This window comes from Typopeltis vanoorti, chromosome 11 (genome assembly GCF_054136105.1).
Source record: "Typopeltis vanoorti isolate ZY-2024b chromosome 11, IOZ_Tvanoo_1.0, whole genome shotgun sequence".
Taxonomy (NCBI): domain Eukaryota; kingdom Metazoa; phylum Arthropoda; class Arachnida; order Uropygi; family Thelyphonidae; genus Typopeltis; species Typopeltis vanoorti.
Genome location: NC_143559.1, coordinates 20,645,372 through 20,925,000, shown reverse-complemented (window position 1 = coordinate 20,925,000; position 279,629 = coordinate 20,645,372). Strand labels below are relative to the sequence as shown.

Genomic DNA, 279,629 nt, shown 5'->3' with positions numbered 1-279,629 from the left:
CACCGTTAATTTTTAGTTGCAGTATGAGTAGCACTTAAGCTATGGCCGCTTGCAATCTAACATTTCGTATAAATGATATAAAGCAATAATACAGCTAAGCTGGATGGGATTTAAGCAAATTTCGCATTTAGTATATATACACACTGAAATTGGTCAAGCTATGTCAAGTTTAATTAATATTATTATATCCATACAGTATTACAGTTAGGGAACACCCATGATCGCAGTTATCTGTCATACTCTCCCTCCAGGATGCTTATGAAAATTAAGGATGGCCTTAGGCCAGCTATTTGTAAAGGCCGAGGGAAATTGGCAGCATAACGGTCTTCAAAAAGTTTTGGATAAACTGCCTCGTCTACTTTCTTGGGGGAATAAAAGGTGTTAGTAGACTCCTTCATTTACATACACTGGTACTACTTATAATCTATTTCCAGTACCATCTACGCACAATGCCACCAATTTTTCCTTTGTAAATTGCGTGCATTCGCTGGTCGATTTCTTTGTACACAGAAACTGAAAAAAAATCGCCTTTTACTGAAAAAGTCCACTTAAAAATTTTTCGAGTCACGTTGAGAATCGATTTCAGGTCTTTTCCAATCGAAGGAAGCAATGTCCTGTCATTCATCCAAATTCGATACAGAGATGCTTTAAGTGGACTCTTGTTAAAGTTGACAAAACTAATCCCCCCCCCCCAAAAAAAGTAATACTTATGCTGTGATGCGACATAATTTTATGAGATTATCTTACGTATGTAGGATATCTACAAATATTTGAAGTCAAAAATTCTTGTTTCCATTTTCTTCAGGCGACACGAGTTGACAAAACGACACATAATTATGTCACAAATCGCAATAAAATTAATTATCTATAGTCGGAAGCGTAGGAATGTTTTGGCTTCCGCCAGTGGCAGAATAATTTACCAATTATCGAAATTGTCATAATACTCGTATAAAAGGCGCTCAGCTACTAATTTGCCAAGGATCCTAAAATGTTTGACTAGCTGTGTTGCTGTCAATGCAGTGCATAAGCCAGAAATGTATGGTAACGCTTTTTTATGATAGGGCCGGAGAAACTTTTTTTTTTACCTCCACCTTCTTATAATAACTATGTCTTAACGGATTTAAATGAAAGGAATCGTTACTGAAATCTGTTGAATTACCCAGCATTTTTCATGGTAAAATAATTCAGTAAAATGGTAAAATGATATACATGGTATTTCATGGTAAAATGATATGCAAGGGTCGAAGGTAGAAAAACCCGAAAACCAAAACCCGGCTCTAAAAACAAGCTGCGGCACTGAATGACATTACAATACAAAAATGCTAGCGAAGGCATCATTTTGTTGTACGCTTCGCAATTATGATTCTACTGGTTCATTTTTATACTTCTCCTATTTATGATAAAAAATATTTTAAAAAATCTAGAAAATAGTTTCAGCTATACGACAGCAGCAGTGAGTGAAAATAAATATTTGGATTAACGGCGACACTTGTATCGAAAATATTTTCAGTGAAATCTTCATCCATCCAACAGCTGCGAGGCACAGTGACGCACTAGAAAATTTTCCAAAATTTTTTCCTAATTAATAATATTCCTTTTTTTATTTATGTTGTGTCGTTTCTTCTATTTCTACACTACTTATGAATTAGCGATCATTGCAGATGCTCAGTCATAGGTCGTATTCGATGCGTAGTGTGTATTCTCAAGTCGTCTACTCAAACCCCCCCCCCCCCCAAGATTAAACCCTGAGTGCGCTACTGACGAGGCATTACTGTAGACAGGCGCATTGTCTCTTTCCAAGTCCCTCTCTACTTCCCCCTCAGAAGCTCAAGTTTTGAACTCCACGAATAAAGGGAAAGTTACCGTAAACTATTTCGAACACATTATTCCTAATTAGGATTATAAGTTTCGGATCATACTTAATCTCCCGAGGACTGTGGAGACAGCTATCAATAGATTTCTGAAACGTTGTGGTTAGAGAGTAACATCTTCTGCTACATGCGTGAAGCCTTTCAACTAAACTTTACACGGGCACAATTTTTCAGTCATCCTTATTTTATTTACACACATAATTATACATCATTTGCACATATCGTTTAATAAAATTCAGTCCTTTACTGCTTTATGCTTTTATAACTGATATTATACTGAATTAAAACTATTATAGTGCATATGTTTTAAAAAAATAATAATAATGGATTATTTATCGTCTTAGGCCTATTAGTAAATTGCGTATTTATATTTCATCATAGATCAAATCGTCTGCCATTAATCTTTTCGGCAGGTGCAGACTATATTTTTCATAGGAATTGGACAAATGTCCCTCCTTTATTATTATTATCTTCTGCTAGTGCATTTAAACTGTAAATTCGTTTTTGATCATTATTTGCATGTCATTAATAAAGTTAAAGAATACTTGCTAACTGTATCTCTAATCAACAACATATTCATAGGTTTGTACAATACTACTTAATTCTTTGACCCTATTTCTAATAACCACCAAAAGTTACATAATTTCACATTCGTAAATGCAACTTGAAAACACATCGAAATATTTCAAAAAAAATTACACATACCTTTCGCCCAAAGTAACTCGCAGTTTCCAGTAAACGTCTTTCACAATTTTACAGATTTCTTCTGCACAACAAACCATAAATTATCACTGCATACAATACACGTTTACCAAGCTCTATCAGACACCAAGAAACTAAATATTTACAAACTCGTATTCCACCTTGTGGCGATTTGTTCCGATGATGGATACTTATATTCCAACGTAATAAAATAAACACTGTTACATAGTTTATATTATATTAGGCTGACCATACGTACCGTTTTGAACGGGACAGTGCCGTTTTTTTTTTTTTCATATTTCCAGGCCATCCCATCGTTTTAATAAAAATGTCTATATAAATATACTTTAACATTGGTAAATCATAAATTATTATTCAAAACCTATAATCGTATATCAATATCATAGATACCAGCCATTTGTATAACTATGGAGTCGCATTGTTCGATACTAAATATCGATATCTGCAGTGATTTATTCAGAGAAAATAAAAAATACATGTTGGCAACACTTGATCATCTCAGACGTGGCGTCTGTTCTGCTGTAGCGATATTTTTGGCTTAGCCTGTATGCTAACCGGAGGCTTTGTTATTCAATGCCAGTGATTTAAATTTCATATTTTTAAAAATTTTTAAGTCTTATTTTTAAAAGCTTTAAGTCTATCCTTGCAATGTCAAAGAGGCGAAACTGTAGTTTTAATGACGATCTCCAGAAAGAATTCAAATTTATTAAAATGTACAAGGTGTGTAGTGATGGAACAAAAGTGGTATGCCAACATTGTGATGACCATTTTTCCTTTGCTCATGGAGACGGAAGCGACATCAACCAACGGCTACATAGCCAGAAACATAAGGATGCAAAAGACTTTGGCTTCAGTTAAAAACATCAGCTCGTTTATGGTGAGACGTGATGGTGATAGTGAAAGTGATAACATTGTAGCAAGTGAAGCTCTAGTTGCTTATTATGCTGTGCATCACTGACAAAGTTTTCGCGCAAATGACTGCTTGTGACATTGAAAAATAAAATTTATGAACCAAAATTTTCTTCAGCAAGTAACAAGTCAGAAGCAGGAATTACCAACGCTTTATCACTATACATATTGAGCGAAGTAATACAGGATTTGAATAAAACAAAAAGCATTACAGTCAGTTTAGATGCATCAAACAAAAAAGACATCAAACTTTTTCCAATCGTCGTGCGGTACTTTTTGCCAAATTGTGGTGTTCAAGACAAAATTATAGACTTTATTTCTTTACCTGGTGAAAATTCGACTTACAGTGTGCTATGTTAGAGGAAGTAACATAGCACACTGTAAGTCGAATTGGAAGCAAATTTAAGTGACAAATTTGCCATTCAAAACAAAACTATCGTTTTGTGTGCAGATAACACCAACACCAATCTTGGTGGTTGCAATCGACGTGGCAAAAATAATGAGTTTCTGTAAAAAAAAACTTTTTTTTATCGTCATACCTTTTCATGAATACAGAATATTACATAACCCTCGTCCCGTTTTTGTCTCAAGGAAATATGGTCAGCCTATATTATATCTACATGGGAACCATAACTTTACACAGCGATTTTGTGTGTGGTTCTTATATTATATTATATTATATCAATCCTTTTACAGGATTGATACTGATGATATTTTTAAGACCAGTGCAGGAAGGGAGAGATCGAGGGGCCATCCCTGGAGATTATGTAAGAGTGTGGTTAACAAGAGTGTTAGGACTAGATTTTTTACTTGGAGGGTTGTGAAGGGGTGGAATGCGTTGCCAGACGTAGTGCACTACGTCTGGCAACGCATCCTACACGTAGTGCAAGACCAAGGCAACTCATGGTAAAATTGGTCTTGCACTACGTGTAGGATCAGCTACACTTGCAACACTTGCAGGCGCAAACTTGACTTGTTTGTCTGTTTGCTTACTTGGGAAATGGAGTAAAACCAGGTTTAAAATAGCTTGGTATCTTTAACATACATACATACATATATACATATATATATATATATATATTTCAAAAAATAGATTTAATGACTCCAAGACCGAGATAACATATAAAGATTTTAATGATAAATACTACTAGTTTCGGCATATAGCAGCCTTCTTCAGGTATTTATAAAGAAAAGGAATACTAATAAACATTGAATTATTTAAACAAACTGAAAATTACAGGTACAAATTGCCTCACATAATCGATACATAAAAACGTTATATTTTTCAAGTTGTTCCAACTGGCGTGCCATTGTTTGTTGCAATTGTGCGTGCAAGTTCACGTGAACGCCAATATTGAATAACTGCAGCATGGCTATCTGGGATGTTATAACTTAAATTATTATTTAAGTGGACCGGGTTCAGTAGGATTTCTCTTGATTCTACGATTTTCCTTTCAAATTCATCTTCACAGCGAAAAATATTTTCTGATTTATTCCAGCATACAGAGTGGCTTTGTTGGTCATCATTAAGATTATTTGAAAAAAGAACATGACTGGATAACGCAGTTGCATGAGATCTTTTGTATGAGATGTCTCTCTCATGCTCTTCTATGCGTTGTTCAATAGATTTGTTAGTTTGACCAAAGTATGGGATATTGCAATCACACCACAATTTATATACTCCAGGGTACTTAAGGTTGTGATGAGTAGGTTTTGGATGGCTGATTAGAGAGCGGATTTTTGGAAGTGTGGTGAAGAAGGTCCTGATATTATATTTTTTAAGGACTTTAGCTATTTTCTTAGAGACTGTGCTAATGTATGGAATGGAGATGCTACCTTTAAAATTAATAGTCTCTGTTGTGCACTGCTTAGGAGGGTTCAGAAGAAATTTCTTAATTGTTTTTTCAGAGTATCCATTTTGTTTAAAAATAAGAGTGAGGTGATTCATTTCTTTTTGTAGTTCATCTTGTTCATTTAAGAGAGAACGTGCTCTGTGTCCTAAGGTAGATATAATTCCAAGTTTTTGTGGTGGAAAATGATGAGAAAGATTATGCAGATATCTATTGGTATGCGTAGGTTTTCTGTACATAGAGATTTTTAATCTTTCAGAGCATCGTGTAAGCATAACATCCAAAAAAGGTAAAGAGTTATTATTTTCTATATCAGCAGTAAATTTTATATTAGGATGCTGGATGTTTAGATGACGAAGAAAATCTGTGAGAGCTGTGTGCCCGTGATTCCAAATAATGAATATATCATCAACATATCTTTTCCAAACTTTTGGTTTAAATGAGAAGGAAGATATGGCTTTCTTTTCAAAGTCTTCAAGGAAGATGTTAGCTAGCACTGGGGACAAAGGGTTGCCAATTGCCAGGCCTTGTTTTTGTTGGTAAATGGAGTCATGCAACTGCGTTATCCAGTCATGTTCTTTTTTCAAATAATCTTAATGATGACCAACAAATCCACTCTGTATGCTGGAATAAATCAGAAAATATTTTTCGCTGTGAAGATGAATTTGAAAGGAAAATCGTAGAATCAAGAGAAATCCTACTGAACCCGGTCCACTTAAATAATAATTTAAGTTATAACATCCCAGATAGCCATGCTGCAGTTATTCAATATTGGCGTTCACGTGAACTTGCACGCACAATTGCAACAAACAATGGCACGCCAGTTGGAACAACTTGAAAAATATAACGTTTTTATGTATCGATTATGTGAGGCAATTTGTACCTGTAATTTTCAGTTTGTTTAAATAATTCAATGTTTATTAGTATTCCTTTTCTTTATAAATACCTGAAGAAGGCTGCTATATGCCGAAACTAGTAGTATTTATCATTAAAATCTTTATATGTTATCTCGGTCTTGGAGTCATTAAATCTATTTTTTGAAATGTATCACAACCGAGTAAAAGCTGATCGCCACATATATATATATATATATATATATATGCAGTGAATCAAAGCAGTTTAGTACAGAGAAAAAAAAAGATCAACAGGACAGAGCAGAGAGAATAAAACAAATTCATGCCATCTTTTGGTCTCTTAGTATTTGTGGTACTATCTGTAAGAGTGCGAGTTCTACTGCCATTTTTTGACATGGGGAGCTAAAAGTAGGGTTTTATTCATGGCCCTCACATCCTGAAGCGATACCCCTGGCCAGGATTTTTGCCAGACCTCCTACCTGTCGCTCAGATTATGGACAATGCATTGCTATACAGTCTACAGGATTTAGGATCAATTAGTTTACAAGATAACACAAAAGTAATATTTATTTAAAAAACTACTAACATCTACATAATACAAACTAATAATAATATTGAAAAATACTTCAAAGTATATTTTCTAGCTTTTGTCGATGCAAATTTATCAATAATGTCAGTAAAATCAACTCACTTAGCCAAATCATTTTCGATGCACAAAATTGCTAGGCGATTAAGTCGTTCTTGGCTACTTGTGCTTCTTTGCCAATATTTTCAATGAATTGGCCAGTCTGCTGAATAATCTCTCAGCTGAAGAAACAGTAACCGGTATTGTGCAAAATAGTTTAATGGCAAGGCAGATATTGGCAAATACATCTTGCAGGTTTTTGTCATAAATTCAGAAGTCTCACCAGACTTGTTTCTGTACCAAAAACTATCTTATGAATACTTTTAAGGTGAAGAATTTCATTCAGTAATTCTTCTAACAGATCTTTTTCATACATATTCACAAGTTTTGATGCTTTTGCGATAAGTTGACCATCGTCCAAGTTGTGGAAATTTAAAATAGGTGAGAATTCACATATATTATCTGCTGCTTCCAACCTTGTTTTTAAATCATTCATAATGAAATCCAATACTGGATAAATTACGAAAATTTTGAAATCTTGTTCAGGTTCTACAGTAGTTTCTCGATTTTCGTAAAATTGAGGTTGCACACCAATTGCTTCAGCGACTACTTTTGCTTCTTGACAACACTTTCCCATGAGTCATGTAAGTGTCGTATCGCTTGCACTAATTCTCTTAGAAGTGCGGACTCGACTTTAAGAAATATTCCTTTACTTTGTATAATAATGTTCTTATTTTCAATATTTGCTAATATTTTGTGCCAAAACATTGTCATTAGTATACCTTTATGAGATCTGAAATATTCTTTCAAGCCTTTAATTGTGTTTGGTGTTGAAGGAGAAAGCGAGACGGGCTAACGAAAACTAAAGTAAATCCTTTCTAATGGTAAGTTCAGAAGAGTAACCATATGTCTGAAAAGATGGATAATGGGTTGGAAACGATTGCAAAAGCTAGTAGACCATCTTGGCTATTTATATTTCATAAAGTTTCTTTTTGTTAGGTATCACTTAACTGGCCGACCCGACAATACGGGCCTCCCCCTAATTCTGGGTCCCCAGGCTAGAGCCCTGTCAGCCCCACCCTTCTGTGGGTCATGGTTTCATTCACCCTAGTTTCAGGGAGTGGAACCCTACTTGCATATGCCAAGCAGGATTTACCCTGTCCATGCCAAATAGAGATGGACAATGGTTTTTCTTTGGGCAGTCTAGAGCTATGATTCAAATGTCACTTCCACTGGACTGCAGAGGCACCCGGAATAAAAATAAACCAATAAAATTTCACAAACATAATAAAAAGTTAATATATATCACTTCGTGATTAGGAAATTACGAAAATGTAATAGTTGTGTTGCTTCGTTTCCCCCTATAGACTTCATAACATGAGTTTCCATCCATTCTAAAAACCTTCGCACTTCTTTATTCATTCGAAATATTCTCAATAAAGAGTTTTTTTTTTTCTACTGCTATTTCTGTTTTCTGTCTCCTCTTTTTAGTTTTGTGTAGTATCTAATAGCTCCATTAAATTTTCATAGGTTACATTTTGACGGTGGAACTCGAACTATTCTTTAACATTTTCTACTTCATCAAAACCCACTGAATTAGAAAAAATCCAATAATTTAATTTATCGTATTACATGTTAAATTGTTTATTAATAATCGTGGTGAATACGTGACTGATTAGGAGAAGTTTCTTCCAGCCAGGTAGTTTCTGACGCCTGTACTAATTGAAACAAAGAAAACTGAGTTAACAATACAGGTTGGGAGAGAGAGAATAACTCTTCCCATTTTTTTTTTTTTTTTTTTTTTTTTTACAATCTTAATCTAATAAATAGTTTTACGAAAGCACTTTTGTTATTTTTGTCTTCACCTGCAAGCTATCTTCACATCGTATTCAATAAAGCAACAAACTCAACCCATTTGTTTCTAATGCTCCTGGCATTTGTGTATAGACATAATAAATTATGACCTAGCCTATTTTTATAATTAGATATGCAATCTATTTGGTCTTCTTCTAGAATTTTCTCTTTTCCCTTTCCAAATATACTTGAAAGGTCCGAACCCAAAACATATTTTTCCACTCCTTTGCCACATACATAACCATGTTCAAAGACATTCATATATTTATCACGTTTGTATACCATAGTTGAACTTTCACACACATTATTCCCATTCCTCCCTTGATGAGCTATTTTCCCTGACTCTCTGCATTGGGTCTCATACCAATAAGTAATTTCTCCAGGTTTCTGATGCCAAATGAATTCAAGTGCAGGCCATCATTCTTATACAAATCTTTTCTGCCATCAAACACATCTAAAAACTCACATCCATATCTTCTACACTGCCTGGGCATGAAATCTTTTGCTATCATCGCCCTCCTTCTTAACTCAGTACTATCATATCTAGGTAGTAATCCTACAATTTTTACTACAGTATATATATATATAATGTTGTATACAATGTAGTTTCTCAAAGGGAGTGTTTTTTTTTTTGTACAACCAGCAACAAAAGTATTCATGAAAATTAGATTTCTTAAATCTATGTTTTAATTAATTTCAGTAGTATATATATTTACTAGATGTACACTGGCTAAGTGGGTTTGTAAAACAACTGTTTAGAAAAGAGAAACCAAACTCAAATTCTATCCATTATAGGAAGAACTTTATTAGAGCATGTTCAGATACATCTGCCAGCCAGTGTTAAATAAAGGGCACCATTTTTGTCTCCTCTGCCCAACTCACATTTCTCTGCCACAAAGTAAACAAATCAACCAATGAACACACACACAATGTGTTATTTAAGAGTGCAGATACAGTGTATACCTGTTCTGTTAAAATCCTTAAAAATATCATAATATATAAGGCAGTGATAAGTTTTATTGCCTTAAGGTTGAAATTGAAAAAACATTAGTAGGATAGTATTTCTCAATAGAAATTTAGTGATAAATGAAAGACAGTAGCTTTTTAGCTTGCTACTAAGAAAGTATCGGAGAGGGGGAAAAAATAATAATAATACCATGCTGACCATAATCTTCCAGCTTCCTGTTCAACCTGTTGAGGAACTGATCAGGCTTTGTTTCTTCTATTCAGATTCATGAAAATGTTTTAACTATTCTGGCAATGACTTGAGCTTTCCAAAAAAAAAAAATGGAATATAAGTAATATAATAATAAACTTCAATGCATTATCAGATTGACAAATACTGATTGAAGCTTTGTGATGCTGAAAATAAATGAACACGGACAGTGTTACAAAAAAAAAAAAAAAAAAAAAAAAAAAAATCGGGAACTACTTATACAGGTAATCCTCGTATAACGCGGTCTACAAATTGTAGTAACCCTTGTTCAACGCGGTTTCGATAAAATTACGTCTACATTGTAATAACCCTTTATCTTTTTCATTTATTTTTCACCCCGTGACTTAAAAATCAAATTTTATCTTCGTTAAATTTGTGTCTGCTCGTATCGCGCCAGGTACCTAGTTATAAGTAGCGAATTTATATTTGGGGGAAACACCCTTTAGCACGCATGTACGTCAATTGTATACCGTATAAAGTGTTTCTTGTTAAAAATTGCCTTCGTTTTCTGTCAGGAAAGCGCATTAAAAATCATAAGTGTGTTAATCTCAAGCTGAGCACTTTATTTTCTGGTGAGTTACATATAATTAATATATAATGCTTTTTTGTGCAAAAAAAAAAATATATATATATATATATATATATATATACAGTATATATATATATTTATTTATAATAATGTAACGAAATGGAAAAACCAACATTGAAAAGAAAATTTATTTCTCTCGAAGAAAAAATTAAAATCTTGGATCGGTTGAAAAATGGAGAAAAACCAGGTGCTGTTGCAAGGACTTTGAATTTAAAAATCAACAATTCGAACAATCAAACAAAATGAACATAAAATACGAGAAAGTGTTATTGCTGGGTCAACGGTAAGTGCAAAGCACGTTGCTCGTGTACGCGATATTCTAATGGCAAAAATGGAGACATCTCCAATGATTTCGATAGAAGATTGCACTCGAAAGAAAATTCCTTTGGATGGAAATCTTATTAAACAAAAAACTCTCACAGTTTATAAACATTTACGATGTAGACCAGGTGTTCAATGCGGATGAATCCGGGTTATATTGGGAAAAAAAAAAATGCAAAAACGCACCTATATTTCGAAAAATAGTCAGCTCCTGGATTGAAAGTTTCTAAAGATAGAATTACTCTACTGTTTTGTAGTAATGCATCAGGTGATTACATGACAAAACCAATGTTTATTAAACGATCCTCAAATCCTCGTGCTATGAAAGAATTAAAATATGCACTTTATTTTATTTTGCCTGAAACATTTATGCATTATGTGCAATGAAGTTTATGTACAATTTATAATTTTATACTATGTATTTGTTTCATAATTTATATATATATATATATATATATATATATATATTTTCATAACTTGCATGAATTACCTGAATTAAATAAAAAAAAATTTTGTTGGATATATCGTAATTTAAAAAAAAAACGATTTAGGAACATAACCCTACTTTTTCTATGTGATCTGAGTCTCGCATAACGCGATTCATATAACGCGGCATTTCTATGGAACCTAACACTATACACTAAAGTTATACGAGGGTTACCTGTATAAACCATAAGAATAGCCATTTGTAAGCAATTTGAAAGTTATTCTTCTTCGGGTGTCACATATGACATTTTGTATCCCCCCCCCATCATAGTAGCAACATGTATGAGATAATCTGGAAACCTAATTCTAAAATAAAACATGAAACTTTTCCATGCTACTCCAGGCCTCACACCCAGTACTGAGATTCATCTACCAGTAAACCTTGACATTTCAAAAACATTCATCCATGCAGTGGATTCACAGTTTACTGAGTGGAAAGTTTAAGCACTATCTACTAAGCCAACTAAGGATGCCTACCTTGGTTGGATGAGTGAATAATTCTTCATACTTGAGACTAATATTATATGTGCTATTTGTCTGTTAATATTATGTATTCTTCAGATAGCTCTTAGGCAAGAGAAACTCGACTATATATATATAACTACTTTTTTCCCCCCTGATCATTACTGAATGTCAGTTTATAATTATTTAAATGTATCTCATCTGTTTCAGTCTTCTTCCTCTCAGAAATACCAATTATGCTAACATAGTATTCCTGTAATTCCTCTACACCTGTGTTGGATGCGAAGTTACAGAAGTAACTGACTTGTCACTGTTTGCTGATAAAAACAGCTCGGCCCTTGTTTACTCAAGGGATGGCCCAGTGAGCATGATATCTGATTATGATGCAGTATCGTGTTGTGAGTCATTCTGATTACAAAATATTTTGGTCAGTTACATCCCAAATTGCCAACCCATTCTCATTCATTCAGTATCTAGATCTTGACAAATACTTCACCATTGGAAGGAGAGCATTGGACATTGAACAAGAACTCCAGTTGTTTCTTGAAAGGCTATACATGCTATATGCATGTCTCCTCTTTAGATATGACCCTTAAAGCAACCTCAAAAATCAGATATGAAGTATCATTTTCAAATGTTCATGAGAAATTTACCTTATTTGTGCAAGTTTTGAGGAATATGTTGAGTGGCTGTAACAATTTTTTTTTTAAAAATCCAGAAAACAGAATTATGTAAATTATCAAAAATTATGTTCCTTTGCATAATTAATTCCTTTGCAAGTCTGCTTTTCAGAAAAATGCATTTTGCTATCTTTTAAGCTTTTATTGCTGAATACAATTCTAATAATTTTTTTATAAATGATTACTACACTTTCCATCAATTTGAGCTCACTGTAAACCTGTGAAGTGCCTGTTAAATTTATATATAAGGTGCCATCTGAACTGACATTTTTCTTTAATACTCTGGTCTCTTTTATTACATAAATTACTCAGAATAATATTCTCCTTCCATTTGAAGATACCAGTTTTCTATTTGTGTGCAAATGTCACCAGAATGAAAGCCAGTATTAAAAAAACAGATTAGCCAGTGATGGAATCTTCTGCCAAAAACTATGAAAAATAAATCTGAGCAGCTATACAGTCTATCCAAAATGTTTCTAATGTTATCAGCTGCAGGGAGTTAAGTAGCAACTTTTATGACAAATATATATATATATATATATATATATATATATATATATATATATATTTTTTTTTTTTTTTTTTTTTTTAATGTGGATACAACCTATGAAAACGTAAACCTGTCATAACATAAGACAGGTTTACAGTCTTTCATGAGAGGGATAATGGTTAAATAATTCAGAAACCCTCCCTTAGAGACTAAACATGCAATTTTTTTCAAGCCCACTTAAGGACCTTCCAGGATGGCCTCACCCTGGGGTATCTACCACCTTATAAATTCATATTAAAAATTAAGAGCAACTACAAGAATATGGATCATTTATTTTATTTTCAACATAATCCAATACAACATTTATGGTGTTTGTACAAATATCTGAAACTTCTGATGAGCATCTAAATGTATATCAGGTTCAGTGATCATTCAAAAGATTCAAACCAGAATCTTTTAATTTTTACAAAAAAACAAAAAAAAAATTCTACCAAATCTGGCAGGTGTTTTGGCAATGTGATGGATTTAGAAGCATGAAATTGGTTCACACTGAAACACAATGTGCAAGCACATTATCATGCAGCAATAATTAGCCTTTGATCAGTAACTGCTCTTACCCTGCCCCCATCCACACACACGTTTTGTGTTGATTCTGATGTTGCATGACAATAAGATAGTGCTGACTGTTAACCATTTGGTCCTCTGAAATAAATTTCTAATGAACAATTCCATTAATTCCATATCAGCAGTGTTTTGACTTACAACTTCTACCTTCAAATCTTTTGCTGTCTTGAAGACATTAATGATCATCCTTGTACTTGTTTTAAGATCACTAAATGTTTCCTAGACAGACCTGCCCAGTTTAAAATAAATTTTTTTTACCACTCATTGCTCTATTTTCAAATTTTGGACACACGGTACTAGCACGCGTGCTTACTGGAAAGAGCATACTTGCAGTTAAAATTATATACTATTTTGTCCAATTCTATTTACAGGATGTCCATAAAAGTTCTATCTCATGAATGACTTTATCAATATTCACAGGAGAAAGGAAAAGGTATAAAAGAATCTCAATTAAGCCAGATGATCGTGGCACAGGAAATGGAAATCATTTCATGTGTGACATCCTGCTGCTATCAAATATTTTTGAACAGTCATATTTGTAAATTTAGGGACACAAAAACACACGTGTTGAACAGATTATTTTATTAATTACTAATAAAATAAAACTTGACGCTTCGACCCCTGTATCGAGGTCATCGTCGGAAGAATACAAGTGTATGAGGAACCAAGCTACATGCTCATGCTCTATATACCGGTAAACTAAATCTACGTAGTTAATTAATCCTTTTCCCTAGCCTGACCTCTAGTGATTAAAAAAAAAAAAATTAAAAAAATATATATATAATAAAATAAATAAAAATTATAAAATAATAAAAAATAATATATAAAAATAAATAAATACAACTACAATAAACTGCTAAAGTCCTCATGTATTAATATTCTTCTGGATAGTTCTGATTGTTATAATATGATTTCTTTTAGTCGCTGTTGAATGTTACAAACACTTCACCAGGTTGTCTTCTTGTAGTGGGATTTTTCTATGGCTAGTTTAGGTTGTTATACAGGTTGTAGATGGGTCCTCCACATTCTTGAAATGGTTAGGCCATCATTTTTGTTGAGATTTGGGTTATGTCTGAGCATTTCACGACTCTTTAAATTTTCTCTCAAACCAGGTTTTGGTGCGGTGTAGAGACTTGGTATTTTTCCAATCAATTCTGCGGTATGTTTGGCATGCGTGGTCAGAAAGGCCGGTTTTACCAAAATGGAGGTATTAATGTGTCGTTTGTGTTCGTCTTGTCTGATTGGAATAGTTCACCCTGTTTCCCCATGTATGGTATGTTACATGTGCATTGTATTTTGTATAACCCTGGGTGGGCTAGGTGTGGAAGAGGATCTTTAGAAGAACTGAGTAGGTATCTTAACTTATTTGGGGGTTTAAATGTGGTTTTAATGTTGTATTTGCGAAGTATTCTGTCTATTTTTTTAGAAATGCCTCTAACATAAGGAATGGCAATAGCATTCTTGAAATCTTTTTTGTTCTTACTGGTATCTTTATGGAGGATCTTGTGAATAGTTTTTTTACTGTATCCATTTTTGATAAATGTTTGGTTGATGATCTTGTATTCCTGGTTTAGAGCCTGTTCATTAGAACAAATAGTTAGGGCTCTGTGTTTAAGGGTGCTTATGACAGCTAGTTTTTATGTTGGGTGGTGGTAAGAATTTTTGTGTATGTATTGGCCTGTGTGTGTAGGTTTGCGGTAAACTGAGAAGGAGACAGCCAGAGGGAAGACGTGTGACAAAGTGTGTCTAGGAAAGGAAGAGAGTTGTTTTTTTTCCATTTCAATGGTGAATTGGATATGTTTGTCTTGTTTGTTTAGGTGGCTAAGGAATGTATTTAGAGCTTCGCGGCCGTGGGGCCAAATGGCGAAAATATCGTCGACGTATCTGAGCCAAATTTTGGGCTTTAGACATGCTGTCTCTAGAGCACGTTGCTCAAAGTCTTCCATATAAAAGTTAGCTATTGGGGGAGAAAGTGGTGAGCCCATGGCTGTACCTTCTTTTTGAAGGTAAAAATTGTTTTGCCACAAAAAATATCCGGAGCGGAGTACGTGGGCAAAGAGGGCCGTGATGTCATGTGCAAATATGTTCTGTAGGAGCAAGATCATGTCATTGATTGGGACATTGGTGAAAAGGGAAGTTATGTCAAAGCTGACTAATAAATCTTGGTCATTGAGTGTAATGTTTTTAATTTTATTAATGAAATGTTGTGTATTTGTTATGTAGGAAGGGGACTGACCTAACAATTCCTAGATTTTCGCAGCTAGATTTTTGGCTAAGTGAAAATTTGGGTTGTCACTTCCTTCAACAATCAAACGAAGCGGTGTGCCTGGTTTGTGTATTTTTGGTAGGCCAAAAATTCTGGGCACACGGGTATACTGAGGTATTAATTTTTTTGTTGTTTCTTCAGGCCATGTGTGGACGGATTTGATCAATTCAATTGTTTTCTTTTTGTTACGTTTTGTGGGGTTGTAGTTTACCATTTGGTAGGTGTTGTGATCCAATATCAACTGGTTCATTTTTTCAATGTATGTTGGACGGTCTAAAAGGACAGTGGCATTGCCTTTATCTGCTTTCGTGATTATAATGTCTTGGTTATTTTTTAAGGATTTAAGGGCTAGATTTTAGGTTTGGTTTAAGTTGGTGCTTAGTTTTTTGTTTGAATTTAGTATACATGATGTTTCCATTAGTATTTTATCAACCAAAATGGTGGGGAGGGATCTTAAACCTCTCTCGATATGATACACTATATCAAGTTTGTTTACTGACCTCGGAGCGATGGTGTAATTCAAACCTTTCTTTAGCTACGAGAGTTCACCTTGGTTGAGATTGTGGTTTGATTGGTTGATAACCAACCAGTGATCCGATGGTGGTTGGCTGCTCCTAACATGTTTGTGGGCGATTGGCTGCTCCTTATGATGTCAGTTTGTGATTGGCTATTCCTTTCATAATGGCGTCTTGATGGGCTTGTGCTTTTCTGTTGTTGTAGGGCTTGAAATTTCATTACTAATTTTTCTTTGTTTTTCGGTAATGAGTGCTTGGCCGAGTCGTCAGTGATCCTGTCTAAAATTTTTTTTTATCACTAGAGGTCAGGCTAGGGAAAAGGATTAATTAACTACGTATTTAGTTTACCAGTATACAGGGCATAAGCACGTAGCTTGGTTCCTTATACACTTGTATTCTTCCGATGATGACCTCGATACAGGGGTCAAAACGTCAAGTTTTATTTTATTAGTAATTAATAAAATAATCTGTTCATCACGTGTGTTTTTGTGTCCCTAAATTTACAAATATGAGTGCTGATCACCGTGCAACCTTAAAAGAAAGAATTTTTTAACAGTGTCCAAGCAGCACTGATCTTCATCTAATTCCTCATCCCTTGCTACTTCTCCAAGATATCTCTCCTATGCTTTCATAATCCTAATTGTAGTTACATGTTCTCTCTTCATATGTGACAAGTTAATGAATGTTTCAAAGCAATGCTCGCCTTTTCTGATTTAGTCACTCTGAATGTTTTGATATGTTTTATAGTTCATGACTATTTATTTCAAAAATAATTTCTCAGATGTGCATTGCACACCTAGCACATCCATCCTGAATATATGATATATGCCATTGAAAATACTTAATGCTTGTATTCATTAACTTTTTTTCTAAAGCCTGGATATTCAACTAATACCCATCTAATACTGCAATATTCTTATCAAACTGTATACATGTACAATAGTCGGTTCACAATAATTTTGGTTCAGTGCTGTGTGTTTTAACTGTCTGTAAGATGTTTATTAGTAGTGTTGTGCATTTTAATAGCGTAAACAAGTCGATATTCATATTGTTTTATTCATTTTGTGTAGCTATAAAATGGATACATCTCCAGGAAAGCATTCAAAAATATGTACTCTTGCTCAGCAGAAATCCATGATTCAAAGACAAATTGCCAATGAGTATGGTGTTGGTTTGGGTACTGTTAATGCAATTTTAAAGAGGTTTCAGGAGACAGGTACCTTTTCTCCTGATAGAAAAGGAAAATGTGGGCAAAACTACACTTACTCAAGATCTTTTACTAGTTAGAAAAGCAAAATAAATCCAAGATTACCAACTATGGACTTAAATAGAGACTTGGCAGCTAGTCAGATTAATGCTTCTGACATGACAGTCCATCAAAGACTGTTGGAAGCAGGAAGGACTGCTCAGACAAAAAATGAAACACCTGTTGACGAAGGCTATCTAGAAAAAGAGGTTCCAGCGAGGAAAATTGTACAAATATTGGGCTGTTGAGAAGTGGAAGAAGGTCATATTCTCAGATAAGAGCATTTTTTATTTCTTTGTCCAAGGAGAGCAAGTACCCTATGTTCAAAAATCAGTGGCTGAGAAAACTTCTCCCACCCACCTTCAACAAGCTCCTAAACATCCAGCTAAAAAAGATGTTCTGATCCAGAATCACTAATGCCTGTTGATGGTATGATGAAAGTGACCAATACATAAAAATATTGAAGAAAAGACTGTATTAAAATTCATACTGAATTTTAAGATCCACTGTCCTGTCCATCCTTCCAATCTTTTAAGATCATCCAAAGAATTGACTACATTGTCCAACTTCACATCGAACAAAATGAGAAATTTTACTCTTAATATTTGAACTTAAATATTATTTAACATTTTAATTAATGCTAATCACTGATTTATATGTATCATATTAATAACTGTTTTATCTTATCTTTGACAGCTTTTCCTTATAGCCTCTTTTTTTGAAAATGTGATTATTCACAGCACTAGATTTATTGTGAAAATAAATCTTCGAGGGATAAAATGCATGAAATTATGCAAGATATAAGATATAAGACATTGCACCCTTTGATTGGAATAGGCCTAAGTTTGATTCTCATTGTGATGGGAGGAATTTTTATATGGACTTTTTTTCAATCGAAGGTGAGTTAGCCAATCTCATACGGAGATAGCAGGGTATATGCGGGATGAAAAACTCGGGTTTTTCATCCCGCATACAGACAAATCGGCTCTTCAGAACACATGCAATTTACAGACAAAAAATACTAGTTGTGGTGGGTGGTAGATGCCGTTGATTGGTAGTAGAGGTTCGGTGTAGTGATGGAGACAGTTGTAGGTATCCTCCCGCGATGAGTCTTCGGACTCCTTGGAGGCGTCACGAATAATAATAATATCAGTGAGTGTTACAATTAAAAATGTCGGTTCCGAGGACCATTTCTGGAAATTGCAAATCGAAGTGGGGAGTGAGTGGGTGAGACACAGCTTTTTTGCATGGAGGACAGTGGTTAGATCGTGCAATGCACTGCCTGATAGGTGGCAAGAGTATGAATGGTGAACAAGTTTAAGGACTGGTGTGATGAACTCTTTTCTAAGATAGGTTTAAATATTTAGACCCAAAAAAATTGGGATAATAAAAACCTTGCTCCATGAGGCACATATCATATACTTCAAACCAGAATATATCAAGCTAAAACTTTTTAACATCCAACATATCATGCAGCTGAATGGCTTCTCTCAATGGACTACACAGCAGAGTTTTGACTCCTTCAAGCAATACTAAACCAGAACGAAGAGTTCTAATTCCAAATATTTCAGAACCAATTTCATGAATCCTCAAGAAATACAACTTTGTGCCTACGTTCTTTCCAATAAATGAACTCACCTCATGACTGCCTTCTCCTAAAACGTCCATGTAGTCAAAAGACTCCTCGTGGGAGTCTTGTGATTACATGGAAATGCTCAATGACAATAATAATACTGTTGCATTCCTTTTGAAATCACATCCCTCATGCTTTCTAATTATTTCTCCTTCCTTTTAATTCTCCTTCAATGGTTAAATACTCATCACAGGGATTTTAGGTAATTAACATAGAACTTCACTCAGTGCTCTGGTGTTATGAAATCCATATTGCTGTCTCGCACCCCACCAGGCAGATTAACATACAGGTTGTCAGATAACTATCCTGAAATTGCTCCAAAAATTTACTACTGGTAATTAACTTTTTACCAGCTATCATTCTCACAATCAATGAGAACTGTCTGCCTCAACCTGTCAATATGTCAAATATTGACCAAATATACAACCTAAAAATAAAAATTAGGTCACCATGATGGCAATAGGCTTATTGGCATGGCTGATAAGAATAGAACTTTCTCAGATTTTTCGCAAGGTGAGTAAGGATTAAACCAAGAATATAATTTCTTGGCATCTTTAATTTCTAGTATAACCAAGTGCAAAAACTTCCAACAACTATCTCTAATCCAGAGTATTTTAATAATGTGTGACACCTTTTGGCTACTCGTATACGAAAATATAACTTATGCATTACTTCAACCTTTGTACCAGCTCTGGTTCCCACTGATGAGATCTCAATAAAGGTAGAAACTGATTTGGGTAGTAACCGTTCCCATAATGCATAGCATTATACATGTTTGTAAGGAAATGTGCTTTGCATTATGGAATACTAGGGCAAGTGATGTGAAATCATTAGCTTCTATATACAAGTTGTCCAGTCCTGAAAATACTTCAGGCACAAACTTCATTTGCTTACACTTGGATAAAGGATTAAATCAAGAATATAATTTCTTGGCATCTTTAATTTATAGAGGAAGTCTGATCCTAATCTGAATCAGTACCTGATTCAGATTAGGAAAGTACCTGATTCACTAATGCCACTTCAAATTTGAATGTTTAAAAGGAGAGCGCTGAAGTCCCTACGTTCTATACCATTTATTTATTTCATATGGGTTTCCTCCCCCCATCATTTAGGATGGGTTGAGCCCCCCCTAATGATGGTGTTAGATCCTAAATGAAGGAATCTTGGAAAGAAATCATTCATTTGGAATCTAACATAAAACTTGCTAACAAAGAGAAATACCTGCACATCAGCTGTAATTAAAAGTGAAACTTCTTCACTTTATGTAAAATTTGTATTCTTTATTTCAAGTGCCTTATATTTAAGCTGATGTGATTATATTAAGATTTCATTTTTAAGTATGTCTAAAAAGAGAGATAATCAGATTTAAATTTAAGCCTCACTTAAGCTATGTAAAATTTACTGTGAGTCATCTAAAAAGTTGCTAAGTAATAATTCCTGGAAGGCATAAAGCTACACGTGTATAGTGTAACACTAGCGGCTATAGCTTACTCGGAAAATTACGTTGCCATGTATTCTGTGAATCCAAGTATAACAGCGTCGTAAAAGCGAAGGATGAACCCAAAGGGGTGAAAAGATAAGGGCCGTGTGAAAAAGGGGACTGAGAAAAGAGGGCGCTATAGAAGAAGAGAGTCTTCCGATCGGAATCGGAAGACTCTCTCTGGTCTTAACGTTTTCTTGTTTTGGTGGTTCGGAAGTTAGCAGGCAGTTTCGTTTAAGGGGGGGGGGGTGAAGTGTGTGATAAGATGTCGGACTGCGAGTGTTCTTAAAATGAAGTAGGATTCTATGCAAAGCTGAAGGTAAAAAAATTCCAGTCCTAGCAGAATCAAGCTGTCGCTGAAAAGTCTCATCGAGTTGTTCCTGAAACGTAAAGATTTGAGTCCATTTTCAGCAGAAGGAATGAAGACAGCGTAACCCCCTACGTTGGTGTATGGACAGCCAATAGATGAGAAGAATTCAGACATACACGTGGTGCAGAACGATGTGGAAAAAACTCAGTAAGGTGCAATTACTCTAATTTTGTGTGAAAGTTCATTAGAAGAGAGAAGGTTGTTTACGAATGTGAAATTAAGAACTGCATTCTAAAGAACTCTGTGGGCAGTCTCTATTTAGAAAGTTAACCTCCTTTGAGAGTAAGAAGAATTGTTTGGAAGAGATCTTTTGTAATTTTGTATGTGATAGGATTAACTTGATGTGATAAGAATAGTAGAATTTAGTATCTCAGTAACATTAGAATGTTTGTTAGTTTTCTCTTGCGAGTAATACTACTGAAAGTATTTAGCTTAACTTCATATCATTTGCTATCTATCCCAATATGCAGTTACTGTGTTTAGTATGCTTTATAAGATTTAATTAATTTAGAAACTGTTAACCTCTTAATTCGAGTTTTATTTAGTATTGAGCATAATTGAGTGAATTTTGTATGAACAATTGTATGAATTTTGTATTATGTTTTATTTTAGATATTCCAATAAACATGTCATATTTACCTGAACCTGAGTCATGCCTGATTACGATTCTAAATTACCACTTATAAAAATAGAACCTATTATGGCGGGAAGGATTTAGAGAGTGAATATAAATATAGATTTAGGTCACGACTGCAATAATCTGAATCTATATGGCAGTTTAAATAAAATATTGTGTAAGAAAGCTAAGAATCTAGTATTGTCTCCCTGAGTAAGGATCTTTTCTACTATAGGATACTGGCTGACACAGCAAAATATAAATAACGAAAGGTAAATATATAACAATAGAGCAGCCGGTAGGATTTTGATTGTATAAGGTTTTAGGTAAGAAAGGATAGATTTAAGTAAACAACTAATTAAGCATAAATCATCATATAGAAACATCAATATTTAACAATGGATTAAGTATGTATTTTATTCATACTGTATTCACGGGGTCGGTTTGCCTGTTCTGAGGGATGAAAAACTCATGTGAAAAAACCCTCCACTTCTGTATGCGACCAGATAAAGGTTCCTCACATCATGGACAAGAATCAAACTCAGGTCTTTCCAACCTGGGTTCGATTCTTGACTTCATCTATACCGAGTGAGCTAAGGAGGTTTTCATTCTAGGTCACGAGAATGTGGTATGCATCAATTTCATGCTATGCTAGACCAGATTTCTTAATAATGTAAGATTGGTGTCCTTGTAATCTGCTCTCCACAGAGCATCCCATTTAATCCATCTCCAAAATAAGGAGAGATGACAATTGCATAGAACTCAGTAGAAGCCAATAAGGTAAGGAAGAACAGAGATCGTTTATCTTCAGAAGTTAGCCTCAAGGAGACTTTGTTGACTGAAAAGAGTGTATGAACAAGGATGCATTTCTTGAGGATTCTTGAAATTGATTCTGAAATATATAGAATAGGAACTCTTCATACTGGTTTAGGGTTGCATGAAGTAAGCTTGAAGGAGTCAAAAACTTGTTGTGTGGTCCACTGAGAGAAGCAAGCATAATGTGTTGGATGTTAAATAGTTCTAGCGTGAGATTCTTTGGGTTAGAGAATATGATATGTGCCAGATTGAGCAAGGTTTTTGTGATCTCTATTTTTTGGATGGATAATGTGCAGACAGCTGCTGTATATACTGACCAGTGAAGATAGCTTTGCAGTAGATGGAGGCAGTTAGTGCACCAGAAGGAGAATGGGAGAGTAAGATATTTAAAGAAAACCAGTTTGTTATTTTCAATTTCCATTGCAAATTTTGGTGGTGTAGAATATTTATTTTTGCTAGAAAGGTTGGTAGGATATTTTCATGATGCAGCTGGATGGCAAAAACATCATCTATGCTGCGCATCTAAAAGGATGGTTGGGGTGTATGAATGAGAAAAGGATTTCGTCTAAAGTGTTCTAGATGGTTTGTCAGTGTAAGAGAAAGTGGGATTCTTATCAAAATATTATCAATCTGTTTGTACAGTTTGTTTTGGCAATTAAGTAGTCAGACTAGATAATAATGTTGGATAATTTGACTACATCTGAAGGGAAGGCTTGTGAGAGCAACTGAAGGGAATCAACTTAATGGTTAGCTCTTAGCTAACCATTAAGTCCATAGGTTGAAAGGACAAGTTCTTCACTTTAACAAAAAAAAGTCCAAAGAGTTTTTTATGAATGAGTGGGAATTATCAATTTGGGGTTTTAATTGCCAGGATAGAAATTTAGCTATGTGGCAAATTGATGCACAAAGGAGTGGAGAGGCATACCTTCTTTATAGATTTTAGAAAGATTATAAGAATGGGGAGGAAGCAAAATAGATCTTCCATTTTGTCTATGGAAGGCACCAATCTAGACGGATGGATTGTGGTTATCTTCTCAACATGTAGTAGATCTATCATATAACAAAGGGGTATTTTTCCATTATAGTCAGAGGTATCCATGATGACAAAGATTTTTCTTTGTTGGCTTTGGTAATGGCAAGATAGTTGTTCCATCTTAAAGACTGCAAAACTTTGATTGGGTGGAGCGAGATATATTCAAGGGGGAAAATTAGGTCAAGTTGTATAGATCTCCAGATAGAGTTTGCTGGGGTCATCACTGAAGAGACTGGATAAGCTGCATTCAATGTTGTGGAGAAAATCCATACATGGTATTATTTTGGGAGCTATAGTGAAATCATGTCCTTTGAACAGAATGAGGATTTGAGCCTGAGTTAATGGCCATCCAACAATATTAACCACTCATTTTTTTGTTGGAAGGGAAATGAGATGATCTCTGCTTAGCAAAAAGAAGCATGAAATTTGTGATTTAGGGTGCTGTTTGTTTTTGTGCTTGTTAAATTAACAATGGAGAGACCATTTAGAAAACTATATTTAACAGTTGAGGGCCTAAACCAGGGTTAGTCATTTGCTGTAACTCGGCAACAAGATGAACATCAATAGCAAGATCATATTTGGCTGATTGAAGCTGATTTATATACCAGAGAAAGGCATGCATTATAATAACTGTGATGGATGATATGAGATTTGATAGTTTCTTGATTTTTACAAAGTCAGAATTACCTCAGAAGCGTGGCATTTCTTATGAAAGGAAATTCGATCTTGTAACTTGCCATGCAAGACAGAATGTTTGCCTAGTTTACTAGTCCTCTTGGTTAATTTTTTCCCAATGAAGGATCAAGATGTGTTCCATAAGAAATACTTATGCCTAATGATAAGGACTCTACATATAGACACAAAGTTAGATGAAAGCAAAAATAAATAGCCTGCATCCCCAAATAACTTTCACAATGGAAACAGAAAATAACAAAATATTGTCTCTCTTAGATATCTTAGTTCCCATTATCCTTCTGGTGAATTAACTACCTCCATCTACTGCATACCTATCTTCACTGGTCACGGTTACTGCATACAGCAGCAGTCTGCTCATCATCCATCCAAAAAAAAATTGGGATCACAAAAACTTTGCTCCATTTGGTACATACCATATTCTCTAATCCAGAGGATCTCATGCTAGAACTTTTTAACATCCAACACATTATGCAGCTGAATGGCTTCTCTCATTGGACTACACAGCATGTTTTTTGATTCCTACAAGCAACCTTAATCCAGTATGAAGAGTTCTTATTCTATATATTTCAGAACCGATTTCAAGAACCCTTGAGTCTACATTCTTTCTGATTAACAAACTCTCATCATGGCTACCTTCTAAAGCTAAATGATCTCCATCCAACACATTATGCAGCTGAATGGCTTCTCTCATTGGACTACACAGCATGTTTTTTGATTCCTACAAGCAACCCTAATCCAGTATGAAGAGTTCTTATTCTATATATTTCAGAACCGATTTCAAGAACCCTTGAGTCTACATTCTTTCTGATCAACAAACTCTCATCATGGCTACCTTCTAAAGATAAATGATCTCCATTCTCCCTTCCTGCAAAGTTCCATGTGATTATTACCTGTCCTATTTTGGACAAACTGGACATTCTGTAGAGAAGAGATTTCAAGAATGTGAGAACAAATCTAACATTAATAAAAAATTGGGTCTAGCATAGCATGGGATTGACACAGACCACAGAATTTTGTGATCTTGAGTGTCCCTACTCCAGTGATACCACCTCAAATTTGATTGTTTAAGAAGAGTGCTGAAGTCTTGCTGCAACAGCCTAATCTGAATGGTAACAATCACCTCTTCTTGCTAAAAATCTGGGAATGTCTCATTCTTATCAGACATGAATAGTCTCCTTTTAATTTTTTTTCCTCCCCACATATCAATTACTACATCTTGGCACATCACGTTGTTCCTTATACTATCATATGACTGATACTGTTTTTTAAATAATCCACTGTTAGCATTCTACCGTGTACGTATATGTATGTCTGCTTGCCACCGAAGATGACCTGTTATTTTTAAGTTGAAATATCTGGCCAATAAAAGTTTTTATTTCTATTCCTCTATCCTTATGTCTTCGTGCAGACAGTTCTCATTATGGTAGAAGCATTTCTTAAGCAATACATTCAAGTCAACATCTTCCATATTAAATGTCTATTAATAACACTTTGCTTTTTTGTTACTTTTTTTAAATAACAGGCCCATAGCACTAACTTCTTTGTTGCTGCAGTAATACACTCCCATTCTGAACAGTACAAACATTAAGCACCAAACTCTTGCCCCAAATAAATAGAACATAGCCTTCATTCTTATAAGCAATAAGCATTTGTTCCTTGATAAGCAATAGCATACTCCCTTCTATTTTCCGTTTTTTGGTCTTTTCTGATAACCTTATAACTTATAAGCACTTCGATATGAAGAATTTTATAAACCAAGACAGAAACTGCCACAATATGCAACTTAATTTTCCAGTTACTAATTTAAAGCACACTGAGCATGTGTGCTTTAAATTAGATTTAAATCTTATATACTAATTCTCTAAACTATACTAAGTTTAGAAAATTAGTATATAAGAATTTGACAGCAAATTTAATAACACAATTGTCAACTTTTGGGAATCTCCATCTCTATGTTCCATCAATTACCACAAATTTCCTTTGCTACCATTTCTAAATCTTTCCAAATATTACATATCTTATGATCCCTCCACTTGATGGATCCATCACTAATTGGATACCACTATCACAAAACTATTTAATGTCAACAAATGATTCCATAAATTAATAAATCCAGTAACGTGCAGCACATAACTTACTTAGAATCTGATTAGCTATCACACTCTGGCAATGGTATGATTTCTTGCTGTTGAATTGTACGAAAAGCCAGCCATTACAGTGCACATGGCTAGGCAGGTGCAAGATTTGCTGCTGAATTTTGAAATAGAATAATATTAAGAACAACCTCTCCTTTTGGATATAGCCATGACTTCACTCCAATCTTCATTTGTTCAGTCCTCTTAAATTGCATTCCGGTAGTAATTTAAAACAAATTTCTAGTTTAAACAAAAATGTAATTTAATAACTGACATTTAAAATGATTCAAAGTACATGTGTCAGAAATCTATGCTACTTGTATCAATTAATTAATTAATATCATGCTGTAAAACAATTTCAATCACAACTATGACTTATAGACAACTGTAGAAACAGTCTACTCATTAGCATATGATTTTTTTTTTTTCTGTTTGTTCAATATACATGTTCTTACTCTTCAGTTACCTGTTAAGGTATTTTTTTTAAAACATTTATGTAGAATAAATATGCAAAACAAATGGCTTTTTTTTTTGGGGGGGGGGGGGGTATCAATAATGATAAAAATATCTTAATGGTGCTCTTAATTTAATAAAATTTTTTAAATCAGGACATGATGAACATATCATACAGAAAAGCATAATAAGAATTTTAAATAATGCTGGGTGTTGAATAGAATAAGATCATAATTTACAAAACTGAGAAGCATTATTTATGCTACTCAACCAAATCACAGGTACCGTTTACTTTTTTTAAAATAAATATATAGAAATGTACTCAGAAGTTTCATTCTCATATTTTATTAACAATGATTATTGTTATAGGTGGAGATCAGGAGGATATGAATGGAAATCAGAATATGAAATGGGAGGGTGATCAGATTGAAAAGAACAGGTAAACTATAGCAGCCAGAATATAGTGTGTGTTAGTAGGATCAAAGAGAGTATGTATACTAATGCAAGGAGTAGCAGAAATAAAGGGCTGAATTTGTGGCATGAAGACGATACACTATCAGGATTAGAACTGGAGGGATACAGAATTTTCCAAAAGGACAGGAAAGTGAAGAGAGGACAGAGAGAGAGAGTGCTATTAACCACCTTACTGGCCATTATGGATCAAATACGCATCCTCAAATGCTTTGTATCCATCATATATTTCAATGTAATATCAATGGTATTACAATTTTAATATGCACTTCGCATCCATGATAACCTTGACATCTATAAATGTCTTGGCCGGTAGCGTGGTTAATGAGAGCAGAAGAATTATGTCCTTTAAGAGTGGAAATGGAAAATAGTAGTAGTACATGTGAATATTCTGAAGATGTTTGGTATGAGGTTAAGATCAACAGCATAGGATATTTTATATAGGACAGAGAATGTAAGCAGCACTTACGAATACGAATAGAATACAAAAGTACAATTTTATAAATTATTGGATTATAATGGTTAAATTAGAAACAAATAGAAGCTACTTAAATATCATAGGAGTATATGTCCCTGAAGAGGAAAGAGGATTCCGAAGTTTTATGAGGACTACAAAATTAGTTAAATAAATGTAATTAAAACGACTATATATTAATAGCAGGAGATCTTAATGCTAGAGTTGGAAATAATCCAATCCCAAATGTCCTGAAGCCTCCATAACTCAGTCGGTATAGACAAAGCCCTTTGGCGGAAAGACCTGGGTTTGATTCCCGTCGGTGATGTGAGGAACCTTTATCTGGCCTCTTTTGACGAAAGTGAGTTACCTGGTCTCATACGGAGGTAGAGGATTTTTTCACCTGGAAACTCTATTTTTACATCTCTCAGAACATGCAAACTGGCCCCATGAACACACATGGATTACAGTCATGAATAATGCAGCAAGGAGTGATGAACCAGCTGCATTAAATTTGTCATGAACCCCTCATTAGGGGGAATCTACTCATCCTAAAGGGATGAATGAGATGAATCAATCAAATGTCTTAGGAAAATATGGAGAAATTTGCATTAATAACAGTGGCCAAGAACTATTAGACTTCTGTACTTTCACTAATTTTAAAATAATCAATACTTTATATAAATAAAAATACTGGAATGGCAGAGGAACAAGATATATAATTGATTATATCATTACTAATCAGAAACTAGCTCAATGAGTGAGAGATGGACATGCTTACAGAGGAAGTGAAATTTTTTCAGATCATTACTTAGTAGTCTCTAAAATAGAAATACTAGCAAAATGAAGAAAGGAAAAAATACAAGGTGCAGAGATGAGATTTTTAAGAGCATTAAAAGGATGCAAAATATTGGACCATATAAATGAAGACATCAGAAAAGAACTAGATATTTATAATGTAAATGAAAATATCAAGGAATATAGAGAGAAATGGAAAGAACATCTATTTAGGATGGAAAGATATCGGCTACCAAAACAATTGGATAGATATAGACCAAAGGGGGGAGAGAGAGAGAGAGAGGAAGACCAGCAGAATTCAGAGGAAAGAAAGACCAACAAATTCACTCTCCTCGCATGGAAGCAAGGAGAGTGAATTAGTTGAGTTTCTGAGGATTAATCCTCTTAAACAACATGCCATGGAAGTAACATGAAGTTTTCAGGTGTTGGATTTGGTGATATAGATATTCTCAGAAGATGTGGTTGTGAATGAGGAATCAACATTGCCACCAGTTGGTGAGAGTGATCATCAGGTTTGGAAAGTGGTCAAACAGGAAGGCTGTTGTCAAGAAGGTATACATAGGAATTATAAGGTCAGTTATGAGAAACTCTGGAGTCAACTAGCATCAATATCATGGACTGATGAGCTGTAGGGAAAAAGAAATTGACAGAGCATGGGAATTGATTAGGAAACAGAGCTTAACTGTGTACTAGGAGTTATGCAAATAAACAGAGTAGGAGTGACATGGATGAACAGTGAAATCAAGCAAGTAAGTAGCGTGAGAAAAGAAGGTGGAGGTACAAGAATCTTTAATGAACAGAGGAATATCAACTGCAGGCCAGAAAGGTAATAAGCATGGGGAAAAAAAAAAAAAAAAAAAAGTAGTGTATGACAGGAGATTGGCCAGTCATGTCAAAGATAATCCAAGGGAATTCTTCAACTGTATAGCAAACAAGAGAAAGAATCATCATAGAAGGGCGACACTGGCAGATAGTCATGGTAACAAAGTGATAATATCAAAGCATGCAGTGGAGTTATTTAATGAGCACTTTATAGTGCATACGTATGCTAGTGTAAATGATGGTGTGCAACATACAGAAGGGAGACAAATATATGGAATTAGAAGTGAAAGAATCAGGCATATCAAGTAGGCATATGAAGTTTGTGAAGATGTTACAGCAGATCGCAGCAAAGTGACAGGCTTGTCATTTCCATGAATGTTGGATTAGCATTAAAGATTATTCAAGTAGTAGGCCATCAAAAGCTATGGATGGCACATCAAAAATGATCAAAGTCTACTAGATGATCAGCACAAAACATACAATGAAATCAAAAATGATGCAAATGTCTCAACCAAAATTTTGGAAACTAGAAAAGTTACTATCAAGTGAAATTATGTTACATACACCAGCTGACAAGACTAGCAAGCGACTTAAATGAAGACTGCACTTAAGTGGTTACAAGCAAAAGAAATTATGTTACTTTAAAAAGCAGGGAGAAAAAATTATGTTCAAGAAATATTATATAAATTCCCTTCTTCCTCTTTGTGGAAGAAGTGGGGGAAAATTAGATGAGAGTTTTTTTTTTTTTTTACTGCTAAGTGTTATGCTATTTGACTTGCTTGATTAGAACCACGGTGTTATTAAAACCAAACATTTTCATATCACTTGCCTTCAGCCCAAAGAAATGCCATAATACTGGATGATTAAAATCATATCATTTCAAGGATTCATGAATGTTATAAAACCATGTGTGTACCTCTGAAACAAAATTTCTAGCCTGATGCAGGTTTATATTACATCTATCCACACGGGATGAATGAATCAATGAAAAGAAATGTGTATAACTTCAAGAACTTAATGGCAATGGTCTGAGTAAAAAAACTTCAGAGTAACATAACTCTAATACTAAATGCCTAAGAAGCTACAGCTGTTTGAATACAGAGAAAAAAATGGATATGGAATTTTCAGTCATAAAAAGTAATAAGCAAATACTTGACAAAATATTTATTCAAGAAATTTGCGATTCATATTTACAACAGGTTCTCAAAAATATCATCCTCTGCTTCAATATATAATGCAAGCAGTTGATGTTTTCTATACTAAATTATAGAAATACTAACAATATGTCTTCTCATCTTGTTGACCTTAAATCTTAAACTTTCTATAACAATACTCACCATAATTTATCTTTCTACTGTTTCAGTGGATTTCCAATTGGCTTTATAAGACTTGGTTTCCCATTTCTATTCTTCTAATTATTCTACCCATCTTTATAAGTCTTTGCCTTACTTTTGTTTGTTATCCAGTAATTTACTAATGGTAATTTTGTTTTTCTTTATTATCCCTTCATTTCTGATCTTACAAAATTCTGTGGTAAGCTGATATGGTTAAGTTTAAACTGGTGTTATTATACTCTCTCTCCCACACACACAGAGAAACACACTTGTCCTAGCTACTAGTTAAATTCTTAACTACTGTTAAGAATATAACCAGAATTTAACAGTAATGCATCAAGTGATTCTTTTCTTCCCAAATCTGAAAAAAATTCCAGTGAAGGATTTTGAATTAACAAGGTTTTCCAAATTTAAAAATTCTAAGTTCAGCAGACCTCACAAAAATGCATTACAGCATTGTTTCCTAGTATTCACATTTTTATTGTTATTCCTGACACCTCCAAGGAATCCGAAGACTCATCGCGGAAGGACACCTACAACTGTCTCAACCACTACACCGAACCTCTACTACGAATCATCTCCATCAACTGCCCACCTCCACCACTACCACAACTAGTATTTTTTGTCTGTAAATTGTGGGAGATTATATTGAAAAATAAAAAGAATTTTGAAATTATAAATTTGTTTTTTCATTGTTAGGCTGAGAACTTTTCAGATCCCCCCTTGTACAATGCATAGTTGCATAATAATATTACTTTTACATAAGATCCCAAATTTGAATATCATTATTCCTTCAAAAGGAGAGCAAGATGAGAAAAAAAGCTTGTAATGTACAGCAGATTTGAAAAGGTTCTGCTGGTTAGACCTTGGATGTTATTTTCAGATCAAAGAGTGATATCAATCTGTGATAATATCACTATTGTATTCAAATAGGCCAACTTCAGAACCTCACTTCCTGTGCCCAGAGATCATGCCTTCTGGTCTCTTGTAAAGGCCAAATTCAACTTCTATGCTCCCATCTCTTTCTCTCTTTTCTGGCTGGCATTAATATAGATGCCATCTAGATTACTTTTACACCTAAAGATAAAGTTGACCTACTGGCTTCATTCTTCTCTTCCAATTCTTACACAGATGACCAAGACAAATCACCTCCATCATACCAGAAACAGAGCACCATATAAATAACTCTTGTAATTTTTTGACAGAATAAACATAAGAAGAATACTAAATAAATATGAGAGATGTCTTTCAGTTTTGAAGGCATCTCTCCAACTGTATTCAAATGTTGTGCTCTAGAATTAACAATTGTCCTATATTATCACTACAATCTTTTATATACTCAGCTGGCATCTATCCCAATGCTTGAAGCTAGCAAAGCATGCATCCAATCTATTCCAAAAAAGAAATCATCAATCTGCACTACCTAGCAGTGCCTATAGATTTGACTTTCACAAGCATAGATTCTGACACACTAAATTCATTGCTGATCTCTTAGCCTACATCACCTACCACTGGACATGTACCATGAAAGGCTTGAAGAAACATGCTGTTGCTCTTTACACTTCTAGAGCATTTCATTGTGCCTAGCATTTCAACCTACTCAGTAAATTTCCATTCTTCAGTCTTCCTGGCATCTTCTGTATTTGGGTAGCCAGCTTTCTCTATGGATGTTTGCTTCATGTCATGGTGAATGGCTCTATCTTTTTAAGCTTCTCCACTACTACAGGAATGCCTTAGGACTCTGTTCTATTATATACCCTCTTTCTATACATGACATACCTTCAATTGTCACTAATGCTATCTTCTACAGATCTGCTGACAATAGTGTACTTCATTCATCCTACTCATTCAACAACAAACAATGCAATGCTCAGACATCTCTTCAAGATCATCAAGGCCAGTCAGTGGCTTAAACACTGATCACCATGTTACCTTTTAACAGAGCAAAGATAATTTAGTCACTTTTAATGATATTAAAATGGAGTGTTGCCTTCCTCCCCTCAAAAAAGGGGTCTCAGCAGCTCACCTACTCTTACTCTTTGGACTGACATTTACCTCTGGCTTCTCCTGGCATAAACAAACAGCACTGCTTCCTCAGCCTCTCAAAATTGGCCATTCTTTTCCAATCAAAGCACTACTTTTGTCTCTTTCTGATGATCTCTCTCTCTCTCTCTCTCTCAGTGACTCACTTCACTCCTTATTCTCACATATGCACTGTTTCAGCTGTTTTTCTCCAAGCACTCCCATGGACAATGCTTCACTGAACTGACAACCATCATTTCTCCATTTTCGTTGGGCATTTCAAAAAATTTATTCTCTCCTCGTTTATTCCTTTTACCTCTGTCCTCTGGAACAGTCCACATGAAGTGTTACCCAACAATTATAGCCTCCAATTCTTCAGAAAAAATGTAAATATTTTCCTTCTTTTCCAATCCTCACTTGCATCTCGCACAAGGCGATGATGTGTTATAGGTTCTTCTGCGCCTTGTGTATGGGATTAATATAAAAATTTATGTAATAAATTTTTCCAATATGCAGTTTGATACACTGTGATGAGATTCACCTCTTGTCTATAGAATTTCACAAACATCCATGCTGGCACCAGGATTCAAACATGTGGCCTATAATTTTGAGAGCAGAGATGCTATATACATTTAACTGGCAATCACTGTATGTATGTATGTATGTATGTGTGTGTGTGTATGTATATATATATATATTAATCTGATTATGTTCAGATTTTACAGATATTTTCTGACTTAAACAGACACAAAAATTCCATGACAAACCTTAATTCCCACTAAGAGGTTAAGTTAAAAACAATAAGCAACTTTTCTATGATATACTTTCTTTAGAAAACTATACATTTCAATTACTATAAATCAATTTAGTTTTCACATTTGACTAACAACATTCGCTGTTACTGAATAGACAAATCAAATAGTAACCAGAAACCTGAACTCAATGAAATGAATATTGTAAAGGACAGAAAGCCACATCATTTAATTTCTTAAATATTAAGCAAAAAACAAGTATTATATACAAAAAGAAGTTGAAGTCAATTAGAGACTACTGTCTGGCTTTTTTTATTTTATTCTAGTACCTCATATCAAAACAGTATGGTATGATAGATATTTCACTTAACTTATTCAGGATTTTTCATTTTTCTTTATTATATGACCAATTATAAATTCTTTCTCTTTTTCTGCGATGAGCTTGTCATCTGTTTACACATACAACTTCTGAATACACTGGCTGTTTAACATTAAAAAATTTAAACATTTTAAAATGATACTGGAAATAAGGAGATATGTATGGTACATTCAAGAATTATTTTGTCTTAATCAAAAATTATGTTGAAATACACTTCAAGTAGAGGTATATTAGTATCATTACTGAAGGTATAGAATGAAAAATGCTAATGTATGATGATGAAATAAGAGATTCTTCATGTAGTTAAATTTAAAGAGTTTCAGGATGAATAAATACTAATTTGATTTAGCAATTCTGAACTCACAAAATAATTTATTATTATTATTATTAAGTAGGTTTAACTACTCTTATTCAGTAATTTTTAGACTTCAGCAGCTGAAAATGAAAGGCCCAAACATTTAGCAAAAAAAGCATGTTTTCTTTTCTGAATTAACGCATTTGTACCTGGGCGTCATGCTCAGCAAATATTAAAGTACAATGAATTGTAAAAGTATTTGCTGTGTTGATTAAATGAAAAATTTTAAATATTTTCAGTTACTCTTGACATTTTGTAATCTTAGATAATAAATCTGTAGCTTCTGGCAAGAAGACAGCAAATAATAATGCATAAAAAAAAGGTTGGTTCGATGGCATGTTTCATCACTCTTCAACTGGTTTTGCAAATGAATTCTAACACAGGAAATGTTTCCATATCTGTACTTATATAGAAGAAAACCGTTAAAATTATTCTTTTATGTAAAAAAGGGCAATTTTCTTCCTTTAAATTTAATGATGGCATGCTATTATTTATAAGGTTTTTTCCAATTCCTTTTTTTTTTTAAAAAAAAAAAAAAGGGGGTGTACAAGGTACAGTACTATGGAAGTGCGACACAACTCAACAGCTTTCAGTTTTTATATCACCTATGTTATCTTCAATTCCTTTGTGATATTTTCCTTTCTTTCTTTCCTAAGTATCTGGAACTTTGTCATCTTCATGACATTCATCTTTCACATGTGTGACTTAAAATCTGCTCATTTATTACTGGAACTACATATCAACATTTATTAAAATTAGCAAATTTTAGTTACTTTATTTTCTTTTAATTATATTTACACACAATTTTATAAACTTCAATTTTTTTTTTAATTTCTTTGCATTCTTATAAATATATGTTCTGTGATGAACCCTACAACTCCATGGAGACCTGAAAATACTGTTAATAATAAAGGGTAGTAATGATACCCTTTTGATATTGATATCAAATGATATTGCTTCTGATCATAACCTACTGGTGGCAGAGTTACAACTTAGACTGAAAGCTATGCTTAAGAAACATCAACAAAAAAGGCTTGATTTGGGAAAATTAAAAAACACAGAGATAAGAAGTAAATTGAGTCAAGATCTGAATCAAGCGCGAGCACTTATCAAGAATGATGACATCATGAGGGTTGATGAATCGTGGGACAAATTGAAATCTGTCTTCATAGAGAAATGTACCAATACCTTATGTCCTAATAGAGCAGTAAAAAAGAAAGATCGGATGACTGATGAAATTCTTTCTCTCATGGATCAACGCAGATCATATAAAAATCATAATCCAACAAAATATACAGAGGTTCAGAAAATTATTAAACACAAGATCAAAAAAGCAAAAGAAATCTGGATGAATGAAAAATGTAAAGAAATAAAATTCTACAGGAAAAACATGACAATTTTAATCTACACAAAAAGATGAAAGAGACCTCAGGTATATATAAGAAAAAACAATTCTGTATCCTTCGAAACAAAAAGGGAGAAATTATATCCAAAAAGGATGACAAAATACAAGAATGGGTGAAATATATAGAAGAACTCTTTACTGATGACAGACAGAACCCAGAAAATACTTATGAACATATGGAAGGTCCATGCATTCTAAAATCAGAGGTAGAATGTGCATTGAACTCAGCTAAAAATGGTAAAGCCCTAGGACCAGATAGAATGCCGGCAGAAATAGTAAAGTTATTAGAAGGTGACAACATTAGCATATTAGTAAAGCTATTTAATAAGATCTACGATACAGGCATAATCCCTCAAGACTGGTTACAGTCGACCTTCATCATGCTACCTAAAAAAGTAAATGCGAAAACTTGTAATGACTATAGAATGATCAGCCTAATAAGTCACGTTCTCAAAATGTTTCTGAAAATAATTCAAAAAAGAATATACAGAAAATGTGAAGACACCATCAGTGATACCCAATTTGGCTTTAGAAACAGCTTGGGAACAAGAGAGGCTCTTTTCTGTTCTCAGATCTTATTTCAAAAATGTATTGACCAAAACAAGGTAATATTCATTTGCTTCGTCGACTTCGAGAAAGCATTTGACAAAGTCCAACATGCTAAAATGATTGTACTATTAAAAAGAATTGGATTAGATGGTAAAGACATCAGGATCATTGAAACCAAAAGGCATCTGTTCAAGTTGATGACATTATTACAGACTCCATTAACATCAAACGAGGAGTAAGGCAAGGATGTGTGCTGTCACCTCTTCTTTTTAAAATCTACTCAGAAACCATATTTCAAAAAGTCTTGGAAGGAAGAAAGGAAGGGATTAGTGTAAATGGTGAAATCATCAGTAACATCCGATATGCCGATGATACAGCTCTTCTGGCTGACAATATTCAGGATCTTCAAAATCTTTTGGAGCTAATAAATGCAGAGAGTGAAAAAAATGGGATTAAAAATAAATATCACCAAAACTAAATTCATGGTCATAAGTAAGAAACCAATTCTTAATTTAGCACTTTCTTTAAATAGGAAACAAATAGAAAGAGTGGCAAAGTTTAAATATCTCGGATGCTGGTTAAATGAAGATTGCAATCCAGAAATGGAAATAAAAGTTAGAATTGAAATGGCAAGAAAAAATTTTCTCTTGATGAAATCAACACTGTGTAACCGCAGTTTAAACTTAGAGCTTAGAGTACGCATGGTTAAATGCTATGTATGGTCTGTACTGCTGTACGGTGCAGAAACTTGGACCTTGAAGACAACATCAATAAAAAGACTTGAAGCCTTTGAGATGTGGTTATACAGACGAATGTTAAAAATCCCATGGACAGCAAAAACGTCCAATCAGGAAGTACTGAAACAAATGGGGAAATCAAGTGAACTTTTAGATACCATAAAAAGAAGGAAAACTGCATATCTTGGTCACCTACTTCATAATGAAAAATATAAGATACTTCAATTGATTATAAAAGGGAAGATAAATGGAAGAAGAGGACAAGGAAGACGAAGAAAATCTTGGCTGGCAGATATCAGACAGTGGACTGGTATGAACTCTGAGAGACTGCTCAGAATAGCTGAGAATCGCTCAAAATTTGCCAAGGTGGTCGCTGACCTCCGATAGGAGATGGCACTCAAAGAAGAAGAATGATACCCTATTGTTAGAAATATCTGGGTTTGAATCTCACCTAGAATGCAAGTATCCTTTTCAAGAACTTTTCAAATGCAAGTTACATGATTTCAGAAGGGATTGGCAGGATTTTAGTTCTGCACAACAGACAAATAAATATAGAATACATCCACTGACAGACATATCCAATTCCATTATGGTAGGTTCTGTACAGCTAGGATTAAGTATCCTATTGCTAAAAAAAAATTATAAGAGTTACTTGGCCATAAAGCATTTCTGTCAGTGAATGTTAAACGAGATAAAATACTTAGTGACTGTCCAAAGTATACTATCACTTTGAGTAATAAGTCAAACCATCTAATTTATTATGTTATGCTGAATTTTAGAAATTTTTATTAAAATCATATTATGCCGACAGTTACCACCTAACTGCAAAATTTGATAAATTTATGAAATAAATTACACTGGTAAATTACTTTCGAAACTTAATCCGAAATTGGATTAATTATTAGTTTTCTTTTATCATTTGAGTATTTTATAGAAAGATGGAACTTTTTTTATGTGCACCTTAAAAAAATTACCTGTCATTTGTTAGTTTTCATAATTTTCATTCATAAAATATGAGTGGTTTCATCTGATACAATGAATAGCAATCCTAGTTGCAATATTTTTCCAAAGAACAATAAATACTAAACATGTTGGCTGTATGAGTTCTTTGTTGCAGGCCCAAAATTCAAGTCACAGGTTGCTACTTCTACTCATTTGCACTTTCACCCAATGGCAAAACTTTCTGGTATCATCCTTCAACTCCAAATACTGTACTGATAAAAATCATCATCAGCCATATCAAAAAAGCAGTGTACTGCATGCTTCTTTTAAACTTTTGCCAGAAAAACAGGAGAATCATGACTAGCTCATATACAAAAATCTTCTGGCCATGATGGCATTCCCATCATGCATCTATTTCACAACTTGGAGGTTAGCACGCATCAAGCCTATTCCTTAAAAAAAAAAAGAGAGAGAGAGAGAGAGAATGGGGTAAATAAGACATTAACAAAGAGTTCACGATGCAACTTTCTGACAATGGACTGCTAAGTACTGAGATGGGGTTTTCTTTATCTCTTATAAGGTTTCTTTCTATCATTCAAAGTTACTAAGAGAATTAAATAATTTAAAAAGCTGTCAGGTCAGTGAAACCTGAATCAAATACTCTAATAGAAGATGAATATACAGACTTCTGGGTAAAGTCTGAATCTTTTCAAGGCAATATATAAGCAACTCCAATGCCAATGTTGTACTCTCACAAGATTACTGTCACTTTGGAACTTTATAGTTTCAATATATGAGGCTGAATAAAGAATGAATATTAAATATCCTTTCTTTAAAACAGAAAATAAAAGTCTGAATTAATTAGAAGGCTACCAATGCTAAACTACTCACTACTTAATGACTAATATGGATGCCAATATTGGGGTTCTTATCTATGTTACACCACTTATGGCCAAATCACTAAACAGTATGTTAAAATGAATGAAATCATAACCATTTTTGAAGCACTTGAATGGACCTAGTTATATAAAAAGGTTTTTCCTAGCCATCATTGGGTGGTTTTTCTTTTATAAGTAGAGAATCTCCAGTAATGTCACGATAGGAGTGCATCATAAGAACTCTGTTTTTTCACATCCTTTTCATTCTATAGATCAGTGAACTTTTCTCACATCCTATAAAGATCCATAATTGTGCAGTGAGTTTCCTTTTTTTTGTTTTTTCCCTTGGTTCACAATTCTCACATGCTCTCAAACATTCTGAACTACTTCAAACTCATCCATAAACAGTACCTTAAATACAGATTTTTGTGCTATTATTCAATAGGAGATGACGACAATATAGTCGAATCAAAACACAAACCTTCTTTTTCAGATCCTAATTTATCCTACTTTACATTATTGTTCTCATAAAGTTTTTTCACTTGGTTATAAAATAAATTAAAAATGCCAGGAAATTATATTCTTGTTTAATTCATTATCAAAGTGAAAGTAAACAAAGTTTGCTAATGAAGTATCTTCACAACTAGGGTACTTGTATATAGAAGTTCGTGACTTTACATCAATTGCCTTGGTATCCCGTAATGCAAAGCGCACATTCTTTTGGGTGTATATAATGCCCTGCATTATGGAATGGTCACTACCCAGACCAGTCGAAACTGGTCTGGGTAGTGACCCAGGTGCTTTTCAAGTACTTTTAAACTGCAGGGATGTCTCTCCAAATACACACAATTTACTCACCCAAGACAACCCACCTACCCACCCTATTTTCTTAATGATATGCCACAATAAGTGAATAGGACTTCCACAAAATGATTAATGTGGTTGAAGTTCTTTTTTATTAAATAAAAAATATTCTATTTGGTCTAGTCTGCAGCTACTTGCCAGCTAGCAAAATGTACTCACCATAGGTGAGTGTATTTGTCGAGCCTTGTGTACACGCACATTTTTTTTTATTAAATCAAATTAAATTATTATATAGAATAGATTAAAAACAGATTAAAAATATATATATATATATATACACACACACTGCTTGGAAAGAAGTCAACCGATTTCATCCAAACAAAGCTCAACAAGACATGCTAATTGGAAAAGCATTATTGAAGTAACACAATAAAGTCATTCACATGAAAACAAGATAAAATTTAAATGAAGGCTTTCTATCTATGCCATATTCAACATCATGAACTTAGAGTTTGTGTCCAATGCCCAATTTTTATAATTAGTTAATAATCAACTGCATCGATACTTTTGTGTTGAAAGTCAACTGACCCATGACAGATCAATAATACATGGAATTCAGTGAGAAAGAAAGAAATAATCTTTCAGCAACTCGGGAAAGTAATTTTCAACATTGCTTCAAGTGATGCACGGTGTGGTTTTTGAAAGAAAAATTCTAACTTCTAGTATACCTTTTGCTACACAATGTTATGTATTTCCAGCATAATGAAGCTCCTCAACATTTTTCCCATACAATCAAAACTACATATATGAAAAGAGCTGATATAGCATTATGTGCAAGCTACATATACCATAAACTGATGAGCTACACTGCATACTGATACCAATCAGTAGCTGAGAGTGATATTTTTGAGAACATACTGTAAACATGAATTGTAAACTCTTGATTATGATTTTATCATGTATGTATATACTTATTTGTAATTTAATCTCTGAAAACCCCACAACTTTCTTTTTTAAATTCACACTGCACTCAGTTCCATAGCTATGCTCAAATGAAGTCTTCTTTTATTCAAACAAGACCTCTGTTATAAGCTCCAAAAGATAATACCATATCTTCAAGGAATTCACATTCTTCCTTGCTCACCCTTCAGCAGAATTTCAAGTGCCATCTAACACTACATTGACAATGTTGATATCCTAAATTCATTTTATCTTTTCTGTTCCTTCAAAGTCACTGTAGACCTGCAATCCATATCCTGAGAAGATCAGCCAGTATTGTTTTGTGAGATTAAAACCCCTACCACCTCTTTACAAGACCAACTAATTTACTTTCAAGTGAAAAAGCCCTTATTCAAGTTCCTCACAATTCTTAGACTGAATTTAAATCCTACTGAGAGATAGAAATAAACCAAATTTAAAGTTTAGTTATATGCCATCATATTTCCTATTAATGTTCATTCAAATGAAATAGATGTCATATAATAATAATAATATCTTCCTCCTTTCTGTGTATATCTGTGTAAATCTGCAAATAACAGTTAAAAAACAAAAGCATACAGAAAAAGAAAAAAATAAACTTTTTTTCCCCCTTGGCAAATTTTAATTTTAATGAATTCTTTCCCAGAATTTCTGCCCTTCTAGCACTGTACAAGTTTTTTTTTTTTGTTTTTTTTCGAATAATTCCTGTAACAAACTATTTCATGTTACAGCTGCCACATTTATTAAGCATTTTCTCAAAATTCATCTTTCAGCAGTGTAATGCTATTCCAAGTAATACGGAGTGATATAAGTGCTCCTTTAAAATGCCATAGACATACAAGAATAAAAAAAAAAAAGAAAGATATCATGGTTGGTATAAATAACTAGCTAGTAAACACATTTTACACACATGTACACCAAATATTTATGAATAAGATATAAGCAGAACTCTTCATTTAGGTATGGGAAAGCTAAAGCACAAAAGGCAACAAAATTCTTTAGTAAAGTAATACAATGCTAGACATTTAATAACTAAATGTGCTACAAGAATTTCTACTTATAACTAGACTAAATGTTTCAGTAATATTTATCCACCATTACAATTGCTTATAACATTAAATGTGTGTGTGTGTACCACTTAGAGAATGAAAAAAGGAAGGAAAAGATGTGAAACCAGATTAAATATAATATACTGCACAGCCTTTCTGATATGTACAACTCGATTGTAAGGTTGAATCAAAATAGGCAAGATATTAAAGTAAATTCCAGGAATTTTCTGCACAGTTTTGTTGCCTGGTCACTGGTTTTCATTGTTAAACTATCAGATAAATACAACACTGAAAACTAAATTACAAAAGAAAAAAAAAACATTAACACAACAAACGTGTTTAAGCTGCATGCATTTAATATGAAATTCACATCACAAATAATTGTAGTCTTATTCCAGCAAATGGTGATAAACAAAATCACTTCCCAACATAAAAGTTCAACATAATCCAAAAAAGTTCTCTGTATGTAAATATTTGGTAAACTATCAATCTACCGGGAAAAGACTTGAAAAGGCTGCTCTTATTTCTCCAACCATGTCACTTGTTGTCATGCTACGAGAACATTTCTTAAAAGCAAATAAGCTACATCTCCTTGTAAGCATGCAGGCACCAAGAGCTGCCACAACAGTGGGACCCAATGGTGGTAAATTAGCCTTCCTCTGGGTATTACGGTATGCATTGTCCCCCCAGTAGCTAAATACGCCCATCGAACCAGACAGTAAATCTCCCTGTCCTCCACAACGCCTTGGACTTCCCATTTCTTTACAAGTAACAATGTTTTCTCCATCGGAAATGATATCCTCTGGGCCTTTTCGGACGACCGTCACGTTTCCAAGTTTGGCGGCCAAACGTTTAACATTTTCCGAATGACTGTTTGGATCAGGTTCTGCTTCCATTACAGATTTGTACAACCGCATAAATTCTACCATATTGGGCGTTAATACAGCTTTTTTATAGTTAGAAATTATTTCGGGATGAGAATTGATATAAAATAATGCATCAGCATCTAACACAACGGGTATCTGCATTTCTTTAGCTCGTTCAATGACGATTCGCGCAACTTCAAAAGTTTTCTCTTCTCGACCTAAACCGGGCCCAATCACTACAGCGTGCAATCTCGGCAAAAACACAGAAATTTCATCAGATGCAATTGCGCTGTCCAAAACTGGATGCACAATAAGTTCGGGACTATAAGATTTGATTACAGCAGCCGCTTCCTTTGTGCAGAATACGTGAATAAGATCGCATCCTACCTTAATTGCAGATATGGCTGCGAAGTAAGGAGCTCCAGTATATTCCTTGCTGCCTCCAAGAACTCCTATTCTTCCAGCTTGACCTTTGTGCGAAGAATAATTTAACGGTGGTATAATAGAACAAACAATTCGCTGTTCCGGTGATAACCCCATTGAAGCCAATAAACGATCCCCGGGCATCGAATTATAAAAAAAAAAAACGGCACTTGTCTACTTACGCACACCTTTCTGTAATTATTTCTTCTCTGGGCTTATTCTAAATATCACACATTACTCTTTTCTCTTCACTTTCTTTAATAACAAACAATGTCTGAAATAAACCAACGAATGAGAACAATAAACCGAAACACCCATTACAGAAACAAACCTCACGCCATATTTATTTGTAATAAATTAGAACAGCGACACCATTCCATGTTCATCAGCATAATTTAATTATTATATTTAAATTGACTATTCAAAACGTAGTCCCTCAAGTGGATCTTGAGATAATTTGATAGTTAGGGAATAAATTAAAAAAAAATAACAGCAAACTAAATTTTCTCAATATATATCATAAATGTAAATTTAGAGGTGCTAACATTTTTGGATTGTTTATGAATTGTGTTTTTCATGTCTTCTCTAAAGTAAATAAATAATTTTTTAAATACTATACATCCACATCCGTTTTTTTTTTCCTTCGTTCCCCCCGCTCCCCTTAAATGAATGGAAGTATTACATCATAATTGTTACTTTTGCTTTAGGTAAAACAGCACGACTTAAAAGGTAACAAGGGTATTTCTCACGGAATTGAAAGTTAACAGCAAACTCGGCCAGAGAACACAAGCAATTAGTAGAGAAAAAAAAACTGCGTAGTGAGCGGTAAATTAATTTTATCAGAAGGAGAAATCCTGTAATGAAGAGTATCCTCTCGCTATGAGTTTTAGAATTCAATAGAAGTGTCACGTTACGATAATAATAACAATACAGAATGAAAATTGAATATGCAGACCTCATATTCATTTATCAATCCAATACATTATAACAGTCTTCTAGTTACATTGAGCAGAATATCCCTTGATAACTTAACTCGACAGCCAACTAACAGCTAGATGAAAATGAAAAACAAACTGAAAGAGAGCTAATGACAAATTAAGATTTTATTGAGGCTGCAGAATTCATAAACGAAATCTAATCAGTAAAACTGAAATGAATGATTTTTAGTGGACTACAAATTAATTCTAAAACGTTTGGCATAGCTGCAGTTAATTTCAGAAAACACAAGTATTTTTACTTTAACGATCTCCATAAGGCTTTTAAAAAAAATTTTTATATGAGTAAGGTGGTTTTTTTCCTAATGATTTTAATATAACATATAGGATAAAAACATGTCAATCATAAATCAAATAAATAAATAGAACTGCCCATCATTCTCCAAAAGTTAGAGAGAGCTACTAAAACGTCACTAAAAAGGCCTTCCCTACTCCTAAGGGAATAAAAGACGTTAGTGGATTTATTTTATTTATTTATTTTATGAAAGTAAATCCAAAAACTTTTTATTCCCCACCCTAAAGATAGTATTGCAGGTTATTTTAGTCCGATCTATAGTGACTGAGGGAGAGTCAATCTTCAACATTAGCCAAAGAATGACAGCAGGCCCAAATTATCAATGATATTAAAAGGCTGACACCTGTCACTGTCCCGTGATTCCTGACCATAACACATTATATTATTGTCTGAAAGAGTCCGATGGTCGATTTTCTTGAGTTTCCAGAAGTAAAAATTCAAGTTTCCGGGAGAACTTGAGTCAGAGATCGACCAACGCAGGAACCTACCAAACTTAGAAAATGTTCCTCAATTTGCAATTACAGTTGAATTTAGTGCAGTTTTTCTTCACACAACCAATCGTTATGGGTGTAAATGCCACTTTAGAGGGTTACATAGGCTTGTTTACAACTTTCATATATTGGAAATATGCATCCTTTATACAAGCTTTCGCTTGGCCAGCATGAAAGAATGATATGAAAATATGAATTATCTTCACAATATAAATGCAGCATGAGAAACACAACTGGCAAATATGAAGAATAAAAGTCAAAGTGCTCAACATTGGTACACACATTACATTGCTATAATATGAAATTATGTGTTATGTAACACAATGGTATTTGTCTGACTAGCGTCTGATCCATCAGACCTAGTCAGACCACAAAATAATATTTTATACATTTTTATACAGCTGCAAACCAGAGTGCAGTACATACTTTATGTTGACAAAAGTATTGGGACACCTAGTTGTGGTCAAAGAAATGCATTTTCATTACATTTCTAGTATACCGAGCAAGACCACCTTGAGCCTGAATGACAGCAAATGCCATAAGGGCATGCTTTCAACCAATTTTTAATATGTTAAAACAGGAATATTCTTTCATTCCTCATACAAAACTACCCCCATTGCTGATTATGGCCACTGTGGTCCAGAGCTAATTCGACCCAAAGATGTTTGATGGAGTTGAGGATTCTGACCATGCCAATACAACATTTCAATGTTGTTTTATGGAAACCAGTTTCGGAGACAGGCAGTATGGTATGGAGCATTGTCTTACTGAAACATGCAAAGGTTACTGCCGAAGTACTTCCTGAATTGTCCAGGTAATCATCAGACGTCATGGTTTTGGGCATATCCACTTGGATGAACCAAGCACCATAACGAAGCACTTCCATACCATTACCAAGATTCCACAAAACTTAACAGTTGGAATGGTGCAGTCTTGCTTGAACCATTCCAAGAGTAATCTCAAGATCTAAACACGGCTATCAGAGTTAAAGATTTGGAAGCGTGATTCGTTCGCTCAACAGAACCCATTTCCAATCACATGTGGTTCAGGATTCCAAATGTCGCTTGGCATTGAGGGAAGTGATGTGTGGTTTGTTCATGGGATCTCTGCAGTGGTAACTTAAGGCATCCAACTCTCTGCAGATAGCTCTAGTGCTCACAGATGTCCTTGCAACATTTTCCAGGTTAACTGAGAGGCCGCCGCTGATCACGTGCGGACCTCTCCAAACATCATCAGCAACATTTTCTTGCTGTGATAGCACCGTCAACTTTCCATCTAAGAAGGACATAAACAATGGTGGATTTTGGTATGCTGAGCCTAGTAGTAAAAATGGATATAATACTGTATATATATCCATTTTTACTAGAATACAACAATAAAGTTACACGTATATCTGGCTCCTATCCCTTGCAGGGACGAATTCTCCACGCTTGCTATGCTTGCTGTGCAAGCTCATTACTCGAGAAAAAAAACAAAAACAATATATATGTGTGTGTGTGTGTGTGTGTGTGTGTGTGTGTGTGTGTGTGTGTGTGTGTGTGTGTGTGTGTGTGTGTGTGTGTGTGTGTGTGTGTGTGTGTGTGTGTGTGTGTGTGTGTGTGTGTGTGTGTGTGTGTGTGTGTGTGTAAATAAATGCATGCATTTATACGCATTCAATTTAGGCTTTTATTTTTGTAGACAGAAGACGTCTTAAGCTTGCGCGGCTCGGTTGTGGGCGCTTCCAGGTACTCGCTGCAGCACTGTGATTTCATGCGCGTGCATAGCCATTTCCACTCCCGCCACGTCGTCTCACCCTGTTGGTTAAACACAGGCCATACGCAGTCAAAGTAGCTCTAGCCAGTGAGCTTCAGTCAGCCTTTACAAGTGTGTGTGATGTTTAAGTGAACTGCTTTGCGTGGGACTGTGTATAGAAACTTCTGCATTGATCAGTGTTCTGCTAATTTTGAGGTGCGTATTGTAAAGCATGGCAGGCAATGCCCGTCACTGCCGGATTTAAAAACTCATCACAAGGAAAAAAACAGAGAATATGTTCGCTAGTTCAATGCGGGTCAGTACAAGAATACCCACTGGTTAGCGGGATCGAAGAAATTTAATAAGCTGTTTTGTTGACCTTGTCTTCAGTTTTCTGGTGATAACGGGGTGGGGTGCAAAAGTGGTTTTAGCAATTTAAGCACTTTGACATTGTTTATTACCAGGCACGAAAAAATCTGCCAACCATATTAAGTGTTTTCTTCAATTAAATGGCTTCGGAAGAACAAGAATTGATCATCAGCTTGATGAACAGAAACGTGTCAGCGATGTACTGCATAATGAAAAGGTGAAAAAAAATCGCGAAATTCTGAAACGCTTAATAGATATTGTCCATTACTTATCAAAGCAAGAGCTACCATTTCGTAGTCATGACGAGTCCCTGACGTCTGCAAACAAAGGAAATTATGTACACCTTCTTGATCTAATAAGTCAGTATGATCCTCTTTTGGCAACTCATTTGAAGGAGTCCTCTGTATTTAGAGGTACATCTTCAGCCATTCAGAACGACTTGATTGCTGCAATTACCTCAGTAGTTATGGATCTATGAATCCTCAAGGTAATAAAGAAAGAGATCGAGCAAACGGACATTGTGGCGCTAATTATGGACGAAACTTCTGACATCATAAACAAGTCTTAGCTTTCGACTGTTCTTCGTTACATTGACAGCAACAATGAAGTTCACGAAAGGGTTTCACTGATGTTAGCCGAGATCGCTCCGCGGCAGCACTTTTCAAACACGCAAGTCAGTTCTGAAGGAGTACAAGTGTGAGAAAAAACTCGTGGCGCAGACATATGATGGTGCTGCTGTCTTAGCCGGTCAAGTGAGTGGTTTAAACAAACGGATCCAAGAAGAACAGTTTCTGCGGGCAACTTTCGTGCATTGTTACAGCCATTTGCTGAATTTAACACTATAGCAATCTGCTTCCAACATCAAAGAGTGTACAGTGTTCTTTCAAACTATGTTTGGTCTTATTGCTTTCCTCTCAAAGTCTACAAAGAGGACAACTGCTCTTAAGAACTTTCTTGAAAGGAATTGCTCACTGCAGCACCAACGAGATGGAACTTCACTTCATGTATTGTGAACACTGTCAAAGAGAATTATGGTATGATAGAGGCATTCTTTCAACACATTTTGGATGCTCCAGATGACAGATTTGTATCATTGATGAATTAAGCATAAGCCAGAAATCCTGGTCAGACGTTCATACATTTTTATATTATCTAGGCTACTAATAATAAAAACAAGGTAATGAAATAAAGTGATACAAATCATCTTCCATTACCACAGAATGACTTTAACAGAATCAGTATTACTGTAAGATTTGACACCAAGCAGATATTTACTCACTCAGCCACACAGGTACTAATTTTTTGGATGGACACTGTTTTAAAAGAACCGTGATTATATATAAGCAGCAACGTGAAAAGCGCTAACATCCTTAGTATTCCATTTCTCTATACAAAGTTGATAATATTTTTGTAGCCATGATGCTGCCAGATTTGGTGTGGAAAATTAACTACCTCTGCTGTGCAACCTACCACACTTCTTTCAAAAAGAATGTCTGCATTTGTCTGTTGGTTTGTTATACAAGATTGAACATTGGCGTATGGTGAGTATTCTAGTGGGCGTGGTATGTAAAGCAACAATATTAAAAATCATTAAATTTGTATAAAAACTAACTAAAAAAATTAGCTAACGCCTTTTTATTCCCGTATCGGGAGTAGGCGAGGCCGTTTTAGCCCTATCTAACTTTTGGAGACTGAGTGGGCAGTTCAGTCTCCACTAGTATCCAATCAGAGATAGCTTGCCCAAGGCTGTCACTAATTAAGCAGCCCATAGTGAGGATACGGCTCAACAAGTGCAGCCATCTCGTGGTCCCTAACAATAACACAATATATTTAATGTCTGAAATGACCGAGTGGGCTCTACGGTCGATTTTCTTGAGTTTACGGGAAGAAAAACCCCGCTTGCCCGTGCCAGAGATCGACTAATTCAAGAACTAATCGAAAGAAGGCTTAGTAAAAGTTCCTTTAGCTGGCGACTCAAAGAAGTCTATGTTTGGGCGGTTTAGTGCAGATGAGCGTGCAAAGACCATTTCCATTGAACTACACAGGCTTTCATAAAAACTTACTTTATTAACAAAGAACAGTTCTCATTATTCACTAGTATCCTTCGTTTCCGAAACTTGGATGATAAACAAAAAGATAGCTAACAGTGCCCAGGTCTTCCTGAACAAGTATTTAAGAATGATATTGGGAATATATTGGCTAAAACAAATATCAAACGAAGAACTACAGCAGAGAACAAACCAGAAACCGATGTTGCAACAGATACTTGAAAGAAAATGGAAATGGTTGGAACATGTATTGAGGAAAGAAGATAAAATAATAGTAAAACAGGCTCTAGATTGGATCCCGCAGGATAAAAGAAGACGAGGAAGGCCAAGAGAAACATGGAAAAGAACAATACTGAAAGAAATAACAAATATTAATAAAAACTGGAACCAAATGAAAGCAGAAGCAAAAGACAGAGTCCGGTGGAAAATGGTGGTGGAAACCCATGCTCCCAAGTAGAGTGAAGAGGATTAAGTAAGTAATCCAGTAATCCTTCGTTTCTGAGATGTAAACGTTACTTAAATTGAAAAAGGTAGACAACATTCTAATCGCCTTTAACAAATTTTAACTTAACCTATTATTCTCGGTTTAAAAAAAGATGTACACAAGAGATCTTCAACGGTATTTTAAGTTGTAGACAAGGATAAAAGAAATGTTAGTTTAAAAACATATACAGCTAACAGGAAACCACAGGAAAGGAATAATTAACTGTAATTCTCTTCTCAGCTGCAAGTGATCTACTGAGTAGAAATAAGCTAATTGTGCTATTGAGCATTAGCAAGCCTTTAATTTCCGTGCAAATTTCAGTTAGCGCGAATGCACTAGCCAGTGTACTGCTTAGTCTCCGCTCAAAGAAGATGCAGAATCCGTAGGGAATCACATTAAACACTCTTCATACTCTGATTTCCATAAATGTTTGTTCCGTAAAACAAAGAGAAAAATCGTGATAAATCAGAAAAAAAAACATGGAAACTTTTCATGTTTTCAAGCGTGCGTTTTGGAGTAATTTTCCACTTTGTCTGGAGTGAAAACAAGGCATTTCGTGATAGCAAAATTCTTGGATATGGCTGCATGACATGACTGAACATATGAATTCTGGTGGCGAGCCATCATTGTAAGATTGGAGGACGGCCTAAGTCAGCCGAAGTTAGCCAGATGGTTGCACGTGACTCGTTCTGCTCTTCAAAAACTGTGGAGCCCATTCCGACAGTCACATATTGCATCCCAGAAATACAGTGAAGGAAGACCGCAAGCTAAAACCGGAGTGAGTGACCGATATCTGCGATACCTGCTCGCTTTAACAGGCGTGCTATTTCGAATCGGCTAATATCTGACCTCGCGTCGGCTACAGTAACATTGGTATCTGCTTTGACTATGCAAGAGAAGGCCTCACGAAGCTGGTCTGAATGCTATACGACTAGTAGTCCTAGTGCCCCTATCCTTACGCCACAGGAGAGAACATTTGAAAGAGGCTAGGCTTTACATCAACTGGACCAAAGATCAATCTAGATCTGTATCGTTGCGAGCACTGTGCTCTCAGGGATGATCAATTTCTTATTGCGGCACCTTGACAATCTCATTTTAACTTCTTGTTTTTGACCGTTGTTTTCATGTTCCCATTTCTTTCTGAATTAAACTATGCAATTACAATTTTTGTGGGTGTTTTTTTTTTCACATTTCATATCATATTACTTTCTACCAAATTGAATAAAAATTCATCACCCAGTTTTTTAGCTATCGTGATTTTTTTCCTCTTTGTTCCTTAATTTATGGAAACCAGTATATATGACTATTCAAGGACTACTTCGTTGACAACGCTCGCCTTACCTGGTTTAGATTCACAATGTGAATTTCTTGATATTTGCAGCAGTTTGTAACTATTGATTTCAAATAAATAATTGGCATAAATGAAAAATGACTTTATTAATAAATAAGTGCTAAAAATTATTTCTTCGTCGCTACCTCTTGCGTTATGACAACACTCTTTATACGCTGTGGATATGACGATTTTGTAAGTTTAGTAAAAAGGACTAGTATATCAGTGCTAGATTAAATGGGGAGCAAAGAGCAGAAAAAACGGTGTACTTTCCTCCCTCAATATTATATAGCTTGAAATTCTGTTTTTGAGAAAAGTATAATAATGTATATTTTTTCATCTTTTAAAGGTCAAGAGAAAGTGCGGTAGCTGTAGTATTCTAAAGTAGACTGTACATCATTCGTTTTATTATATTGTGGCTGGTATCAAATAACCTGAAATTTCCAGAAAGTAACAATTAAAATGTTCATATTTCAAGATATTTTATTTAACAGAGAACAGAGGATTATAAAGTTCATTTTTCATCGAAAATGTTTGCGGTAAATATTCTTTCAGCTTTACAAGCTTTGTTTTGGAAAGAAATCAAAATATTATTACAAATTTAATAATAATAAAAATAGGTTGAAAAAAAAAAGGAAAAAAATGTTCCTATAAGTAAGTACTGTATGACCACAGATGCGAGACCCCTCGACACTTCTGCGCATGGCAGAAGGCGAATCCATTTTGATAACTATTTTGCTTGTACAACAGTTGGAAAATTTTACGTATAAAGTACGTAACTTTGCGTGTTGGTGACGAATTCGTACATCGCCTTATTCCTTTTTCCCCTTCAACATGAATTGACTCTTCTTGGCACTATGCCAGCCAGGGTTCTCGCATCTGTGATCAGACAGTATCATACATTATGTTAGTGTTCAAATTAAGGACAATTCAGTATATTTATTTTATTTACATTTCTTTAATCATTCATTGAATGAATAATCATGCATTCATGCCACGATTATTTATTACATATTCTTACAGAGACTATTCTGTATTATGCGACGCATTGTGCCATTTCAAAGTGACATATACCTGTACATATTCTCTGTCTATTCTTGGTTGCTACTAGAAACAAGACTTCGATGGATGGCAACTATCGATTCTTCAGCTCCATTTTTATATGACCTTATACAACTGGCACGCAACTAGAAATTACGCATGCGTTAAAAAAGTAACAGTATTAGGATATACTGCTGGACATGAACGGTAACTAAATGCCATTTCAGTATATTCGAAAAAAGAGTGAAAAACAGCATGGAGTTTTCCCAGTTTTACATATAAGGAGGTAATTAATCTATTCTGGCATTAACATTCATAATAATTATTCGATTGTTGCAAGCTCGCATGCAACAAACAATAGCGCGTTAGATAGAACAACTTGAAAAATACAAATTATGTATTGTATTTTTTTGTCTGTAATTCTCAGTTTTTTGTACTTCAATTTTTATTATTGTATTCTACCTTTAGTGGATACCTGAAGAAGGCTGTAAAAGGCTGAAACCAGTTGTATCATTTTCATTAAAACTTCATATTTTATCTCGGGTTAAGTCATTAAATATTTATTCTTTAAATGTACCATTACAACCGAGTAGAAACTCAGGAATACGTGTGTGTGTGTGTGTGTGTGTGTGTGTGTGTGTGTGTGTGTGTGTGTGTGTGTGTGTGTGTGTGTGTGTGTGTGTGTGTGTGTGTGTGTGTGTTGTCGGATATTTCATGACTAACTAATATATTACACGCACTTGTAGATGGCAGTGCAAAATGCAAATAAAAATATGCATATCGTTGGTCGATTGGTAAAGCCTCTGCTATAATGGATCGCAAAAAGTTAAGCAAGTTTGAGCGCGGTTAGTAGTTGTAAGGGGTTTAATCGTTCGATGCTGTTGGCACACTTTCCTTCGATGAGTCTTTGGACTCCCTGGAGGTGTCACATAATAATAAATATATCCACCTCTGTAGCGCAGATGGTGACCTTGCACTTCGGTCAGAAAGAAAACTTGAGTTCGATTTCTGTGCAAGCTTTGTCAAACGATAGGCATGGTTAGCCGAATGGACCGAGTCCAACCGAAACCTCCAAGGAACAGGCGATCTATTCAATTGCTACTGAAATTGTGTCTTGAGTCGGATGATGAATGTCATCGCTTGATGTGAGAACACCACCCAGTAATTTATAATAAACAAGAAATTACATTCTTTAATCCTATACCGCAGCGTAAGTGACCAACATTTGTGAAGTAACTTCATGACTAAGTTCAGTGGCGCACTCAAAGAAAAAGAAAAAAAAAAAAAACACTAGAAGATTTTCCAAAAATCTTTTCCTAATTAAAATTCTTTTTTTTTTTAATTTATGTCGTATCGTGTCTTCTATTTCTATACAGCTTATGAATTAGCAATCATTGCAGATGCTCAGTCATAGGTCATATGCGATGCGTAGTTTGTAATCTCAAATCGTCTCAACTCCCTCCCCCCCAGATTAAATCCTGAGTGAGCTACTGACTAGGTTACTATATATTGTGGCTGTTGCATTCAACCAAAGTTTAAACATGCCTGTAGTCAATTTTTCTCTTCTTTTCTCGAAAATAATAATAATAATAATAATAATAATAATAATAATAATAATAATAATAATAATAATAATAATAATAAATCAGTTAACGTCTTTTATTCTCGTATAGGAGTAATAATAATAATATATTAAGATGGACTTCTGTTAAAGATTACTTTGAAACATAAAAAATTAAAAATAATTAATTTCGAATTGCTATCCAGAAATAATTTCATTATAATTAAATTGAATACATGCAAAAAATATAGATAAAGCGAGTAAGTGTAACTTTTTTATACACTAAAGTCATCCAAGTTGTCGTGGAGAAAAAAATCCAGTTTATATGAATTAATATATACAGAGTGTCAAAATAGGAATATGAAATATGAAAATATTTCATATTCCTATATGAAAAATAGGAATATGAAAAATAGGAATTTCAACGCTTAAGAAAGAATTGCTGTTTTGTTTTCTAAAACACTTTAAGGGACTTCACGATTATGCATTTGCTAATTTATAGATTAGAAATCGTTCTGTAAAAGAGGTTAAAAATAAATAAAAAGCTATTTGTCAATGGCGTGCTAAAACAAGAGAAGATGAAAAGGATTCAGTTTCAATACCACTTTTTAATAACAATCAAGTGAACGTAGTCAAAGAATACTTATTTAAATCGCGAAAGTTTCGCAGATAGTTGATGAGGTAGTCTAGGCATACGTTTCTTCCTTGAAAGCAATTCAAGGAAGAAACGTATACTCTGAGACAAATGGATATCGAGATATTGATTCATTATTAACAGATCCCATTATTTTGAATTTAGTAAACAATTCAGGTAATGCCTTGTCTGTGGGACTTGTCTTATGAAATTTTCTTTCAAACTTCTCTTTAATTTTATTGCATTTCTTTCTTTCTTTGAATACGCGATATTACCATACTCACATGTGCTGAGATTCATTTTTGTTCAGATTCATATTAATATTAGACACAATTATCTGTTAATAAGTTTCAATCATTTCACTGAAAGAGATGTTTTAAAAATTATTATTTGATTACTGGTGGAGGAATTAAATGGCACCTGTAAGTTCTTGTATGAAAGGTATAAAACGTAACAATTTCTGACTTTGGTACATAATTCTCATTAATTTTTCCTAATGAATAAATTGAAATGTTTGTAACGTGTGCAGCATATGTATTATTATTATTGCTACTTTTGTTATCAGTTCTTTGATTTACTTCATATGTATGTTATTATTTTACAGGAAATGTTAAGAAGAAAACCAGGAAAGTGGTAAGATGCTCTTTATTCATCTGTGTGCTTGCGGCCGTTCTTTCACATGAATAGGCACCGCACACGGCATGGTATTAATTTGTTTCATGCATGAGCACCGAAGCAGGTGGGGACTGTGACATCGAGCAAGTTTTTGGTGCTAGGCATAATATTTAAAATGTTGCTTCTCTAATTTGGTACTTTGCGCTTTGTCTTTGTTATACAGTAGATAGATAATGTGATTCACACACTCTAAAGCAATTCATACGCATGAATTAAATGATGCACTCAGTAATTCAGCATCGGAAATAAAAAGCAAATAAATGACATTATTTTGACTGGGTTGTATGAAAAAACAGTAGCTTTTCCTGCGTTGCTAGGATTTACAAGAGTTAAGCTTAATGATCAAAGACCTCGCTCATCACTTTACTAATCAGTTACTGTATAATGTAATGAAGTAACACACACACACACACACACACACACACACACACACACACACACACACACACACACACAAAGTCACACTATTGGTTAGATTTGAACTTGCTCAGCTTTGATGCTAGCTAAGGAGACGAATAAGATTACAGAATTTTGGTGGATAGGAGGGGTCAAAGTGATGTGATCGACATCGTTGAAGTTGGTTAGCCTACCTAACAAGCGTTAATGATATTCACATGGGTGAAAAATTAGGGTATTCAGAACACGGGCATCATTGGAAGTTGTGTAAAGGTCTGGTAATCACGAAATTCAAGACCTTATTCTGCATCGTGTAGTCTTATGCACGAAGCAGAATAAATTAATGGAGTGTGCTTAGAAGGCATTCTGTACCTAAAGACAACCTCCTGCTAAGACTTGAAGGAATCTTCAGAAGTTATACTGCCAAGGCACTTTGATCAGAAACGAAATTCATAGCATTTATTAAATTTACACTTAGTAAATTCATAACATTTAGAAATCTTATATATATCTATGTAGCATATTAGATCTCATTACGCTGGTAACTATCTGAAAGCTATTCTCAACAATGAATAGGTTGAAATGAATGAACAGACTGAATTTAAAAAAAGGAACAGGAGAAGCAAGTTGGATGTGTCTAAAGTCGTACTGAAAGAGGATGTTGGAAAACTACTTCTATCATGTTAACAAGCCCAACAGAAAGTGCAGGAATGATGGTTGGTAGTTGAAACAGCAATTATAGAATGCCTTTACAAGAGAAACTGAGCATAAATATCTGTAAGATAGAGGTTGGGGGGGGGGGTAATTATATATAAGTGAAGTTGCACTTCTTTGGACAGCATCGTGAATTTTTGGGGAGGTTTTCGATGCGATCCCCCAAACGTTAACAACATTCTAATAATGGGCAGATTTGGGATTTGTATAGCATCAGTAACTTGGTTGGCGAAAAATAGCTTTAAATAATTTATTATTTAAAGAAAAATAGATTAGTTTTTAGAGACTGAATAAATTACTAATGTGATGTGTTTATGCCACGAGAGGCTGAAGGTAGATATCAACCGAGAGATCTGATCTTAGTAATTTATGTGTTACTGAGGACAAGCGAAGGTAAGCTGAGATCCCTTTGCGATAGAAAAGACAAGACTGTGTTTTGGTACTATTGAAGGTGACCAAGTTATCCTCCCCCATTAAAAGGTCGGAATGTGACTACGGAAGTGTCTGTAGAAGAGACACTCAGGATAATGATTTGAAAGCTTGGGATATCTGAGTACTGCACTTAAAATGAATCGGATGAATTGAGTGTATTATCATCAGCAGAGCTGCGCATAGAATTAGTGATGATTGAGAGTATGTATTGTTTAGGAGAAAGAAACTGACTCCTGAGGCATTCTTGCATTGGTGGCAAAGCTCGAACATTCAAAGTTCACCGAGTGTCATAGCCATCCGCTATGACACTCAGTGAACGACCAGAAATGAATCTGACCGCTCAGTTATCGAGGTACTCCGAAGGATGGCGATTTACTTATCAGGCCTCGACTCCTAACATTATCAAAATCCCTGGAAATGTCGAGTGCAACAGCACATATCTCCGAACCTTTCTATAGCACGTGCCCAATGGTAGGTGACATAGACTAAAACAGTGTTTCTCAAAGTGTGATACGCGTACCCCCGGGGGTACGCGAAAGGTCGTTAGGGGTTACTTGGCAATTTTCGGCTATGCATAATTAAAGGAGTCATTATATTTTTCGACAAACAGTGCAATTAGAGACAACTGGATAAAACGGCACTAACTAATGAATCCCATTCTCTCTCCAACAGAAACTGCTGTATAGACCAAGCAAATCCATATGTTGCCGGTGGAACATATGGTTTTGCTTGACACCACCCCCGTCGTTAACGTGTTAAAACTAAGAAACATATAGTGAATGTGTTTCAGATATTATGGAATTCGGTTGAAGGGAATTAGCATTTCAACTCAACTGGTGAAATGCTAATTTGTCTTTGGTTCGCGCGATCTTTTGTTAATACCGCACCAATCATATGCAGTTCTTCACTGCTCTACGTATCTCAAGTCTTGTAAATTACTGGTAATTTTTGCTTGAAATAATGGGAAAGAAGATGACGCTATTTGGGTAGATGACTTTGACGATGCACACAAAGAAATTGTTCTCGATGCTAAAAGTAGTGATAGCGAGTAGGAGCTTCTTGGTAAGTCGCACCATTTTCAGTTTTTTTCTGAAAACTTTAGTTTCTGAAAATTCCCGCAAGTATTTTGCAACACGATTTTTTAACTTTAATTTTGGAAAAAATAAAGGAAAATTAAAAGCTAATTTTTTTTTTTATCTTTAAAATTCTTACGTATGGATCATTGGTTAAAGATTGGATTTATAAAACCCCCAAAAGAGAGCAATATTGCAAATACAAGTAGCTGTAAGCAACAAGAAAACATTGATATTGCACCTGGATCAAATGAAATTGATATGAGTGTGTCGTCTGACATCTCTAGAGAACCAAAATTTAAAAATATATCAGTTTACATGAACATATAAATTCAAATAAAATAGATATTTAATTTTAATTAATATTTTAAATTAATTTATTCATTTTAATTAATGGATTTATTTTATAATTAATTAGTTAGGGTTACTTGGTAATAATGAAAATTTAAGAAGGGGTACGCGGATATCTGAAGTTTGAGAAACACTGGACTATGAGGTCGGCTGTGGATCTAGATTGCTAGATTGGCAGATGTTAATGGTTGCTGTTTAACTGGTGGGCCTCTAAGTGGTGTAGAAGTTGAAGTTAATTGATACATCTCAATTTTCTCCATTCTTTTGGAGAGGTTTGAGATGATAGCGAGTGGTTGATAGTTGGACGGTAGACTTTTATCTCCCTTTTTTGGAATAGGTTGGATATAAGTTTACTTCTATGATTTGGAATAAGTGTTAACTAAATATAAAAGATTAGAGAGGATAAAGAATAGATGTTAGATCTGGAGCACAATTTTTGAGTGAAATTGAAGAGATGCCATCGGGCCAGAAGAATTATTAGTGTCCGAGTCGTTTAGTATTTTCTGATGGTTTTTTTGCAGAAAAAAGCACAGAAGGCATAAAGTCATAAAGTGTTTAATTTGTGGCATGGCTGGAAGCGATCTATTTTAATAATATATACAGTAATTGGAGGGGAAAGAGCAACGCAGAGTGTGGGGGGAGAGACATAGTGCCCTTTTATCATTCTAACAGTAGTGTCATCTGGATAAGATAGGGGTCTAAATGCATGTGAGCAGAGTTATTGATGAAAAACGTTTATTATCATACAAAGTATTTACATATATAGAGGGTAGCCCATAAGTCACGAAGGGGTTTAACAATTCAATAAATTTTTTTATTTATTTGTTATTTTTATTCTTTGTTTTGTTATAATGAAATAGTAGTAACAACAGGCTTTTAATACTACGTCTGCTACTAGTCTGAAAGCAGTTCTGGAGTTAATTGTTTTCGAAATATATATATATATATATATATTAGTAGTAGTAATAATAATAATAATATTGTTGTCTTTTTTTCTCATAAAAACCTTTGTATTTCCCCATTTCTTGGATAGCATTCTCAGCTCAGCAGTAAGATTAGATTTCTCTCTCTCCCCTTGAAATGACGTCTGCTACTTTGATTACTGCACATCTTTCAGAGCCGATTGATCGCTTATATTCAAATGTTTTCAGGAAAATTTTACCAATAAAAGAAAATAGCTACTTTCGCAGTATTGTGGCATTATTAGTTTATGCAGGTAGAGGAATTACTAAGCCCTCAACCGTTGAAGACTATGTTTTTCGATGATCTTGAATACTTTTTCGGATCATTCTTTTAGATGATTTCAACTAAAAACTATATTTATTCATTATTTGTATAGATGCTATGAAAATATTTAAAAAAATCCTAAAAATTAGGGCAATGAGATGCTCGCTGTTAACACACACACACACGCACACACGCAAAATTTTCATATATAAACTAATACAAATATAATTGTCGAGCTTCAGTCATCATACATCTCGCTGATGCTTGGCGTTTTTACAGGGTGGCCAATAAGTCATGAAGTGGTTTAAATATTAATAACTTTTTTATTTATTAAGTATTTTTATTTATTTTTTTATTATAATGAAATAGAGAACTTAGTGAGTTTTAATATTTTTCATTTTCGGCTTCACAAAGGTGGGTCCTTTCTATGGCATGTTCTCCATGACAACTGTTAATGTTTCTGGCTGCAGTGCCTTATTTCTGTACGAATGTCCTCCTTCAGCTGCTGGACTCTCTGAGGCTTGTTCTCATACACCTTTTCCTTCGGGTAACCCCGTAAAACGATCAGGAGCCGTCAGATCTCGAGAACGTGATGACCAATAAATTGCAGATCTTAGCGATTCGCTAGCCAAAATCGAATGATCGAATGCTGTTTCTTTATTTTTTTCAAAATAAAATTGCATGATTTTGGTTCGTTGTTGGATTGTGAACTTTGCCATGATTAATTTCCCCAATGCTTCTTAGAATACCTGAAAAAAAAAAAAATAAATAAAAAATTAATACTCAAAACATTGTAAACGCCTTCGTGACTTTTTTTTTGTGCTAACTACTGAATTAGTATTAGAACACTTTTGGTCCACGGTGTTACGTTTTTTTTTGTTTTTTTTTTTTTATGAAGATTAATTATTTCCATTTCTGTTTGATATGTTGTTAGCTAGAGCATGACTTGAGAGTGAAGAGCCTGATTTTGCTTGGTCTATACAGCAGTTTCTGTTGGAGAGAGAATGTGATTCATTAGTTAGTGCCGTTTTATCCCGGTTGTTTCTAATTACACTGTTTGTTGAAAAATATAATGACTCCTTTAATTATGCATAGTCGAAAATTGCCAAGTACCCCCTAACGACCTTTCGCGTACCCCCGGGGGTACGCATACCACACTTTGAGAAACACTGGCATAGGGCATGAAACTCTTTGATTTCTATCTTAGAGTTTTCTTATTCGGCTTTGAAATAATGTGGGATAAAATATCCCCTTAATTTAAATAATTTTAACATCGCGGAAGTGAAGCCTTTGGGCTCTTTATTTCATCAATTTATATGTGCACCTTTTTGCCAACTCGTACTGTAAAGTATTAAAGCTATTGTCACTATAATCATGGCATTATTTGGTCTACCTGCTCACTGATGAGACTCCAATGTGGATTGAAACTGGTGCAGGGTTGGCCTTGAGAAGCTCCACTTGGGGGTAGGTTTTTGCCTGTCTCTGAGTGGGGCCACCGTTGAGATTATGGCTCTGCTTGGTGGTGAGGGTGAGCTTGCCACTGGGTAGAGCCAACGCTGAGAAGTTCTTCTCGGTGACAGGGTGAGCCTGTTAATTGAGTGGAACAACGCTGATTTGGGTGATCTTTCGGGATCGTCTTAATTTTTTGAGATGGCTTTACTTAAATAGTGAAACCGGTCTGGGTAGTGACCTATCTCCCTTAATGTAAAACACATCTCCCAGGGGATGAGTTTTACATTAGGGCAAATACTGAGAATAGCGATCGTAGCTTTATCCAACTTTACAACGAGTTGCCGGTATTGTACTACCCAGGTGTATGCTTGGACTCGATGAACTTTTATAGTTTGCTATATTCGGCATGAAACTCTTTGATTTCTATCTTAGAGTTTTCTTATTTGGCTTTGAAATAATGTGAGATAAAATATCCCTTAATTTAAATAAGTTTAACATAGCCGAAGTGAAGCCTTTTGGCTCTTTATTTCATTAAAATAACCAATTGTATTTACCTTTGAATGCTATCTGGGGAGGCTCCAAACCTCCCCATCACATTCATCACTCGTTCGTAATCATGCGACTGTTGATATTGACTTTATATACACATTCGAAACTGTAACCAATTGTTGAATAAATAATAAAGTAACACGTAAAAACCACAGTGATATCTTTAATTAGTAAAAGGACAGATATTTCGTATACTAAAATTAATAGTACATCTTCAGTGTCTGTAACAGTAATAGGAATAGAATACAAGCAAAACGTTCAGTGGATCACCTATAAAATACGATTGTTATCGCGTGCTAGGAAATAATAGAAATAACAAATTTATTCTACACGTATTAAGATAAATGGTTTTTTACATAAGATAAAAGGCTCCCAGATCTTTGAGAGAGACATACAGTCATTTCTATTTAAATTCGGTCGGTGTAAGATAGTTTCACAACTTTCTTTGAATAAGCGTTCATATTTGAATCTGCATTTATGGAGGAGAACTGCTTTATCCCACTGGACACTATGAGTAGAGTCAATACTGTGCTGCGCCAGACCAGACTTCAGAGGTTTGATGTTCTTTTATTCTTTTTTCCAAAGAACGGCCAGTTTGTCCAAAACACGAGACATCGCATTCGCAAGGTATTTGGTAAATGCCAGCCAAAGATAGAGAAGACAGTTTATCCTTTGTAGAAAGTAATAAAGAAGAAATTTTGTTGATAAGAATATATGTTGGAATCAATTCATACTTTTTCAGAATTCTATCTATAGGTTCTGAGATTCCTGGAATGTACGGAATGGGAACTCTGCAGACTGATGAAGAAACTGTAGGTGTTGGAACATAAGAGTCAAGTATCTGTTGGATTTGATTGGAATTGTAATCATTTGATTCCATTAACTTTACGTGTTACTTTATTTAATTACTATGCCACAGGTTCCACTAAAAATCTGAATTGTTGAATAATGTCTGTTCCACTAAAAATCAGAATTGTTGAATAATAACACAATAATGTAGGCATAATTATCGTAAAGGAAGAAAAGTCACAAAACAGAAAAATGTTCCTACAAAATAACCAATTGTATTTACCTTTTAATGTAATCCACTGGTAGAGTGTCCAGCAAGTCAGCAAATCTTTCCTTTCGTTCAGCGTATTAATATTATCGCATTGCAACTGATGGGAATTCTGTGTTTCTGTGGATTCGTTACAGACCTCTTTCTCTTCAGAAATTACACATTACAAAATCGTTTTGTATTATCACTGTCATCCGAACTATTTTTCCGTTTAAAGAAGGTACCAATATACTTATCCATAGTTGAAATACCGTATTCACTCGAATATAACTCGCACCCCTGATTTTACTTTTCGAATAAAGACATTAAAAAGTTTCGCATATACCTTGCACATGAAAAAAAGCTTAAATACATTCACTTTGGGCGATGGTAACTCGCTTGCAGCGTTAAACAACACTCCCTCCCCAATAGCCACTATATTGCAGAGGCAAGAAAAACAAGTACTTTTATCATGTCAGTGAATAAGGTAAGAACAACCTGTGTAATATATTGGGATATCCCTCATACTAGGATAAAAACGACACTAATGAATGAATCATTACAGAAACTCATACAGAAACTATGCTGTATAGACTCAAGCAAAACCACATGGTGCACCGACAAACACAGCATCTAACTACAAACTATTGCTATTAATTAGATGTGTGTGAGTTCGCCTACTGCAAATCAGCAATAAAATTCACCGGACGTGTTAAAACTAAGAAATATATATATAGTGAATGTTGTTATGGCAGTTTCACATACTATGGAATTCAGTTGAAAAGAGTTAGCATTTCAACTCAATTGTCAGCTATGCTTTTATCTTTCGATCGCGCGATCTTATGCACGTCTTAATAACTTGTCATTGCTGTCTGTTTCGAGTTAGGCTTAATTACCATAAGAGAGAAAAGTCACAAAACAGAAAAATGTTCTGGGTCCGGTGCTTAAAAATGTTCCGGGACCAGGCCCCGGAGAGCCCCGACTGAATTTAACCACTGTTATAGAGTGATATAATTGCTTTAATAATGTACGGAAGTTGTAATATCCATAATAAATATTATAATTTTTTTAGGTTTCAAATTCTTAAGTATGGATCATTGGTTAAAGACTGGATTTATAACACGCACAAAAGAGAGTAATGTAGCAGATACAAGTAGCCGTAAGCAACAAGAAAACGTTGATATTGTATCTGGATCAAACGAAATTGATAAGCGTGTGTCGTCTGACATCTTTGGAGAACCAACTAGGAAGATGAAAAACCTTCGTAAGTCCGATATCAATTACTTGAAATGTGGATTTTCATGGACGGGAAATGAAGTAATAATCTATTCAGTTATGTGTCATTTGTGATGAAACTTTAAAAAATGAAAGCATGAGAAACCATCTAATTTAAATCGCCATTTTGAATCGAAACATAATGAATACAAAGACAGACCTGTAGAATGTTTTCAAAATAAACTAAAAAATTTAAAAGAATCTAAAAAAATGATATCGATCTTGTCAGGAGGTGAAAATAAGGTTTTAGAAGCTTCATATCGTGTGTTGCTATTAATAGCAAAAAGTGATGCAGTGGAAACAATTGGTGAAACTTTGATCAAGCCTGCAGCAAAAATAACAGTAGAAATTATGATCGGAGATAATGCAAAAAGGTATTTTGATCGGATTTGCCTTTCAAATAGTACAGTTCATCGCAGAATCACTGAAATGGCTGGAAACGATGTAAGAGTCGCTATTATGCCTGGCAGCTCGATGGATCTACCGACATTACAAATCTTCTAGTGTTTCGTTAGATATAAAAAAAAAAAAACAACTTATAAAGACCTTTTATTTTGCCAACCCTTTCCAGAACATACAATAGGAGAAGAAATATTCAACAATATAAATATATTTATGCATCAAAACAAGCTCGACTGAAAAGGTTGTGTTGGAATAAGCATGGACGGAGCGAAATCCGTGGTTGGAACTAAAAAAAGGGCTTGTTTTGAGGATTCAAGCAGCAGATGCAAAGTCGACACACTGCTGCATACACAGGGAAGCTTTGGCTACACATGATGTCTATAGACTTAAGAAAAGTTCTGGATGAAGCTGTGAAAATCATAAATTATATTAAAGGCCATCCTCTAAATGCCAGACTTATCTCTCAACTTTGCGAAGAAATGGGAAGTAATCATACACAACTGCTTTTCCATACCGATGTTCGTTGGCTTTCTCGTGGAAAAGTCCTTACTCGTTTATTTGAACTTCGGAATGAACTACAAGTTTTTCTTGATGAAAATTTTGAATTGAAAAAACAAAACAAAAAACATTTACATAATTGAAAATGGCTCAGTCAATTAGCATACCTGGCAGATATGTTTACTATATTAAATAATCTTAATTTGTCTTTACAAGACAAGGAAATTTCTATATTTCATATCCAAGATAAAGTGAACGCCACATTGGCAAAGATGAAGTTATGGCAAAAGCGGGGTGGTAATAGATAATTTGACGCCTTTCCGTTTCTTCATGAATTGTTTGCAAGTTCAAATAAACAAATTTAATTATGTGAAAATTACTATCGTGCAGCATTTACAAAGCTTACAAATGGATCTAGAAAATATTTCTCCAAATTGGACATTAATATTGAGTGGATAAGATACCCTTTCAATAAAAACAAATTTATGCCAAAGGTTCTATCTCCAACAGAAGAAGAACAACTTTTAGAACTAGCTTCTGATGGTGTCCTAAAAAATAAATACAATGAGAATACGTTATCATCATTTTGGCTACAAATACAGAATGAATTTCCTGAATTAACAGATAAAGCTCTAAGATTCATTTTTTCAAAGTTTATATCTGTGCGAAGTTGGATATTCGGCCCCTGTAGATATTAAGACAAAGAAGAAGAACTGCATTACAGATCGAACCGCATCTGAGATTGAAATTAACAACTATAGAGCCAAATTTTGCTGAAATGTTATCCCACAATAAGCAACTGCATTCTTCATTGATGAGGAATTATTTAAATTAAGTAGAAAGTTATAGTATCTTTATAAATTTTTTCTATTAAAAATAAATCATTTTTTGTCTACATGTATAATGTACATGTTAAGTGCCTCATTAGCGCAATTGGAAGAATGTTGCGCCCTTCGATTAGAAAAGGCCTAAGTTCGATTCTCGTCATGACGGGAGGAATCTTTATATGGACTTTTTCAATTTAAGGTGAGTTAGCCGATCTCCTACGGAGGTAGCAGGGTTTTTTCTCTCTAAAACTCTGGTTTTTCATCCCGAATACAGACAAATCGGCCCTTCAGAACACACAAAATTTACAGTAAAAAAAAAAACCTAGCTGTGGTAGTGGGAAGTGGATGGCGTTGATGTGGGTGATTGGTAGTGGTGGTTCTGTGTAGTAGTGGAGATGGAGAGTTGTACAGTAGTTGTCCTCGCGCGATGAGTTTTCGGACTCCTTGGAGGTGTCACCAAAAATAACAGTAATAATATATATATCTAAATTCCAATAAAATAGGCATTTACGAAGAAATATACTTATTTTTTATTTAGTACTTATTATTATTATTATTATAATTATTACAGTGAAAAAAAGTCTCCTAATTAGTTCAAAAAAGAAGACCACAATAAAAAAAGAATGCGAACCATCAACACACATGCAATTACACCAGAATATATCGGCAATTTCACTCTGATCTGACCTTTCAGATAATTCATTTGACCTCCCAAACATCAACCTACTTCCAACACAGCAATCTATATATATATTATTGATTTGATATTATATATATATATATATATATATATATATATATATATATATATATATATATATATATATATATATATATATATATATATGTACGTGCAGGGTCACTAGACTTGCAGGCGCAAACTTGACTTGTTTGTCTGTTTGCTTACTTGGGAAATGGAGTAAAACCAGGTTTAAAATAGTTTGGTATCTTTAGCATATATATATATATATATATATATGTTAAAGATACCAAGCTATTTTAAACCTGGTTTTACTTCATTTCCCAAGTATGCAAACAGACAACTAAGTCAAGTTTGCGCCTGCAAGTATTGCAAGTCTGGGTGACCCCACACGCAGTGCAGGTCAAGGCAACTCGTGGTAACGGTGGAGAAGATCTGATCACTATTCTTAATATTTACCTTTAATGCAAAGCACATCTCCTGGAGGAGATGTATGATGCTATGTATTAAGGGCAAGGGGCCACTACCCAGGCCGGTTTCGACCTTTATTGAGGTCCCATCAGTGGAAACCAGGCTAGAAATACCAAGATTTTAATAATACAGAGCTTATAAGTATTTTACCAGAACAAGTTACCAAAAGGTGTTTTAACCTTATTAAATAAAAATCTCAGGATGAGAGATAGATGTAGAAAATATTTTACCTTGGGTATAATAAATGTTAAAGATATCAAGCTATTTTAAACCTGGTTTTACTACCAGGTTTAAAATAGCTTGGTATCTTTAACATTTATTATACCCAAGGTAAAATACTTTCTACATATATATTCTGTATATATAACCGGTGTCATCCTCAGATAAGCTTATTAAAAAGCTTCGACGATGCAAGCTGAGACATTACATCTCATCCGAGATCAACAGAAAAAAAAAGATAAATAAATAAGAGCCTGTGTGGCTCAGTAGAAGTGGCGTTTGCACTCTACAACACTTGACTGCACGAAGAAAGGATTTGGTGGTTCAAATCTAGTCGCCAACTAGAAGAAATTTTTCTAAGCCTTTTTTCGGCTGGTTCCCGAGTTAGTCGATTTCTGGCACGGGTTAGCGGTTTTTCGTCCCGTAAACTCAATAAAATCGACCGTCGAACCCACACTATTTTCAGACATTAAAAATATATTGTGTTAGGATTAGAGACCACAAGATGGCGGTACGAGCTTTCTTCACTGCGTACCGATGAATCAGTGATAGCCCTGGGCCAGCTATCTCTCTGATTGGCTACCAGTGGAGATTGAACTGCCCACTCAGTCTCCAAAGTTAGATAGGGTTAACGGCCCCGCCTACTCCCTATACGGGAACAACATAGGCGTTAGCTGATTTTTTTTATAAATAATTTATTACATTGAAAAAAAAATATTATTAAAGTTGTAAAATTGTAAAGTCTCATTGTTCATTAATGATGCTGTCGATTTTTTAAGTTTTTTATTTTTATGTATTTTTGTTTTTTAAAATGATTATTGTGAAAAGTGAAATGAATGCATACAGCATGTTAATAATTTAAAAAAAGTACAGGTAACCCTCGTATAACCGGGGATGTTAGGTTCCATAGAAATGCCGCGTTATATAAATCGTGTTATGAGAGACTCCGATTACATACAAAAAGTAGGGTTACGTTCCGAAATCGTTTTTTTTTTAAATTATATAAACAACAATGACATATCCAACAAAAATATATTTTTATTTAATTCTTGTAATTCATGTAAGTTGAGAAAACATATAAACTATGAAACAAATATATAGTATAAACTTATAAAATCACAAATTGTACGTAAACTTCATTGCACATAATAAAGTGTATATTTTAATCGTCATTACTCTCTTCAAAACGAACATTTCGTAGATGTTCTTTATTTACCAGTGGCCGGACGTTGTCATCACTTGAAATCTCTTGCACATCATTTGTATAATTCTCATTGCATACTTTGGATGGTTTATTTATCAAGAAGTCAGTAATAAGACCTTGCTTGCCACTATGCTGCAATTTTTTTATTAAGTTCATAATATGGAGCTAAATAAATATCCAATTGTCTCGTAAATTTTCCGGAGCGCTCCGTTGAGGGATCATTATCCGTAAAATAGCTTCCTAACTTTCTTGCCAAGTCCAATCCTTCTGCTATTTCTTTAAACTGAATTTTTTTAACGGATTCATCACAATGAGAATCTTCGGCAGAACTTCCCCCGCCATTTGGTTCGACGTCATCCATTAATTGTACCAGTTCCTCCTAATTTAAATTCGTTTCCCCATCAATTAATTCACTAATTTCGTTTTTAACCATATCCCAAGAGCCCTCTATGTGGCCATTACTATAAAAATAATTTTTTTACATAAAAAAGTATTGCATGTTGTATATAACTGACCAGAAAATAAAGTGCTCAGCTTGAGATTAACACACTTATGATTTTTAACGCGCTTTCCTGCCAGAAAATGAAGACAACTTTCAACAATAATTAATACTAAACAATTGACGTACATGCGTGCTGAAGGCTATTTTCCCTAATATAAATTCGCTAGTTACATGCGCGATACGGGCAAACCCAAACTGAACGAAGATAAAATTTGATTTTTAATTCTCGCGGTGAAAAATATATGAAAAGATAAAGGGTTACTACAATTTGTAGACCGCGTTATACAAGTATCGCGCTATACAAGGGTTACCTGTAATTGTTAATGTGAATTTAAAAAAAAAAAAACGAATTGTAAAATTAAAATGTAAATGACAAAATTCAAATATAGCTATTTAACAGTTCATATGTAAAACTAACTGTAAATTGTTTTTGTTAGGATTACAATTAATTTTAATATTAATTATAGTATTACATTGTCCTAATCATAATAATTTAGTAACATGTAACAAAATGTACCCTACACTCATGTAATTTCTTTGAAAGATAATACACTGTGTTAAAAAAAAAAAAAAAAAAAATATATATATATATATATATATATATATATATATAATTATTATTTTGGTAAGGGGGGGTACTTGGTAATAATGAAAATTTACGAAGGGGTACGCGGATATCTGAAGTTTGAGAAACACTGGACTAGACAATCAATATTTACGAGACCAATGTTGTTTCTAACTGGTTAGCTACCTAAACAGTTAGGGAATGCTAGTGGATTTTCTAGCCGTTTTTCTCTAACTCGCTTTTCAATATGCTACAACTCTCCGATTTAGCATAAAATTTATCGATTAAAATTGAGTTTATTAGAAAATATTCCAATCCAAAAAAAAAAAAAAAAATCTGATATTGTCGCAGACGCCTAGAAGACACGAAATGCAAACTGAGTCAATTTCAGATGCATAGTCTCTGTACACGATACGACTATGCAATGAAACATATAATTATCTTAGATTTTTTTTGCTAATATATCAATCTGGGGCCTCTTTGAAGTGATGTAATAAATGTTCATATATTTTATTTTCTATGTGTGTTTTGTAAAATGCATAAAAACTAACTAGGTTTTTGTCCGTACATACTCAATTATTATTATTCCTGAAAGCAGGATGGATTTTACTGGAACGGAATATACCTACAAAAAGTTTCGTGCCATTCCAATTTGTGTTTTAATCGGATCATTCGTTGGACTACAAAAGAGAAAATGAAACGTCTCGAAATCATATGTTGCAATAAATACAGTATTAACACACACACAAACATACACGAATGTGAGGCTCATTAATCACAGTGACAAGCTGTAGTAATGCAGCAAGTTTTAGTTTTAGGTTCACGACTTAGTAACGAACGATTTTTCCTCAATCTTCGCTTGGCTCTTATGCTCCCAAGTGACTGATAAAATTTTTATTATTAAAATTTTTATTATAAAATATTATCATATTAAATTTTTATATAAAAGTTTTATTCGTTTTTCCCCGTTATAATTAGATTTATTGGCATATTTCTAAATGATAATAATTCCTTTATAATTTCTAGGATTTATTCAGTCATTTTCCGTTCTGGTTTCAAATAAGAACATTTTTATTGCTAAAATTAGCTAAAACACAATTATGTGAAATCGTGCAATTGTTGTGTTAATGGAATAGTGTTATTGTAAGAATATCATTAGGAAACGCACTATTTTGCTTATAACTGGAAAAATCAAAACATTTATGTTAAAGCAGCTGTCATTGCAATCCAACCTAGGCTAAAATTACATTTTAATAAATGGGATTTATCACATTAAAAAGTATTCTTAATTTGACCTATGAATTATTAATTTGATATGAATTTGTTAAATTCATGGTTTACTTCATTCATTTTATTCCTTATTGTTATTAACTCCAGACTTTCATGTGGTCACAAAAGACTCATCACAGGAGGTCACATACAAAGTCATATACAAACCACATGCAAAGCTCATCAAATTGTGCTTTAAACCAGCGCTTCCCAAACTGTTGGTCACGGCCCCCTTGGGGGCCGTAGGTTTTGTTGAAGGGGGCCGTGAAATAATGAAAACAAATTTAAAATGTTTTAAGACTAAGTAGATTTTTTTTATTTTAAAAGAAACTTTTAAAATAAAAATTTATAATATAAAAATATTTAACTTTTATTATATATTATTTCTTCTTTGTTATTTTTTATATTTTAATGGAAAAATTCACACATTGGTGTTGGTTCACAAACTTTGCTTCCTGCGTATTTCGGCGCTTAATGAATATTAGTAAATATTGCTTATTCATGTTTCATTTCAAAGCAGTGGTTAATTGTATTTACTTCGAATGCTCTCCAGGGAAGCTCTAAATCTTCCTGTCCCTTTCATCACGCGTTCGTAATCAGGGACTGTTGATATTGACTTTATATACATATCAAAACTCGTTTTATATTATCACTGTCATCGCTAGTTTTCTGTTATCAATAAAAGTTTTGCATATACTTCACACATGAAAAAAAGCTTAAACAAGTTCATGTGGGGAGATAGTAACTGTTTGCAGTGGTAAACAACACGCCCTCCCTAATAGCCAATATACTGCAGAGGCAATAAAAACAAGTACTTTTATTATGCCAGTGAATAAGGTATGAGGAGTCTGTGTAATATATTTCTCAACAAATAGTGCAATTAGAGACAAGTGGGATAAACACACACACTCATTAATGAATCACATGTCCCCTCATACAGAAACTATGCTGTATAGACTGAAACAAAACCATATGTTGCATGGGTAAACACAGCATCTAACACTGAAAACAATTGTTATTAATTAGATGTGTGTTAGTTCGATTTCCCAAGGTAGCAATAAAATTCAACCTAACGTGTTAAAATTCGTAAAAGTGTTAAAACTAAGTAAGTAATATATATATATATATATATATATATATATATATATATATATATATATATATATATATATATATATATATATATATATATATATATATATACTGTATATATATATATATATATATATATATATATACTGTATATATATATATATATATATATATATATATATATATATATAAAATGACTGTTATCGCAGTTTCACATATGGAATTCGGTTGAAGAGAGTTAGCATTTAAATTCAATTGTCAGCTATGCTTTTATCTTTCGGTTGTTAATACCGCACCAATCATATGCACGTTTTAATAACCTGCCTTTGCTGTCTGTTTCGCGTTAAGCTTAATTACCTTAAAGGGAGAAAAGTCACAAAAGAGAAAAATGTTCTTGGTCCGGGGATTTTCCTTATTCAGGTAATATTCACTAATTTCATGTTATCAGTCTGTGGTGTGCCAGTATCGGTAAGTGGTGATATTATTTGATCTATTCTACGTTAAAAAATTTAACCCTGAGATGGATAAGTGGCTGATAAAAAAAATAAAAAAATTCCCGCGAACAATCAGAAGAAGCAGAAACAGACTCAAAAAAAAAAAAAGGACAGTATTATTTTACCAGAACAGCCCGCATCGTCTTCAGAACCAAACGGTAAGAGGCAAAAAATGTAATATATGCATTTGATTTTTGCAATATTCGCTGTGTATTTTTTGTATTGAATATAAATACAATAAATATTATAATAATATATCTCTCTATTACGATTTTTTTTCGAGGTGGGCCATGAAATATTTTAATTTTTGCAAAGGGGGCCTTGACATCCAGAAGTTTGGGAAGCACTACTTTAAACTCATTCAACGTATCCGCATTCACCACACTCATGAAATGCACTCCACTCACCAACCGCTCTCTGTACAGAACCCTCTCCTCACGCCTTTGTTCACACTCCCCTTATACAGTTTCCGGGGATGGTCTCTTGTTCTATCCCCCTCTCCACCTTATTCATGCTCTTAATTCATGCTTTATTTCGACTATTTCATACGATTGGTTTATTTTAACATTCCGTGTCATATTAAATGTAAAAGAAGAAATCGAGAAATTGTTTAAATCATTATTTACATTTTTTTTAATTATTTAATATTTATTTTTTAATATAATATATTTTAATATAATATTTAATTATTTTAATTATTTTAATATAATATTTAATTATTTAAAATTTAATTTAATAATAATTTTTTTTTTAATTGAAGCCTTTGGCTCTTCATATATCTAATACACTATTTACATGTTTTATATTAGTTCATATTTTGCATTTAGTGCTTTCTTTTATAGGCTGAGTACACCTAGATGGTCGTTGTTGCGGAGTAACTTAAGGATGGCTTGTCAGCAATTCATTCTGTTAATGTGGAAAAGTTACCTGCTTCGCATACGACATTATCTTTTAACAACGCTTGAGCTTTTCATTCCTTTGCTGTTATCAATTATAATAGTGGCAAGTCGCAGTCAACAGTCTCCAGAAAATCTCAACAATGAAATAGGTATTACAAAGAGAAATGCAACTTTTTTTAATCCATACTCCTTACCAACGAATACCGCTTTGCCATCTGTCATCATGTATACTCCAAAAACTAATTTGACTGTTCAACTGATAAAAAGAGCAGTATCAAAGTTGCTGTTACACTCAGAGAAATCTGAAACAGATATAAGTAAGTTTGCATGCAATTTGTGTATATATATATATATATATATATATATATATATATATATATTTTTTTTTTTTTTTTTTTTTTTAAATTATTTCTTATCTTTATTTGAGAGAAATGTCGAACTTTCGTTTTCCTTGGTCAGTATATACTGGTGCACGCCAGAAATTATATTCTTGTTTTTATCCATATTATGCCCAATCAAATTGGTGAATTATAAGAGCATAGATGACTTCTATTATCAAGTAAACTCATAACACTTTAAGGGCTAAGCCCTCTTCCAATAAAACACGATATTCAGGAACACGTCTAGCTGATTAACTCTTTTCCGACACTGGTACGGGCATACTATCCCGGACACTTATTTTCAATTGTAGATGCATAGATGGATGCCATGGAAATGAAGAAGTGGCGGAGAGGATTCAGAGGCGTGTGACAAAGATTGTGGCAGTTCTATGGAACGCTTCCTATGAGAATACATTAGTCTGTGGACTTCCAAACTAGCTGATAGGCTAGTTTTGAAGTCCATCACTGTGGAAATTTAGTGATCACTGTAGAAATTGTGTTAGAGCGTGGTTAATAAGGATATTAACCACGCTCTATATTTTTTGCTTCAATGGCGGGAAATGGGTTGCCAGATGTGGATGTGGGTGTTTCGTCAGTGAATGAGTTTAAGGAGAGGTATGATAAGTATTGTGTGAATAATGGTTCTCCAGCGATGAGTCTTCTGACTCCATGTGAATTACCAGTATAATATATTTTTATTTGCAGTACAATGAGTTTATTAACATTGTCATATACGAGTATATAAAGTATTTACAACTAAACAATTCAGTTAAGCACAAAATGCTAAACTATTTTATATATAAACATATAAATGATATTAACAATGCTGCAATTTGTTATTTTTACGAACGTATTTACAATTCTATATTTACAGTAGGTGGAAACTTTTTTACAATAATTAAAATATTTTTTACAATAAGTGACATCATTTTAATGATATTGGTTCTGAATGAGGTATAATGCAAATGCATGTATCTTAGAAGCCTGTGCTAAGCTTATGTGAAGATGACATTCATCAGTTATTGCATATTAGTTTGTAGCTTTATTGGCAGTAGTTCAGATATACCACCCACCCACAGAATTCCCAGGAATCTGATTGTGCATCACTGAACTGGGAACTACTAACTAGTATAGCGCTTTACATTAGGTCTGTAGATTGTGCAGTGCGCGTAAAATTTATAACCTTAGGGCTCGTTTTCTGTAGTTTGCAAGGTTTCTGTTTTCAAATGACAGTTTGTTTAGCATATCTAGAATATAAAAAAAATCCGGGTAGCTTTTCCTTAATGGTTGCATTATTTTAATATAATGTAATTAGATGTCTGACGCCTTATTATACAGTACTCAGTGTTTGATATACCATGGTCACTTAATTTAACCATTTTAATCTTAGTATCTAATGTAATAGGTTGGAGAGCCTTTTTCTTTACACCGAAAACACAATACCCTTACACAATTTATTATAGTGATGTGCGTTGGTTGAGCAGAGGGAAGGTTCTTAAGTGTCTTTGACTTAAGGAGCGAAATACAGCAGTTCATGCAAATTAAGGGGAAGCCAATTGCGGAATTCGACGATCCGAAGTGGATGACAGACTTTGCCTTTGTGACCGACATCTCGATGCATATGAACGACCTAAATACGCCGCTACAATCTAAAGATCAACCGGTGCACACTCTGTTTGATCACATCAAAGCTTCTGTGGCCAAGCTCAAACTTTGGGAGGCACCACTCGCAAAAAAAAAAAAACTTAACTAATTTTCAGCTTCTCGTTGAGTCCAGCTGTTCGTCTCTTGATGAATACGTTGCATAATTGGCCGTGTTGCGAAGTGAGTTCGAAGAGAGATTTACTGATTTTCGTAACCAACAGTCTTCTTTAGATTTATTTTCAATGTCCTTCAGTGTCAATGCTGCCGAAATGCCAGGCTCAGTACAAATGGAGCTGCTTAAACTCCAAAACAACTCTTATTGGAGAGAAAAATTATTCAATATGTCCTTGCTTACATTTTACAAAGACTACATTTCTGAGGACGCATTCCCTAAGTATGCGTCCAAGAATATGAAGTCCAAGACAAGAACTCAGATAACCGACCAACATCTCGAGAATACTCTGTGCATAGCGACTTCCAACATCGACAAGCTGGTCAAGGAAAAACATTGCCAAGTTGCCCATTGACATTGTAAAAAATGAATGCTTTCTTCATTAAATTATCTTTTTTCAAGTATTGATTATATTTACTTATCATGAACCCGACTCCTACCTACGATCTAAAAGCTGATTTTGTTTATTTTTATAGGATTTTATGTAAAATATCAAATGCACAGCATTTCTTGTGAATCTGGAAAGCACTTACAATTCTAAATACCGCAGTATTGCTTAGTGGCCCGCGGGCTTCATTGAAATGTTTAATGCGGCACGCACTGTCTGAAAGGTTGAAGACCCCTGATCTAAATAATCCAAAATATTTCAAATCTTTCGCTTTGAGTATCTCAAAGCGCAGTCAACGTATAAAACTGCGAGTAATAATAATAACGCACAATTTAAGCACGTTTAATTCAAAAAAAAAAAAATCAGCTAACGCCTTTTTATTCCCCGTATACGGGGAGTAGGCGAGGCCACACGTTTAATTATAAATAAATAATAAAAATAAAACTGTGTGCTTAATACCATGTGTTAAAATGCAGGCGGCATGTCTACTAGGTTAAAATTGCAATGTTTTCTAAGGGATAAAAAAACACTTAATTACGTTTGAATTTCCCATTGTTTTATACACTAACAACGTTTAGAAGTATACAGAAATGAAATATCTGTTAACCATGTTGACAAATATTTCATTCAGAAATATTACAGATTGGATGTTAAGTGTCTGTATGTGGATACTGCTTCATTTATGTTAATTTTAAGCTGACGAATGTAAGCTTAATACAGTAGCGCTGTCGTGCTTAAATAAAATAATTGTTGGAAGTAAATAATTTATACGAGGGGGTCTGGAAACTTCTAATAAACATGTAAAACAAAAATGATATTAAAGCAACTGATATAACCACAAGAACGAATATACTAGTAGCAGAGTTATGAAGGTAACTTATGTTCTTATATCCTCGTATGTTCATTCTTGTGGTTATAACAGTTGCTTTAATATCATTTTTGTTTTAGATGTTTATTAGAAGTTTCCAGACCTCCTTCTCCTTCCTCGTACAGTCATCCCTTGAGTTATGTCCGTTCGAGTTACGTCCTCTCTGAAGATACGTCCGTGATCCCCCGCGGATCCCTTCTTAAATTTTTATTATTACCAAGTATCCCCTAATTAAGTAATTAAAAAATAGATTAATTAAAAATAAATTAATTAATTAAAAGGAATAAATTAATTAAAATTAATAAATTAATTTAAAATATTAAAAATTAAATATCTATTTTATTTGAATATAAATTCAAATGTTCATGTAAACAAAAAATATGATTTATTTTTAATAGAACCAACTTTATAAAGATACTATAAAGTTTTACTTACTTAAAATAATTTATCATCAATGAGAGGAGAAATTAGTTAACTTCAATCTCAGATGCGGATCCTCTTCTTCGTCTTAATATCTACAAGGGCTGAAAATCCAACTTCGCACAGATATGAACTTGGAAATAGACAAATGAACCTCAGAGCTTTATCTGTTAATTCAGGAAATTCATTCTGTATTTGTAGTCAAAATGATGACAACGTATTCTCGATGTATTTATTTTTTAGGAAACCATCAGAAGCTAGTTCTAAAAGTTGTTCTTCTATTGACGATAGACCCGACTGATTGACTGAGTCAGTCGGATCTATCGACTGACTGACTGAGCCATTTCCAATTATGTAAATACTTTTTCAATTCAAACTTTTCATCAAGAAAACTTGTAGTTCATTCCGAAGTTCAAATAAACCAGTAAGGACTTTTCTACGAGAAAGCCAACGAACATCGGTATGGAAAAGAAGTTGTGTATGATTGCTTCCCATTTCTTTGCAAAGTTGAGAGAAAAGTCTGGCATTTAAAGGACGGCCTTTAATATAATTTATCATTTTCACAGCATCATCAAGAACTTTTCTTAAATCTGTAGACATCATATGTGTAGCCAAAGCCTCCCCGTGTATGCAGCAGTGTGTCGACTTTGCATTTGGTGCAACAGCTTGAATCCTTGAAACAAGCCCTATTTAGATCCGACCATGGATTTCGTTCCGTCCGTGCTTATTCCAACACAACTTTTCCAATCAAGCTTGTTTTGATGCATAAAGGTATTTATACTGTTGAATATTTCTTCTCCTGTTGTATGTTCTGGCAAGGGTTGGCAATATAAAAGGTCGTCATGAATTTTTTGATTTTTTTGTACCTAACGAACACTAGAAGATTTGCAAGATTTGTAATGTCAGTGGATTCATCTACCTGCAACGCATAATAACGACTCTTGCGTATATCGGATAACAATGTTTGTTTTATATTTTCAGCCATTTCAGTGATTCTTCGATGAACGGTACTATTTGAACGGCAAATCCGATCAAAAGGTCTTTTTGCAATATCTACGATCATATTTTCCCTATTATTTTTGCTGCAGGCTTGACCAAAGTTTCACCAATTGTTTCCGCTGCACCACTTTTTGCTATTAATAGCGACACACGATATGAAGCTTCTAAAGCCTTCATGTTTTCACCTCCTGACACAATCGACATCACTTTTTGAGATTCTTTTAAAGTTTTTAGTTTATTTTGAAAAAATTCGACAGGTTTGTCCTTGCATTCATTATGTTTCGATCCAAAATGGCGATTTAAATTACATGGTTTCATGCTTTCATTTTTTTAAAGTTTCACAGTAAATGACACATAATGGAATAGGTTTCCCGCTTCTTCATTTCCCGTCCATGAAAATCCACATTTCAAATAATTTAAATCGTTCTTACGAAGTTTTCTCATCTTCTTCCTAATCGGTTCTTTAGAGATGTCAGACGGCACACACTTCTCAATTTCACTTGATCCAGATACAACATCAACATTTTCTTATTGCTGACAGCTTCTTGTATCTACTATGTTCCTCTCTTTTGCGCATTTTAAAAATCCAGTCTTTAACCAGTGATCCATACTTAAGAATTTGAAAGCTAAAAAAATTACCGTATTTAACGAACAGTCCTTCAACAAATGGCTAGTGAAAGCAGAACTCGAAACGGACAGCAATGATAGGCTAGTAGAAATAAAGCAGCTATGCTTTATTTCTACTAGCCTATATGGTGCGGTATTAACAAAAGATCGCGCTACTAATTGACAAAGGAAAGCCGACAGTTCAGTTGAAATGCTAATTCTCTTCAACCGAATTCCTCATATAATAGCTGAAACACATTCACTATATGTTCACTCAAACAAAACTATATGTTGCCGGTGCACCATATGGTTTTGATTGTCTACTATATAGCATTTTATGTGGGAGGGGTCATGCGATTCATTAGTTAGTGCCGTTTTCATCCCAGTTGTCTCTAATTGCACTGTTTGTTGAGAAACATATTACACAGCCTGCAGATGTCTCTGTACCTTATTCAGTGATACAATAGGAACATTTTACGATCTCAAACTTAAATTTTATTCCATGCGTTAATGATGCATAGCCGAAAATTGCCACGGATCCCCTGAAGACCTTTCTCGGACCCCCGGAGGTCCGCGTACCACACTTTGAGAACCATTGCCATAAGGGAATAAATAACATTTTCGGCTATACTTTTGAACAAGATGCAAAGGTAAGGCATGTGCATTGGCTACAGCGCTTTCAGCGGCACCTCCCTCGTCAGTCGGAACGTGTCTTCAGCAGTTCCTCCGTTGATTTTCTGTTTGAGAAATGGATTATTTGTGTATTTATTTCGGGATGTTTTGTGAAACATGGCTCCTACACACACAATCAAAAAACCTACTGAAGAGAGTAGGTTTTGAAATTTTGAATAATTTTGAAATGAAGTTGCAAAATATGGAAAAGCTACTTGCATCACGGATAGAGGACCTGAACCAAAAGCGAATACTCCTTCACTCCTTAGCGCTGACCATAACCATTAAGGCACTAAGTCTCTTCGACATGTTGAAGGAGAAAGCAGGGCCTGATTGCGACTTCGAATTCAACGCTTCTTCCGGTTGATTCATGAGATCCAAGCAGAGCTTTGTGCTGCATAATGTGAAAATGTATGGTGAATCTGCAAGTGCCAATGAATGTGTGCCAAATGCAAGTGCTTGCCAAAGAGTTTGTGGAGAAATTGGATAAAATTATTACGAAGGAAAATTATTTGCCACATCAAATATTTAATATGGATGAGACCTCCTTCCTTTTTCTGAAAAAATGCCCGAGCAGATATTCATTCACAAAAAGCTAAAATCTATGCCTGGTTTCAAAGCCCTTAAAGCCAGTATCGATTCTGTTAGGGATAATGTGACTGGATATAAACTGACAACATTTGTGAAACGGCACAGTGAGAATTCGCGAGCCTTCAAAAACATTAGGAAGCATACTCTTTCAGTTCATTATCGGAACAATAAGAAGTCGTGGATGACTCAAAAATTGTTTGAGGATACCTTAACCAACTGTTATGCGAGTGAAATGGAAAACTATTTCAATTTCAATGGGAAAGAAAATGTAGAATTTAAAATTGTATTAATTCTAGATGATGTTCCACGTCATCCGTCTTATAGCGGTGATCTTCATCAAGTTCAAGGTTATGTATCTCCCTGCAAACATTACTTCATTGATCCAGTCGATGGATCAGCGTGTTCCTGCAGTTTTTAAGGCTTATTATCTACGGAGAACTTTTTCACAAGCCATTTCTGCTACTGAAGGAAATGATCAGACTCATGCAATTCTGGAAAACATTCAATATTTATCATACTATTAAAAATATTATTGTGGTTTGAGACGAAGTGACCTCAATGTACGAGTGGCATATGGAAAAAGACATTAAAATGGTTTGTGCACGATTTTGGAAGTTTGTAGTAGTGGGCCTAGCAAACAATCTGAATGTCGGAGTGATGACGACATAATTCAACTCACAGAAATTTCCCCTGAAGAGTTGACCAACGAAGAATTGGTCGAACTGGAGGAACGACCTGCTGCAGAAGAGATAAAAGGAGAATAGGAAGAGGAAAAAGAGAAACAAGAAGATGTAGTTAATTTACAGTGATGGATCTTGCAGAAATGTTATCTGAAGTTAGCGATGTTCTCAAAATGGCTGAAAACATGGATCCCAGTATTGAACGCTACTTATTAGTAGAAACGAAAGTAAATGATGCGTTTGCTTGCTATAAACAAATTTATGATGAAAAGATGAAGAGGAACAAGTAAAGCACATTGGACATTTTCATCAAAAAACAAAGGTTCACCAAAAGAGCTGCAGCCTAGTCCTTCACATAGGGAAGGTAATGAAGACGTGATTGTGTAGAAAGATTTAAGTGATTATTCTCCTGTTTTATAGTGGCAGTAACATACAGTACAGTTTTATAAAGTTTAAAAATTAAAATGACAGTATACTTATTACGGTTAAATCCCTAACCGTGTTAAGTTCCTATAACTCTGTTGATTTAATATATCGACTTACATCCTGCCGGATGGAACGAAACCCGAGCGTAAGTCGAGGGATGATTGTATATATATATATATATATATATATATATATATATATATATATATATATATATATACAATCATCCCTCGACTTTTTTTTTCTTCTCTCTCTTCACGTTTTAGTGACTTCAATTCGTAAAAAATAAATTAATAGTGGTATCTCGCTAATCCGAACTAATAAAATCCGTGCTTTTTGGATTAGCGAAACGTTCGAATTAGCGAATTTCCCCCAAGAGACCTCTCGAACTAGCGTTTAAGACAAAAAAAATCAGATTATAATGGTACATCAATTTAATTATCTAAATAAATGAAGTATCTGATAGAAAAAAAAAGCTACTGTACTGTAATGTAAAACTTCAAAACTTTATTGTTGAGGATTCTGATTTAATAAAATTGCATAGTTCAGTACATAACTTAATTTTCATAAAAAATATCACTTTCTTGTACACAACACACAAAACGTTCCACAAAATAACACCCAAAAAGTTTTTTTTTTATTTCTTTGTAAAAAATCATTGATTTTCTTTTGCTTCTTGGAAGCTAAACTTCTTCTCGCAGCTGCAGCTGCATTTGCAATAAAATTTTGTGGAATGGCGTATCATTCTGCTTAGCCCATTCTATACAAATATTATGACTGTCAACTACCTCTTCATGTTTTACTTTTTTTTTTCTTCGAATTCTTTATCGTCATCATCATCTTCTAATTCATTCTGTAGCGTCATATTTATAATTTCTGCATCTGATTTGATTTCAAATTCGGTGATTCATGCCGACAATACAATACTTACTGTACAGTATAAAAAAGCAAACGTGAACACACACAATAAATTAAAATAAGCTTACAATATAATCGTACAATCGATAGTATGAAAGAAATACTGTACTGTAATAATAATAAAATAAATAATAGTTAAAATAATAATTATTAAATAAAAATAATAGTGCACAAAATAATAATAATAATAATACGTAATAAATAAAACTTTTTTTCCCCTTTCAAACCGCAGTTCGGATTACTGGGGGGATTCGGACTAAAGAGGTTCGGATTAGCGAGATACCACTGTAATTGTATAGCATATTGATGTATAGCAGTATTAAATAACATTTTCGCAATATCGATAGTTTGAAACTTAGGTATTATCGCTAAAAAATATTGTTTTAAAAATCTTAATATAAAAAATAACCCCCAGTACACAGCTTCTGCGTCACGTGTTCTTTTCTTAAATTCGGAGATGATTATGGAATTGTAGCTATACTAGTACACATGCCGCTCCAATATGGTTCACTTCCTACTGTTTTACGCTCGGGAAATTATTTAGCCGTATTTTAATTGCTTGTGTGTTTAGTACTGCCGTGCATTTTATCAGCTTTAAAGCAGCTACATCTATAAACGTGTGGACAGACTTATGTGTTCGTCGAACATGTTGTTTATTATTTTAACGGTATAATAGAACACAGAAACTAAGTAATAGAACACAGAAACTAAGTAATAGAACACAGAAACTAAATATCATTATGGGAAGTCGGGCCTAGCAGACCATGCTCTGGATACCCCTGCACACAGGATCAACTGGAAAAACACAAAAGTACTACACAGAAACCCATATAAATCAGAGAGATTGTTCTTAGAGGCGACAGAAGCCCTAAAACACACTCCAAATCTCAACAAATATGGCTGTATTAACTTGCCGAAGATCTGGGAGACAGTCATATTAAGAAAAAACTAGCACTTTTCTAGGACTCTAAAATATATAATAGCGTTTTTTTTTTGTTTTTTTTTTCAGATAGAGGGCGCCAAAATCAGGACTCTAGTCTTTATGTTGCTGCTACAATTTTGTTTAAGTACACCATGTTGTTTTAGTCTCGCGTATTGTGACAAACAGTGTTTTTGTGCTCTGAAGATGCTGGTTATAATACCAGCAAAATATCAGCATCAAGTTAATAAATTAATTATTTACTTAGTTTCTGTGTTCTATTATACCGTTAAAATAATAAACAACAGTTACATCTATGTGCATTAAATTCTGTGCGAAACTTAGTAAAAGATGAGCAAAGACTGCTATTCATCATCTGACAAGTAAAGTAAATATATATAAATAATGAAAACAATAACATCCATCCATTTCTCATTATTATAAAAAATTATGCACACGGCGGATTAAAGTGATGATGAAGAAGCATATCGCATTTAATTATATTTCTAGCAGTCAGAGTAACGACTGAATTATAGTAAAGCTATAGCAAGTGAAGAATTAGCAGATAATGCAATTGGGGGTGGGGGGGGTAGGATAATTAGAGCAGTATGCGGTGGCAAAATCGCATTTCAGGAAGGTGTCTTAAGTAATACATCTTTTTTTTTTTTTTTTTTCTATTTTAAAACTCTCGTGGAAAAGGATCAAATATATAGGACAGACGTTAAAATTTATATTGATCATAGCAAATTCTAGTCTTCGTATTCTGTGATAAAACATTTACAAAAAAGCTTTGATGTCTTTGTGAAGAATCCGTAGCGGATTGCTTCAGAACTTCCCAGAACCACATGTTCCGGAGAGCAGGCTAGGAGATATTTTTCAGTCGTTAGTAATTCTCAATATTGGTAGTCATCATAAAAAAAAAAAATAAATAAAAATAGAACTTAATTTTAAAAAAATCCCATCGTATTCTTCTATCAATTGCTGCTTTTTATTCTTATTTTAATGATTTCTAAAAAAATACAAAGTTTTTGTAATACTAAAACTATTATTAATGAGCGGTAGATACGATTGCGACCCGTCCTAAGAGACGAATGAGAAGGGATGGAAGGAAGATACGATTGTGTGGTAGCTGGCATTGTGTATAGCGAAAAATAAATAAATAAGTAAATAAAAATAAACAAATAAAAAATAAAATAAATGAATAAAATAAATAACACTGCCAAGGTGGCGGCAATTTTTTGCCATACATTTCTTTCTGGATGCATGTGAAAATCGCCGATTCCTTGGGCTAGCTGTTAGTGAATGCTAAAGGTGAACATGTTACCCTAGCTATCTTTTTGAAGTCTGGTGAAGTGAGCATCGTGAAAGCCGGTTTCGCGTGCAATTGTTAAATTTTTGGGAATTATTCGGGCCGATTTCGGCATTTGGGCTCGGGACATTCTTATTTCAGCACCCTTTGTGCCTCCTTTTTCTCTTCCCTACACAGCAATGTAGAGAACGGGGAGGGGGGGGGGGAGTAGATCACATAGCGGATATAATGACAATTCTGTCCGCTATGTTTAATGAATAATAAATTCATGGTTCAATCGCAACCATATATTGCCTATGGATAGAAGAGCTCGACAAAAATCAGTGAATGAAAGATTTTGTAAGAAGTAATTGCCTATATGGAAATTCAAATTAAAAAAATTAATGTTTTATTATTGTTTACAGTTTTTGTATTCTCAGTTGCTGAAACATTTATCAAAAAGTTAATTAGGGAGAATTCTTATTGTGGCACCCTTTGTGCCTCCTTTTCCCCCTGCGCTTCCCTACGCTGCCGTGTAGTGAACGGGTAGAGGAGTAGGCAGGGATTTTTATTCCTGCCTAGTCCCTTTGGAAAATAAAAGACGTTAGCAAGTTTTTTTTTTTTTTTTTTTAATTTTATGACATTCAGTCAATTGAGTAAAAGTCAAAGATAACATGAAGGTAAACGAACTAAATGAAATCTTAAAATATTCCACATAGCTTGGACTAATTTTTAGTTAAGTGTCTATTCCATAGAAATTTCACGTAAATAATAATAATAATAATAATAATAATAATATCAGCTGTTCCTTTTCATTGGCCAAAGGAAGTGTGTATCCTAATATTTTGGAAATCGGTTGATATTCACTTTAACCAGTGCTGTATGATTAATTATTCATTATTGTTATTGTTATTATTATTGTTGTACATAAACCACATCCCGTGGAATCTGATACATCTGCAAAACCTAAAAAGTTTTCCCTGATATTGACAATTTCATTGTCACAGGAAACAAAGCGAATAATAATGGTTATTTGTTCTGTTTTACTTGCATCAGGTGTGCATTCTAAAATTATGGAATAATATTTAGATTTTCGAATTGATAATAAAATTGTATCCCTGATTGTGTTACTTAAAGTTTCCAATATTTCATTTTGACTGTCTTTACTCAAATAGTGTACTCTATTGTTTCCTTGTAGGCACGGCCGCGCCGTGGGTAGGAGGCGCCCTTGTGCAAAATATTTTTCAGCGACCCCATAAAATAAGTTTCCATTCCATATATATATATATATATATATATATATATATATATATATATACATATATATATATATATATATATATATATATATATATATATATATATATATATATATATATATATATATATATATATATATGGAATGGAAGACTAGACTTGCACGTATTGCAAGTCTAGGTGACCCGCAAAGTAGTGTAAGTCTAGGCAACTCGTGGTAAAGGTGGAATAAGCTCTGATCACTAAAGATTAGTGATAAGAGAAAATAATATTATGGATTCTAATGAATCCATAATATTATTTTCAATTGATATAATTGATAAATCCTTTAGATGCTCTCCAGACATTGTTGACCGCAAATAATTAGTGTTATTAGTTTTCTTATAGTTTCAGTTTTGAAAAACTTCTTTCCCCTGTTGCTACGGATATTGATAATGTTAAATAAATACGCATCAATCGCAGTATTCGGAAACGTGTCGGTTAATTTATTTTCGTATATGTAATTTAAAACATCCTGAGGAGCCGACTCTTTTTTAATAAAACATTGCAAAGTTTTAAATTTCTCAAATACAGTCATACCATCAATATCGCGATTGTCGGAATCTTTATTCGCTCAGTTTTAAATGCAAATCTTTACAATGTTTCATTAAATCTTCATCGCTCCAAACTTTTAATTTGCTAATGTCTCTTATAGCTTTAAAGTCCTCGCTATGTTGTTTTAAGAGTATGAATCTTTCTGTGACTGAGGTTATTGTCGTGTCTAAAATCGCAAAGAAAAAAATTATTTTAAAATTTTATTTAGGATCATGCGTTGTCTCATCTGATGCTTCGTAACCAAACATTTTTGTTTTTGTTCTTTTGCGAATGTCTGGAAAAATAGGATTAATATTAAGATCGTTTGCTACTTCTTTTGCAGTTCCAAGAATATTTTCAAAATATTGGTCTTTTCGGCGAGTATTTAATTCTTGTATAACATAATAAAGATTTTCTGTAATTTTTCCTATATCAAATGTCGGATTCTGCATTATTTTGCTTGCATCATTACGAGACTTAAGATTTCGTACTAAACATGAACAAAACAAATAAATTTAAACGAATAAATCTTTGAAATTAAGTTGTCCGCCTGAACTCTAGACCCGATATCTTTAGTTTCATCTTCCGTAATATCAAAACGAGCCTGGTAAATTTCCTTGATATTATTTTTAAGTGGCTTTATTGCTTCTACTCTACTTTCCCACCTAGTAGCAGAAAGTGGTTTCAAATTTAAAACACGGATGTTTTTTTTTTTTTTAATATAGCACAACGCTTCGCAGATATTGAAAATTAATTATATTATTCCTGTATTACCCCCAAAAAATTTACATTTTCACAGAATATCTTAGCGCTGCATCATTAACTACCAAATTTAATGAATGAGCAGCACAGAATAAAAAAAAAAAGCCCTTGAATTTATTTCAAGGATTTTTTTCTGCAGTCCATTATGCTTGTCGCATATTTGAACCGTTATCATAAGCTTGGCCGCGTAAATCCGAAATGTTAATAATCAATAATTTTAAATAATTTTTTATAAATTGAAATAGTCCTTGCCCAGTGGTATCTTCTACAGATTGAAAACCCAAAAAAATGTTCATGAATTTCTGCTATATTTGTATCTTTATTTTGATTAACAAATCTAATAACAATAGATAATTGTTCTTGTGTGGCTAGTGTCAAGAATTAATGAATAATATTTTGCCTCTTCAACCATTTCTAAAATTTTTTGTTTTATAGCTTCAGAAATTATACGGATGATTTCATTTTGTATTTTATCACCTAAATAATGAGCAATGTTCCTTTTTTGTGATGTTTGGATGCGATGCAAGTGTTCTGCCATTATCGAATCAAATTTAGCAACAGTTTCTACTAACTTTAAAATATTGCCGTTACCATTTTCAAAAATGTTTTTGTGAAAAACCTCTAAAAGCTATACACTGTCTTGATAAATATTGCATTATGTAAATTAACCGTTCTATACATATTGCCAATATTTTTTCTCAGTTTCGTATAATTTTGTTGTGTGTAATCAATAATGCATTTCTTAATTAACGACATTTTAAGTTCGCTGTATTTTGAACAGTTTTTAATGTGCGCGGAACTTGTCTCGTGTATTTTTAGTATATGACTCAAATGTTGCCAATCGTTACAACCGTATTCGTTAGTAAGTTGGGAATTTTGACTACCAAATATTTTGTAATAATAACAGAAAACTGAATTTTGCGATTCTAAATAAACTAAATAACTTCGTAAACGTTTTTCTCCATTTGCTAAAGTTCGATAATAGTATGAATCGGAAAACTTGCGGCCAGATTCATCTTTGGGAAATTCTTTATTAACTACTTCACGCGGAGAATGCTCAACTAAACAATCTCTAACGTTGGTAGTTATATGATTCGGCCAAGTACCTGGATCATTAATATTAAAATTTAATGTTAAATTTGAAGTTTCGTGTTTCGCTGAATCGGAATCCTATATTTCTTCTGCTGCAACTTCTGCAGATAGTCCTGTCAGGCCAGTTTCATTTTCGCGTGTAACATTTGTTTCTTCATAGTTATCTTGTGTCCTCTCTTTTTCTGCAGTAGAGCTACACGGAGTACTTGCTTCGTCAGAACTTTCTGTTCTTCGTTTTTCATGTGGTTCTGAAGTTAAAAATGTATTCACGATCCAGCCAATTTATGTTCCAGTTGTATTCGTTGCAATTGTCTTTTCCTGTTTTGTGCAGCAGATAACTTCTTTGGCTTTTTCCCCGACATCTAGGGATTAACACACTTGGTTAGACTTTAAAATAAGAAGAGCGTTAAAAGTTGTCCACCAAAATAAATAATAATTTCTGAAATTTTCCCTTAAACTTATTTTTTAACCCCTTAACCGACTATTATTTTTAAGGTGAATAGCAGAATTCGATTTTTCGAATTCTGCCATTCACCTACATTTGATTTTTCAGATGTTTTGAATAATAAATATGCTTACATTTTAGGTATTTTTTGAAAATTAATATGTAGAGATATTAAAAATAAATGATTAAACTGGTAATTGTTTAATAATTAAGACATTTCTAGAATATTAAAATTATTTATTAAAGAAATTAGTAAAAGGACCCCAACCCTAATGTCTTCCAACCAGAACAAGAACAAATATATAAATAAATCTCTTATTGAAAATTATTTATTTTCTAGACGTCTACCCAACATAACATAAAAATCTTTTGTTTTCAAAATAAGATAATTAACTAAAATGAAACAATTTAACTAATTTTCAAACTTAGCAAAAATATAATAGATGTACTTACTTTACGTGAATAATAATCCAAATTCACAAAAAAAAATTACTAAACAACAATAAATATATTTTATAAAACAAAAGGCAACTGCGCAGTAACACTGTTATTGTAACGCACAAAATGAAATGATGCAAAAATACACCAAAAAAGTATCAAGAAAGGGCCCGTTGCAGAATGTGTAAAGAAAGCTCATCTAAAGGGTTTTATAGCTAATAAATAACCTATGTTTATTAATTTAATTCGAGCCGCGTCAGCCTGACGCACCGATTGTCTATCCCGCATATATACGGGATTTTTTTTTTTATCTATGGTCCCTTAGCTGATTATTATGTTTATAATTTAGAAACTATTATCTTTTAAATTTTATTTGTCTATCAAAAATCTAAAAATAAGTACACAATTAAATTCAAAGTCAAATTGTCCAAAGTCACTTAAACACAGAATACACAATACACTCAATATGTTGCACATTCAAAATTGAAATGACTCCGAAAAAAATGTAAGAAGTGCGTATTTGGATAGACGTTATTTCGTCTATCCAAATTCGAAGCGGAATTTAAGAAAACGAACATCGTAATGTACATCTATGTTTCAGAACTAAATATTTTTGGATAGATCACTGTTTTTGAAACTTCAGATATCCGTGTACCCCTTCTTTAATTTTCATTATTACCAAGTACCTTTTCAAAATACCCTTATCAAAATAATAATAATAAATAAATAAATAAAAATATATTTCATTGTAAATGTCTGTTTTATTTGAATTTAGATGTACATTTAAACAAAAAAATATGATTTATTTTTAATAGAACAAAATTTATAAAGATACTATACATTTTTCCTTAATATAAATAATTTATCATCAATCAGAGGCGTGAAATTGCTTATTTCTATATCTGTTATATTGCTCTCTTTTGTGCGTTTTATAAATCCAGTCTTTAACTAATGATCCATTCTTAACAATTTGAAAGCTAAAAAAATTACCGTATTTACTCGAACATAACTCGCACTTTTTTCCCAAAATTAAAGCTAAAAAATCGTGCTGCGAGATATATGTAGGGATTTTCGGAAACTTAAGTTTTCAGAAGAAAAAAACTGAAAATGGGTATGACTTACCAAGAATCTTCTATTCTCCATCACTTCTTCTGTTCTCAAGAGCGGTTTCCTTGTGCAATCAGTTATCTACTCATCTTCTTTCCCATTATATCAAGCAAAAATTACCAGTAATTTAAGACTTGAGATACGTAATAAACAATCCTTGACAAATTACTAATGAGAAGTGAAAGATGTGCGCGATTGTAGGACAGTATAATAGAGAAAAAGCCACTATTAGGAAGTGCATATGATTGGTGCGGTATTAACAAAAGATCGCGCTACCCAAACAAAACAAGCTGACAATTGAATTGAAATGCTAATTCTCTTAAACCGATTTCCATAATATCTGAAATGCATTCACTATATATTTCTTAGTTTTAACACGTTCATGACAGGGCAGTGTCAAGCAAAACCAGAGTTGCACCTGCTGTATATAGCAGTTTCTATTGGAGGGAAGATGTAATTGTTAGTTACTGTTTATATTCCTAGTTGCCTGTAATTGCACTATTTGTTGAGAAATATATTACACAGTCTGCAAATGATGTCTATGAACCTTATCCAGTGATGATAAAACTATTTGGTTTTAGTGTTTCTGCAGTATAATGGCTGTTGGGCATTGTTTACTGCAGGGAGCGAAATATCGCTCAAATGTGAAATTCGGGGCAATAGAGATTCGCAATTTGAGTAGGAGAATTCATGCATAATATAATTTAATATATATATATATATATATATATATATAGACTATAAAAGTTTATGAAATTCACATCGTATGATACTTTATGGGTTGTTTCCTTAAGTATCTAATAAGTGGGTTCTAAAATGTTTAGTTTTAGTATGTATGACTATAATTTTTTTATTAATAAAATATAATAAGCACATTTAACTGTCAATGGGAAATGGCGCCTTTTTTATTTGGTAAACTAAACGCTGTATTTTTGTAAAATATCTTATTGCCGTAATACGGCTGAACGAGCGCATTTTAAAGCAGCGCCGTGAGACAGGCTGCCTTTATGCTACATCCTGTCGACGGTACTGGGCAAAGTACAGATTAAGAATGAATTCACGGTCTGTCTTAAACTGACAATTTCCACTAAAAATATAATAAACAATCGAGAATATTTATAAAATTTTCGCTGAGTCAATGCTTACTCTGTGACATAAAATGTGTGGTAATATTGATAACGTTTGACTTCAAACTATATAATTCAAGAATAAGAAAATATATATATATATATATATATATATATATATATATATATATATATATATATATATATATATATATATATATATATATATATATATATATATATATATATATATATATATATATATATATATATATGTGTGTGTGTGTGTGTGTGTGTGTGTGTGTGTGTGTGTGTGTGTCCGTCGCACAACGGCGCCCCTATCTTCAAGCGCCCTTGTGCGACGGACAATCTGCACAACCGCATGGCTCGGCCCTGCTTGTATGACCCTTTCAACATGATTTTCCATAACGGGATCAAACTTTGCAAACAGTTCGACTAATTTAAAAAAAAAAAAAACTGCCCTTATTCCTTTCATATAATTTATCAGATGATCCCCGAAAAGCTAAATTTTGGCTACCAAGGAATTTTATAATTTCAATTAAGCGTTCTAAAACACTCGTCCAATGTTTCTTTTCCATTTCATACATGCTTTGAGTCTGGCAATCAATAGTTATCAAGTTCCTTCCATTTTAAGAAATTTTTCATGTGAGTTAAACTAGTCTAATGTCTATGCAAAATTGCACTTACATTTCTCCGATCATTACAACCTTCTACAAGACTACTTGATTCAGTAGGTGCAAAAAGTTTGCAACAAAAGCAAAAAACAGAATTTAAAGTTTCGGAATAAATGAGCCATGTTCTTGGCATGAGCTCCCCATTTTCCATTTTTCTATTATAATAAGTGTCGCCAAATTTACGACCATATGTATCTCTGGGATATATTATATTTTTCTTTTGAACAGGCCCGATTTCAATTAAAACAACTCGTAATTTTTCATCAGTATTTCCCCATTCACCTGGATCTTCTAAATTTACAGAGACTAACAATGTATTAGTTTTGTGGTCAACTACAACTAAATCTTCTCCTAACTGTTTTTCACTTAAATCCTGCGTCTTGTTATCTTGTTCAATAGTTGCAACAATACTTTCATGCAAACTGGATGATGTACATGGTTCTTCAACTCTGATTTCTGATGTATTAAGTTGGTTACAATCTGCATCAGAATATTTTAATATTTTAACAAATTTATTAAGAGCCCCAGTTTGTTTCTTAATATCTGCTTCTTTCGCAGCATGACGCTTAAGATTTTGTGCACTGGATAACTTTTTAATTTTTGATTCCATGGCTATTTTATACCCACAAGAAATTATTACACAACACGATACAGAGACGAAACAATAGTCCACACTGCACTACTGTCAGTAGCCTACTGAGATACGCACTGTTATAAATCTGCTGTTGCTATCCTGTCATTACTGCGACATTGTAAACTTTTATTATTATTTAACTTTGTATACTTGTAATTTCTATTAATTACTTGTGATGTCTTTTTTCTTTACTTTATACGTTATTCTCTGTTATTCTAATGTAGCTGTGCACGCTTTCTCTCTCTCTCTCAGAATCTCTCTTGTTTATATTATTACGTGCTATGTTTACAAGAAAGTCAAATAACATTTATTTACATTACTATGAAATGTACACGAATTTAAACATTAGGGAGATTGCTTTCTCTATCCTTCTATAAAAACTCTAGCAAAATTTAGAACCTTTTTTCTTCAACTTTAAATACTTTCTTTAACACAAAACGTTATCTACTCTCAGTTTACAAATTTTACTTATTAAACTCCAAGCTTACTCTCAAAGAGGTTACCTAAATCTCTCTGTTAAGTTATCTTTACAAATTTGATATCAACTTCTAACATGCCAATTGATTCTCTTATGGACACTTCTTAACCTTATTAAACATTAAACATATATCTTAAAAGTCTTTCTAATACAACTATAAGAGGAATTATATAAACGTTTTGAACTTACAAAGGCTCTGTATCTCACAATTAGTTAAAAGTCTTTCACTAAAAGTTCTATGGCAATTCTTTCATCTCAGATCTTCATCTTGAATTTTAGCTTCGGCTATGTCTCATCGGCAGCTTAGCGGGACTCATACAGATCCGGAAAAATGTTATTCTCCCATGGTGAAAAGAAAACTTACGAGCAAAGGTACTTCGGGAAATTTACCTCGCCTTTTCTCCTCTACTTGGGCTAGCCGAAAATGCCTGGACGACTGCCGTCTCAAGTAGCTTGAATTGCCACCTCTAAGAAAGTGAAAATGTCTCCTCCAAGAAAAAATGAAACTGCCATCAACTGTCAATCAGCATCCCTCTCTGGACTGGAAACGTTTCTCTTCTACGGCGTTTAGGACTTCTCCTTTCGGCAATTTGAAAGCCCTGTCTGTGGCCTAGAAGTCGTTTCTCTCTAGCGACGTCTCGAAACGAGAAGCTCCTTTCTGGAAGCAGAAAACTCCCCTCTCAACCAACGTCTGGATCTGGGATGCTCACTGACTCACAGCGTCTGGAACTGAGCAGCTCTGTCTCTCTTTGGCAACGTCTGGGACTGAGCAGCTTTAGCAATGTCTAGAACCAGGCAGCCTCCTCTTCAACAGCCTCTGGAACTGGGCAGCCTCCTCTTTGACAGCATCTGAAACCGGGCAGCCTCCTCTTTGACAGCGTCTGAACCGGGCAGCCTCCTCTTTGACAATGTCTGGAACCAAGCAGTCTCCTCTTTGACAGCATCTGGAACCAAGCAGCGTCCTCTTTGACAGCGTCTGGAACCGAGCAGCCTCTCCTGTCGCTCCGTGGACGTCTCCGGAACTGGTCCCCATCTACTTCTGCAGCAATCTCTGGATCCGGGCAGCTCCTTCTGTTTGCTTCAGTTCCTTTTTATTATGCCTGCTCTGAGACCATGCATGAAGTTGGGCAACCCCCCCCCCCCACCAAAGAATCGGTATGATTCTTTCATCTTAAGTTTCAAGTTCAGCACGCCTTTTATTCTCCTCTGCTTTCTTTTAATTGTTAATTGCCGGCCATCGGAAAGTTATTTAAACCTTTCAGACTGACTTAGCAGATGTTTATACTCAGAGCCTGCTAGCCTTCTCATACAAACAAATTTTAATAACAATCTTTCTAATGCTGCATGTAGATCTATTATATGCAGCTTCGGCGATAAAAACATTACCTTTGTTTTTAACACTCTAACATATTCTTATTAAAGCAGTATATACAGTTAACCTCCAGAGTGTTATTTACAATAACATCTAAAACAAACTATACAGAGACAAACAAAGTTTATTTTTACAATATTCACATGGGACTTAACCTAAGTAAACAATTGAATGTAATGTGCTTTGGAATATTTAAGCTACAGTCGAGTTTTTACAGTACCATATGACTGGTTACGTAGCAATAAATGTTTTGTACGAAAATTCGTTTCTGCGCATAAAAACCATTTACCGTTTCACTTTAGATTCTGCAGGCAAGCATTTTAGCCTACTCTCGATTCGAAATTGTAAACAGCCGGCAATATACAATTTCTTTTTTTTAATTATTCGGTGTATCCGGCCTTATTTATTTTAATATTGATCATTTTAAGAATTTTTTTGTTTTTATGATAAGAATTGTTTTTATGATAAGAAAATGATAAAAATATGATAAGAAAATGTTTTTATGATAAGAATAAATTGTTTTTATGATTGGAATCTTTAACATATATATATATATATATATATATGTTAAAGATTCCAAGCTACTTTTAACCTGGTTTTACTCCATTTCCGAAGTAAACAAACAGACAAATAAGTCAAGTTTGCACGTGCAAGTGTTGCAAGTCTAGCTGACCCTGCACATAGTGCAAGACCAAGGCAACTCATGGTAAAAGTAGAATAAGCTCTGATCACTAATCTTAATATTTATCCTTAATGCAAAGCACATCTCCTGGAGGACATGTATGATGCTTTGTATTAAAGGCAAGGGGCCACTACCCAGACCAGTTTCGACCTTTATTGAGGGCTCATCAGTGGGAGCCAGGCTAGAAATACCAAGATTTTAATAATACAGAGCTTATAAGTATTTTACCAGAACAAGTTACCATAAGGTGTTTTAACCTTATTAAAAAATATTAAGATTAGTGACCAAAGCTTTTTCTACTTTTACCATGAGTTGCCTTGTTCTTGCACTACACGCAGGGTCAGCTAGACTTGCAACACTTGCAGGTGCAAACTTGACTTATTTGTCTGTTTGCTTACTTCGGAAATGGAGTAAAACCAGGTTAAAAGTAGCTTGGTATCTTTAACATTTATTATACCCAAGGTAAAATACTTTCTACATTTATATCTCCTCCTGCGATTTTTATTTAATAAGGTTAAAACACCTTATGGTAACTTGTTCTGGTAAAATACTTATAAGCTCTGTATTACTAAAATCTTGGTATTTCTAGCCTGGCTCCCACTGATGAGACCTCAATAAAGGTTGAAACCGGTCTGGGTAGTGGCCCATTGCCTTTAATACAAAGCATCATACATCTCCTCCAGGAGTTTTTTATTGCATTAAGGGTAAATATTAGGATTAGTGATCAGAGCTTATTCTACTTTTACCATGAGTTGCCTTGGGCTTGCACTACGTGCAGGGTCAGCTAGACTTGCAACACTTGCAGGTGCAAACTTGACTTATTTGTCTGTTTGTTTACTTGGGAAATGGAGTAAATCCAGGTTAAAAGTAGCTTGGTATCTTTAACATTTATTATACCCAAGGTAAAATACTTTCTACATATAAAAAAATATATATATGAAAGTTTTTTTTTTTTTTACTTGATTATACTATAAATTAAAGATGCCAAGATCCTTGGTTTTAATCCTTTATCCAAGTGTTAACAAAAATTTACACCAGAAATGACTTCACAACTGGGTTACTTGTATATAGAGATTAGTGGCTTCACATCAGTTGCATTAGTATCCGATAATTATTATTATGTGACACTTCCAGGGAGTCCAAAGACTAATCAAGGGAGGGGACACCACTCTACAACTCTCTGTTGTAGAGTGAATGCCCTGTCTACAAAGAACTAGAACTACACCAACGCCATCTATCCCCTACCACCACCACCACCATCACTAGTATTTTCACAGACAATCATAAACATCTATGTCCACGGCGGGATTTGAACCCGCAGCCTTTTGGCTGGAGAGTGGATATGCTAAGCACTCGGCCAACAAGGCCTGCAACACATACACACATGGTGCCGTGTTCAGCACTCTGTAGCGAGAAACGTATTTGATGAAATTCAACAAAACTTGGTGTACGTACACTCTGGAACATACGGTTTTTATTTACAGAAGATAAAAAATAGTACAAACTTCTGTCACCTGGGTACATTTTGCGCTATAAGTGCTTTATATTTTGCATACTCCCACTGTTTTTACGGCTCGCATCATTTTGATAAGACTGAAGTCTTATGTGTTGCTAGTCAAACTTGACTGCCGATATCTGGTAATGCTAATGCCGCGCTTCGAGAAGTTTGAAGGATAGAAGGAAATATTGAACCGCATCTGTAAGTTATACGAACACGAAAATTGATTCGTTGTGTCCCGTCTAGCCATTACTGTTTAATTAATCGTAAGCCACGTGCTTAGAGCAGCAAATATCCCTTGGTAGCAGAATTTTTTACTTTTTTTTTTCTTAATCTTCTGTAATAAAAACTTAATGTTCCAGAGTGTACTCACACCAAATTCGGTTGAATTTCGTTTAATACGTTTTTGCTACAAGGCTCTGAACACCTCTTTAATTATGGCCACCTTGTACTATAGAGTATATATCGATATAGTGTATACACGCACGACTAATTATGTAAAATCCTATTCGCAACTCAACAAATGTGCTTATCCAAGACTGTCATTAATTTAATGTCTCAATGAGTTAGGAGTTCCATAAAGACATTGAGACTTGGTTTAATAAATTTGTATTAAATAAAAAATATATATTTTGTTAAGTGTGTGGTTACTCGCCACGGCCAATGGGCGAGCATGTTTGTCGAGGCCAATGTTATATATTAAGGTTTAATTTTGTGTGAGAGATTTATTGTCATTCGAGATCTTTTGGAACAGTACCATCTTATAGTATAGTGTCTGTTTGCTACAGTCAAAAATCAATCGATAAAATGATGATTGGAAAAGAAGAATGCATTTGGGAACTCGAGCATTCTTGTTGCCAGCAGTCTGTTTTACTAAACAGGTATTGGTAACAAGTTTAGAATATCCATTAGATATTATGATGCATGTTCATATAAGATGGTCTATATCTGAGAATGGACTTGCCTAGCAATTATAAATGGTTTTCCTGGATATTGGTAGATAGTTTATGAGATAAACTATCTACCAATAATTGTCAGGCATTTTAGCAATTCACAATTGATACCATCAGGCGAACCCTAATATCGGGTAGTGTCCACCTTTTAGCTTTGATCACCACTTGCACCCTTTTTGGGGGGGGGGAGGGCTTTCCACCAATGTGTGTAGACAGGTGGAATTTTTATCCATCGAAGGGGCACTGAGTTCAGCAATAGATTGAGGACATGCTGCTTTGGACCTCAGTCGCCACTCCAGTTCGTTCCACAGGTGTTAGATGGCATTGAGGGCAGGACTCTGTACAGGCTAGGGCACTCATTTAACACCCATCTCTTCATACCATTCTATAACAGCTGCAACTTTGTGGTATGGAGCATTGGCGTCTTGACACCAATGTAACACTGGTAAGTAACACTGGTCCGTTCCATAAAAACTCCACAGTGTAGGCAGCACCTCATTATCCAGAATATCAAGGTACTGAGCTGCCTTCATGGAACCACAGACAATGACCAATGGTACCACTCCAAACCAGTTGAATGCACCCCCACACCATTACTCTTCCACCACCAAATTTTACTGTGGGTACAACACACTGTAATAACAAATGTTCACCAAGCTGCTTACACACCCACACCCTGCAATCAGACTGGAGACAGGTGAACCTTGATTCATCACTCCAGAGTACTGTTTTGCTGTAGTCATTTGTTCATTTCACGTGCTCTTTGCATCATGCCAGACGATCTGTCTTGTTCATTGTTGTGATGTTTGGCTTGTGTGCCATTGCTCTTCCATGGAAACCCAGTAAATGGAGTTCTTTTAGTACAGTATTAGTGCTTACCATGGTGTTACTGATGCTCTGGATCTCATTATGGTATATGGTCTGTGCCCATTGTAGCCGATTTTTTGCATGCCACTTGTTTGAACACCCCCCCCCCTTCTCTGTCAATCATTTTCAGTGGCTGCCTGGGTGTTTTCCTGCACTAGTGATGCCAGAACATCTCCATTTGTTGATCATATTGCAAACCATTGATTTTGGATGCTCCAATTGAGCGGCAGTGGCATGTATGGACATGCCACCAACGTGACAGTCCATAATGATACCTCTCTTGAAGTCATTAAGTTCATATCATGTTGCCAAACCACCTGTATTCAACTACTACGATGAAATACTGCTCCCTACTCTCTGTACACTGGTTTTCATGTTATTAACAAACTTGGAATGTTCCATAACTTCAAATAACCAGTGTCCAGACAATTATTGGGAGATAGCGTATATTGCCACAAAATATTGTGGTAGTATGTCCTATAGGTAGTTAAATTTAAAAAAAAAATATGCCCCGTGTTTTTCTGTATTTTTCTTTAAAATGAAGGTGAGTGTTCTGTTCCATTGCATATTGCAGCAAAGTGTAAAATAACAAAACTAAAACAACACCTGGTGAACTACTGAATAATAACCACAATGGCCAAACTGCTTGTGTAACAAGATTTAAAACCATATGTGTTTGGTGTCATATATTCACATTCATAACCCATAATCTGTCTTTCATTTGCAATCTTTTTTTCAGACATATTTATACACAATCACAATAATACTGACATGTTTACTTCTGCTAAATTAGATTATCATTATAGCTTAAAGCATAGTCACAAATTCCCCGCTTGTATATGTGTATTTATTCTGATGGTCATTCTACACATTTTTAACATTATTGGAAAAAATGAATACTCCACCATAGCAAAATTGGAAGAACAGTGGAACACTGTCCCCTTCGATTGGAAAAGACCTATTCAATTCTCATCATGACAAGGAGAATCCTAATATAGGCTTTTTTTCAATTGAAGGTGAGTTAACTGATCTCATACAGAGGTTTTTTCTCCCTGAAATTCTGGTTTTTCATCCTGCATACAGGTAAACTAGCCTTCAGAACACACGCAATTTACAGACAAAAAAAAATGTTGGCGGTGGTAATGGGTGGTAGATGGTTGTAGTGTCGTAGTAGAATTAAGCAGTAGTGGAGAGGGTGAGATGCATTTAACGAAGTAGAGTGCCCTCCTTGGACTCCCTGGAAGTGTCATAAAATAATAATATTTGTTCTGACTCTCTTTTCCTATAACTTTATTATGATCTCCAGTGAAGCCAACATCAGTCAAGTGCAACAAACTCCTGCTCTTTTTATTTATTTATTTTATTTTTAATATTAATCTTATCTACATAAGGCTGCAAACCGATAGCACATTTTAATACTGAGTGAATTAAGGGTAACATAACTGAGAAACCCTGCTCAAGAGACTCAACATGTTATTTTTCTAGTTACTTCAGACCTTTTAAATAAGCAGAGCGATAAAATCATTTGCCAACTAAACACATTCATAAACATTCAAGAAGCAGTGGAACAGTGCTGAGTGGACAGAGCAGAGACTGTGATTCAATGAGAATAATCCTTGTTTAGTTAGCATTTCAATCTCACTGATTCACTGATCATCAAAAGTTATTTGATTAACCCATGACATGTTTTGCTAATTTACATGGATTGTGTGATAAATCAATTATCAAGATGTTAATTAATTACCAACATGTTAATAAACCATGTACTGAGGATTCATTATGAGATTCTTATCATATAGCTAATGAAAATATTTTGTTGAATAACAAATGATGCAAAATACAATATGAATTCATTTAATAATAAACAAATTTTGAACAAATTAACTACTGTAAAATCAATGCTTTACCATCATGCTTGAAAATACACAGTGTGCCCATTAAGTAATAAAACAACAATTATTATATCAAAACAAAGAACTATACTTATGATGTCAATTACAGATTCAAAATAATCTCTCTCCAACCTCACACAATGTTTACATCTGCCGTGCAGGTGTTGGAAGGTATGGTGGAAGTCCTGAATGGGAACCTCCTTTAGTATCTGGGTCACACTGCATTGGATGTCCTCAATGTCTCTGAAACACTCCCCTTTCACTTTCAGAGCACATTTCATCTTTGGGAGGAGGAACAAGTCTGTGGAAGCCAAATCTGGAAAATGGAGGGGAAGATGTTCTATCAAGCAGATAAACTTTGAAGGCAGAAACTGCTTCACAGGCAGTGCGGGTGCACTGTTGCATGTTGTCGTGCAACAGAAACCAATTGTTGTTGTGTGAACAGTTCTTTCCTGCCATGTTGCATACAGAGATAGTATTATTCCTAAATAATACTGACCGTTCACTGTGGTGTCTTCAGAAACAAATTCACGGATAATTCCAGCAGCATTGAAAAAAATAATGATCATTGTCTTGATATGGGATTTTTGCAATTTCACTTTCTTCTGCCGGGGAGAAGATGTTCAATGCCATTCCATACTCTAGCATTTCATTTCCTGATTAAACTGAAAAGACCAATTTTCATCACTGGTGACAATTCTTTGCAACACATTATGATCTTGATCAATTGCACGGATGAAATTTTGACAACATGCAACCCTGTGCTATATCTGTTCGTGTGTCAGCGTGTGTGCAGCACAAACCTCACACAAATCTTCCTCTTGGGTAAATCTCTTTCTAAGATTAATCTGACCATTTCCTTACCGACACCAAGCTGTACAGCGAATAGCGGTTATTTGCTGTCAAGGGCAACAATTTCACAAACCATGCTGTGGATGGCCAGCAGAAACTGGCCATCCACAGCATGGTTTATCCTCCAGGGACTCCCTTCCCCCTCTTTAAATGTTGAAAACCAGTAGAACACTTGTGCACAGCTCAGATAGTAATCAGCATAAACTTTTTTAGGTCTTGCTATGCTTCTGTAGCAGTTTTTCCTTATGTACAGTAAAATGTTATCACGGCTCTTTGCCCCATGAAGCAGCTTCTGGCACTCTGCTCACACACTCTTACTTCGATTGCCACACAAAAACTGGTGCACACTCGACTCACAGGTTGCACCCAATTACAACATGTTCTAGTGGTCAAAACTATAAACACATTTGTAACTTTTATTCAAAGGGCTTGCCTATAAAAAAAAAATAAAATAAAATCAATCTCATTATTTAACGGGCAAACTGTTTATATTATATGGAAATGTGTATATGGAATTGCAAAGCAGGTGATTATGACAAGTTGAGGAGTTAGTCATGCCATAAGAATTGTTAGTGGAAAGATGTTGGTAATGCATGGGAGGTGGTCAAGGGATGTTTGAAGAAAGCAATATCAGCAGAATGAATACTTACAGTCAGATGGATAAATCAGATTGGAGTTTAGATGGATTAATAGTTTCATTAAGCAGGAGTTACATAGAAAGGGTTATGGAGGGATTAAAAAGAAAAATATGATCAACACACATGTGAACATACTTATCAAAATATAAGGCACAGGCAAAGAAGATGACCTATGTGGTAAGGAAGGCCAAAACTAATTACGAGAGAAAGCTAGCTGATGAGGCCAAAAGAAATCCTAAATAGTTATTTCACTGTGTGGTAAGTAAAAGGAAGAATGACTTTAAAAAGTGCTAATGGTGGGGTGAACATTTTTTCAGTGTGTACCATCTCAGTGGTGACATTGCAGTGCCAGATGTGACATTGATTGATAAAAGAATAGAGATCGAAGAGATATAAGTGATTAAATTATTGCGGAGCCTCAATACAAACACAGCCGTGGGATTAGATGGCACATCAGCCCATGTGTTATGAGAATGTGCAAGGTATTTATCAGCTCCTCTGACCAAGCTGTTTAATATAAGCTTCAGTACTGAGAAGGTGCAAATAGAGTGGAAGGAGAGCAAAATAGTCCTGTTGCATAAAGGAGGCTCCAAGACAAAAGTGGCAAACTATAGGTCACTCAGCATCTCAGGAGTGGTGGTTGAGGTATTGGAGAAATTGAGAGAATTCAGGACTGGGTGGATATGAATATGAAAGGAAACATGGTTTTGCGAAGGATAAGTCTTGCCTTAGTAATTTCAGTGGCGTAGCTGGTGGTTTTGCCTCCCCTCTCAATACACACCAAAAATGCTACAAAAAGTCAAAAACGACGTATTGGGAAATAAATTAAAACGCTGCTTATTTTTGAAGTAAAAGTTTTAATTTCAACATTCTAAAATGCCATTTTTCTTGCTTTTCAGTTAGCAAAATCGTCGATGACATTGTCAAAGTCTATTTCATCACACAGTTGCTGTCTATAGACACTATGGTAAGATTTCTTAAACGCAAAGTGCCGCCCTGGACAGACCTCCCCCTCTTCTCCCCCCCTCAGTGATATTGCTAAACTTTGCAAAAGCATTTGACAAGATTTCACATAGAACTCTCTTGCATAAATTGGAGTAAATGGAGGTGGATTTGAATCTGGTGATTTGGATTAGAGGGTGGCTGATGGAAAGATATCAAAGAGTAGCTTATGGAGGAGTTGAGTCCAGGAGAAGGCAAGTGACCAGTGGTGTACCACAGGGCTCGGTACTTAGGCAAATTAAACAAAACAGGACCATCAGTGATATATAAAATGATTTGACAAGAAATATTTAGTTGCTTGCTGATGATGCTAAACTGGGAAGAGCAATGTTAGATAAAAGTGATGCTGAGATCCCACAGGAAAACTTACATAGATCATCAGTATGAGCAAAAATACACGGCTGTCGGTTTAATATAGCCAAGTGTAAGGTGATGCACTTTGTGAAGAGATCACAAACTGTGTGGTACATTGATTTGACTGAACTGTAGGCAACTGATGAGGCCAGGGACTTGAGGTGATTGTGGACAAGGAGTTGAAGTTTAGAGAGCACTGCAAAGGTAACCAAACAGCACATCAGATTATGTGGGTAATCTAGATTTATTATTATGTGACACCTCCAAGGACTCATTGAGGGAGGGCATCTACACTACAACTCTCCATCTCTATCATTGACACCAACTACATCAAACGGCATCATCTACACCAACGCCATCTACTGCCGACCACCACCACTACTATTTTCACATACAATCGCAAATATCCATGCCCAAGGCGGGATTCAAACCCGCAGCCTTTTGGCTGGAGAGCGGATACGCTAACCACTTGGCCAACCAGGCTGGCAATATGATTCACACACACTAACAGGCAGGGATAGACAGGTTATTATTGCCCTATATAAGGCTTTCATAAGGCCACATCTGAATTACTGCACAATCTATACTCCTGGATTCTGTGGGAATGAAGAAGTGATGGGAATACAGAGGTGAATTACAGAGATTGTGGCAGGTCTATGGAATGGTCCCTATGAGAATAGATCAATGGTTTATGGGCTTCAAAAATTAGCTGATAGGCAAGAAATAGGAGACATGTTAGAAGCATTTTAATTATTAAAGGGGTTTTATCGAATTCACACTAAATACATTTTTCAGTATATGACAAGGCAGGAGAGAACCCAGCAGAAGTTGTATAAGAGTGTGGTTAGCAAGGGTGTCAGGACTAGATTTTTTGCTTGTAGGATGGCTGGAGGAATGGGTTGCCTGAGGCGGTTGTGAGTGCTTCATCATTGAATGAGTTTAAGGAGAGGTATGATAGGTATTGTGTGAATAATGGATCTTCCATGTTAGAGGTTTAATGGAATATTAACAGCACTGAGAAAGGATTAAAACCAATTTTAATACTTCCAATATTTTGTCTCCATCACAGAGACATCTTCGGGAATGACAAAAACATTTTGTAACAACACACACAAATACAATACAAAGTGAAACTGAAGTCCTATCTAGGTGGTGCACCCTCTATGGGCATTTGCAGATGGCCTGGGATGTAAAGAGGGATCTCTGATAATTAAAGTTTCCCAAATTTTGGGAAGTTTAATGCAACCATATTTGTTTAAATTAGGTTGATTCCTGAGTGCAGATGCAGATTCAAAGAATAGTCTTTCTTTTTTGAATTTACTATGGTGGAGCATGGTAGTTTTTTTCCAGCAGATCCTGTGGGATGTATCCAAAACATGGTCTGCAAGGCCAGACTGACCATAATCATGTTTGTAGATGTAAGAACTGTGTTCTTCTAACTGGATGGATGCTGACCTGCCTGTTTGTCCAAAGTAGGCAAGTTTACAGTAACAGGGTACTCTATATGCACTAGGCACTGAAAGAGGAGGGAACTGGTCTTTAGTGGAGCAGATAAGGGTAGCAAGTTTTCCATTAAACCTCTAACATGAATTCTTTATAGCACTTAAGCCTCAACACACGTAATGGATCTTCCATGATGAGTCTCCTGACTCCATGGAGATACCTGTATAATAAAAATATTGCATTAATGGTTTTAGTGGGTGAAACCCTTAAAATGTCACCATTGTAAATAAAGTGGAAAAGAACTCCAAATTAGTCTGTGCAGTTTGCTGAGTGGCTATGTGCTTCACAACCATATGCCTGGAAAAGAAAGGAGTGTCCTGGGTTCAATTCCCATCACTGATGTGAGGAGCTTCGGATCTTTCTCAGACATAGCCAAGTTAGCCAGTCTTGGATGTGAACTGCAGGGTTTTTCTCCCAAATTTATCTAGGGTTTTTCATCCCAAAAGCAAGAAAACTGGCTGCCTTGAGAACTCAATGCTTCTACAGACATAGATGCACCAGGAGGCATAAGGATAACCACCTTGGCCTTGCTTACAGTTGTGGTTAAATAATAGAAACCCTCAACACTGCAAGGTAAAAGAGGGAGAAAGAAAGAAAGAAAGAAGAACTCCAAATTCATTTTGAGTGGCTGGAGAAATGTATTTAAATGCAAAGACACTGGAAACTTGCTCGTAAAATATTTTTCATGTGCAAGCAAAAATTAGATGGAATATTGGTCATGGGCTTTAAGCATGTTGAAGTGCCCTGAATTATTAGTATGATTAACAGTACAAGGGCACTTTAAATTTTCAGACTTCTCAGAATTTTAAAATTTTCCTTTAGGTCAGTATTTTTGTAGTCTGACTGAGCTTCTGATACGTTTTCTTTTGTTTTATCTAGTTATCTCCAAGTGTGACTGCTGTGCTACCACTGGTTCCAAACTCATTTAAACAAACTCCTATTTATAAAAAATAAGTGATTATCAACGGAATACATGGGGAAAAAATTAAGGTAATTTTCTTAAACTTTTAAATTTAATCACTTTGAAAAAACAGGAAATCTATCTAGGTGAAATTTCTTTTCAGTTTCTTTTCTTTTTAAAATGTTGTTGTTATTATTATGCAAGTATCTCCATAGAGTCAAAAGATTCATCATGGGAAACCTACACTAACCATTATTCACACAATATCATCATACCTAGTCTTAAATTTATTCACCTTTTGTCCACTTACAACTACCTCTGGTAGTGAATTCCATTCACTCATCTCTCTCCAGACAAAGAACCTATAAACAGTCTTACTAATGGCAGTCTTACACATTTTCCAGGAGTGACCCTTTGTTCTCCCCTAATCCATATGTATTGAAAAATTTCTTTTGTTTTGATCTTATATATTAACATAAATAAAAGTACATTCAGTAATTATTATTTCAAGTCATGAAAATAATAACAATAAAAAAAATATATATATATATATAATAACAATAATATAATATAATATATATAAATAACATTCACCAGCAATCTCCCCCTTCACAACAATATGGGGTTATAAAAACACTATATAACTGGGCAAAATTGATCTGTTCAGATGACAATACCCTAACCACTGAACTAAACCACATCCTTAATACTTTCTTAGCCAATGGCCACAAACCCCAAAAAATATTAAAACCAGATAACCACAACTCCTGTCCCCTTTCATAACAAAGATTACACTAAATCCATCACCATTCCCTATATCCGGGGCATCTCGGAAAAAATAACCAAAATAATAAAAAAATATGACCTAACTTCTTGTTTCAAACCATATAAAAAAATTGGCATCCCTTATCTGCTTCACCAAAGACTGACCACTTCCCTTAGACATACCTGGGGTATACCAGGCCTCTTACAGCTGTAAACTGTCCTACTTTGGCCAAACAAGCAGGACAGCAAGTGTCAGGATTTTTGAACATAAAGACTACCTTTAGTTTCACCAGTACAGTCACTCTGGGCTTGCAGATCATGCTCCGGATACCCGCCAAAGAATACGTTGGAAGAAAGCCACGTTAATACACTGCAGTAAGTTTAAATATGAAAGATTGTTCAAGAATCGGCCTCAGCTCTAAAAAAACTTCTAAACCTCAACAAATTTGGGTGCATGAGACTGCCCCAAATTTGGGAAGCTTGCATCATGAGAACATCAGCCAAGACAACCCAATATAGCCTGCTAGGGGGCACCATTAGGACTAGGAACAACAATAGTTTCTCTCTTCTGCCTCATTTGCTTTTTGTAGTGCCTGCATGCACATGTCATAGTTGTATGTTCCCATTGAAGATGGCAGTGTGACATTGCCAAAATATAGGAAGTGTTTATTAGTTTCTTTTAATTAATATTCCAGTATATGTTGTAAATTCCTTAAATAATTTAATAATCATTTAATAATAATAATAATAATGATTTCTCCAATCATAAGCACCACTTCAATCCATCCTTCCTTACAGTTCTACTTTTTCACATTGCTTTTTTCTTGCTCAGATTCATTCTCTGTGCTCATTACTTACCTTTCAGTAGCTTTCTCTCAAAATGATTTACAGTCACCAAAGCTATTCAAATGCAGTCCCTCACTCTTATGCAGTTCAATTCATCCTTCAAACTTATTCCAAACATTACCAAATTGCACTCCTTTCTCTTCACATATTTCTGCTAACATATTCATAATCTTGCTCCCAACCTGATCTCATTGCTGTCACACCTGGGCAACACACTGACTACCTTTCCTATCACACTATCTTTTATCCTTCTCAAGAACTTCCTGATATCCAACCTTACGTTCTCTTTGTTCCCAGTCAAATCATTTGTTCCTACTACCACTACCAACTCTTTTGCTCACATACTATTGCTCCATTCATTTTACCTCCCATTAAACAAACCTTGTGCACCTTCTCGTTTACCAGACCTCTAATAATCAATCCTCATACAATATCTCTTTCGAACATTACCTCTTTTGTATCAACATGATTTACTTCTGTCTTCACTCTTCCATACATGTCTGCAATTCTCTTAATTTCACTCCTCATTTGAAATGCAATTTTATTTGTTATGAACTCTGCTTACCATCTTACTGTTAATTGCCCTATGCTTTTCAACGTCATTAGTATTATTATTATAAAAAACCTCCATGGAGTCAGACTCATCCTGGGATCACAAATTTTATTGTCAGTCAAACTCTTTTCCTCACTATCACTGCCACATGCTTTGTTAGCATTCACACAATCTTTCTTAACAACCATTTCTGTTATGACATTATATTTTCCTAATTCATATTTAAACAGCTCTCATGGTTCATCAGAATATCACGCTTACTTCCTGCATACTCACACTTGCAATTTTCTCTTATTCAGCCTCTCCACATAAACATCTGTTATGTGGAGTTAAACAAGTGTTAAACAGATGTTTAACACTTGCTATCTAGTGTGAGTTTTGTGGTTTATGAACCACTGTGAACTTCATATATTCCCACTTATAATGTCACTCTATAACACTTGATGAGGCAAGTCAGTTGTAATATGCTTACAAAATGAAAGTAGTCCTGCTGATTTTTAAAAAAAAAGTATAATTGATTTTCAGTGAGCAAAAAAAAAAATTAAGTGAAAGTTATTTTATCAATATAAATTTTGTTAGCAATATTAATAAAATAATAATCAGTTACTCATCATCAGGGAAGTCAATTATAGGTGTAAAACAGTCACCAAATTTTTTAATTTTGGTCATGTTGAACTAATCGGAAATGATCAAGGCAGTAATATAATTGGTATTTCCATATGATTAACTTTTTGATTGCTTTTGAGTATTGTTACTTTTTTTTTTAAAGTTTGGATACTGATCAACTGGAGTGACTAATTTAAGGATTGTTGCCACTAGACTTCTGGAGGCAAAAATATGATCTTATTTGCTAAAACTACTCTAATTAAATTACTTTAGAATATAAATAATGGATTATATTATTTTTATGGATTTTGTTATATTTTTTCCTTTCATATTTTAAGAAATAATGGAAATGAGAGCAGAAGAGGACATGGAAGCATATGCAGTGAAGTCCTTTTTACAACACTTTGAGGCTCCTGTAGTTGGAATAGTATTTACCAATTTTAATAAGTATGACTCGGAACTCCCAGAAAATTTTGAATATAAACTGCGATATGCTTCGTATTCCAGCTTTGATACAAAATACAAGTATCATTTCCAGATCATCGTAGGACCTCGACATTTTGATAGTAAGTGAAAATGTTTTGTTATAATCTCATTATTATTGCAGGCATCTCCATGGGAGTCTAAGATTCATCACGGGAGACCCAAACTATCAACACAATATCTATCGTACCACTCCTTGAAAATCATTAACAAGCAAAGGGGTGGGGGGGGACAGACTATTAATTACATTCATGCACATATTAGCTCGTTTCTCAGTCTCAACTAACATACACAATATTACATGATTAAAGTTCAAAGGAACAATTGTAAAATGTTGTGTAGAGTAAAAAAATAAATAAATAAACTTATGAACGGTTATTAGTGATCACTTCCCAAAACTTGAATATCAGCATGTAGTCTGATCAGTTCAGGTTCAGACAATTTCATAGTTTCACATGTTTCTAGGAAAAGATGATCGAATTTGAACTTGCTGGAATGAGGAAATTTAGTAGGTTTCCAAAGAACTCTGTGCTTAGTGTCAATAGCATGCAAAGCAAGGCTAGACATATCTTTTCGGATTCCAAAAATCTAATGTAGCCTTGATTTATTCAATTTTAATCAATGCAGAATGGCTGGTGTGTCCAAAATAACAAAGATTGCATGAGCAGGGTACTTATTAGACACTTCGAAAGGAAAGAGGTGGTAATGCATCCTTTGTGGATGGTAGAAAGGAAGAGTTTCCAAGCTGGTTTGAGGAAGTGTGATTATTGTATAGATTGAATTTTCAAAGAATTCTTGCTATTTATTCTGAAGTTCCTTTAAGGTAGGGCATTAAAATTCTTTTCATATCAGGTAGTCTGGTAGAAGGATGATAATTATCAATAATTTTTTGAATGTTAGTTTTGTTGTATCCTTTACATATCAGATTGCTTTTATCAGAATTACTTCAGTTCCTGGAGAAAATGAACTCCTTGTACTCCTGTATGAAGTTCACTATTGAATGCGAGTCCAATAACCAACTAACCTTTTTTAATACCTTAATTATTCATAATCCCACAGGTCATGTTGAATTATCAGTTTATCATAAGCCAAGATACCAAGGCATGATATTAAAGCTTTACTGGCAGATACATATGCTCATCCTCCCATCATCATTCGTCACAAAAAATGAGTATTATCAAGTGCCTATTACTTAGAACTCACATGATCTGCTCTTCTGATCCCATTCTGTTAGATGAATGATTAAAATTAAAAGGAATCTGATATGTAATGGATACAACAAAACTCCTATTCAAAAACTTATTGTCATTCCACCAGACTACAATCTGATAAGAAAAGAATTTCAGTACCCTACCTTAAAGGAACCTCAGAACAAATAGCAATGATTCTTTAAATAGTCAATCTGTACACTTCCTTCAAACCAGCTTGGAAACTGTCTTCCTTCCTACCATCCACAAAGGATGCATTATCATAGCATCCTTTGTGGATGGTAGACATTCCATAGCCAGCATTCCAAAGTCCTGATATCATCTTAGTTACTCTTCTCTGGACCTTTCCAATGTTTTCACATCACACTGAAAACCAAGTGATCAAATCTGAGAACAATAATTAAAGCGTGGTCTGACCAGTGCTTCATACAGTGGCACAACCACTTCCTTATCCCTATATGTTAAAGAACTTGTTATCATACCAGTACTATGATGTGCATGCCCTCTAAACTTCAGTTTACTGTTAAATATCGCTCCCAAATCTCGAATCTCATCCACTTCCTGCAGTACAGCACATTCAATATAGTACAATACACAGCCTTATATCTCTGCATTCCAAAATGCAAAACCTGGCACTTATTAATATTAAAACTACACCCCCACTCCTTTGTACAAGTCAAAAGTCTATTTGAATCTTCCTCAAGGGAATTAACATCAGCAGTGCTACTTCATAATTCTTCCCAACTTTGCATCACTAGCAAACAACTGATGATCCCTAATCAGTCCACATGATATATAATTTACAAACAAGTTAAACAGCAGAGACCCAAGAACAGAACCCTGGAGCATGCCACTGATTACCCCCTCCCTTTTTTGAGACACTACTCCATCATACACAACTTGCTGGATTGGAGATTGGCTGTCTGAACAATACCAGCAAACTATGTATGATGAAGCAGTGCTTCAAAAAGGCAAAGTAATCAGTGGTGTGTCCCAGGGTTCTGTTCTTGGGCCCCTACTGTTTAACTTGTTTGTAAAGGATATATCATGTGGACTGACTAGGGATCATCAGTTGTTTTCTGATGATGCAAAGTTGGGAAGAATTATAAAGTAGCACCTAGACAAAGGAGTGGAGCTGTAGTTTTAATATTAATAAGTGCAAGGTTTTGCATTTTGGAATGCAGAAATATAAGGCTGTGACCAGTATACTATCTATTCCCATCCTATGCAGATTGTACCCTAACTTATCATGTGGTGATCTATGAAATGCCTTTGCCCTTATCTAACACACTCTTTGCCTTACCTTATCATAAAATGCAAGTAAATTGCTAAAACAAGACCTACCTTTTGTAGCTCCATGCTAAAGAATGCTATATCCATCAACCCAATTCTGTATTCTATTCCTAGCCAATCTCTCCAACACCTTGACTACAATTGCAGTTATACAGACTGGTCTATAATAGGAAACTTCTATTCTAGAACCATGCTTGTGGAGTGGTACTATTTTGTCTTCTTTCCACTTCTTAGTATCCCTACCTGCTGCAAGACTTTCATTAAACAATCAGGGCAATAGCATAGCCAACTGTTGTGACCTTAAGAATATGTGGCAATATGTCATTCATTCCTGTAATCCTTATTAACATCTAACCCAATCAACACCAGATACGCTTCAGATTCTTTCACCTCCAATTCTCCTGTTTGTCCCCCCTCCCTTCTTGTTATTTGTAGCCATTTAGGTGGTAATCTTAATTTTATTTTAAAGAGGAAGTGGTCACTACTTATTTCACATCCTCTGTGAACTCTAACATCTAAAGAGAACATTGATGTCTTTTCATTTAAGATAAAATAATCTATTATTGATTTTCATCCTCTTGCTGCCCAAGTATATTTATGTATGTCTTTATGTTTATAGAAAGAATTCATTATTTTAATTATCATCATCATCATCATCATCATCAAATTCCTGCCATGTACCCTCAAGGGGTGTACAGGATATGACAGTACTACATGAAAAAATTACATCATTACTAACTTCCTATCTACAATTTTCCTCCAAATCAGTCTGTTACTTGTCAAGACTCCAACATTATCAGATCTTATATTTCTATCATCTAAGGCACTTTGTACCGTATCAATCCACCTATATCTTGGTCTTCCTCTGGGTCGTTTTCCTGCCAACCTGGCAGAGAACACTTGTTTTGCTAATCTTTCCTCTCCCATTCTATTTAAGTGACCATACCATCTGAGATTAGCTCTGCTAATGCATTCCTGGATGCTGACAATGTCAAGTTCTTTCCTAATATCCTCATTTTTAATATGATATTGCCATTGATGCCATCTGTTCACGCCTCTAATCTTTCTCAGGACTCTCATATCTGCGGTCTCTAGTCTTTGGTCAAGTGTTTTACTTCTGACCCAGCTCTCAGATCCATAAGTTAAAATTGGTTTGAACACAGTCTTGTATACAGCTAATTTAGTGTTCCGACTAATTTCTCTCTTTTTCCATATGAATTTATTCAATTGACTTCCCACGATACCAGCTTTGCTGATTCTGTTGTCTATTTCTATATTTAGTTTACCATCTTCAGTAAAAATTGTGCCTAAGTAGCTGAAATGTTTTACTTGTTCCACAGGTTCTCCATTCACAACACAGTTGACATTTTCAATGATTCTGCCTATTTTCATTGTCTTTGTCTTTTTATTGCTGACTTTCATACCATATCTATTACAACAGCTATTCAATTTAGTCAGAGAATCTTGCAGACTTGTAGCGGATTTATTTAGAAGTATAACATCATCTGCATAAAGCAAAGAGCTGACATTAACATCTCCAATTTTGATATCAGGTTTAATACCACATTCCTTCATAATGTGATCCATATAGATAATGAATAACAGAGGGGATAATGTACATCCTTGTCTCACACCAGATTTAACATTAAACCATCTTCCTGAACTTCCTTCAATTCTAACTGCTGACTCACAACTCAAATAAAGACTAAGTATTGCTTGATATAATGCCCCATTGACACCATATAACTGCAGCGTATTGAATAGCTTCTCTCTTGGCACCTTGTCATATGCCTTTTCCAAATCGACAAAACTTAAATACAGATCTTTGTTATATTCCCATGCTTTCTCGACTATTTGTCGTAAAGTGAAGATCTGATCCTGACAGCCTCTATTTGGCCTGAATCCAGCTTGTTCTTCACCAAGCTTTTCTTCCACAATTCTTCTCAACCGTTTCTCAAGTATACTTGCATAGATCTTGCCAGGAACACTCAGTAGGGAAATACCTCTGTAATTCTCACATTCAGTTTTATTTCCCTTTTTATATATGGGTACTATGAGAGCTTTACTCCAATCATCGGGAATTCGTCCCTCTGTCCAGGCTTTCTGAACTATGCAGTGCAGCCACTGTAAGACTCTTATACCACCATACTTCAGCATTTCTGGTCGAATATCATCTACTCCTGCTGCCTTTCCACATTTCAAGCCTTTGATGGCTTTTTCTACTTCAAGTATGGATATGTATTCCTGACTGCATGCCTGGTCAGTGTTTTTTACCACTGTGCTGTCATCACTGCTTGTTTCATTTAGCAGTTTTTCAAAGTGATTACTCCATACTTCAAGGATATCTTTTTCTCCTGTTTTCATTTCACCTTTATCATCTCTAATTCCTTTTACAGCACACTTTCCTCCATTCCTAAGCTTCTTCAACAACCTCCAGAATATTTTGCCACCTTCTTGATATTTATTTTCTATATTCTTGCCAAAGTCCTCCCATGACTTTTGTTTAGCCAGTTTTACACACTGTTTAGCTTTCTTACATTTGTCTCTGTATTCTGTAAGAGTAAAAGCTGACTTATTTGCCAGGAACTTTTGATATGCTTTCTTCTTTTCCTTCACTGCCTCTTTAACTTCCTGTGTCCACCAGGGAGTTCTGATTTTTTTATCCTTGCAGACAACCTCACCACATGCCTCTCTGGCAGAATCAATCAATGTTTTCTTCAGAGTTTGCCACTGAATCTCCAAGGTTTGATTCCTGTTCTCAAACTCTTTCATTTTCTTTTCAATAATATTTCTGTATTTTAGTCTACAGTTCACATCTGAGAGCTGCTCAACTTTTATTCGCTTTAAAACTTTCTTACATGTTATTCTTTTCAATATGAAATTCAATTTTATCCTGCTCAAGACTAAATAGTGATCACTTCCAATTTCAAATCCTCTGTACACTCTGGTGTCCTGCACCAGGGAGAAAACATCACTATCAACAATAACATAGTCAATGAGACTTTTCTTATTCCTAGCCTCTTCTCTCCATGTGAATTTGTGCACATTTTTATGTTGGAACATGGTGTTAGTAATAACCAGTCCATGTCCTGAGCAGAAATCCAACAGATATTTGCCATTATTATTAGCTTTGCTCTTTTCTCCAAATTTTCCCAAAATATTTTTGTATGTCTCACAATCATTTCCTACTCTACTATTTAGATCCCCAACAAGGACCAACTTTTCCTTTTTCATTGTGTCAGTTGCTTTTTCTAAAGCCTCAAAAAATTCCTCTACTTCTACCTTAGTAGAACATTCTGTGGGACCATAGGCACAAATAAGTCTCATTGTCCAGTTCCCCATTCTCATATTTGCCCACATTACTCTACTTGAGACTGACTGCCATTCAAGAAGATTAGCCTCGTATTTTGTGTTGAATACTATGGCTACTCCTTCTTTTCCTTGATTGTCATTGCCTGAATATAACATTTTGTATTTATTGCTCAGAAAGACCTCACCAGTTTTGGTCTTTTTTGTTTCAGTCACCCCTATTATGTCGATCTGGTACTTATCTAATTCCTCAGCTAGCTCCATTTCTTTGCCATTCAGGCTTCTTACGTTGATAGTACCGATCTTTAACTCTAGTGATGTTGAGTTGGGGTTTGTTTTCATATTTGTTCCAGTAGCTGACTTTTCGCTGTTCGCCCTGGTTCCCTGGCGAAAACAACGGGGGCCTTGTTTAACCGGGCGACGCCCCAGCCGGCATGAAATTTTGTCATGTTGTACCATCATTTTTTATTTTGATTTAACCAATAAGAATACAATTTGGTCGGCTAAATCCCAAATTGCCAGCCCATCCTCGTTCGTTCAGTATCAAAGTAGATACCCAACAGGGTGCACCACGAGAAGGTGAGGATTGGACATTAGGTCAGAAGCCCTGGTCGGTTCTCCGCATTCCTTTAAAGGCTATGTGGAGGTCTCCTTTTTGACCCTTATTATTATTCGTGACACCTCCAAGGAGTCCGAAGACTCATCGCAAAAGGTCCAAAGACTCATCACCTACTATACAACACTTCGTCTCCACTACTGCACCAACCCTCTACTATCAATCACCTACATCAACGCCATCTACTGCCCACAACTGCCACCAAAGGTTATTAAGGTTATTATAAACTGCAAAGTCAATCAATTTTTTACCATTCCTGTTTAGAGTATGTTCATATATTTCTATATTATTATTAATTTTCGTGTTTCCAATTCTTGCATTTAAGTCTCCTGCTAATATTACATAATCATCTTTGTTTATTATATATATTTTGTAACTGATCAATGTTATCCTGTTCTCTTCCTTCTTATGGGGCATATAAACCAATTATTGTTAAATAACCTCTATCTATTTTTATTCTAGCGTCTATTATTCTTTCATTCCTTAATTTATAATGTTTTAACTGTTTTGAAAGGGAATTATGAATCAAAATCATAACACCTGCTTGGGCTCTATGGTCTCTGTCAACTCCACTATATTATTATTATTGTTCCAGGCAACTCCAAGGAGTCGACAGACTCATCGAGGGAGGCCCTAACATCATGTCAAGAACAACTATTTGACATTGACACAGTATCTATCATACCTTGCCTTGAACTCATTCACGGTCGTAGCATCCACAACAGACTCTGGAAGCTTATTCCACTCATTCACCACTCTCCAAGTAAAAAACCTAGCTCTAACACCTTGTCAACCATGCTCTTGCCCAGCTTCCATGCATGGCTCCTAGTCCTCCCACCACCAGTTATTTTCAGAAATATCTTCTGGATCTATCTTGTAGAAACCCTTTAGTAATTTGAATGTCTCAATCATATCACCCCTCCTTTGCCTATTGTCCAATCTCTGCAACCTGCAAATCTTCAACCTATTCTCATAAGGTTCATTCCACAGACCTTCTATCATCTTGGTCACTCGTCTCTGGATCCTCTCCACTTCCTCCCCATCACGAAGAAACCCTGGTGCCCATAACTGGGCACAGTAGTCCAGATAGGGTCTTATCAAGGCTCGATACAGAGGAACAACAACTTGTTTGTCTCTGCATGTTAAAGTATTTTTCAGAAGCCAAGTGATTTGATGAGCTGATTTAGTCACTTTTGCAATGTGCCCCCTAAACTTCAACTCCCTATCCACCAACACTCCCAAATCCCTGGCCTCATCAATCTCCTGGAGTACGGTTCCACCAATGCGATATACTGCTGCTATTCTTTTCACCCCAAAACGCATAACCTTACACTTTGCCACATTAAACTGACATCCATTTTTCCTAGCCCAGTCCTCCAAACTATCCAAATCATCCTGTAACATTTTGACATGTGCACTCACAATTGCTCTACCCAACTTTGCATCATCAGCAAACAAGTGAACACTTCCTCTCAAATCCTTTACTATGTGCAGTGGTCCAAGAACAGAGCCCTGCGGCACACCACTAGTCACAAGCCGTCTTTTAGACTCCACTCCTGCATAAACCACTCTCTGGTATCTCTCCTTCAACCACCCTCCTATCCATCTCACCAACCCTATATCTATCCCATCTGCTCCAATTTATATTACATTAAAATTTTCAGTTCTCATGGTTCCTTTTAATTTCTTTTTTGTTTCAGTGATTACTGCTATTTGAAGATTTCTTTCATTTAATATTTGGTCTAATTCTATTTCTTTATATGCTATTCCTCTTACATTCCAGTTTGCTATATGTATTATATTTGTTTGTTTCCATTTTCGTTTTACCTTTTCCATTCCATGGTCTTTTTTCCATACCATCGTTTTTTCCATAGATTCATTCCAATTATCTTTCTCTGTCTGCTTGATAGTAGAATAATGTTCTCCATTTCAGGTGACTAGCCTGATGATGAATAGTCTAGTAGTAGGTCTGCTACCATAAGGCTTCTGAACTAGCCTTCTTCCAAATTTAAATCCATAGGAGGAATAGGGTATATTGAAGAGGAAAGAGTAGATTATAGCAGAATAGAGTAGTGTTATGTCGGGTACTTCCCTGTTATTTATTATTTATATTATATACTAATCTTGCTTATTCTCAGCTATTCTGTTGCCAACAAATTTATATTCTTTAAGTCGACTGCACCAGCCGGCAACTGAATTCAGAGACACAATTTTAAAACTACTGAAAACAATATAGGGATCGAGTGGTTTGCAGTCGTGGTCCCCCTTTCTTAGTTGCTAATGGATTCCCCTACTAATTATGCATGGTCCGAATTTTAACAAGTGGTAACTCAATTCTCAGAACAATGACAGACTCATGAGGTTTGAATTAAAGAAATACATTTATTTTAGACAAATACATATATACACTTCAGTTAGAAATTTCAATTCTAAAGAGCCTGAACTCCCCCCCCTCCCCTTTTAAGTTAATGTATCCAAAAGCTTTACTCTAAAATCTTATACTATCAATCTCATACTCTTCTTTGTATAACTACATTCAGGCTCGGTTAATTTCTACTGAGTTGCTCAGTTCATATATATAGGAATAACGCATATACATAGATATATTCTACAATCCTAGTGTGAAGCATATCAGACGTGCTCCATCTTGCAAAATTCACGAGACAATATTCTCTCTTATGTTCAGGCTTTATCCTCCCCCAAAATTCAGTCAATATTTAAATTCAAATTTAATACAATGATAACAATGTTTCTTCTAACATAAACAGTCCGAAGCCTTGGTTCCCAGCTCAGTTTAAGCTTAGGGTGTCACTTGCTCTTTAGACGTAGACAGAATGTCCAAAAGATTACAGTTCTTTAGATACAAAGTAGAAGTTGACTATATGGAGCTCCTTAATGTTCTGTTTCCTATACCATCTTTGATTATTATTCAATTTTAATACGAAAGCTTGCATCTTACCGTTTTTGCTTTTCTGGTAGGTATTGGGACTTCCTTAACTAGACTTCTGGGTTTCCTCACCGTATATTTCTTATGGCGTCTGTGATATACTTCTATTCTTTTTGAAAGAGATTCACCTCTTCGCTGATTTATACATTGGCTTGGCTAACCGACGGCCGTTTTCTGGAACTCTGGCCGCATTCCTCAGCTGTGCCTACGGTCGACGTGGCACGTACAGCAACAGGAGACTGTTGCTGGGCACGGCGGCAAGCTTCACAGCTATCCAGCACTTGAACCAGGAACAGAAAAAAAGAGAGCGATTGAATTCCGCGCTGAAACGTATATAGCTAACGTAAGCGCCCTCTCTTGGTGACTACGTCATGCACATAGCGGCGGCCGATTGGTCACCGCAGCTCCGAACTGTTTTTGACATGGCTCAATACATATATCATCTTATATACATCTTTCAGCATTTATACAAATTTTCCCTTTGTTAAATAATCCTCAAACATTATTTATTTACATTATGGGTTTCTCAAAATTTACTTAATATCTACTAAAAATATGTTTAGACATAGTTCTGAATCACCAAGATGCACATTTTCTTCTGAAGGCATAAGCATATCCATGGCCTTTAACGTTACTTTATGTTGGGTTGGAAATAGGATGACTCATTAAAAATGATGAATCGGCACTTTTTCCGACACAACAGTAGAATTATTATTATTATTATTACGGGTATCTCCATGGAGTCAATAGACTCATCACGGGAGACCCAAACTAGCAAAACAATATCTGCTTGAATTCATTTACAGACGAAGAACTCGCAACTGAGTCAGGTAATGAATTCCACTCATTCACTGCCCTCCAGGTGAAAAACCTTGTTCTCACACCCTTGTTAACCACACTTTTCTTTAATTTCCAGGGATGACCTCTTGTTCTTCCATCACTATCACACAGCTGAAACATTTCCCCCTGCATCAATCTCATAAAACCTTTTAGTAATTTAAATGTTTCTATCATGTCCCCTCTTTTCCACCTATCACCCAACCTCTGCAATCCACATGCTCCAATCTATCAATGTAGGAAGCATTTTTTACATCACTCGCCAACCTAGTCACTTTCCTCTGAACCCTCCACAACCTCCTCATCTCCAAGGAATCCAGGTGACCAGACCTGAGCATAGTAATCCAAATCTGGAAGTATCAATGCTTTATAAAGGAGAATAATAACCTCTTTATCTGTGGATGTTAGTGTGTTCCTCAATAACCACATAATCCTATGTGTAATCTTGGACACCTCAGTAATGTGTCTCCCTATCCACCAACACTCCTAAGTCCCTAGCCTCATCATTGATGGAACAGTACTCCAAGAGATTGATGAGGCTAGGGACTTAAGATTACCGGCTATGTACAACATTGATTGTACATAGCCGGTAATCTTTTAATCCCAAAATGTATAACCTTCACGTTTCCACGGTGAACTGACATCCATTACCCTTTGCCCATTTTGCCAGCTTATTTAAATCATCCTGCAAACTCTCAACATCAGCTTGATTTTTTATTGTGGTACCCAACTTTGCATCATCAGCTTGATTTTTTTATTGTGCTACCCAACTTTGCATCATCAGCAAACAACTGAATATCTCCCCTCAAGCCATTTCCTATATCATTTATATACAAATATAAATGATATAGGAAATTTATATATCATTTGGATACTAAACTAGTGATATGGATAGGAGAATGGCCCAAGCACAGAGCCGTGAGGCACACCACTGGTCACATGCCTCATCCTGGACTCTGCTCCTCCATACACCACCTTCTGGTATTTCTCCCTGGGCCATTATCCTATCCATATCACTAGTTTAGTATCCATTCCCATCTGTTCCAATTTGCGTAACAGTGTTCGATGGGGTATCCTGTCAAAAGCGTTAGCAAAATCCGCTGTATAGCCATTTCCTTTGTCCAACTCAGATGTCATCCTATTACAAAACGTAAATAGATTGCTAAGGCAGGATCTACCTTTAACAAAATCATGTTGACCCCTATAGAGTATCATATCCTGATCCACCCATTCTTGAATTTTGTCTTTAACCAACTTTTCCGATACTTTTACTACCACTCCCGAGATGGTGACTGGTCTGTAATTAATTACCACAGTTTTAGAGCCACCTTTATGCAAAGGAACTACTTTGCCTTCCTTCCATTCCCTAGGGACCATACCAGAGTTCAAACTTAAGTTAAAAAACCAAGTAAGAGGCGTTGACAATTCCTTTGCACATTCACTCAACACCCGAGCTGATATTCCATCTAAACCTACAGCAGTGTTTGCATTTAAATTTTGCCATATATTAAATGTCTCTGATTTCTTAACTTCAATTCTCACATTAGTTATTGCTACAGGTACAGAGATATCCTCACTTGGGTGATAGACTTTTGAAAAGTGATCACTCAGTAACTCGACTATTACATCTGAATTTGTCACCTCAATACCATCAGCACCCACTAAAGTTATCCTTCCAAAGTCATTCTTCCTTTTACTTGCCACGTAGCGGAAGAACTCTTTGGGATTATCCTTGATCTCATTGGCTAAGGTCTTCTCGAATTTTGATTTAGCTTTTCTTACTATGCTGTAACCTTCCTAGCTTGAGCCTTGTACTGCTCATTGGTGTACTGATCGCCTTTCTCCTTGTACATTCTCCATAACATTTTCTTTTTTTGCAGATCCAATTTGATACTACTGCTCATCTATCTAATGCCTACCTTATTTGTCTTTCTGACCATGGGGACACAATCTGATATTGCTTTCCTCAAATACCCACTGATTTTATCCCATGCACTGCTAACATCTTTCCCTTGCAATATGTTCTTCCATGGGATGGCTGTAAGCTCACTCCGAAGCTTGTTATAATTGCCTAACCTGTATTCCATATATACCCCTTCTTAACAGAAAAATCCACAGATTTTGCAACCTCCCAAGTCAATACCACATGACCGCTCTTACCAATTGGAGGTAACAAGGACACCTTACTTATGCATATATCCTCTTAACCAATGACCAGGTCCAACACTCTCACACCACGTGTCCCTTCAGTTATGTACTGTTTCAAGTACCGTATTTGCTGGCGTATAAGACACACTTTTTTTTCTTTGAAAATAGGTGTGAAAAACAGGGTGCATCTTATATGCCGATACTCAGTTTTTTTATTACTTTCATTTCTGGAAATTTTCTCTGTTCCGAGTTATGCGATTTCTTTCTTGCTTCCTTGCAGTGTGTGAGAGCATTCCAGTTACGTTGGTTATGTATTCCATTTACTGGAATACATTCTAGTATTCCAGTTATGGATAGATAACATTTGGTCTAGGCACTCTGGTAGACTGTTGAAGAAGCCTGCCCTGCTAGTATGGGATCAGTTTCGTTCTCACAGAACAGAAGATGTTAAAAATAAACTCAAGGAATTGAAAACTTAGTTAGCTGTAATTCCAGGAGGTCTAACTAGTCAGCTTCAACCTTTAGATGTCTGTATTAATAAACCATTTCAGGGATTTATGAAGGAGAAGTGGAACACTGCATCCAGAAGACTGCTGGATGCAGTCTTCAGATTTTGAGGTTATGCCATCTGGAAGAAGGAAGAGGCCTAGCATTTTGCAAGTTTGTGAGTGGGTCAAAGCGTCATGGGATGCTGTGAAAACTGAGACAGTGGTTAAATCATTTAAGAAGTGTGGCATTAGTAATGCACTGGATGGTACAGAGGACAATTTGTTGTATGAGGACTCAGATTATGATTTAGAAAAGGTTTCAAGTGTGTTTTATTTAGCTGTGGAGATGAATTTCTGGGTTTTGATGAAGAAGATTAAGAGGTGGATACTCTTTGCTAGTTAGATTAGGTATTTGCTGAAAGTAGACATGCTTATTACATTCTTATTACATTTTATCTGAAATACTGTAAATTCATTATAATATTCAGTGATAAATTTTTTTCCTAAAAAATGTGTACCAAAAAGGGGGGGGGGGTGTCTTATAGGCCGGTGCATCTTATACGCAGGCAAATACGGTAATTATCTCGCAGAAGATGTATGAACTCCATTTCCTTTTTGCCACGTGATATTTCCTCCTTCCAATTGATATCACCATAATTAAAATCCCCCATAATAATCACTAAACCTGCACTCATTGCACTAATTTGCTGATGCATGAATTCAATATTCCTCCCCCTGTATACCCCCCCCCCTGGCCTATAGCAGCAACCAACTGTATATTTGGTTGTGTTGGTCACTATTTCACACCAGACCACCTCAAATGAACTCTCATTCACATGTTTATGATCTTCATGTACTATATTTTTTGGCTGCAACACATCAGCTATCATCAACAGTACTCCCCCCCCCCATTTTATCTTCTCTATCCTCCCTGAAAATACTGTACCCATCACATTCAATTCCAGTGACCACATTTTCTGTTGACATCCGAGTTTCACTAATGCATACAACTTTTGGTGAGATTACACTGACTAATGCCAAAAATTCTTCCCTCTTGTTTCGAATGCTTCTTTTATTGGTATGCAAAAAAAAAGTTTCTCTCTCTTGCACTCAACCTTTTCAATTTTAGTTTCCATGCCCAATTACTTCAACTTGTTCAGGAAACAGTAACTTCTTCAATCGCTTATGACCTTTCATGTTCAGATACAACCCATCTCTAGCATACAACTGTCTTTTTCCTTCAAACACACTCCAGACATCAACAAATTCCAGACCTCTTTTTTTTTGCACATTCTTGCAATCATATCATTCATTATCATCGCTCGTCTATTTAACTCATAATTGTCAAAACAAGGCAGCACGCACACACACTATCCTCCCATTGACACTTTTCTTCTTCACAATATCTAACAATGTTCTTAAATCTTTTGCTACCTGATTTATACTACCACTCAGGTCATTTGTACCCACCATAACTATCATCTTGTCTGCATCATGCCCTCTCTTTATTGCTAAAGCCACTCTCTCTATTGTCCCACCAGCCAGGCACTCCTCAGTCATACTGCTCTCCATACCCTTAATCATAGAATCACTATATATTTTACCACTCTTAACTATAGTTGAGGTTTATAGAGGGGACATAGATATAGGCCAGAAATGGAAAGACCACATGGCCCTTGAGTACTCTAATAGCATAAGGGTCATAAAATAAGAAGAGTTGGCTGATAAGGCCTTATAGGAAAGATTAAAGTGAGTGGATCTTCTTAAAGGTAGAGGAAGAAGAAGAGGATAGATCCAGCTAGGGGACCATGGGAGTGCCGCTTCCCTTACAATCAAGGTAATTGTCCCTTATGGCCCACGAGTCCTTATTCAATATATTTGGACCACCCCACCATATATGTGATGGGCTCCCCTATCTGCCACCCAGTGGACATGCTCTCTAAAGGTTACACGGTTCCCCGAAAGTGAACATGAGGTGGACATGAAAGAGGGAAACAGAGGTTTTGAGGCAATGTGGTGTGAGATGGAGGTTGACAGAAAGCAATATTTAGTTTGATATGGCTATAGGCCAGTGAATGTAGAGGGAGGTGATGAAGAAATTTATAAGCAACTTTGGCTAATGAACAAGAGAAGGGTGATTTTAATTATGGAGGTATAGATTGGAATGAAGAGATAACCTTTGAGAATAAGGAAATGAATTTCTCAAGTCCTTGAAAGATGACTATCTTAGTTAAAATGTAAAGGAGGGCATGATGGAATTGAGAGTTTTAGTTTTGATAATTTCATCAGAGGATGTGATTGAGTGTGGTTTCACACTTCCCTCCAGTGGGTGAGTGTAATCATGAAGTGATTACCTGTTTTGTGGCTAGCCATGTGAAGACAGCTGTGAGGAAAGAAAATACATGGAAGTTCAAGGCAAGTGATTATGACAAGCTTAAGAGATAGCCTGAAGCTATAGCATGGAATGAGAAGTTGAGCAGAAAGGGAATAAATGCTGATTGGAACAGAAAATGAGATACTTAATAGCAATGTGTGAATATATTCTGAAGGTCAAAAGGCTGAATAATGTAGTTGTGAAATGGATGAATAGATTAAGCACAAAATCTGGTGGAAGGCACTATGGATGGAGCACAAGATGAATAATGTAATAATCAGTTTCATGAGGAGTATTCAAAACAGGCTGGGGGGGGGGAGTGACTTAGTTGGTAGGACTAAGGACAACAAAAGTGTAGTACAAACAGAAATTATCAAATCAAGCCAAGAAAAACTCCTGGGAGTTTTTTTGATATGTGGCAAGTAGAAAGAAGAATGATTATGGTATGATGATATTAATGGAAGAAAGTGGGAGATTGGTAACTTTTGCAGAGGACATAGTGGAGGTATTTAGTGAGCAGTTCATTAGGGCATTTCATTCTCAGTGTGAAATCAGAACTTCCATAGTGAAGAGAATGAAATGAAATGAGAGAAGACTTAATGTTGACCTAGGAAGATACATATGAGGAGTTAAGTAAGCTAGATGTCAATTAGACTTGATGACATATCACCCCATGTCTTAAGGGAATGTTCCAGAGAATTAAGCAGCCTTGGCCTAGCTGTTTAACAAGATTCTTGAAACAGCACAAGTCCCAAAGGAGCAGGAAGATGAAATTGTTCTGCTTTATAAAGGTGGTGATAAGGTGAAGGCCACAAATTATATGTTTCTGGTTGTAGTTAAGATTTTGGAGAGGTTGATGAATGAGAGATTGGATACAAAAGTGGGTTGATAACAGTGATATTCTTTGTGCTTGTCAGCTTTATTTTGTTAAAGGGAGGTCATGATTTTACAAACTTGCATATGTATGATAACAAGGTGGGAGTGTGTATTGGACAAGAGAGTTTCATATGCAGTAGTATACTTAGATTTTGCAAAGATTTTTGATAGATTTTCACACTACAAGTTGGTAACTAAACCAAAGCAGATGGGATTGAATAAATAGATTAGTGAGTTGGATAGGCATCAGCACATTATGTATGGGATTGCAGTATCAAGAAGGAAGAAGGTCAACTAGGGGTATGCCACAGGGATCTGGTTTGGGACTATTGTTATTTAATTTGCATGTTAGTGATATTGGGATGAATTTAACTTGTGATATATAACTGTTTGCAGATGATGCAAAACTGGGGAGAGTGATGAGGAATTATACAGATGTGGCCTTAGAGGACTTGAATAGATTGTACGGGTGCACAACAGTTTGGAACTGTCAGTTTAATGTTGCAAAGTGTAAAGTTCTGAAATTTGGTATGCAACAGTCAGATGCAAAATATGTACTTTGTGGGGAAATCTTGGAGGAAGTTGAGGAGACAAAGAGACCTTGGAGTGGTGGTGGTGAGCAGGAATCTGAAATTCAGAGGTCACATTGCACAAATTGTGAAATCGTCACATGGGATAATGGCAATAATGTGGAAGGACCTTAACTTTCAGAAACAAAGAGGTTCTGATTCCATTGTATAAGTCCTTGATCAGGTCTTGTATGGATTATTGTACACAGATTTAGTCTCCTGGCTTACTTTTTGATGAGGATATGTTGGAAAGGGTCCAGAGAAGACTGACGAAGGTGGTAAGTCGTTGTTAGAATCTACAATATGAAACAGATTGAGAGAATGCAGTTTGCAAATCCCTGTGAATGGGAGGAACAGAGGGGATATGATTGAGACATTTAAGTTGGTAAAGGATTGTTACCAGGTTAATCTAGAAGAAATTTTCATAGCATGGGAGAAAAGGGAAGAACAAGGGGACATTCCTGGAAGTTGTATAAGGAGAGTGTGAACAAGGGCATGGGGAGCACGTTCTTTGCATGGAGAGTGGTTGTGACTGGAATGCATTTCCTAACCTGTGGTGAAGGCTGATATGTTGAATCAGTGATGTTGAAATACACCCAATTCTCCATTTATATGGTAGATTGGTTCCAAAAAAAAAAGCGTGTAAATGAAACTGTGTAAAAAAAGAATACAGTGCATATAAAAAAAAATAGAAGAATGGTTCCAGATGTGAAAACCGATATGAACAATAAGTTATTTTCAAACAAAACACACACACACACACACACACACACACACACACACACACACACACACACACACACACACACACACACACACACACACACACACACACATGCATCTCTTAAAGAAAATAGTGTGTCACTAATAAAACAGAAATTCGAAAAGGTAGAAATCACCTGTGCATATGGTTATTAGTTAAATTTTATTCACCTTCACTTTCTGACAGTAGCCACATTTTTTTGTGCGGGACTGAAATTAAATCACTTCCATCACTTGAAACACTTTGGCCGTCCTGTTCATACTTCAATGGCAAAACATTTCATTCAGTAAAAGGAACTAAATTAGCACTAATTTCCAATAATTCTGAAGGTTGATTTTTTTTTTTTTTTTTTTTTTTTTAACCAAGAACTCTGTAATTAATCATTGAAATCCTGTTTTGACTAGATCTTTGTATAATTCTTCATATCGCACCAAACATGACTTCAGTTCATGTTTAAACTGTTCAGCTTGTTCAGTATTTGGATCATGTGTAAGAAAATGACTTTGCAATTTTACTAGCCATTTGAAGCCCTTTAATTAATCCTGCATCAGTGGAATCTCTTCATCACCATCACTTTTTTCTTTTTGTCGAGAATCTCGAGGACAGCTTGTATTATTTCGTCATCACTAACAGTCTTGAAAGTTTATTTTTCACTTGGCTAGACTATAATAAATTTAGTTTAATCCTTTATCCAAGTGTGAGCAAACAAAGTTTGTACCTGAAAGTACCTTCAGGACTGGGGTAAGGTAGTACAACATCGTGCAACTCGTTGCAAAGGTGGAGCAAGCTAACATCACTCCTATCTCAGTATCTCCCATAATGCAAAACACATCTCCTTACGGATATGTATGATGTTATGCATTAAGGGAAGGGCCACTACCCAGACTAGTTTCGACCTTTATTGAGGTCTCTTCAGTGGGAGCCAGGCCCAAGTGGAGATACCAGGCAGAAGAATTAGCAAGATCATCTCTACCAATAGGAGTTGCCAAACGGTGTGCCACCTTTTTATTAAATTACTCCGGATTTAGAGAAAGATGTTGAAAGTTTATTTTTCATTTGGTTAGACTATAATAAATTTAGTTTAATCCTTTATCCAAGTGTGAGCAAACAAAGTTTGCACCTGAAAGTGCGTCTACCTGGTATGTCCACTTGGGCCTGGCTCCCACTGAAGAGACCTCAATAAAGGTCGAAACTAGTCTGGGTAGTGGCCCTTCCCTTAATGCATAACATTATACATATCTGCAAGGAGATGTCTTTTGCATTATGGGAGATACTGAGATAGGAGTGATGTTAGCTTGCTCCACCTTTGCAACGAGTTGCCCGATGTTGTACTGCCTTACCCCAGTCCTGAAGATACTTTCAGGCACAAACTTTGTTTGCTCACACTTGGATAAAGGATTAAACTAAATTTATTACACACTAATAGGCTTGTCAACCATCAATTTTTCAACATTTGCAGACGAAAAATCTTCAAATCCTTCTTTGCCAACTGCATGTGATAATCTAATGGTATTGGGATATTCAGTTGTAAGCAAAGGCAGAGGGGTTTTTCTTTTCACACATTCTGGCCAAGTAGCTTTCCAGCATACATTTAAAGTTGATGGTTTCAATTCGGATAATGTCAACTTAGCAAGTTTGATGCAATCCAAAATAGAAAATTTCTTCCTCGCGTCAATAACTGTCAGTAAATTATCCTTATCTGGTTTATCCAAAATATATTGAACTTGTTCTGGTAAAATACTTATAAGCTCTGTATTACTAAAACCTTGGTATTTCTAGTCTGGCTCCCACTGATGAAACCTCAATAAAGGTCGAAACTGGTCTGGGCCAAGCGGCCCTTGCCTTTAATACAAAGCATCATACATCTCCTCCAGGAGATGTGCTTTGCATTATGGGTAAATATTAAGATCAGCGATCAGAGCTTATTCTATTTTTACCATGAGTTGCCTTGGTCTTGCACTACCTGCAAGGTCAGCTAGACTTGCATTACGTGCAGGTGCAAACTTGACTTATTTGTCTGTTTGCTTACTTGGGATATGGAGTAAAACCAGGTTTAAAATAGCTTGGTATCTTTAACATTTATTATACAAGGTAAAATACTTTCTACAAAGTGATCATTACATACTTCAACTACGTAATCTGCATTGGTCATCCAAGTTCTGTCTCGATCCATCAGGTAATCTGTTCACAATAATTTTTCCTCCTACTTGGCCTCATAGTGAAAGAAATTCTTTGAGATTCTCCTTGGGTTGCAGTTCTAGACCCTGTTCATATTCTAATTTTTCTCTCCTTACTATATTCATCTTTCTAGACCGAGTATTATATTCCCTCATGTGACTGTGCTCCACCTTTTTCTTTTTATGTTTTTCGTAATCTTTTTCTTCTGCAATTCCTGTTTAATTTCTCTAGTCATGTTTAATTCCTCTAGTCATCTATTTGACTCTAAATCATTTTATCTTCTTTAAGGTATATCCTTCATAATATCCTTTTCTGATGCTGTTATCATGTCCAAAATTCTTGACCTCACTCATTCTTAACATTGCATACTACTCTAGATAATTGTCTTTTAGAAATTACATTTAAATAAAAAATATGTGTGACAATGGTACAGATATTTCAGTAAGATTATATGCGTTGGTTTCTATAAATTAAGGAAAAAGAGAAAAAGCACAATAACTTGGAGAGAAAAGGGAAAAAAATATGAAAGTTAGGTACATAAAAAGTGACACTGAGTCTGTTTATCATATACAAATGAGTGGCACCATTAGCAGTATATACAAATTAGCCATGACATAAAAATGGGACTTTTGGAGTGGTTTTTCCATTTCCTGTCTGGTGTGAAAAGATGATAGCAAAATTCTTGGATATGGCTGCAAGACATTTAACTGATGAATTCAGGTGATGAGCCATTATAAGACTAGAAGTGGGCCAAAGTCAGATGGAGGCAACTGGATGGTTGCGTGCAAGTCATTTTGTGGTTCACAGAGTGTTGAACCAATTCTAACAGTCACAAACAGCATCCTGAAGATACAGTGAAGGAATACCACTGGCTATAACAACAGTGGGTGATGAATATCTCTGATTATCTGCTCACTGAAACAGTTCTACTCTGAATCATTTACAATCTGACACCACATCAGCTACAGGAACATTGATATCCACTTCCACTTTGTGTGTGTGTGTGTGCAGAACGCTTCACAAAGGTGGTCAGTATTAGCTAGGAGACGGGTAGTCTGTGTGCTGCCCCTATCCCAACTCCACAGATGAGAATGTTTGAAATGGGCCAGGGCTCCACATCAACTGGATCCAAGACTGATGATGCTCTATATTGTTTACAGACGAGCCCCAATTTGCTCTACAAAGCCATAACAGATATGCTATGCTCTGATCTGGAGAGAACCAGGAACAGGCATCATCACTCCGCTATCTGTGAAAGAGACACTTATGCTGAAGGTAGTGTGATAGTTTGGGGAGGCATCTTGTTGGGGGGGGGGGAATGCAACTGACCTCTGTTTTTCCTAGCAGAACAATGAATGCAACCTATAGAAATGAGGTCCTGAACCTTGTTTGTATGCAGATGCAGCATGAGAGATATCCTACAAGATGATAATCCTCATCTTCATTGAGTGAAGCTCGTAGACAAATATCTTCGAGACGTGACATATTGTATGTATGGACTGGCCAGCCAGGTTTCCTTATCTTACACCTATTGAGATTGTCTGATTCTCTAAGTAGATGGTTTGCTACTTTCACTCACCTTCTCCAAAACCTTGGGGCACTTAGGAGAGCTTTTATTATTATTATTATGGGTTACTCCATGGAATCTTCAGACTCTTCGAGGGAGACCCTAAACATCATGCCAAGCACTATTCCACATTTGTGCAGTATCTATCATATGTTTCTTTGAACTCATTCACAGTCATGGCACCCACAACAGACTTTGGCAATCTATTCCACTCATTTATCACTCTCCAAGCAAGAAGAAGAAAAAAAAAAAAAAAATCTATTCCTGATGCCTCTGCTAACTACACCTCTAGCTCAGTTTTCAAGGATGCCCCTAGTTCTCCCACCACCAGTCCTGTTCTGAAAAATTTTCTCTATATTAATTTTGTAAAAACCCTTTAGTAATGTATAACAAACTCGCTAACACAAACTACTGAAAAGTTCCAAACAAAGCTCAACAGGTATAATGCTATACTAAAAGGAATTGCTTATAGCAAACTATTATTACATGGGCAACTCCATGGGGTCCTTAGACTCATCAAGGAAGGACCTAAACATTATGCCAGACACTATCTAACATTCACGCAGTATCTATCATACTTTTCTTTGAACTTGTTCACAGACATGGCACTCTCAATGCACTGGTAATCTATTCCACTCATTCATCACTTTCCAAGCAAAAGATCTAGTTCTCTCACTACCATACGTTATAGATGGCAAGAAATTATATACTTGGTTTTAATCCTTTTCCTAAGGAACCAAAACCATGTTTTGCATGTGAAATATATTCATGTCAGAGCTACTTGTATACAGAGGCTAATAACTTCATATCACTTGCCTTAGTATGTATCCCATAATGTAAAACACACCACCATTCAGACGTGTATAATGCTATGCATAATGGGAAGGACCACTACCCTAGACCAGTTTTGATCTTTATTGAGATCTCATTAGTGGAAGCCAGACCCAGGAGAGATACCCAGGTAACAACAATGACATTACTGGCTAGTTGGATGAAGCAAATATGCTTTTCATATTCCCCTTTATCTGTGTAAGGAAACTTGGAGGGGGGTGGGGGTTGTGAGCTCTACACTTGCCCTTTAGAGACTGTGGAGTTAGCTGTGTTCAGTTGGGAGCAGAATTGTCTTGGGTCTTTTTGTTTGCAGTGTTCAGATTTATTGTAGTAAGCAGCTTGTCTGATTAGTGGGTTTGGGTGCATATGTGCCTTTTGAGAAGTACTTTTCAGCTAGGTCATGAAGGAGCAGAAAGTGTATGGGATTCTGGTCTCTCGGGGGGGGGGATATGGGTGTTTCTAAAAAAACCATGGGGTATCCAGTATCATCCATCACTTATTCTGTATTCACTGCAATTTTAGAATGTTTGATTTCAAGGTTTGATTACATCGCAACGCAGGTTAGACATGCATTCCATGCTGGGAGGCATATGCGATTACAGGACATATCACCTTCAAATGTAGTAGAGGCCTGTTTTGTGTATCTAGTTTGCTGCGGCAGTTGATCATGGGGTACAGTTGAGCTATAGCTTTGGATGTCTTTGAACCTATGTGTTTGATGTGGCTGTTAATTCAGAGTTTTTTGTCGTGTTGTATTCAGAGATATTTGGTTTCTGTCTGCTATGGAATCTTTTCTCCAAAAAGTTGAATGTCATCTTTGATGGAGGTTTTGCTTTTAGAGGATAGTATAGCTCCGCTTTTGTGGCAGTTTACTTGGATCCTCGAGTCAGAGAACCATTTCTCTAGTGTACTGTCTTGGAGTCTTTGGATTGCTAGGTAGGGGCGAAGCTTGATAGTATTGCTGCGTTGTCTTCATATAGGGCTGTGATGTAGACTGCAAATAGTGTGTGTGTGGGGGGGGGATTAGCAGGGGGGGGCCCATGGAACTCCTGCTAGGATTTTGCACCTGATTGAGACTGTTTCGTTGATTTTTACCTGCATGGTTCTTTTGCTGAGGTTTTATTAACTTTATTTGATTTATTAGCATGTTTGCTTTTATGAGTTTATAGAGAAGGCCTTGGTGCCAGATCTTGTCAAAGGCCTTAGCGACATCTAGGAATGCCATGCCAGTGTGCAGATTCCAATTATATCCTGTTGCGATGTATTCTACTAGTCGGCGGATGATCTGAGCTGTGCTGTGCTCTTGTCGGAAGCCAAATTATTCATTTGGTATGATTTCTAGTTTATATGTTGTTTCTTGTAACCTTGTAAGGATGACTTTTTCTGTAACTTTTCCTAGGTTGGATAGTAGACTGATGGGTCGGTAACTTTTGGGGGAGCTGGTGGTCATTGCCTGGCTTCTTTATGGGTATGATGTTGGCAGTTTCCATGTTGTGGCAAAGTTCTGCATTCTTAATATTGTGTTTGTTATGTTGAACTGAGTGCTTTTATTGACTATAGCCTTTCTTGGAAGCAGCTTTATAATTTTGTTGGTGTTGCCATCTGGACCTGGTGCGTTTTTGTTGTTGAGATGATCCAGCAGAATTAATCAACAGATTATTTCTGCTGGAGTAGTGGGGATGATGCTTTCTGAGTTGTCCTTGGATGGCCTTAAGGTGCGTTTAACCTGTTGATGAACTTTGTAGATGAGGTTAATGTTTATGTTTTCGTATGATAGGCTGCATTGTTTTTCCAGATTGTCCACAAGAGCTTTGGCTTTTTCCATATCCCTGTGTGCAATACCATGCTTGGCCTGCATGGAGGGGAGTGACTTATGTTTGGTACGAAGGGTTCTCAGGAATTTCCAGATTATATTATCCTCTGGATAGCATCCAAGTCTGACATCAGTAGGGGTTGCTTGAGGAGTTGTGGGTTGCATATATTTTGAGTCTGTCAGCACTGTTAGTGTGCACTTCTATGCCGGTTACCTCCAGGTTGATGGTTTGTGATTGGTTCTGATGTAGATGGCTGTGCCAAGTCTGTCTGTTCGGTACATTATTAGTTTTGGGTTATTTGCAGGTTAGAGGTGCGTTTCATTGATTAATATTATGTCAGGATTGCATCTGTGTGCAAACTCTTGTACTTCTAGTATCTTGTTGGTAAGACCATTGGCATTCCAGGCAGTGATATGGAGGGAGTGCAGTTGGATTTCGTTTTTATTCATGACTGAGGGCTGTCAGAATACAGTGGGTTTCTTGCAGGAATCTCTTTGTGGAAGGTGGTGATGGAATAGTTTTACTGAATTCATGGAGCATGGTGCCTTCAATCCCCAACCAAAACCACTGCTTCCCCACAGGTTTTGGTTGGGGATTGTGTTCTTTCCTGAGTTATTGAGTTTAGATTTCTTTGTGTTGGGTATGATCACCCTGGTTTCTTCGAGTGGTATTGTGTGTGTGTGTGGGGGGGGGTAGTTCTTGCTGCCCCATGATTTTTTGGACGATGGAGGCTGCAACCTTTATAATTGGTGGGATGAGGCCTGCTGCAATTGGCACATCTGGCCAGTGTGGTTCTTGGCTTGATGCAGGTGATGGTTTTCACTGCATTTTAGGTACCTGTATTCTGCTTTGCATAGATTTTGGGCATGGCCAAATTTTTGGCCATGCCCAAAATTTGGTGGCTCTGTGGTGATCCTGAGACCACAGACTGCGGTTAGCACATAAATATGCTTCTGGGTGTTGTTATTTTCAACCAGCACTAATAGCATTGGTTTTTTTTTTTTTGTTCTGTACATCCTGCTTACCTTGATTGGGGTCAGGCCCTGGTTGATGAGATCTATAGTGATCTTATCAGATGTGATGCCTTCATCAACCCCTTGGTGCATCACCTTCAGGTTTCTTTCGCTACTTAGAGTGAAGGTGTGATGTTGTAGTCTAGAGTTATCCATCATTTTGGTCATCTGTCTGTAATCAGCAACAGTGGTAGGTTGAATTTTTACTCCATCATCTGTATTTTTGGCCCAGGAGTTGGTGATATTTTGTTCCCTGAGGATTAGTGAGACTGAGGTCCACTTTTCTTTGTCTTGTAGAATTACTGGGAGGAACCTTTTCTTTGTTGCTTGGGACGTCTTGTGTAGATGAGTTCTCCTCTATGTAGTCACCTTCAGTCTTATGTCTTTTGCTGGTGGTTCCTCCTGGGAGTCCATCTGCCTTCTGTATCTTCCTCTTCACCTTCAGGATCGTTTCTTTGTGCACATAGGAAAGCTGGCCACTCAGTCTTGAACTTTTTCAGTAGCTTCTTGTGAATATGTCAAGCACTTGATATCTGTTCAAGTGTTGTATTAAATCATTTAAATTCTCCATACCAAGTATGTACAGAATTCCATCTGCTGGAACCCACAGTCATCTATTGCTGGCTGGTTGGGGTTATTGCCGGCCTTGGAAACATTTATGAACTGCTCTGGTTCACAAATGTTATCCACAGATTTTAAAAAATAATAAAATTAGTATTAGAAATACACCAACTTTGCACAACCAAAGAGCTTAGATTTAACAGTTACAATTACTTACACTTTATAATATAATCATTTGAAGTCAATCAATACTAGATAATTATCAATTACAATATCAGGAACACACAAAATTACCTGGACAGTCATGTAAATCGCCTCTCAATTACTGTAATCCATTCACGTATCAATCTTCTTGCAAAAAATCAGATACTAAGGTTGAAGTAATGCAAAAGTCATATCTCATATACAAGTAGCCAAAAGGTGCTCAACTTTTGGATGAGAAAAAGATGTAGAAAGTCTTGGGTTTATTATATGATAAAGATACTAAGAAATTATATACTTGGTTAATCCTTTTCCCAAAGAAGCAAAACAATGTTTTGCACATGAAATATATTCACATCTGAGCTACTTGAATATAGAGGCTAATGACTTCATATCACTTGCCTTAGTATGTATCCTATAATGCAAAGCACAGACATGTGTGATGCTATGCATAATGGGAAGGGCCACTACCCAGACCAGTTTCGACCTTTATTGAGGTTGTGTCAGTGTGAGCCAGACCGGGAGATTTAATCCTTTTCCCGAGGAAAAGGATTAAAACCAAGTATATAATTTCTTGGTATCTTTAACACATTATAAACCCAAAGTAAAAAAATTTCTAAATCTTTCTCTCATCTAGATATTTTTATTAATAAGGTCAGGTACCTTTTGGCTACTTGTATATGAGATAAATATGATTTCTGCATTACTTCAACCTTGGTATCTCTCCCGGGTCTGGCTTCCACTGATGTTCCATCAGTGTGATATACAGTAGGTGATCTTTTCACTCCAAAATACGTAACCCTACACTTTGCCACATTAAACTGAAATCCATTCTCCTTTGCCCAGACTCCAGTCTATCCAAATCATTCTGCAAAAATTTAACATCTTTATTAACTGTTGTCCTGCCCAATTTTGCATCATTGGCAAACAACTGAATAGTTCCTCTCAGATCATTTTCTATATCCATAATGTACAAATTAAATAGAAGTGGTCCAAGAACAGAGCAATGTGCAACACCATTAGTCACAGGTCTTCTACTGGACTTTATTCCTGAATAAACTATGGTCTGATATTTCTCCATCAACCACCCTCTTATCCACTTCACCAACTTTATATCCATCCCCACATGCTGCAGTTTATTAATTAGAATTCTATGTAGCATCTTGTCAAAAGCTTTTGCAAAATTCACTAAACAAATTATACTGTAAACCTTTATCCACCTTGATTCATTACCTTTATCCAAGTCAGTGGTCACTGTATTATGAAAGGTGAACAAGTTTCTGAGGCATGACTTATCCTTCACAAAACTATGTTGCCCTTCCCCATATAGTATCCCATTTCTGTCTATCCATTCCTGTATTTTGCTCTTGACCAACTAATCAAATATTTTGATATGTTGAATAATTTGCTATATCAGTATTTACACCTCCTATATGCAGTGGAACTATTTTGTCTCTTTCTACCTACTTGTGACTAACCCAGAGGCAAGACTTTGATTAAACAACATAGCCAAAGGCACTGCCAATTTCTCTAGCACCTTCTCATAAAACTAGAGCTGGTATACCATCTAATCATTTAACTGCATTCACATCAAGATTCTGTGTAACATTCTATGCACCTCTAGTTCATTTACCTCAGTTTACATATAAGACTTTGCCTCTCTCTTGTTACTACAAAATCCCCACCTCAATAGTATACTCTTGCAAAGTGTTCGCTTAGAAATTCTACTGTTTTGTCTGATTAAGTTTTCTCCCTGCCATCAGCATTCATTAAAATTATTTTGCCTGTTTCTTTTCATGCTCTTTTCTCTTGCCTTTCTTGCCTTACTGGTTACCCTTCTGGCCTGTCCTTATTTTTTTATAGCTCCTGCTTAACAATGGTATTCATCCTTTTAACTAACAACTTGATTTATTAACCTAACCAGGTATGCATTCTGCTCTTACTTCCTTCAAACACTCCTTTATCACTTCCCATGCATCATCAACATATAGCCCTTGCTAGATGTTCATGGTGCATGGGAAGCACATGCCATGGCACTGATCTAAGTAGTATCCAAGTTTGTCACAACCCTGTAATTCCACATACATCCTACTCTTAACTGAAAATTCTACACATTTAGCCACCTCCCAGGTCAAGACCATATGATCACTATCAACATTTAGTGGCAATGTGGTCATACCATTATAGATAAATTCTCAGATGCAATTACTAGATCTAGCACTCTCAAATCTCGAGTGCATTCCATCACCTGCTGCCTCAGGTAATTATTCCTCAGTGACTGAGGCAGTTTGCATATTCCCATACTTGAAATCCCCCATTTATTTATTTAGTCCAGTCTGGAAAGCCATTCCAAGGCCTCATCTGTTACCTTGTGGAAGGCCTGTAGACCACCACTGTGAAATTGGTGCCTTGGGCATTCGTTCACAATATGAGTAATCATCTGAGCCACAGGAGAACAATCATAATAAGGGTGCTCTAACAGCCTAGTAGGTAGGCACATCTGCCCTGGTTAGTTCTGATCCTGTTGATTGATGACCAAATCTTCCTAGGAAGAGCAAAACCAGGCTGCAGAGTACAGGGATCTTCTACCAGGAAGCCATTTGTTGGGAGATTGTCGGACCAGTATCCTCTCCACATGTCAGGTGTTGATGGCAGGGCAGCTGAAGAGAGTTCATCCATGGACCAGAAAGGCTTTCTAGATTTTAGACAAAGACTAGGTGGATTTATGAGAGTCTGGTGCAGGGACAGGAGTGGGTTGCTCATTGCTTTATTAAATCCCTTAATCGAGGCTTGTCTTCTCCATATGTTTGGTGGAGCAATGTTAGATAGGACAGGCAGCCAAGAAATGTTAGATAGGACAGGTGCTTCTCACTGTCCCACTAATTGTGTGCATGGTAGAGTTTAGCTGGGTGTCTATAATGTTAGCGTGTGCACTTCTTTCCCAGACAGGGGCACAATATTCTGCTTCAGAGAATGCGAGGGCTAGTGCAGACGACCTTAGCACTTCTGCACCACAACCCCAGGTTGTTCCAGCAAGCCTTGAAATGATATTGTTTCTCATTTTAATTTTGTTGGACAGGGTTGGTGATGTGCATTTTATAGGTTAGGCTTCTGTTCAGGCTCACTCCAAGGTATTTTGGGTGAGGCTCGTGTTCTACCATTTTTCCACAGAAAGAAAGAAAGGTTGAGGTGTCGATTCGCTTCTTCATTGTTCAGGTGAAATACTGTGGACACAGTTTTTGTTGGATTTGGCTTGAAGTACTCTTCCAGGATGTTCAGGTCTGTGTTCAAGGTTGATTCCAGGTTGGCAAAGGAGGTAGATTGATGTAGGATCGGTAGGTCATCAGCTTACATATACTTGCTTGAGCTGGTATGTGGTAAGGCGTACACGTAGATGTTAAAAAGTAAAGGGGATAACACAGAGCCCTGAGGGAGACCGTTGTGAAGGAATCTGGGCCTGCTCTTTTTTCTGCCAATATGGACCCAGATCTTTCTGTTGGAGAGAATAGATTCAAAAAGCTGGAAAGTTTGTTTGCACCTTATAATATTTCCTATCTTTAGGAGGATGCCCCTGATCCAGACTGTGTCATAAGCTGATGTCAGGTCAATGAAAGTGGCTCCAGATTTAAGTTTCTTTTGGAAGTCTGCTTCAATCTGTGTTGTCAGGGCCAGGACATGGTCCCAACAACTTCTTCCTGGCCTGAAGCCAGCTTGTTCAATCGGGAGTTCTCTTTCGATGAGTGGTGAAATTCTTTTAAGGAGAATTCTTTCAAAGAGCTTCAAGGTGGAGCAAAGCAAGGAGATAGGGTGTAGATTTTTCACATCATTTGGATCTTTGCCTGGTTTGTGCAATGCAATTATTTTAGCTTCCTGCCACAGATTTGGTAGTTTACCAGTCATTATAATTTTTGAGAAAAGGGCAGCCAGCCATGTTTGGCCTTGTTGACCGAGGTGTTTTAGAAACTCGGGGAGGATACCATCTGCTCCTGCAGCCTTGCCATTCTTGGTGAGTTTTAAGGCTACCTGTACCTCTTCCCGGGATACTGGGTGTACAAGTTCAGGAAGCTCAGGGCTCAGCTTCAGGATTTGTGTGATGGAAATCCCCCATAATAATCACCCACTCTCCATTAAGCATTATTTGCTAATGCATACTGTCCCCCATCATCTTTTAAATCCCCTGGTCTTTGGTTACTGTCTTGCATCAGATAGCCTCCAATGTGCTATTTTCAATGGCCTGCAGTTGAACTCTTATCTTTGGTTACGGTTCATCGGTTATCATTACTAATACTCCTCCCGCCCCCCATTTTTTCTCTTTCGTTCCTGAAAATACTATACCCTTCACATTCTATTCTACTAACTATATCATCTTCTGTCGGCCATGTCTCACTAATCTTTGGCCTAGATAAACTAACCAGTGCCAAAAACTTATCTCCCCTTGTTCTTAATGCTCCTGACATTAGTGTACATAAAGTGCAATAGCTCCTTAGGTCCACCACTCTCCTTATGCTTAATACTAACTATCCCATTCTGGATTGTTACCAATGTTACTAGCTTGGGCATTTTCTGTACACTTTTATTCAGCTGCCTCACTGGTATCTGTGTATTCATTCAACCTCTGTAGTTTTGGATAGAAGACAAATCCTTATAACTAACTTAAAGTCCTGATATAAGTGCTGATATGATTTTGTTAACTGCCTCTCCAATGTTAATTCATCCTCTTCAAATTCCAGTCACCAGATCTGAGTACAATATTCCAGATGTGATCAGGGCGTTATACAATAGAATTGCCAATATTTTATCTTTACTAGTCAAAGTCTTTCTTAGTATTATAGCAGACCTCTAGGTTACCTTCACTGCCTTTGCAACATGTCTCCTAAACTGCAAATTTTTATTTACTGTTACCCCAAGATCCCTTACATCCTCTACTTCTAATATGGATCCACCAGTAGAGTATAGAGCTTCCCATCAGTGGATCCCAAATTTCAAGACAACATTTAGATGCATTAAACAGGTATCCCCATTTATTTGCCGATATGTCTAGTTTATTTAAACCTCCCAAAGTTCTACCACATTGGCAGTGTTAATAATAACCATTCCAAGCTTCACATCATCTGCAAATAACTGAATATTTCCCTGCAAAACAGTGACAGTACCATTGACAAAGTTTAATAAAGCAAAGGTCTCAGGCCTCCACTTTGGGATCTTCTTTTTCTTGATACTGCTCACCCATACACAACACTCTGATATACATTGCTTGGAAAGAAGTCAACATACCCCCCCCCCCATGTGAAAGATGCATCATGCCATGTAACAAGTCACATGTTTGTAGCTGGATTAAATAGGAGGAATATGATACTACCAAGTCAGTGAAACTATCATCATCATCATCAAATTCCTGATATATACCCTCAAGGGGCATACAGGATATGATAGTACTACATGAAAATTTACATCATTACTAACTTCCCATCTACAATTTTCCTCCAAATCAGTTTAGTACCTATCAAGACTCCACCATTATCAGATCTTATATTTCTATCTTCTAGGGCATTTTTAGTGTATCAATCCACCTATATCTTGGTATTCCTTTAGGTCTTTCCTGCCAATCTGGCAGAGAACACTTGTTTTGTTAATCTTTCCTCTCAGTGAAACTGTGTCTAGGTGAAATGGCTGAAAAAAGGGAACTGACTGAATTTGAAAGAGGCATTGTGATAGGATCCCATGTTGCAGGCCTATCTGTTTGGCAAATTGTTGACAATTTGGGCCATCCCACGTCAACAACTTGGATTTCTATGGGAGGACTGCAATATACAAACCTCATATCCAAACCAGCATGCAGCATAGTCTTCAGTGCAAGCCTAAACTGCACTTTACTTCTTAGCTACAGGTAATTTGTTGAGCAGAACTAAGCTATCCTTGCTGTTAAGAGTGTGCACATCTTTAATTTCCATGCAATTTGTCAGTGCCAATGCGCTAGCCTGTGTACTGCATACTTTCCACTCATCTTTGCCCATTATAAATGTATGTACATGCTACATTGCCGACTCCATATAGGGAATCATATTACTTTTTCTTCATATATAACTAGTTTGCACATGCTCTGACAGTAGTGCTCGTCTATTGTCATTTACAGTAGCACTGTGTTGTCTTGATATTTTAACAGCTCATGACTGTTTATTTCAAATAACTGTTATTAATTATATATATAAATATTGGAATGTATGTCAAATAAATAGCTATCCAAACCATTTCTTAATATATTTCCCAGGTGTGCAGAATACACCTAGCACATCTGAAATATGCACCACTGCTAGTTTGACAGTGCAAGCTGTGCGAGTTGACCGAAGAAATCAACATTTAGTTACTTGAATTGATGTTGATAACCAGAAGAAATTATATTATGTAGAGCAGTGGATCCCAAACTGTGCACTGTGGCACATAGTTATGTACCATGCATAGTGGATCCCAAACTGTGCACTGTGGCACATAGTTATGTACCATGCATAGTGGATCCCAAACTGTGCACTGTGGCACATAGTTATGTACCATGCATAGTTGATCCCAAACTGTGCACTGTGGCACATAGTTATGTACCATGCATAGTGAAATATTCCAGTATTTTCACTGAAATCTTATTGAGCTGTCTTGTAACAATACACCGAAGATAAAATTTGGCAGTATGGGACTAACCGACTTTTGGATATCAGTAAAAGATGAATATCCACTGCTAAGTGGTAAAGTTTAATGAATCTTAATTCCATTTGCGACATCATTTGTCCGAAGCTGGGATTTCAGTGGTTGCTGTGATAAAAAGCAAGTATCATGCAAAAATCACCGTGGAACATGAAATGAAGGTGGCTGTGTCCAGTTTGATTCCAAGATTTGAGAAAATGTGCAGTGAACAATAGGCTCACCCATCCCACTAATTACGATTTATTTATTCAGTGATTTGATTGTACTTATTTAATACTTTTTACATAAATTGTGTGTGAATTTGAAATGCGTGTTCCATTTATTTTTTTTAACCTGACTGCACACTGATTCTTCATTTGGTAGGCCTATGTTCTGACTTTGGATGCCATGGAAAAATCCTTATATACTGTAAGGGTGTAAGGGTGTAAGAAAATGTTTGGGAACCACTGATGTAGAGTAAAATTATAATTTTACTCTACAGTACAATTAAATTTTAAAAAAATTGAATGTTTAGAATTATCTGTTCTCCTCAGATATGAACTTTCATTTATTTTCTCTGTATGTGTCCATAATACAAATGTACTATGTGTAGAACAACCTGATGTGCAGGAATGCCATAGAAATAAATAAATATAAACATTTCTTTAAGACATGCACATTATTGCATGTCTTAAAGAAAAATTGAAGTTTTCAATATTCATTTTCTTATTTTTACAGCATATAAACATATAGGTTTCTGGGCTATGCAGTCAGCACTGGATCATTCTTTTATTGAAATGAGCCTAGCTGGGAAAAATGTAACAGCTAAATCATTTGAAGTATGTATTATTTTAAATACTTTGTTTTCACCATTCATTTGCAGTAAATTTTTTCATGCAGTAGAGCCTTGCATTCATGAGGATTATGCTTTCAGAAAACCTCAGCAGTGGATGAATCTACAATGCACAGATAAATAAATTTATGAAAATAAAAAGATTGTTTCTCAGTGTATCAGAATAGTTCGTAATAAAAGCCTCAACCTATACAATTATATTACACTAGAATGTGTATGTGTTTTTGAGAGTTGTGTTTTTTCGTTCTTGAGTGTCATTCTGAAGTGTGTGATTTTCTTCACCAAATGGGAAAGGTGTCTTCATTTTGTGTGACTTTTTTTCTTGACTACTTGTATTAGAAACTATAACTCATATTTAGGAATGTTAGTCAAGTGAATAATATTTATTATCCAACTAGTTTCACCGATTTTTTGCTATCAGTATCTTCAGGGATACAGTTGGTAAGTGATATGAAAGTAACAGACTAGGTTTTAACTGACGGTTCTAATTCATACAAAATTAGTACTGTGCGTGAGACAATGCGCGTGTCACCGGTACATGATTTATTTGTTGAGAGACATAACGTAATTGGCGTGAAAGTTCATTTCTTTAGTGTTTAGTGATCTAATTAAGTTTTCCAAATATCCGGTAGGATTAGACCTTGATTCTTATTTAGGTTTCCTGTTGAACGGGTGACTATAGCAGCTTCCTTCGAAGTTCTGGAATGGTAATTGTAGTTCTCTTCTGTATAGGGCATATGACTCTTTTCCCACTCAATAAGATGGTTGGTAATGGCGAAGCGGGAAGAAAGGCTTGAAATATCTTGTCTGTTGTTTCTAACATAGCCTATGTGCTCCTTCTGTCTCGTTTCGAAGCTTCTAGAGGTCTGACCAATGTAACTGACACCACAGGAACAAGGTATATTGTATACTCCAGAGTGCTTGTAGAACTGATGAGGGTCTTTCGGTGATCTTAAAAATTTCCGAATAGTGTTGACTGGCTTGAATGTTACTCTAATACTGTGTGGTTTTTAAAGGATAGCCAATTTTTTGGAAATGGTGCGAACAAATGGAATAGTTACAGTGCTGATATATTGGGCGTCGTCACGTTGTCTTTGTGGTAGATTCGAAAAAACAATCTTGCTGATGAGTCTTTAGGATAACCATTTAAGGATAGTTCTCTGGATATTGTAGTTAATTCTTCTTGTAAGTCATCTTGGTCTGTGGTATACTGTATAGCTCTTTTCTTAAGCATATGGATAATGATAAGTTTCTGGGATATGTGATGTGACAAGTTGAAATGGAGGTAACGTCCAGTATTTGTAAGTTTTCTATACACAGACAGGTTGATACTGTTATTGGTTTGTTTCTTTATTAGGATGTCTAGGAATGGAAGTTTTTCATCTTTTTCAATTTCTAATGTGAATTTGATAGTATGGGGGAAACGATTGATTTTTTTGAGATAATCCATTAGTTCTTCTTTCTTGTGATTCCAAATGATAAAGATGTCATCTACATATCTGTACCAAGTTGTAGGTTTTGGAGTAATTTGAGATAACATTTTATCTTCTAGGTCTTCCATGAATAAGTCAGCACAAGAAGGAGAGAGTGGGGGCTATCCATGGCTAATCCAGTAAGTTGTTTGTAGATGGTTTTTTGCCAAACAAAATAGTTTTAAGTTAAACAATGATTGAACAACGTAGTGATGTTTCTTGGGAACAAGTTGTGTAAGATGTTGATGACTTCCACAACTGGAATGTTTGTAAACTGAGATGTGATGTCAAGGCTAGCTAGTATATCATCTTCAGAGATAGGGATGTTTTTTTTATTTCTCAATAAAATGTTGAGTTTTTGATATAAGTATCCGAGTTATGAATGTGTTGTTGTAAAATTTTGGCTAGATATTTAGACAGTTGGTAAGTGGTAAGACAGTTGGTTAGTCACACTATGAACAGGATCGACGAGATCACTAAACTAAAGGTATGCAATCTTGAAAGTTTAAAATGCAAAAAGGCTAAGTGTTTAAACCATCTGACATTTTTAAAAAAAGGTGCAAGACAATAATATTATCCCAAAATTTCTTTATCTCAAACAACATTTTAAAACAAAAAAGCTAATATTATTTACCACAAAACTTCAATCGCCCTTCTTCAAGAAAAAATTAGCTATACGGGATCCTTGCTCAGCCAAACAGACTCTCAATGCTATGATTTGTTCACAGACATCTCTAATAACCTTGACGAAGATACCTGGCAACTTTTAGATAATATGATTTGCAACAGTTATGCTAAAACCTTCAGTTACAGCAAAAAGATGTAAATTGATAAATTCAACCTGCTATATGATAATCACATTAACTCTAAACGGTCTCTGCCAGATAACAAAGTTATGGTGAACCTATCTGAACACATTTTAGCAAAACCTGAGATCTCAATTCTCAAAAAAGGATTCAATTTCGCCATAAAACCCACTGCTATTCCTAAAATAGATTTCAAAAAAAAGCCATCTCATTGCTACCACACCCAATAGCTAATGACCTACGATTAAAAAGCAGCATAATCCTCTCTGCTCCGTCAAGATCTCCTAACACCAACTCTAACCAAATGGAAAGAAGAACACTACTCAAATTAAAGAATAATAAAGACATCATCATACTTAAAGCAGACAAAGGCAATAATACTGTTATCTTAAATACAAAAGATTATGTAGAGAAAATTAACAATCTATTATCAGACACATCTGTCTATGAAGTTCTCAGTACAGATCCTACAAAAAAAACCATAATGACACCAATGAACTATTACGGGAAATGATTAACTGGCCTATAGATTTAACAAGAAAGCTAAAATCCATGCACCCGTTGACTCCAAGATTGTATGGCGTTCCTAAAATACATAAAGAAGGTACACCATTATGTCAAATAGTTGATGGAATCTATTCTCCAACTTACCAACTGTCTAAATATCTAGCCAAAATTTTACAACAACACATTCACAACTCGGATACTTATATCAAAAACTCACAACATTTTATTGAGAAATAAAAAAAACATCCCTATCTCTGAAGCTGATATACTATCTAGCCTTGACGTCACATCTCAGTTTACAAACATTCCAGTTGTGGAAGTCATCAACATCTTACACAACTTGTTCCCAAGAAACATCACTACGTTGTTCAATCATTGTTTAACTTAAAACTATTTTGTTTGGCAAAAAACCGTCTACAAACAACTTGCTGGATTAGCCATGGATAGCCCCCACTCTCTCCTTCTTGTGCTGACTTATTCATGGAAGACCTAGAAGATAAAATGTTATCTCAAATTACTCCAAAACCTACAACTTGGTACAGATATGTAGATGACATCTTTATCATTTGGAATCACAAGAAAGAAGAACTAATGGATTATCTCAAAAAAATCAATCGTTTCCTCCATGCTATCAAATTCACATTAGAAATTGAAAAAGATGAAAAACTTCCATTCCTAGACATCCTAATAAAGAAACAAACCAATAACAGTATCAACCTGTCTGTGTATAGAAAACTTACAAATACTGGACGTTACCTCCATTTCAACTTGTCACATCACATATCCCAGAAACTTAGCATTATCCATATGCTTAAGAAAAGAGCTATACAGTATACCACAGACCAAGATGACTTACAAGAAGAATTAACTACAATATCCAGAGAACTATCCTTAAATGGTTATCCTAAAGACTCATCAGCAAGATTGTTTTTTCGAATCTACCACAAAGACAACGTGATGACGCCCAATACATCAGCACTGTAACTATTCCATTTGTTCGCACCATTTCCAAAAAATTGGCTATCCTTTAAAAACCACACAGTATTAGAGTAACATTCAAGCCAGTCAACTCTATTCGGAAATTTTTAAGATCACAAAAAGACCTCATCTGTTCCTGTGGTGTTAGTTACATTGATCAGACCTCTAGAAGCTTCGAAACGAGACAGAAGGAGCACGTAGGCTATGTTAGAAAAAACAGACAAGATATTTCAGGCCTTTCCTGAAATATTTCAGGATATTCCCACTTCGCCACTGCCAACCATCTTATTGAGTGGGATAAGAGTCATATGCCCTATATAGAAGAGAACTACCATTCCAGAACCTTGAAGGAAGCTGCTATAGTCACGCGTTCAACAGGAAACCTAAATGAGAATCAAGGTCTAATCCTATCGGATATTTGGAAAACTTTAATTAGATCCCTAAACACTAAAGAAATGAACTTTCACGCCAATTACATTGTCTCCCAACAAATAAATCATGTACCCGTGATACGCATATTGTCTCATGCACAGTACTAATTTTGTATGAATTAGAACTGTCAGTTAAAACCTAGTCTATTACTTTCATATTGCTTACCAATTGTATCCCCATGTCTTCATTTTATTTTTATTAATTAGTGTAGCATTAACATACCATATATGAATTTATTTATTTCGTGTGGGGTTTCTTTCGTTCCTCCCCCATCCCCTAGGGACGGGTTGAGCCATTCTAATGAGAGATTAAGTATGTATTTTATGACTGTAGGTCAGTGTATGTGTACATGGAGCTGGTTTGCCTGTTCTGAGGGATGTAAAACCAGAGTTTCCAGTTGAAAAACCCTCTACCTCCAATAAGACTGCCTAAGTCATCTTTAGTTGAAAGAGACTGGATAAAGGTTCTTCATATCGTGGACAGGAAACAAACCCAGGCATTTCTAACCAAAGGGCTTCGTCTATGCTGACTGAGCTACAGAGGCTCCATGAATTAAAACTTTTGCATTTTTTCCCCCCACCAGAGCTCTTTATAAGCTTCCTATAGAGTTGTTATATAAAGAAATGCACACTTTATATCGCAGCTTGAATACTTTTAAATTTTAAGCTCTTCTACACTCACTGACCCTTTTATTGGACATTCAGAAATTACTAAATGGCACAAAAGCAAAAAATAAATAATAAGACTCATCGGATAATTTGGGAGATCCAAACTATCTACACATCTATAATACCTCCTTGAACCTGTTAACAGACAAAGCACTGCCAACTAACTCTGGCAGCCCATTCCACTCATTCACAACTCTCCAAGCAAAAAATGTAGTCCTCATACCCCTACTAACCACACCTTTATTCAACTTCCAGGGATGACCCTTTGTTCTGTTCCCTCTAGCCAAGTGCTTAAACATTTCCGCTGCATCTATTATAAAACAACCCTTTAAGCAAGTTAAATGTTTGTATCATATCCCTCATCCCCTCTTTTTCTCTGATTAACCAACTTCTGTAATCCACACCCCTTCAATCTATCCTCATAGGGAACATTCCACAGGCCATTCACAATACTGGTCACTTGCCTCTGAATCCTCTCCACTGCTTCCTCATCCCCAAGAAATCTAGAGGACCAGATGCACAATAGTCCAGATGTGGGTGAATTAAGGCATATAAAGAGGAATAAAAACTTCCTTATCTCTAATTGTTAATGAGTTCTTCAATCGATATGTAATCCTATGAGCTGCCTTAGCAATATATCCTCTAAACTTTAACTCTCTGTCTACCACCACCCCCTAAATCTCTAGCTTCATCTATTTCCTGGAGTACAATGCCATCAATGTGATACATGGCTTGTATCATTGATGGCATCTATTTATCCCAAAATGCATTACTTTACATTTCTCAACATTAAACTGACACCCATTAACTTTTGCCCATACTGACAGCCTATTTAAATCATCTCACAAGCTCTCCACATCACCTTGATTAATTATTATTCTACCTGATTTTGCATCATCAGCAAACAACTGAATATATCCTTTCATGTTATTTCCTGTATCATTTATGTACAAATAAAACAGCAATGGTCCCAGCACTGAACCTTGCAGCACACCACTGGTCACCTGTTTTCCCCTTGATTCTGCCTCTCCATATGCCACTTTCTGATATCTGTCTGGCAGCATCCTCTTATCTACTTAACCAGTATCATATCCATCCCCATTTGTTCTAATTTGCATAGCAGAGGTTACATGTGGTATTCTGTAAATATCTTTGCAAAATCATCATGTAGCCATTTCCTTTATTCAACTCAGCTGTTACCCTATTATAAAAAGTTAGTAAATTACTAATGAATGATTGACCTTTCACAAAGACATACTAACCCTCTTACATTATCGTATGTTTATCTACCCATTCTTGAATTCTCTTTTTTACCAATTCTTCTAGTACTTTTACCACTATGCCTGAGATACTGATTGGTCTATAATTTTCTATTGCAGTCTTAGAACCAATCTTATGCAAAGGAATTATTTTGCTCTCTTTTCACTCTCTTGGAACTCATAACTCAGACTTAAGTTAAAGAGCCTAGTCAAAGGCATTGCCAGTTCCCCCCTGCACATTTTCACAAAACCCTAGCTGATATCCCATCTAATCCCACAGCTGTATTTACATCGCGATTCTGCAGTATCCTAAAACTCCAATTCATCCATCTCTGTTCCCACATCAGTGTCTCTCACACACATTAAAGCAGAACCTCACTAGGATGACATACCCTTGCAAAGTGGTCACTCAGTAACTATGGAAGGTTAATCTTCCATAGTCATTCTTCCTCTTACTTGCCACTTAACAAAAGAATTCTTTGCCTCCTTGGCTAGATTTTTCTCATAATCTGATTTTGCCTTCTTGCCATGCTGGTCACCTTTCTCTTTATATATCCTCCACAGCATTTTCTTCTGCTGCTGCTCGTGGTTAATGATATTACTCATCTATCTAACTCCTACCCGATTAACCCTCGTTACCCTAAGTTTGCAATTTAATAACATTCAAGCCAGTCAACACTATTCGGAAATTTTTAAGATCACAAAAAGACCTCATCTGTTCCTGTGGTGTTAGTTACATTGATCAGACCCCTAGAAGCTTCGAAACGAGACAGAAGGAGCACGTAGGCTATGTTAGAAAAAACAGACAAGATATTTCAGGCTTTTCCTGAAATATTTCAGGATATTCCCACTTCGCCACTGCCAACCATCTTATTGAGTGGGATAAGAGTCATATGCCCTATATAGAAGAGAACTACCATTCCAGAACCTTGAAGGAAGCTGCTATAGTCACGCGTTCAACAGGAAACCTAAATAAGAATCAAGGTCTAATCCTATCGGATATTTGGAAAACTTCCTCTAGATGACCTTTAACTATATCCCATGCACTACTGACATCCTTACCCTGCAGTGTTTTATACCATGGTGCAAATTTAAGCATTTTTCTTCCCTTAGCCTGTCATAATCACCTGCCTTATAGTTCCATAAATACCTCTTCTTGATAGAATATCAAGAAGCTCTTCTGATCCTATGACCAGTAATTATCTGTTAGCAGGAATATAAATTTTATTTCCTTCCTGCCATGTGATCTTTCTTCCTTCCAGCTATATGTCCATAGTTGAACTCCCTCATAATAATAACTCGACCTGTACCCATTGTACTAATTTGGGGGTACATGTCTTCCAGATCATCTGTGGAACTCCCTGGCCTATAGCAACAACCAACTGTATATTTTGTCTTATTGACCTTAATCTTATGCCAGATTGCTTCAAATGAACAGCCATCCTTCTGTCTCATTCCTTTTGGCTGCAGTTCATCTGTTATCAGCAGCAGAACTCCTCCCCCATTCTATCTTCTCTGAAAATACTAAATCCTTCACATTCAATCCCTGTAACTACATCATCTGGTGTTAGCCAAGTCTCACCAATGCCTATAACTTTTGGCAAGGTTGCGCTAACCAATGCCAAAAACTCCTCCCTCCTGTTCCTGATACTTCTGGCATTAGTACATAGAAACTGCAGCATCCCTTTAGTCCTCCACTCACCTTTACTTTCTGAATTGACTACCCTATTCAATATTTTTGCTTGATAGACTAGATTCCTCACTTGCTTCCACCCTAATTGCTTAAGTTTCCCTGAATTTGCACTTCAGCATGCTTGGTGAACAAAGCTCTCTCCAGACACCTAACACTAAAACCATTCAGATGTAGTTCATCACATTGTCCAAATCCTTTGTTCTGTCAAACAGAGACCACAGATCTACAAATTCTATATGATTCCTTTTGCACCATTTATGTATAGATTCATTGATTATGTGTCCTCCTTCTCATTTTGCCTCTATCATAGCATGGTAGGTGACTTTGCTCTTCAGTTTTGTGTCTTCTAACACCTTCTTTACATCCTCCCTCATAGAATACTTCTCACGTCTCAAATCATTTGTACTAACCAAACAACCATTTCCTTCAACTTACCTGTTTGCATCTGGATGCTGTGGCTAATATCGTGAATTTTTGCACCTGGGAAACACGATTTTGTCACACTTTTGTTAAGTAATCTCCTGATCATTGAGTCTTTGTACGTAATTTTCTCTTTAACTTGTTTTTCTTGTTTCAGCCTTGTTTAACTCTTGCCGGGTTGTAATTTTTCAATTTTGCACTTTTTTCTATGGAGGATAACATTATTATTACTCCAAGACCTCATGGAGTCAAAGACTCATCTGTGAGGTCCTTTTATCACACATACATCTCAACGTACCATGTGTTAAACACACTCAAACTCCTTGCAGACACCACACTCTCAGGCATTCCAATCATTCACAACTCTGCACGAAAAAAACCTGCCACTCACTCCCCTACTCACGCCCTCTTTATACAGTTTCCAGGGATGACCTCTGGTTCTCCCCTGATCTCCAACTATTCTCTGTAGAACTTCTCCACCATTGATCCTATAACAACCCCTTACCAACTTGTAGGTCTCTATCATATCTCCCCTCTTCCTCTTGTCCACCAGACTTTCAGCACAAAATTTCTTTATTAATATCCATTTCATTCTCCTCTATTTCCATGGCTGCATGTTCGACATTAACATAATTTTTCATCTTACCATCGGTATTGTTGCATTCTCGTCTACTCACTCCCCTACTCACGCCCTCTTTATACAGTTTCCAGGGATGACCTCTGGTTCTCCCCTGATCTCCAACTATTCTCTGTAGAACTTCTCCACCATTGATCCTATAACAACCCCTTATCAACTTGTAGGTCTCTATCATATCTCCCCTCTTCCTCTTGTCCACCAGACTTTCAGCACAAAATTTCTTTATTAATATCCATTTCATTCTCCTCTATTTCCATGGCTTCATGTTTGACATTAACATAATTTTTCATCTTACCATTGGTATTGTTGCATTCTCGTCACCTAACAGACACTCACTTTTACTACACTTAATACAAACTCTCTCTCCAGTTTCAATTGCCTTCCACATGTTATTTAATTTTTCAACAAATACATTTCACATGCACTGCACTTAATAAAATCCCATAAATTCAAATTGCCAGACATGTTTTTTGTTGCCGTTGTTTGTTGCATTGGTGCCATGCCTGTAATATTACAATAAATTTCACAATAAAAATGTTATAAAGATATCTAAAAACATGAAAATATACACTAATATACCACAATACACTAATTTTCCAACAGAAAAAAACAAAGCAGATCAGTGTTTTCCAAGTGAATTGATAGCATGATATTGCCAGTTGCACCATGTCATAGTTTCTGGTTTGAGACACTATTTAGTGTAAACCAAAGAAGCTGTATGCAGGTATGAGAAAGTGGTGAGTGTATTTTTGGCATTTAGTGCAGATGCTGAAGCCAATGTGATCTACAGAGTAGAATCTCAAAACATTATCCACAAATCAGTGAACTGTGTAAGGTCCTGCTATATTTAATTTTTTTATTTATTTTTTTACCATTCCCATGAGATGTCACAAAACTTATAACACAGTACAGCAGTACCACATATGTGGATACATGTGATGAAGGATAAAATAGGAATCTGTTGATGTGTCTTGAAAAGCTGACTTGAAATCATACGAAGAAGAATGTTCAAAAAGTAAAGGTTGATGGAATAGGAATCTGTTGATGTGTCTTGAAAAGCTGACTTGAAATCATACGAGGAAGAATGTTCAAAAAGTAAAGGTTGATGGAATAAAAGAGGAGGATGAGAAACTTCAGATTTATTATTAGTTCAACAACTTTGAAGTTGAATGGTGTATATAGATGGCTGGCAGGATGTTTTGTGTTTTTACACATTCAGAGAAAAATGTATGCATTTTAAAAGGGAACTGGTTTGGTAGATCAGCATTGAACAAGATACTTATGGAAAAGACAATAACAGAACATCTGTAAGAAAGAGGAGTCTGTGAGAGAGGAAATATCTGTTAAGTGGATTATGCTCTTCCAGACATCATTATTCTTAGAAATTCTTTTAGTGTACCACCTCAAATGTCAGAAGAGTATTCTAATGTTGAACAGATTTGGGATTTATATAGCATTACAAGTTGTATAGGTGACATATTTTGGAGACCGAAGGTGATGCATTTGTGCAAGGAAAGGTTAGATGTGCATCTAGAGAAATCTTATCTTGACTGGAGACCTGAATATTAGGAGAAGTGAAATGAGGTCTTTCTTATGAGAAATAAGAAAGACAGGCAAAATTTTTTAGAGCACCATACAGATTGTATCATTTGGTACTCATCTACAGGGCAGGAAATGATAAATCATATCATACTTCCAGTCTGCCTTCTGTCAGGTATGCAATGAATCGTAACGTGCATTCTAGAGAAACCAAAGTTACATTAAATGGAAAGACTTTTTTTTTGCTTTCCTGTTATATAATTCACTGATAATTAAGAAAAATTCTATAATTGTTTGTATTTAAAAAATTTTAAAGCTGTAAGTAATTATATTTTAACTGGCATTAATCAGATATGAAACCTTTCCCTAAGACATACCAATATAATTGGCATGTCTAATGGAAAGAACAATCTTATGGATGTAAATAGATTTGTGACAGTCCAATAAATATCCATTAATTTACACTTATGGTTTGGTGCATAAATTACTCTAGCAGGGAAGATTACATGTCATTCTATAAACTAGTTATGCATGTGCAAATTTTTAAAGTGTTTCATTTCGAAGAAAAGGCTGGGGAGTGGTTTGTTTTGAGAAAAATACAAATATTTCAAATTTTGAAATGTTTTATATGTTTTAAAATTTGGGAAACAAAGATGGGATGTAGAATTTATGCTTGGTGGAGGTATATTGTTGGAGGTGGAGAAATAAGAGATCTTGGGATGATAGTGGATAAGAATCTGAAATTTAGCGGACATATTGCCAAAATTGTGAGGACAACACAAAGAATTCTGGGAATGATGCAGACAACACTGACTTGTGAGGATATTTAATTTTTACATCATTTATTTTTTTTCATAATACAAAATACAATGTCACCACTAATAGGAAAAAAATAATTCAAAATTTTGCTATTGCTTTTGGAATAAGCTGGATATTCTTATCACTTTTTGACGAGATTTTCCCATCTTGCAGTGTGGACCCTAAGATTTCAGCTAATGTTTTTATAATTATGATTCTGATCTTTTATAAGATCATTCAGCTCCACTAGTGTTATCTGATTATGTGTACTCGCATAACTGTGAACTGAAAATCTTTATCTGACAATGCCATGATGTTCTACACTTTTAGGTCCATTGGTTTACAAACTGGCATCTTATTAACATATTTAGTGCCAGTCTCATTGTTCGTGGCATGTTTGGGTATTTTATTCCATGTTTTGACTCTGCACAAGTCTGATGTCAGTCTTGGAAATAAAAGTAGTATTTACTTACGTAGTCTCTGTCCCTCTCCTGCTCTCCATACCACTGGGATATCAAATGGCATTGATGAATGTATATCCTATAATCTTCCAAAGAACAACTCATATATGTTCATTTGGTTCGGTGTAACCAATGCTTTATTTGCAGATTTTAATGGAATTTCAGCACACATCACAAACTGAGCCTACACTATTCATACACCTAAGAAAAATTGCAACTTCAGATCTTAGCATAATAATAAATGAGCACTGCACTAAAGTGCACTCCACATAGTCACTTGATGCACATCACTGAGAGAAAACAAATGCTAAATCATGTGTGCATTAAACATGCATGTCTACAATAATTCTTTGTGGTAGCGTGATCATGTCATGTGAACAAAAATATTTTATTGAACAGTGACACTTATGAATGTATCACATGGGGCGATGATATAATTATGTGTTAACCTTGAATGTAACTTAATGCTTCTGATTTCTGTTGAACAAAAGTTTTTCTTTTAAGAAAGTTGTGAGTGTTGGAATAGTATGAATGCCAGTTTTGTCTTCAGCACATCCAATTTTGTTAAAATCGCCACTTTAAGATAAAGTAGGTGATTTTGACTTCAGCTTTAATTTCAGATTTATATAGTGTAATGAAATTCCCTTAGAGTACCACTCTTGAATCATTCACTCTCTCAACCTTCTGGTCTCTCGCTTGATACTTTGTTTGCACATGTTGGATACATTGCATGCACCTGCTTGAACAATTATTCATACTCTCATTATTATGACATGCTTTTGCTCACCATTCTACTGGCTGCCATTTATTCCTCGTTCATTGCCCATTTATAAAATTAAAAACATCACAATCCCTTAGCATATCACTTCCTGTAATCCCATCCTTTTTCACTTCTTTTTTTTTTATCCTCTCAGTGCATGCTCTCAGACAATTCATTCCATGCAACTAATTCTCTCTATGTAAAATCTACTTCTCACTCTTATTCACCTCTTATTCCCAACTTCCTTGTGCAGCTTCCAGGATCCTTTCTCTATCCATACTTATTCTTGAATTCATTCACACTGCTTGCACTCACAACATCCAATGGCAATCCATTCTAATCATGCACCACCCTATGAGAGAAAAATCTATCCCTCACACCCTTCTTGGCGGCCTTCATTCTCAGCTCCAAGGATGCCCTCTCGTTCTATCCCCATCCTCCATAAATTGAAAAATTTCATCAGTTGGAATCCTGTATGACCCTTTCAGAAGTTTGTAAGTCTCAATCATATCACTCCTCTTTCTCCTATTTACTGGTGTCTGCAGTCTACAAATTCTCAATCTGCCTTCATAATCAGTATTCCACAATCCTGATATCATTTTTAACACTTTCCTTTGTACTCTCTCCAATATATCAGAATCGCAACGAAAACCAGACCAAGTGAGGTCTTATCAAAGCCTTGTCAAGAGGCAAAATAACATCCTTATCTTTACATGTGAACATTCGTTTCAGCATTGCAATTATCTTTTGAGTTGTATTTGCAATCTTTGCTACATGATCCCTGAACTTCAACTTCCTATCTATTAACACCCCAAGATCCCTAGCCTCATCAGTTTCTTCTAACCTAATCCCACCAATATAATACAACATTGGATATCTAATCATGCCAAAGTGAATTACTTTACATTTACTGACATTGAACTGGCACCCATTTTTCTATGCCTACAATTCCAGCCTATTCAAATCATTCTGCAAAGACTGCATATCAGCAGCATTCCTGATTACCCTACCTATCTTTGCATCATCAGCAAATAACTGTATGTCATAGAATAAAAGCCAAAATGCTATTATTCTATGACATATTATTATTCCTAATAACCTTTTGGCTTTTATTCTATGTTATAATATACAGGCACACCTTTAAGGCATTCGTATAGTGAAGGTATGCAAGTTCTTTTCACTTAAACCTTGTTATCCTCCAGGTCTACCTACTCGCTGATGAGACCTCAAAATAGGTTGAAACCAGTCTGGGTAGTGACCTCTCCTCATAATGTAATTACAGTATTACATCCCTTAGGGGCTGTGTTTTTACATTATGAGAAAATATCAAGGATAGTGAGGGAGCTTGCTCCACCTTTGATGCAAGTTGCCTTGGTGTTGTACTACCAAGTGGTTACTTACACTTGGATTTGCCAATAGTTTTTTGGTATGAAACTCATAGATCTTAGGCCTAGTTCTTAGAGTTTCACTTACTGGCAGAAACAGGGGATACAAATCCTTTGATAAATATCAAAGGATTTGTATCCCCTTCGTTATTAACTGTATGTCACTTGTCAAATCCTTCCCAATATCATTAATGTAGAGATTGAATAACAGTGGACCAAGCACTGATCCTTGTGGTACACCGCTTGTTACCTTAAACCTTGCAGAACTCAGATCCCCGTGTACTACTTTTTGATATCTGTCAGTCAGCCATTCTCTTATCCATGCTAATATTGTATAACCCAAACCCATTTTCTCCAATTTATGCAGCAGTCTGCCATGTTGTATTCTGTCAAAAGCCTTAGCAAAATCCAAAAGTATCATGGTGCATCCATTCCCCTTGTCTAGTTCAATGGTAACATTCTTATAGAATGTGAGCAAGTTGCTAAAACATGACCTTCCCTTAGTAAACCCATGTTGTTCATTGCAAAGTAGATATTCACTGTCAACCCATTTCTGAATGTGGGCCCTAACCAATTTTTTCAAAATCTTCACCACCACTCTTTAGATATTGATTGGTCGATAGTTGGATACATCGATTTTTGCACCACCATTGTGCAATGGAATTACCATACATTCCTTCCATTCCTGCGGAATCTTCCCTGTTCTGAGACTCATATTAAACATCTTGGTCAAAGGAATGGCCAGTTCAGCTGAGCACTCTTTTAGCACACATGCTGATATTCCATCAGTCCTTATTGCTGAATTCTTATTCAATTTGTGCAACAGCTCTAATACCTCGGCCTCACACACCTGCGTTTCTTCATCTAGTGAAGAGGTAACAGTGAGCTCAATGTTGCGTTCACCTGGTTAATAGCTTTTAATGAAATGAGCACTCATTAACCGAACAACCTCTTCTGTAACCCTCACGCCATCTGGATTTAGAAGAGTTATTCTTTCATATTCATTCTTTCTTTTACTTGCAGCATATTGATAGAATTCTTTTGGGTTGTCTTTAGCACGCAGAGCCAGTTTCTTTTCATAATCAGACTCTGCTTTTCATACAACAGTTGTTACTGTTCTAGCATGCTGCCTATAACATTTGTAACGGACGTCATCCTTATGCAAACGGTATTCCTTCCACATCGTCCTTTTCTTACAAATCTCTTGCTTAATAAGATTACACATCCATTTGACTCCTACTCTATTTATTCTTCGAACTCTCGGTACACATTTTAATATTGCATCATTTAAGTATTGTTTAAATGCTTCCCATGCACTGTCAATATTCTTTTCATCCAGCAACCGATCCCATTGCACTGAACTAAGTATACTCCTCAGTTGGTCATAATTTCCTGCTTTGTAGTTCAGCATGTAACCTTTTCTAAATGGAACATTCATAAACTTAGTCACTTCCCAAGTGAGTACCGCATGGTCACTGTCACCAACTGGAGGCAGAATAGTTGTCTTTAAATGAAACACCCTCTGACACTATAATCAAATCTAACATTCTTCGACCTTGAGTTCCTTCTGTCACGTGCTGCTTGAGAAAGTTGTCCAGCAACAGCTCAATAAATGCATTTTCATTCTTCTCATGAGATTTTACTGCTACCCAATCTATATTCGGATAATTAAAGTCTCCCATTATGATTACTCTTTTTGCGCTAACCTTTTCTATTTGGTGATGCATTTCTTCATCACCAGCAACCGATCCACCAGCTCTGTAACAACACCCCACTATGTAATTTGTCTTGTTAGATTCCACCTCACACCAGATGGCTTCAAACTCATTGTAACATGACATATTGTTAGTAGTATTACTACATTCATAGGTCTCAACTCCAACTGGATTTAAGTCATCCAATACCATTAGCAACACGCCCCTCCTCTCCTATCCACTGTATCCTTCCTAAAAATGCTGTACCCATGACAGTCGATACCAGTTAGTAGGTCTGATTCTGATAGCCAGGTCTCACTAATTCCTACAATCTGAGGTTGCAACATATTGACTAAGGCAACAAACTCTATCCCTTTGTTTCTGATACTCCTAGCATTTGTGTACAGACGTAATAATCTACCTGCATGTTCTTCTGTATACTCTTGTTTGCAGTCTGCCTGACACAATTGAACATCTTGCAGATCTCTATTCTTTTCTAATGTCTTTGCGCACGCATGATCGGTCGGAACCGGACGAACACAAACCCGAAATCGTTCTTGCCTCGTCAACATTTCCATGACAAAGCTCATTCCCGTCATTAACACAGTTATATGCCATTGTCGCTCTTACACTCACATTCACACCATATTCCTCCCTTTATAATTTAGTTTCCCTGACTCTCTGTGTTAGATCTCATACCAGTTATTAGTTTTTCTAGACTCCTGATACCATATGCATTCGGGTGTAGGCCATCCCTCTTATACAAATCCAATTTTCTCTCAAACTCATTCCACACATCCAAAAACTCACATCCATTCCTTGTTCATAGCCTACGCATTCAAATCGTTTGCCATCATAGCCCTTCTTTTTAATTCATTTTTATCATAGCGAGGTGAAATACGATTTTCACTTTCTCACTCTTCACTCTCGCCTCTTACAGCAACCCTTTCATGTCCTTTCTCATACTGAATTTATTGCCAGTTAAATCGTTCGTACCCACTACAACTACTATTTCATTTACTTTTCTTTTCTGTTTTTGAATTACTTGCATTATTAAGGCAAATTTTTAATTTTTGCTCCAGGAAAACTGGATGTTATAACTCGCTCATCTATAGCATGTTTTATTATAGAGTCACCATACCAAATAACTTCTTTCTTTTTACTATCAACGTCATTTACCTGATTTTCATTATTTTCTGACTTACCCGTTTCCTTGCTTTGTTGTTTCTTATTTCCTGTTTCAGTTTTCTTTTTCTCCCTATGCTCATTTAAACGTCTCTCAACTTTTTGCAATTCCTGCGTTGTCTCTCTGATAATCTGCTTCAACTTCGCAATTTTGGCGGTTAATTAATTTTTGTTAACCTCCTCCATGTGCACAATAACCTCGTTGGCAGGGCTATTCTCCTTGTTATCGCCTGCAGCGGTTTTTTTAGACTAAGTATACTCCTCAGACAATGAAATGAAACTGCATATAGTGACTAAATCTCCCCCCCCCCCACACACACACTGAACTAATTCTAAATGTAGAATTAGTTCAGGCAGAAAATAAATTTCTGCCTGAACTATTTCTGCCATGATAGAGCATGCAGACCACTTGATTCGATTAATATCCTCAGTACAACTTCACTGAAAATGTGCTCTATCATGATAAAGGGACACAGACTATAAGCATTCAGTATAGGCCTGAACTAAGGCAGAAATTTATTGCAATGTAATGAAACCGCATATAGTGACTAAATCTCCCCCCCCCCAGACATACACCTACTGCTGCTGCACTTCTCATGCACAAGCATAACGGACTGTTTTAGTGTAGCCGCAACTACTGTAAAATACCCTAAAAACCTGTTTCAAAATAATAGATGAAGGAAATTTTTTCTGAGAATTTTTGATGATCCCATGTCTGTTTCTTCAATTCTTTTTTTAATCTGAGAATGAAAAGACTTGAGCTTTTAATGCTCCCCTTCCTACCACCTCCTGCAAAAAAAAAAAAAAAAAAAAAATATCCAGAAAGCCTAGCTAATCCTAAAAGAGAATAGCAATTACTGTGTTTTTGGAAATCACCATACAAAAAAAGAATTATGAAGATTTATGCAAACTCTGCAGTTCCAAACCTTTGTGAAGTATCAGAAGCTTTACTTGAGACTGAAATGAGGAATACCAATATAATATTCATATGAAATAGGAATAAATATGAAAATATGAGAAATTATCCAAGCAACTAGGAAAATATTAAACATTATCAGTGGTTTTAATTATGGCAATATACATTAGGATGATGAGAGAAAAACAGGAAGTAAAGAAAATGAATTAAACTTTTGAGAGACAACTACCTCAGGCAGTATGTAAGAGGGCATGCGAGGATCAAGGGTGTCTTGAATTTGATCATCTCATCTGAGGATGTCATAAATGAAGTGTTAAATCTCCTGGTTGGTGAGAGTGACCATGAAGTGATTACCTAGGTGGCTGTTAGCCATGTAAAGACCTCTGAGGAAAGTATGCTGGTGTCCAAAAGCTAAGGGTGAATGACATTTTAACCTGTATATGAAAAAAAATTTCATAACTACAGCCAAATAGTATGCTGGCAAATTTATTTATTAGTAATAAATTATATTACACATAATATGTTATAAATTTTGTACAAATTAAATTTCCATACATTTTTGGCAAAAGATACAAATTTCCTAAGGATGTAGTTATGGAAATAATGTATATATTATATATAATGTATATAATGTCTCTCTGCATAGTTTTCTGTAAGAAAACTATGCAGAGAGACATTTCAGTATGGAATGTGTCCACCCCGAACTGCTATACAGCTCTCACAGTGTTGTACAATGCTTAGGACCAAGTGATTTAGAAGTTCTTAAAGGCAAAATGGCCCACTCCTCCTCTTTCAGAGCAAAGATAAGGCCCTATTTGTTTTCTGGAGGGGAATTTCAAGCAGCAGTGCATCTCCCTATTGCATCCCAAACTTGTTCTATGGGAGATTGAGATCTGGGGAGCATGCTGACCACTTGATTCAATTAATATCCTCAGTACAACATCACTGAAAATGTGCTCTATCATGATAAAGGGACACAGACTATAGGCGTTCAGACGTATAGGCCTGCTTGTCACAGTTTGTTGAGATATCTGCATACTTATGCTTGAATGGAGCCAAATTGCAAGCTGACCTGCCATGATGCATCAATAAGTTTTGTTGTTATAACCAAAAATCTGTCTTCATGCTCCATGTAGAGTAAGGACAACCTCTTAGCAAACATTTGGAACACATTCCATTGGTTTGAAATGCTGCCCAGATGCAAAAACTCAGATCCCAAACTCTCTGGCAATATCAGTAATTCTGTGTCCTTCGAGCATTCCAGTAATTCATCCCTACATGAAATCATCTAGATGTCTTTGAGACATTACAAGCATCCAAGTCTGCAACTTTATTCCTTCATGAAAAGAGGTTCCTTCAAATGCAGTTCACTTAGGACAACTTTTTGCCTTTTATCTAGTTGAGTTCTACCACATGACCCCTTTGCATGCGATTCAAAAATTTGAATGTATGCCAACTTTCTACTCAAAATTGCCACAAGCTGATTATCTGAATTTGCAGTTGTAATCTTCAGAAATAGTGTTTGTCCTTAGGTTTTGAACACCAGTGTATGTATGTGGAACTATGAAGCTGGTGATTATGAAAAACTCAGGAGAAAGATAACAGCTGTATCATGGAATGAGGAGTTGGACGAAAAGGAGATCAATGCTGCTTGTTATCTATTCAAGAACTATTTAGAAGCAACATCTAAATGTATTCTTAGGATCAGAAGATTAAATAAGGTACATGTGAAATGGATGAATGAAGAGATTAAGTATACAGTACAGAGGAAGGAGGCATTATAAGATGAGTGGTCATGATCAGTTCCATGAGGAGTACAAAGAACGGGCAAGAAGGGTGACCTGATTCATGAGGATAGCAAAAGTGCAGTATGAAGAGTAGTTAGCCATTGAAGCAAAAAAAAAAAAAAAAGGGAGTTCTTTCAATGTGTAGTCAGCAAAAAAAACAGTGATTATGGAAGGATGACACTGATTGGAGAACATGGTTATAAGGATAACTGCTGTGTAGAATATAGTTGAGATATTAAATGAGTAGATCATAAAGACATTTCATCCTTACTCCTTAAGAATGTGACAAAATGCAGAGAGGGGGAGAAGGAGAGACTGAGAGTGAGTGAGCAGAAGGTATGTGGAGCATTGAGGAAACTTGATATTAATAAAACCATGATATGATATATCACCAAGGAGTTGAACCTGCCTTGATATACAGGGTGTTCGGGATAAATTTGACAGTTTCGTAAGGAAAAAGAAAATCTTCTTTGTATCTATTAAATTTAATGAATTGACAAAAAAACATTACAGGCAGAGTTAATTACAATACTATCAACAAGATTTACTCAAAATAACCACCATTAGCATCGATCACAGCTTCAATTCTGCTTCGGAACCTCGAACAAGCTGATGCTACAGTCTCCCTGTGAAGGGCCGCAAAAACTGTTTTAATTTTATCCATTAACTGGGCTTTTGTATTACTGGAAGTGTGATTGGTGTCTTTTTCAACTGCGCCCCATACAAAATAATCCATGGGGTTAAGGTCTGGGGAGTTTGGAGGCCAAACATTTGGACTGGTGAAGTCGTAGAAATTTTCAGACAACCATTTTTGACTTTTCCCAGAGGTGTGGCAAGGGGCCGAATCCTGCTGCCATACATACGGCCTACCATTGGCTACCCTTGTTATCCAGGGCTTGACTACAGTTAGCAACTCCACGAACAAAGCCCGAATTCCAATGCCAGGGTTCTTCAACACCTGTTCCTGCAGATTTGCGAGGAATTCTGCTGTACGAACACAATCAGATCGTCTGCTAGGGATCTTTCTTCTTGCTACATCCTCGTAGTCACCATTGCAAGTCTCTAGTTCATGCCTGATTGTTTTTACTGTATTCAGGGAGCATTGGGCAGCAGTCGTAATATCCTTATTTTGATGGCGGGCACGAATCATCATGATACAAGTTATTCTCTTCCATGATTCAGGTGGGTTCCAGCTATCCATCCTTTCTGACATCTTGTATATGAATGAAGAAGGGTCCAAACTTTTAAATGGAGAGAAGTGTGTGTTAATACATGTAACTTACGGAAAAATATAATTAATTATAAATATGTCAAATTTATCCCGAACACCCTGTACTTGTTTAATATGAGTCTTACATTGGACCAAGTTCCAAATGAGTGGAAGTAAGGCAAGCTTGTGCCCCTTAATAAGGAAGGTGATAGAACTCTTGCTTCAAATAATAGGCCAAACTGTGTGTGTCAGCTGTCGTGTTAAAGTAATGTAGAGGTTAGTGAGAACCAGGATCCAAAATCAGGTTGACAAATAATATGCTCTTTGATCGACAGCACACATTTGCTACAGGGAAGTTATGTTTTAGTAATCTGCTTATTTATTGTTAGATTTGAGATGTGCTGAAAAAAATTGTTTTTAATCAGTGTATAGTATGTCTTTTTGTTGCGAATTGTGCTACATATTTTCAGTATGATACAAGTGTCCTTTAGTACTGTTGTTAACTCTCTGTGGACACTCCTTCCCCAGGCATATGGTTGCGAAGCACAAAGCCACTAGGCTAACCACGCGGACTATATGGGCATAACTCTTTCTCTATCATCAATAGCACTCCCTCTCCCTTTTTACCCCTTCTGTCCTCATGAAACACATCATACCCTTCCATCTCTATTCCTTCAGGATGTCATCCTCTTCCAACCATGTCTCACTTATTCCGACAATTTTTAGACGAACAGATGCAATTAGTGCTACCATTTCATCTGCCTTGTTTCTTATACTTCTAGCATTTGTATACAAACACAACAGCTCATTTCTGGAGTTCCACTGATACCACTCACTCGATATGATTCCATGCTCAACTGGGGCCATTTCCCTTTCTGCTTCTTCATTTTAAAACCCTTTTCAATTCCAACTGTTTCTTCTTGATCCCTGGTCATCCCATTCCTTTCCTCCCTACACATGCTCACCTCCTCTTGGAACATCCACCTTTTTTCATGCTGTGTACCCCTGTCCACCCTGATCCTCCCATTTCCCTGCTCCTCTTGCACACCCATTCTCTCATTTTCTATACTCATACCACTCACTTCCCCATTCATAACTACCTCTTCAATCTCTCCTGTCTTACTCTCCTGCTCTTCCACATCACTTCCAACTCGATCTGATTCCTTCTCTCTATTCACTTTTCTACCTTCCAGCCGCAGTCTCTCCAAGCGACTCACACCATAACCACTCAAATGCAGTCCATTACTCCCATACAGCTCACTTCGTCCCTCAAACTCATTCCACACATTAACAAACTGTAGTCCCGTCTCCTCACACATTTCAGCCAGCATATCATTCATAATCCTTCCTCTCTGCCTCATTTCACCACAAGTCATACCTAGGCAACATGCTAACTACCCTTCCTGTCACACTATTCTCTTTTATCCTTCTAAACAGCCTCCTGATATCCATTCTGACACACTCTTTGTCCTCTCTCCAATCATTCGTACCTATTAATACTATTAACTCTTTTGCTTGCTCCTGCCTCATATCCAATGCCTCAATCACTCTACTAATTTTAGCGCCTGGAAAACATACCCTGTGCATTTTATCCTCCAGCATACGTTTAATAATGGAGTCGCCATACAATGCCACTTGCTCATCTTTCATTAACTCTTTCATGCCATCATTATTTATTTTAATAGTTTTTACCCGAATTTTCTTAATTTCGTTCCGCATCCATGTCATTTCTTGCCTCATCCAATCGATTTCAATTTCCGAATTTCGCAACACATTCTCTCTATCATTCAATCTTTCTAACTTTCTAACTCTCGACCCCCTCTTCTCACTTTCACTCTCATTCATCCTTCTTTGTTTTTGTACTTTTGGTCCAACATGCATCCAACTTTCGCTATCATTCTTCCCATTTTCACACTCATCTTTCTTTGTTTCTGTACTTTCAGTCCAACATGCATTGAACGTTCGCTATCATTTTTTCTTTTTTCGTTATCATCCATTCTTTCAATTTTTTTTACTTTCGATTTCTGCGTCATGCCATTTCTAGTTTCATTTGTTATCTCAATTTAGTTTACCACCAATCTCACCTCACTTTCGTCCCTTTGAACATCCGTTACATTTTTCAAATTTCCCATTTTCTTTTTTACTGATTTTTTAACATTTTTTCGCCACTCTTTCTCACCATCCTTCTCTTTCAAACGTGCACTCATTTTCCCGTGACAGTTTTGCTACTAACACTTTCTGTCATCAATTTCATATTTGTATTCATCAATTCCTCGTTCAGGTCACACTTTGCACACACACACCCTCCTTCCATCCTCACCAAATATCCACAAATCATTTATGTAATCGAAAGAATACATATAACAGACTTCACACTAATGAAACGACTGAAATCTAAATTAAAGTCATGGAATGACAATGCCGCTGCCATTTGTTTGCAGGTTACTAAGCCTAATAATAATGATTTTGTAATTAAGTTTTTCCAAAAAAAATCCCCCACAGTAATAAAATCAGTAGTGCACAACGTTTACAGCCTCTCTTACTCAAACAATTACACATATATATTTAATTATTCCTAGGAAACTTATCCCAATCAGGAGCTCTTCTTATACATGTCACTGCGCTTGATTCACGAACGCCCTCCATGGATATGGATCACATTATGAAGGAAAGTGGTATTAAACATGATATCAGAATTGGAGATGTTAATATATGCTCTTTGTTTTATGCAGACGATGTTATACTTCTAAATAAATCCGCTACAAGTTTGCAAGATTCCATGACTAAATTGAATAACTGTTGTAATAGATATGGTATGAAGGTCAGCAATAAAAAGACAAAGACAATGAAAATAGGTAGAATTGTTGGAAATGTCAACTGTGTTTTGAATGGGGAACCTGTAGAACATTTCAGCTACTTACGCACGATTTTTAGTGAAGATGGTAAATTAAATATGGAAATAGACTATTAGATATATGAATATGAAGAGCCAAAGGCTTCAATTCGGCTACTTATAACTTGTTTAAGTTAAGGGATATTACATCCCATATAGTTTCTTAGCCGAATAAGAAACTCAAAGAGTTTCATGCCGAATATAGTAGAAACTATATAAAGTTCAGCGATTCCAAGCGTAAGCAAATACCTGGATACTGCAGCAACTGACCCTAAAGGTAGTGCAAGCTGAGGCAACTCATGTCAAAGGTGGAGTAAACTCCGATCACTACTCTTGATATTTACCCATAGTGTGAACTTAGCTCCTAGGAGCTGTATTATGAGAGAAGGTCACTACCCAGACCGGTTTCAACCTTTATCGAGGTCTCATCAGTGAGTAGGCAGGCCTAGTTAATATCAAGTTTGTAGCGAACAGAACTTGCAACCCTTCTAAGAGTTTTGCCATGAGGTGTCCTAATAAATTATTAGATATATGAATATGAAGAGCCAAAGGCTTCAATTCGGCGACATATAACTTGTTTAAGTTAAGGGATATTACATCCCATATAGTTTCTTAGCCGAATAAGAAACTCAAAGAGTTTCATGCCAAATATAGTAGAAACTATATAAAGTTCGGCGATTCCAAGCGTAAGCAAATACCTGGATAGTGCAGCAACTGACCCTAAAGGTAGTGCAAGCTGAGGCAACTCGTGTCAAAGGTAGAGCAAACTCCGATCACTACTCTTGATATTTACCCATAATGTGAACTTAGCTCCTAGGAGCTGTATTATTGTTCGAAATTATGAGAGAAGGTCACTACCCAGACCGGTTTCAACCTTTATTGAGGTCATTGAAGCCTTTGGCTCTTCATATTCATATATCTAATAATTTATTAGGACACCTCATGGCAAAACTCTTAGAAGGGTTGTAAGTTCTGTTCGCCACAAACTTGATATTAACTAGGTCTGCCTACTCACTGATGAGACCTCAATAAAGGTTAAAACCAGTCTGGGTAGTGACCTTCTCTCATAATGTCGAACAATAATACAGCTCCTAGGAGCTAAGTTCACATTATGGTAAACGACCCAGAGGAAGACCAAGATATAGATGGATTGATACAGTACAAAGTGCCTTAGACGATAGAAATATAAGAGCTGATAATGATGTTGGAGTCTTGACAAGTAACAGACTGATTTGGAGGAAAATTGTAGATAGGAAGTTAGTAAAGAGGTAAATTTTTCATGTAGTACTATTATATCTTGTACACCCCTTGAGGGTACAAGTCAGGAATTTGATGATGATGATGATAGTCTGCTTAAGAATAGTGTCATTTTACATATGAAAAACATGTCCTGCCCTTTGCCATGTTTTGAACTTGATTATACTAGATATTTTAGATTGCTTATAGAGTTAATATCATTTGTAGTTATATCTGATCCTCCATATACTGTTGTCATTTACCAGACCAAATATCTTTCTAAGGATTTTCCTTTCAAAAGTTGAAATCAAATTTTCTACCTTTGCTATTAATATCCAGGGTACACATCTGTGGGTAACAGTTGATGAATTATTGCTAACCAAGCTAAGTACATATTTGTACTTTAATCTTCTAATAGATATCGTTTGACATGAATATTCGAGAGAGAGAACAAAAAACCCTGATTATGCTTTTTTTTTTTTTTTTTTTTTAATTCTGTTCTTCACTTCTACCATTTCATTGTCTTCTGGTTTTTAAAATATTTGAATTGTTCCACTTTTGGTAATAAATACATGTATGTGAATGGTCAGCATTATTATTATTATTATGGGCGACTCCAAGGAGTCCTTAGACTCTTTGAGGGAGGCCCTAAACATCATGTCCATCACGACTATTCGATATTCACACAGTATCTATCATACTTTGCCTTGAACTCATTCACCGTCATAGCGCCCACAACAGACTCTGGCTGCTTATTCCACTCTTTCACCACTCTAAGAGTAAAAAACCCAGCTCTAACACTTTTACTAACCACACTCTTGCCCAGCTTCCATGGATGTCCCCTAGTCCTCCCACCACCAGTCCTGTTTGCAAAAATATCCTCTGAATTAATCCTATAGAATCCCTTCAGCAATTTGAATGTCTCAATCATATCTCCCCTTTTCCGCCTATCAACCAATTTCTGCAACCCACAAATCTTCAACCTGTTTTCATAAAGTTCATTCAATAGACCTGCTGTCATCTTGGTCACTTGCCTCTGGATCCTCTCAACCTCCTGCCCATCAAGAAAAAACCTAGGTGATCAAATCTAGACACAGTAGTCGAGATGGGGGTCTTATCAAGGCTAGATACAGAGAAACACTAACTTGCTTATCTCTGCTCGTCAAAGTATTCTTCAGCATCCAAATGATTTGATGAGCTGATTTAGCCACTTTTGCAATGTGCTCCCCTAAACTTCAACTCCCTATCCACCAACACTCCCAAGTCCCTGGCCTCATCAATCTCCTGAAGTACAGTTCCACCAATGTGATATACTGCTGCTAATCTTTTCACCCCAAAATGCATAACCTTACATTTTGCCACATTAAATTTACATCCGTTCTCCTTAGCCCAAACCTCCAATCTATCCAAATCATCCTGCAAAATTTTGACATCTGCATTCACTATTGCCCTACCCAATTTTGCATCATCAGTGAACAAATGAACTGTTCCTCTCAGATCCTTCCCTATATCGTTAATGAACAAATTAAACAGCAGTGGTCCAAGAACAGAACCCTGCGGCACACCACTAGTCACAGGCCATCTTTTGGACTCTACTCCTGAGTAAACTACTCTCTGGTATCTCTCCATCAACCACCCTCCTATCTATCTCACCAACCCTATATCCATTCCCATATGTTGCAGTTTACTTATGAGAATTCCATGTGGTATCCTGTCAAAGGATACCACATGGAATTGTGGTATCCTTTGACAGGATACCACAATTCCAGGTCCAGCAGTATCACTGTAAACCCATTCCCTTATCCAGTTCAGCCGTCACTGTGTCGTAAAACCTGAGAAAGTTACTGAGGCATGATCTACCCTTCACAAAACCATGCAGTCCCCCATACAGTATCCCATTTTTATCAATCGATTCCTGTATTTTTCCCTTGACTACTTTCTCCAAGACCTTGACAACGACTCCTGATATGCTGATCGGTCAGTAATTTGCAACAGTAGTCTTGGATCCTCCTTTATGCAGTGGAACTATTTCCCCCCCTCTTTCCACCCCTTCGGGACTAAACCAGACTCGAGACTCAGATTAAAAGATATGGTCAAGTGACAATTCTTTAGCTGCTTCACGTAAACCCATGCTGGTATACCGTCCAATTCCATAGATGTATTCACATTAAGGTTCTGTAATAGCCTATTCACCTCCACATCATTCACCACAATTCCCCTATAAAATAATGGTTCCTTCATTCTTTCATTGTCACCACCTGGATGATATAGTCTTGCAAAGTGCTCACTCAGTAATTCCACTATATCGACTGATTCAATGACCTCCCTACCATCGGCGTTCCTTAAAATCATTCTGCTGTGTACAGTTTTTCTTTTACTTGCAGCATATTGAAAGAACTGTTTGGGAGTCTCTTTAGCTTCCATGGCTAATTTCCTTTCATAATCTGCTTTTGCTTTTCTTACCACACTCGTTACCCTTCTGGCCTGCGCTTTATACCGTTCATGTGCCTGCAGGTCACTGTTCTCCTTAAATTCTCTCCACAGTTGTTTCTTATTTTGCAACTCAAATTTAATGGTGTTATTCATCCATTTAAACTCCTATGTGATTTACTATTCAGATTCTAGGTATACAGTCAGCCATAACCTCCTGCAAATGCTCCTTGACCACTTCCCATGCCCTATCAACATCCAGCCCTTGCAGTTTTACATACAGTGGCACTGAACCAAGCAATCTCCTGAGCTTGTCATACTTGCCAGCACGGTAATTGTGGAATTACCATGCTACATGTACCCTGTCTTAATCAAAAATTTCTCACATTTAGCCACCTCCCAGGTCAAGACCCTATGATCACCCTCACCAATAGGTGGCAACATGGTCATATTCAATACAGTCAAATTCTCAGATGCTGTTACTAGGTCAAGCACTCTTGAACCCCTAGTATTTTCAATTACATGCTGTCTCAGATAGTTTTCACTTAGTAACTGAATAAAATCCAGTTCTTTCCTCACATGTGTCCTCTCCTCCTTCCAATCGATGTTATCATAATTGAAATCTCTATAATAATTACCCTCCTTCCACTCATTTCATCAATTTGTCTATGCATACTATCTCCGCCATCTATTCCAGTTGGGTGCTGCTTGTCTATAATAAGCACCCAACTGTACATTTTGTTCCGTTCGTCTCAATCTCACACCAAATAACCTCAAATGAGCTCTTTTCACTATCCTGCAATACAACTTCTATTCTCCTTGGCTGCAGTTCATCAGCTATCATCAATAACACTGCTCTCCCCCATTTTATTCTCTCTCTCTCTGTCCCTCCTGAACACACTATACCATACACATTCTTTCCCACTAACTATATCATCTTCTGTCAGCCATGTTTCACTAATGCCAATAACCTGTGGCCAGGAAGAGCCAACCAATGCCAAAAATTCTTCCTTCTTGTTCCTAATACTCCTGGCATTAATATACATAAAATGCAGAGGAATGGAACCAGCAGGAATACATGGGGGAGTTAAGTTAGGGTAGAGTGAGGGCAGAAGGTAAGCAGACAGGAGCAAGCTAGGAGAAGTTACAAATGGGGTCAGCATAAGTAGGACTGGTTATATACAAAGAAATGAACTGTTATTCTTATTTATGAATGCCTGTCATGTCAGAAATAAGGGAGATGAAATTTTTGCATTGATTGAGTTTATGTGCCCAAAAATAGTTGGGATAAGTGAAGCATGGTTAGATGAGAATGACATCTTGACGAGAATAGAAACGGAGGGCTATGATCTTTTCCATGAAGATAGGAATGGAAGAAAAAGTGGGAGAGTGCTGCTGATGATAGCATGGGAATTGTCTGTGCAAGGTTGAGATACAAGGAGGAACAAGTGGCAGTGGTTTTGAAGCAGCATGGTGTGAAATGGAGGTTGAAGAATGAGATATTTGGTGGGGTATTGCTAGGCCAGGGAATGTGGAAGGTGGAGACAAATGTTTAGGCAACTTGGCTTAGTAAAGTGAAGGGTATATATTATGGGTGATTTCAATTATGGCAATATTGATTGGAATTGAAGAGATAGCATCATGGAATAAGGAGAATGAATTTCTCATGTTTTTATGGGACAATGATCTTAGGTAGTAAAGAGTCTTAGATCTGGTTATATCATCAGAGGATGTGATTGCGAATGAAGTGGCTAATCTTGCCGGGTTGGTGAGAGTGGTGATGAAGTGATCACCGGGTTGTAACCAGTCACATGAGAACTTCTATAAAGAAGGGATGTAAGTGGAACTATAAGGCTGGTGATTATGGAAAGATTAGGAGACAAATGGAACCTATAATGGTTGCTATTCAGGCATTAGAGAAGTTGATGATGACTAGGATTCAGAAGTGGGTTGACAACTGGAACCTATATTAGCATGGTTCAATGATTTTTTTTTCCCCACGAGAGAATGTAGACTTCGCATGATGAGCTGTTTGACCCCATGGAAGTCAGATATTAATAATAATAATTTCCTGTTTCAAAGTTCCCAATTTTCTTACTTTGTCTCAACCAACTGATTCTGCCTGGTATTAATCATTATTTTAGTTTTGTGTTGATTAATTTTTATTTATATCTAATTCCAGGCATGTTTTTCTGTTTGGTTCATGACATGATGTTAATGTCATCTGCAATGGTACAATCTGCAGCGATTTGTTTATTAGAGTCTTTAGTATTTGCTGGCAATGATCCTATAATGTATTCCAAAGCTAAGTTAGATTTTTGGAGCTAGACTATTTCTTTGCTTTAACCCTTTAATTACTGCAAAGGGATCTGTTAAATCATTTTGTGTTTTAACCTGTGCTTCTAAGTTTCCCATTGTTAATATTGTAAATCTTATTAGCTTATTTGATATTCCAAGGCATATCATGATCTCATATAATTTTCTCTATTAATGCTTGCTATTGTGTGCTTGTTGGAAATTAACAAAAATCTGAATTTTGATATCACATTCCCAAATAATCTTTAATAATTGTTTAACTATATATATGTGAATAATTGTAGATTTACCTTTCCTGAAATCTGTTTGTTAGACATCACTTGGGTTGGGTTATTTATATACTCATATGTAAACAGCATTTATTACAATTGATTCTTACTATAGCAAATTGATGGGGACCACAGAAATGGTTTGCTGTAGTGAATTATCATTTCAATGTTACTTATGCTATGGGCTCTATTGGAACTTTTTGGTAATTCTCTCTAGTGAATGAATTTGTTAAAATGGCATTTGCTATAGTGAGAGTTAATAGTGTTTATAAAGGATTTTTAAATTCTTAGCTGTTTTTCTAAATTACAAGGTGGAACTGCAACGTTTTCCTTTCCCTCCATATGATATCAATGAAGGGGATAGGTACAATATTTTGGATGCTGTTCCCCAGATGATAATATATGGATTTATTGTCTTGTGTGCAGTCATTGTCAAAGGAATAGTTGATGAAAAAGTTAACAGAGTCAAAGTAAGTTTTATTTTATTGAAAATAAAAATATTATTACTTTTATTATGAATACATTGTTAAGTAGGAATAGAGTGGTTTTGCCACTGTTAAAACATTAGATTTTGTCATCTAGTGTTTATTGTAATGTGGAAATGTTAGTTTGGAGACTAGTGACCAATGCAATATCAGGACTCTGGAATGTTAGTTATGAAAATAGGTTCAAGGAATGTAAATTGCAATTTGGTGGATAGGTTAGAAAATGTGATATTATTATTATTATTGATGCCAGACTTCCATAGTCCAGGACAGATCTCAGCTACATTTTAAATAAAAATATAAAATGAAATTATAAATGCAATTTAAAACTTAATAATAAAAATCCTTAGCCCATTCATGAAACTAACATACTATAGTACGTTAGTATCATAAATGGGCCTTTCTTGGGTGGGAGCAATATAAAAAAAAGTAAAAAGAAGATGGTTATTGAAAGTTTATTTTTCACTTGGTTAGAGTATAATAAATTTAGTTTAATCCATTTATCCAAGTGTGAGCAAACAAAGTTTGCGCCTGAAAGTATCTTCAGGACTAGGGCAAGGTGATACAACACCAGGTCAACTCGTTGCAAAGGTGTAGCAAGCTACCAACACTCCTGTCTCAGTATCTCCCTTAACACAAAACACATCTCCTTGCGGATATGTCTAATGTTATGCATTAAGGGAAGGGCCACTACCCAGACTAGTTTCGACCTTTATTGAGGTAGAATGGGAGTTCATGTCTCTCATCATTGGCCTTTGGAGAATAAAGCATGCTGAGGATCAGCAGACAGTAAAAGAGGAGTATGATATAAGATAGAGTAGGATAGTAGGAGGTAAAAAGAGGCCTCAGTCAACCTGTTTAGCCTTATTGGCTAATTGGTCTGTAACATATAATCTCAATTTACCTGTTCAGAAAAGGTTAAACATAGACTTTTGTCTCTAGTTCTCATATTATTTTATCTAAAGTAATGATTTACTCCAGTATTAATGGAGGTTCTTTTTATGTTACTAGATATAATATCCTTATTTCTATTCCAGGTAAATAATATATATAATTTTTTTTTTTTTTTTTTTTTTTTTTTTTTTAAACAGGATATAAATAATAGGACTTGTTTAAATATTTATTTTAAATCTAAAATAACGGGACTTAAGGTCCGGTAAGTAGGAATGAATAGGAACTTACTGAGGAACTTGTATACCTGGTACCACTGGGACTTAGAATGGGGAAGAGACTGGCCCGGGAGATGCCGCTCACGAGGAGCGGCACCGCCTCGCAGTAAGCCTTCGCCGCCCGGGTTCTCAGCTCTCCCCCCCTTGTTTGGAGTAAAGAAACTGTGCCAGCGAAAGCTTTCTGGCTAGGGGAAACAGAGTGGTTATTCTTTTTCCTGGGGTGGGGGGGATGGTGGGTTTTTTTTGGGTTCTAAAGAGATATACAGGGCTTGATGCGTCCCTGTATAAGAAAGCATATTATCGGTGGTTTGCAGTATTGATTCACAAATTTAAAGTCTCCTAGTAAGTGCCTTTCTTGTGCAAGAAATTTGTGTAAGTAGAAAAAGAAACCTTTTCTTATTCTTGCATACATTAAATTTGCGTCTCGTACCTGGGATTTTTTCCGTACTTTCCAGATGTGATATTTTAGTACATTGATTAGGAAGATAGTGAACTTTTGGGTTTTTTGGACTGGTGGCGGGAATTGTAGTCGTACTACCTCTTCTACTGTCAGCATGGGGATTCCCAATGCTGTGCTGAGTCTCTGCCAGATGCGTTGGGCTGGTGGGCAAAAATAAAAGAAGTGGTCCACCGTTTCCACGTCCCGGCAGACATCGCAGAATGGGTCGCATGGGTTAGGTACATACCGGGATTTCACCTGTTTCACCGGGAGCCGCCCGTAGGCTATTCTCCAGGCTAGATCCCGATGAAAAGGCTGTCCCCAGCTATTTTTGATGTTTCTGAAGAGAATTTCATTATTTGTACTAAGATTGGGTGTATCACGCCTGGAAAGTTGGAAGAAATCCCAGTATACTGCTTTGGGTTTGTGTGTGAGGATTGCTATTCCTCTGTCTCTGAGTGTTGTGATCGATTTCACTACTGTACGGTACCACTTGGGCACCCCTCTTGCGCGGGGTCCAGCATAATCCGTGATCCCAAAGAGGGGGAGGAAAAGTCCTATAAAATATCTAATTAGTAGGCCAGAAATGTGGTTGGAGTTTAAGGCCTTCCGTACGGTTTTGAACGTGTTTGCTTGTAGCAAGCTTCTGTGATCGGGCAGAGCATAACCCCCTTCTTCCTGTTTGAGTTGTAGATATTCTTTCTTTACTTCGCGTTTTCTCCCATTCCAGAAGAAATCCAGGAGTTCTTTTGATAATTTATTTTCTTGTGCCAGTGTGATGCCTGTGATATTGACAGTGTGCATCAGCATTGGGGTGACGATTGTTTTTATTACTGTCGCTCTGCCATAAAAGGAGAAGAAGGTTGGTTTGAACAGCCTTATCCTTTCCCTGCTTGTCTCCTGCAATTTTTGGATTGGTAGTGCTAGGGTGTCTGAAAAGGGCACGCCTAGTATAGTTAGAGGCTGTGTCTGTAGCGTTAAACCGTAGGGAAGTCCAGTGCTATGGAAATTTCCGAAACTTTTGATTTTGGTTTTTTGTGCGTTAACGCGAAGACCACTGACTGTGCTGAATTTTTGCAGCGTGTGCAGATAGATATAGATGGACTCAGAGTCTCTGAGTGTAGCCACTACATCGTCTGCATATGCCACTATTTTGCATTGTCTGGAGCCTTGGGGCAGTGGAATACCGTTAATTGCGGGGGTGTTATCAATTCTTTTGATTAGGGGTTCTAATACTAGGGAGAAGAGGAGGGGGCTTAGCGGGCAGCCTTGCCTAACCCCTCTCTTTATGCGGATTGGTTCTGTTAGAAACCCATTAATAGATAGTTGGGTCGTGGCTTCCGCATACATGTTTTTAATTGTACGCCGAAGTCTCGGGCCCACGCCTGTTTTTAGTAGGATGTTCTGCAAGTACCTGTGGTTGACGCTGTCAAACGCTTTCTCCAGGTCGGTGGAGAGAAGTGCCAGGGGGTATTTTTTCTCTTTGGCCAGTTTGATCAAGTCTCTTAACAAAAAGAGATTGAATTCCATAGATCTACCAGGGATCCCATAGACCTGTGAGCTTGTTATTATTTTTTCGATACCACCCTTGAGGCGCATGCAGATAATTTTTGCAAAAATCTTGTAGTCTACGTTGGTTAGGGAGATTGGACGCCAGTTATTCGACAAAGTCCGATCTCGGTCTTTCTTGGGGATAAAGATGGTGTGGCTCTTAACGAATTCCTCGGGGATGTTTCCCGAAGTGAGGAATTCGTTAAAGATGTTTATTAACGCTGCCAATGCAAATTCCCAGATAGATCTATAGAATTCTATCCCCAGTCCGTCTGGCCCTGGGGTCTTCTTTGTTTTCATCATTCTGTACGTGGCCTTTAATTCGGCTGCAGTTATCGGCCTGTCCTGCAGGGCACTAAGATGATCGGGAAAACGTGTTGCGTCCCACTCACCGAAGTCATCCGTGCCCTGCCGGTCAGAGAAGATACCGATATACTGCTGATGAAAGTGACCGAGTATTTCGTGGGTTGAGCGTAAAATCTGGCCCTTCTCCTCGATCTGGTGAATCGTTTTCTCATCATTAGCTGCCACCCGTTGTTGGTTGTAGAATGCGGCGGAAGGTGTTTCCAAATGTCTGAGATAGAGTCTCGTTCGAAAGTCGAGGTCCTCGACTCTACTCTGCCGCTCTTGCTGCAGTTCTATTTCTACTTGTCTGATGAGATCTCCGCAGGGAACTCCGCTCCGTTCGTTTGTCCGGTACCAGCCGAGTTCCCTGTAGAGATCCCTCAGCCGTTTGCGTTTTTGGTAGGCCCTTTCGCGTCCACATTTTTGGAACAGTTCCCTAGCCTGCCTCTTGAAGGTCAGCCAGTTTTCCCAGTCCCAGTTGGTGTTTGTCCATCCGTCACAGAGGTTCTGTAGCTGGTCGCTGAAAAGACTGGGGAAGGTAGGAGGGAGCCTCCAAGGACCTTGGCTGTTTCCATCACCTCTGGGAGCGTGATTTTTAGTATGACCATCTTGTGGTCGGTTGTCAAGTTATGCACTGCGGTGTGACGTATCCTCTGAACATATTGTTCCAGGTTTTGGGACACGTACACTCTGTCTAGTCTTGTCGATATCTGGCCGCGGCCCCACGTAGTTTCTACTTTGGCGGGGTTATTCCGCCTCCAGATATCGACGAGGTCAAAATTTATACAGCATCGATTTAAAGCGGCAATGCCGCCAGTTCCGTTGTTTGCGTTCCCGCCTATTTTGTCTAGACGTGTGTCTTCCACACAGTTCCAGTCTCCTGCAACTATTAGGTGTTCTGCTCCCAGGAGATAGTTTTCAAGGGCAGAGAAGAAACCACTTCTGTGGTATGGATTGTTCGGGGCGTAAACTGCAGCAAGTCGGATGGTACGGCCACCGTACTTCCAGTCCACCGTTACTAGGCGTCCTGTGGCGTCTTTTTGGACGTTGAAGAACCCCCCCGCGATTGGGGGGCGAATTAGTATCCCCACCCCTCGCGAGTGAGCGTCCCCGAAGCACCAGTAGCTGGTGACCGGATAGCTTCTTGAGAAGTTCTCCACGTCCCAATGCTTATAGAAATGGGTTTCTTGTATCAGGAGGATATTAATTTTGTGTGTTAACATTAGCCTCCAGACAGCGCTTTGCGCAAAGGGGTTGCGTAGTCCGTTAGTGTTTAAAGTTGCGATTTTGACTTCCATGTTGGTGTTAGAATGAGGGGGGGCGTTATCTGGTGTTTGTTTTGTGAAACCCGGTCCTGGTTCCTCGTCGGAGCTGGTTGCACTTTGAGCATCCGAGACAATGACAAGCCTGTCTGTAGAGTCCCTGTCTTCGTCAGAGTCCATTTCGTGGACTTGGGGTTGTGCCAATTGATCCATTACTGGGGGTAGGCTCTCTAACATTGTAACGTCATTGTCGAGGGGCTTTGCGCCTATTGTTCGACGTTGACCTGTGGTCTCTGTTTCGTCCTCCGATGACATCATGCTGCTTTGTTTCGCTTTTTTCTTTTCCTGTGATTCCGTTTCTCTTGCGCGCTTTGTTGGGGCGCTGGGTGTGACCTCTTCCTCTTTCCTGCAAGCTTCATGGTTTGCCACATTGATGCTGGTGATGTTCTGTGTGTGGCGGCTTGCCTTGGGTATCTTTGGGGTTTTCGTTTCCGTTGCTGCTTCCTTTTCAGCCTGCTGGCCGAGCTCCGGAAAATCGCTCCTTGATATTTTCTCAGGGTTTCCCTAGTCCTGAAAGTATCTTCAGGACTAGGGCAAGGTGATACAACACCAGGTCAACTCGTTGCAAAGGTGTAGCAAGATCACCTTGCCCTAGTCCTGAAGATACTTTTAGGCGCAAACTTTGTTTGCTCACACTTGGATAAATGGATTAAACTAAATTTATTATACTCTAACCAAGTGAAAAATAAACTTTCAACATCTTTCTCTAAATCCAGAGTAATTTATTAAAAAAGGGTGGCACACCATTTGGCAACTCCTATAGGTAGAGATGACCTACGAATGCTTCTGCCTAGTATCTCAGCTTGGGCCTGGCTCCCACTGAAGAGACCTCAATAAAGGTCGAAACTAGTCTGGGTAGTGGCCCTTCCCTTAATGCATAACATTAGACATATCCGCAAGGAGATGTGTTTTGCATTAAGGGAGATACTGAGACAGGAGTGTTGGTAGCTTGCTACACCTTTGCAACGAGTTGACCTGGTGTTGTATCACCTTGCCCTAGTCCTGAAGATACTTTCAGGCGCAAACTTTGTTTGCTCACACTTGGATAAATGGATTAAACTAAATTTATTATACTCTAACCAAGTGAAAAATAAACTTTCAACATCTTTCTCTAAATCCAGAGTAATTTATTAAAAAAGGGTGGCACACCATTTGGCAACTCCTATAGGTAGAGATGACCTACGAATGCTTCTGCCTAGTATCTCAGCTTGGGCCTGGCTCCCACTGAAGAGACCTCAATAAAGGTCGAAACTAGTCTGGGTAGTGGCCCTTCCCTTAATGCATAACATTAGACATATCCGCAAGGAGATGTGTTTTGCATTAAGGGAGATACTGAGACAGGAGTGTTGGTAGCTTGCTACACCTTTGCAACGAGTTGACCTGGTGTTGTATCACCTTGCCCTAGTCCTGAAGATACTTTCAGGCGCAAACTTTGTTTGCTCACACTTGGATGAAGATGGTTATTATTGAAGAATAACCTTAGTGAATGATGAACACAAGAAGTGACGGATGCTTTAGAAACAGCTAAGTAAACATTTAGCCTCATTAACTATCTGGATGCTAGATGGACATAGATGAAAGAGAGAGGTGGATGATTTTGAAATTATTATCATCAAACCTCCATGCAGTCAGAAGACTCATTGTGGGAGGTACACATTATTGCACACAATGCTCATCCAACCATGCCTTAAACTGATTCACTGTGTCTACATTCACAACACACTCAGGAAATGCATTCTACTCACTGACCACTCTCCACACAAAGAACCTTCTCCTCACTCCTCTTCTCACACCCTCTTTATACAGATTCCAGAAATGGCCTCTTGTTCTACTCCCCTCTCCCATTCTATGAAAAATCTCTTCCATGTCAACCTGAAAACCCTTGACTAGCTTATAGATCTGAATTATATCCCCTCCCTCCCCTTTCACTTATTCACAAGACTTTGCAACTTATATTCTCTCAATATGCCCTTGTACTCCACATTCTGAAGATCACTAACCACCTTTGTGAATCTTCTCTGGACCCTTTCCAACATATCCTTGTCACCATGAAAACCTGGTGACCAAACCTGTGCACAATAATCCACATGATGCCTGATCAAGGCCTTATTATAATAGCATCCTAACTTCTATTTCTGCATGTCAGGGTCCTCCACATCATTGCCATTATCTGATGTGACGTCTTCACAATTTCTGCAGTGTGGTACCTGAATTTCAGGTCCTTGTCCACTGTCACTCCTAGATCTCTCATCTCTTCTACTTCCTTTATAGTTTCCCCCACCAATTGTATACTTTGTATCCCATCATTGCCTACCAAATCTCAAAACCTTACAATTTGCAACAATTGATTGTTGTTCAATGTATTCAATTGTTGAATATATTGAACAATTGTTCAATGTATTCAACAATTGAATACCTTGAACAACTGATAATTCCACTTACCTGCCCATCCATGCAATTTATTCAAATCCTTCTGTAAGGCCATAATATCCACTTGACTCTGCATTGCGCTCCCCAATTTTGCATCATCTGTAAACAGCTGCATATCACTAGTTAAACCCATCCCAATATCATTAATATACAAATTGAACAACAATGGTTCCAAAACTGACCCCTGCAATAACTACTAGTGGCCTACTTCTTTTGGGATACTGCATCCCCATATAAAACTTTGATACCTATCTGAAAGCCAGTCACTGATCTAATGCCATCTGTTTCAATTTATTTAAATGTTTGTCATGTGGCAGTCTATCAAAAACTTGTGCAAAATCCAAGTGCACCACTGTATATGCAGTGGTTTATTTATTTATTTCGTGTGCGAACTACATAAAATATAAGATCATACATATAAATGACTGTGCGGTTAGCCTAGTGGCTATGCGCTTTGCAACCATATGCCTGGGGAAGGAGTGTCCTAGGTTCGATTCCCGTCGGTGACGTGAGGCGCTGAAGGATCTTCCTCAGCCATAGCCAAGTTAGCCAGTCTTGGTCGTGGACAGGAGGGTTTTTCCCCCAGTTTATTCTGGGGTTTTTCATCCCGCAAAGCAGGCAAACTGGCCTTGAGAACTTAACACTACAGGCCGTAGGATACACCGGGGCATAAGGCTGACCACCTTATCCTGTAAACGGAGTGAGGTCCGATGATCAATGGACCCTCGACACCGCAAGGTAAAAGAGGGTATAAGGGAGATGAGACATAGAAATGATTAAAAGCATACATTTAAAGAAATAGACATTAAAAGAATATGGATTAAAAGCATACATTAAGAGACAAAAATGCCACTTGCATAAAATATTACACAAAAGCATGAAATGTCATTCACTCATCCAGTGATTAGCATACTTTAAAGCTATTTCATTACACTGCATTTAATCTTCTTGGATACATGTATTATTCATGTCTACTAGGCAGCATTGATGATCCATGGTTTATGTTTCACCACACGAGCAGCTGTCATTGTCTATGTAGCCCCACCTGGCCATATTCCGCTTTGATCTGCCCATTCCGGAATGAAGTCTATTCAATGTCTTCCATCTTTGCCATTCAGGATGTAAGCCAGAAGGAAGAGATTCATTTAAGTTCAGAGCCTCTGGAGATTGTTCTTGCCACATTGTTAACCTTGTAGCTTTTATGGAATCAACCAACTTTTCCTTATGTACTGCAGTATGTCCATACAAAGGATGCTGTTCATCATTTAGTTGTTGTTTCTGCTTATATCTACACTGTGTAGTCCTTTTGATGTGAGGAGGTGCAATATCAGACAGTGAATATAGATTGTCAATTTTTGTAGGCTTAAGGCAGCTGGTAATGTGCCGACATGTTTCATTAATAACCTTATCAATAATTTTGACATGTGATGATCTTTCCCGAACAAGGCTAGCATACTTGGCTGTTGAAAAGCAGAGTGCCAGTGCAGAGGTGTACAGTATCTCGATTTGCATTCCACCGAGATGATGTTAATCGGTGCAGAATATTATTACATGGTTGAGTTTTAGTTGCTGTCTTCTTATGTGTCGCTTATAATTTAAGGTCCTATCTAGTGTAACACCTAGGTAAGTTGGATTTGGATAATTGACCAGGGTTCACACCATTCCATTCTATATTCAACTCTCTCCTCGCCTCCCTATTATTGAAATGGAAAAAACGCATTTGGGTTTTACTGGGATTTGGTTTCAGCTGGTTTTCCTTATAGTAAACTGTAAGGGTTTCTAGCTCTTGTGTGAGCTGCTTCTCAATGTCATCAAAGGATTTTGCTTGATATGCTGTTGCCTGGTCATCTGCATATAAGAAGGTTCTTGACCATGGTTTATAGGTTAGTCATTAGTATATATTGAAGAGGAGGGGAGATAGCACACTTCCCTGAGGTAGACTATTTTTCTGGATACGCCATCTGCTCTTTTTTCCTTGAAAATCAACAAAGAATCTCCTGCTGAACAGCAGCGACCTAAATATCTCCACTAACCGATAGCTATTTGTCATGCTGTAAATTTTGACTATAAGCTTTCTGAGATTTAGTGTGTCATATGCTGCTGTCAAATCTATTAATACAGCTCCTGTTGCTAACCCCCTTTCAAAGCCATCCTCAATAAACTGTGTTAAGTTTAATACTTGTCCAGTGCATGATCTTCCTGGTCTAAATCCTGCCTGTTATTTTATCAGCACTTTCTCTATTTCTGGACTTAGTCTGTTCAAGATTAACCTCTCATACAGCTTCAGTGTTGTGCATAGGAGAGCTATAAAGCTGTATCTCTTTGGATCCTCAGCAGGTTTACCTGGTTGCAGGATAGGTATTACTTTTGTTTGCCTCCATACTGGGTATTTTAGCAAATTTTCAACAAAGGTTGAACAATTCTAACAATTACTCTGTTGCCTTTTCTCCCAGATTCCTTAGTACCTCATTTCTGATATCATCTATACCAGCAACTTTTCCTGGTTTTTTAAGGCTTTTAGGACATTTTCTGAATCCCTAACTTTTTTAATATAATCTTTAGGCATTTTTCCTTCAGTACTTGGTTTACCACTTAGAGATAGCTGAGTTGCAATTTGGTTTGCATTTATATTAACTTCGGTTGCGAGGTCACTAGATAAATTTTTGTTGAGTAAGAGCCAGGCTTTCCTGCTACTGTTTCATATCTAAGCTTTTAATTTTCTCTGCCCATTGTTGACTTCTTTTTTCAGACAATGCTGCTATAAGTTTCTCTCCTGCATCAATTGTTTCTGATGAAAATGGATCTTTATCATATAGGTCACAATATCTTTCATATATTTCCACGTTGTGCTCTGTAAAACCCAGAATATAACATGTTCTAATACCTCTTGGGATGTGCCTGGTAACAGATCGTCTAATAGCTTTGATGAACTTTCCATAATTTCTAGTCTGGGTGAAATGTTGGTCAGGTTTATGTCTAATTCTCTTGAGAACTGTTCCTAGTTAGCTTTTTTAAAATTAAAGCATCTTCTAAGAGGGATCTTTTTAAGTCGGACTGGTGGGAAAACTTACAGCATTATTGGTCTATGTTGTGAACTTGGGATTGGTGCAAGTACCTGTTTAGTGCACAGATTAACTATTCTATTACTAACAAATCCAAGGTCTGGGTTATAACCTCGATTCATTTGATTACTTTCGGCCCACTGTTCAACTAACTCTCCATCCTCATTTGTTTCATTATAACTCCACTGTGTGCTATGCCTGTTAAAGTCGCCTATAATAATAGCAGATTTCCTTTTTGTCAAGTACTGGGACATTTCAAAAGCAAAGGTTATACTAAGTGGTTTATATACTGAGAAAACACTGATGTTATCCAGATCTATTCCAAGGATTTCTATATGTTATTTTGGTTTGTGATTAGGCATCCTGTAACCTGGAGCTCCTGCTGAGTGAAGATAGCACTTCCATACTTTTCATGTGATGTTTCTTTTATGAGCTTCATTCCAGCAATTTTAGGTCTGACTTGTTGAGGTCCTTTATGTGTCTTCTGTAGGCATAAAATATCACATTTTTGCAATAAGATCTTCTTTTACAGAGGAGAGGCCCTCTGTATTGTGTGAGATGATTGTCAGGGTTGGTTCCCATAAGGGCTGTTGAGTTTTAGTCATTGTGTCTCTGATAAAGAAGATGCTAGTCACACTGTAAAACTGTAGAAAACTATAGAAGACTGTATTGTACTATGCTATACTGTAGATCGCTGGTAGTAGATTCACGGCTTGTAAATAAGCCGACAGGGTTTGCGATGTGAATGCTTCTGCTTTTGACCCCTTGTGCAGTGGTGCACTTGGTCCACTCCCCCCCCCCATCCAGGGTATTTGTCACCTTGTTATAGTACATAAGTAAGTTAGTAAAACAGGATCTCCTTTTAAAAAAACCCATACTAATAACCACAGAGAATACTGCTGTTATCAACCACCCATTTCTGTATCCTACTTCTCACCATTCTCTCCAGTATCTTCACAACTTCAGATGTATAGATAGGCCTATAATTTGAAGCTACAGCCTCATCACTACCTTTATGCAGTGGAACAATTTTGCCCTTCTTCCACTCCCTTGGAACCTGTGGTATTGTAAGACTCTTAATAAACAAGCATGCCAGTGCTACTGCCAATTCCCTGGAACATTCTCTTAAGATGGTGAGATGTCTTCAAATCCTATCTTGAAGTTGCTAATGATTCTACCCTGATCATGATGAAACAATTTTATAATTTGATCACTGAATATCTCAACAATGTCTTCTGCAGCAGTTACTATTCTACCATTTTCATCCATTAGCATCATCTTACCATTATCATTCTTCTTTGTACTTGTCACATATCTAAAAAAAAAAAACTAGGGTTTTTCTTCACCTGATTTGACAATTTTTGGTTATATTGCACTTTTGTTTTCCTTACTGAGTTACTCTCCTGGCTTGTTTTTTATACTCTTCATGTAACTGATTATTACCATTATTCATCTTCTACTGCCTCCAAACTACCTTCCAGATTTCATGCTTAAGCTCTTCATTCATCCATTTTATACCTACTTTATTCAGCTTTTTTTTCCCCCTTTGGAATACATTCACACATTGATGCTGTTATGCATTTCTTTGACAGTTTTCAACCAGCATTTATTTCCTTACTGCTCAACTTCTCGTTCCATGCTATAGCTCCAAACTGTGTCCTAAGCTTGTGATAATCGCCAGCCTTATAATTTCACATATATCCTTTCCTCACAAAAATCTGTATATGGCTAGCCACAACCCCAGGTGATCACTTCATCGGTACTCTCTAACTGGAGGAAAGTGTGAAACCTTTTCTCCAGTTATCAGATCTAAAACTCTAGATCCTCGCATACTCTTGTTTACCTGCTGCCCAGATAGTTATCTCTCAAGAACTGAAGAAATTCTTTTTCTTTAATCCCAAATGCTATCTCTTCATTCTAGTCTATACTGACATAATTAAAATCCCATAATAATTACCCTTGCTTTGTTCACTAATTCAAGTTTATATATTTCTTCCTTTCTTTTAGGCTTGCACAGTGATCCGAGTACATTTTTGAAAATTATGGAGACAAATACCGTGTTTTAGTAAAACTTTAGTTTAATATAACTAAACTCTACATTCGACGTTTCGACCTTTATATCAAGGTCATCTTCTGGAGCATATGCATTATACACAGAGAAGCTACACCACAATCTATCTGGTTTGTTAAAGTTACTGACCAACCATTACAACAATTGTTGGCCTGACCTCTAGTGAAAAAAAAAAAAAAAAAGAATATACATCAACGATAGAGTCATATTCTTAATGTTATCAGTTGGTTGTAGAATTACATTGGGCACAACAACAACAAGTCTATATATATATATATTTACAATATTATTATATATATGTACATTCCAACCAGTTGGTGTGGAATGGTTTCTAATACTAGCTAGAAGCTGGCTAGAGTCCTGACTTATGCTGGATCTTATGTATTAGGTAAGCTGAATGTGTGCCATCCAGATTCTTGGAATGTTCATGCCGCCATTGTTGTTGATATTTGGGTGGTTTATCAGAATTTCACAGGCTTCCTTAAATTTCCTTTCATACCAGGTTTTAGTATGGTGTAAAGAGCAGGTGCTTTTCCAGTCAGTAAGGTGTTGAGCGCATGATCTGAGAGGCCTGCTTCACCAAAATGGTTATATTAATGTCTTATGTGTTCTTTCTTACGTATAGGGATTGTACATCTTATTTCATCATTGTGCGGTAAGTTACAGGTGCAGTGGATGGAATAGACTCCAGGATGTGCCAAGGGGAGGAGAGGATCCTTAGAGGAGTTGAATATGGTTTTAAGTTTAGTAGGTGGCTTAAAGGTGGCATTGAGGTTATAATGTTGTAGGATTCTGTTGATTTTTTCCAATAACCCTTTAATGTATGGAATGGCTATGGCTTTACTATAATCTAGATTCTTTTTTTTTGTTGATGTATAACATGAATACCATCAATAAAATAATCCATAGAACATAAAAAAAAAATGAATCCAGATTACAGTAAAACCATAGCCATCCCATACATTAAAGGGTTATCGGAAAAAATCAACAGAATCCTACAGCATTATAATCTCAATGCCACCTTTAATCCACCTACTAAACTTAAAACCATATTCAGCTTCTCTAAGGATCCTTTTCTTGGCACATCCTGGAGTCTATTCCATCCACTGCACCTGTAACTTACCGTATGTTGGTGAAACAGGACGTACAATCCCTATACATAAGAAAGAACACATAAGCCACATTAAATATAACCATTTTGGTGAAGCAGGCCTCTCAGATCACGCGCTCAACACCTTACCGACTGGAAAAGCGCCTGCTCTTTACACCATACAAAAACCTGGTACGAAAGGAAATTCAAGGAAGCCTGCGAAATTCTGATAAACCACCCAAATATCAACAACAATGGTGGCATGAACATTTCAAGAATCTGGATGGCACACATTCAGCCTACCTAATACATAAGATCCAGCATAAGTCAGGACTCTAGCCAACTTCTAGCTAGTATTAGCTAGAAGTTGGCTAGAGTATAATCATGTATAATCATATTGTAAATATGCATATACAGGGTGTTCGGGATAAATTTGACATATTTATAATTAATTATATTTTTCCGTAAGTTACATGTATTAACACACACTTCTCTTCATTTAAAAGTTTGGACCCTTCTTCATTCATATACAAGATGTCAGAAAGGATGGATAGCTGGAACCCACCTGAATCATGGAAGAGAATAACTTGTATCATGATGATTCGTGCCCGCCATCAAAATAAGGATATTACGACTGCTGCCCAATGCTCCCTGAATACAGTAAAAACAATCAGGCATGAACTAGAGACTTGCAATGGTGACTATGAGGATGTAGCAAGAAGAAAGATCCCTAGCAGACGATCTGATTGCGTTCGTACAGCAGAATTCCTCGCAAATCTGCAGGAACAGGTGTTGAAGAACCCTGGCATTGGAATTCGGGCTTTGTTCGTGGAGTTGCTAACTGTAGTCAAGCCCTGGATAACAAGGGTAGCCAATGGTAGGCCGTATGTATGGCAGCAGGATTCGGCCCCTTGCCACACCTCTGGGAAAAGTCAAAAATGGTTGTCTGAAAATTTCTACGACTTCACCAGTCCAAATGTTTGGCCTCCAAACTCCCCAGACCTTAACCCCATGGATTATTTTGTATGGGGCGCAGTTGAAAAAGACACCAATCGCACTTCCAGTAATACAAAAGCCCAGTTAATGGATAAAATTAAAACAGTTTTTGCGGCCCTTCCCAGGGAGACTGTAGCATCAGCTTGTTCGAGGTTCCGAAGCAGAATTGAAGCTGTGATCGATGCTAATGGTGGTTATTTTGAGTAAATCTTGTTTATAGTATTGTAATTAACTCTGCCTGTAATGTTTTTTTGTCAATTCATTAAATTTAATAGATACAAAGAAGATTTTCTTTTTCCTTACGAAACTGTCAAATTTATCCCGAACACCCTGTATATACACACATAGATTTGTTGTTGTGCCCAATATAATTCTACAACCAACAGTTAATATTAAGAATAGGACTCTAGCATTGATGTATATTCTTTTTTTTTTTTTTTTTTTCACTAGAGGTCAGGCCAACAATTGTTGTAACGGTTGGTCAGTAACTTTAACAAACCAGATAGATTCTAGTGTAGCTTCTCTGTATATAATGCATATGCTCCAGAAGATGACCTTAATATAAAGGTCGAAACGTCAAATGTAGAGTTCAGTTATATTAAACTAAAGCTTTACTAAAACATGGTAATTGTCTCCATAATTTTCAAAAATGTATTATATATTTCTTCATCACCACCTTCCACATTTCTGGGCCTATAGCAACATCCAACTAGATATGTCTTCCTGTCAACATCCATGTTGCACCGCACTGCCTCATAACCATTGCAGCTATTTCCCTCATTCATGTCTACCCTATGTGGACTTAATTTCCCTGCTATTATCTGCAGCATTCCCCCCTCCCTTCCTGTCCTTTCTATCCTCTTGAAAAATACTATATCCTTTGATTTCTATTCCTGTTAGAATATCATTTTCATTCAACCATGTTTCACTTATTCCAATGAGATACTAAAGCTTGAAAAAGATTCGAACAAAGAAGTGTGATTGTTGGGGGGGGGGTGAATGAAGGTGCTGAATTGCAGAAAACAAAGGTGACCAGCGAAGTTCCATAGGGTTTTGTATGTGTGCTAGTGTTGTTTTACTTGTATTCTGATGATATTGGAGTTGGCCAAGATAATGATAATGTTCAATTATTTGATTATAATAGAAAGTTAAGAATGTAAAAGTAGTAAATTCAGCTGCCAATCGAATTTACTATATCTAGTCCCCACAATTTAGACTATGTTATTTGTAACCTAGTTGATCAGTAGCTTGCTACACTTACATTATGCATATATCCCGTTGCTTAAAAATGTACAGGTGCGAGATGGGAATGTGTTTGCGTGCATGAAATGTAGGCAGTGGGAGGCACTGAGAGACATAAATGTCTCTATCTAGTGCTTCAGGCATGAAGCACTAGATAGAGACATTTAGTCTTGGGCAGTTTAGTGGAAAGAGATGGTTTGTCTGATATCTATATGACTGTGTGTGCGTGCGTGCGTGTGAGTGAGAATATCAGTTGAAGGCAAGATGTGTGGAGAGAGAAATAGAACTGCTGAGACAGGAGATGGAAAGAATGAAGATTGATTTGAGGAGGATGAATTTGGCTAGTGAGAGAACAACTAGAGTTCGTATAAGAGAACAGCATCGGGAAGAGAGAGAGAGGGAGGGGAAGAGAGGAAATTGCAGAAAGGCATGAGAGTGTAGAAGTAAGGGATAGAGAGGTAAGAGGGAGAGGTTGGAAGCCATAAGAGTGAGGGATGACAGTGAGAGAAGGATGAATGAATCTGTTCGGAGTGTCATGTATGGAGATTTGCTGATTTGGGATATGCAGAGTAGAGTGCCAGAGGAGGAAATAAAGTATGGCAGTGAAGAGCGGTGAAAGTGTGGAGATGATAGTAATAGTTGGGGCAAATGACTTGAGAGGAAGCGTGAATCATGTAGCCTGAGATTTGAGGTTGATGTTAGACATAGTGCAGCAGAAATGTGTCCAAGGAAAGATAGTGAGTATGTTGCCATGATATGACAAATGACATATTCCAGACCTCTGAAAAGAGGTCTGGAATATGTGGATGTGTGGAGTATATTTGACAATAAAGGAGAGCTGTATGCATGCAAAAAATGGATTGCATTTGAATTTTAGAATGGTGCAGACATTTGGAGAGAGAGAGAGAGAGAGACTATTGTTTTTTTTTTTTTGGGAAAGTGAGTGCATCAGGACAGGAAAACTAGAATTGCACAAGTGGAATGTTGTAGGGATGGCCTCGTGGGAATAGTGGCTTGAGAAATGAGGGGGGGGTGCACCATATTTACAGAGCCAGGTAGAGTATGAGGGGAGTAATAATGGCTATAAAAATACTGGCAATACATTGATTTTTTTTGTATACGTATGCTAGGAGCATTAGGAATAAAGGGAATGACTTTGTGGCATTGATTAACTGTCTCTCAAAAGGTGGTTGGTATCAGTGAAACTTGGTTAACCGAGGAGGATGTTCTAACAGGGGATAAAGACAGGAAGTTATAGCATATTTCAGCAGGAGAGGGAAGGTAAACATGGTGGTGGGGGTTGTTACTAATGATAAGAGATGAATTGTGCACTCTTGGGGTGGAGAATCTCAGTGGAAAGAATACCAATGGCTTTGAGAGTATATGGTGTCAGATAGATCTTTATAAGACAAGATATTTAGTGGTATGTTTCTATAGACCAGAGAATGTCGATGATGATGAGCAGAAAATGTTAATGCAAATTAGTTTGGCAAGTGAAAAGCGAGCTATCATTAATGGGAGATTTCAACTATAGTGATGTAATGATGAATTTAGTTTAATCCTTTATCCCAGTGAGAGCAAACAAAGTTTGCGCCTGAAAATATCTTCAGGACTGAATATAGTATTGTACTATCTTACCTGGGTAAGTAGTACAACACCAGTCAATATAGTGATGTAAATTGGTCAGAGGAGACAGCATGCAGTTATAAAGGAACTGAATTTTTGGATTATTTCAGGGACAGCTGTCTTAAGCGGCATGTAGTGGTGGGAACATGAGGAGTAAGAGTTTTGAATTTGATCATAGTATCAGAGGATCTGATTGTGACTCAGATGACATATTCCCCCCTCCTCTCCTGTTTTCTACCGATGGTGAAAGTGACCGTGTAGGTCCTGAGTTGGAGGATGAATATGCATGTAGAGGTATCAGAACAGATGAAAAGTTATGTTGAATTATAAGGAAGGTGACTATCATAGACTTAGAAACCAGGTTGCAGTAGTACAATGGATAAAAGAATTTGAAGGAAGAGGGGTCATTAGTGCAAAGGAGATACATAGGAGAAAAAATTGTTCACAACAATGCCAGATATTATAACACGAGTTAAGAAGATAAAACAATTTGGAATCAAATGGATGATAAAAGGGGATTGAAGAAGAAAAATAGATTCTGGAAGGCATATAGAGAGGTGGAGAACCTTTCCACGAGAAATATAAGGCTCAGGCTAGGAAAGTTGCTAGTGTTGTAAGGAGAGAAAAATTGAAATATGAGAGGAGACTGACACTTCAATCCAAGGAGAATCCTAGTTTTTTCGCTATGTGGTGAGTAGGAGATGGAAATTGAGTGACCAAAGCAAATGACATAGTCGACCTCTTTGATAACTTTATTAGTGTTCCATCATGGAACACTAATAAAGGAGAATGTTCTAAGAGGAGGAAATAAGGAAGAAGAAAAAGGCTTTATTCCTGGAAGGATAATGAGTGGTAAAATGTTAGAAATGAATGAAGAGGATGTATTTCGAACACTGAGTATGCTAAATGTCAATAAGGGAGGGGAGGACAAAATGGAATTTTCCAATTTTCCCACTTGTTTTAAGGGAGTGTGCTATGGAACTGACTGTGCCATTAACTTGGCTGTTTAATGAAAGTCTTGCAATGAGGAAGGTTCCTGGAGAGTAGGAGTGTAAGATAACATCATTACTTAAGGGTGGCGGCACAATGGAGGTATCGAACTATAGGCCTGTTTGTATTTCTTTTCTAGTTGTTAAATTTTGGAGAAATCGGTTAGAACCTGTATACAGAATTGGGCAAATGAGGGTAATATTATTTATGCAGGTCAGCATGGATTTGTTAAAGGATGCTCTTATTTTAGTAATCTGGTTACCTTTTACAATAGAGTAACAAGAGCAGTGGATGAGAGTTAGACATATACTGTCATTTTTTTGGTTTTTTCAAGGCATTTAACACGGTGCCACATGACAAGTTGATTTTTAAGTTACATCCTATAGGTTTTGATATCAAGTTAGTGGATTGCATTGGTGATTTTGCCTCTGATAGATATCAGAGAATTGAATATGGAGGAGTAGTATCTGGGAGTATGAAGGTTACAAGTGGAGTTCCACAGGGTTCAGTGCTGGGACCATTGCAGTTCATTCTTTATGTCAGTGATATTGTTACAGGACTACAGGGGGATGATAATTTTTTTTTCAGGTGATCTGAAGCTTGGGAGGGTTATTAGTAATAGTCCTGATGTTTTGGCTCTTCAAGAGGATTTGAATAAGCAGGAAAGGTGAGCAAAATAAGGGAGATGTCAGTTTAACATTTGGGATCCACAAATGGGATGATTCATACTCACTTGCTGAAATTATACTGGAAGAAGTGGATTAAGCGATGGATGTTCGGATGATTGTGGATAGAGAATTCAAGTTCCATGGATATATTGCAAAAGTGGCAAATACATCTTAGTGAATGGTGGCAATGTTGAGGAGAACATTGACCATGAGAGGTAAAAGTGTTCTGGTTTATTGTATAAAGCTTTGATCAGACCTCATCTGGATTACCGTATGTGCTCAGATCTGGTCACTGAGACTTGAAGGGAATGAAGTAACCTTGGAGAGGGCGCAGAGATGGAAAACAAAAATGATATCAGGACTGTACAATGTTGATTATGAAGATAAACTGAGAGCATTCGGACTGCAGAATTTGATGGATAGAAGGCAAAGGGCAGAGGATATGATTGAGACATTTAAGCTGTTGAAGGGAAGTTATTGTATTAACAATGAAATTTTTTTTATATAGAAGAGTGAGGGATAGGAGCAAGGATGAGGGACTATTCCTGGAAGTAGCAAAAGGAGATGATGAGTAAAAGGATAAGTAAATTTTTTTGCATGATAGGAGCATGGAATGCATTGCCTGAGAGAGTGATGAATGTGCAGATTGTGGATGATTTTAAGGAGAGGTATGAGAGACTTTTTGTTGACAAGTGTTGACCTTGGCTGTTTGGATGATGATGGAATCCCATGATGAGTCTTGTGATTCCATGGAGGGAAATAATAATAATAAAGAATAGGTCCTGTTTTAGCAATTTACTTTCATTTTATGTTAAGGTAACAAGTGTGTGTGTTAGATAGGGGAGAATCATATACTGTGATATTCTTGGCTTTTGCAAAAGCATTTGATAGATTACCACATAAGTTGGTGTACAAGCTTCAGAAGATTGGAATAGATAGTATTTTGGTTAGCTGGGTGGGAGATTGCCTCTCTGAACGATGCCAGCAGGTTGTGTATGATGGAGCAGTGTCTCAAAAAAGGGGTAACCAGTGGTTTGGCCCAGGATTCTGTTCTTGGGCCCCCTGCTGTTTAACTTGTTTGTAAATGATATATCATTTGGAGTGACTGGAGAACTTCAGTTGTATGCTAATGATGCAAAGTTGGAAAGAATTATAAGTAGCACTGCTGATGTTAAGTCTATTGGAACTTTTTACTTGGACTTTTTGATAGACAAGGTGTAGCATTTTGGAGCACAGAAATATAAGGCTGTATTGTACAATGAAACCTGTGGAGAATTCATGACTAAACAAACACACGTAATAACCACAGTAATAAGTTTTAATAAGTAAATATTTCATCCTAAGTATCTTAGGACATCGTCAGTACAGTTAATTCAAACAATACTAGGAATAACATACAGTTAGGGTGCATGATTACAATGGAATCCCAATATGCATGCAGTAGCATGCTATAGAATTAAATTAAAATATATCTGGAGGGAAAAAAAAAAGATTACATTAAAATAAGATAACATATATAAAAATTATTTTACACAATTTTGTATGACAATTTCCCATACTTTAGCAAGAACATCATTACGGCTGAAGCCCTACTTCATAGACCAAATCTAAACCGTAATGACGTTCTTGCTATTCCTAAAGTATGGGAAATTGTCATACAAAATTGTGTAAAATAATTTTTATATATGTTATCTTATTTTAATGTAATCTATTTTTCCCCTCCATATATAATTTTAATTTAATTCTATAACATGCTACTGCACACATATTGGGATTCCATTGTAATCATGCACCCTAACTGTATGTTATTCATAGTATTGTTTGAATTAACTGTACTGACAATGTCCTAAGATACTTAGGATGAAATATTTACTTATTACTGTGATTATTACTTGTGTTTGTTTAGTCATAAGGCTGTATACTATATCGATGGTGCCATACTACATGAAGTGAATGAGATTAGAGATTTGGGAGCGATGGTTGACAGTAGACTGAAGTTTAGAGGACATATTCTAGTGTTGCAAAGGCTACACGTCGTAGTGCTGCTATGATAACCACTTGGCCAACTAAGCTGCTGGCCTGGTTGGCCGAGTGCTTAGTGTATCTGCTTTCCAGCTAAAAGGCTGCGGGTTCGAATCCTGCCAAGGGCATGGCTGTTTATGATTGTCTGTGAAAATACTAGTGGTGGTGGTTGGCGGTAGATGGCATTGGTGTAGATGACAAAGGTAGTTGTGGTTGGTGGAATGGTGGAGATGAAGAGTTGTAGAGTAGGTGCCCTCCCTCGATGAGTCTTTGGACTCCTTGGAGGTGTTACGTAATATAGTTCGCCCACCGATTTGAGGTCCCTCGACACTTCTGCGCATGTCAGAAAAAGGAGAATCCATTCCGATAATAGGGTAATCAGTCTGTCTTCTGGGATGTAATAAACAAACTGAGTTTGTTTATTATTACAGGTCGGAAAATTTAGCTTTTCTTTTACGAACATTGCTGTTTTTAAAGTGTAACTATTTTGCTTGTATAACAGTTGGAAAAATGTACGTAGAGTGTTAATACATGTAAATACTGCATTCTACATAAAGCAATGTCACTTCGCTCCATGATAAGTTTCCTTTTATTATGGGACTTTTTAAAACAAAATCCGATTTCATGAAGTATTTTCCTTAAAGTTTCTCTTTTCCAAGGAAAATTAATTTTTTCTTTAAGCACAGGAATCAATTTCGGAACAGTTGGCACTCTTTTCTCGACCACATAAAATTCGTGAATAGTTCTTCTTATAAGAAGAACTATTCACGAATTTTTCAAATTCGTGAATAGTTCAAATTCATTCAAAGCTACGGTTTTCTTTCTCTGGCGCTTTTTTTAGGAGATTTAAATTTTGGCTTACCTTCACCTTTTTGATTCCCTACGAATTCTTTTAACAGTCGACCCTGATACGCCCGCAATTGCACTTGCACGTTTTATGACTTGAGAAAGGGGAACAAGAAGACGGCCTTCTGACGATTCTTTTTCGCAGAATGTTAGCATATTATTCAATATTCTTTTGCAAGAGCTACTGAAACGTGTAACAATAGAACTTGTCTGTGCTGGATCCATCATACAAATTAATAATAAAAAAAATAATGCAAAAAGAGAACAAAAATCAAGCTAGTACTAGCACAGCGACAGACAAGAAAGCACGTGATTTCGCATGTTGGCGACCAATTCGTACATCCTTCATTTCTTTCTCCCCTTCAGCATGAATCTACTATTCTTGGCATCAAGCCAAGAAGGGATCTAGAAATGGTGGGCGAACTATAATAATAATGATAACAAGTACTTTAACATGCAGGGATAAGGAAGTGGTTGTGCCACTATATAAAGCACTGGTCAGACCACACTTGGACTGTTGGGCTCAGTTCTGATCACCTGCTTTTCAATGTGATGTGGAGACACTGGAGAGGGTCCAGAGGTGAGCGTCTAAGACAATATCAGGACTTTGGACTGCTGGCTATGGAGAGAGGTTGAAAAAATGTGGATTGTGCAGTGTGGTGAATAGAAGGAAAAGAGCTGATATGATAGAGACATTTAAGTTAGTGAGTGGATTTTATCAGATTAATCCAGATGAGATCACAAAAAGAGAAGGTGAGAAGAGAAAATCCATAGGTCATCCCTGGACGTTATGTAAGAGTGTGGTGAAGAGGGGTGGGAGGAATTGATTTTTTACATTGGGAATTCAGTAAATGAAATTCTTTACTAGAATGTGCTGTTAATACAAGGAGTGTTAAGGATTTTAAGATTCGGTATAATAAATGTGTTGTCAGTCGAATAAACCTCCCACAATAAGTCTGCTGACTCCATGGAGGGTTCAATAATAATAATAATAAAATAAACTACATGTAGAAACAACAAGCAAATCAAAGAACTAGAATACAAAGTAAATACAACAATCAGTTTACCAATTAAAATCAGTTGCCATGAGCTAGAAATTAATATTAATAAATAATGTTAAAACTATTTTTGATGTTTACATAAAAGAATAATCTAAACCTTTGGGATAGAGAGACAATCATTCTGATTTAGGTTAGGCTGATGTAAAAAGGCTTCACAACTTTCTTTAGAAAGGTGTTGATATTTAAAATTGCTTGTATGGAGAAGATGAGCTTCATCCTACCAGATACTGTGTTTAGAGTCAGTACTATGCTGTTTCAGACTAGACTTTTGAGGTTTCACTTATTCAATGTGGTATTGATGTTCATTAATACTTTCTTCCACAGACACAATGACCTGTCTGCCCAAAGTATGTCTAGTTACATTCACAAAAAAAGAGGCAATAGTTGTTTGTCTTTTGTAGATGATAACAGATGAGAAATTTTGTTGATAAGAGAATATGTGGGAATAAGGTGATACCTCAGAATTCTACCAATAGGTTCTTAGATGCCAGAAATATAAGGAATTGGAACCCTCTGGTCTGTTGAATAATCCTTAAGTTTTGGAACATAGGAATCAATTATCTCCTGGATTTCATGAGGGTTGTAACCATTCAATTCCATTATATTTTTGACAGTGAAAAGTCCTTGTTGTAAGTTTGAGGGGAGAGGAGCACACATTATGTGCTGTATTAATTAATGACCTGATAATACCAATTTTTTGAGGTGTGATTAAACAGACTTCTGAAAGTATTCAGTAAAGGTAGGTATTTGATAAACACTGGTTAACAAAATACCAGAGGCTATGCAAGTAAAAAGGATGTCCAAGAATGGTAAACTACCAGCATTTTCTTTTTCCTTTTTGAATTGAATGTGTGAGTGAAGGCTATTATTCTTATAGGAAAGTGGTAAGTTCATTTTCAGAATGAGGCCAAACATCAAATATGTCATTGATGTAACAGAACTAAGGAGAGGGTTGGGGTATGAATGAATGAGAACAAGATATCTTATAGGTGGTTCAAAAAATGGTTTGCTAAAGGTGGAGACTGTGGGCTACCCATAGCAGTGCCTTCAATCTGTTTATAGATCTTGTTTTTTCAGTGGAAATATTTGTCAGTGTGTCCCAGGGAGGATGATAGCAGGGGTGGCCTCTTGTGGGAATGGATACTTGGGAGAAGGGAGACGATGTCAGGTAACACTGAGCCCAGTGGAGTCTAGAAGGGATAATGCTGGGTATAGAAACAGTGCCATTTATATGCTTTATACTAATGCCAGGAGTATCCGGAATAAGGGAGAGGAATTGGTGGCGCAGATAGCATCAGCCTGGCCAAAAATTATTGGGATCACTGAGACGTGGTCGACAGAAGGGGATATAATAACAGGAATAGAAGTTGCTGGGTATAGCATTTTTCGTCAGGATAGCAGGGGAAAGTGTGGTGGTGGGGTACTGCTTATGATAAGTGATGACCTATGTCCTCTAAGAGTGGAGGCTTTGGAAGGAAGTGAGACAAATGATTTTGAGAGCATATGGTGTGAGGTAGAGGTAGGCAAGACAGGATATTTAGTGGGGTGTTGCTACAGACCCAGGAGCACAGAGGATGGGGACCAGGAGATGTTTAGCCAGCTAAGTTTGGCAAGTGCAAAAAGAATGATTGTTATGGGAGATTTTAACTACAGTAGTATAAATTGGAGAGAGGAAGATGCATGTAGCAATAGTGGAATGGAATTTCTAGAATTCTTGAGGGACAAATGTCTTAGGCAACATGTAACAGAGGGAACAAGAGGTTCAAGAGTTTTAGATTTGGTTATAGCATCAGGAGAGTTGATAATAACTGAGATGACATCTCTCCCACCAGTTGGAGAGAGTGACCATATGGTTTTGACTTGGAAAATGAAGGAGTATGATATGCAGGAGTATCAAAGAGACGGGAACTTATGTGGAATTATAATCCAGGTGATTATAATAGTCTTAGACGTCAACTTTGGGAAGTTTCATGGAGGGAGGAATTGGAAGGCCGGGATATCGTTAGTGCATGGGAAATTGTGAAAGAATATTGGTTATAAACAGGAATTGCATGTGAAAAAGAGGCTATGGAAGAGATACAAGGAGACAGGTGAAGAGAGGATGCGTGAAGAATATAAGACACAGGCCAGAAGAGTGACTAGTGTGTTAAGGAAAGCGAAACTGGAATATGAGAGGAGATTGGCCCTAAGATCCAAAGAAAATCCTAGGGAATTTTTTAGCTATGTGGCCAGTAGGAGGAGAAATGACTGTGGAAGAATGATATTGTGGGATAAAAATGGGAATAGAGTGACTGATGCAGAGGACATAGTGGAATTATTCAATGACCACTTTATTGGAGTATTTCATCCTGGAGGAGTCAATTTTAATGCTAGAGGGATAGGGCAGGTTCAAGGTTTAGAGGTACAGGAGGAGAGTGTGTTTCAGATACTGAGTACTCTGGATGTCAATAAAGCTTTTGGACTGGATGGTATTTCACCACGAGTTTTGAGAGAATGTGCTAGGGAACTGACAGTGCCTTTAACCTGGCTTTTCAATGAAAGTCTGGCTTCGGCAAAGGTGCCCAGGGAATGGAAGGAAAGTAAGATGGTGCCATTGCATAAGGGTGGTAATAGACTGGAAGTGTCTAATTATAGACCAGTCTGTGTGTCATCAGTAGTTAAGATCTTGGAGAAAGTAGTGAGGGAACGTATACAGTACTGGGCAGATGAGGGTAATGTTATCTGTGAGAGTCGACATGGATTTGTGAAAGGGTGCTCTTGTTTTAGCAATATGCTAGCCTTTTATAATAAAGTTACAAGAACATTAGATGAGGGAAAGGCATACACTGCAATTTTCTTAGACTTAGCAAAGGCATTTGACAGGGTGCTACATGATAAGCTGATATTTAAGTTGCAACACATGGGTCTGGATGTCAGATTGGTCAACTGGATTCAGGATTGGCTGTCTGATAGGTATCAGAGAGTTGTGTATGGTGGAGCAGTTTCAAGGAGACAGAAGGTTACAAGTGTCCCACAGGGCTCAGTACTAGGACCTATATTGTTTAACCTTTATAACAATGACATTGCCAGTGGATTGCAAGGGGATATTCAGTTGTTTGCAGATGATGCGAAGCTGGGAAGGATTATTAGTAATAGTGCAGATGTGGTAGCCCTGCAAGAGGATTTGAATAAGCTAGATAGATGGGCAAATGAATGGCGGTGTCAGTTTAATGCAGCAAAATGTAAGATCTTGAGGTTTGGGAAACATCGATGGGATGCTGCATACTCTATGGGAGGAGTTATACTGGAGGAAGTAGGGGAGACAAGAGGTCTGGGGTTGATGATTGATAGAAACCTGAAGTTTAGGGGGCATATTGCAAAGGTGGTGAAGGTAACACAGAGGATTGCTGCAATTATGAGAAGGACACTGACCTGCAGAGATAAGAGGGTTATCATTCCGTTGTATAAGTCTCTGATCAGACCACACTTGGATTATTGTTCTCAGATTTGGTCCCCAGGATTTGAAGGGGATAAATTAACTGTGGAAAAGATACAAAGACGGATGACAAAGATGGTCTCAGGACTGTACAAGGATAGTTATGAAAATCGGCTGAGGGAATGTGGACTGCAGAGTTTGGCGGATAGAAGAAGGAGAGGTGATATGATTGAGACTTTTAAACCGTTGAGAGGTGGATACAGGGTTGACACTGGGGAGTTCTTTCACTTGGTTGAACAGCGGGAAGGAGTGATGACAAGAGGCCATCCCTGGAAGTCACGAAAGGAAACTGTGAGCAAGAGGGTGAGGAGTTGTTTCTTTGCATGGAGGGTGGTTGAGCCGTGGAATGCATTGCCTGATAGAGTGGTGGGAGCGAGAACGGTCAATGAGTTTAAGGAGTGGTATGATAGACTTTGTGTTTCTTAGGGGGAACCTCCCCTCGATGAGTCTTGACAGACTTTATGTTCTTAGGAAGGACCTCCCACGATGAGTCTTTTGACTCCATGGAGGCCTGAATAATAATAATAATAATATCCTGATTGTATAACAAATTCAGGCATTTTCACAAAATCAGGAGGGAAATCATATTCATTTTAGAAATTATGGACTTTACAACCGTGTTATAAATAACTCTTAATTTCCCGATGTTTCGATCTTCATGTTAAGATCATCATCTGGAGCATATACAAATATACAAGGACAAGCTTAGTTACATTACAAACAGTAAGCTAGAGAAACAATGATTTGATCACAGGTTATTGTACTGGCATGACCTCTAGTGAAGAAAAAAAAAATTACAAATTAATTAATTATTTATAAACTACATCAAGCTAAATTCTATTTATGATAACATGAGCAAACATTCTTTCTTATAGATAGTTTTCTTCCAGTAACGATGATGTCCTATTTTTAGCATTACAATTGTTATTTTTGATTTAGGATCCTGGATTATCTACAGTCCTGTTTATAGGTTTATTGTAGTTCCATGGAAACCTCTTAGAGAAGAAGTTTCTGTGGGTTGAATATGTGCCTTCCATATGTTTGGGATTTTTAGACCATCATTATTGTTCAGATTGGGGTGGTTGATGATAATCTCACTGACTTCCTTAAATTTGCGTTCATATCATGTTTTGGTGTGGTGTAAACAACTGGTGCTTTTCCAGTCAATTCTATGTAAGGTATTCAAGGACATGATCAGAAAGGCCAGCTTCACCATAGTTATTATATTTAATGTGTCGTTTATGTTCTTTTTGTCTGATAGGAATTGTGCATCCTATTTCCCCTATACATGGTATATTACAGGTGCAATAAATATGGTATACTACAGGGTGGGCCAGCAGAGGGAGTGGATCTTTGGATGAGTTGAGTAAGCTTTTTAATTTTGCAGGAGGTTTAAAGGTGGCTTTGAGGTTGTATTTTTGTAGTATTCTGTTTATTTTATCTGATGTCCCTTTGATGTAAGGAATGGTTATAGGTTTATTGTAGTCTGGTTTATCTTTGTTTTTTTATTGAGGTCCTGTAGAGAATTTTGTTAATAGTGTTTTGGCTGTAACCATTTTTTTTCCCCTAAAAAATGGAAATATTAACAAAACACTATTAACAAAATTCTCTACAAGACCTCAATAAAAATACAAAGATAAACCAGACTACAGTAAAACTATAACCATTCCATACATTAAAGGGACATCAGATAAAATAAACAGAATACTACAAAAATACAACCTCAAAGCCACCTTTAAACCTCCTGCAAATTAAAAGCTTACTCAACTCATCCAAAGACCCACTCCCTCTGCTGGCCCACGCTGGAGTATATCGTATTTATTGCACCTGTAACATACCATATATAGGGGAAATAGGATGCACAATTCCTATCAGACAAAAAGAACATAAACGACACATTAAATATAATAACTATGGTGAAGCTGGCCTTTCTGATCATGCCCTTGAATACCTTACATAGAATTGACTGGAAAAGCACCAGTTGTTTACATCACACCAAAACAGGGTATGAACGCAAATTTAAGGAAGCCTGTGAGATTATTATCAACCACCCCAATCTGAACAATAATGATGGCTAAAAATTCCAAACATATATGGAAGGCACATATTTAACCCACAGAAACTTCTTCTCTAAGAGGTTTCCGTGGAACTACAATAAACCTATAAACAGAACTGTAGATAATCCAGGATCCTAAACCATAATTTCTAAAATGAATGCTGATCCCTGTGCAACACTAAAAGAAAAGAAATCATCATATATTAAAGTAATACTATTATTCTTTGCAGATACTGTAATGACACTGGATGAATTAGAGCCAAAAAGAAGAGGAGATAGGCAGGACGGTGGCTGTTGATTTGAATCAGTCTGTTGTGAGATTCAGGCCAGTAAGACAAAATATACAGTTGGTTGTTGCTTTGGCCAGGGAGCTCTACAGATGATCTGGAAGACATGAATTGCAAAATTAGTATGTTTAGTACAGGTTGAGTGATTATTATGGTGGACTACAACTATGGAGATATAGACTGGAAGGAAGGAAATAGAATTTATACACCTACTAAGAGATAATTACTTAAGGCAGCATTTGATAGAGAGGACTGGAGGTGGGGAGAATATTGGACCTGTTCCTAGGATTAGAAGAGCTATCCATAACCACACTGCTTCTGATTGGTGAAAGTAACCATGTGGTCTTGACTTAGGAGATTGTAAAACATGAGGAATGTTCTGTCAAGAAGGAGTATATGAGGAACTACAAGGTAGATGATTATGACAATCTTAGGAAGAAGCTTAAATCTATACTACGATGGCATAAAACACTGCAGTGTAAAGATGTTAGTATTGCAGGATATAGTTAAGACTCATCTAGAAGAAGCAATATGAAACTATACCTTAAGGTAAGGAGGGTTAAATAAGTTAGCAGTTAGATGGATGAGTAATATCATTAAGCACGACCTGTAGAAGGAGAAAATGCTGCAGAGGGTATATAAACGGAAAGATGACCATCAAACAAGTACAAGGTGCAGGCAAGAAAGGTGACCAGCATGGCAAAGAAGGCAAAATCAGATTATGAAAAGAATCTAGCCAAGCCGGCAAAAGGAAATCCCAAAGAGTTTTTGTTATGTGGCAGGTAAGAGGAAGAATGACTATGGAAGTTAATTTTTTTGAGTGATGATGGTCACAAGGAGACAGAAGCAGATAAAATAGTTGAGTTACTGAGCAACCACTTTGCAAGGGCATATCATCCTAGTGAGGTTACTGCTTTAACATATGTCACAGACACTGATGTGGGAACAAAGGTGGATGAATTGGAGGTTCTTAGGCTATTGCAGAATCTCAATGTAAAAACAACTGTGGGATAATAGGGATCTCAACTGGGGTTTTGTGAGAATGTGCAAGGGAACTGGCAATGCCTCTGACTAGGTTCTTTAATTTAAGTCTCAGCTCTGGTAGAGTTCCAAGGGAGTGGAAAGAAGGAAAAATAATTCCCTTGCATAAAGGAAGTTCTAAGACTGCAGTAGACAATTATAGACCAATCAGTATCTTGGACATGGTGGTGAAAGTATAGGAATCGTGGTCAAAAAGAGATTCAAGAATGAGTAGATAAAAATATGATACTGTATGAGGGTCAATGTGGCTTTGTGAAAGTTTGATCACGCCTTAGTAATTTACTAACTTTTTTTATAATAGAGTAACAGCTGACTTGGATAAAGGAAATGGATACACAATGATTTCGCAAAAGCATTTGACAGAATGCACCTCTGTTGTGCAAATTAGAACAAATGGGGATGGACATGACACTGGTTAAGTGGATAAGAGTGTGTCTGCTGGAAGATATCAAAGAGTGGTATATGGAGGGTAGAATCGAGGAGAAAACAGGTGACAAGTGGTATGCTGCAAGGTTCAGTGCTGGGAGACCATTGCTGTTTAATTTGCATAAATGATATAGGAAATAACCTGAAAGGAAATATTTAGTTGTTTACTAATGGTGTGAAATTAGATAGAGTAATAGTTAATGAAGGATGTGGAGAGCTTGCAGGATGATTTAAATAGGCTGTTAGTATGGGCAAAAGTTAATGGGTGTCAGTTTAATGTTGAGAAATGTAAAGTAATGCATTTTGGGATAAATAGATTACAAGCCATGTATTACATTGATGGTACTGTACTCCAGGAAGTAGGTGAAGCTAGAGATTTAGGGGTAGTGGTAGACAGAGAGTTAAAGTTTATTGGACATATTGCTAAGATAGCCCATAAGATTACATATTGATTGAAGAATTCTTCAATCCAACAGATAAGCTTAGGTGTTGATGGTTATTCATGACTTATTTTTCATGGTATTAACAACACCACAAACACTTTTAACAACAAAGATGTTTTATTAACGCTTATATTTCGCTGATTTTCAACTCAGCATCATCAGAGCACAACACACATGTAAACGCGACAGTGAGTGAGTGAAACAATATAATTGCAAAAGACAAAAGATCTAAAGTCCTATTTTTGGCGCCCTCTAATGAGGAAAAAAAAAAAAAAAAAAAAAAAAAAAAACGTAGTTAGCCACGAGTTTTTCTTAGGATAACCATCTCCCAATTTTTTGGCAAATTAATGCAACTATATTTGTTAAGGTTGGGAGAATTCTTCAAAGCCATTGCTGACTCAAAAAATAATCTTTCAGATCTATAACGACTCCTAAATAGCACATTCGTTTTCCTCCATCGAATCCTGTGTGAAGGAGTGTCCAAAGCATGGTATGCCAGTCCCGACTAGCCAAAGTAATAGTAGCGAATGTATCTTTCATGTTCTTCCAGGCGGATGTTCACTGATCTTCCTGTTTGCACATAATAGGCCAAATCACAGTTACACAGAACTTCATACACTCCTGGGTGTGCTAAAGGGTGAAGTTTATCCTTAGGCGAGCGGATCAGAGTTGCCAGCTTGACATGAGGTTTGAAAGTGGTGCGAAGGCCATGTTTCAACAATACTTTGGCTATCTTTTCCAATGTACCTCTGATATAGGGAATAGAAATGGTCATGTTGTATTCTTGTGTATTAGGGGAGGGCAGAGTAATGGGCCTATGTAGTATTTTATCTATTTTGTAGGGATTGTAGCCGTTGGCTAAGAACGTATGGCGCAGGTATTGGAGTTCAGTGGTCAGAGCTGTATCGTTAGAACAAATAGCTCTGGCTCTGTGTGTAAGTGTTTTTCAAATGCCGTACTGTTGGACTGGATGATGATGTGATTGTTTATGTAGGTATCTTCCTGTGTGTGTAGGCTTTCTGTAAATAGAAAAAGATAGTGCACCATCTGAAAGGTGGGTGACTATTGTGTGAAGAAATGGTAAACAGTTATTTGATTCTTTTTCTACTGTGAAGTGAATTTTGGGGTGTTGGCTATTTAGGTAGGTGACAAAAGCATCGAAAGTGTCTTGTCCATGGGGCCAGATGGCAAACACATCATCTACATAGCGTAACCACACTTGTAGCTTGTAAGCAGCTATGGTAAGTACTTTGTTTTCAAAGTGTTCCATGTATAAATTTGCTAATGGGGGAGAGAGGGGGGGGAACCCATAGCAGTACCATTAATCTGTTTGTAGAATCCCCCCCCCCAATGTAAAGTAACCTGCATTCATGGTAAATTGAAATAATTCAAAAATATCTGGGGGAAATTTCGACTTGATTAAATCAAGAGCGTCTATAAGTGGTACATTGGTAAATAAGGAGGTGACATCGAAACTAACCATTATGTCTGAATCTTTTAGGATTAGATTTTTAACCAGTGTTTTGAAATGGATTGAATTTTTTACAAAAGTAGAGGAGTTGCCAGTAAGGGGGGGGGGGGGGGAAGCGACTTGGCTAAATGCCGGGCCAGTTTATACGTGGGACTATCTATGCTATCAACTATGGGGCGAAGGGGAATAATAGTTTTGTGGATTTTTGGTAATCCATAAATACGGGGTGGTTTAACATGAATTGGTTTTATTTTCCTGATGATTTATTTGGGCCATGATGTCACTTTTTTCAGTAATTTTCGGACTTTTTTCTTTTGAGACATCGTAGGGTCTCGATGTATAATTTGATATGTGGAACTGTCACATATGAGATCTTCATTTTTCTGTTATACTCTTCTTTATTCATGATAACTGTTGCATTTCCTTTATCGGCTTTTGTAATAATAATATTTTTATTATTATATAACTTTTTTAGGGCAGTTATTTGTTTATGTGGCATATTGCTTTTTGGAGGCTTAGCCTTCTTTATAATACTAACTATATCTAGTCGCACCTTGTTGGCCATTGCTGGCGGAAGATCGTGGATACCCCGTTCTACTTTCATCATAATTTCTAGTTTAGGAATTTGTTTGGGCGTGACGGCAAAGTTATGTCCTAGACTGAGAGCGTTCTTGGCTTCTTCAGTGAGTGTTTCAGACGATAGGTTTACGACCACGTAGTCTCTTCGAAGTTGCGGTTGGGACTTCGTATCCTGCGTTGTTGTAGGAGTTCAAATTTCTTTAGGTGTTTGCTTTTTACTTTTGTGAATTCTTTTTTTTTCCGCAACTTCGGAGATGTAGGACAGTCCATATTTCAGGATTTAACATGTTTATTAGTTCTTGTTGTAGAGCTGTGATAGAGCTGTTTAGCTTACTAACTCATATGTTACTTACAGTTCCACATATCTAATTATACATTGAGACCCTACGATGTCTCAAAAGAAAAAAGGTCAAAATTACTGAAAAAAGTGACATCATGGCCCAAAGAAATCATCAGGAAAATAAAACCAATTCATGTTAAACCACCCCGTATTTATGGATTACCAAAAATTCACAAAACTAATATTCTCCTTCGCCCCATAGTTGATAGCATAGATAATCCCACATATAAACTGGCCCGGCATTTAGCCAAGTCGCTTGTCCCCCTTACTGGCAACTCCTCTACTTTTGTAAAAAATTCAATCCATTTCAAAACACTGGTTAAAAATCTAATCCTAAAAGATTCAGACATAATGGTTAGTTTCGATGTCACCTCCTTATTTACCAATGTACCACTTATAGACACTCTTGATTTAATCAAGTCTAAATTTCCCCCAGTATTTTTGAATTATTTCAATTTACCATGAATGCAGGTTACTTTACATGGGGGGGGGGGAATTCTACAAACAGATTAATGGTACTGCTATGGGTTCCCACCCTCTCTCCCCCGTTAGCAAATTTTTACATGGAACACTTTGAAAACAAAGTACTTACCACAGCTACTTACAAGCCACAAGTGTGGTTACGCTATGTAGATGATGTGTTTGCCATCTGGCCCCATGGACAAGACACTTTGGATGCTTTTGTCACCTACCTAAACAGCCAACACTGCAAAATTCACTTCACAGTAGAAAAAGAATCAAATAACTGTTTACCATTTCTTGACACATTAGTCACTCACCTTTCAGATGGTGCACTATCTTTTTCTATTTACAGAAAGCCTACACACACAGGAAGATACCTACATAAACAATCACATCATCATCCAGCCCAACAGTACAGCATTTTAAAAACACTTGCACACAGAGCCAGAGCTATTTGTTCTAACGATACAGCTCTGACCACTAAACTCCAATACCTGCGCCATACGTTCTTAGCCAACGGCTGCAATCCCTACAAAATAGATAAAATACTACATAGGCCCATTACTCTGCCCTCCCCTAATACACAAGAATACAACATGACCATTTCTATTCCCTATATCAGAGGTACATCGGAAAAGATAGCCAAAGTATTGTTGAAACATGGCCTTCGCACCACTTTCAAACCTCATGTCAAGCTGGCAACTCTGATCCACTCGCCTAAGGATAAACTTCACCCTTTAGTACACCCAGGAGTGTATGAAGTTCCGTGTGACTGTGAAGTGGCCTATTATGGGCAAACAGGAAGATCAGTGAACATCCACCTGGAAGAACATGAAAGATACATTCGCTACTATTACCATGGCAAGTCGGGACTTGGCAGACCACACTTTGGACACTCCTTCACACAGGATTAGATGGAGGAAAAAGAATCTGCTATTTAGGAGTCGTTATAGATCTGAAAGATTATTTTTTGAGTCAGCAATGGCTTTGAAATATTCTCCCAACCTTAACAAATATGGTTGCATTAATTTGCCAAAAATTTGGGAGACGGTTATCCTAAGAAAAACTCCTGGATAATTGCTGTGCTTTTTTTTTTTTTCCCTTCGTTGGAGGGCGCCAAAAATAGGACTTTAGATCTTTTGTCTTTTGCAATTATGTTGTTTCACTCACTCACTGTCGCGTTTACATGTGTGTTGTGCTCCGATGATGCTGAGTTGAAAATCAGCGAAATATAAGCGTTAATAAAACATCTTTGTTGTTAAAAGTGTTTGTGGTGGTGTTAATACCGTGAAAAATAAGTCATGATTGAAGAACTCATTAACAAGTAGAGATAAGGAAGTTGTTATTCCTCTTTTTATGCCTTGATATGCCCACATCTGGACTACTATGCTCAAGTCTGTTCCTCATCCCTAAGAAACTGGCAGAGAGGATTCAGAAGTGAGTGACCAAGATGGTGAATGGCCTATGGAATGTTCCCCATGAGGATAAATTAAGGGTGTGTGGATTGCAGAAGTTGGTTGATAGGAGAAAGATGGGATATGATAGAAACATTTAAGTTGCTTAAAGTGTTTTATGGGATAGATGCAGTGGGAATGTTTCAGCAGTTGGCTGCAGAGACAGAAAAAGGGGCTATGCCTGGAAGTTGAATAAAGGTGTTGTTAGTAGTGGTGTAAGGATTACATTTTTGCTTGGAGAGTTGTGCATGAGTGGAATGGGTTGCCAGAGTTATTTGTGAATGCTTTGTCTGTTAATGGGCTCAATTAGAGGTATGTGTTACGTGAATGAGGCCTGCCTTTACTAGACAGACATGATCTAACAATGAAAGGAGCTTTAAACCAGAGAAAATACCTGTACTGCTGGTCAAAATTGTATTGGAAAGAAATAAGGGGAGATAAAGTAAAGTGTAATATATAATTGTATATTGAGTGTAAAGTGTATCATATAATTGTGTATTGAGTGTGTATCTAATTATTAAGTGTATATCCATTTACTCATTGAAAGGGAAAGATTGTGAAATATTTAATGTATAATTTTAATAAAGGAAAATAATGTGTATAAATCGAAATAAAGGAATGGTATGTGTAAGCTATGTCAAACAAAGAAAATGTGATGAGTAAGGGCCTAAAGGGCATGACCTTGACAAGCCCATATTGGAACCTTACAAGCAAGGATTACCTAGTTCTCTGAGAGGAGCTCTCTCATGGGTTTACAATGAAGCAATTTGATGCGACTGTGAATTTAAGCTCCTTGGAAGAAAAAGGTGACTGATCGAAAGAAACTGGGAGAAAAAGGTGGGAGACAGAGAGTGAGGGACACGAGGTAAAAAACAGGGAAAGAAAAGGAGGTAGGAAGTGAGGATGATCCCTGACTAGAAAGGGAAAGCTTGGGTCTAAGTGAAATCCGAACCGTGATGTTTCCCCTTGAAGGATCCAGAAATCCCAGACAAGCACCTCAGATGTTCCCAGCTAACAGGAACAGTTCAGTGCGCGTGAATCCATGAGACGGGAAGGAAAAGAATATGCAGTGTGAACAAGTATCCAACAAGGATGCACACGTCACTCGCATGTGGTGATTCACTGAGCAGCCAGAAACGGTAAGGCAATTTGGTCCTTTGTAAAGTTAAGTGAGAGCGCTGAAGGAAAACACGTTAAGCAGTGTTGCTAAAAGAAAAACTGAAAGTAATTTATTTGTCAGAGTAACTTTAGGAACATTGGACTAGTAGTCCGAAGAGCCACGTCAAGTGATTCTTGCTCAATCTAGTATGCAAATGTTGCCTTAGCTCTTTTCCCTTAGATTTTGTCTAGATAAATTTGTATTAATTTCTCAAGTGCATGCCTTTCTTAGAGGATGATAAATGTGTTAATATGTAAGATTTTCATGTGATATTGGTTGAATGTGGTTTAATCTAATTAAGATAGTAGAAGAATTGATCATTTCATGTTTAATGTAATTTTATTAGTGTAAAATAAAACTTTGTTTTGTCATTTGAAATCCTGGTATTAAATTTGTGTTTGAGACTGACATTTGTCACTCACTAAACCACAAACCGTGATAAAGGGGAAAGAAAGATATTAAAAAATAGAAAGAGAAGGGGCCACAACTGCAACATTTTTGAGACCTCCCTGACATATCTAAGGTATAATAACTCTAACTGGCGCAGTATAAAAATAAATTTGTTAGGGTTTGTTACCCAGGGAAAACCTACAATCCCTGACCACAGAGAAAGTAGTTATAAGACACATTAAGAATTGAGTAATATTAACACTCCAAAGTACGATCTAACATATGATAATTTGTGTGAATAGGGTCTCCTGCGATGAGTCTTCGGACTCCATGGAGGAACCCATATAATAATAATAGGTCAAATAACAGAATGTTGGTAAATAGAGAAACAATGTCAAAGCTGACTAATTTATCTCTTGTATTTGAATATTCTTGATTTTTTTTTTTTGTAGAAAATGTGTGGAATTCTTGACAAATGATCTGAATTGTCAAATATAAGCAGTTAATTATTATTATTATTACATGACACCTCAAGGGTTGGGCACTTGCTCTACAACTCTCTACCTCCACCACTCAATTCACCAACCAACTACAACGAACTGCAACTACAATCATCATCTACACCAACTGCATCTACCGCCCACCACCACTGGTATTTTCACAGACAATCACAAACATCCATGCCCACAGTGGGATTCAAACCTGCATCCTTTTGGCTGAAGAGTGGATACGCTAAACCACTCGGCCAACCAAACCTTGCTCTCATTCTTGCTGAAAGTTGTATGCTCTTTCATAACTGCAGTTATCAAACTACTAATAAAATAGTTTGCATTGTTTTATCTGTAGTTCTGCACCTTTGCTTACCAGTACTCAAACTCCTATCCGCTAATTATCACTTAATAAGCATGAAAGAAATTCACAATTCTATAGGAGGGAGAGGTAATACAATTCACAATGGAAAAAAGAATTAAAGAACATCAATACTACATTGAAAGCATGAAACCTATAAAGTATGGTCTGTCATGGTGTAGTATTGACACTAAATACAATTGTCAGTGGAATGAAGCTCATCTTCTCCATAGAAGCAGTTTTAAATATGAATGCCTTTTTAAAGAAAGTTTTGAAGCCCTTTTACATCAGCCTAACCTGCATCGGAACGATTGTCTCTCTCTCTCAAAAGTTTGGGAGATTCTCATTTTATGTAAACATCAGAAATAGTTTTAATATCAATTATTAATATTAGTTTCTAGCTCGTGGCAACTGTTTTTTATTAATAAACTAATTGTTGTGTGTACCTTGTATTCCTGTTTTTTGATTTGCTTGTTCTTTCTAAGAAGTGATGATGTACTATTATTTTCAATATGAAATATCTGTACTTTCATCGAAGTTCATTACTGTGGTCATCATATACATTAGATTGAACTTTTCAAGTGACTTTCCTAAGCCTATAATATCTTCTTCCACAAAAAAGCACTCACAAATCATCCATGCCATCAATTTGCATCAGTATAATTTGAACACATTATTGATTATTGCATTCTTCTACTCTTGCACATCATTTATTGCAGCTTTAGATTTCTCATTCATTAATAACTGAATATCCATACAATATTATACTTTAATAAATATAGTTTAATCCTTTATCCAAGTGTAAGCAAACAAAGTTTGCACCTGAAAATATCTTCAGGACTGGGGTAAGGTAGTGCAACACCAGGAAACTCCAAGGATTAAACTAAATACTTGGATTACACTTGGATAAAGGATTAAACTAAATTTATTATAGTCTAACCAAGTGAAAAATAAACTTCCAGTATTATACCTGATTCTTTCATTATCTCTTTCACTCAATTATTTTGCATTTTTTCATTTGCACCTGCAACTTATGCTGCTTCTGAAATACAAGTCTTTCTAAAATTTGTTGATGCTATTTGGTACTACCTTTATAGATAAAGTTTTTTCTTCTTTCCTTTGGGAACTTTACTGTAAGGTGATTTAAATAGGCTGTCAGTATGGGCAAAAGTTAATGGGTGTCAGTTTAATGTTGAGAAATGTAAAGTAATGCATTTTGGGATAAATAGATTACAAGCCATGTATTACATTGATCTTTAAAGCATTATTGATGTTGAAAGTTTATTTTTCACTTGGTTAGAGTATAATAAATTTAGTTTAATCCTTTATCCAAGTGTGAGCAAACAAAGTTTGCGCCTGAAAGTATCTTCAGAACTGGGGTAAGGTGGTACAACACCAGGGCAACTTGTTGCAAAGGTGGAGCAAGCTACCAACACTCCTGTCTCAGTATCTCCTATAACATTAGACATCCACAAGGAGATGTGTTTTGTATTATAGGAGATACTGAGACAGGAGTGTTGGTATCTTGCTCCACCTTTGCAACAAGTTTTCCTGGTGTTGTACCACCTTACCCCAGTCCTGAAGATACTTTCAGGCGCAAACTTTGTTTGCTCACACTTGGATAAAGGATTAAACTAAATTTATTATACTTTAAAGCATTAGTAGTATTTTATACATGAAGATGCTTCCCATTTATTACCACACAATTATAGTTTATTAACTGTATTAAACCATACAAAAATTTTATAATATACAGTGATGTGTCAAACATTCAGTTGCCTGTATAATTAATATCAACTTTGCATGATTTCTTGTATGCTTAATTCTCAACTGTCTTCCCCTTCCATTCCGGAGAACAGAATCACTCACCATGCCCACTAAAAAAAATTGATAACTTTTGTAGTAGTGTAGTCACAGTACCACCATTTCTTTGGGAAGGTTATAAATCATAGCATTATGAAGTAATATTATTGGTTACTGCAAAATATTTTGGACATTTTTTAAAAAAAAAAATCTATAAATTCAGGACTTGTTTATATCATTTTGTTTCATTTCTTCTTATTTCAGGAAATGATGAAGATGATGGGAATGACTGATTGTGTATTTTGGGGAAGTATCTTTGTAAACAATTTTTTTATGATGATGATAATTTGTATTATTATCACAATTCTTTATAAAGTTCAATTTACACCTGGAATTGCTGTACTTCAGTTCACTGATGGAGGATTATTTTTCTTTGTACTTCTTCTGTATAGTGCATCATCAGTGCTCTTCTGCATGGCAATAGCTGTCTTCTTTAATAAAAGTAAGTGATTATTTATAGTTTGCATTGTTATTATTAGTTATTTGCATCATGCTTTCAGTCATTACATCTACTAAGACTAATTTTTTCAAAGTTACTATTTTATTACATCAGTAGTAAAAACTATTGATGTTTTGAATTGAGTTAAATGAAGTTAATTTAACTTCATGAATGAATGAATTAAATTAATAGATTTAATGGAACATGTGCAATAGACATATTTAATTAACTTCCATAGCTTATACATGTAATAAAAATTATATAGAATTTATTATATAATTCAAAAACAGAGGGTGAAAGAGATGATAATCGTGGCAGGAACGAATGATTTGAAAGAGGACAAAATGGAAATGATAGAGGATGTGGGGGAGTTGTTTGAGGTAGCAAAAGAGAAGAGTGAGAGAGTTAGGATGGTGAGTATCTTACCGCAGTATGACAGTGAAGTGTTTAGAAGGAGGGCCATAATTGCCAATGACTTTATGCGTGGGTTATGCATGGGGAGTGGTGTGGAATTTGTGGATGTGTGGAATGAGTTCGATGGGCGAAAGGACTTATATAAGATGGATGGATTGCATTTGAATGGAGTTGGTGTACGGAGACCTGAAAGAGTGTTGATGAATGATGTGGAAGTGGATGTACAGACTCAGGGAGAATAGATTTATTAAGAGGGGGGGAGTAGATATGCAGACTTTAGGGGGGCAGTTAAGTGTATGAATGAGTATATTATGCCCGAGCGAGTACGACGGACAACAAATCAGAATGGGATAGTTAGTATAAGGCATCAAAGTAGGGATGGGAGACAAATGGGCTTCTGCGATTCATGTACAATAATGCCAGGAGTATTAGGAACAAGAAGGAAGAGTTTTTGGCCATGGTTGTGGCACTTCCAGGCCACAGGTTGTCGGTATTAGTGAAACATGGCTGACAGAAGATGATAAAGCTAGTGAGATTGAATGCGACGGGTATAGCGTGTTCAGGAGTGACAGGGTGAATAAAAAGGGGGGAGGAGTGTTATTGATGATAGCTGATGATCTTCAGCCAAGGAGTATAGAAGTTGAACTGCATGATGGGGAAAAAAGCACATTTGAGGCTGTTTGGTGTGAGATAGAATCCAGCAGAACAAAATATACAATTGGGTGCTGCTATAGACCGGGTGATGGAGTGGATGGTGGGGATAGTATGCATAAGCAAATAGAAGAAATGAGTGGAAGGAGGGTAATTATTATGGGTGATTTCAATTATGGTCACATTGACTGGAAAGAGGAGAGGGCACATGGGAGGAAGGAATTGGATTTTATGCAGTTATTAAGGGACAACTATCTACGGCAACATGTATTGGAAAATACCAGGGGGCAGAGAGTGCTGGACCTAGTAATTGCAACCAAGAATGTGGCTGTAACGAACATGACCATGTTGCCACCAATTGGTGAGAGTGACCATAAGGTGGCTAAAGGAGTCGAATTTACTATTAAGACAGGGTACATGTGGAATTACCGGGCTGGTAAGTATGACAAGCTTAGGTGTTTGCTTGGCTCAATGCCATGGCATGTAAAACTGCAAGGGCTGGATGTTGATAGTGCATGGGCGGTGGTTAAGAACTGTTTGCAGGAGGCAATGGTTGACTGTATACCAAGAGTCCGAATAATAAATCAAGTAGGGGTTAAATGGATGAATAACACTATTAAGCTTGAGCTGCAAAAAAAGAAACAATTGTGGAGGGAATTTAAGGAGAAGGGTGACCATCAGGTGCAGGAACAGTATAAAGCTCAGGCCAGGATGGTAACAAGGGTGGTAAGAAAAGCAAAAGCAGATTACGAAAGGAAATTGGCCACGCAGGCTAAAGAGAATCCCAAACAGTTTTTTCAATATGTTGCAAGTAAAAGGTAAAATGCTCATGGTAGAATGATCTTAAAAAATGCTGAGGGTAGGGAGGTAACCGAATCAGTCGATATTGTGGAATTACTGAGCGAGCACTTTGCAAGAGTATATCATCCAGCTGGTGACTTTGCAGGAATGGAAGAACCAACAGCTTATACTGGAATTGTGATGAATGAAGTAGAGGTAACTAGTCTATAACAGAACCTCAATGTCAATACATCTGGGGGATTGGATGGTATACCAGCTCGTGTCGTAAGTGAAGCAGCCAAAGAATTGTCAGTGCCCTTGACCATTTTGTTTAATTTGAGCCTCAGGACTGGGTCAGTCCCAAGGGGGTGGAAAGAGGGGAAAATAGTTCCACTGCACAAAGGTGGTTCCAAGGCTGCTGTTGAAAATTACCGGCCAATCAGCATAACAGGAATCATTATCAAGGTCTTAGAGAAAATAGTCAAGAGGAAAATACAAGATTGGATAGAAGAAAATGGGATACTGTATCGGGGACAGCATGGTTTTGTGAAGGGTAGGTCATGCCTCAGTAACTTGCTCACGTATTATAACACAGTGACGGCTGAACTGGATAAGGGTAATGGGTTTATGGTGATTCTACTGGACCTTGCCAAGGCCTTTGACAGGATACCACATGGAATTCTAATCAGTAAATTGCAGCATATGGGAATGGACATAGGGTTGGTGAGATGGATAGGAGGGTGGTTGACGGAGAGATATCAGAGAGTGGTTTACTCAGGAGTAGAGTCCACAAGATGGCCTGTGACTAGTGGTGTGCCACAAGGATCTGTTCTTGGACCACTGCTGTTTAATTTGTTCATAAATGATATAGGAAAGGATCTGAGAGGAACAGTTCATTTGTTTGCAGATGGTGCGAAGTTGGGTAGGGCAATAGTGAATGCAGATGACGTCAAAATTTTGCAGGATGATTTGGATAGATTGGAGGTCTGGGCTAAGGAGAATGGATGTCAGTTTAATGTGGTGGCAAAATGTAAGGTTATGCATTTTGGGATGAAAAGATTGGCGGCAGTTTACTGCATTGGTGGAACCGTGCTCCAGGAAATTGATGAGGCACGAGATTTAGGAGTGTTGGTAGATAAGGAATTTAAATTTAGGGGACACATTGCAAAAGTGGCCAAATCAGCTCATCAAATCACTTGGTTGCTGAAGAATACGTTGACAAGCAGAGACAAGCAGGTTATTGTTCCTCTGTATTGAGCCTTGATAAGACCCCATCTAGACTACTGTGCTCAGATTTGGTCACCTAGGTTTCTTCTTGATGGGGAGGAGGTGGAGAGGATCCAGAGGCGAGTGACCAAGATGATAGCAGGTCTGTGGAATGAACCGTATGAGAACAGGTTGAGGATTTGTGGGTTGCAAAAATTGGTTGATAGGCGGAGGAGGGGAGATATGATTGAGACATTCAAATTACTGAAGGGTTTCTATAAAATTAATTCAGAAGATATTTTTGAGAACAGGGCTGGTTGTGGGAGGACTAGGGGACATCCATAGAAACTGGGCAAAAGTGTGGTTAGTAAAGGTGTTAGAGCTGGGTTCTTTACTTTTAGAGTAGTGAATGAGTGGAATGCGCTCCCTGAGTCTGTGGTGGATGCTGTGACAGTGAATGAGTTTAAGGCAAGGTATGATAGATACTGTATGAATGTCAAATAGTTGTGATGAATATGATTTGGGGCCTCCCTCGATGAGTCTGACTCCCTGGAGTTGCCCGTAATAATAGTAATAGTAATTATAGTTTTTGAATAAATTCTATATAATTTTTGTTTACATGTGTAAGCCATGAAAGTTATTTAAATACGAATGAATTAAAGTTAATTCATTCATTTACTGTTATTATTCAGGACCTCCATGAAGTCACAAGAATTATCACAGGAGACCTGTCTTATATATATATAGCACCTATTATACCATTTCTTAAACTCATTCAGCATCTGTGAATGTTTATGGTGAACTCCATGGATCAACTGCCCTCCTTGCAAGAAAGCCACTTCTCACCCTCTTACCCACAGCTTCCAGCAGACTCTGCAGTTTGCATGTCCTTAATCTGTCCTCATAACAGATATTGCAGCCCTGATATAATTTTTGCTATCTGCCTCTGTATCTTTTCAAAGGTTACTTCATCCTCTTCAAATCCAGCTGACCAGATATGAAGTAATCTAGATATGGTCTGATCAGGGCTTTAGACAATGGAACTGGCACTCTTTTATCTCTACTGATCAAAGTTCTTAGTATTTCAGCAGTTCTCTTGGTTACCTTCACTGCCTTTTCAATATGTCCCCATAATTCTTCACAATTTTATTGACTATTACCCTTAATATCCCTTGCCTACTCCACTTCTGGTAGTATAGATCCACCAGTAGAATAGAGCCTCCCATCGGTAGATCCCAAATTTCAAGATGCTACATTTAGTTGCATTAAACCAATATCTTCATTCATTTGCCTACCTGCCCAGCTTATTCAAATCCTTCTGATAGGCTTGCACATTGGCACTGTTTCTAATTCCAAGCTTCATATCATATGCAAACAACTGAATATCTCCCTGCCATCCAGTGACACTAGCATTGACATAAAGGTTATTATTACTGATCCCTTTGGAACTCCAACTGTGACTTTCCTTTTTCTTCATATTATTACTACCTCGAACACATTTCACTGATGTCTGTCACACAGCCAGTTTCAAATTCAGTTCACCAACCTGATATCTAACCCTCATACATTGCAACTTAAAAATCAACTTATGTGTCACCTTGTCACGTGTAATATGCAAACAAAAAATTAAAAAAAAAAGAAAGAAAGAAAATGGCAGGATATGTGTTTTACTCATACTTCTTATTTATTATAAGAAGATATAAAAATAGTTGTTCTGAGAGCTGCAGAAAGATAAGTTAAATTATATCTTTGTGTGGCAATATCAATGGATTTAAATTGAATTTTATTGTGTGATAGCTGAGATTGGTACATAGTGTTGGTTTAATTATAGATTGTGTATTGATTATTTTCTGCATGTTTCTTTGTGTTCATTGATTCAAGTCAAAATGGCAGTAAAAGGAATGCTGGATTGTAGAACAGAGTGAAAGAGGAATATTGTGGACAGCATTCACTTTTCAAAAATGGTATGTGCTGAATATAATATAAATGTAGGCATATATTGAGGATGCCTGTGTGGAGAGATTGAATAAGAGTATTCAGGAAGTGTGATATATTCAAGGACTATGAGGCTTCTTTGAACATGAGCAGTAGCAGACAAAAGGGAGTATGAAAGATCATGACTGTATAAAGAATGATGGTAAGATAATGTGTGAGACTGATGGTGAGAAAAAGAATGTGACTGCTGGTAAGATACAAAACTGAAAGTGAGTAAGATAGGGAGTAAGCTGGTAAACTAGGATGGCAGCAAAAAAGAGTGCATTACTGATGACAACATAATGGGAGTTGAATGGCAGTGAGAAAGTGATGACAAGAATTGTAGATATGCGTGGCAATGGGAGAAAAAATTGAATAAAAGATGGCCATTGAAAAGAGGTCATGAATGATTCAAGATCATTCATTATCTCTTTCTTATGATCAGAAGGTGTTCAAGATTCTTCTAATGGATTTCTGGTAAGAGGTAGCAAGCTATGCATGCTATGCAGTGTTCCTAGTATGGTTGGTGGTAATTCTCCTTTGTCATCGATGCAGGAGAGGAATGATACCCAGGAGGTCAGATTTGTCTTTAGGCCCTTTTATTGTAGTCCATCCAGGTGAGCACAGATGGATTGAGTTGCAATTGGTGGCCTTTGCAATTTAGCAGAAGTCATGATTGCTAGTTGTGCAAGAGATGAGTTGTCTACATCTAACTCCCAAAATTATATTTATTATTATTATAACGGCGACTCCAGGGAGTCCTTAGACTCATCAAGGGAGGCCCTAAACATTCATGTCCACACAAATATATGACATTCTCACAGTATCTTTCATACATTGCCTTGAACTCACTCCTGGTCATAGCACCCACAACAGACTCTAGCAGCTTATTCCACTCAATTACCACTCTAAAAGTAAAGAACCCAGCTCTAACACCTCTGCTAACCACACTCTTGCCCAGCTTCCATAGGTGTCTCTTAGTTCTCCCACCACCAGTCCTGATCTCAAAAATATCCTCTGAATTAATCCTATAGAAACCCTTTAGCAATTTGAATGTCTTAGTCATATCTCCCCTTTTCCGCCTATCAACTGATTTCTGCAACCCACAAATCTTCAACCTGTTCTCATATGGTTCATTCCATAGACCTGCTATCATCTTAGTCACTCGCCTTTGGATCCTCTCAACCTCCTCCCCATCAAGAAGGAACCTAGGTGACCAAATCTGGGTACAGTAGTCGAGATGAGGTCTTATCAAGGCTCGGTACAGAGGTTCAATAACTTGCTTGTCTCTGCTCATCAAGGTATTTTTCAACAACCAAGTGAGTTGATGAGCTGATTTAGCTACTTTTGCAATGTGCCCCCTAAACTTCATCTCCCTATCCACCAAGAACTCCAATCTGTCCAAGTCATCCTGCAAGATTTTGACATCTGCATTCACTATCGCCATACCCAACTTTGCATCATCAGGGAACAAATGAACTGTTCCTCTTAGATCCTTTCCTATATCGCTAATGAACAAATTAAACAGCAGTGGTCCAAGAACAGAACCCTGCAGCACACCACTAGTCACAGGCCATCTTTTGGACTCTACTCCTGAATAAACTACTCTTTGATATCTCTCCATTAACCACCCACATATACATCTCACCAACCCTATATCCATTCCCATAAGTTGTAGTTTACGGATTAGAATTCCATGTGGTATCCTGTCAAACACCTTTGCCAGGTCCAGCAGTATCACTGTAAACCCATTACCCTTATCCAGTTCAGCCGTCACCTTGTTATAAAACTTGAGCAAGTTACTGAGGCATGATCTACCCTTCACAAAGCCATGCTGTCCTCCATACAGTATTCCATTTTCATCAATCGATTCCTGTATTTTTCCCTTGACTACTTTCTCCAAGACCTTGACAATGACTCCTGATATGCTGATCGGTCGGTAATTTGCAACTGTAGTCTTGGATCCTCCTTTATGCAGAGGAATTATTTTCCCCTCTTTCCACACTTTCGGGACTAAACCAGACCTGAGACTCAGATTAAACAACATGGTCAAGGGCACTGATAATTCTTTAGCCGTTTCACGCAAGACCCATGCCGGTATACCATCCAATCCCACAGATGTATTCACATTAAGGTTCTGTAATAGATTATTCACCTCTACTTCATTCATCACAATTCCTGTATAAACTAATGGTTCCTTCATTTTTTCATTGTCACCACCTGGATGATATACTTTTGCAAAGTGCTCGCTCAGTAACTCCACTATATTGACTGATTCAGTGACCTCATTACCATCGTCATTCCTTAAAATCATTTTGCCGTGTACAGTTTTTTTCTTGCTTGCAGCATATTGAAAGAACTGTTTGGGATTCTCTTTAGCTTGCATAGCTAGTTTCCTTTCATAATCCGTTTTTGCTTTTTTTTACTACACTCGTTACCCTTCTGGCCTGCACTTTATACTGTTCGTGTGCCTGCAGGTCACCCCTTTCTTTAAATTGACATTTGTTACTGGTTTTTGCAAATTGTTATAGGCTTCATTGTAAACTGAGAATGAATAATAAATGCCTTACCAGCAAGAAAAAAAATGCATAAGATCAAATATAAAACTAGATATCTAAAATAGTGCTGCACGTAAGTAAAAATAAAGTAGTGTATAAAATAAAATAGTGCTGCATGTAAATAAACAAAAATACATAAAAATCAAACATCAGTTTTCAGTAGTCTTCTTCTTCCTAACATGGATTTTAGGCCAGGTGGCCTGTTCCAGTCTCATGTCTTCCATTTCTTTGTCTTCTGATTTTTCTTTTTCCACTTATTTTATTATTATTATTATTATTATTATTAACATTTGGACTCCATAGAGTCAGAGACTCATTGTGGAGGTACTCACTATTGTATACTCAGGCAATGCATTCCACTCACCAACCACCCTCCATGCAAAGAACCTGCTTCTCACTCCTTTGCTCACACCCTCCTTATATAATTTCCAGCTGTGGCCTTTTGTTCTACTCCCCTCTCCCATTCTATGAAAAATCTCTTCCATGTCAACCTGATAACAACCCTGACCAGCTTATAGGTCTCAATCATATCCCCTCCCTCTTCATCCTATTCACGAGGCTCTGCAACTTACATTCTCTCAATCTGTCCTCATACTCCACATTCCAAAGACCACTGGCTACTTTGTGAATCTTCTCTGTACCCTTTCTGACATATCCTCATCACCATGAAAACTCAACGACCAAGTCTGTGCACAATAATCCATATGAGGCCTGATGAAAGCCTTATACAATGGAATCATAACCTCTCTATTTTATATCTGTATATTTTCAGTAGGCTGCTGTTGTCCATCCAATTTAAATTTTCTATTCAGTTTTCAGTAGTAAAAATGAATAAAGTAGATGGCCAGACAGCTTTGAAATGAAACTTGCTCCTGAGGCAATCTTTACATAAGCACACTTTTGTATTCTGATAACATAACATCTTATGAAACTTTCTTATGTAACTGAACACTATCAACAGGCACATCTGCAAGAAACAAAATTGGTTCTCCTTCCAAGTACACTGTTGAGGTCACCTCTCTTCTCATTTACTGAGATTGTAATAAGTTTCATGTTTGGTAGAACACCCTCCTTTTAGGTACTCTCAACTTAGTGTCCTTTGATATTACAACAGCACCAAGTAGATGACCTCTGGAACCTGCTCCTCCTTTCCATGGTCAGACTTATGTTTTCCACTTTCCAGATTAAAACACTTTCTCTGATCAACTTACAGAAATTATTCATGTTGGAATTGTCCTCATTTCATAATGTCTCTGTAGTAGCAGCTTTTCTGCTTCAGAGACATTATGGTTAAGCTTTATATTTGTCCATAGTTTTCTGTGCATTGTTTGATCTGTTCTTGTTGTTCATATTCTTCCAGTGTGAAGAACAAATACTATGAAAGTATTCTCATGTTGCTGCTGCTGGTAAATGTTTTTCTTCACAATCTCCCAAGTGAATTAGAACAGTGTTAACTCTGAGCTTTAAGGACATTGTATCATCAGATGTGTGTCCAGTCCATCATGTAGTGAATCTGCTTTCAAGAGATAGTCATGAACTGTTAGAGCATAATGTGTTAATTTTATCCTTTTTATGTCATTACTATCGATGAAAAGTTGGACAGCTATAATGCATTAGTATCATGGATGCCAAGAATTATGCATACCAAGAACAGCTCTGAAGATTAAACGTGATTTGCACTTCAGGATCCTAATAAGCAAAGCAGTAATTTTTATACCTAGATGTTTTGTTAAACCTGATGAAATTTCCAAACAGGAAAGAGGTCTACAAACATGCATGCTTTAATCTGATTTGAGTCTGCACTCTCTGCTAATTGCAAAGCAATATCTTTATCTGCTCAGCCACCAAGTTGATATGAACCCCTTTCATGAAGTTCTGGAACATGTCAGGTTTCAAGTGGTTTAGTCATTCCTTATGATCAGTACTTACCCCAATAAAAGAAGCTATTTAAGTGATCTTTTAAAACTGCTATTCACATCATGACATGAGATAGGTTGGTTTTGCTGAATATCTTCAAAATAATGAAGGTTTCCCTGCAGCAAAAAATAAACATTAAAGTATTAGCAAGGATATTTTATTAGTAGATAAATTTGAAACATGTATCAACTAGTTTCCCTCAAACAAAAAAAAACCAGTGGCTTCTTCAGGGTTTGTAATTAGCAAAAATACATAAAAATAGATAACTGCAGAGTTATCCAAATGCTTAAAAAATTGTTAGAAAATAAATTAATTAATCTTAAACATTGCTGCAAAGTTATGTGGTATGCCTAAGCCATCCTCAGATAAAGACTGGAGATAATTGTTGGAAAAATTGAAATCTGAGATGTTAAAAGATTTGACAAAAGATTTTCACATGTTATTTAATATAAGCCCTTTGTCTGTTGAGAGACTCACATAAATAGATAATTAAGAGATTCTTTTAGAAGTCTGAAGGAAACGTTTTATTCTAAATATGGCATGGTGGAAATATCCCAGTCTGCTGTATGGCTAGTAGTTGAGGTATGGTAGGCCAGATCAGATCTTCCTTTTCTTTTATTATTATTATTATTATTATTATTAAACAAGACCTCATGGAGTCAAAGACTCATCTAGGAGGTCCTTTTATCTCACACACATCTCATCATACTGGGTCTTAAACACATTCAAACTCCTTGCAGACACCACACTCTCAGGCAAGGCATTCCAATCATTCACAACTCTGCACGAAAAAAACCTGCCTCTCACTCCCCTACTCACACCCTCTTTATACAGTTTCCAGGCATGACCTCTGATTCTCCCCTGATCTCCCACTATTCTCTGTAGAACTTCTCCACCACTGATCCTATAACAACCCCTTACCAACTTGTAGGTCTCTATCATATCTCCCCTCTTCCTTCTCTCCACTAGACTCTGCAAATTACATCTTTTCAATCTTTCCTCATACTCGACATTCCAGAGGTCAGAAACTACCTTAGTCAGTCGCCTTTGGACCCTTTCCAACATCTCTTCATCCTTCTGAAAACCAGGTGACCAAATCTGGGCACAATAGTCCATGTGTGGCCTAATCAAAGCCTTATACAATGGAACAAGAATCTCCCTACTTCTACACGTCAGTGTCCTCCTCATCATTCCCAGAAGTCTTTGTGTTGTCTTCACAATTTTGGCGATGTGTCCCCTAAATTTTAGATCCTTATCCACTATCACTCCCAGATCTCTTATTTCCTCTACTTTCAACAATATATTCTTACCAAGCATAAATTCTGCATCCCATCTTTGTTTTCCAAATTTTAAAACCTTACATTTTGCAACATTGAACTCACATCCCCATTTGCTTGCCCAATCACTCAATTTATTCAAGTCTTCTTGCAAGACCACAACATCTTCACTACTCTTTATGGTTCGTCCCAACTTTGCATCATCTGCAAACAACTGAATATCTCCATCCAAATCTTTGCCAATATCATTAATATACAAGTTAAATAGTTTATGCTCTTAACAGTTTATGCTCAGTATCTATAACATGTTCCTTCTTTTTCACTTAAAATACATGGCTTGTCTGCCCTATGTAAGACAGACCACATGCACATGGTATTCTTCTTCTTATTCCTTCCCTCCTCTTTTACCTTGCGGTGTTGAGGATTTTTTCTATTCACTCAGCCGCCACCATATCGAGGATAAGGTGGTTAGTCCTATGCCTCCCAGTGTGTCCTATGTCTGCAGATGTATGTGTTCATTGGCTGGTTTGCCTGTTCTGAGGGATGAAAAACCAGAGTTTCCAGGTGAAAAAATCCCCTACCTCCATATGAGACTGGCTAACTCACCTTTAGTCTGAAGAGACCAGATAAAGGTTCCTCACATCATCGACGGGAATTGAACCCAGGTCTTTCTAACCAAAGGGCTTTGTCTATACTGACTGAGCTATGGAGGGTTTGGTATTATTATTATATAGGACCTCTTTGAAGTCAGAAGACTTATTGAACTACATTTAAAAAAAGTTATACTTCATCATCTTGCTCACCACCTCCATTCATAACCTACATGGATAGTCTTTTGTCTCACTCTTTCTCCTTTTTTTGTCATATGAAAAAAACTCCAGAGTCAACCCTGTAACAACCTCATAACAGTTTAAATGTCTCGATTCTACAACCTCTTCGTCTATCTACTAAACTTTGCAGTCTATCTGACCTCAGCCTGTCATCATAATAACTAACATAGTATGGTTCTGATGTCATTTTTGTTATCCACCTGTACATGTTTTCGAAGGTTAATTTATTGCCTTCAAATCCGAGCATAATAATCCAGCTGTGGTCTGATCAGGGCTTTATACAATGGAATTGCTACTCTTCTGTCTGCTGGTTAGCATTCTTCTCAGTATTGCAGCAATCCTCTGAGTTACCTTTGCAATAGGTCTCCTAAACTTCAAATTTCTATCATTCATCACCCCAAAGTTCCTTGCCTCATCCATTCCTCTTGTGCAGTTCCACCAACAGAGTATGTAACCTCCTGTTGAAGGATCACAAACATTGAAGACCTTACATTTAGTTCAGTTATACTGATACCCCATTCATTTACCCTATCTGTTCAGCTTATTAGAATCCTCCTGAAGGGCTACACATCTGCACTATTACTAATAACCCTTGAATAATATATAACCAAGTTTTAACTTGTGTATGTTTTTTTTTATTTATACTAGATGTATTATATGGCTAACAGCATCTTAACATAAGTCATCAACATTGTCATCTTCATCATCAGCCATTTTCTATCCACCTGCTGGATGAAGGCCCTTTCCAAAGGCCTCCATTCATTCCTATAGTGAGCCTTTCTATGCCACTGAGCTCCTGCCACCTCTTTAATCACAACCTCCTACCATCTCTTTGGTCTTACTGCAGCTCTCTTTCCATCTCTAGGATAACATTCTGATATCAACTCTGTTTATTTTTGAGTGTTACTTCTTGCAATATGATTTGCTTTGGTATTTGGATCTTTTAATGGCTTTTATGATGTCTTTCACCTTAGTCTGAGCTATGCCCCCAGTATTGCTCTTTCTGTCTAGAATGGTAATATTGAGTAATGATCTTTCCATTTTTCCCTGGGTAATCCTTAACCTATTAGTCAATATTTTTAGTTATGACATATGTTATGACTGGAAGTATACAACTGTTGAATATTTTTCTTTTAAGGCAGATTGGAATATTTATTCTGAGTGTTTCATGGTGTTTTCCATGAAACACTCAGAACAAGGCTATCCAACCAAGTTGAATTTTACATATAATTTCGTCTTTACAGTCACCCTATACTGTGATCGTTTGTCTAAGGTAAACATAGGAGGTTACTATATAAATTTTCTGGTGTTCTTTTTGTGCTAGCATTTTGGTAATATATTTATTATGCATTATTTTTGTTTTGTCCTTGCTTATATTTAATCGTTTCTTTTTACCTTTTGCATTCAATTCAGTGATCATTTGTTTCAGATGATGTTCTTCTGTAGAGTTTCCTAAAAGAATAATATCATCAGCAAATCATGGGTGATTTAGTGCTTTCCCATTTGCCATAATTCTTCTATTTTTCCAATCCATGTTTTTTAAAAATTTCTTCTAAGTAAAAACCAATAAAAAAAGTTTTCCAACAGTCGCTAATATCTATAAATTGAAAATACTAGAATGATAGTTTAATCACAAGTATCATTAGGCATGTTAGGTGCAGTCTCTACAGCTATATAAATTCTGCATGTGATTGCTGAAATGCTTAATGATAATTGTGATTAAACTATCATTCCAGTCTTTTCAATTTATAGGTATTAGTGCTGTTGGAAAATGTTTATTTCTGTTTTTTTTTTTTTTACTTATGTTAGTGACCTCCACACATTCTAAAGGAAGGAAGTAGCCTCCAGAAGATGCTATTAGCCATATAGACAGTGAAACATGTTGAGGAAATACATTTAGTATAAGTAAAAAAACATATACAAGCTAAAATCTAGTTATCTATTCAAGGATATCTACTTATAGTGAATTGCATAATAATAACCCTTCCCAAATTCATATAATCTGCAAACAAGTGAATATTTCAATGCAATCTATTGTGATTGTAGAAGGGGATACTGTCCTCTGTCCTTAGGAGACCTGAGAAGGCTGCAAACAGTGTGAATCAGCTTGAAAGTCACTCTGATGTAATGATCTTTGAAAAGAGAATCATTTCTGATGGATAGATTGGCAATGCACAGAATGGCAGTTGAACCTCTGTACTAGACGTTCTGCTTATGTAGGGAAATTATTTGAAAATAAAATCTTGTCAAATGTGTGTTTGGAATGAACATGCACTTGCCAAGAACCATTATGAACAAACAAATTAGAGAAGGACTGAAGTCTTCAGTTGATCTTCATTTTGCAAAATTTACAAAGATTTTCCAAATTGGAAAATTTTTAAGACTAGACTGCCTTCAAGCAGTGTTGCATCTGTCCAAATCCCTCTCATTAAGTTTATTACTAGATCCTGATGTTAACAGTTTCAACTCTAAATCCTTTTCCATTATTTTTACTTTATTTTTCATGGTAATTCCATGTACAGAACTTATTCAATCTATTATTATTATTATTATTACCACGGGCTATTCCAGGAGTCCTTAGACTCATCGAGGGAGGCCCTAAACATCATGTTCACACAGCTGTTCAACATTCTCACAGTATCTATCATACCTTGCCTTGAACTCGCTCACTGTCATAGCACCCACAACAGACTCTGGCAGCTTATTCCACTCATTTACCACTCTAAAAGTAAAGAACCCAGCTCTAACACCCCTGCTAACCACGCTCTTGCCCAGCTTCCATGGGTGTCCCCTAGTTCTCCCACCACCAGTCTTGATCTCAAAAATATCATCTGAATTAATCCTATAGAATCCTTTTAGCAATTTGAATGTCTCAATCATATCTCCCCTTTTCCGCCTATCAACTAGTTTCTGCAACCCACAAATCTTCAACCTGTTCTCATATGGTTCATTCCATAGACCTGCTATCATCTTAGTCACTCGCCTTTGGATCCTCTCAACCTCCTCCCCATCAAGAAGGAACCGAGGTGACCAAATCTGGGCACAGTAGTCGAGATGAGGTCTTATCAGGGCTCGGTACAGAGGTACAATAACTTGTTTTTCTCTGCTCGTCAAGGTATTTTTCAACAACCAAGTGAGTTGATGAGCTGATTTAGCTACTTTCGCAATGTGCCCCCTAAACTTCATCTCGCTATCCACCAACACTCCCAAGTCCCTGGCCTCATCAATCTCTTGGAGTACAGTTCCACCAATGTGGTGTACTGCTGTTAATCTTTTCACTCCGAAATGCATAACCTTACATTTTGTCACATTAAATTGACATCCATTCTCCTTAGTCCAGAACTCCAATCTATCTAAGTCATCTTGCAAGACTTTGACATCTTCTGCATTCACTATCGCCCTACCCAACTTTGCATCATCAGCGAACAAATGAATTGTCCCACTTAGACCCTTCCCTATATCGTTAATGAACAGATTAAACAGCAGTGGTCCAAGAACAGAACCCTGTGGCACTCCACTAGTCACAGGCCGTTTTTTGGACTCTACTCCTGAATAAACTACTCTTTGATATCTCTCCATCAACCACCCAGCTATCCATCTCACCAACCCTATATCCATTCCCATATGTTGTAGTTTACGGATTAGAATTCCATGTGGTATCCTGTCAAATGCCTTTGCCAGGTCCAGCAGTATCACTGTAAACCCATTTCCCTTATCCAGTTCAGCCGTCACCTTGTTATAAAACTTGAGCAAGTTACTGAGGCATGATCTACCCTTCACAAAGCCATGCTGTCCTCTGTACAGTATCTCATTTTCATCAATCCATTCCTGTATTTTTCCCTTGACTACTTTCTCCAAGACCTTGACAATGACTCCAGATATGCTGATAGGTCGGTAATTTGCAACCATAGTCTTGGATCCTCCTTTATGCAGTGAAACTATTTTCCCCTCTTTCCACGCCTTCGGGACTAAGCCAGACCTGAGACTCAGATTAAACAACATGGTCAAGGGCACTGATAATTCATCAGCCACTTCATGCAAGACACGTGCCAGTATACCATCCAATCCCACAGATGTATTCACATTAAGGTTCTGTAATAGACTATTCACCTCCACTTCATTCATCACAATTCCCATATAAACTAATGGTTCCTTCATTTTTTCAACGTCACCACCTGGATGATATACTTTTGCAAAGTGCGCGCTCAGTAACTCCACTATATCGACTGGTTCAGTGAACTCTTTACCTTCGTCATTCCTTAAAATCATTTTGCCATGTACAGTTTTTTTCTTGCTTGCAGCATATTGAAAGAACTGTTTGGGATTTTCTTTTGCTTGCATAGCTAGTTTCCTTTCATAATCGGCTTTTGCTGTTTTTACCACACTCGTTACCCTTCTGGCCTGTACTTTATACCGTTCGTGTGCGTGCAGGTCACCCCTTTCTTTAAATTCCCTCCATAGTTGTTTCTTTTTTTGGAGCTCAAGCTTAATGGTGTTATTCATCCATTTAACCCCTCCTTGTTTCACTCTTCGAACCTTAGGTATACAATCAGCCATAACCTCCTGTAAATGCTCTTTGATCACTTCCCATGCTCTATCGACGTCCAGCCCTTGCAGTTGTACATGCCATGGCACTGATCCAAGCAATCTCCTAAGCTTGTCATACTTGCCAGCACGGTAATTCCACATATACCCTGTCTTAATCACAAATTTCACACCTTTAGCCACCTCCCAGGTCAAGACCTTATGATCACTCTCACCAATAGGTGGCAACATGGTCATATTCATTACAGTCAAATTCTCAGATACTATTACCAGGTCAAGCACTCTCACACCCCTAGTATTTTCAATTACATGCTGTTTCAGATAGTTATCCCTTAATAATTGAATAAAATCCATTTCCTTCCTCACATGTGTCCTCTCCTCCTTCCAATCAATGTTACCATAGTTGAAATCCCCCATAATAATTACCCTCCTTCCACTCATTTCATCAATTTGTTTATGCATACCATCTCCACCATCTATTCCATCACCTGGTCTATAGCAGCACCCAACTGTATATTTTATTCTGCCAGTATCAATCTCACACCAAATAGCCTCAAATGAGCTCCTTTCACTATCCTGCAATACTTCAATTCTCCTTGGCTGCAGTTCATCAGCTATCATCAATAACACCCCTCCCCCAATTTTATTCTCTCTGTCCCTCCTAAACATACTATAACCTACACATTCTATCCCACTAACTATATCATCTTCCGTCAGCCATGTTTCACTAATGCCAATAACCTGTGGCCAGGAAGAGCCAATCAAGGCCAAAAATTCTTCCTTCTTGTTCCTAATACTCCTGGCATTAGTTTACATGAATTGCAGTGTTCCCTTTGTCCCACCCCTATCTTGATGCGTTATTCTAAATATCCCATTCCCATTTTTTGTCCTTATTGCTGGCTCAGGTACATTATATACATTTTTACACTCAACTGTCTCACTGATGTCTGGATATCTACTTCCCCCCCTCCTTGGTAGTTCTAGTTTCCCTGGTTCTGCACATCCATTTTCACTTCATTCAGCAACACTTTTTCCAGTCTCCGCACACCAAGTCCATTCAAATGCAGGCCATCCATCTTGTATAAGTCCTTTCGCCCATCAGACTCATTCCACACGTCCACAAATTCCACACCATACTGTCCGCATAACCTGCGCATAATATCATTTGCGATTATGGCCCTCCTTCTAAACTCTCGTCTGTCATACCGCGGTAACAGACTCACCATTCTAACTCTGTCACTCTTTTCTTTCGCTACCTTTAACAATACTTTCAAGTCCTCTCTCATAAAATATTTATCACCTTTCAATTCATTCGTACCAGCCACAATTGTTATTTCTTTCACCCTCTGTTTTTGCACTCTAATGCTCTCACTTACATCCTTAAATTTCGCACCCGGTAAGTACGATTTAGTTACACTCCCATCTATTACTCCTCTTAATAACGAGTCACCATACAACACTCTCTCCTTCATTTCGGAAATTCGCCCACGCTGTTTATTTGCGTTAGCCGAATCACTCTGGAAAGAGTTTTGCAGGTGCTCTAATTGCCGCTGCGCATCTTGTATCACTGCGCGCAGCCTAGCGATCTCACTTCCTACAAATAATTCCTCATTTTTTTTATCATTCAAACCATTTTCTCTTTCTGTATAATTTCTCTCACTCTTTCTTAGATCACCGCTCACATTGCCATCTTGTACACCGCAATTCCCTATCGAGCCACTATTTTCACTCGCATTCTGGCTTTCTTCAACCATAACTGTCTCACAACCTGACACATACTTCGACTCCTCACTTTGCATACACTTTCTACACATTCTCCCACCATTATCACTTTCAATCCATACTCCATCCTCATTCGGGAATGCATACATTCCACACACATCACATTGGACAAATTCTCTTACATTATAGTTTTTGGACGCCATTATCTTACGTCGCATTCTCGCCATATTCAAATATATGAAACGTATCGTTAAAGACTAAATTAATTTACGGAATTTACACCAAAATTACACAGACACAACAAGCTACCAAATTTAGACAATATTACGTTATGATTTTTAACATATATTCTAATTTCCATTCAAAATTGTACTTAGCTTTCGGGAGCTCCCTGAAAACACGACCACTCCCCTGGCCCTCTAGCGGCAAAGTGAAACTAAAAATCTATAGTATGCTAATATTGTGGATGGAAAAACATTGAGAAGGAGAACTTTTTTAACATTGAATTTGAAGACAAGCAGATAATGCACTTTAAGAAATACACAAGAAGGAAGGTTCGAAAGGACAGTTTTAGAGAGAATGAACAAAGAAGGAATAAAATTTGTTTTATAAGTTTGGATTTGAACTGAAAAGATGTGTTGAGTAACCACTTGTATGTATTTCAGTAGCTTTATAGGAAAGTGGGAGAGTTAAATTAACAATACCAATTCTGATGAACAGTGATCATGGAAATATCTATACCTGATACAAGCAGAAGCAAATGAACATCTGTGTGAATGTTTAGTGAATTGGTGAGAGACAGATGATTAATCCTCCCAATCTGAAGAACCTCATGTGGTTGCTCTCAAGATTTCTGAAGCATTTGATTTTGTTTGGCACAGAGGCCTACTCTGCAAACCTTCCATCCTCTGCAACTCACTTGCTATGAGTCATGATGGATGGTTTCTTCTATTTGATTTTCCTATTGATTCAGGAGTATAGTAGGAAAATCAACTCTCTTCCCTGCTGTATAAAAATGATCTGTCTGCCTTCTCCAACAAATCTTATCTATAGCTTTGCATGATGACATGACACCTCATTTTTCTTTTTCATTTGACAAACCTTGTAATGTCCAATTATTATAAATCTCAGGATCTGCCATAACTAGTTATATAAACTCTGACTTCCTTGCTATATTTCAAAGGGGGTGAAGACAACCTTGTAAACTTCAATGCCACAACTCATCCTGTTTAATCTCTCATAAGAAAGATCCTGCATTCCTTTCACTAACTTTCAATAATACCCAGATATCCAAACACGATCAGATTTCCTTGGGTTGATGACCCCCCTCCAGCCTTTTCTAGTACAAAACATCAGAGCAATAGCTTCTGCAGCTGCCAAAAAAGCCCAGTGTACATTTTTGCTCAAGGAACTATTACTCGCCTGTATAGTGCTGAACTCTGTACAAATCCCAAATCTACCCACCCATGGAATACTACTCGCATATTCCAGGCAGCAAACTGAAATCTCAAATTGTGTGCTGCTATCCACTTAACTGATAATCTCTCACTCACAAATCCACTCCATTTAATCTTGCATAGATGTTCAGTTTTATGCATGTTCTATATATGATTTCATGAGCACTTCTCTGCTGAATTGGCCACTATTCTTCCACTTTCCTCCAAAACCAAAAGAACAAGGACAACTGCTACTCAGCATCTATTTGTTATCCAGATCTAAACATTTTAAATCCTCTTCTCTTCCTCCTCTTTCACACTGTCTTTGGAACAGCTACCATCACTATCTTTCCCCAAAGTCTACAACCTTCAGCTGCTCAAAAAAGTCACTAGATTCCTCCTTTATTCTTATCCTCTTGCTTATTCATGGCACTGATTTATGAGGATCAGGTATTTAAAAAAAAAAAAAAGTAGTGATTAGAGGATTTTAGGGCTTTTAAGGCACCACTCCAAACGTGAAAGTAGTATTCCACGGGAGGAATGATTTGTTATTTATGTAACGTTAATAGTTGTTCAAAGGTAAAGTAATGATTGGAAAAGAAAAAAATCCTAATTTTGTAGATGCTAGAGAGACGATACTTATTATTTTGGTAACCCCATGGAATCAATAAACTCATCGTGTTAGGCCCACTCAAGCAGCAACATGTCTATCATAATGAACTTTGAAGTTATCTACATTCAAAATGCAGTCTAGCAATGCATTCCACTCAAAACAACTCTCCACATAAAAAATCTACTCCTCATACCCTTCTTTATACAACTTCCAGGAATGACCTCTCGTTCTTCCTATCTTAACCATTCTTTTAGAATTCCTTCTATATTAATCTGATAGAATCCCTTAACTAACTTGAAGGTCTCTATCATATCTCCTATTTTCTTCCTACATACCAGCCTGTAATCTATATTCCCTCAAATGCTATGCATTACCAATACTGCAGAGTCCTGATATCCCTTTGGTCATTTGTCTTTGGACCCTCTCTATTTTTTTTTTCACATCACAATGAAAACTAGATGACCAAATGTCAGCACAATAGTCCCCATGTGGTCTGACCAGTGCCTAATATAGAGGCACAACCACCTCCTTATCCCTACATGTCATTGTACTTTTTATCATAGCAGCAATATGGAGTGCCTTTGAACCTTCGGTCCACTGTCTACCATCACTCCAAGATGATGGACTCCAATTTCATCCATTTTCCTGAGGTACTGCTCCACCAGTACATTGCGGTTTTATATATCTGTACCACAAAGTGTAACACCTTGCATTTATTAAGATTAAAATTACAACTCTACTCATTTATCCAAGTTAAAAGTCTATTCAAATCTTCCTGTAGAGAATTAACATCAACACTACTCCTGATAATTCTACCTATCTTTGCATCATTGTCAAACATTTGAAGATCTCCAGTCAATCCACATGAAATATCATTAACAAATAACTTTAATAGTAGGAACAGAACCTTGAGGCACACCACTGGTCACCTTCATTTTCTGAGACACTGCTCCATCATACACAACTAGCTGGTATCTTTCAGAAAGCCAATCTTCAATTCATGTAACCAGTGTGTTATCTAATCCCATCTTCTGCAACTGATACATGAATCTACCATGTGGTAATCTATTGAATGCTTTTTGCAAAACCCAAGAAAATCATTATATATGAATCTCCCTTATCCAATGTATTTGTCATCTTATCATAAAATGTAAACAGACTACTAAAACAAGATCTGCCCTTTACAAACCCATGCTGACCATCATAGAGAATCTTATGACCATCAGCCCAATCCTGCATTCTGTTTCTAACCATTTTTTGCAATATTTTAATCACAACAGCAGATATACAGACTGGTCTATAATTGGAAACTTCTTTTCTAGAACCATGTTTGTTGAGGGGTACTATTTTGTCTTTTTTCCACTCCTTAGGAACCTTTCCCATTGGAAGACTTTCATTAAATAACTAGGTCAAGGGCATGGCTAACTCTTTCTCATATTCTTTAATAATACATGGTGATACGTCATGCATTCACTCCAGAGATGGAGAAGATGGGATTAGATAACATGCTGGTTACATGAATTGAAGATTGGCTTTGAAAGATGCCAGCAAGTTGTGTATGATGGAGCAGTGTCTCAGAAAATGAAGGACCAGTGCTGGCCTGGTTAGCCAAGTAGTTAGCGTATTCGCTCTGCTGCCTATAGACTGCAGAATCCCACCATGGCATGGATGTTTGTGATTGTCTGTGAAAATACTTGGTGGGTAGTATATGGCACTGGTGTAGATGTTGTGATTCGCTGTAGTTCATGGATTGAGTGGTGGAGATGAAGAGTTGTAGAGTAGGTGCTTCCCCTTGATGAGCTTTTGGACAGAGCCAAGTGTAAGTAAACTTTGTTTGCCTAGACTTGGATAAAGGATTAAACCAAGTATATAATTTCTTGATATCATTAATTTATAGTATAACCAAGTGGTAAAACTTTCAACAACTATCTCTAATCCAGAGTATTCTAATAATAAGTTGTGATACCTTTTGGCTGCTCGTATATGGAAATATGACTTCTGCATTACTTCACCCTTAGTATCACCTCTGGGTCTGGCTCCCACTGACGAGACCCCACTAAAGGTCGAAACTGGTCTGGGTAGTGACCCTTCCCATAATGCATAACATTATACATGTCCACAAGGAAATGTACTTTGCATTATGGGATACTAAAGCAAGTGATGTGAAGTCATTAACCTCTATATACGAGTTGCCCCAGTCCTGAAAATACAGTCAGGTCTCTTTTTATGTGGTTGATGCATTCCACAGAAAATCACATATAAAAAATCCCACAAAAAAGACCTAACTTATGTTGAAAAATAAGGGATATGTTCCATACTTTTCTAAAACTGCATAAAACCGAAGCAATGAATTAAAATAAACCTAAACTCGCATAAAAAAGTTTATAAAAATCCAGGAAAATAAGAATGCCTAAGTTTGTTTTAAAGCTTTATTCATTTAATTTTATTGAAAAGTAACAATTGTTTTTTACATTTTGTCATCAGAATTGTCGCTATTAGACAATATTCGGCAAAGTTTGCGAATTGGTGCGAAATCATTTTCATCATTATCTGACTGATGCTTTTATGCGCTGACTATCAGAAGAGATAGTCAGCGCCTAAAATAAAATAAAAATAAAATAAAATAAAAATAAATGTAATCATTGATTAAACTTTGCGATGATGATTTTACTAATTTTTTTTATACAGCTTGCGATATCCAGACATGCAGTTCTTCAGCTCACGTTGGAATTTAAAGGCTAGTTCAGAATTTTTGTCATTAACAAGAAAATGATTTTCCAATTTATTACACAGTTCAAGACCTTCTCAAATTATATATGCAATGAGGGGGATAGGTTTTTCTTCCACTTCACTATCGTTTTCTGGATCTTCGACGATATCTAAAGTTAATCGATATCCAATAATATCATCATTACTTAAGGCATTATCCACAAGCAATTCGTCTACATCATTCTGGCCAAATGTATCAAAACTTTCTCCACCAATTTCCTGTGCCAAAGTAATGATTTCAGCTGATAATGTAGATGTTTGAATGGTTGTGCTTTTTGCAACACATCCAGGCCAAGCTGCTTTCCAGCAGGCATTTAAAGTTTGTGGTGTTATTTCAGCAATAGCAGATGCAACATGATTTAAGTAGTCCAAAATAGAAAATTTTTTCCAAACTTCAGTTACTGTTAATGATTCATTTTCTAGTTTATCCAATATAAATTGAAAAGTGTGCTTAACGTAATATTTTTTAAAAGTAGCAATTATGCCTTGATCTAATAGCTGAATAATACTTGTTATTGGGTGGAAAAAACATTACCTGCACATTTAGATGTACTAAATTCGGATGACTTGGTGCATTGTCAACAATTAATAAACTTTAAAATCGAGAGCTTTTTGCTTCATATATGTTTCCATTTCTGGTACAAAGCAATTATTGAACCATTCAGTAAATACAGCAGTTGTTTCCCAGGCCTTTGTATTAGCCATCCAATGTACTGGTAGCTATTTTAGATCTTTGCCTTTTAGAAAACATGGTCTTAGAGATCGATTTACTAGGAGGGGTTTCAACATTAGATTTCCTGATGTATTACTACAAAGTAACAACGTTACTCGAACTTTGCTTGCTTTAAACCCATTTGCTTTTTTCTCAGATTTTGCGATGTAAGTTCAACTAGGCATTTTCTTCCAAAACAATCCTGTTTCATCAGCGTTAAATACTTGATCGGGACAATATCCACCATCTTCAATAATTTTGGCTAACTTCTCTTGAAAATTTTTGGCTGTTTCTTCATTTGCTGTTGCAACCGCACCTGTAATCTTCATGCTATGAAGTGCATTCCTTTTTAAAAACCCGGTTAACCATCCTTTGCTAGCCGAAAATTCTTTATCAGCCTGGGAAGCGGAAGTAGATGGCTCCAATTGCTTCATTTGTTCATAAAAACCAAAGAGCTTTTTGTTTATTTAAATAACCACTTATAGGAATTCTTCTTTGAGTTAATTCTTCAATCCAATTTAGAGCGCTCATTTCGTTTTTTCTAATAAAGTATCTCTTGAGTATGATGATAATTTGGCACTTAGTTTTGTTCCAGAAATGACAGATTTTCTTATTGCGACTTCATTCTTTTTAATTGCTCTTATAGTAGATTCGCCTAAATTAAAATGTTTACCAATCACCGTAGATCCATCTCATTTTGCTAAGCGATCTAAAATTGCAATTTTCATTTCCAAAGAAATTGCTTTTCTTTGGTGCTTTTTTTTCTCCATTTGGCCAAATTAAATCTTTAAAATAACAATTACCAAAATTTAGACTTTCGATAATGAAAAGACAAACACTCGCTCACATACAAAATTAAACTTCACGGACACTCACTGCCTACACGTTACTTACGTTATGCCAGAATGTGCTGCAACATGCTGTTCATTACGTACAACAGTACATAAGTTTTGAAGTTATGCACCGCATAAAAAAGATACGCATTGAGACCCGAGCGTACAAATTTTGTTTGCTTACACTTGGATAAAGGATTAAACCAAGTATATAATTTCTTGGTATCTTTAATCTTCTAGTAAATGTTTTTCTGATTTACATGTTATTGCAATGAATGAAAGTCACATCGTTCACAAACTCTGTTACTTTTTTGTCACTTTTTTCAAGCCACTTCAGGATGCTTAAGGTAGCTTGAAAAAGTTCCATGTTTGTTCTCTAGAGTAGGGTTTCCAGACTATGTAAAAAATAAATTAAAAATAGAAAAAAAATCCTTAACCCATAAACTGTGCAAAATGTACTATAGGTTTGGAAATAACCTTTTGTGGATGGGAGCAACATAAAAAAATAAACATATATTATTTTTTTAATTTTGAAAGTTCTAGAACAGAGTTTTTATTGTTTACTTTCCCCTCCCTATAGCTGTATTTGCTATAATTGCTGCAGTTCTTCTATGGGCAGTCAGTCATGCATTGATTTTTGCTTTCTATTTTGTGCCTTATGGCCATAATTTGGCTAGCCTCACCAAAGGAGAGAAACTGGGACTTTGCCTGGTGCCAAATGGAGCTCTTCAAATGGCTCTCAGAATCATGTCAATATACGAAAGCTATGGTAAGTAACTTTTTTGTTGTTAACTGATCCATTTGCATTTATTTTATGCACATTTCTTGCTGCTTGAAATTAGCACTGTATTTAAATTCTGTGGTTGTGGAATAAATTTTGAATATTTTTTGCATGCTACCAGCTTTAGTGTAGACAAATTTAATTGGAAAAAAAAAATGGATAGATATCCATACTTAATTCTGAAAGATCTTTCAAGCAACACTGTTGTAGTTTCTGTTCCACTTTCTTCAGTGTAGTCAGGACCAACTAATCTTTCTCACAACTAGAACAAAAAAAATAATTTGCTACCTTTTTTAATTATGTTTATTGTAAATTTTTTGTAAGTATCATTTTTTTTCTACCTGAGACCAATTCCTCTATTCTACGAATTCACCCTGCATGCATTTCCATTAATATACTGTCATCCTTTAATATATAACAACCTATGAAAACAGTCAAATCTGCATGGCATCAGCACTTTATTGAAGGAACCACAGCAAAACAGTCCTAACAAAAACTGTTCTTTTGGTCCCTACAAGTCCATTGTAGTAAGAGATGACTATTTTGCAGCATTCCATTTCCTCTTGTTGAAGGGCATGGCTCTGCATATGGCAAAATTGAACTGATATCTCCAGTCCTTTTTGAAACAATATTCTACTCCAATCTCATTTTGTAGTAAAGGGTATCACACATCAGATTTTTGGCAATAATTCTTCAAGCCAGTCAACTGTTCTATTATTATTATTGCTTCCTTTCATAAAACTGAATTGATGGGACTTGGTTGTCTGCTGTCTCCTATCCAAAATTATCTTTTATGGAGACGGAGTCAATCACTACCACAAATCTTTTATTCCTAAATTTCTAGTATTTGCATATAGAAAAAAACCAGTGTATAAGACGCTGAACAGTAGTCACTTGCCTATTCTTCTCAAATTTGGTCCCCAGGATTTGAAGGGGGAAATTAACTCTTGAAAGGGTACAGAGGCAGATAACAAAGATGGTTTCAGGACTGTACAATGTTAGTTATGAGGATCGGCTGAGGGAGTATGGACTGCAGAGTTTGGTACATAGAAGGAGAGTTGATATGATTGAAACTTTAAACTTTTGAGAGGTAGTTACAGGATTGACACTGGGAATTCTTTCACTTGGTAGAACAGCAGGAAGGAGTGATGAGAAGGGGCCATCCCTGGAAGTTATGAAAGGAAGCTCTGAGCAAGAGGGTGAGGAGTGGTTTCTTTGCATTTGAGGGTGGTTGAACCGTGGAATGCATTGCTTGATAGAGTGGTGAGAGCAAGAACGGTCGGTGAGTTCAAGGAGTGGTATGATAGACTTCGTGTTTCATAGGAAGGACCTCCCACAACGAGTCTTTTGACTACATGGAGGCCTGAATAATAATAATAATATATCAAGCTATACTTATTCTATATTTGAATTGTAATTCAACAACTAAAACTGAAGGTGGTACAGGTATATCGTTTGATGTTAAATCAGGTGTGGGACAAAAATGTACATTGTTGACAGTTTTTTCACTTGGTTATAATATATTTAAAGATGCCAAGAAATTATTATTATTATTACGTAATGCCTCCATGGAGTCCAACGAGGACGGCATCTACTCTACAACTTTCCTTCATCACCACCAACCGCAACTGCCTTCATCATCTACACCAATGCCATCTACCGCCAACGACCACCAGTAGTATTTCCACAGACAATCACAAGCATCCATGCACATGGCGGGATTCGAACCGGCAGCCTTTTGGCTGGAGAGCAAATACACTAACCACTCGTCCAACCAGGCCAAGTGTAATTAAACAAAGTGTGTACATAACGTCATTTCATGACTAGGCTACCTGGATATATGGCTGACAACTTCACATAAATTGCCTTAATATCCCATAATGCAATGCATATATCCTTAAGGACATATATATTGCTATACATTGTGGGGAGGGCCACTACCCAGACCAGTTTTGTATATTTGGGGCTCATCAGTGGGAGCCAGACCCAGAAGCAATACCAAGGTTGAAGTAATGCAGAAGTCATATTTCCATATACAAGTAGTCAAGATGTGCCACACCTTATTACTAAAATAGTGACTTCATAGTGATTTCACACACAAACTTTGTTTGCTTTTCTTTAGGATGAAACCAAGAATATAATTTCTTGGCATCTTTAATTTATAATATAACCAAGTGAAAAAACTGTCAACATCTATTTCTAATCCAGAGTATTTTAACAATATGGTGTGGCACTTTTTCGCTGCTTGTATATTATTATTATTAAGTGGGAAAAGAAGAATCAGAAGACCAAGAAAGAGATGGCATGAGACTGGAACAGGCCACATGGCCTATATTCCATGATAGGCAGAAGAGAAGAGAAGAAGAAGATTATTATTATTCTGGGCAACTCCAAGGAGTCGACAGACTCATCGAGGGAGGCCCTAATATCATGTCAAGAACAACTATTCGACATTCACACAGTATCTATCATACCTCGCCTTGAACTTATTCACGGTCGTAGCACCCACAACAGACTCTGGCAGCTTATTCCACTCATTCACCACTCTCCAAGTAAAAAACCTAGCTCTAACACCCCTGCTAACCACATTCTTGCCCAGCTTCCATGTATCATACCTCGCCTTGAACTTACTTATTCACGGTCGTAGCACCCACAACAGACTCTGGCAACTTATTCCACTCATTCACCACTCTCCAAGTAAAAAACCTAGCTCTAACACCTCTGCTAACCACGTTCTTGCCCATTCCATGTATGGCCCCTAGTCCTCCCACCACCAGTCCTATTCACAAAAATATCATCTGGATTAATCTTATAGAAACCCTTCAGTAATTTGAATGTCTCAATCATATCACTCCTTTTCCACCTATCGACCAATTTTTGCAACCCACAAATCTTCAACTTGTTCTCATAAGTCTTCATATTTATGAATTTAGGGACACAAAACAAACGTGTTGAAAAGATTATTTTACTGATTAATAATAAAATAATAACTTTACGTTTCGACCCCTGTATTGAGGTCATCTTCAGAAGGATACATGTGTATAAGAACAAGCTACATGCTGTTGCACTCTATACAAGTAAATTACATCTACATTGTTAACTAATCTTTTTTCCTAGCCTACCTCCAGTGGAAAAAAATAAAAATAAATAAAATAAAATAAAAACTACAATAAACTCTGCTAAAGTCCTCACGTACTAGGATTCTTCTGGAATTATACAGTTTATATTGTTATATTACGATTATTATCTTCTGAATTTGTACAGTACAGGTTGCTCCTGAATGTTCAGGAGGAAAAAAAAAAAAACACTTCACTAAGTCTTCTTGTATTGAGATTTTTCTTCGTGGTTGCTATGAAGGTTGTAGATGGGTCCTCCACATTCTTGGAATTATTAGACCATCATTTTTATTCAGATTCAGATCATGTTTGAGCATTTAACATGCTTCCTTGAATTTCCGCGCGAACCAGGTTTTGGTACGGTGTAGGGACTTGGCAACTTTCCAGTCAATTCTGTGGTATGTTTGGAGTGCGTGGTCAGAAAGGCCATTTTTTCCAAAATGGAGGTATTTTATGTGACGTTTATGTTCATCTTTTCTGATTGGGATGGTTCCCCCTCTTTCCCCCTATGTATGGTATGTTACATGTGCAATCTATTTTGTAAACCCCTGGGTGGGCTAGGTGTGGCAGGGGATCCTTGGAAGAACTGAGTAGGTGTCTTAATTTTGTCGGGGGTTTAAAAGTGCTTTTGATGTTGTATTTGTGTAGTGTTCTGTCTATTTTTTCTGAAATGCCTCTAACATATGGTATAGCAATAGCATTCTTGAAATCTTTTTTGTTATTAGTGGTATCTTTGTGGAGGATCTTGTGAATGGTTTTTATACTGTATCCATTTTTTTATAAGGTATGTTTGATGGTCTCATATTCATGGTTAAGAGCTTGTTCATTTGAACAAATGGTTTGAGCTCTGTGTTTAAAGGTGCTTATGACCCCTAGTTTTTGTGTTGGGTGGTGATAAGAAGTTTTGTGTATGTACTGGCCTGTGTGTGTGTAGGTTTGCAGTAAACTGAGAAGGAGAAACAGCCTGAAAGAAGACGTGTGACAAGTGTGTCTAGGAACGGAAGAGAGTTGTTTTTTCAATTTCAGTGGTGAATTGGATGCGTTTGTGTTGTTTGTTCAGGTGGCTAAGGAATGTATCTTTGGCGGCCGTGGGGCCAAATGGCGAAAATATCGTCGACGTATCTGAGCCAAATTTTGGGCTTTAGGCAACGATTCTAAAACTCGTTGCTCAAAATCTTCCATATAAAAGTTTGCTATTGGGGGGGAGAGTGGTGAGCCCATGGCGGTACCCTCTTTTTGAAGGTAAAAATTGTTTTGCCATATGAAATATCCAGAGCGGAGTTTGTGGGCAAAGAGTTTTAAATCGGACAACCTACATCGAAAAAATGAACCATTTGGTATTGGACCACAACACCTACCAAATGATAAATTACAACCCTACGCAACGTAACAGAAAGAAAACTACTGAACTACTTAAACAGTTAACATGTGGGCAGAAGAAACAATTAAAAAATTAATACCGCAATATGCCCGTGCGCCCAGAATTTATGGCCTGCCAAAAGTACACAAAACAGACACGCCATTACGTCCAATTGTGGAAGGAATTGACAGTCCGAATTACTACTTAGCCAAAATATTAGCGGCCACACTCAAGGAATTGGTTGGTCATTCCCCTTCCTACATAAAAAATGCACAACAATTCATAAACAAAATTAAAAATATTACACTCAATGACCAAGATCTATTAGTCGGCTTTGACATAACTTCCCTTTTCACCACTGTCCCAATCAATGATACTATCCTACTCTTACAGAACATATTTCCACACGACATCACGGCCCTCTTTGCCCACGTACTCCGCTCTGGATATTTCATGTGGCAAAACAATTTTTACATTCAAAAAGAGGGTACCGCCATGGGCTCACCCCCCCACCCAATAGCGAACTTTAAATAGAAGATTTTGAGCAATGAGCTCTAGAATCGGCCTAAACCCAAAATTTGGCTCAGATACATCGATATTTTTGCCATTTGGCCCCACGGCCGCCAAGCACTAGATACATTCCTTAGCCACCTGAACAAGTAACACAAACGCATCCAATTCACCATTGAAATTGAAAAAAACAACTCTCTTCCGTTCCTAGACACACTTATCACACGTCTTCTTTCAGGCTGTCTCTCCTTCTCAGTTTACTGCAAACCTACACACAGACCAGTACATACACAAAACTTCTTATCACCGCCCAACACAAAAACTAGGGGTCATAAGCACATTTAAACACAGAGCTCAAACCATTTGTTCAAATGAACAAGCTCTTAACCATGAATATGAGACCATCAAACATACCTTTATAAAAAATGGATACAGTATAAAAACCATTCACAAGATCCTCCACAAAGATACCACTAATAACAAAATAGATTTCAAGAATGCTATTGCTATATCATATGTTAGAGGCATTTCAGAAAAAATAGACAGAACACTACACAAATACAACATCAAAAGCACTTTTAAACCCCCTACAAAATTAAGACACCTACTCAGTTCTTCCAAGGATCCCCTGCTACACTTAGCCCACCCAGGGGTTTACAAAATAGATTGCACATGTAACATACCATACATAGGGGAAAACAGGGCGAACCATCCCAATCAGAAAGGATGAACACAAACGTCACATAAAATAACCTCCATTTTGGAAAAACTGGCCTTTCTGACCACGCACTCCAAACATACCACAGAACTGACTGGAAAGGTACCAAGTCCCTACACCCCACCAAAACCTTGTTCGAGCGGAAATTCAAGGAAGCATGTGAAATGCTCAAACATAATATAAATAAAAATGATGGTCTAATAATTCCAAGAATGTGGAGGACCCATCTACAACCTTCATAGCAACCACGAAGAAAAATCTCAATACAAGAAGACTTAGTGAAGTGTTTTTTTTTTTTTCCTCCCGAACATTCAATAGCAACCTGTACTATACAAATCCAGAAGATAATCTTAATATAACAATATAAACTGTATAATTCCAGAAGAATCCTAATACGTGAGGACTTTAGCAGAGTTTATTGTAGTTTTTATTTTATTTTTGTTTATTTTATTTTATTTTATTTATTTATTTATTTATTTTTTCACTGGAGGGCAGGCAAAGAAAAAAGATAACTAAACAACATAGATGTAATTTACTTGTATAGAGTGCAACAGCATGTAGCTTGTTCTTATACACATGTATCCTTCTGAAGATGACCTCAATACAGGGGTCGAAACGTAAAGTTATTATTTTATTCCTTTCTTTTAGGCTTGCACGGTGATCCGAATGCATTTTTGGAAATTATGGAGACAACTACCGTGTTTGAATAAAAACTTTAGTTTACTATTACTAAAATTTTACAATTCGACGTTTCGACCTTTATGTCAAGGTCATCTTCTGGAGCGTACAAATATACACAAGAAACAAGCTATACTACAATCATACTGGTTCGTTAAAGACACTGACTAACCGCTACCACAATTGTTGGCCTGACCTCTGGTGAAAAAAAAAAAAAAAAAAAAATTATACATCAACGCTAGAGTCCTATTATTTGTGTTGTCTATTATATACATATATTAACATCATTCCAGCCGGTTTGAGTGGAATGGTTTCTAATACTAGCGGATTGGCTAAAGTCCTGACTTATGCTGAATCTTTCATATTAGGTTGGCTGAATGTGTGCCATCCAGATCCTTTTAATTTTCATACCATCTTTATTGTTGATATTTGGGTGGTTTATCAGGATTTCGCAGGATTCTTTAAATTTTCTTTCGTACCATGTTTTTTATGCGGTGTAAGGAGCAGGTGCTTTTCCAGTTGATTTGGTGTAAGGTGTTAAGTGCATGATCTGAGAGGCCTGCTTCACCATAATGGTGATATTTAATGTGTCTAATGTGTTCTTTCTTGCGTATAGGGATTGTCTGTCCTGTTTCACCAATGTACGGTAAGTTACAGGTGCAGCGGATGCAATAGACTCCAGGATGTGCTAATGGGAGGAGAGGATCCTTAGAGGAGCTGAATATAGTTTTAAGTTTAGTGGGTGGTTTAAAGTTGGCATTGAGGTTATAATGTTGTAGGATTCTGTTGATTTTTTCTGATAACTCTTTAATGTATGGGATGGCTATGGTTTTACTGTAATCTAGATTCGTTTTTGTTTTGGTTTTATAGAGTATTTAATTGACAGTATTTTTGTTATAGCAATTGTTTATGAATGTGTCACTAATGATTTTTAGTTCTTGTTTCAGGGCTTGCTGGTTAGAGCAAATAGTTGTGGCTCTGTCTTTTTTCAAGGAATCTGGATGGCACACATTCAGCCAACCTAATATGAAAGATTCAGCATAAGTCAGGACTTTAGCCAATCCGCTAGTATTAGAAACCATTCCACTCAAACCAGCTGGAATGATGTTAATATATGTATATAATAGACAACACAAATAATAGGACTCTAGCGTTGATGTATAATTTTTTTTTTTTTTTTTTCACCAGAGGTCAGGCCAACAATTGTGGTAGCGGTTAGTCAGTGTCTTTAACGAACCAGTATGATTGTAGTATAGCTTGTTTCTTGTGTATATTTGTACGCTCCAGAAGATGACCTTGACATAAAGGTCGAAACGTCGAATTGTAAAATTTTAGTAATAGTAAACTAAACTTTTTATTCAAACACGGTAGTTGTCTCCATAATTTCCAAAAATGCATTATTAGTTTATTATTAATCAGTAAAATAATCTTTTCAACATGTGTGTTTTGTGTCCCTAAATTCATAAATATGAATGCTGATCACCGTGTAACCTTAAAAGAAAGACTGTTCTCGTAAGGTTCATTCCACAGACCTGTTATCATCTTGGTCATTCGTCTCTGGATCCTCTCCACCTCCTCCCCATCAAGAAGAAACCCTGGCGCCCATTTCTGGGCACAGTAGTCTGGATGGGGTCTTACCAAGGCTCGACACAGAGGAACAATAACTTGTTTGTCTCTGCTTGTTAAAGTATTTTTCAAAAGCCAAGTGATTTGATGAGCTGATTTAGCCACTTTTGCAATGTGCCCCTTAAACTTCAATTCCCTATCCACCAACACTCCCAAATCCCTGGCCTCATCAATCTCCTGGAGTACAGTTCCACCAATGTGATATACTGCTGCTATTCTTTTCACCCCAAAATGCATAACCTTACACTTTGCCACATTAAATTGACATCCATTTTTCCTAGCCCAGTCCTCCAAACTATTGGAATCATCCTGTAAAATTTTGACATTCTGTGCACTCACAATTGCTCTACCCAACTTTGCATCATCAGCAAACAAGTGAACACTTCGTTTCAGATCCTTTCCTATATTATTGATGAACAAATTGAAAAGTAATGGTCCAAGAACAGAACCTTGCGGCACACCACTAGTCAAAAGCCGTCTTTTGGACTCAACTCCTAAATAAACCACTCTCTGGTATCTCTCCATCAACCACCCTCCTATCCATCTCACCAACCCTATATCCATCCCCATCTGCTCCAGTTTACTGATTTGAGTTCCATGTGGTATCCTGTCAAAGGCCTTGGCAAGGTCCAGTAGAATCACTGTAAACCCATTACCCTTATCCAGTTCAGCCATGACTATGTTATAAAACATGAGCAAGTTAGAGGTGTGACTTACCCTTCACAAAACCATGTTGTCCCCCATTCAATATCCCATTTTCATCTATCCAATTATGTATTCTTTTCTTGACTAATTTCTCCAAGACCTTGACAACGATTCCTGTTATGCTAATCGGTCCGTAATTTACAACAGCAGTCTTGGAACCTCCTTTACGCAGTGGAACTATTCCCCCCCCCCCCCACCTCACCCGGGGACTAACCCAGACCCGAGACTCAAATTAAACAAAATGGTCAAGGGTACAGATAATTCTTTAGCCACTTCACTTACGACACGAGCTTGTATACCATCCAATACCACAGATGTATTCACATTAAGGTTCTGTAATAGACTATTCACCTCCACTTCATTCACTACAATTCCCATATAATCTATTGGTTCTTTCATTTCTGCAATGTCACCACCTGGATGATATATTCTTGCGATGTGCTCACTCAGTAACTCAACTATATCAACTGATTCAGTTACCTCCCTACCGTTGGCATTCTTTAAAATCATTCTGCCATATACATTTTTTCTTTTACTTGCAACATATCGAAAAAACTGTTTAGGATTCTATTTAGCCTGCATGGCCAATGTTCTTTCGTAATCCTTTTTTGCTTTTCTTACCACACACGTTACCCTTCTGGCCTGCGCTTTATACCGTTCATGTGCCTGCCGGTCACCTTTCTCCTTCAATTCCCTCCATAATTGTTTCTTTTTTTGCAGCTCAAGCATAATGGTGTTATTCATCCTTTTAATCCCTACTTGATTTGTTATTCAGACTCTAGGTATACAGTCAGCCATTGTTTCATGCAAATGCTTCTTAACTACCTCCCATGCACTATCAACTTCTAGCCCTTGCAGTTGTACATGCCATAGCACTGAACCAATCAAACTCCTAAGCTTGTGATACTTACCAGCCCGATAATTCCACATGTACCCTGTTTTAATTGTAAATTCCACACCTTTAGCCACCTCCCAAGTCAAGATTCTATGATCACTCTCACCAATTGGTGGCAATGTGGTCATATTTGTTACAGCCAAATCCTCAGATGCAATTACTAGGTCAAGCGCTTTCTGATCCGTAGTATTTTCCATTACATGCTGTTGCAGATAGTTATCCCTTAATAACCGCATAAAATCCAATTCCTTTCTCCCATGTGTCCTCTCCTCACTCCAGTCAATACGATCATAGTTAAAATCTCCCATAATAATTACCCTCCTTCCCCTCATTTCTTCTATTTGCTTGTGCATACTATCTCCACCATCTTTTCCATCACCTGGTCTATAGCAGCACCCAATTGTATATTTTGTTCTGCTAGCCACAATCTCACACCAAATGGCCTCAAATGTGCTCTTTTCTCAATCCTGCAATTCAACTTCTATTCTCCTTGGCTGCATCTCATCAACAATACTCCCCCCCCCATTTTATTTTCACTGTCATTCCTGAACACACTATACCCATCACATTCAATCCCACTAGCTATATCATCTACAGTCAGCCATGTTTCACTAATGCCAATAACCTGTGGTCTGGAAGTGCTAACCATGGCCAAAAATTCTTCCTTCTTGTTCCTAATACTCCTAGCACTAGTGTTCATGAATTTCATTAACACTAATGTTAGGTCATGTTTCATGCAAATGAAAATACTAACTATATATTAGTATAAGTTATAAGTTATTAGTATAAGTTATATAAGTTAGTATATAACTTATACTAACTATCCCATTCTGATTTGTTGTCCTGATTTGCTCGGGCATATTATACTCATTCATACACTCAACTGCCTCTCTAAGGTCTGCATATCTACTCCCCCCCCACCTTAATAAATCTAGTTTCCCTGATTCTGCACATCCACTTCATTCAACAACACTTTTTCAAGTCTCCTTACACCGAATCCATTCAAATACAAGCCATCCATCTTATATAGATCCTTTCGCCCATCGAACTCACTCCACACGTCCACAAATTCCACACTACTCGTCATACATAACCCATGCATAAAGTCATTTGCAATTATGGCCCTCCTTTTAGACACTTCACTGTCATACCGCGGCAAAAGACTAATCATCCTAACTCTCTCACTCTTTTCTTTTGCTACCTCAAACAATTCATTCAGGTCCTCTATCATTTCCATTTTATCTCCTTTCAAATCATTCTTACCTACCAAAACAATCATTTCTTTTACCCTTTCCTTTTGCTCTCTAATAGACTCAGTTACATCCTTGATGCTCGTACCAGGTTGGTACAATTTTGTCAAATCCTCTACTAACACACCTCGTACTAACGAATCTCCATACAGCACTCTCTCTCCTTCATTTTGTTTACGTTCACACTCATACTCTTATTTTTTCTATCATACTTTTTATTACTGGCTAGTACACTCAGTAGACTTTTGTTCATATGCTCTAGCTGCCGCTTTGCTCTTTGTATCGCTCCGCTCAACAATGTGATTTCACTCGTTGCATCTATCTCATCTTTTTTATTTTCTGTTAAACCATTATTTTGCTCTGTATCAATACCATCATTCACACTTTCTACATTCACGCCCTCACAGTTCTCTGGTACAACCTTGCCATTTCTTGTCATATCACTATTTTCTTCATTCTGAAGTTTGACAAAAATATCACACTCACGACCTGAAATACACTTTAATTCCTCATTTTCCTTACATTTTCTACACACATTCACTCCTTTATTATCATCTAACCATACTCCAACCGCACTCCGCAAAGCATACATTTTGCAGTTAGTATGCTGAATAATCTCCGTTATATTAAAGTTATTGAATAAAGATGGCAAACCATTATTACCAACCGCCGTTTTCCTTCTTACGGGGGCCATACTCACTTCTATCGTATTTTATCAAATTAATAATTAAAACACCAAAAACACACAGACACACTAAGATATGCAAAGCAAACAAAACTACGTAATATTCAAGTAAATTTGTCAATGATAACTTAAAATAACACTTATCTTATCAGGAGCTCTCAACAAACACTACAGACTATGAATCCCTCTAGCGGCAGCTACCCAGGAAAATATGACTGTCGCATTACTTTAGCTGATTGATGAGACTTCAATAAAGGTCGAAACCAGTCTTCGTAGTGGCTCTTCCCATAATGCATAGCATTATACGTGTACATAGGGATATGTATGTTGCATTATGGGATGTTAAGGCAATTGATGTGAAATCATCAACCTCTATATACAAGTAGCCTAGTCGTAAAGTGATTTCACGGGCAAACTTTGCTTACACTTATTATTATGTGACACCTCCAGGGAGTCCAAAGACTCATGGGTAAAGGATGAAACCAAGAATATAATTTCTTGGCATCTTTGATTTAAAGGAAGCACATATCTCCCCTGTTATTCATTATGTACGCTGATCCTCATAAATTAAGGTACAAAGAAAAAAACTGAAGAAAAAGGACAAAACATATGAAAGTTAGGTATCTTATGTAAAAAGTGACATAGTCTGGTTATTGTATACAAGTGATTAGCACTGTTTGCAGTATGTCCAAATAAGTCACTGCATAGAAGTAGGTGTTTTGGAGTGGTTTTCCATTTCATATCTGGAGTGAGAAGAAGATAATTGCAAAATTATGGCTGCAAGACATCAGCAAATTGATGAATTCAGGTGCTTAGCCATCGTAAGACTAGAGACCTGCCAAAATCAGTTCAGTCGGAGGTAGCCAGATGGTTGCATGTGAGTCATTCTGTGGTTCACAGACTGTGGAACTAATCCAACAGCCACAAATAACTTGTCAGAGATACATTGAAAGAGGGCCATGTAGGAGACTGATGTCTCCAATTATCTGCTTACCTAAACAGAAGTGCTATCCTGAATCAGCTATGATCTGACCTTGTGTCAGCACAGGGACATCGGCATCTGCTTTCACTGTGTGCAGAAGGCTTCATGGAAATGGTCTGTATGTCTGTAGGACCTGTGTGCCCTTATACCCATGCCACAGGAGAGAACATTTGAAATTTTCTATGTCAACTGGACCCAAGACCACTGGAGGTCAGTATTCTTCATAGACGAGTCCCAAAGTGATGCTCGGCATACTCTGATCTGGAGAGAACCTGGGACATATTGCATCATTCTGCTTTACTTGAGAGGGATACTTATGGTGTAGGTAGTGTGGTGGCATCTTATTGGTTGGATGCATTAACCTGTATCTGCTTCCTAGCAGAATCATGAATGCTTCACCTTATTGAGATGAGGTCCTGGACCCTATATTCATCCATATGTGGGTGCTGTACAAGAGACATTTATCCTACAAGATGATAATGCTCACATTCTTAATGAAGCTCGTGGATCAATATATTCAACTATTATATGTATGAACTGGCCAGGTAAGTCTCCTGACCTTAATCCTGTTGAGCATGTCTGGGATAATCTAGGTAGATGTTTTACTGCTGTCATCTTCCTTCTCCAAAACCTTGAGAGACTAAGGAGAGCTTTGCAGGAACAGTGATTGTTATTACTGAGTTCCTGAATACAATTATAAACTGTATTGGTGTGAGGTGGGGGGGGGGGTGATCGCATTCCTTATTGAAACCTTTGACAGTCTCATTTTGACCTCTTACTTTTGACCATTTATGTAGCCGTAGCTTTTTAACTGAATGAAACTGCTCATTTCATTTGTTCATTTACAAATTTTGTGGGGGTTTCTTTCACATCTCATATCATACTGTTTTTCACCAGATTGCATAAAAATTCATCATACAGTTTTTGAGTTATTGTGATTTTTCTCTTTATTCCATAATTTATGGAAACCAGTGCGTATGGGTCCATTATGAAGGAAAGTAGTAATAAACTTGTTTCAAAATTGGAGATGTTAATCTCAGCTCTGTTATGTAGATGATATACTTCTAAATAAAAAGAAAGGGAATCCTGCAGTGTGTGTGTGTGTGCATATACACACACATACAGTATCCGCCGCTTATTGTGATAACTTTGGGATAGTTACTGTTCGATAACAATAACCGGCTGATAACATTAAGCAAAGGATATAAAAATTGCATCATTTATTTCAATTTATTGTTATGAATATAATTTAATTTATTTATAAACAACTTTTTAATAAGCAGCAACATAAAATTTATTTTAAAAACTTATCTAGTGTTGTCTATCGTCTGTTTGAATATAGTAGTTCATGAATAATTGCTCATACTCATAATGCCTTTCAAAGTTTGTTGCTCTATGTTGCACACCATGACAAAGTATTTGTAGAGCTTCTTGCATCTGGCCATTGGTTGAGCTTCTAAAATTTGTTCTTCTATACTTGTATGAGGTTCACTAACTTCTATTAGGTTAATCTAGGTTCCCATCTGAAGCAGCTTGACATATTTCTGACAGTATCATTGTAGCCACCACTTCAATGTTGTTATCAATATCCAACCAATTTTCCAATTCTTGTCTTGACATACTATCTGGGGTTTTATCAAAAATTTCATTTGTAAGATATTCAAATTCTTCGGAAGAAGGAGTTTTAGAGTTTGTCTTAAAAAATCCACCTTTTTGGAAGCAGTTTTCAATAGTCTTTTCTGAGGCTTGCTTCCATAACATTGCTACCAAATGCAATGCATCAAGAAGGAAATATTTTTTGTAGTCGCACTTGCATCAGGTTGGTCTTTTATATAATCAAGTTCAGCTTATAATTCTCACACAAACTTTGCTGTGATAATAAGCTGTAAAAGCTCATATTGATGCCTTGGTCTCATGGTTGAATTAGCGAAATAGCGTTAATTCAAGAAATTAATGACAAGAAAATTTCATTGACAAGAAAATTACTTTGTTCTTTAACAATAAATTGTTTGTGTGTGCAGTGCAATTGTCTGCTAACAAGACAATTTTTTGCTTTAATTTAAGATCCCACTTAACTAACCAATTGTTGAAAATGTCATGTCATCCAAGCATTTGCACTAGAACAGTAGTCAACAGGCAAACTTTTGACATCTTTAAAATACCGAGGATTTTTACTTTTTCCAGTCATTAGGAGCTCTTGTTTCTCACCTTTCATATTAGCACAACAAAGAACTGTCACTCACTCTTTTTAAGATTTAAATCCTTTAGTACTTTCATTTTTAAACAAATAATTATGCTCGGGAATTGCACAAAAATAGTCCTTTTTTGTCTGCATTGTAAATATCCTTGGGAGAATATTCAGCAATAATTTTTGGCCACTTGGTTTTAATCCATGCATCAGCTAATAAAAAATCAGCACTTTTTTCTTCACTATGAATACACTTCTATACAATATTGTCTCGCATTTTCCACCGGTTAAACCATCCATCAGTTGCTGCGAAATTTTCTTTACCCATTGTTCTTGCAAGTTCGGAACAGTAGTTCCGAAGCATCAAAGGCCCATTAATTGAAGCATTCTTTTTTACGAACATTACTAAAGCAAATTTTTAACGTTGATTCAACTTGAGTATCCTTACCAGATCGGGCTCTCTTTTGATCCATGTTCTCATTAGTAAGAGCTGAAGTTTCAACATCTGATATGTTTTTTAAGATCTTACACAAGAGTGGCTGTGAAATTTTTAAATGTACAGCCGAATTACGCGGACTCATTTTGGGCAACTTATCATAGCACTCCAAAATTCTTTGCTTCTCTTGAAAAGGTATTGAAAGTTTATTTTTCACTTGGTTAGAATATAATAAATTTAGTTTAATCCTTTATCCAAGTGTGAGCAAACAAAGTTTGCGCTGGAAAGTATCTTCAGGACTGGGTAAGGTGGTACAACACCAGGGCAACTCGTTGCAAAGGTGGAGCAAGCTAACATCACTCCTATCTCAGTATCTTCCATAAGGCAAAACATATCTCCTTGCAGATATGTCTAATGTTATGCATTAAGGGAAGGGCCACTACCCAGACTAGTTTCGACCTTTATTGAGGTCTCTTCAGTGGGAGCCAGGCCCAAGTGGAGGTACCAGCCAGAAGCATTAGCAAGGTCATCTCTACCTATAGGAGTTGCCAAATGGTGTGCCACCTTCAGGCGCAAACTTTGTTTGCTCACACTTGGATAAAGGATTAAACTAAATTTATTATTACTTGAAAAGATAAATCTTTGCGTTTTTTACTTGCTTCTGCCATAATGTTAAGGGCTGTTATAATTCACTTACTGAAAGAGAGCACAAAGATAAACTTGAAAAATCATAATTAGACTGTATTTATAACCCCCTACATTTACCTGGAAGATTTAAGTTTTACGGAAGAATAACAAAGAAAATGTCAGGTTTCGACACATGTTCTTTGTAAAATTTTCTCCTGATTAACCCTTATTTCTTGGAATTCTGAGACACAGAAGGCTAAACATAGGGTTTTGATAACAATAACCGGAACTTTGTTATAATAGATGGATTATTTTTAATTCATTATAAATGGTGTGTTTTCGAACTGACTGATTTTGATAACAATAGCTGATTGATAATATTATCCATGATCACAATAAGTGGATTCTACTGTATATATAAATGGGTCACTTCCAAATAACTGGGAGAGACCTCCACACATTGCCTTTAAGGAATATAGAGAACCAATTAAGGCTTCTGACGTGATGTCCAATCCTCACCTTCATGTGGTACATCCCATCTAGGTATCCACTGTACTAAAGAAGTAAGGATGGGCTGGCAATTTGGGACTTAGTCGACCGCATTGTATCTCTATTGACTTTAACCACAAATACTATAATGGTGCAACATGATGAGATTTCATGCTGGCTGGGGACATCACAAGGTTGAACAAGGCTGTTTTCCTCAGGGAACCAAGGTGAGAAGTAAAAAATCAGCTACTGGAATTGACTCAAGCCCAACATCTAGAAAAAGAACAAGAACAAACCCCACATCCAGAATGGAAAGGGAATCCAGCTTGCAGAATTATAAAAGTGCCATTGAATTATTCGGCATTACTGAAATAAAGAAGAAAAAATACCAGATGAAATCTTACTAAATAATGAGTATGGGATATTATATTTGGGCAATAATGATTAAAGAAAGGAGGGAGTAGCAATAGCATTTAACATTCTTGATTGGAAGGCAGTTTCAAGTAGGTTATGTTGGCAAACTTCAAAATGGGGAAATGGACAATGAAACTTATTTGTGTCTATGGTTCCACAAAAGTTCTAAGGAAGAAGAATAGGAATTTTTTGGGTCACTAGAGCAGGCAGCTGACATGGAGAAAATGAAAACTATGGTACTTGTTAGCAATCTAAACAGCCGAGTAGAAAATGAATCCCACCAGGCATATAGAAATGTTTTGGGAAAATTTGGAGAAAAGCACGAGGATAATAATGGTAAGTCTTATCTGCTGGATTTCTCTTCAGGATATTGAATAATCATTACTAACACCATGTTCAAACATAAAGATATGCAAAAGAAATGGAAAGAAGACACAAGAAATAATAAAAGATTCAGCTATGTCATTGTTGATAGCTTCATGCTCATTGAAGATACAAGTGTATAGAGGTTTTGAAATTGGAAGTGAACAGTACTTAATGCTATGCAGGATAAAAATGGATATCACATTGAGAAGAATAGTATGTAGAAAAGTTTTAAAAAAGAATAAAAGTTCAGCAGTTTAGTAGATAAATTGTAGACTCAACTATGCTAACATTATCGAAGGAAAAAATGAAATAAATTGAAAACAATAACCAAACCTTCAAACCAAACCTAGTCTCAATTCAAACTAGGAAGAAAACACTGATTTGGCTAAAGAGGCACATGGTGAAGTTTACTGCAAATATAGAAAAATAAGAACCATGATAAACACCAAAAGTTAAGCAGTCCTGGAAAAGAAGAAAGCATACTGAAAGTTCCTAGCAAATCAGTTGGTAGATACCCTAAACCAGGGGTCGGCAGGCCGTATGCGGCCCAAACGTGCATTTTTGGTGGCCCATAAAAGGTTAACCATACTTACGTGGCACGTGGCCCGTATGCTGAATTATTTAAATAATACATTTTAGAATATGAATAATAAATTTAAAAAAAATTATACCCATACTTCGTGATATCGCTATGCAAATTGGCGCGAGTCAACCGTGTGAGTCATCATGTGTGGAATAACCAGGTGACTTCATCTGACAAAAACCGAGATTTTGGCGCACTTTTTTAGTCGTGTTCCCTGGTCTGTATTTTAATATAATTCAATAACATCAGCTATTATTTTCAGAGGATATATATTTCTTAAAAATAATTTCAAAAATGGATTCAAGAAAACAAAATTGCAGATGAAGGAAGATGGTTTAATGATGGATGGAACAGCAAGCACTTCTTTATTGAAAATGAGGATAATCCCCTTTGTCTTATTTGTCATAAAACTGTTGCTGTTATAAAAGAATATAGTATCAGACGTCATTACAAGAATATCATACTTTATCTCATAATCTCAAACTTTAAATATTTGTGTTTTTTAAGATTGATATAATAAAATTGATAACTTAAAAAGTATTTTTTTTTTCACGCACTATTTTCTCTTAATTAAACGCTTGTGGTCCGATTATTAAAAATAAAAGTTGAATGTGGCCTGCGAGTCTGTAAAGGTTGCTGACCCCTGCCCTAAACGAATACAGAAAAAAATGTAAGACAGCTAAGCTGTGGATATGTGTGTGTGAAAGTAGCTAAACAAAAGGCATGGGAAGACTTTAGTAAAAATATAGAAGGTAAATATCAGGAAGATGGCAAAATGTTCTGGAGGCTGTTGAAAGAGCTTAGAAATTATTACAATTATGATTTAGGCCTCCATAGAGTCAAAAGATCCATTGGGGAAGGCCATCCTAGAAAATGCAGAGTCTGTCATACCACTCCACGAACTCATTGACCGTTCTTGTTCTCACCACTATATCAGGCAATACATTCCAGGATTCATCCACCCTTCATGCTAAGAAACCACTCCTCACCCTCTTGCTTGCAACTTCCTTTCCTATCTTTCAGAGATTGCCCCTTGTCCTCGCTTCTTCTCTGTTCTACCAAGCGAAAAACTTCACAGTGTCAACATTGTAACTGTCTCTCAACAGTTTGTCTTAATCATATCACCTCTCCTTCTATTCGCCAAACTCTGTAGCCCACATTCTCTCTGCCTGTCTTTATTACTAACATTGTTCAGTCCTGATACCATCTTTGTTATCTGCTTCTACATCCTTTCCATAGTTAATTTATCATCTTAAAATTCTGGGGACAAAATCTGAGAACAATAGTCCAAATGTAGTCTGATCAGGGCTTTGTACAATGGAATGACAACTCTTTTATCTCTGCAGGTAAGCATCCTTCTCAGTATTGCAGCAATCCTGTGGGTTAACTTCACCACCTTTGCAATCTGTTCTCCGAATTTCAGGTTTCTATCAATCATCACTCCCAGACCAGATCTCTTGTCTCTTCTACTTCATCCAGTACAGTTCCTTTGACAGAGTATATAGCCTCCCAATCTTCAAGACTTTACATTTTGCTGCATTAAACTGATAGTCCCATTCCTTACCCATCTGTCCAGTTTATTCAAAACCTCTTGCAGGGCTACCACATCTGCCTATTACTAATAACCCTTCCCAGCTTCACATCATCTGCAAACAACTAAACATCCCTTTGCAGTCCACTGATAATGTCATTGATAGAAAGGTTAAACAATATAGGTCCCGATACTGGTCCCTGTGGGACCCCACTTCTAACCTACTGCCTCCTTAATATTGACCCCCCCCCCTCCCATACACAACTCTCTGATACTTATCAGATAACCAATCCTGTTCCCTAACCTGACATCTAAACCCATGCACTTCAATTTAAATATCTGCTTATCATGTGCTATCCTATCAAATGCCTTTTGTAAAATCCGAAAAATGGCAGAATATGCCTATCCCTCATCAACTAGCCTTGTCACTTTATTATAAAAGACAACTACTGATGAAACACAAACTGGTCTATAATCTGACAGTTCTAGTCTGCTACCACCCCTATGCAATGGCAATATCTTACCCTTCTTCCACTCCTTGGGTACCTTTCCCCTGGCAAGACTTTCATTGAAAATCCAGGTCAGTGATGCTGTCAGTTCTTTAGCACTTTCTCTCAAAACACCGTGCCGAAATTCGCTCCAGTTGCAATTCTTTATTGACATATGGAGTACTCATTATTTGAAACACACTCTCCTCTTACACTTTTAAACCCCAAACCTACCATATCCCTGTAGTATTAAAACCTAGGATGAAATACCCCAATAAAGTGTTCATTGAACAACTCCACTATGTCCTTTGCATCAGTCACTCAATTCCCATTTTTATCCAACAATGTCATTCTTCCGCAATCATTTCTCCTCGTCCTGGCCACGTAGCTAAAAAATTATTTACGATTTTCTTTGGATCTCAGGGCTAATTTCTTCTCATATTCCAGTTTTGCCTTGTTTACTATACTAGTCACTCTCCTAGCTGAGTCTTATATTCTTCATGCATCTGTTCTCTACCCATCTCCTTATAGCTCTTCCATAATCTCTTTTTAACCTGCAGTTCCTGTTTGATATTGTTTGTTATCCACTTTACACCAAATTGTGTCCTCTTCTTCACTCATGTATATAACCAACCATTGCTTCTAATAAATATGCCTTCATAATTTCCCAAGTATTAATGATATCTTGCTCTTTCAATTCCTCCCTCCATGGAACTGCCCAAGTTGATATCTAAGATATCAACTTGGGTTGTTTGAAAAGGTTGGTAAAAAAAGAAGTTAAACACATTTTTTTTGAAAAAATCACTTTTATTTCTCAACATAGTCTTCATCAAGATCTACACATTTGATCCAGTGAGTTTCCAATTTTTTCATCCCATCTAAAACATAGGATTTGTCAAATTGTGCAAAATAGTCATTTAAAAGCAAAGAAAATTTTTGCCCACTGAGCCAAATTTTTAAGTTTGGAAACATGTAGTAGTATCATGGAGCCAAGTCTGGAGAATACGGTGGATGTGGAACCATTTCGAACCTCAATCCATGCAATTTTGCCATTGCGATGGCCGATGTGTCAGACAGTGCATGAGTACTGTAAAAGGAATCAAAGATGATAAAGGTAATATGAAAACTGAAGAGAAAGATATCCTATATGTCTGAAGTAATTACTTTGAAAGAATGTTAAATGAACCAAGCAGTGACAGAACCATACTAGAAAATTTTCAAGAGGAATGAAAAGAGCAGTACATATCAGTACTTGAAGTAGAAAAGGCAATCAAAAACTTGAAATGTGAAAAGGCAGCTGGAGTAGATGATATTCGATCAGAATTGTTCAAATATGGAGTATATAAGTCTTGCAGTGGTTACATTGCATAATTCAGAGGGCCTGGTCAGAAGGTCGAATTCCAGATGATTGGAGCAGAGGTATCATAGTACCCTGTAGTATCCAAAGGGAATAAAACTGAATATGAGAATTACAGCAGTATTTCTCTACTAAATGTTCGAGGTAAGATTTATACAAGCATACTTGAAAAAGCAACTGAGAAAAATTGTGGACAAAAAAAACTTGAAGAACAAGTTGGCCAAATAAAGGTTGTCAGGATCAGATTTTCACTTTGTGACAAATAGTTAAAAAATCATGGGAATATGACAAGGATCTGTACTCAAGTTTGTTGATTTGGAAAAGGTATATGACAAGATGTGCAGTGTAAAGCTTTTCAAAACACTGCAGTTATATGGAGTAAAGGGAATATTATACAGGGCAATACCCAGTCTGTATTTAAGTTGTTGTAAGTTTTTCCACTTGGGTGTAGTATAAATTAGATACCAAGATATTATATATTTGGTGTAATCCTTTATCCAAGCGTAAGCAAGCAAAGTTTGAACCTGAAGTATTTTCAGGATTGGGACAACTCATATATAGAAGCTAATGACTTCAGATCACTTGCTTTAGTATCCTATAATGCAAAGCCCATATCCTTGCAGACATGTATAGTGCTATGCATTATGGGAAAGGTCACTACCCAAGCTGGTTTCAGCCTTTATTGAAGTGAAAAAGTAAAGGGTTGCTCATCATAGGCCTAGAGTAGTTAGTTTAGGGGTGCAAGAGAGCCTGATAGTATTAGAAAGAAAGACAGATAGATAGCATGAGAGATAGAGAGAAGACCTCAGCTCTTTTGTATCATTATATAGCCAAAGGCTATCAGTTTTCCTTTTTCACCAATCTCATATAGATGAACAACTAAAAGGCCATTTGAAACTAAAGTGCAAAGATGACTGATACCCAGGTGGTTAGCCCCATCTCGGTTAACTGCCTTGAGTTGGCCTTCTCTGCCTGGAATTGCTCTCCAGTCATCCCTGCAATTGACTATAAGACTACATTGAATTAAGAGACTGGAACTATTTAAAGCATCTTTAATAGCAAGAATAGACAAAATTTTATCTCACCCTGGTGAATATTGCATAATGTGGATGGTCTACACCATCTAGAGATAAATTTGACATCTCCTAGAATGCTTCTTTCTAAATACAAAAATGGTCTGACTGAACAATAAAATTTCCACATTACAATATTATAAAGCATTTGAATGTCATACTGCTGTCAAATCCATGTTTCTTTCTAACCTTTATTGAGGTCTTGTCAGTGGGAGCCAGACCCAGAGATGATGTTAAGGTTGAAGTAATGGAGAAGTCATATTTTCATATACAAGTAGCCAAAAGATGCCACATCTTATTATTAAAATACTCTGGATTAGAGATAGTTGTTGGAAGTTTTTCCACTTGGTTGTAGTATAAATTAAAGATACCAAGAAATTATATACTTGTTTTAATCCTTTATTCAAGTGTAAGCAAGCAAAGTTTGCACCTGAAGTAATTTCAGGACTGTGGCAACTCATATATAGAAGCTGATGACTTCACATCACTTGCCTTAGTATTCCATAATGCAAAGCACATAACTTTGTAGACATGCATAATACTATGCATTATGGGAAGGGTCACTACAGACTGGTCTCGACCTTTATTGAGGTCTCATTAGTAGTAGCCAGACCCATAGGTGATACTAAGGTTGAAGTAATGCAGAAGTCATATTTTCATATATGAGTTGCCAAAAGGTGTCACACACCTTATTATTAAAATATTCTGGATTACAGATAGTGGAAAAACTTCCAACTATAAACTTGAAGAAAGAAAGGAAATTTTCCAGTATGTGATGAATAGAGATCGAACCGGTTATCTCCACTGGGAGTTGTGTAAGAGGTGTGGTTAGGAAGGGTGTGCAGACTACACATTTTGCTTGGAATAGATTGCCAGAATCAGATTTTAAGGTGAAGTATGATAGATATTGTGTATATGATGAGTAGTGTGGGTCTCCCTGTGACGAGTGCTCTGACTCCAATGAGATATCTATATAATAATAATTTATCTTGCTGCTGTTGTAAAATTTCATAGTGTAATACTTAATCAAGGCAAATGTAGAAAGTTTGTAGGATGATTTAAATAGCCTTGGCAGTATTGTCAGAAGATAACAGGTTTAATGGAAAAACAGATTACAAGTTGTATACTATGTTGATAGAAAATGTACTTCAGAAAATTGAAGTATTTGAGAGTGTAGGTGGATAAGGTGTTGAAGTTCAGATGGCATATTGAAAAAGTTGCCATGATAACTCTTAGCTTTACTTAAGTGTTGAACACATTACCAGAAATAAGGAAGTTATCATTCCTCTTTTAAAGCTTTGATACACTCGCATCAGGATTACTGTGTACAAGTTTGGTTACCCAGGTTTGTTTCTTGGGAATGAAGAAGTGACAGAGAGAATGCAGATGCAAGTGACCAAGATGTGAGTGGTCTGAGGAATGCTTCCTATAAGGATAGATTTAAAGTTTTTGTAGGTTGCAGAAGTCAGTTGATAGGAAGAAAAAAGGGGATGTGATAAAAAATATTTCAATTAAAAGATTTTTATAGAATTGATTGAAAGGACATTTTCCCTACTCAGCTACAGAGGAGGACTTAAGGAGCCATTCTTTGAAATTGAGTAACCGTGGTTCGCAAGAGTGCAAAAACTAGATAACACATTAAGTATGGTAAATGAGTGTAATATGAGCTAGTCTCTCTTTTGAGCTTTAGGGATTGTGTTCTGGAAGTGGTATGATAGTGTGAATCTCTCATGAGTCTTTGGAATCCATGGAGGTCCTTATGCAGCAATAGTAAGATATCCTAACTTAAAGGAGATTGTAGTCATTGTTCAGTGTCAGCTTTTGACACCTTGGATGAAGTATACTCGCTTGATTATGCTCCATCTGCAGCAGAAATTATACTGCAAGAGTTATGCTCTGCAAGCAAAGGGGAGAAGAGTGACACCAGATAGTAGCATATGGTGGAGTCGAACCTAAGCAAATGAGGGTGAAAAGTGGAGTGCTTCAAGGCTCTATAGTCAGGTCTCTACCCTTTAATTTGTATATTAACGATATCAGTGAATGAGTTGAAGTAGAGATATGATGATAATAATAAAACAAGATCTAAAACTAAGAGAAACCAACTAATTTCACAACTAAACATTTCAGCATTATTTCTAATTCCAAGTAGTAATTTCAGTATAAACTCAAAACCTGACATATACTGAGAAATAAAATGAAATTCAAGTATTTCTGTGAAGTAATCATGAGAATATTTGAGTCATTTATAGTTTTTACAGGTTTACTTTGAGACTTGCTGTTTTGAATTGGTGAAATGAGCACTTTATTACACATACATATTCACATTCATATTATTATTATCATTATTACACTTCAGACTCATCATGTAGATTCATTCATATGACAACATATTTATGAATCTTAAAATCCTTAACACTTCCTGCATCAGCAACATATTCCAGTACTGCATTACATTCTCCTACAATTCTCCATGTAAAAATTCTACTCTTCATGCCCTTTTTTGCCACGCTCTTACATAACTTCCAGGGATGACATCTGATTTGTCTCCTCTTACCTGTTACTCTTTTAATAATTCTCTCTGGATTAATCCAATAAAATCCCCTCATTAACTTAAACATCTTTATAGGAGCGATATCCAGGAAAAGGAAAGTCACTAGTGGAGTGCCTCAGGGGTCTGTTTTAGGGCTATTACTGTTTAACTTGTATATTAATGATATTGGTGAAGATTTCGATGGAGATATTCAGTTGTTTGCAGATGTTGCAAAGTTGGGACGAACCATGAAGAGTAGTGAAGATGTTGTGGCCTTACAAGAAGACTTTAATAAATTGAGTGATTCGGCATGGGAATGTGAGTTCAATGTTGCAAAATGTAAGGTTTTAAAATTTGGAAAACAAAGATGGGATGCAGAATTTATGCTTGGTGAGGATATATTGTTGGAGGTGGAGGAAATAAGAGATCTGGGGGTTATAGTGGATAAGGATCTAAAATTTAGGGGACACATAGCCAAAATTGTGAAGACAACACAAAAGCTTCTGGGAATGATGCAGAGGACACTGACGTATAGAAGTAGGGAAATTTTTGTTCCGTTGTATAAGGCTTTGATTATGCCACACATGGACTATTGTGCCCAGATTTGGTCACCTGGTTTTCAGAAGGATGAAGAGATGTTGAAAAGGGAAAGGCGACTGACTAAGGTAGTTTCTGACCTCTGGAATGCAAGTATGAGGAAAGATTGAGAAGATGTAATTTGCAGAGTCTGGTGGACAGGAGGAAGAGGGAAGATATGATAGAGGCCTACAAGTTGGTAAGCGGTTGTTATAGAATCAATTCTGGAGAAGTTCTACAGAAAATAGTGAGAGATCAGGGGAGAACCAGAGATTATCCCTGGAAACTGTATAAAGAGGGTATGAGTAGGGGGATGAGAGGGAGGTTTTTTCATGTAGAGTTGTAAATGATTGGAATGCCTTGCCTGAGAGTGTGGTGTCTGCAAGAAGTTTGAGTGTGTTTAAGACATGGTATGATGAGCTGTGTGTGATAAAAGGACCTCCCAGATGAGTCTTTGACTCCATGAGGTCTTGGGATAGTAATAATAATAATAATCTCCATCATATCACCTCATTTCCTCCTATCCACCAGACTCTGCAATCCACATTCCTTCAATCTCTCTCCATAGCCAACATTCCAGAATCCTGATAATGTCTTAGTCACTCATCTCTAGACCCTCTCCATTGTCACCTGGTTTTCATTATTACAAATGAAAAGTGACCAAATCTGAGCACAATAGTCCAAGTGTGGTTATACAGTGGCACAACTACCTCCTTATCCCCATATATTAGGCTACTTATCATGGTAGTACTATGTGAGCAGTCTTTGTAACACTTGCAACATGCCTTATAAACTTCAGTCTACTGTCAACCAGTCACCCTCAGAGCTCAAATCTCATCCACTTCCTGCATTACAGCACCATACAAGGATAAGTAAGGATAAGAATGGGCATACAGTTCCATTATTGTTTATCAGATATTAATAAAATTAACATTCCTTTACATTAATAAAACAACTATCAAAATAGTTTTAGGTTTTAAACATAAACATTTGCATTGTTGTTGTTGTTAACAATTCCTAGTGTTCCATAACTGAGAAAAATCTGAAATTAAATTTCAGCATCACATCTTTCATTTTTTTTTTTTTTGTAATCATTATACTGCTAATGCTTCAAATAATTTAATTTTCAGAGCTTGGATCCCAGTGGGAAAATATTTCCAGTTATACTCCTTTTATGAATGATATTAATCTTGGTATGGTAATAGGAATGATGATTTTGTCTTGCATAATTTTTTCAATTATTATCTGGTATGTGGATGCAGTGTGGCCATGGCAGTATGGCATACCTAAGCCTTTCTATTTTCCTTTCACTGTAAGTAATAGTAAATTTTTTTTTAAAAATTTATATATTTAAAAAATTCATATACACATTCTTTATTTATGTTTATGTTTAGCATAATCATTTGTCATGATTATGCTGAACTAAAAGTTCATCAAAGTAGTTTATTAAATTTTAATTATCAGCAGTGTTTTTTGATGGGATATTTACTCAAAGGATTCATCAGGAGATTATTATTACTATTATTATTATTATATTACTAATCTCCATGGAGTCACAAAACTCATCGTCAGAGGTCAACACAGTATCATGAATGAATGAAAATGAACAGCCTATATTTCTACCCACTGCAGGGTGAAGGCCTCTCCCATTGCAGGAGGTTTTTGGGTCTACTACTCCCATGGTGACCCAGTCCATATTGGGAGAGGACAATCACAAACATCCATGCCTATGCAGGATTCAAACCTGCAGCCTCTTGGCTGGAGAGCGGGTAAGCTAACCACTCAGCCAACCAGGCCATGGTCTATCATAATACTCCTTAAACTCATCCACAGTTTGTGTGTTTACCATCCTTTCAGGCAATGCATTCCATGTAAAAAAAAAACAAAAAAACTTACTTCTTACCCTTTTACTTGCCACCATCTTTTGTAACTTCTAGGGAGGACATATATAGATAGCCTGCTAGAGGGCTAGACGGTCGGTTGTGTTTTCAGAGAGCTCCCGAAAGCTAAGTATAATTTTGAGTGAAAATTAGAATATAGGTTAAAATCATAACGTAATATAGTCTCATTTTGGTAGCTTGTTGTGTTTGTGTGATTTTGGTGTGAATTCCGTTATTTAATTTAGTATTTAATGATACGTTTCATAGATTTGAATATGGTGCCAATTTTAATGTGACGTAAGATAACGGTGTCCAAAAATACGACACCATTGTTCAAAAACTATAATCTGAGAGAGTTTGTCCAATGTGATGTGTGTGGGATGTATGCATTCCCAAATGAGGCTGGAGTTTGGATTGAAAGTGATAGTGGTGGGAAAATGTGCAGAAAGTGTAAGCAAAGTGAGGAGTTGAAGTATGTGTCAGGTTGTGATACAGTTATGGTTGAAGAAAGCCAGAATGTGAGTGAAAATAGTGGCTTGATAGGGAATTGCAATGTACAAGATGGCAATGAGAGCAGTGATCAAAGAAAGAGTGAAAGCAACTATACAGAGAGAGAAAATGGTTTGAATGATAAAAAAAATGAGGAAGTATTTGTAGGAAGTGAGATCGCTAGGTTGTGCGCAGTGATACAAAATGCACAGCGGCAATTAGAGTGCCTGCAAAACCCTTTCCAGGGTGATTCGGCTAATGTAAATAAACAGCGTAAGAGTGGGAGAGTTTCTGAAATGAAGGAAAGAGTGTTGTATGGTGACTCGTTATTAAGAGGAGTGATAGATGGGAGTTTAACTAAATCGTACTTACCGGGTGCGAAATTTAAGGATGTAAGTGAGAGTATTAGAGTGCAAAAACAGAGGGTGAAAGAATTAATAGTTGTGGTGGGTACGAATCAATTGAAAGGAGATAAATTTTTTATGAGAGAGGATTTTAAAGTATTGTTAAAGGTAGCGAAAGAAAAGAGTGACAAAGTTAGAATGGCGAGTCTGTTGCCTTGATATGACAAAGAGGAGTTTAGAAGGAGGGCCGTAATCGCAAATGACATTATGAGCAGGTTATGCAGATTGTGTGGTGTGGAATTCGTGGACGTGTGGAATGAGTTTGATGGGTGAAAGAATTTATACAAGTTGGATGGCCTGCATTTGAATGGACTTGGTGTGCGGAGACTGGAAAAAATGTTGCTGAATGAAGTGAAAATGGATGTGCAGAACCAGGGAAACTAAAACTACCAAGGAGGGGGGGGGGTGGATATGCAGCATCAGTGAGACAGTTGAGTGTAAGAATGTATATAATGTACCCGAGCCAGCACTAAGGACAAAAAATGGGAATGGGACATTTAGAATAACGCATCAAGATATGGGTGGGAAAAGGGATCACTGCATTTCATGTATACTAATAGGAGTATTAGGAACAAGAAGGAAGAATTTTTGGCCTTGATCGGCTCTTCCTGGCCACAGGTTATTGGCATTAGTGAAACATGGCTGACAGAAGATGATATAGTTAGTGGGATAGAATGTAGGTTATAGTGTGTTTAGGAGGGACAGAGAGAATAAAATGGGGAGGGGGGTATTGATGATAGCTGATGAACTGCAGCCAAGGAGAATTGAAGTTGTATCGCAGGATAGTGAAAGGAGCTCATTTGAGGCTATTTGGTGTGAGATTGAGACTGGCAGAATAAAATATACAGTTGGGTGCTGCTATAGACCAGGTGATGGAATAGATGGTGGAGATAGTATGCATAAACAAATTGATGAAATGAGTGGAAGGAGGGTAATTATTATGGGGGATTTCAACTATGGTAACATATTTGGAATGTTACCATAGTAACATTCCAAATAATTGGAATGTAACTATGATTGGAAGGAGGAGAGGACACATGTGAGGAAGGAAATGGATTTTATTCAATTATTAAGGGATAACTATCTGAGACAGCATGTAATTGAAAATACTAGTGGTGTGAGAGTGCTTGACCTGGTAATAGCATCTCAGAATTTGAATATAATAACTTGACCTGGGAGGTGGCTAAAGGTGTGGAATTTTTGATTAAGACAGGGTATATATGAAATTACCGTGCTGGCAAGTATGACAAGCTTAGGAGATTGCTTGGATCAGTGCCATGGCATATACAACTACAAGGGCTGGACGTCAATAGACCATGGGAAGTAGTCAAGGAGCATTTACAGAAGGTTATGGCTGATTGTATACCTAGGGTCCGAATAGTAAAATAAGTGGGGGTTAAATGGATGAATAACACTATTAAGCTTGAGCTGCAAAAAAGAAACAACTGTTGAGGGAATTTAAAGAAAAGGGTGACCTGCAGGCACATGAACGGTATAAAGTGCAGGCCAGAAGGGTAACGAGTGTAGTAAAAAAAAGCAAAAGCGGATTATGAAAGGAAACTAGCTATGCAAGCTAAAGAGAATCCCAAACAATTCTTTCAATATGCTGCAAGCAAGAAAAAAACTGTATACAGCAAAATGATTTTAAGGAATGACGATGGTAATGAGGTCACTGAATCAGTCGATATAGTGGAGTTACTGAGCGAGCACTTTGCAAAAGTATATCATCCAGGTGGTGACATTGAAAAAATGAAGGAACCATTAGTTTATATGGGAATTGTGATGAATGAAGTGGAGGTGAATAGTCTATTACAGAACCATAATGTGAATACATCTGTGGGATTGGATGGTATACCGGCATGGGTCTTGCGTGAAGCAGCTAAAGAATTATCAGTGCCCTTGACCATGTTGTTTAATCTGAGTCTCGAGTCTGGTTTAGTCCTGAAGGTGTGGAAAGAGGGGAAAATAGTTTCACTGCATAAAGGAGGATCCAAGACTACAGTTGCAAATTACCGACCGATCAGCATATCAGGAGTTGTTGTCAAGGTCTTGGAGAAAGTAATCAGGGGAAAAATACAGGAATGGATTGATGAAAATTAGATATTGCACAGGAGACAGCATGGCTTTGTGAAGGGTAGATCATGCCTCAGTAACTTGCTCAAGTTTTATAACAAGGTGACGGCTGAACTGGATAAGGGTAATGGGTTTACAGTGATACTGCAGGACCTGGCAAAGGCATTTGACAGGATACCACATGGAATTCTAATCCGTAAACTACAACATATGGGAATGGATATAGGGTTAATGAGATGGATAGGTGGGTGGTTGATGGAGAGATATCAAAAAGTAGTTTATTCAGGAGTTCCAAAAGATGGCCTGTGACTAGTGGTGTGCCGCAGGGTTCTGTCCTTGGACCACTGCTATTTAATCTGTTCATTAATGATATAGGGAAGGATCTCAGTGGGACAGTTCATTTGTTTGCTGATGATGCAAAGTTGGGTAGGGTGATAGTGAATGCAGAAGATGTCAAAATCTTGCAGGATGACTTGGTTAGATTGGAGTTCTGGTCTAAGGAGAATGGATGTCAATTTAATGTGACAAAATGTAAGGTTATGCATTTTGGGGTGAAAAGATTAGCAGCAGTATACCACATTGGTGGAACTGTACTCCAAGAGATTGATGAGGCCAGGGACTTGGGAGTGTTGGTGGATAGGGAGATGAAGTTTAGGGGGCGCATTGCAAAAGTAGCTAATTCAGCTCTTCAACTCACTCTTGGTTGTTGAAAAATACCTTGACGAGCAGAGACAAGCAAGGTATTGTACATCTGTACCGAGCCTTGATAAGACCTCTCAACTACTGTGCACAGATTTGGTCACCTCGGTTCCTTCTTGGTGGAGAGGAATCCAGAGGCGAGTGACTAAGATGATAGCAGGTCTATTGAATGAACCTTATGAAAACAGGTTGAAGATTTGTGGGTTGCAGAAACTAGTTGATAGGCAGAAAAGGAGAGATATGATTGAAACATTCAAATTGCTAAAGGGATTCTATAGGATTAATTCAGAGGATATTTTTGAGATCAGGACTGGTGGTGGGAGAACTAGGGGACACCTGTGGAAGCTGGGCAGGAGTGTGGTTAGCAGGGGTGTTAGAGCTGGGTTCTTTACTTTTAGAGTGGTAAATGAGTGGAATAAGCTGCCAGAGTCTGTTGTGGTAAGAATATCTTATAGTTATGTGGACATGATGTTTAGGGCCTCCCTCGATGAGTCTAAAGACTCCCTGGAGTCGTGTGAAGTAATAATAATAATACGGTTGAAGTCTTCAACTTAGCTTAAAAAGAATCTCTCTCAGTTCTTTTGACAGGTAGTGGATTCAAGGATTCACTGTTGGACATGACTGTCTTAATGCTGCTTCAGTTCTGGAGTGGAAACAGTTGCTTGGATTAACATCTTGTGTCAATCAATTTGAAATAATTACTTGACAGAAATTAGACTGAATCATATGCTATGATGGTTGTACTACTTGAGTTCTATGTGTGACATATAGTGTGTGTGTGGGGGGGGGGAAGGGTATGAATATAGACTTGAATGCATGAATATGGAATGCAATGCATGAATATGGAATGCAATGCTTGACAGGGGGATGAGAGCACAAAGTGAACATGTTTAAAGCATTATGATAGACTTTGTGTTGTCTAACATGGACTTCCCACAGTGAGTCTTGTTACTCTATGTGAAGCTCATGAACAACAGCAATAATAATATAATTATTAGACAGCAGTTAGTAGATAGCAAGTTAAAGTTCAGGAGCCATATAGCAAAGATTGCAAATACAACTCAAAAAGATAATTGCAATGAAATGAACATTCACATGTAAAGATAAGGATGGCATTTTGCCTCTTTACAAGAAATTGATAAGACCTCGCTTGGAATATTGTGCACAGATCTGGTCTTCTGGTTTCCATTGTGATTCTGATACAGTGGAGAGAGAGTGCAAAGGCGAGTGTTAAAAATGATATCAGAATTGCGGAATACTGATTATGAAGGCAGATTCAGAATTTGTAGACTGCAGATACTAGCAAACTGGAGAAAGAGGGATGATATGATTAAGAAGTAGTACAAACTTCTGAATGGGTCATACAGGATTTCAATTGATGGAATTTTTAATTTTATGGAGGGTGGGGAAAGGACAAGAGGGCATCCTTGTAAGTTGAGAATGAATTCTGCTAAGAACTAGTGAAGGCTAGATTTTTCTCTTAATGGAATGGATTGCCATTGGATGTGTCATGTGAAAGCAGTATGAATGAATTCAAGAGTAAGTATGATAGCTGGTGCGTGTAGTATGTGGCCTCCCTTGATGAGTCCCTGACTCCCTGGAGGTCTCTTAATAATAATAATGTACATAAGGATATACAGCAAGCTATTGGTTTTATAGAACACCATATTTAATCTACTTTCTGGCTACAATTTATGTATTATTATTATGTGACACCTCCAGGGAGTCCAAAGACTCATCAAGGGAGGGCACCTACTCTACAACTCTGTCTTCACCACTCAATCCACCAACTTTAATGAACCACAACTACACCAATGCCATCTACTGCCCAACAGCACCACTAGTATTTTCACAGACAATCACAAACACCCATGCCCATGGTGGGATTTGAGCCCTCAGCCTTTTGGTTGGAGAGCAGGTTGGCAGGTTGCCAGCCTGGTTGGCTAACCACTCAGCCAACCAGGCTAGCAATTAAAAAAGCTTAATAAAATTCCTCTGGTCTGCGACTAGAATAGAACTTATGATGCTCTTTCTTTGCGCAATCTAGTTCCATGAACAGCACATGCCACTTCCATTAAGCTACACAAGCTCATATTTAACATGTGCTTTCCACGGTGAGTCCTGTTACTCTATGTGGAGGTCTTGAACAACAATAATATAATTATTAGACAGCAGTTAGTAGATAGCAAGTTAAAGTTCAGGAGCCATGTAGCAAAGATTGAGGTGTAAAATTATTAAGGTGTAAAATTTAGTTTTAAAATAAATTGGCCAGATAAAAGCATCTTATTCATGTTAAAAATTAGGAAATGGTATGGGAGACCTACTTTCAAATTTCAAAATTTAGGTATATTAAATTTTTCTATTCATTCTACCATGTGAACATAGTTAAGATTAAAATTAACTTGAGCAATATAACATCAAAATTTTGATGTCATCTAACTGAGAAGTAAAACCATTTGAGAAATATAAATCCAAGCATAAAATATGAGTATATAAAGCATCTTTAAATTATTAAATGATAGACCTTAAGAGGAATATCTTACGAGAAGAAGATGAGGTGATAAGTTAAATAATGTACATGATCATACTGTTGGTGAAGAAGGAAGAGAGATTCATACTAACATTTAAAACAGTAGATTTAACTAAACAGTAGATTTAATTGTTCCAATATATTATCTCTATCACAGAGATATCATCAGGAATACAATATTAAAATTGTAATAACACACACAAGAACAAATACAAAAAAAATAAGTGGAAGAAATAAGACTAAAGCCTAAAGTTCTATGAAGGGAACCATCTACGGGCAATGTTGGCTAGCCTTAGCTGTTGCATGGAGGCCTAAGAATTAAAGTTGCCCAAATCTTAGGAATGTTAAAGATACCAAGCAATTTTAAACCTGGTTTTACTCCATTTCCCAAGTAAGCAAACAGACTAAAAGTCAAGTTTGCGCCTGCAATTGATGCAAGTCTAACTGATCCCACAGGTAGTGCAGGACCAGGGCAACTCGTGGCAAAGGTGGAACAAGCTCCGATCACTAATCTTAATATTTACCCTTAATGCCAAAACACATCTCCAAGAAGGGGATGTATGATGTTTTGTATTAAAGGCAAGGGGCCACTACCCAGACCGGTTTCGACCTTTATTGAGGTCTCGTCAGTGGGAGCTAGGCTTAGAAATACCAAGATTTTACTCCATTTCCCAAGTACTTGGGAAATGGAGTAAAACCAGGTTTAAAATTGCTTGGTATCTTTAACATATTTATACCCAAGGTAAAAATACTTTCTACATTTACATCTCCTCCAGAGATTATTATTTAATAAGGTTAAAACACCTTATGGTAACTTGTTTTGGCAAAATACTTTCAAGCTCTGTATTACTAAATCTTGGTATTTCTAAGCCTAGCTCCCACTGACGAGACCTCAATAAAGGTCGAAACCGGTCTGGGTAGTGGCCCCTTGCCTTTAATACAAAACATCATACATCCCCTTCTTGGAGATGTGTTTTGGCATTAAGGGTAAATATTAAGATTAGTGATCGGAGCTTGTTCCACCTTTGCCACGAGTTGCCCTGGTCCTGTACTACCTGTGGGATCAGTTAGACTTGCATCAATTGCAGGTGCAAACTTGACTTTTAGTCTGTTTGCTTACTTGGGAAATGGAGTAAAACCAGGTTTAAAATTGCTTGGTATCTTTAACATATTTATACCCAAGGTAAAAATACTTTCTACAAATCTTAGGAAGTTAACACGACCATATTTATTAAAATTAGACTGTTTTTTAAATATTCTGATGATTCAAAAAATAATCTTTTAAGTTTGTATTTGCTGTGATGAAGCAAAATAGTTTTACTCCATCTGATATCCTGTGCAAGGTATATAAGACTTGGTCAGCTAGACCTGACTGATGTGGCAGCAGATGCATTTTTTGTGTTCTCGGCAGATGTAACAGATCACCCTGTTTGACCATAATATAAGTTGCAAGAACAGGGAACCTTGTAAATACCTGGAACAGAGAGGGAAGTGGATCCTTAGCAGAGTGGAGAAGGGAAGCCAGCTTTAAACTTCTGGCTATTTTTTTCTGAAGTGCACCAGATAGGGAATAGTAATGGTATTACATATAGTCTATATGTTTAAAAGGATGCCGAGAGATTTGAAGGATGGGGATAATTTATAGATCTTTTTGGAATTGCAACGATTGGACTGGAATTTTTGTGAATAAAAGCAAGTTCAGCTGTAAGGAAAACTTGGGTTTTCCTTACAGCTGAACACCATATGCTTGAGAAGGGGATGATGGGAAAGTTTATCTATGTATGTACCTATGGGTGGGTTTTCTGTAAACTGAAAATGAAAGGTGCCATTGGGCAGATGTGTAATCGGAGTATAAAAAAAAGGCAGGTTTTTTTTTTTTTTTTATATAGTGAACCAAATTCTGGGGTGCTGGCTGTTGAGGTGGAGGAGAAAAAAGTCTGTGTCTGAGCCAAATATATCTTAGCCAAATAGAAGGTTTAAGAATGGCAGTATGAAGACCATGCCAGCAAAGATTGGTAGAGCCTCCTGCTACTAATGGCTCATGCAAAAAGTTAAGCAAGTTTGAGTGCGGTTAGTAGTTGGAAGGGATTAATCGTTCGATGCTGTTGGCACACTCTCCCTCGATGAGTCTTCAGACTCCCTGGAGGAGTCAAATAATAATAATAATAATAATAAATGCTCCATATAGAAATTGGCCAGAGGAGGGGGGAGAGAGAGAGAGAACCCATGGAAGTACCTTCTGTCTGTTTAAATAAGGTGTTCTTCCAAGAGAAGTAACCAGTATGGATGGCAAAATTAAAGAGATCAGTAATGTTGGGGGGGGGGACATATTTCGCTAAATTTAAAGTGTCAGAAAGGGGAATATTTGTAAATAATGAGCTGACATCAAAACTCATTGTGATATCATTATTTTTTAAAATTAAATTTTGGATTAAAGATTTGAATTTTTTATATAAGATGAAATGTGAGTAAGTGGAATTAAAGATTTAGCTGTTTGGCTAATTTAAAGGAAGGGGAGCCAGTAGCATCTGCTATGGGACAGAGGGGTAATTAGGTTTATGAATTTTTGGGCAGTCCATATATTTGTACATCTTCCTTAAACATACATTTAAGGAAGAAAGACTGGAATCTTTTTTCTAAGAACTAAATCAAGAGCTAAGTTGGATGACCCATATTGTTTAGTTAGCCATAATACACCTATGTAAACACAAGCTTCCATAACTCAGGGAGCCCTTTAGTTGAAAAGACCTGGGTTTGAATCTTGGCATGAAGAACCTTTATCAGCACTTTTCAGTCATAGATGAGTCAGCCACTCTCATATGTAGGTAAATGTTTTTTTTTGCTCCAGAAACTCAGGTTTTTCGTCCCTCTAAACAGGCAAACCAGTCCATGAATATACATATCTGCAGACATAGGATACTAGCTGTGATGTCCTCATCTTATCTTTCTACTGCACATTATGGATCTCATGTAGAGAGAGATCCATAATGGTCTATCTCCTGGATAGAGATGACACTTGACAGGACAATGTAAACAAATATGAATGAACCTTTAATGAGTTGAGCTGTTTTGAATCATAGTCATCCTCAGAAACATGAAAGACAAAAGTATAGGGCAGAATATAAGTCAACTTGCTGAGTTCTTTTTGTCTAATTTGGAGTCAGTTATCCCCCCCCCCAGCACATCATTTTATGGCTGATACTTTGACATTTTCCTGTGTATAAGGGAAAAAACAGTGTATCAACTTTACTAACTTCATGCAACAATTTGAGCAGTAAGTTCTGTTTCACTATAGAGCATGAGCAAAATAACTAGTAAATTTCTCAACCTAGCATTATTAGATTAGGAAACCACATTGCGACTAGTACATATCAAAAATCAACTAACACCTGTATTCCATAAAAAAATTGTTGCACACCCACAATTTAAAAATGCACATAAATTTACTTGAACTTCTGAAGATTTAAATAGAGAAATAGACTACTATAGATTTTCTAAAATCATTTATTCTCATAGCAACTAATTGATGATGCTAATACCATAGCTAAAAGATGAGCTCTTAATTCTTAGGATCTGCCATAGGGTAATAATCACCTCAAAAGTATGATCACGCTTTTGTGATCACAGCCACATTTGAGGTTTTGTTGTTTAGAGTAGATTTTTAGTATATTTTGTCAGTGTCTTTGTAGTATGCTTAAATAATGGAGGCTGACATAAGTCTGTTTGATGATATGTTGTTGCTCAACCTGCCACTATTCAAGAACTAGGTTTTACACCACATACTACAAGATTTTATGATGTACAATGCTTTCAGCATGTTTGCATTCTTGCAGTTACAATTGTGGCAGGTAAGAGGCAGGGGAATGCATGGGTGCATAAAATGTAGGAAATGGGGAGAGTTTGGCATCATTGATATTAGCATTGATTTAAGCAGTTACGTTAGCAGTGTGTCAGAAATTAACGAATGATAGTGCGATAGTGGACGGTGAGGAAAGCATCATGTGGAAATGAATATTGCATTTCCAAAAACTCTCGAATCTTATCCATTTTCTGCAATACAGCACCATCAATATAGTACACAGCCTTTCATCTCTGCACTCCAAAATGCAGAGATGAAAGCCTGGCACTTATTAAAACTGGAACCCCACTCCTTTGGCTAAGTCAAAAGTCTATTCAGATCTTTCTGAATGGAATTAATATCAAAGGTATACTCATAATTCTTCCCAACTTTGCATAATCAGCAAACAACTGAAGATCCCCAGTTAGTAGACGTGATATATAGGAGAGTAAAAGGGCTAGATGGTGCGAGTTAGACAACAGTTGTCGTGTGGGCTCCATCAAGATAAGTAAACTTTATATTTATATTTTCTGATATAGTTTAAATTGTAGATTAAGTATTACTGTGAGATATTTGCGTGTGGAACATGGTGTTTGGATTAATTTTTTAGGCAGTATTATCATAAATTCATTACTTATGTTAGACACTGATACAACATGGCATTGAAAGGCAGATCATTGCATAGGTCTTTCACCAGCATGTTGTACTGGTGTGCTAACATAAGTTAGCACTACATTTATGGCACCATGCCATTTTTAAGTAAACAGTGTGGATTTCTCAAAAATGGTATGGTGCCATAAATGTAGTATGTATGCATAGGAACATATTGCAGATATTTAGGTAGAGAGGATGAATAAGGAAAAAGAGCGAGTGTGGGTAGGTAGAAAATGCAATATTCTGATGGACCATGAGGCTTGCTTAAATATGAGTAGGAAACGTGGAAGTGATAGTGAGGAAAAAAGTTTGATTGACAATAAAGTAGACAAAAATGACATTGAAAAACAGACTGCAATTAACGATAAAGTGGCAAGCAGGGTTGACAGTGAACAAGTGTGTGCGACTGGTGATAAAATAGCAAGCGTGAATGATAGTGAAAAAAGGATTCAAGATTTGAAAGCTGAGTTAGTGAAGATATAGGAAAGATGAAGTGAATGTAGACCGAAATGAAGAGAATTTGAAACATGGAATAATGAAGAAGATGAAACAAAATTGTAGATTTGTTTTCATGAAAAGGTTATGAAAGACCTCTGAGTAGCATTGTATGGCATTTTAATTATTAGAGGTGTGGTAAACGAGAACATGCACAAAGTTTGTTTTCTGGGAGGTAAAATTAATAGAGTGATTGAAGTCTTGGATATAGGGAGTAAGCAAGCAGAGAAGTTGATAATGGTATAGGGACAAATGACTGGACTGGGAACAAGGAGAATATAAGTTTAGATGTCAGGAGGTTGTTGAGAAGGATAAAAGATAATTGCGTGATAAGAAAGGTAATCAGTGTGTTGTCCAGGTATGACAGTGAGATGAGGCAGAGAGCAAGAATTATTATTATCCAAGACCTCAAGGGAGTCAATGACTCATTTGAGAGAGGCTATAAATCACCCAAACCAGCTGTCATACCTTCTCTTAAATTCATTCACACTTGATGCACTTACTACCCCTAAAGGTAAACTATTCCATTTGCTCACTGCTCTGTGAGAGAAAAATCTACCTCTTACCTCTTTCTTAACTGTGAACAAACCTAACTACCATGGATGCCTCCCCACGTTCTCTCCCCACCTTCCATTTAATGAAAAATTCATCAGACAATATCCTATAACACCCATTCAGAAGTTTATAAACCACTGTCATATCACCCCTCATAATCTAAATCCCATAATCCAGATATAAACTTTGTAACTCTTCTTTGCACTATTTTTTCCACAGCTGAATGAAGCCAATGCCATTGTCACTTGATTATTAAAAGTAGGCAGATTACTAAGGCAAAAGACTTTCCCTTCACAAAACCATCATCATCATCATCAAATTCCTGACATGTACCCTCAAGGGGTGTACAGGATATGATAGTATTACATGAAAAATTTAAATCATTACTAACTTCCTATCTACAATTTTCCTCCAAATCAGTCTGTTACTTGTCAAGACTCCACCCAGTCCTGATTCTTTCTCTTACCAATTTCTCCAATACTTTAATCACTACTCCTGAGATGCTGATTGGCCTATAGTTTGCCACTTTGTCTTGGAGCCTCTTTTATGCAACAGGACTGTTTTGCTCTCCTTCCACTCCATTGGCACTTTCCAAGTACTGAGGCTTAAATTAAACAGCTTGGTCAGAGGAGCTGATAATTCTCTTGCACGTTCTCATAATACACAGGCTGATATGCCCTCTAATCCCATGGCTGTGTTTGTATTGAGGTTTTGAAATATTTTAAGCACCTCCCATCTCTTCACTCTCTATTCTTTTATCAATCAATGTCACATTTGGCACTGAAATGTCAACACTTAAATGGTATACACCTCTGAAAAATGCTTCCTCAGTAACTCAACATTTTTTTTTTATTCTATTATCTCCCCACCATTAGCACTTTATAAAGTTATCCTTCCATAGTTATTCCTCCTTTTACTTGCCACATAGCAAAAGAACTCCTTAGAGTTTCTTTTGGCCTCCTTGTCAGCTAGCTCTTTCTCATAATTAGCTTTGGCCTTTCTTATGATATAGGTCACTGTTCTTGTCTGTGCCTTATACTGCTCATGGGCATGCTGATCACCTTTTTCTATATCCGAACAATATTAAGAGTGGTATTGTCTGTTTTTCATTGATTTTAAAATTTCTCTTCTATCTTCATACTGATATTTTTCGGCCAGCTCTTAACATCCACAGAACTGTCTTCAAACCCTAGTGTCTTGTTATAAAAACAAAATAACTCTAATTAAACAAATAACTCTTGACATTTCATAATCTCTTATTAGTGTGGTGTTTGAAACTCATTAACAGATACAAATTTTGATATTTATTTATATTTGCAACTGTTTTAAATGAAACTGAAAATTAAAGTATTAGTCGAATTTTAATAAAATATCTGCTTTTATAACACACAATTTACTGGTATTTTTCTTTTTCTTCTTTATTATCCTTTTGTGATATGTGCTGTTAGCTCATAAATCTTTAATTTTTGATGTAATTAGTTGTGTGGATTCACGTATGAACTTCAGTTATGTGTATTAATATAGTGTGTATCATGTCTAGAAATCATACTGGTTTGGATATAAGCCAAGCATTGTGGAGGAGCATCAGTATAAAGAAACCGGAGAAAAATCTGATTACTTTGAAGAAGATCCCATTGGAAAAGTTCCTGGAATTATGATTTTACATTTAACAAAGGTAACATTTTAACAGTCAGTTCTTGATATAACAAACTAGTGATGACAGGAATAGATTTGTAGTGGATAGTTTGTGTTATTGAATGGAATTGCACCTAGCTTTGGTTGGGATGTTTTAATAGTTTATAGTGAGTAAGAGCCTTCAGGACACACCCAATTTACAGACAAAAAATACTGTTAATAAATTTAGTTTAATCCTTTATCCAAGTGTGAGTAAACACAGTTTGCGCCTGAAAGTATCTTCAGGACTGGGGTAAGATGGTACAATACTGGGCAACTCGTTGCAAAGGTGGAGCTAGTTAACATCACTCCTATTAAAAAAAAAATAAATAAATAAAAAATACTGTTGGTGGTGGTGATGATGGGCAATAGATGCCACTGATGGTAGTAGTAGTGTCATAGTTGGATAATTAAGTTGTAGTGTAGAGGATGAGATGTATTTAGCGAAGTAGAGTAGTGTGCCCTCCCATGATGAGTCCTTGGACTTCCTGGAGGTGCCACGTAATAATAATAATTATAGTAAGTTCGACAACTGAGAAATTGAAATGTGGCTGAAGAAATTATTACGTCCATAGTGTAATTGATAAGTGTTAATTGGAAAATATCTAAAGACTTAATGGTGGGGAATGCTTTATAAGATTGGTTGGTTGATCATGGATGTGAAGGGCAGGAATACTGGTCTAAATGTAACCCTTAGATCCAGATCTCCCCTTCCTTTATCGAGGTTCAAATTTCCTATCTTTAGATCAGGTATCAAATGTTATTATCCATGAATTACAAGTTTTATTTTTTTTATGTTAATTCCACCTATGAAAACTATAAACATATAATACATTAGTATTGTGGGTGGATCGAGCCACCTTCCTGTGATGATATAGGTTCTTTGATCCTCCTTAGAATCTGCTGAATGAACATTGTGATTTAGGTCTTTTAACACATCCATGCCAGGCTGTGTTTTGCATGCTACACATTTGGTAGGAACTTGCTTGACTTTGTAACATATCCCTTCTGCTTTGGACAGGTAGGCATATTTTTATGCATTCAGCAAGATATGTGATGCCAATTTCAAGTATTTTAGGTGGAATTTATATGTATAATAATGATTAATGTTTATTATTATTCACATCACGTATACAAATTATACATATTATACTATTCAACTTGTATAATTATGACAATATTTCACAATACAATTCAATGCACAGTACAATGTTACAAAATAAAATTCAAGTATTAATATCATATTCTGTTGGTACTAACACTTATTATGGCTATTATTTTATTATGATTAATAAAAAGTTTTCTCATATATGCAAGTATAATATAATATATTTCGAATGGTTTCAAAGTTATGATAAGTAATTAGTTTAGAGTAATATAAGTTAGTTAATGCAAATATGTGTAACCAAGGGCCGTAGCCATACTGGTTACTAGAAAAGTAATTAGCTTAAAACAGACACTGAGAGTCCGAGGACTGCATCTAAGAGGGCTCCCTTACCAGTTATAATAATGTACATGTTGATATTTTAATTCCTAATTGAATGAACCAATTTGTAAATCAATACCTTAATTGGTTATGATATATGAGTTATAATGATCTCTTATACTACACGTTTTAAAATAATTGTGAACATTCTTTAATCCCATAAGGTAGTTTCTCAATCTTTTTCTGAATACATATTCTGAGGTTATAGATTTAATTTCATTCGGAAGTTTATTATAGCTGCTCGTCGCAATGTACTCGAAAGATTTATGAAAAATTTCTTTGTTAGCCTTAGGTACTTCCAGCGTGTTTTGACCGCAGCACAATCCATAGTCTACATTATATACCAAGAAACTTTCAATGTTTCTTTTTACATATAACAGACAACCATAGAGATATAGTTTCTGAAATGGTAGAATATTATGAACGATATACAGATCATTGGTTGAATGTGCAAAGTCGGTAGTAGTTATGGCTCTAATTATTCTGTTTTGCATTCTTATTAATGGAAGCAGATTGTTATAATAGTCTCCTCCCCAACAGGGAATGCTATATTGCAGTGAAGAATTTACCCAGGAATAGTATAAACATCTTAAGAATGCTGCACTTACAAATTTTTTAACATAATATATTCTGTTAATTATGAACCTAAACTTATTTGTTAAGAAAGTGGTGTGGGAGTTCCACTTCAAATTGCTATCGATATGGAGGCCCAAATACTTGACGGTTTTTGGTTTTTTGATTAAGCTACATTTACAATTTAGAGTATCACTACATTTCCTTTCATGTCATTTTATAGTTATACTGTGATCTAATTTGTCTGTTAATGTAAAGTACACATATCTCATTTTGTCGGTATTAATGTTAAATCCGTTGTTACTAAACCATATACTTAGTTTTAACATATCGCTATTAATCCGATTTTTTAGATTTTTAAGGGTTGTTTCTCAATATGTATACTAAAGCCGTATCATCAGCAAAGGATATCATTTTGCCAAAAAGTTTGTATTTACATCCGATTTTTTAGATTTTTTATCTGATTTTTTAGATTTTCAAGGGTTGTTTCGGTGTATACTAAAGCCGTATCATCAACAAAGGATATCATTTTGCCAAAAAGTTTGTATTTACATAGATCATTAACATATATTATGAATAGGATGGGTCCTAGTACCGACCCTAGTGGGACTCCATATTTTATTATGTTTGTTGTGCTTTTAAATATATCATAGCTGGTATATTGTTTTCTATTATTCAGATAGGATCTGAACCAGTCATTAGTAATTCCCCTGATGCTGTATTTGAACATTTTTAATAGCAATAGATCATGATGAACACAGTCGAACACTTTAGATATATCAAGAAAAACAGCTGCCATGTGCATTCCTTCATTTATTCCACTATAGACCTTTTTATGAAACTCGAGTAGCGCTTTCTCAGTATTGCTTCCAGATCTGAACCCATATTAATTAGTAGCGTAAAAGGATGTTGTATTTAAATAGCTATTTAAGTGTTTTTTTTTACCAGAATTTCAATAACCTTTGAGTTTGTGGATAGTATAGATATTGGTCTGTAATTTTTGATTTCATTTCTATTTCCTCCTTTAAATAACGGTACAACTGAAGCAGTCTTTAGGTGTTCTATAAATTTACCATGTTCAAAGGATTTATTAATGATATTTGTAAAGAATTTTATTTATGCCTAATGATAATGTTTAACTTTTTAACATTTATGTTGTCACATCTCACTTTTTCCCCTTTTTTTAATCCGATTACTACACTCTTCACTTCATCTTCGTTTACTGCATGCAGATACATAGAATTCTTAATCCACAGAAGGTGACTGACATATTTTGCCCTTTCTGCAGGGTCGAAAACACAACTGCCATAGTTGGTAAAGTGGTTGTTCATTTTGTTAAGTATATCAGTGATGTCATTTCCCTCTGGAAATTCTCAAGTTTTCTGTTTCCTATTATCATATTGACCAACCTCCATTCTTTACTTTTATCATTACAACAAGAAAGAAATTTCGATAGCAGAGAATGTTCTTTTGCCTGTTTTATTTTTTCCTTTAGATGTTTAACGAAATTTTTATAGTCGTATTCAAAATTTAAATTGTATGGATGCTTATAGTAGAGCTTCTCATTTGGCTTTATCATATTTTTTAGTTCATCTGTTATCCAGTGTATGTGAACGTCCTTTTTTGTAGTAACTGTTTTATG

At 36.5% G+C, this 279,629-nt stretch overlaps 2 protein-coding genes across 2 annotated transcripts; one reads left to right on the top strand and one right to left on the bottom strand.

Moving 5' to 3' along the window:
• Nucleotides 1–41,880: 41,880 nt before the first annotated feature.
• Nucleotides 41,881–43,174, bottom strand: Naxd (NAD(P)HX dehydratase). The gene has a single exon (XM_090400584.1). The coding sequence runs from the start codon at nucleotides 42,973–42,975 to the stop codon at nucleotides 42,028–42,030; it is 948 nt and encodes a 315-aa protein (XP_090256710.1). The 5' UTR covers nucleotides 42,976–43,174; the 3' UTR covers nucleotides 41,881–42,027.
• Nucleotides 43,175–78,885: 35,711 nt separating this feature from the next.
• LOC150101358 (phospholipid-transporting ATPase ABCA3-like) lies at nucleotides 78,886–275,941 on the top strand. The gene is made up of 8 exons (XM_090400779.1): nucleotides 78,886–78,976; nucleotides 107,274–107,501; nucleotides 140,422–140,522; nucleotides 170,599–170,757; nucleotides 210,202–210,439; nucleotides 235,254–235,442; nucleotides 261,768–261,949; nucleotides 275,795–275,941. Exons 1-8 carry the CDS (start codon nucleotides 78,886–78,888, stop codon nucleotides 275,939–275,941), a joined length of 1,335 nt encoding a protein of 444 aa, XP_090256905.1.
• The last annotated feature ends 3,688 nt before the right edge of the window (nucleotides 275,942–279,629 follow it).

What these genes read in the sequence shown, in the direction of transcription:
- Naxd (XM_090400584.1), bottom strand. Translation starts at nt 42,975, where the DNA reads ATGCCCGGGGATCGTTTATTGGCTTCAATGGGGTTATCACCGGAACAG.
- LOC150101358 (XM_090400779.1), top strand. Translation starts at nt 78,886, where the DNA reads ATGCCTGGTTTCAAAGCCCTTAAAGCCAGTATCGATTCTGTTAGGGAT. An exon ending in AACATTTGTGAAACGGCACA is followed by an intron (nt 78,977 to 107,273) that starts GTGAGAATTCGC and finishes TCATATTTTAAG; the next exon opens with AAATAATGGAAATGAGAGCA. An exon ending in AAAAAGTTAACAGAGTCAAA is followed by an intron (nt 170,758 to 210,201) that starts GTAAGTTTTATT and finishes TTCTTATTTCAG; the next exon opens with GAAATGATGAAGATGATGGG.